This window comes from Lepisosteus platostomus, chromosome 8 (assembly GCF_059453375.1).
Source record: "Lepisosteus platostomus isolate fLepPlt1 chromosome 8, fLepPlt1.hap1, whole genome shotgun sequence".
Taxonomy (NCBI): domain Eukaryota; kingdom Metazoa; phylum Chordata; class Actinopteri; order Semionotiformes; family Lepisosteidae; genus Lepisosteus; species Lepisosteus platostomus.
In genome coordinates, this window is record NC_142618.1 from 9907569 (window position 1) to 10190065 (window position 282497).

Sequence of the window (282497 nt, forward strand, 5' to 3'; positions counted from 1 at the left end):
AGAACCTTAATTCCTGTCTGCATCCTCACCAACTCCGTCTCACTACAGTATTTACAAAATAAGTGAGAATTAATCACTGACGCTTTCATTGCCTTGCCATGCTTTAATAAACTGTACAGCACCTGAGAAAAGATATCTGCCTTTCCGGTAAGTTTATACATAATACCGTGGAGAACAATATAAATCGGAAAACAGGAGTTGGAAGTAGTTTCACTAGTCCACTAATTCATATCTTGAGTGTCCGCTGCACAGTCGATTTAAAATTTTCAAAATCGACCCAAACATAAGACTGTATTTAGCAAAAATAATTATTTCTACCACTAACTCACAAAATGAGTCAACACGATTAAGTCCATCTAGCCCAATGGATGATCCCATTTCGAAACGTGAGTGCCTGGAGTAAACGACTCGGACTGCAGCATTACAAAATCTGAAGTACGCTCACGGAAAGCATCGTTCTGAGAATTAAATTACTGTTAAAAAAAAGAAGTAACAAAATATCAGATGGGGCTGCACATTGGTGGTGGTGGAGGGGAGTCCTCATTACCTGTATAGCGCTTTCAGTGGAGCGTCCAGAAAAGCGCTATATAAGTGTAAGCAATAACAACAACAACAACAATAATAATAATAATAATAATAATAATTATTATTATTATTATTATCTCAAGTGGTCAAGTGGCACGCCACCGGAAGTGCACATGAACAATTCTTTTCAGGACATATTCAAACACAGACGTTTTTCTTCTTCTAATGTGGGATACACCAACTTTATCGCGGTCCTAAACAAAGTCCGGATGAGAGGAAACCATCTTCCTCCAGCCTGCGTTCTCGCATCACGTCTCTCTCATAAGCAACCTAACGAAGCTCTCGCGAGGAAAAGTCTCTTCCATGTTGCCACGTTCCCAGTGCTGGCAAAAAAAAATGGGGGAAAAAACACTACAAGGCGGATCTAACCTGCGGCAATCCACACGCTTCAGTAGAGCTACCGCCTCTTCCGCGATTGGATTCGGGCGTCGGTCTCTCCGCCTCCGAAAAGATTTAGCCAGCTTTCGGTTGGAGGGGCGTGGAGTCACTCAAAAAAAGTAAACGGGTTGCGGTAGGGGCTCGGCTGCTGAGGGCATAGGGATTTGATTTTTTTTTTTTCCCTGGGATTCACTGGGGGCAGTGATCGAGGAAGTTAGGGAGACTGAGCGTGCAACTTCGGGTTTATCTCAGAGACGGAAAACAGTTTTTAATTGCCATGGCCACCAAGAAAAATGCAAAGGGACACACGCCAAAAAAAGGTCAGTATTTTTTAATATGGTCTTTCTTCGGGTTACGTGCAACCTTCTGTACCGGTGCAGAAGGCCTATTAAATTAATCGGGTCGATACATATTTTGTATTCGCTCATGCATGCGGAAACGTTCGAGATAATCCGAAGCAGCATGAGCGAGGTCTGATGTCCCCCCTCCCCCCGGGGTAATACTGAATGCGTCGTTTAAATTCGCGATGAAGATATCATTTGAAGGTAACTGCAACAGCACACGCTGTAATGTGTGGTGCTTTTTATTATTTACGCTCCTTGCAGTATTCATTCTAAAAGCCAGTGCCAGTTGCCTCGTTTGTGTTTGGAAACTAAAAATATTAGTTTTTTTTTTTACTTTTATCTCACATTTTACATTGTAACCAACCTCATCTTAAACGCCAACAAAAGTTAAACATGAGGCATGGAAGTAAAATATTTTGCAGGTAGTGGATGTCATCCCCTCTCCTGATCCAAAAGGCTTTTTGATTTTAAAAAAGAAAACGCTGAGAAATTGTGGCGTGCACTTTCAGCCCAAGTAAAAGTGGAACCCTTGTGCGAGAACAAATTGCGTTACATAAGGTAGCTGGGGCGGACTCGGCGGAGAGGCGTCCTGGTTTTGATTAGAGTCAGTTGCCCGGGGGGCCACGAATTGTCTCTTCAAAAGATCCGCCCAGCAGGATGAAAGCTGCTCGGCATTTCTTTCGCGTTTGCTGTCGCTTTTCCTGAATGCTCACGTGTCACACAAAAAAGGGGGACGATGGGAGGGGGGTTACACGTGGCTACTATCGCAGTTCAAACGGAGGACCCCAGACAGGCGGGGAAGGGGGGGGGGGTGAGATTTCAATTATCCAAATCCACACCTACGATTTCCCGCTTCCAGAGTTGGAGGAACAGTGACCAGATGCCGTTTTACGTTCTCGCATCCGTGTGCACACGTGTGTTTTGCATTCCCTTGCTACAAAGTTCACCTCGCAGGCCTGCCAAGTTTGCCAGATGTGGCATGTGGACGTGTAGGGCCCTGCTAGATGGGGCTAGATTATTGGTTGATTTAATACTCCAGCCTTAAATGCACATAAGACACCCTCAGAAGTTAAATTTAATAAGAGTCATGAAAGGTTCACCAGACGTTCATATATCATATGTAGTCCTTTTAGCATCTTTTATTTTTTGGGGGGGGGTTCATTTATAGCTCGCCCTCATCTTGGAAATTACTTGAGACTTGTTTTAAGACGGGAAGATCTATGAGCTACAGCTTACAAAAATGCACCAGGGATCTCCAGTCACCCTAATTGTTTAGATCACCATAAATTTGAGGATTGGAAACAGAATATAAGGGCAAACAATATGCAGCCATTCAGTGCATCCTGGTCGTTTGGCCACGACCCCCTGGCTAGGAGACCTGTTCTAGATACAGCTATGTGTGGAAAGAAGCATTTCCTGTTCCTTGTACTAAATTAGTTTCCTTTTAGTTTCCAGTGTCCTTGTGTCCTTGATTTGCGAGTATCCTTGGCTGACCTCATCTATACCTGAATCAAATCTCCTGTGTCCCTCTATTGTGACTGGAGAGATGTAGCCTCTTTAACCTGGACTCATCCTTTTTCGTCTTCTTTGACCTCTGTCTAAAGCTCTGTCTCTGTGGTATGGTAACTACACTGAATGATATTATAATGGAGGTCTTCCTACTACTTTCTTTAAAGCTTGAGTATAATTTTCCTGAATCTAAAATAAACACTTTCATATTAAATCATCCGCCTTTTACTTGTGTGTTATTGATCAATTAAGGCCAGTTCAACTAGGAGAGCTGTTGTCCCTCAGGGCAGGTGATTTTAGTTTCAAAACATCTGCAGATTGCTTCCTTTAACAGGTCATTTGCAGTTGATCACATGCAAATGTTTTTCCAAGTGTTTAGAAATTGGTAATTTGTTATGTTAAAAACTCTAATCCAGGTTTTATAGAAACAGGGTTGGATATGCTGGAAGAAGTCTCTGAAGTGTATCCACAAGTATTTGTATGTGGTGCTTCACTGAAAGTATTGATTGAATGTGTTACAATATGTTAAGGCCATCATAAATTGTTAGTCTTAATGTTTCTCATAAAATCTTAATGATCAGTGACATTAATATTTTAGTCGATGGAATTGTACATAGCCATAGTTATATTAAATTGGGTATATCCTCTGAGTCAGAAATGTCTTGTTCATTTATGCCCTTGGTCATCATTGATCCAGTGGCACTGCTTGATGCATATGGGCGTTACCCCCATTGTCTTGGTCGAAGTCCACTGTAGGCCTGGACAATCTTGATTATTTAAAGCTCCTCCTTATTTAAATTGGTGAAGCAATTCCTAACTTCCTAAGCAGCTACTGTGTAGTAGGGCTGCTGCCATACATCAGCTAAGTTACTGGTAGATAAACTGAGTTCCATTTGTAAAGTGCTTTGGGATCATCTGGGGTGAAAAGTACTACATGAATTGCGTTGAAAATTTTTGGGACCATCAATGAATTAAATTGCTTACCTCTGCACGAAGGGCAGGTGTCAAAGCTGGTGACCTCTTCGGATAGAACAGTTTACTTAAATTTAACAAGTGGTTTGGTAGTCCAGGAATAGTACTAGTCAGGCGGTGTGAAACTAGCCCAGTGTGCTGTATTCCTTTTCACTCTTTCCCAGTCTTGTAATTCTGGACTGAAACCACATGCAATACTGCGATTGCTGTGATACTGCTTCTACAGTGAAAATATAAAATGTTCCTCAAAATAGCAGAAGGATGGGAAAAACATATAATTAACCCAGAAGGCATTTTCTTGTTTAAACATGTCGATTCATGTTTTGGAAAGATGTATAACCAGTTATAGTTATGACAGAGATGAGAAAAATATTCTGGCTTGCAGAGTAATATTCAGTATAATTTGTTACTTTTTTAACCTTTAAAAACGTTTTTAGTAACACTAAAGACTGATTTACCTTGATTAAGGAAGTACTGAAGGATCATTTGTTTTACCTTTCCATGTGATTCCTGCTTGATTCATCCGTAAGTGTAGTGTTATTGTTAAATCGTATTTCTAAATCTTGGCACTGTTACAGTTTTATCTAGCTGATGCCTGACAACTATACATCTTAAAACGTTAAACCATTTCGGTTTCTTTGACATTCCCATGCTAGTCTAGCTTCCTCCTAATTTGCAAGTGTGAGAATCTTTTGTGTTAACAAGGTTAATTAACCATCTGCATTGCTCAAAAAGATGGCACTGAATTACACTGAATTTGTGTGTGAAACGTATCTACAACTTCTCTCTTCATTTGGCCGGACATTGAAGTCTGCAGTTAATGCTATTTGTTTCCTCTATGCAAAAGACGACCTTAGGCTTGTTTTTTTTGTTTTTCCTGTTGATGCTGAGTAGAACCATCTCTGCCAGCCTGAAAGAGCTTCATTCTCATTCTACTTCTGTCATCCACTCTGTGAAGATTGATTGTTTATTCTGTGTTGGGGGGGAAGAAATGAGTTTTTTATGACGAGAGTCCAGAGGCCCAGATCCCACCCAAAGGCTTTGCAGTACTGTCATGACTTAGCCACTGTTGGTCACACCATTGTAAACTTTGGTCCAAGTGAAAATTTGTTTGTGACTCCCAAGCACATAGTCTCGGAGAGGGGATGTAAGTGACAGATCCTGATTAGTGATCACGGCTGCAGTGTGTGAATGCATTACTGATATGCTGAATGTGAATAAACAGGTTCTTTTCAAGCTTGGGTGTCAGTTTTCTAGGTTCATTCCACTTTTCTTTTGCCTTCTGGCACAATGCTAGCAATTCTGAGTTAAAATAGTATATTTAATATGTTTTCCTACTTTTTAAACTGCTTAGTTTACCTTAATGTGTTATAAGTGGGTGATATGCTTGAAAAAATCCATCACAATATTTTGTCTATTGCAGATGATATAGGTTCCAGTATTCATTTATTCTATTTTTATTTCCTCTCAATATATATGTAATATCCTTGCTGAATTATCCAATCCCTTCCAATAAGATCAGCTTTGGCTGAATTGCAAATTTGTATTTCCATTTTTAATTAAAACCTGAATGCTCCAACTAAACACCTGTGAGAAAGACAGAAGTTAAATGTCGGCAAATGCTGCAAACTAATACAAAAACCAAGATTTCTTGATTGTACAAGCATTCATCTTCTTTTCTGTGGCAAACTTAAATTAAGTTAAGGTGCACAAAAGTAGTTTGAAAAGTCATGCAGTTAGTAAAATGGCTCTTTGAGCCAGCAGCCATATCACCCTGCAACTGGTAACCCACTGAAGATAAGCAGGTGTGAGCCTGGTCAGTACCTGAATGGGAGACCTCCTGGGAAAAACTAAGGTTGCTGCTGGAAGAGGTGTTAGTGGGGCCAGCAGGGGGCGCTCACCCTGTGGTCCATGTGGGTCCTAATGCCCCAGTATAGTGATGGGGACACTATACTGTAAACAGGCACCATCCCTCGGATGAGACGTAAAACCGAGGTCCTGACTCTCTGTGGTCATTAAAAATCCCATTACTCTGCTCTCCTCCCCACTGATAGCTGGCGTGTGGTGAGCGTTCTGGCGCACTATGGCTGCCGTCGCATCATCCAGGTGGATGCTGCGCGTTGGTGGTGGTGGAGGGGAGTCCCCATTACCTGTAAAGCGCTTTGAGTGGAGTGTCCAGAAAAGCGCTATATAAGTGTAAGCATTTATTATTATTAATTATTTGTGCTAAAACCACAATAAATAGATAGATAATACTTTAGCCTGTCTCTGTAAGGTTCTACAGTCAGGTTATGGATTTAGTAGTAAAATGTTAAGCAAGACCAAGGTGCTTTCAGAACAACTCTGGGATGAAGTTGCAGAATGGAACAGAACAGAACAAGCGTATATCAAATGTTTCAAAGTTGCTGAATATCCCTTTGAGAAATATCGTGTAGGACATCATTGGAAGGGGTGAGTATTGGCAAGGCATAAGGTATTGTGTTAAATTAAGATTTGTAATCTTTGAATTACAGAGAATAAGTAAATTGTGGTGTTGGCATTATTTAAATAGTTTTCTTCCGTGTGGACAGTACATCTCTGAATATTTGTAAGGAACTCTGGAGTAATGACACAGTGAGGAACAGGTTTTTCAGTATTCCACCGAGATGAGGTAAATAAGGCATTGACAACGGTGTGAGCTGTGCTCTTGTAAGAAAGAGGCAGTATGTAGATGAATAGTAAGTCTATGAAATGGAATAATGTGACGACAACATTAAGGGGGTCTGTGCATTGATTAATTTAATAGGCTTTATTAATTAAACTGGAATGTTATTGTGGTTAGTTCTCTGTGCGTGCCCAGCGATGGACTGCCTTCCTCTCCAGGGTGTATCCCGCCTTGCGCCTGTGGCTTGCTGAGGCTCTGTCTCCCCTGTGACCCGGAATTGGAAGAAGTGGTTAGAAAATGGATGGATGGATTGTCGTTAGTTCGCAATACTGGTAAAACAAAGAACTGATCTGTGAAATGGTTATTTGCAATGAAAAAGAAATTGTTTTTTGATTGGTCAGATCATACAGCATAAAGCACAGTGTCCTATTATGGCGGTAAATGGTTTGTAATTCAATTCAACAATTCAATTCAACTTTATTGTCATTAAACTTACACAGGTGCATAGTATAATGAAAAGTGTTTCTCATTAGTCACTCAGGTGCAGTATATAAATAGGACAGAAGATAAGACAATAGACAGTTACACAATAGCAATAACAGTAACATGTAATAACATAACATAAATAACATGTAATCAAGTAATCTATGGGCAAATCTAATCTAAAGTAATCTAATGGGCAAAGTTTCAGATTATTGCAAAAGTAGTACGCACCCAAGTTTGGCAAAGTTTCCCAATTTTGCTGCTGCCTGAGCTTTGACCCTATCAAATAGGGTTTTAGAATCTACACAGCCTTTTTCAAAGCTAAAAATGCTTCTAGTACCTAAATGTTTAGATTTTCAAAGATGCCTGGATTCTAATGTTCAGTAAGTATTCAACCCCTTTTCTATATTAATCCTAAAGAGCTGAATTGAAAAAAAAGATGAGGTCCAAACATTATAGTCCTGGACTATCTCTGAATGTAATCAATAATTAAACTTGAGATAAGAGTAAATATTGTCTCTCCTTCTCACATATTGAATTTTAAGCCACAACCCATATTGTAATAGAATAAACCAAACATGTAGACAAAGTAGCTTGAAAATACAAGAAGTTTAGAAGAATAGTTTATTTGAATTGTTTACTGGTTTTTCAGGGAAAAGAAAGAATATTACATGGCACCATATACAATAATGAATAAATGTGAACAGTCATCATGGCATGAAAGATTTGGTAATAATAGCTTATTAAGAAGTGGGATGTATGGGATTCCACCGAGATATTACCTGAATTAGTCTTCCGTTCCAAGGCGTGTTGCCAAGCAAACCGAAAAACTGGTTAGGGGTGGTAATGTGAGTCAGCGTTTATATCATAGTAGTGTTTAGACCACATTCTGGTCCCTACACAATTCTGGCTTGTACTGTATGGGTAAGTTTCAAGAAAGAAAATGTGATAAAGCAGATAAATGATGTAGCACATGTGGCAGAAATCTTTGTGGTCGTGTAAGATAAAAGTTGAGTCCTTTGCTCACAATGCAAAGGCTGGCACAGCGCCCAAAACCTGCTTGAGTCAGCCATGAGTATACAGCTGGTTCAGGTCACGTTTTAGCATATTAATGATAAAAAGCGTTTCAGAATTTTTCTATTTTATTAATTGTAACCAATTCTAAGCTGACATTTTATTTGAAAATTGGCATGGTGTACAGGGCACAATTTGTACCTATTAAAGGGCTGCACTACAGTGCAGTGTATTCTGAGAGAGAAACATAAATATTATTTGCTTCACACCTCTTGACAAAGGTGACTTAATGGACACAAGTGGGTGTGAAGTGGTTTTAAAAACTGTTTGGAGGACCACAAAGTCTTCATGTCTTGAGGAACTCAGGTTTTCAGAAAGCAGTCGTCCAAGACCGTAGTCCAAAATTAAACATATCGAAGCTTTTAGAAGTAAGAGTTAAGAAAGGAAAAAGTTGGCCAAGTAAATATAGTAGATATTTCTTCAAGCTGATGTGCCAGTCACACATTGGGCACCTTGATGACTGAAAACACTGTCCTAATTAACAATAAACGAGCTGCTGTGCTTCAAAAACAGTTTGAAGAAAAAATTGTGGCCAGATTGCATCCCAGTCAGGACTGCCATTTTCCTGCCATTCACATGCTCTGTGGTCCGGCCAAACCCTAATTATGCGGCAGTAGTGGAATAAAGAAATGCTTTGCTTTATGAGTTAAAATGGGGTAGAGTGGGGAATATGAGACAATAGTGCTCTAAAATTGCAATGGATTTATGTAGTGGAGCGAAGTCAGAACTTTCATTTTAAAACTCCATTAACGAGGAATTAAAGAATGTTGTTTGTCATGTAAAGAAGAAAGCTGACCCCCCTGTAATGTCTCTTAAGACAATTAGAACTGTTGGATGGGAAGGTATAGTGTCGCAAGGAACCACTTGGCATGAGCAGCCAAGCAGAGGTGCCAACTGGAAGAACGCTGGAGTGATCAGTCCTGGTTCCATGTGACCCTGCTCCCTGCTGAGTTCATGCTGAATCAAGTCATTGCTACAGTTCAGCTTTAAATTAAATGGGTGTTTCCTCTTCATTTCCAGCTGCTACCAGTTGCAGATTTTATGTTGCTTACAAAATGTAGTATCCTGAATAAATTAGAAATGTAATATCTGGAAGCACTCAACTAGTCCTTATTTATGAAAATATTAGCTCAATAAAGCTCGGAGAAGTAATTGAATCATTTCTTTCATGGCCTGTAAATAACATCTGTTGGAATACAATTGGTTTAATTCATGCATCTTCAATCGCCATGAGGTTAATGATTCAGAATCCAAACCCTGTGGCAAATATGAAAAAGGAATTTCTAAAATGAGGAACAATCAGCCCTCAAACTTTGGTTGAGAACCCCAGTGTCTTCTGGTTTTCATTGTAATTGATCTCATAATTACCGAGGCTAATGGATATCAGATACATTTTGCTGCTTAATTGGACCTTTTAGATCTGTTTGCCCTCAGCCTTTTTTTCCTGAATATTCTGTCACAGGATTTTGTTTTGGTTAAGAAATGTAACAAACAGCTGTCTCCTCAGCATCTCTATTAACAGTTTACTTCCTACAGAAGCGCAGAAGCGTTTAATCAAAGAAACAAAAATACAGTGTTATCTTACAAGATACAAGGTCATTTGAGTCTATGAATGATCTGTAACATTGTGCAATGATGGCTCATAGAAGCTATCAATAGCTCAGCTGGAATTGTGTGCTTTGTGTTCTTGATAATGTCCAGCGTCACAGTATGTGCTCAAATTTACTTTCTACCCGGGTTTATTCAGAATGAAATGCTACACTTTGTACCTAATGTGAACACCGTTTTAACCATGAGGACAGTCACACACATTCTTAAACAAGAACGAGTGTGCAGTGGAGTCTATTTCACTTTAAGTCAGTTAATGATAATGTAGGTATTATGACTTTATGATCACATAAAGTAATGAGAATATACCGTCTCATAATTAAGAGATAATTTTCTCGATATTACAAGATAACTCTGGATTTTCTTTTCCTTGATGGTAGCAATGTGCTTCCGTAGTTTCCATAGCTCAACAGACAAACTTTAAGTGGGGTCCAGATGTATGGGAATGACATTGTATTAGACATTGAAAAAGCAACCGTGTTGTACTGTGGTAGATCCTAATTACTAACCCCTATCCAATGTCTGAAGAGCTGATAAAAGGTCAGCTAGAAATCAGTTTAACAGAACTCAGCTGGAGCAAAAGCTGTAAGACACAAGAGTCCTCCTAGACCTATATTATGAAGAACTGTCTTATTATGAAGTTCTGGTTAGTACATGGGTTTCTTTATGTTCTAATTTGTGTTAAGGGTGTAGAGCTCAAGCCTATGTAGTGTTTTTGAAGCGGTGCATGTTCGCCCATGAGTAGCTTTTCAGCTTTTTCTAATTTCAAAGAAGTTTGAACCCCCTTTGTTACAATAACCTGTGAATTTTATTCTGTGTATTATGAAGGTTTTCAGTGATTTTCATCTTCACTTTAAATGGCTAACTAGAACATTTTTGATTTGCCAGATTATTGATGTTCCTTGATTTTCAGGTGAATCAGAATAGCCTTGATTTTGTCAGTAATCTGCTTCACTGTTAGCGTTAACATAGTTTAAAGAATATCCTATATTAGAATATATATGTACTTGTTTTGCTTTTATTGATTTACACACTTTATTCCTTGTAGCATATGCTTTAGGTTTCGTCATGACCACAGCTTCTCCCCTGTTGAAGACACTGGAGCTGGTAATTACAGCGAAGTCTTGGCTGTGACTGCTTGTAAAAGGGTGTTGTTTTTAACAGCATAACATTCATAAGTAATTTGCTTTTCAAACATACTTTGCATGTGGCATTATGCGGCATGTGTAGAGTTGTGAGTGACTTGCCATGTGGCATGTTTTTTTTTTGTTTTTTTTTTATTCCAGAAGCAGCCAAAACCTGTTTCTAATATAGTGGGGAAGACTTGTGTTTTGCATTTGATTTTGGGGAGAACACTTGATTAAAGTGGCTGCTTGTTTTTTTTGATGGTGCCTTTCCCTTAGGGCTTGCCTGTTTTCAGTCTGTGTGCCAAGGCTGCAGTGTGTAAACGTTTCATAGTGTGATGTTGCAGTTTTTTTCACCCACGTCATCATGGTCCCACGTTAAAATATTTAATCACGAGCCACTAAAAACATCCTTAACATCACAGCTTAAGTATGTACTGCAGGGACATAACAAAAAAACGACATCCATGACTTCCCAGTGGGGGCACTCCGCTTAGTGGCGTGTCCTGAATAATAAAGTGGGAGTCAAATAAAAATAGTAGGCGCTCGTTTAAAACGAGAGAGAAGTTTATTTTGCACAAAAAATATCATCATTAATTTTGGATTTACGGCCATGTATTTATGTGTCTTGCTCATCCAAATACCTGCATGTTGTCATGCTTGGGGACTGGGCGCAGGACTCTACGATGTGTTTTATGTTCTGGTCTTGTACCATGTTCGTGGAAAGGGGGATTAACCCTGTTTGGGTTTTGTGCAAAAAAATTGTAGTTGTGTTTATGTATGATGTAACTTTTTCATACGTGGTCAGTATTATAATCTTTTGAATTCATAGTTTTATTACATATTTTATCTGCTAGTAAATCATATGAAATGTATTCTTACCTGAACTTAGTACATGCCAGTTGGAGGGGTTTTATCGAGGACCCTGTATAAAACGAGGCCGTGTTCCGTGAGGTAAGATTTTAGTCCTAATCCTCACGTTTTCCGCCAGCATGTAATAAGCAAGTATCGGCTGTTACAAGCCAGTTCTTTTTTTCCTCGGCAGAAGGGTTTTATGCTACTGTTACTCATTGCACTACCTGCTTTGCAAAACTGGAGTCGTTTATCACCATCTTGGCTTAATAAAATAGCTATTATAATTTTTTTTACCCCACTATACGTTTTTTCTATATACTCTAATCAATTGGTCATGTAAACATTTCTTCACACATCATCTTGTTCATTATGAATGTAATGTGTCTTTCAGTAAGATACTTTGGTTCCAGTATGGTATCCAAAAAAACAGAACCGTGTTTTTCTTAAACATAAAATCATTCATTTTTATTACTTTCAGTAAATTTACAAGATATAAGTCCTTAAATAATATAAATTGTTTTCACAACAATGTGATTTATTTCTGAATCTTCCAGACGCTAAACTGCCTCATTTTGTGGCTGCTTTGTAGCCTTATTATTATTGAAATGATTGCAGATTAAGACCGTTCTTCCTGGGTGTTAAATTCTGAAAAACCCCACTGTTTTATTCTTAGGCTTTATAGTAGGTGTACATGCAAACTTCGGTCTTTTTTCTGATTCATATGAAAACTGAAGCAAGCCACTGAGGTTACCCCCCACCAACTGCAAACAATACGGGTTTGAGTTGTTTGTACTGTTACTGATGGACTCTGTTCTATCCACCTCAAGACCTCAAAGAAGATGGGACCATTAACATTCCACCTTCCCAGTAAATACTCCATCCATCCATTTTCTAACCTCTTCATCCAGTTTAGGTTTGTGGGGGCCTACCGTGGGAAGCAACAGGCACAAGGCAGGATACAGCCTGGATGGGAGTCCATTGTAGGGCACACAGACACTCACACTCACACCAGGCCCAGTTTTCCCAGAAGCCAGTTAACCTACCAGTGTGCCTTTGGGTTTTTGGAGGGAACTGGATAGCTAGCAGCCCAGGAATTGAACCCAGTACCACCGTGCTGCCCCTGATGTTTGTACCGTCTGTGAAAATATTTTTTCATGTTTTAATTTTGCATTTAAAGCATTCAGTAGTGTGTGAAAAGCATTTTAAAGTTATTAATGTGTCCAAAAGGGGTTGGACTTGTGTCAGTGGGGTTATAGGAATTGGAGGTAGCAGTTGCACATCTGTAGAATATGAAGTTAACCTGCAGTACTATTCTTCAAATGCTTTTTGTTTGAGATTTGGTTTGCATTTGAGATGCTTTTGCTTAAAACAATGAGCAAAATTCTGTCGAGGTAGGGAATACTCTCACCTGAGGGCCCTTACCTCAGTCTCTCACGGCTCCTCAGATTGTCTTTGGAAATCTGTAACCGCCCTCGTAAACACAAGGAATCTGTACAGAAGGTCAGCTGTGTGAAAATATAGTGCGAAGTGGACGCCCTTCATTCCTCGCTGGAGCGCTTTGACACCGGAGAGGTGAAGACCTGTCAGTGAAACAGGAAGAAGTGCTACAGCTGTGTACAGTAGTGAAATGTCCATAGATAGCAAGGGTGGCTTTTCAGAACAGGCCATGTAAGGGTGAAGAATATGTCAGTGACAGCGGCAAAGTAGTTTTGGGAGAATGCCAGGTTTTACTAACATTACACAGAAGAGACTCGTTTAGGTTTTTGGTTTTTGCCGTCGTCAAACATAAAACACCTTTCAACTAGAGCACTGAAGAGTTCCTACCTGGAAAAATATCCACGAGTTTGGCATTTGCTTGTGTCTCTTCTTGGCTGATATACTGGAGTGCAGAGAGGGTAAACAGGGCAGTTTTTACCCTTAGGCCAGTCAGTCTGTCCTATCAGGCTTTGGATTAGCAGACGGGCTTGGAAAGAGAGAGGGAGGGAGAGAGCAGTCTTTCCATATGAGTGCCTAATTTTATTTGGACGCTGTAGAGAGCAGCTCTAAAAATACTCTGTTGAGCAGGCAGGACGTGTATCGAGTTCTAGCTGACTTAGCTTTACAAAACTTTCAGCCGCTGTTGCTTGCTGGGACTTCGGTGCAGCAACAGGGGAATTTTATTGCTTTTCTTTCTTGTGCCTGAATTTGACAATCTCTCTTGAGATTTCTGCATGGATGGGGGAGTCTAATGATATGGCAGAAGATACAGGTAAAGTAACGGAACAATTTCGGCAAAAGCCAAAATAAATACTTCAAGAAAGTGTTATCTTTCTAATGAGAGGTTTTTATGCTAGTTCAACGTATTTTGCTCTGTCTTATTTTGAGGAGATAATCCCATTTCAGCAGTTGTTACAGAATGTTTTAATGAGGTCAGGCAAAGGGTTGGGTTGTTTTGTGCTGACCAGGCAAAGCTGCATTTTAAGTTGTGAACTAAATAGCTTTAAATATCTCCTCCACTTGTTTTGATTGCCAATGTTTTTATAAAGCCAAAACCTCTGTATGAAGATCTAACCTGTTGTCATCTAAAATGTTAATGTGGTGGATGCCTATTCAGTTTTGTTTTTTTCGTTAAAAAACATCAACATGGGTATTGAAGTCTGGTGGTCATGTCTGACCTATTTATTAGTTCCAACATAGAGAACTTTTATTTGTCGTTCTTGGTACCCACTTTAGATACTTGTCTGTGTAAATGTTCAGTAGATCAGTTTTATTCATAGTCTTCTGAAATCTTAATGTAATGACATTCGGTGTCCTTGCCTACTTTTATCATAGGTCTAGCAAAACTCTTGCTTATAGAACCTTCTGTATGATTGAGAAGGCATCATGGTCATATCAAACTGTGACTGTATCCAGCTGCCTCCTTCCTTGCAAATTAGATTGGCATTTTGCCTTGCCCAGAATAAACCGTCCAGCCTGTAAAAGTTTGTTTTTGTGAGTTAGCTGCAGTACAGTATTTTTCCACTTTCTCTTGTATAGCATAGTCATTTTAATATGCTTGATGTAGGTATAGAAGCATTACCACCAATCAGATTTTACGTAAGTTGTCAGATGTACAAATCTTTGTAATGCCTCAGATAATGGCTGTTACACTTTGCTTACAAACATTAGCATCGTGGTTGGTTTCTTTGCAGCAGTGGTTCCTAACCTTAGTCCTGGGAGACCATTGCCTGTTATTGAAATACATTTTCAGGGGTCTTTTTTTAGGCAGATTTTTAAAATTGCTTTCAGTGCCTTGAAAGTTGATTAAGATCCGTAATATTTATTAACCTTGTACCAGACTCATAAGTTCCAGTACAGTCCTCATTCAGGTGTGGCTGCTTGAAATGTGACCAGTTAGACTTCTGGAAAAAAGATCAACAGAACACTCAATGTGGGAATATCTGGTGCACTGATGTGCAGATGCAGTTGGCAACATTATCAATTGATTTCATACTAAGATCTATAAATTGTGACTATTAAGAGAAAGGTGAGGAAACACTGCGTGAATACTCTTGAAGTTGGGTATTTTTAACTTGGAGGACTGGGTGTAGGAACAGCTAAACAAGCAAATGGGTCAATTAAAGGCACCAGTTAGCACCTGTGATTTAGGCGCTTGACTGGAATGAATACCAGTAGACACAGTGATCCTCCGTGACCCAAGCCTGGGTTCATTTCTATTAACTTAATAGAGAAAGACCATTCCTCAACAGGAGATAGGCGCACTGCTGTCCTCACAAAGACATGGCCCATATTTTGACTGAAATGCAGAAGAATTGCCATTCTGTCACTAAAGATTTACTTGAAATTTAATAAAATTAATTTGATAAGCCACTTGAAGTGTTAAATTCTCTGTCATTAGGGGTTTTAACAATACATTATGATTTTTATAAACAGTGTAACAAAGTCATTAAAGTGTTTATATACCATATAAACGCCAATAACATCCAGTGATTTAATGTAGGAATAAATCTTTACTGATCTTGCATGAAAGTGTGCAGTATCATAAATTACTGATGAAGCAAGATAATCCTGTACGTGTTGGGAGTGATGTACTGCTGAAACACTACAAGAGCAAACTTTAAACCTTTAAACATGCCGTTCATGTCTGAAGTGCTTTCTGTGTAGTTGCATAAGTACTCATTATTTAGAAACCAATTTAAATGTCTTTTTTAGGATGACTTATTTTTGTGTCTGCACATGATGAGCAGACAAAACTTAAAATGGTATCGGTTTCAAATGCACATTTGCTAGAAAACTCCATACAGTACAGGCACTTTAATCCAAGTGCTTTGGGATTATTTGGGATAAAAAACACTTCATAAAAGCAAGGAATTATTATTCTTGTTTTGTATTAATAATTATGAATGGGCAATGAAGATGCTTTCAAAAGCATAATGCTCAACAGCATACTTGTTTTCTCCTTTTCAGCAATCATTTCTCTTTTACTTTTCCAAGTGTAACTTTTTTTCTTGTCTTTGATATTAAGAATTCTCATTTAGCATTTTGAGGTGTATTATCTCAAGACAGGCAATAACAGTCTCAATTCTTTTATTGCAGTTATCAGGAGGTGGTAAACCTCCGAAGAGGATGACAAAACATTTAATATAAAGGGAGGGAATATTCTGTGTGCATATATTTGTGTGTTAAACAGGTTTTAATTAACAAGGATTGTTGTTGTATTTTGTAGGAAATGTATTCTCTCTCCCTGCTCCCTCATTTCTATCACCCCAGTGCTGTAAGGGATGATAATTTCCTCTGTGTGCAGCTCACTATAGGTCCTGCTACAGCAGTTCAATGGTGTTTAGGTCCAGGCTTTGACTAGTCTGTTGTATAGCACCAAATTGCTTCTTCTACAACTCTCCTTTGTAGATCTGCTTGTATTTTTTCAGTCATTGTCTTGCTGCAAGACTACTTTGGGTTCAGCTTCAGATCACAGACAGATGGCCTGACATTCTCTTCTTGAAACTTCTGATCCAGTGCAGAGTTTATGGTTGTGTTAATGATGGCAAGCCGTTCAGGTCCTGAGGCGGCAAAGCAGCCCCAAAGCATTACTCTCCCACCACCATACTCGATGGCTGGGATGAGGTTTGTCTGTCCGAAAGCAGTGTTTCATTTAACCACACATAGTTTCTCATTGAGGCCTAGCCTTTGAATCATCTGCCCAGAGAACAAGCTTCCAGAAGCCTTGTGGATGGTTTATGTGTTCTTTGGTGAACTTCAGGTGGGCAGCTGTTCTTTTTGGAGAGCTTTGGCCTTCTCTTTTCTATCCTGCCACAGTTTCTTTTCTTGCTCAGTCATATTCAGATAGTTGAGTCATGAACGGTCACATTATCCAAGGCGAGAGTTGATATTACTGATTTTCCTTTTTGTTCTTGGGAGAGATTTTTGTTGGAGAGCTCTCCTGGTTAGAGTGACAGTGGTCTTGGGTTTTCTAGGCAATCTTGCTAGCAGCTTGGTGGAGACTCAAATTCTTAGAAATTGTTTTGTAATCCCTTCTGTATTAATGGATGTCAAAAACACTTTTTTTTCCTGAGGTCCTCAGAGATTTCCTTAGATTGTGGCATGACTTGTTTCCATCTGTATGGTGAAGATCAGACTCGGTGTTTCTGATCGTTATACAAGATGTGGCCTTCTAAACTCAGCCCTTAGAATCTGCCTAATTATTTAAACACTTTAGCTCAATTATGGGAATAATTAAGAGTCATGAAACTAGGGGTTCACTTACTTTTTTGTTCAAGATTGCTATCATGGTAGCATTGACATTTCCATATTTATCTGTTTACCTCCCAGACACTACTGATCTGGTTTCCCTCCTACCTGAGCAGTTTAGGGCCTCGTCTGCGATGTTGAAATGGGCACACAGTTCAGTGGCTGGGAGTTAAGGTGCATGAGTCAACAATATCACTGTCACTCCTCAAACCTGGCCTGTATGGCAGAATGGAAAATCCATCTCAAATACCCCATGAAGTTTGCAACAAAGCATGAATACTGCAAATGTGGCAAAAGGTATTGTGATCACCAGTCTTCGTATCTGTTTTTCACCTTATGTCTGGTTTTATCGTGAGTCGTCATATGCTCTTACTGTGCTCATCATGAAGAGTAAAAAGAATAAAGGTTCTAAAAGTGACATTCTGCTGTACACAACAGCAATTGCCTTGTGTCCATTGTCTTTGGAGTTAGTTATGTGATACTGTTCTGAAATATCCACAGATTGCTGAGATTTCTGTGCTGGCTCATTGCTTCAAGGTCAGTTTTGTGCATCCTATTCATGCATTTGTGCAAGTTCTTACAATTTGCATTGTCAGGATGACTGTCAAATCCAGTTGCATTCCAAATCTCAACATAGTTTATTAAAAGACTTTGCAGCTTCACGTTGTGCAGGACTATGATAATTTTGACGTCAAAAAATGTATGTGGCAGAAAACAAGGATTTCTATTCAAAGTATCTTCTTTTTAAGAAAGGTCTGAATGCTTTTTTTCCATGTTGCATTTCTATAGTGCAGCTTCTGTCTGATCTAAATACTTTCTGGATGGCTCTTTTCTTTATATTCCATATTTCATTACTGGCTTGGTTTTGAAATGTATTTATTGTTTTTGTGATGTCTAAGTAAATTTCTTCATACTTATAGGAGTTGTTCCAAGCAGTGTGGAGTGGTGGCTAGGGCTCTGGCCCATAGCAGAGGGTTGTGGGTTCAATTCCCATGCTGGTTGCAGCTGCTGTACCTTTGAGCAAAAATATTTCATGCAGATTGCTCCACTAAATGCTTGGCTGTATAAGTGTTCTTAATTGCCTTATCTGGTTAAGTAAAAAACAAAGTTGAATTACGGTGATAAAGACGAATCTCTCAAAGTACTGTGCGTCTGTTGGGGGCGGGGGGGGGGGTGGGACACCATTTTTGTGTTATGATGGTGTGCACTTCCTGTCCCATGGTTTCTAAAGGATTGGGGTTAGATTCCGGGGTGGGGACCCTGTCTGAGTGGAGTCTGCATGTTCTTAACCCTGCCTTCCTGGATCATTACTAGATGGTCCTGTTTCCTCCCACCTAAACACATCTGAATTGCCTTATTCTGGGGGGGGGGGGGGACTTCAAAGGAATGGATGTTCCTAGTGCAACTGTTACTGCTCACGGACAAGAGAAAAACAGAGCCAGATGAGCTCATCTCTCATGCGTCTTGTGCTGCTGTTCGGGGTCTAACCCTTTAAAAATGTTTCGGCGTGTGATGGTTTTTTTTTTCCTCTTTTGCTAGATGCGAAACACATAGGAAACAAGAATGGTAAGAAAGGGGATGGCCTGACAGGAAGCTCCTTCTTCACCTGGTTTATGGTAATCGCACTGCTGGGCGTGTGGACCTCGGTTGCAGTTGTGTGGTTTGACCTGGTAGATTATGAAGAAGTCCTCGGTAAGTCTTTTCCCCAAGTGCAGCACCCCTTCCTTTCACTGTGCTGGTGTCTTCCATCCTGGCCTGGATACTCCAAATGTTTTCTTTTAACCAATTAATGATTAAACTCAAAACAAAACAAGGAGAGAATAGATCTACAGATCTAAACAGCTGTTTACTTCAGGAAGTCCTTAAAACAGTGTGCCCAGCAACACAAAGCTGAAATCTGTAGCATAGTCCACCCAGTTGTCTTGTTCCAGTTTCTTCCTGTTCGGTTCTTAACAGCTGGAATGTAGAATTCCAGCTCTTGGTGGAATTATAATCTTGGTAGAATTATAATGTCATGGGTAGAATAAGCTCAGCGAATGTCAGCCCAGTGTCAAATGTGCATTAGGAGGCACCTGAAGATAAAACGCATAGTGAAGCCCCAAAAAATATTCAGTGGGAGTGCGATAATGAAAAGTATTTCTCATGTCTTGAATCCTTAATTAATCAAATCTGGGAACATAGAATAATCTTCTAATATATTCAGAATACGTTAAATAAATTAGTCCATATGAAGGCAGCTTTTGTTGTGACAGCTTGATGTATTGAACTACCAATTCACTTCTGCTAACTCCTTCTCAAAACTGTCCATGGTCCAGTTCTAAGGAGGTGGTATAGTTATGTGCGCAATAACTTAAATTTTAAAGCATGTGATGTAAAGCTCTTGGATTTAAAATAAATCAAACATCTGTGACCTAAAGACTTTAAGGAACCAAACGATGAAAATAGCCCTAAAATAATTTAAATGGGAAACACTGGAAGAACCTGCACATGAGGATACTTAGCTGTAATCAGATTTTTAAATATCAAAGTGATATTTAGAATAACATTACATATGATTGTTTGATTAACTCATTATGCACCATTTGAACATTGCTTTGACTTGTCTTAATACTGATAGATTTTCTTTCCAGGAAAATCTTTAACTTCTTTGTGTGTAGTTACACTAACATTGTTTTACCGTGGTACTAACATGCAATGCTTTTTTTCTTAAATCTTGCATGTAGCCAGAGCAAAGGACTTCCGTTATAACATTTCAGAGGTATTACAAGGTATGGTATCTTTTTGTATTTTGTTGAAACTCTTGGTGTCCAGACTTTTAGCCTGCCCTGTATTGCAAAATCTACATTTTTATCCGAAAAAAAAAAAGATTTATTCATCTGTTCTACAGCCCTGCTGGTAAAACACCTCACTTATTAGAACATCCTGTTCAACTTAAGTTATAGTGTAAAAGTACTGTCCATTTATGTATGAAAATTAATTAAGTATTTATAGATAATGTAATGGACATTCGTTCACGTAGTTTAAATTAAATCTATAGCTGGATTTCTCCTTTCATTTATGTTTTCATGTCATTTCTGTAGCGGTTATCCTTAGTATTTAACAGTTTGAATTTCTAATGTGAATTTACTGCCTTCTGCTCTCCAATGATAAAATGGGAGCAGAAGAACCACTTTGCCTTCTTCATATGCATTATGTACATTGTAACTTCTTTTAACCCTCAGGTGTGAAAATAGCATGTTTTAAGCAGGAACCTTAGAGTGTTTGGAGAATTGTGGTGCATATTCTGAATGTGATGGAGTGCATTGCTGAATTCTAAGTTTTCAATCACTGTATTGATATGAAATTAGTACTCCTATGAGGATTGATTAGAAATCCGCTGCTTTAAGTTCTTCATCCACTGCACTTGAACAGGCACAGGCTCCATACATTATATTATCATTGATCTTTTGATTTTTAAATCCTCATTCATTTAACAAGTCAGGTCTATTAGCAAAGGCAATAAAAGGCAAGCTGTCCTGACAGTGGATGACTATTGACGAATGACTACAGCGGGTTAGATTTGTAGTTCACCTTACTAGCTTTGTCTCTCTTCAGGCAAGCTTGGAGTCTACGATGCGGATGGCGATGGCGACTTTGATGTGGAGGATGCCAAAGTATTGCTAGGCAAGTGTACCAATTCAGCATTTTCTTAGCGTGTGAAGAATGGTTTAAAAAAGTGGTTTGGTTTTTGTTTGCATGTATGACTTTGGTTCACTTCTGTTCTCTAGAGTTTGCTATAACGTAGCAAGCTGAGTGCTTTTTATTTTGGATGTGCATGAGTACATCGAATTAAAATACACAAATCAGTGGTTTCAAATGTTTTCCAGCTCAAGTGTTGGTATGGGAATTATTCTAAAGCGCATGTACACCACGCAGAGGGTTACATATCCAACCACTTCAGGTTTACTCAGAAGAAAGGCAGAGATAATATACTTAGGAAATGTGACTGTAGTTGAAGTGTGTGGTTTCTGAATCCTGCACTGTTTTGGCTGCCTTGCTATACTTCAGCATGTGACATGCTAGCTCAATTTTAAGTACCATTCTAAAGGTGGTCTACGAGAAAACTGATATTTTGCTTTACTTTGCATGTTGACTCCTGAATATATCATTAATAAGTGTAAATACAAGACTGGGACTTGTAAAACATTTTTTTGAAGAACAACAGCTTTAGTCCTAATAATATTATTCCTGGATCAAATATATGTTGGGGACATATACCAAAAAAAGTGACAGGGATTAAATTAACCATAGTATCTGTAGAACACTCTAATCTCTTATCCGAGTGTTTTCAAGTGAATTTGAAACAGACCAGATCTCTGGTTCAGCATTCATGGACTGGCCCTTTCACATATTAATATGCAAGTACTTGCCATGCTTTGTTGAGCTAAACCAGAGCAGGGTGATTTTTGTTCTAATAAAAGTGTTTAGTTTTGCGAACAATTTAGTAAGTTTAACTAAACAAAACTAGTGGTCTGCAATCGAGTTTTTGGTATCTCAGAGTTGAGATAAAAATTCAGTGTACCCAATAATACAGTCGGAGGTATTTGACCATTGCAATAGATATTAACCTTCTGTTAAGGAATATAGTTTTTGAAATAGTGAGTCAAGTTCATTACTTCAATGAAAATGACTGCCGTTATTATTGACAGATTAGCCAGTCAGATTGAGCCAGATTCAGTGTTCAGAAGAGCACCTGCCACATGTCCCATTCCATAGGATTCGTCCCAGTGCTTTCATTTAGTTGGCGGAAATTGGCTGCCTTAACAAAGCAAATGGGTGTAGTTAGTGCTGCCATAATCTCTGATGTGTGGCTTTTCAAGTGCATGCCTTTTTTCAGTGAAGTGCATTTGCAGTGTTGACATTTTCTTTTTCCTTTCAAATCTTTTTGCTTACCGTGTTTCCAGACTTCTGTCAATTTCCTTAACTTTAGTCAACTAGCTTAACCTCACCAGTTAGTGAGCTATTCCACCTGTTCCCTTTCCTGCTTTACCACTTGTGCTCTCTTTCTCTCCTTCCTTTTTTTGTTTCTGTTTTGTTCTAATGTAGGCTTGACCAAAGATGGCAGTAATGAAAATTTGGATTCCCTTGAGGAAGTCCTTAATATTTTAGCAGAGGAGGGCTCTGATTGGTTTTACGGCTTCCTCGCCTTTCTCTATGATGTAATGACTCCTTTTGAGATACTAGAAGACGAAGAGAGTGAAGCTGCAGAGGATGTTGCTGGTACGTCACAGAATGAAGGGGTTCAGGGAAAAAAGACTTGCGTGATTTTAGATTTGCAAAATCAATAGCGCTACCCCCGGCCTCTCTCCCCCACCAATCCCAACAGGAAAAGAGGAAGACTACTTTGGCTAGGCTTCTCGATCAGACCTTTCTCTTCAAGAAAGATACTTGAAGGAAATCTTTGGCAAGGTGGTCAACTTTGTCAAGGCCAAAGAAGGAATGGTTTGAAAAGAGGAGGAGATGTTTTTCCCAGGCTCTCTGGAAGACTTCCTGTGGTAGATTTTACCATGGGGAATATTTAGGCTTTTACACATTAGTGTGTACTGTCATTATGATGTATTTACTGCTTTGCTTTAATACGTGCAGTTGTTTTGCACAAGCTGTTACAATATATACTAACATCAGACTTCTGAATTTCGCATATGTAGCTAACCAGAACAGCTTCTTGTTGGCCTTGATATCTTTCTTCCTCATGTTGCATAGTGTTGCACGCCCTCCTAACAAAAAAAACTCCTCTTCAATAGTTTATGGGATCCCCAAATGAAAGAAACTGTAGAATATCATTATGAACCATCTTTTTTTTTAAATCTTGACCCATTGTTTTGTAATTGAACATATTTAAATTAAAACATGTTTTGGATTGCTGTAAAAAAATCAAATTCAGTGTTTTTTATTGGGTTATGGATTTTTGGGGTTTGTCCGTATTTTGGTTTTATTTTACGTTACTGAGTTTTCTGAGGATTGCCTGTGTCTGTTGGAGACTAATAGTTTGTAACTAAAAATGTCGTCCATTAATCATAATCCATTGAATAAACGTCTTTTAAAGTCTTTGTTAAAGATTTTTTAATGCATGTTTGACATACAAATGCTTAACTGCATTGCTTACAAATACATAAACCAGGCACATTTCCTGTGTTCTTTTTGACTGTATATATAGAAGTTTAGAGGAAGAAAACTGGTATTTAAAACAGCGGTTTGGTGTGTTGTTGTTCAAGATCAGTCAAGTTTTTTTTTTCTTGGGATATTTTGTAAGACATTTTGTTATAAGGGAGCAAATTATATTCTCTTTAAGGTTGAGTGCTTGAATCCAAAAGCACTTGAAGAATGAAAGTGGTTCTAGACCAGCCTTCTTCCTTGTGTTTTTAGAAGCACATGATAAGCTGGGTGCTTATGTAGAGAGATGTAGTTCCTGTGCACTGCATGAAAACATCTGCGGTAAAATGTGTAGACATAGCTAAGCATGTGCTTAACTACATTGCAATTTAAATTCACTGCTATAAGGAAACTAACATTTGTGGTTCCTCATTAGGCTAATGCAAAAAAGGCATTGCCTAAAGTTAGCTCTTTGAAGGGCTTACCTAAAAACTTCCCAATTTGAGCTTGAAATATACAGCCTGAACCCCAGATTTCTGTAACAGCCTTCAACATTAGCTAGTTATGTAGTGGAGAGAAACCTGTCTAGAATCCTTGTTTTTTAAATTACATTGCATACTTGGTTTTGGAGTAGGTCAGTCTTAGATGGGGTTAGTTGCAGCTAAAAGTAATAATGTATCTTCTTATCCGTTAAACTAGTTGAAACACTTAAATTCATCTTCAGGAAAAGTTTAAAATTGCAGAACAGCTTGGAAAAAAAAACACCTTTTGAAATGTTTGATCAATGAATTTTCCATCCTACAATAAAAGGAAAGCTTGTTGTAATTCTGTATTGTAGCCCTCCTGAGTTCATAAATGGATTGCTACTAAGTTTGTTTACAGAAGCAAAGACTAGCAGATAGCTGCTGGTCTTGTTTAATTCTGCACTCTATACTCCTGTATGATTTTATAATAGAAATTGAAATTGATGCACAGATTGTTCTGAAATGTTTGCATTTAGTGAAACGTTTATGAGGATGCTTTATAATGTAAACCACTTTAATAGGTGTGTTATTAAAACTTTATGAATGTATTGCAAAGATGCTGCTTTCACAAAGTATTTCTTCAAAAATGATTACAGTGTAAAGTAGATGTTCTGTTTTGTCCTAGGACTGTTCAATCCTGCTTTTTAAGTAGTTTGTGACTACACTGCTGCACGTATTTGTGCATTATAGGACAGAGATGTGAAAACCGTATAGTTGCAGAATTAAATGTCGATTGTTCATTTCATATGCCTCTTTAAATGTGGAAAAATAATTCATTGTGGTTTTTCTACGTTGTGCTGTCTAGGCGGCCAGTGCATGTGTTTGTTTCAGTGTGGGACTGGTTATGTGACTTGCAGTACCTTCATAGTGAAGTACTGAAGATCTTTTGCTGATCAAGTTGACTGAAGTGGTTCGTAATACCATATACTTTGCATTTTTGAGGATCAAGGGTTACAGTTATACTTGAATATCTTTTCTGTTTTTCTTCCAATTGATTTATATTCTCTCACTAACTCATTTACTGTAATCTGATATTCTTTCCTTAGGTATATTGTATATATTCTATATCCTTAGAGGTTTGCTCTGGTGCTCTGCAACAAAACAGGAGAACATGTATAAAACATTTTCAAGAACTGGTATATGCATATTAATTAAACAGGAACTACAATGCTATTTTTATATTTTGCTGTTATAGAAAGAATCATCATTGATGAGTGCATTATTTAACCACCATAAAAGTTAAGTGTACACAGTAACTTGTAAAACCTCCAATTCACATTAGAAAATTAAATTTCCAGGTATGCCCAGCGCCATGTTCTGCGATTCGGAAATACACGGCAAAACCTCCGGCGAACCATATTTCCCGTTGCTATGTTGTCACAAACTTGCATTTGAGTTCCCACGAATTGCGACGTGATGCGGCCCTTCCTGCTCGCCAGTCACTGTAAGGACTAACGGAATGTAATGTTCCGTATGAGCAAATAAATACAGGCTGTGCAGCAGACATTTCACCGCAGAAATGTTCCAATGTGTAAATAAGTCGTATTTCTAAAGCAGCATCTCTGTTGGGTTGAAAGAGATGACATTTTTCTGTAACATCAATGAATTTATTTTGTTACCAAGATTTAATAACCTGTCTGAGAAATTGGGTCTGCGGTTCCACTTTAAAACGCTTGACAGATTTGCAGGGTGATGAAGATAATTAAAAACTCTGTACTGTTATAATATTCGTAGTGACCCTTTCATTATTAATTTAACATTAAAACACCTCAGGGTTGTGGTCTGACTTTGTGTACAGATGTTTTCGGAGTATAGTTCTACTTGGTCAGTGTTTCCTACATTCTTACAACTGTTTTGCTGAATATTTGGTGCTTATAGCGGATTATTCATACTGTAAAATAAGGAGTATAAAACTAGGACTTATGTGACTTATGCAGTTGAAGATTTTGACCTTGTAGTAATAATCCAATATGATCTTATTGAAATAGGCAAGGGTACAGCATTGTTTGCTTATGAACAGTAAATTGTTTAGTCTTGTTCAAGTCTTGAGCTGTAAAAATTAAAACGGTGGAAAAGGAACTGTGGAATGGAACGTTTCCGCAGCTCAGTTTTATAAATGTGCCCCATGCTAAAACAAACTCAGTTTGCTGTTGATCTTGTCAATTCTCCTACCAGTGAAATGGATGTCTGCTTGGGATCTAGGTACTGCTGTCCTAGAGTCCCCTGCTGTTTGGCAAGAACAGTGTTTCATGGATTTTGATGTCAGGATATTTATATTGTGAGTTTTGGCATTACTGCTTTGCTTTTCTCTCTCACTGCCCATGTCCAGTCTCCAGATAGAGCAAAAGAATCCATTCAGAGTCCCGCCTGCCAACAGCTTTTGTGGTTTAAATTTGTTGTACTGAGAGAGTGATTCTGCCCAGTAGTTGAACACTTTGACCTTGTAGTAAAAATCTAAACTAGTATTTAATAAAGCTGACCCAATTACAGCAGAATCTTCTATGCTTTTTAGCAATGTGCAATAGTTTTTAGATGTTTTTTGGGGTCATACTGACTTATAACTAAAGTTTTATATTTATAATTTGTCTTCTTTCCAGTGCTAAAACTATAAATCAAAATTACCATAGGGTGAAATCAATGTTTTAATTGCACACAATGTTAATACTTTAAAGTGGTTTACTTCTTGAAAAAGATGCAGAAAAATGTCATTTAGTAAGACAAGCTTGAGGCATTCTAAACCACAGTTGTGAAAAATCATGGTCTTACAAGCTTTGCAAAATCTGGTAAAAACTTCACTACTCGCTATTGTCAGTTTAATAATGGAGTCATTTGCGGATTTATAATAGCTGAGAATTGCTTGGGAAACATCAATGAGAAGTCTAGTGAGTGGTGTGAAAACAATTTTGGTCCTCCTACATTAGAACATAGCTTAGAATACTGGTGGGCTTTTAACCTTGTTTTCTTCTTAATAACATCAGATGAAAAGCCGGCAGAAGTTGCTAAGAAAAAAGTCAAAACAAAAGGTACTTTCCTGATCGCTTTTTATTCTCCCTTGGGAATAAAATGACTGCAAGCTAAGTGTGAACTGTATACTTTTTTTAAAAAATATATTGAATTTTGCTTTGCATGACCTCAATAGTTATAGATCGGGGGTAGATACAGTATGTTAAGCATTGGTTCAAAGCATAGATACACCAAACTGAATACTCCAAAAAATTTTAATGGTCTTCAGCTGTATCCCATTAAATTTCAATTTCAAGTGCATTATTTTCAATATGTGAACATCATACGTAATATCTTTCAAATTTTACCACTACTTTTTTAATTACTGTTGATGTAAGTAGGGATGTGTAACATTATCACAACTTAATTGAGTTTTAGTTTGGTGTTGCATGAAGTAGCAGTTTGGTTTTTATTTTAAGTACTTTGTATGATAATTGAGTGTATATAATAGTACTAATAAAGCTATTCCCAAAATGTAATGTGTGCTGTTCTTTTTGTTGTTTCTCATAACTTTTTTGCTTTACAGAAATGGCTTGTACTCTAGACTTTATCCAGTTTGTTTGCTTATGGGCTGTTTATCTCATTTGGCTCAGAAATAATGGGCTTTATTAATAAACACATATGGAACTATGGAAACACCCCCCTACTATCCAGGTTATTAAAAAAGTAACTTAATGGCCTGCTGAAATTTGTAGTTTTCCACAGAGCAGGAATTTTTATTGACCATCTGTATTTCTCAAATGTTTCCAGGGATATTTGTGTCTGCTCTTATTTAGAGCTGTTCTCAAAAAGGTTGCTTTTAATTTATAAGGTTAGCTATTTTTCTTAATAGCCTTTCTTGTTTTCTGTAGTATTAGGTTTTTAATTGTATAGCTTTCTGTGAGTCAACCTCTATGAATAAAACTGGAGTTTTTATCCAGTACTGATTGTGTAGAGATTATGGCGCTTAGTTTTTCTCTTGGTAATCGGTGCTTATGAAACTCATGTTTCCATTTTTCCAATATTGCGTTCTTGTAAAATATCTGGTTATTACCACTTAAACCTCCTTGTATTTTTGCATTTCATCCATGAATGTATGAAAACTTAAAATGCTTGTCTGGATTGTTTGGGTATATAGTGGCCCAGATATTTTACAGCTTTTGTCCTGGTGCAGGGCATTACGGGCGTGTTTGCGGTGGTATTTAGTACTTAGACTTTCCTTAATGGTTCAAGTCACATTTTTTAACCTCCAGCTCACCCTTCGCCGAAGGACATTGGGAAAAAGTTGAGGGAGGCCTTAAAAGAGCAGTTGAGGATAGTACGGGAGAAGGTCCAGGCTAAAAAGAAAGAAAAGCTCACGTTGGCAAAAGCTGAAGACAAGAAAGCCAAGGCTGCAGAGGAACACAGGAAAGAAAAGGAAAGGAAGGAAAAAAGAGAAGCGTTAAGGGCAGAAAAAGTGAGAAAGGAGGCAACGGTGAAAAGAGAAAAGGCCAAGACTGAGGAGAAAGCCAAGACCAAGGAAAAAGTGGGCACAGAAAAGAAGGCTAAGCCCAAGGAGAAGGAGGAGAAGCGAAGGAAAGAGGACAAGAAGGAGAGAGCAGACCAGAAGAAAGAAGTGAAAAGGGAGAAGAAAGAGGAAAAGAAAGACAAACCAGAGAAAAAAGAGAAGGAGAAAGAAAAGGACAAAGGGAAAGAGAAGAAACCCGCCACTAAAAGGGAGGGCGCTGGTGCTAAAGACGTAAAGAAGTCGGACAAATTGTCCAAAGGCGGCGAGAAGAAAGCAGAAAGGAACGTGAAAGGCTTCGGCAAGAAAGAAGAAAAGGAAAAGGGCTTGAAAGACGCAAAGAACAGAGAAGAGAAGACGTCTGGCAAGAATTCTCCAAAACCAGCAGCGAAAAAGGAGACTGAAAAGAAGAGGGATAAGAAATGAGCTGTCTCGTCGCTAGTGCGGGATTGAGAAACGGTGAAAGCTGTAGCCTCCTTTACCGAGCCACGTGGAGAATGGAGCCTGGAAGGTTGAACCCGAAATGAAATCCAGTCGGTGCTGAGATGCCTCTTCTGGAATGGGATGGAATGAGCAGATAGTAGTGATGTAGCATACTTTTATCTTGTAGTGCATTGGTAGTCCTTTACTTTGGTAACAGATGCCGTCCCCAAAGAAGCACAAATGTTGGCTTTCATTTTTTTTTTGCAAAGTAACCTGTGGAGTGTACAGAATGTTGCCTAAAAGCTACTAAAGAGTAATTATAAGATGAAATGTACCAATACAGTATTATTACTGTGTTTTTATAAATGTGTATAATATTAAGCTGTAACTTATTTTATAATCATTCAAGTTACTGAGGTCTCTGGTTTTACTACCCAGATGGTTTGATGTCAAAAAGGTAGCGTGTAGTGTAATGAATGTCTCTCATGCTAGAAATTGCACACTTCGATTTCATGTAGATATCTTTCAGAGGAAAAGGCATTTGTATAAATTATTGGAGAAAATTTGACGTATGTACTGGTATTGAATAAACCTGCAGGATTTTACAGATTTCATCTCTTTCATTTCTGTCTTGGAATATCACACAATAGATATCCAGCAAGAGTTTTTTTTTTGCAAGATGCAATGAATATTGATTTAACCATTTTTCAAGGTACAGTCTGTAGTCGTGTTTTGTTTCTTTAAAATAGTAAATTTACCAGAACGTGCTCAATGTTTCTTTTAAAGAGTCTGTCTGATGAAAAACAAACTCACTCAGATGGGTGTACTGCTGGGATTAACTCAGATTCATGCAGTGAAAATGATTTCAGGAGCCGTGTTGCCTCATAGCTCGAAAATCCAGAGTTTGATTAGAGCTTCAGGTGTTCCAAATTGCAATCCCTTTGTACTCCGCTTTGAGATGGACAGCCGTTCAGTCGTGTGCTGTGTCTGGTTTTGTGCCCTGTGTTTCCAGGATAGGCTCTGGCCGTCTGTGAGCCTCTCCAGGAGTGGCTTCTTGTAGGTGGACGAATTTCTTTTCAGATATTGTACTTACACGAGCTCAGAGCTTTTTTTATCTAGCAGACTCGGTCAGTTAACATCCAGAATTTCTAAGAAAATGAAGGAAATGGAAACCAGATATGTTTATAAATTATTATTATTATGCTTTATTCTTATTCTGCTTTAACTAGCTCCGCTCAACTTTTATCTTGCCTTTCACTTCAGCTCTGTTTTGAAATTAGTCTCCTTTTTTCTTTTTTTGTTTTTTTTAAACCAAAGAACAAAAGTGAACCCAAGTCAGACATTTTTTTCCATGAGGGTGGTGACTGTAATTTTTTGTTTTGGTATTAGTATTTATTTATTAATGTAAAAGCAATGAACTATGATTGAATGGCAGATTTAGAATGCCTATTATTTTACATATTTAAGATCTGGCCTATGTTTTCTCATGTAATAAATGTCTTAGCTTCTACAAATTTGATTTTTTAAATTAAAAACATTCAACAATTTCTTGCTTTAAAAAACAGGTCCTGTTTGTGAGGTGTAAAATCTTGAAAACTTGCAACATAATAAAAAAAAAACTTGGATAAATTCTAGTAGCACAATTATTATGAGAACCTGGGAATCATTGTAATGGCTAAGATTTAATGAGTCAACGTTTACAACTTTAGGATTAAAAGAGAAACCTGTTGCCTTGGAGTCAACATCAACAGAAGCTGCTGAGGAGGTCGCACAGCCACTTGAGGAAGCAGGTAAAATTTACACACATTACTGGAACATTTGAGGTAGTTGTGGTCTTCAGTTCATGTATTCAACACGGTAATCAAGTGACAAAACCTAAAGGTTCTAGTCATTAGAAGAAAGAAGCATATAAAGTTTAGTGCCAGTTTAGGATTAAAACATTGATCATTTTTGAGAATGATTGTTTGGCACAGAGGCGTGTTGCTTTTCAATGTTTTGAAGGCAGATGACCTGGAAAATAGTTAAAAAGTTACAATGGATTGGAGGCGATTTAGACTATCTTGCCCTTTTGGTGGTTAGTGGTTGATTGATCCAAGAATCTCAATCGGCTGTCTCTTGAAAGAAACCAGGTTACTGGCTTCAGCATTGGGATGGGGTAGCTGTTTCCATACACGGCCGTTTGCAAAAAGAAGGGCCTTCTGTTTGCAGTTTCATATACACTTCCACTTAGTTTCCACTTGTGTCCTCCGATTCAAGTTTCGCTGTTCACTATGAAAGCATCTAGAGATTTAATCCACTCAGAACAATATGTCGGGAGTGATTAATTTTCATTAGTGCTATAGTTCACACTTCTAAGGCCTTAATTTATGTTTGCACTGACATAGATTGGTAGATTAATTTACCCTAAGTGTTTAAGTGCACAAAGACTCCTGAAGAAGCAGCACGTTTTTTTATCAAGATTCATTTGTGTGTCTTATTCAGAAGCGCTCAAGTAGTATGAACAGGGGATTCATGTATTCAATGGAGTCTCGATTTAATCGACCGGTTTATATATGAATGTACACATCTTCATGAGCTTTATCATATTAAGACTTACTGTTTTTAGAAAAGGCAATTCCACCATATTTGAGAATGTCGATTTTAACATATCAGGACTCTGAACACATGACACCTCTGGAACTGGCACACTCATTTTGTGTCACATAATAACGGCAGCTGCAGAATGTGTTCTGAGTTTTAGAGAAACAATTTGTGTAGATGAAAATGCAAATCACAAATATTGACTGTAAAGCAAAAATTTAGTTTTACCTTTGCTATCCCAGTACTTTCAGAAGGCACTATACATTGAGCAGTCATATACTGAGGACCAAAAGGAAATTGTCACGTACCTTCAAAAAGCTGTCGGAGAAATAAATCTCTTTTGTAGCAGGTTGATCTGGTATGATTCACTATGCAAAATCTTGATTCATAATTAAAGATGACTTGGTACCACTGGTGGCGTGTCCATTTGAGGTGTTACTCTTATCATAACAATGATACAAAGGCATTTTTCTTTTGATTAGTAGACATACTTGTTCCTGTGTTTTAGTTTCTTAATTATTGCAAGGTTTGGATTTGACAAGGTAAATCTGATTGGGAGAAGGCCAATAGTCTAACTCACTAGTATTTAGACGACAAAGTTTCTCAAGTATATCATCAGTCCTGAATGATTGATTAATGAAAATGACATACAAGCATTTAATCAATATCCACAAAAAAAGGATATTTTCTCTTTTCTGAAAACATGTACACTTACATAGAGTAAAGTTCTTTTGATTCTCGGTATACACTTATTTCCAAGTAGAATTCTAAGTCATTTAACGTGGAAAAACCATTTCTAGATCTTAATGTTATTAAAAACAGTACATCTTAATTTGAGGCAGTTCTATGGCAGCACTTTTCAATTTCTGCACACACAGTTTTTAAAATTCTGTACTTTTTAAGTGTGTAAATCAGAATGTTTCCAGATGTATTAGAATCTCTAGGTTGGCCTAGATATCAGACCGTGCGTCATAATGATTAAGAAAAGCTTGTTTTAATCCTGAAAGATGATGTCTTCTTCCTGTGATGTGTGATTTGCTGCAGTCATACACAAATCAGGGTTACAGTATACTCTTAGGATTAATTTAACATGTTTACTCTCCAGTCCATAAACACTAGCCATCTCAGTTAAGAGTTAACAAATCATTCGGCTTTTCTCCATATCATGTTGTTCAAACAATACTGACTGCTATTTTAGGCTGAAGATGACATCGGTTTAAACTTGATGGGAAAACAATAAAACATGCTGTTAAGCTATTCTATCCCACATTAAGTGCAGAAACTTAAGAATTAAACGGTGAATGGGATGAGTGTTTTAGTTTTTCAAATACCTTACCGATATGCATGTAAACTTTATTTAGGGCCAGTACTAATAAATACACACATCTGAATGTTCAGGAGAGCTGTTCAACATCAATCTGATTAGAATTAAACCTCCAAATGTTAAGGTTAATGAAAGGGCCTATCACTTGAACCCTTTAGTATTTAATTGATTCCAAGGATCTTAAAGGAAGACAGAGTATTGGCTTTAACAACATGGCTGGGTAGCTTGTTCTATACCTTTGGGTCAAGAAGTGCCAACTGTTCACAGTTTTAAATGCATGTTAAAAAAGCTATGTAGAGAGATTTAGACCATACAGGCTTTTTGCAAGCTCAGAAATGTTTGGTAATGCCTGACACTTGTATGCAATAATATTTTAGCAGACACGTGACACTTGAGGGGCTTCTGTGTAGAATACCATGATCTTTTTTGTCATTACATGTATTATGAGGAAAAGAAATCCCAATTGCTGCCATATTTTTGGGTTTGAACCCTTGTGAAAATGTTTTCAGATGTTTTTGCATCAATGCTGAAGAAGCCTTACCCTGTTTTGTAATTAATGTTTGTAGTTTTTGAGCTTGAACCACCGGTAGAGGATGTAGTCCAAGCAAATGTGGTCCAGGAGTCCTCACAGCCTCCTCCTGGTAGGTATTATTTCTGTAGCAGGTGTGATTTCAGCTTGCTGATGTGTTTACCCACTCTATATATCTCAGCAGGAGACTGCCAGTGCAATTTTAAGGAAGCGGGCTTTAACAGAAGAGGTTACGCTTTAGGTTATTTCACAGGGTTCAATACCTTTACATCTTTACGTAACTAGACCAAACTTATCCTGGGATTGTAAATAAGATGACTCTCTTCCTATTCATCATTTACTACACCAGAGGATCCCCATCCTGGAGGCCCACAAACCTGTTGGTTTTCATTGCAACCACGTTAATTACAGCCTTAATTGAGCTAACCTTTCTAACTGCTTCATCCAGTTGTAGGGTTGTGGGGGAGCTGGTTCCTATCCCAGCAAGCAATGGTTGGAAGGCAGAATACACCCTGGATGGGGCGCTAGTCCATCGCAGGAGACGCACAGACACGAACACACACTCACACCAGGACAAGTTTTCCCAGTTGCCAGCTAACCTGCCAGTATGTCATTGGACTTTGGGAGGAAACTGGAGCAGCCAAAAGAGACCCCACACAAACACATGGAGAACATAAAAAAACTCCATGCAACAGCATCCAAGGAAATGATCCTGGGTCCCCAGTGCTGTGAGACAGCAATGCTAACCACTGCATCACCATGTCTCCCTGTGTGGAATATTTGCCAGTTGTTTTCCTACTCGGAAGTTTGGGGTTTTATGTTATGAAATGCAGTGATGGTGGGATCAGCTCCTGCTCTCCTGCGACTCCGAATTGGATGAAGCAGTTAGGAAATAGATGAATGGATGAAAGTGCAGTGGTTAAAACATTGCCTCCAACATGCTTGAGAGCTGAAAACAAACAAATTAAATTACTAATGTACCTAACTGATGAGGTTTTCAACTGTGTTGGCGAGAGCTGGGCTGGAACACAAAGCAGCAGATGTGTGGGCCTCCAGGACTAGGATTGGAACACTCTAGTTAATCTACACTATTCACCACACCGTTAACTACTCTAATGTATAATTGTGCGTTAACTGCATTACATAACAGGCAGATAACTTACTTCTTCAGCTGACTTAAGGGGGAAGTCCTAGGAGGCCAGATTGTGAAAACCCAAGACAATTTAGTCGGGACACTAGATATCAGCAGTTACCTCAAACTACTAGGAGAAGTAAAAAAAAAAAAAAAAAAGCCTCTACTATTTCCATCAGGATAAAGGAAAGATTTTCCCTCAGACTGTAGAATCCTCCTTATCTCCGTCATCAAAAGCCATTTTACACTACCTGGTTTTTCAGACTAGCATTTCCTAACTTTTAACACAGAAATGTTGCTCCTCCTTCCTGTCTCTCAACATGTTCTAACTCTGTTGTCAAGTGCTTGAGAGGCCACAAAAGGCACCTTGCAAAGGATGGTCTGGGATTTCATACAGGCATGTTGGTTTGGGGGTGGTGTGCTTTGCAGATAAGCTTGCAGAGGAGCAGGATGGTGAGGAGGAAGAACTGGCAGACTCTGTGGTGGAGGAAGAGGTGGAGGAGGCTGTGGTCGAGGAGGTCCAAGCAGAGGATGCGATGGAGCTCGAGGGTGAACCCCAATACTCCGAGCCAGCTGCAGAACAGGACGCAGAGGCAGAGGAAGTGCATCCGGCCGAGGAGGAGGAGGCAGTGGAGGAGGTTACCCCCGAAGGGGAGGAACAGTTTGAGGAGGGAGGCCAACTAGAAGGAGAAGAAGAAGAACTGGAGAGAATGTATGAGGAGGAGACAGTTCCTCCATTCGAGGAAGAAGAGGCAGTAATGCCTTTGGAACCAGAGGAAGAGCCTAAAGTGCCTTTGGAAGCAGAGGAAGAGCCTTTGGAAGCAGAGGAAGAGCCTGAAGCACCTTTGGAAGGAGAGGATGAGCCTTTTGAAGCCGAGGAAGAGCCTGTAGCTCCTTTGGAAGCGGAGGAGGAGGAGTCTTTAGAAGCAGAGGGAGCTGCTCCCGAGCTGCCTGAGGAAGCGGAGGTCACAGCTGCCAGTGAGGCGGTGGAGGTAGGGGAAGAGCACGCTGAAGAGAGCAGGCCGGCGGCAGAGGCCGTGCAGGAGGCTGTCCAGGCTGAGGAAGACCACGGTGAAGGAGGTACGGAACCTTCCATATCTACCAAAGGCAGGGTTCATCTCTTTTGTTGAATGTTATGTGGAATTTTTAGTATGCTCAGCAAAAGAAAGCCTCAGAAATAGCAAATGGAAACAGTCGCTATATTAATATTAATAATTAAAATTAATAACAGTAATATTTACCTTTTTCAATTTCATATTGATTTGTAGATTCGGCAAGGTTTAAAATCTAGTATTGTTGAAGCAGTCAAACTTCAAATGTGTTCCATGGCTGTTGTATCCACGGTGTCATTCTCTTATCTTCTCACAGTTGAGGAAATGGAGGAGGTGCAGACAGAAGAAGAATATTCAGGTAGTTCTTTCTAATGAACTTAGCAAGGACATTTCATTTTTTTTTCTTCTTCATACATGAAAGGGGATACCCAGCACAATTTATGTATTCACATAATTTGGTATGGCAAATCATTAGGGGGACATACTGTATAAGCATATTAAAGAAACATGTTTCATTTATATTGTAGAGAAATGTTAGTATTGATGTTTAATGCCCATGTTCATCAGGGTAACGTGGATAAAGGCATTTAGCTTCTAGATTTGATGCTGCAAGGCTCTCTCATTCCGAAAGAGAGAATCAACAATTTGATGAAGCATAATGTGGGAACATTTGGCAAAAGTGGACACTGAATAATAATAATAATAATAATAATAATAATTGCTTACACTTATATAGCGCTTTTCTGGACACTCCACTCAAAGCGCTTTACAGGTAATGGGGACTCCCCTCCACCACCACCAATGTGCAGCATCCACCTGGATGATGCGACGGCAGCCATAGTGCGCCAGAACGCTCACCACACATCAGCTATCAGTGGGGAGGAGAGCAGAGTAATGTAGCCAATTCATAGAGGGGGATTATTAGGAGGCCATGATGGGGTAAAGGCCAGGGGGGAAATTTGGCCAGGACACCGGGGTTACACCCCTACTCTTTTCGAGAAGCGCCCTGGGATTTTTAATGACCACAGAGAGTCAGGACCTCGGTTTTACGTCTCATCCGAAGGACGGCGCCTGTTTACAGTATAGTGTCCCCGTCACTATACTGGGGCATTAGGACCCACATGGACCGCAGGGTGAGCGCCCCCTGCTGGCCCCACTAACACCTCTTCCAGCAGCAACCTTAGTTTTTCCCAGGAGGTCTCCCATCCAGGTACTGACCAGGCTCACACCTGCTTAGCTTCAGTGGGTTGCCAGTTGTGAGTTGCAGGGTGATATGGCTGCTGGCTAATGAATGCAGTGAATTAACCTTGATCCACTGTATTAAAGTGATTATTAATTGCTTTATTAATCTCGGTGTGTAAACAATTAAATGATATGTTTCTGAATAATTAATATTATTAAAATTCATAAATTATATATTTTTTCATTTTATACTACAACAAAATACCCAGACTTCTACCTTATAAATTCTCAAAACATGTTTCATATCATCTTAAATTCTAGAATATGAGTACAGCAAATCCCAGGATGATCAGCAATTTGAAGGTACGCTGCAAATATATTGTATTACATTGTGACTGCTTGTTGTTTCTGAATTTTGTAGTTCTGGGAATGATGCGAGTACTATTAAGAGTGATGAGTGTTTTGTGTAATATGTGATTGTGTCCTCTCAGCCTTTTACCTTTTGAGTTACCTTTGGGACATCCATCCGTTTTGAGTCCCTTCTTTATCTTAAGAGTGCTTTGGTGAGCTGGAGCTCAAGACACACAGCACAAGGCAGAACATTACCTGGACAGGACACTGTTCTATTGAAGGGCACGCATGCACAGACACACATTCGTTCATTGACACACTTCTAGAGAATGCAGTTGAACCTGGACATCATGTCTCTGCACTGTTGGAAGACACTGGAGCATATGGAGAAAACCCACTAGGATAAGGAGAGCATGCAAACTCTCAAGGGCTTTGAAACAACAGTAATAATCAGCATACCTCTGTCCTATCCTCATTCTGAAACAATACAATAATTCTTTTATAGTTAATACATTTTGAAAAGCTATTGACATTGATTTTTTTCTCATTGTAGACCAAGAGACTCCAAGTGAAGACGTCCAAGGTTTCTTTTTTTGCACTATTTAAGTGTTTTACTTACTAAATGCTGCAGTTTGTCTATCCTGTGTGCATTGAAAACAAACACCTCACTTATAACACTTTAAAACTGCAAGTTTTGATATTTAAATATATTGAACTTTTTGTGCGCATTTCAATATTTTTAATTCCAGATTGTTTAAAATGTGAATAAAATTAAGTTTTGAAAAGAAAAAGTAATACAACTTTTTCGATGAAAAAATAAATGTGATGTAAATATTGGTCTGAGACCCACATTTGTGATCAAAAATTGCTTACAGTTTCTGCACTTTCCACTGTTTCTGATCGAAGAAAGTGGTTTGCACTTACCTGCACTTTTTTTCACAGATTCAGCCCCGGTCCCTGAAAACGAGGAAGATGATGGTAAGGGTCATCATCTTCTCTTGGGTTCTACATTACACACTTTAGAATTCAGTGGTAGGCGGGAAAATTATAGTAATCTAACAATTTTTAATTTCATTGCTTGTAACAGTCTATGGATCTCAGAGCATGGATGTGGAATCTGAAATCCAAGGTTTGTTTTGACTTGGTATGTTGTAGAATGTTGTAGATACCAATAGTCATCAACATTTTGTAGTGCTACTTTAATCTTAACCTGTTCTTGACTTCACTACTAATATCACACATCTGTTATAATGTGCTTATAACAATATTGCCATTGTAATTTGTTCTTAACTCACTATTCTCTTTATGCCCGATACTGTGAACGTGGGTGTTCGGCTTACCAAACTATCGTTCGTTGATTTCATGTATAAATTAATGTGGATGTTATCTAATATGTCAGGATGCATACAAATCCAGAGACTGGCCATTAGGGTGTGTCATTTAAGTTTGGATATAAACTCTTTGACAGATTTTTAGTGCTATGAGGTTTGTTATACAGTACATCTTGAACTGTTAAACTGTTGTTTCAGCTGCAGTTCCTCTTCCAGAGCCAGTCTTCAATGAAGAGTACCCAGGTACAATTTTTGTTTCTTCTGAGATTGCCCATTTACTGTATAATCAGTAGCTGATAGCTGTTGAAATTGTAAATATTTTCCTATTTGTATCCAGTATTGGAAATAATTGGAAAGAAATGCAATGATATTTTTCTATCATTTTCTAATTATAGAATCTCATCTCCTGTTCAAACTAATGTGTGCTCCTCTATGATCATATTGTACATTGATACAATGCATTGTAATTTGGCTGCCCTGCAAGCAATCTGAAATTGCCACACCAGGACAAGGCCTATGAAATTACTGACAGAATTACCACCGCAGTATAGAATACCGCAGCCTCAATGTTTCAGCAGGATTATATCTGCAAAACTATGACTAATGTCCGGACAAAATTCCCAACCTCTTCTGAGCTGATTATAAGCACCTCTTGGTATGGTCTCAGTGTGGCAGATGACTATCCACTCTATCTCATTCTTACTTGTCCCTTTTGTTTTAGTATGATCAATGTGTGCATGGAAGTACCTAAAAATAAAATGTGTGTTCTGTTGTACATATTATTCATAGTAATCTCATGCTGATAAAATCAAATTGCTTTACTCTGAAGCAAAAACAGGTTTTGACTTGAGTGTACAAATTCTTTTGGCAGGCAGTATCTCTGTCAGGGTAAATGTTAATATATTGACACAGGTGTATTGTGATTCATTTCATTTGGGTAGGAGCTGGGATTCTGTAATGTGTTATTTTCATTTTCTATTTTCCTCCTGACATTATTTCCAAAACTTTGCGAAATACTTTTTACGTATTTATTATTTTTTGTAAAATTAAAAAGAATTGCTTACACATTATATAGTACTGTATATATATTGGATTATGTACAGAGTGATGTAATGTGTGTTTATGCAGTGGTCATATCAAACTGCTTTGTAATGAAGCAAGTCATAAGCAAAACCAATACAGATGTATACACGTAAATTAACACAGTAAATTAAACGGTTAATTCTGAATGGGACAAGATTTAAAAGTGTTGACTGACTTGCAAGATCTGATGTGGGCAGCGAGATCCCTCCACAGCATTGAGGCAGCAGAAAGCACAGTCCAGTGTTCAAAGCCCAGTGTCCAGTGGGTCTTGTGCATATAGTAAATGTTTGAGCACACAGTAAACAGTTCATTGATGTTGTCAGGAGCCAAGCTATTTAAGCCCTTAAAAGTGAGCAGCCGTATTTAGAATTGTATTCTGAGCCAGTGCAAGGCTGCTAAAGCACATTGAATGTGCTCATACATTTTAGTTTGTTCAGGTTCCGTTGTGCCAGCAGGAATGGTATTAACATTAATTAAGCTAAAAAGAAAGGAAAAAAATCATGTTGACATGTTTACAGATATCCCAGTCTGATACAAACTGGTATAAGCAAGCCTACTAAAAAGAAAAATGTAAACAAACATTTTGTTAAATATGAGCTGCCAATGCAGAAATTCCTGACAGGAGTATTTGAACTGATTTCGACGTCATCATTAGCCAAACTATTGCGTAGTTGATGATGCGATCTAGCAGAATATTGGTTTTGTCAGAGTTCAGTTATAAAATATTTTTTGCCTCCATTTTTTTAGTATTGTCTAAACCTGTGTGACAAGTCAATTAATTGCCTTTAAAATTAATTAATGTCAGCCTTGTGCAAACATATATTTGGTGTGTCACCAACATTAAACAAAAAGCTGATGCTAAACCTAAAAGATTCTGACACAATGATAACCAATAGACAGTAAAAAGAATGGAGTCGAGCACAAGAAGAATACCTGCTTTAGTATTGTGATAGAGAAATTCTGTCTGAGAAAATACAAAGTACAGTTCATTTTTGTGTTTAGCGCTCCACTTGAGTGCTGATCGGTTATTTCGGGAAGACACCTGTTGGAAATCCTGGTATTAAATTTGCCGCTGAGTGAATTGCATGGCCAACACCTCCCTTATTTGTTCCAGAGGGTTGCTGCTTGTCATTTCTCATCATGGTGGTGTGTGAAAGGCTGTTGATTAAAATCGCATTCAGCCATTCAAAAGACATTTCAGTTGTCTTTCACTTGTTGTGTTTCTGTCCCTATCTAGCTGATGAAGTCGTCGACAGCGCTGACAGACACCCTTACGGTAAGCACTAAAATGATTCAGCTCACAAACGTACTGTCATTAATGTGATGTGATACTGTATATAGTGATCATATCAGGGTGCTTTATAATAAAGCAAATCATAATCAAAACCAATACGGACATGTAAACGTAAATTAATACAGTAAATTAAACAGTTAATTCCAAATGGGACAGGTTTGAAAAGTTCTGACTGTCTTGCAAGACCTAATTCAGGTGAGGAAACCTCAGAAATGCTATAATATGAATAGATAGCAAATGGTTGGAGCTATGTGAGATGGAACGTAATCTGCAAACAAAGGTCCAAAGTGTTTCGCAGTTTTCTTCAGACATGACATCTGTGTTGAATAACTCAATGTCAGCAGCCATATCACTCTGTAAATCACATCTGACCACTCAGTGAAGCTCAGCAGGTGTGAGCCTGGCCAGTACTTGGATGGGAGACCTCCTGGGAAAAACTGAGTCCTACTGGCAAAGTATAGCGATGGGGACTATACTGCAAAAAGGTGCCGTCCTTCAGATGAGATTTTTTTTCATTAAAAGAAGAACTGTGGTCATGAAAAATCCCAGGGTGTTTCTCGAAAAGAGTAGGGGTGTTACTCCGGCGTCCTGGCTAAATCTCCCCCTGGCCTTTACCAGTCATGGCCTCCTAATAATCCCCTTCTATGAATTGGCTTCATCACTTTGTTCTCCTCTAATAATAATAATAATAAGGAAGAAGTTAAAGGTTTATTCCATGCTGAAAAGAGAAGAACGGAAAAGAAAGAATAATAATAATGATAAGTAAAATGAAATGTATTTCACAGAACTTTTTTATCTCATGTAAAGTTTGTAAACATTTGCCAGCATGTCAACAGTTGTCTTTTTGTTTTTCATGTGGAGCAGAAGATACCACTGAAGATGCAATAGATACACAAGGAGGTAGGGCCTTGCTTGAGGGAGGAGGCCAGCTGATGTGGGCCCAGTGTTCAAGGGCATTGGCTGGTCTGATGTTAAAAATAAATGTTCTTTGTTCTGGCTCCATACTCTATATCTCTGATCATTGAATTTACTTACTCTTATCGTCTTAATTTGGAAGTCTTCCATATGGAGATTAATATCAAGATGCTCTGTTCTGGATTTCCTTCAGGGACAGAAAACAATAATTTTACAACATCTAAACATCATATCAGTTTCTAATTCCTAAACATATGTTCCAAGTGTGGTCTGAATAATAGGCTGCTGGAGAATTAACTGATTAATCCACGATTAATGGGAATCGGCTAAAGTATAAGAACATTTCCGTGTCCAAACGTGTCCAAATGAGTAGAGTCTGTTGGGCACCTATTTAAGCCTGTTTGGCGAGAGTGTCAAATCCAGACATCAAATACTTTAATAAAACCCAAAACATTCTGAACTACGAGTAATTGCTTTTAAAAATGTAATGAGAATGGCTGGTTGCTAAAACACAGAATTGTCTTATTCATAACATATCGAAGCAGATCATGTTGTACAACATGCTTGATTAAATTTTGTTATTCAATTTGTGCTTTCAGAATATGTGGTGGAATCGGAGCCTGAGTATACTGAAGGTAAAGAGTTACAACATTTTTTTTTCTTCTTTGGAAATTGGGTGGGATGACAATTCTGAAATTTAGAAATTGGTCTGCTTTTAGTTCCTAGTCTCTAGCAGAACAGACAGTTGTCAGTGTGGAGGGTATCGTGTTGATCTTCATTATGACAGTGTGATGCAATACATTTGCTTCATTTGAAAGCGATGATTAAATTCAGTTTATTAATGTCCCTAATAATACTCTAAACCAGAATTACCGGTTGTTTTTGCTACTGCACGTTCTCTGTAAACTGTTACCCAAATGCACTATAGGGCAGCTCCGCCTTAAAAAATGCTTTCACCATTGTACTAATGAGCAAAGCAAGGTTTTGAGATGATTGATATTTCATGCGGATCTTCTTGATGACCGATATGACCAAACAGCACAAGAAGGAACAAACGAGCTTAATTTGTATCACTAGTGGTTTGCTTATGTATCCTTCCTCTGTGTTACAGAGGAAGTACACCATCCAGACGAAAGCGTTCACTCTGAGCCTCAGCTGTCAGAGGAAGCAGGTATGTTTATTCATGTTCATGCTTCTCTGTGGTTAGAAAATCTGTGAGTAGAAATATAAAGAGGGAAAAGTTCTTCCAGATGCCCGGAAAGTTTGCTACTTGTTATTAATCTGTTTTTGTATTACCGTTTTATACTAATGTCCTGTGAAGTTATGAAAGTCATAACTTTCTCTAGGTTTATAAATCATGCATCAGTAACATAATACAGAATGCTATATCAATGTGGTTACGTTTCTTGATAAAATTCCAGTGCATTTGTTTTTTAGAAACTCAGGAATGGAGCACAGAGGAGCTGTCCGAGTCTGGTAAGACCAATAAAAAATGAGCTAAACCCAATGTTAGAATCATACTTTTTTTGTTAAACCAAAAGAAAAAATCTTGCATGGTTTTTGTCATTGCAGGGGAGTGCTTCTGCTACTCAAATTTGTGAAAAAGAGAAATAAAAAATATAAATGGGGAATTCTGTAAATCAGTTTATTATTTATGACAAATATGACTCTGCTCTTTGCAGTCCCATTAAAATTACAGTATTTTGTTTATTAAAATTGTTTTAATCAAGGTGCATTATCCAATCCATAACTCATTTTGTTGTGATAGTTTTTTCCCCTATTTCATTGGGGATATGAATAGAACTTCACAGCACCCTCTGGGATTTGTAAACAGGATCCAGTTCAGTTATATGCTATGTTCTAAAAAATACATATAAGTAATTGTACCTTTTCCTAATCTTTGGGGTGTTTATTTTGAGAACCATAAATTAATATCACTGTCCTTGCTTAACAGCACCAGAAACTCATTCAGAAGATGATGCAGAAGGTAAGTTCAAGTGAACAGAGAATTGTATGTTTAGTAACATACAGTACATTCTTTTTAGATGTATATATGCCTTTAAGCTCATAATACTATTGTAATTTTTATGTTTTATAATTACTAATTTATGTTGTTTTAATGTGGTAATCAGCAGCCTTTCAGAAGGAGCGTGCCAAGAGGTAGCTTATGCTCCTGTTTTTACGGGTTTGTTTCCGTAATGACAATATGAGCCGTACTTACATTTTGATTAAATTTATAATATCTAAAATTAATAAATTAAAATGCACTTAATTACAATTAAGTTTGGTCCTTGCAGAACAAAACAGTTTCGCTGACATCAAAACTGCCTGGTTTCATTAAAAAATAGAACATCTCGCCAAAGCGTTGGGCATCTTGGAATCTGACAGAAAATTTGGATCAGTCCACACGTGTACATTTCAAACTCGGCAACATGGGAGTGTGCGATGTTTGGAATGGTCTTTAAGATGTCTTGAGAAATGCATTCCCGATTTCGAAAACACCCACGACAGTTTGATCTGCACAGAGGAATTATGCAGAACAGTTGATGTAATTTGTGACCATGAAATAGTTTCAGCATTGCCGTTTCACTGCAAGTTTTCTCTTTCCTGCAGAGAAGAGTCATTCAGGTTAATTTTACCTGAACATCCTTCTTTGATTCACTCCTTCATTATGATTAAAATGGAAAAAAAGATAACTTTGACTTTCCCCACTGAGTGCTCAGGCTTCCCCTCGATTTCACTCACTGTTAAATATGGCTGCTTCCACTTCATGTTTGTATGTGGTCCGCTTCATAGCGGTAGTTTCAGAATATCCCTTTGTGTGCAAAATGGCCCCCAGTCTGAAATCTGTTATACGAGTTAGCGTATTTTGTTTGCTTTATAGTCTGTGGTGAGCACTTGTAGGCTCAAGAGAGGTACCACTACATTTGAGCCCTAACCCGAATCTCCGCCCCGTGACAGCTCTGTTTATTTCTCCCAAGTTTTTAAAAATTCCCAGGTATCGAGCTCATTACATCCAAAAGAATATTTAAAGTAACATGAGGCTTCAGAAATAATCAGTTGAAGTTTCTAACTAAAACCTTGAAATTAAAGCCTTATTTGTTTGGCATCAGCAGTAGTATATTTTGTTCAGTCGTACACCTGATTACCTCTTCTACTTCAGGAGCCTTGGGACCTGAGATACAATGAAATTTTGTCATTTGTTTCAGCTCATCACCATGATGAACCTGCTCATGATGAGCCAAGCCCAGAAGGTATGTGTTAATTTAATGCAAAGGAGCAAGTAAAGGTTTATTCCATGCTGAAAAGAGAAGAAAAACACCGTTTTGGCTGTAGAGCCTTCTTCAGCAGTCACATGTTAATGTTTTGATACTTTATTAATATTGTTTTTAAATGTATTAATACTGTATGTACTGTAAAATTAATACTGTATTCGTTTGATATTTTCTGATCAAATTCAGTGCTAAAGCTGGTCCAATATTGATCTCTGTGATACTAATTTATCTCAGATAGCTTAAGACCCCATCACAGTTTAATACTTTAGACTGCATCTTATCATCGTCATTGTTGTAATTAATTATTTTGCTTTTTTTAACAGAGGAAGTTATTCAGGCAGAACAACATTTTCAGGGGGAACCTTCGGGTAAGTTTTACTTAATATTAAATGTAGTTCCAGTGTTATTGAAAATGTAAAGCCTTATTTCCTCAACTTAAGGTTATGGTTTATAACTCTTAGAAGGATGTCAGAGGAGCTACTTTGGTATCTGATTTCTAAATGATATACTCCATATCACGTGAAGACTTTGGGTTGTAGTTGACTTCTAAAAAAGTAGAGTTTCCACAGTTTAAGTCTCTCCAGTGAAGCCCTAATGCATGCATTTTTCTTTTCTTTGAAAAATGATTGTATGAACTTAACTTTAGAAATGAAAAAAAAAGTAGTCTTGAATGTATCCAGTTAATAGGTCTGGTAGGCATAGGTCCTTTTCCTCTTCAGAAGGAAAAACAGCCAAATGTTTGAAACACTTGGGCAGGCTGGCTTGATGGTGCTCTTGGACACATCATTCACAGATGGTGCATTAAGGTAGATTGTGTTTGATAGGAAGGCTGGGTCAAGAGTCACCTCTAGCCCTGCGTGTTGTTCTAATTTTGGCCTGAGCCGAGAGTTAATGTTAGTAGAGCATGTGTATGAAGTGTAACAGACGATGGTGGCATCTCTCTTAGTCTTTGAAAGGAATCTTCTGAAGTCTTTTTTCACACGAAGCAACACACATACACCACTGCTAACAATTTAATTACCTAGCATACACATACATAAATTAACCCTTGTCTCGCATGCTTTTTAGCTTTACTTTCTTGGCATTAGCTCTGATCAGCATTTTTTAACTCCATTTTCCCCAAAGTCAGCTGCCAAGATCTTACGTTATGCAAAATTTTGGAGATGTCATTGAGGTATTTGCATACGTTTTGAGTTTGGAGATGTACCTTTTTACATAACAATCATCCGTTTAAGTTGTTAAGAGGGTGTGACTTGTTTGCATTGCTCAGTTTAAATAATTTTCATACGCTTCTGACGAGCGCTCACGAAAGTGAGTTAAAGCTGTTGAACTAGTCTGGAACCGATGGTAAAATCTCTAAAAGTAAAACAGGTTGCTTTGTTTTACAAGAAGTAAATCTTGCTAGTTTTTTTTTTTAAACTTGGCTTTTGGCACAGAAGCAATGACCAAGAGTCACATATATTTAGGAACAGTCCAGTGACTTCTTTTATGTTGGAATTAGCAGTGAATTTACACAACAGTGCTCTTTACCTGTGACTGTATTAACACCATACTTGACATGCAAGACTAAAAGGCATTATCTAATTGTAACAGATCTCATTAATGTAGTAAGGCTAGGCTTGGTCAGTTAAGAAACAGAAAAGGCTTTTTGCTGAAAGTGGTATAGATGGACCCGTAGGTGCCAGTCTTTTGTGGGGCAGCTCCAAACCAGTTCTTTAGCACAACACTGATGTAAGACCATATTTTCAATTCAAGCACCATTTTTTCCTGGGAGAACTTTATTTTATGGCATAGTCTATACAATCCGTACAACAATACAAGAAGGAATACAAACATTGCCAAGAGGGAAAATGGTACAGTAGTTTTACAGGGTAGTAACTATACATTGTTTGAAAGTGCGATTGCAGTGGGGGTGAAAGATTTCCTGAATCTGTTACTTTTACACCTGGGGGCACAGGGGCGTCTCCTCTCAGATGGGAGAAGTGTCAATTCACAACAGAGGGGGTGAGACACACACTCTATAATGCTCTTGGTATTCGAGCTCCTAGCCATGTAAATGGAGCCTGTTAACAGCGGTGTCCTGGTGAATTCCATTTCAGAATACATACGGCCTACATACATTTCCTGGTGTCTAATATGAAATGGACACCAAACCCCATACCCAAAGCATCCTGCACTTCAGCCCAGAGTCTATTTGAATCCCTGTCTATATTTGAGTGTATCATAATCTGACATAGCCAGCAGCCATATCACCCTGCAGCTCTCAAATGGCAGCCCACTGAAGCTCAGCAGGGTTGAGCCTGGTCAGTACCAGGATTTGCACAAATGTTGTGAATGAATGAATTTACCAGCAGCCATATCACCCTGCAACTCACAATTGGCAATCCACTGAAGCTCAGCAGGTGTGAGCATCAGTACCTGGATGGGAGACATCCTGGGAAAAATTAAGGTTGCTGCTGGAAGATGTGTTAGTGGGGCACTCACCCTGTGGTCTGTGTGGGTCCTAATGTCCCAGTATAGTGACGGGGACACAATACTATAAACAGGTGCCGTCCTTCGGATGAGACGTAAAACCGAGTTCCTGACTCTCTGTGGTCATTAAAAATCCCAGGGTGTTTCTTGAAAAGAGTAGGGGTGTTACCCCAGCATCCTGGCCAAATATCCCATTGGCCCTTACCAGTCATGGCCTCCTAATAATCCCCATCTCTAAACTGGCTTCATTACTCTGGTTTCCTCCCCACTGAGAGCTGGTGTGTGGGGAGCGGACTGGTGCACTATGGCTGCCATCGCATCATCCAGGTGGGGTTGCACATTGGTGGTGGTGGAGGGGATCCCCATTACCTGTAAAGCGCTTTGAGTGGAGTGTCCAGAAAAGCTCAATATAAGTATAAGCAATTATTATTCTTATTAATGTGTATGCAGTTTATTTTGGAATAATTTAGGTTTAGTTGTGAAAGGTTGAGCTCTGTGGTGCAGACCAATGTTGCTTCACTTTATATTGGGCATTTAGGATAATTCAGAAATAGTCAAATAGATTGTTAATGAGAACCTAATGTCATCTAGACTGCTTCTTTAATGAAACCATGCACATTGAGATATGTGTTGTATGTTTGTATTTTAAGTAGAAGCCAGATCTTGATCGGGCTGTTAAATTTGACACTTGCTAAATAAAAAATTCCTTTAAAACAAATGGGCCTGAGACCAGTTTACTCTGATGTTGATTTGTTCTTATCCACAAATGTAAAACATTTTTGTTCACCAGTACAGACCATCTTGTTTAATTCTGTGTTATTGGTGAAGTTCAGTTTGTTTGTCTTTAATTTTTATACAGTCAGTATAATTAGTTTACATTACATCCCACATGTACAGTAGATTGTGAGTATTGTGTACAGCTTTAATACCATTGCTAACATTTTCTATAATTGTAACGACCCCAAGTGTCTAGGGGTAAAGGGGTGTAACATTTAGGATGGGTCTGGATGCAGGTGGGTTTCTGGTGAGGGACTTAGGAAGCGTGACAACAAACGTTTGGTGCAAAAGTGATATATTTTAAGAAAGTGAATAAGTGACTGGTACATATACAGGACTCAATAACACACAGGGAAAAGGAACGTGAGTGGTGCCAAAGGAAAGAAAATAAAACCAAAAGGATCTAGCCAATACAGTGAGTTCTAACTAACCCAAACAAAAATAAAAAGGTCTTTGGCGTCTTCATGCGCTCTAACCTCCCTAAACTGAACTAACCAGAACCAAAATACACGAGTGACACACGCCCCTAACCTAGTGTGTCTAGACAAAACAAACCTACGTGTGCACGATGTAACCCGACGACCTTGCCTATACCTTCTCCCCTGATGTACAAGTTCACAGTTAACAATAACACGACACAAGTGAACCAATCGCATGGTTATGGGAAAACGGGTAATACCGAAAAAAATACACAAGCAAGGAATAAGGTAACAAATGAGCACAAGCAAGGTAAAAAAGAAAAGTAACAAGTGCGGGCAAAGGAATAACAAAACACAGGTAATCAAAACCTACAAACGAAGCCGAAGCTAACAACGAACAAACATGAACACTAGTGTGCAAGTGCAAACACGACTCGAAGCTAACTGAAGTTGAGCCGAAGAGCGAATGGAGTAGAACTTCTGTCAAACCTGTTCCTTTGCAGCTTACGCATGCCGAAGCAGTTATGTGATTCAACTATGATATAAATATGATCATTTGATAGTTTTTTTTTTTCTTATTAGTATATTTTTATATTAAGGCTTGGTCATGTTATTTCTCTTTCATTAGTAATAAAAGCATAAAGGCTGCCTGTATCTCATTGAGCAAGGTACCCTGATTTTTATAGTCCACATAGCTTCATAAATGGGTCCCAGCTTTCTTGTGGGGTTAACCTGTGATGGACTAGTCTCTGAAGGAAGCCTTGCACTCTGTCTTCTTAGTGTTGCCGAAACTGAACTATTCTCCAGCGCAGTAAGCCACTTGACTTACAAAGGATTTCTGTCTTTAATTTAGCTGGTTTAGCTGTAGAGCCTGATCAACATGTTTGCTGATAGTACTATGACATAGTTGGTCTTTTAACATCAAGCATGTTCATTTTCTCCTGGTGGTTTACAGTTGTTTGACATTTTAATGAGAACTTCCTCTGATGTTATCTGTTTAGTTGTGACTGTATTAAATATATCTGTCGAAGATGCCAGGACTTTTTTTTTAAACACTAGTACAAGAAACGTAATTGGAAGTGTGTAACATTAGCTGTCACATTGGAGATTTCATTATGCCAGTAAGTTCAGCTTTTAAACCCAGAAAATTAATGGATTCACTTTAAGTAGTACTTTGTGCAAAGACTGTAGGAACTGTAGACGGATTTTCCCATGTGCTGTCTTCAGATAGTGGGCAGTTTAGGCTAGGGATATCATTTGGGGATGCTGTTGTGATGTGAAAACTAGGTTTGGAGAACTTAAGAAGAGGGTTTACTTGGTGTTGTAGTTGATGAATTGAAGTTCCACCTGGTCCTCTAATTTAGAATTTCCCCTTGTTTTCCAGATACATAAAGCTTGAAACAGAAAATTCCGACACCATGAGGACCAGCCCAAATTACATTCCACTGAAAGGAAGCAGCTGCTAAAAGCAAAAAAACAAACTGAAAGATCTTTGGCCACTGGGATCAAGTCATTGATCCAGAATTACAAATGTTTTCTGCAGTACTTTAAGAACTGTCGTACTTTGTTACAAATCTTTTTGTCAATGTACATTTTTTAGTTCAAGCACATTACTTGTGGAGTTAAGTGAAATGTTTTTATCTGTGATTTGAAACTCCCTTTTTCTGTGATAGTAAGTTTTAATTTAAAAAGAGCTAATTGCAGTACTCTACATAGCCAGAATCGTACCATGAAATACGTAATTTATTTAGGAATATTCCAGGTGTCATTCTTGTTTTCAAACTCAAATGATGATTTTAAATGTTATTTTTTGACGTATAGTAACCATGATGATGTATGTGGTGTTTGCAGACTTCAGATTTTTAGCATTGTATGTAACTGCAGTGGCTTTGTGGTAGCTTTTTAAACTTTTTTTTAAATCCTGCATTTTTAAATCTAGATGACATTTTCCTTTGAAGGTACTAATTCAATGCTGCACTGATCTTTTGCAGTGTGTTACTCCACTGATGTTTTGCATTACCCAATAGTATTGTGTTTTCTTCATTAATTTATACTGGCAGATTAGTTTGAGACAATCATCCTAAACAAATGTGTTATATATTTGAATTTCTGGGTACATGTTGCTTTGCAAAAAAAAAAGGTGGGCTTTGGCCATCATTATCAGCCAGGACTGAACCTTTTCTTCTTAACTGCAAAGACAGTGTTTTCTGCTTCCTTGACATTCACTTGATTAATTTATTCAGAAGCACATTGTCTGCTTTATATAATTATCTTATGCTTGATGAGCTAGCATTGCATTTCAAACATCTTCAGCACTAGAGCACTGGTGGAGCACATGGTTTTAAACTCCTGTTCTTCTCCTGTAGAAACAGGGTTTCTGAAACAATTTATTTCAGATGTGTTTTAGCCTTGGGCACAGTTTTTGATCCACTCATTTGAAGTCTAGTAGGTAAATTAAATACTGAGCTCCTGTTTCATTGCTTATGTATTTTCTACCAATGGGGGACATTGGTTCACAGTTTTCACAATTAATCTCTGTAGGATCTCGGACTTAAAACGTTTAAGGCTCTTGGTTTTGCTTCTGTACTGCTTTGAACCCATATAGTGCTATTAGGGTTGATCCCCTTCTCTGTTCTCTGGCAACTCTGGAGATGTATTCTGTCCATTTGTAGCACTGATGGGTGGTTCAAGCATAAATCAGACCAGGGCCAACTATACAAAGATGTGGTCCTGGATAGAGGAAAGTGGGGGACCACCCCTGTTTGTAAAAACCCTATTGCAAATGCAACCAAGTGGTAAGCAGTGGAAGAAGTGTCTGAGGGCTTCAAAGGAGAGTCCTGCTGTCCTGTGGCAAACAGAGTGCACAATGTTTTGTAATTTTTTTACTAAGCATATATATGCTGTTGTGAATACATTTTAAAATAATAGGAAGCTGAAATCAAGGGACCATTGAAAACTCAGTCGTCTACAGAGATGCCCTGGCTGCAAAATATCTTCAAATGAAGATAGTCATTGCCATTTTCATAGTTTACGTATGTTTGTGGTGATTTAATGGCCTGCCAGAATAAATGTTGGTGATGCGGTGGGTATAAGGAGATGCTACAATAGATTTGTTCTCTGAAAATCTATATTTTCTTCAAAATGACATTTCTAGATTTGCTATCAAAGTGGTTTAATGTATAGTTTTGCAGGAAGAGTTTTTTTCTTTTTTACTATTAACATTTACATTAGAGGACCTTTTCTATTCTTAACATTTCTAGAGTTAATGTGAATTTTTACAGTGGTGAAAAAATACATTTACAATATTATGAAGCTGTGGTGTGATCTAGATTTTTCAAATTTTGTAGAAAAAAAAAAGCATTTTAATTCTCTGGTTTGGAGGAAAAAGTATTATCTTTTAAAAGCCATAAGGGATGTGTTGTGGGGTTCTTGCTACTTTACAAGGGATTATTGTTGCCAGGGAAAGAAATTATACAGACAAGCAATAACACTATGACAATCTGAGGTCTTGTTTTTTCTATCGCAGTTCATGTTTTGAAAAATTGTCGGTTTACGTAGCATCCTACTGTATGGGCTAACAGGTTTAAATTATTGTGAAATTGTAGTCATGGGAGAACATGGCTGTTACAATCTATGTACATTTTTTGTTTGAGGCTACAATAAAGTCATGGGGGAACAATCTTGTGCACTTTTCTTTGTAACAAGTTTTTGAATTATATATCTGGGTATATAATAATTCATTGTGCATATTTTTTTAAAATACAATGTTTTTACGAAGAGCTAAAATATCTTAAACCACACTTAATTTTAAATAATGTCTAATTAAATAATGAGTTTAAATAATGTCTAATTTGTGTAATTTTGTCTGGCAATTATAATCTGAATTATCAGCAGTCAGTCTACATCACATAATGTCTACTGTCTACATTATGCAAATTCAGATTTTATAGTGTGCTATGAGTATAGCAAATTAAACATTGACAGCATTTAGGAATATTAAATAAACTGTCTTTGTTCTCTTTACATTGGTTATTGACAGTGCATACTGCCTGTGAAGGGTAGTACTGTATACTACAGCAGTAAGATCATAAACTGCATTGTTATTGGCAAAGGTTATCATTCAGGCATTCAAGGCACTGCCTGATACTTTCGCTTCATGTATGAAATAAGGGTACTTTACCTATTTATTCTTCTCTGTATTCTGTAGAATTCTAAAACATTTACCGTATGTGAAGTGTTAATAGGATGAACACATACACTACAGAGAAACATCTGAAATGTAGTAAAAGATTAATTAAAAGCAATCTAAGTACATTAAGATGTACATTTATTCATTTGGCAGATGCTTTTGTCAAAAGCAGCTTACAATACAGTAGCAAATAATTCTCATGTCCTAATAGAATATAAATTATAATGCAAAACTTAAAGTAGAAACCAGTGAAATGAAAAACTTTAACACAAAACATTTCATTTTTCTGGACTGAATATGAACAGCGATGTTTTAGCCCAACTTAATTCTTGGAACCGAAATAGTGCCTTCTATGGCTTTCTTACCATACCAGATAGTTTCCTCAACACTTTCTTGACTCTACCTGTTTTTCCTGTGCATAATATTAAGCTCAAGCCTACGATTCTTACGGCTGGGAACAATTTTATTTGCAAATTCCCTGCAACTGTCAGACTGCAGCGCTGATGGTTATCTTTATCAATTTAAATACATCAACTTGTAGGCTACCTCTTTTGGTAGGTTAGACAGAAGGCCTTTGAAAACCTGTGAGGTTATCTTGATATACAGTACTAGTGTGCGTTTTTAAGCACCATCTAGATGAGACTTAGTCGTTTATGGCTCGGCGCACGTGGGTTCAGATCAATTCAAGGTAATTGGTTAAATCCATCATCCTTGAGAGCTACAGGGTGTTGGTGTTTTTGTTTCCAATGAATGAACAAATTACTTGTTTCAGTGGTCAAAGCTAAATTATTTAAAGGGTTAGGAAATTGGTGATTCAAGGGAGACCTGTCAAGCTTGCTGGAATCCAGAAATGGGGTTGGCCTATATTTACACTGGAAATATAAACGTAATGAAAAAAGAGGTCATAAAGCATCATAAATTGGCAGACTAAGATTCATTGCTAATGGTGGGCCAAATATTTCATTTTCACTAGCACATTATTTTCCTCTCTTCAAAATTGCAAATCTCAGCATGTTCAGAAGCATGTATTAATATTAAATTCTCCTTGTAGGTGAAGTTTGCTTTGGTATTTTCTCACAATTACTGTACCTGAAAGATTTTTTTACTTTTCTGATGGCTTCCTTCTTTTATTTGTGACTACAGAAGAGCATAAATTAACAATGCTGGTGGAAACCATTCCTGCGGTTTATCAATGTACCTACATCTGTGTGAATGTACCCTAATTGGGTTGTGTCCTGTGTTGAACATCTTTCTTTCCTTCCTGTGTCACATCGGATACTGCAGAATCTTGAGTGGCTGCTTATCACACACAATCAGGATGCTTTTTAAAATTAATTTCAATACATATATTTCTTGTCTACGCTAATCTTAAGTCCCACTGGCACAGGACACTTACATTTTAAAATTTTCTATGGTGATAAATTTGTGCAAATGGAAATAACACCCACAGTGCAATTTTAGTTTTCTGTCAAACTCCATACCACTTTTTAGTCCTACTTCTTCTGCAAACATATTTTCTCACAGGGTGTTATAATAATAGTAACAGCAGGAGGCTGCCTTCTGGACTTCATTTGACTTAAAACCTGTGATCTCAAACTCAATACAGAAAGGACCTTGTGTCTTCTGATTGTTATTCCAACCCGAGTAGTAGCCTATTAAACAAATAGGCTGATTACTTTCTGAGACACGCGTAGACCTTTTCCTAAGGTATTCTACAGTTAAATACTTAAAATATTAATGTCACTTCAAAGGCGTGATTAGCTATAAAATATGCTGTAGCCTTTTTAGAGGTATTACAATTATGTGTTTACTAAGTAATTAATGATGTATAATAATAATAATAATAATAATAATAATAACATCACTTTATTAACCCTTTACAATTTCTTGCATTAGGAATTATCTTTTCACATACCCCAGCTTGCTCTCCATGAGACACACAGACAGGGAGAGAGCCTGGGGTCAGAGCGCAGGGTCTGCCATTGTACAGCATCCCTGGAGCAGTTGGGGTTAAGGGCCTTGCTCAGGAGCCCAACGGAGAAGGATTCCACTGCCGGTTGCGGGATTTGAACCGGCAACCTTCCTTTGCTAATTAGCTAATTAGTATACACTGTGTGGCATACAAATGAGTTTTACATTTTACTTTGTATATTGATACAGGAATTTATTTTCTAGTGCTATTTATCAGGAACAAAGTTCCATATAGATATGCTGATTAAAGGTGATGTAGACCTGCATCTATATTAACTGTGAATCGTGTTTTAAAATCAACAGCAAAAACCAGTTAATAAGCTCTTCTACCTCTGTTTGCCTTACAGAAGCAGTTACGGAAGCAGTTGAAAAACAGGATGAAGAGAAGCCAAAAGAAAAAGGTACCCAAGCTTTAATCAGTGAGTAAGAAATGGGAACACATTGAACAAAGCTTTACATTTGGTCCCGGCGAGTTGGAAATTTTACATCTAGAACGCAAAGAAAACAGTTCCCAGTTCAGCCTGCAGGTGGCGCCACGGCGCCTAAGAAGCTATCCTAAACGAATAAGAGAGTTGTTTCAATTCAATTCAAGCTTTATTGTCCACAAATATTACAACAAATATTGTACTGCTTTGCTTATAGTATCTGCTCATTATATCAGCAAACGTTTTACTGTCTGCTCTATAATGTAGTTTGTATTTGTATACATGCTTTAAAATACGTTTTATAAAAACAAAACAACAGCACACCACAAAAGCATAAGAACAAAATTTTGGGAAAAGAACTTGATGGCTCCATACCTATTAATCGGTTTCTTATCTGTTAAACCCCATTTTCAAATGTGACATTTCTAATGTTCAGACAGGGCACTTAAATTAAGTACAGTCAAACGTGGATGTTGTTATTACCTTTAGATGGGAAAATAGGAAACAATGTTCCAAGGAAATGGATTTTAAAACAAAGCTATTACAAATGAGGGTGGGTGGTTACAAAAATGGAGGAAATTAGGAACTGACGGAGCTAATTAATCAATAAGGAAATTAAATAACCATAACCACAAATTTGTTAAGATTTCACCACAAATATACTGGAGCTGTTGGTGTAGTTTGAGGGACACGAGTTCTTTGTTCTCTGGCACAGCTTTGGTGAAAAGCGTAATACATCAGGCACATTTGGTTAAACAAGTATTTATTAACAATGACAGTGCCACACACTAAAGTACACGAAGTGTAAACATACAACATACAAGTTACCCTGCGTACAAATTTACAAATAAGGCATCCCAGAGGCCTACAGTCCTAACCACCCAGAAAACCCCAGTCTGCTTATCAAGTGTTCTTATATATATATAAGTCATATTTAGTGCCTACAAAGATAAAAAATAAGAGATAAGCTACCTTCTAAACTAAATAGTATGTACCTATCTCCCTATTATAAAAATGCACAAACCAGGAAAGGCAATTTTAATCGAGGGATTCTTTACACAGGAGATCATTGTTCCCTTAAAACCACAGAATAGCAAGCTCTCCTAACAAGGATCAAATACTTCACTCCAATCTGGTCTTTCAGGGTGACCTGGAACAAGGAGCTCTCGCCTTGGATATCTTCCTTTTTCTCTTCCTGTCTCTCCCCTTCACTCTGCTTCACCATCCTTATAGATGGTGTCTCTCTGCAGAAGTTGATTGACACTTTATCATTGACCCAGAGCTTAATTAAATAAGGTAAACCCAGGAAGGTTTTGATTGCTGTGGTCACTGAATCTGGAATCCCTGCATATCAGCAAACACCCCCTGTGTTTTGAAGCTGGTAATATTTACACTGCGAGGTGATTTACCAATCATGGCCTCCTAATAATCCCCCTCTATGAATTGGCTTCATCACTCTGTTCTCCTCCCCACTGATAGCTGATGTGTGGTGAGCGTTCTGGCGCACTATGGCTGCCGTTGCATCATCCAGGTGGGGCTGCACATTGGTGGTGGTGGAGGGAGTCCCCATTACCTGTAAAGCGCTTTGAGAGGAGTGTCCAGAAAAGCGCTATATAAGTATAAGCAAATATTATAATAATTATTATTATTATTATTATTATTATTATTATTATTATTATTTTATCTACTTTCTTAGAGACACTTCCGTAGGCATCTATTCATTTAGAAATGTATAGATGTTGACTGAGATTCTGAACATAGTGCGCTTGTAAAGATAATTTTTACAAATGTCTGCAATTTCGTACATTTTTACAGATTAAATAATCTTCAAAAGCAGCACATAAGTATTTAAAAAGCTTACGATTTATGAAAGAGGTGGAAGTGTCATACAGCACGAATGTAGTTTTTTATCTCCAGCTGTTATTGCACAATACCTTATGTGGAAAATGCCCATTAACAAGACTGAGTAGTCAAGGTGAACATTACCCATTCTGACAGTTGTAATTGTAGTTCTCAGTAACAGCGTTAGCCTTTGAGCTTTATTTATACTGACATGTTTTTTGTGTATCTTTTCTTTTCCTTAAAGTATCAAGAGGTTATGGGCTGATGATAACGTGTTTGTACAAATATCCTGTGTCGCATCTTTTTTTTAGTTTTCAGCTGTCTTCCGTGACGGATAATCACAATGTTATTTGAATTTCTCCCATTAGTACAAAGCTCAAAGTTAAACTATTGTTTATCACATTGCTGATCAAGGGAAGCTACCATTCTTGAGTTAAGTTAAGACAGTGTGACTGCAAAAGGAAATCTCAAAGTTTTATTTGCAATAGATGCAGTTTAGGCTTTGACTGTAGTTGTGCACAGATTTTTGAAAAAACACTTGGTTTATTAAACTTTAATATCCCTTTTGCAGTTGATGATTAAATCACTTATGTTGGTTGATGTTATCCTATTCCTCTCGATTATGCACACTGAATTCATTAAAGTTTTTATGGTGCGCAATGATTTGCTCAAATCACACTTGACGGTTGGAAGAACACTGTTTTTTTTCATTACAGTAATTGGATTACAGGCTTTGTCCTTCACTCTCCCCAAGAGGAGACATCATTTGTTCTTATTTCTTGCCCTGTTAAAACAGGTTTCTGCCACCTAAATGAGGTCAGGAAGAAAGGCAACAGGGTTTTCCCATGTCTTGAGAAATTCTTTAACTTTATTATAAAAAGATGTGGCTCCAGTAGCTTTGACACTGAACTAAAGCAAGCTGTTTCTCGTTTAGGTAATATTTGTTTCCTTTTGTGTTTGAATAGCAACGCCAGCCATTCAAAGAGCGTTAATGCCATCACCAATGAATTAGTGTTCCCAAAGCAATAACAATTAGAAACATTTAGAACAATAACATACTATTATTTGAGAGTCTCACTCGCTGTTTTTCAGGCTGTGACAGGATTCTAGGCTGCCATTTCTATTGAGCAGAGGTCTCAAACTAAGTATACCTTAGGGCATGTGCCACCTCCTAAATCTTCCTAACGGGGCAGTAGTGTCACTGAAGATGGTTTTCAGAAAAAGTTTTGTGTCAATTCAAATACAAAAACTGTCACATAACTATATACAGTTCTCTAGGCACTTGACAGAGAGATTTTAATAATAATAATAATTACTATTATACTAATTACTATTTATTATACTAATTACACCACCAATATGCAGCCCCCACCTGGATGATGCGATGGCAGCCATAGTGTGCCAGTACACTCACCACACACCAGCTATTAGTGGGGAGGAGGACAAATTAATGAAGCCAGTTCATAGATGGGGATTATTAAGAGGCCATGATTGTTAAGGGCCAATAGGAAATTTGGCTAGGACACCGGGGTCACACCCCATACTCTTTTCGAGAAATGCCCTGGGATTTTTAATGACCACAGAGAGTCAAGACCTCTGTTTTACATCTCATCTGAAGGACGGTGCCTTTTTATAGTGCCGGTGCCGTCACTATACTGGGGCATTAGGACCCTCACAGACTGCAGGGTGAGCGCCCCCTGCTGGCCCCACTAACACCTCTTCCAGCAGCAATGTTTAATGTTTGCTACATTACATATACAGTAGATACATACAGATTTGCCAACAGTGTGTTTTGTCATTTTTTATGTTTGGCCTCAGTGAAGGAACAGTTAGAACATTCAGGATTGCAGGAAAGACAAAATTAGATAATTGTTTTCAGTATTGATATGTTTCTATGTGGAAAAAAAAAGTTTCTTACAAATATAAACTGAAAAACAAGGACTTGATTTTTTGGATTGCTCTGCAAAGATCTGGGAAGGAATGGTTGGAAGAATTGTGACATAAATAATTTCTTTGAATTTCGTCTTCAACTAAGTTTGTCCCATTTATAAATCACTAGGTGCTGCTTCCACGTCAACAAAAAATGGATATGCTAACATCACAAAGCTTTCTCCGTGTATCTTGAAAACAACAAAACACTGACCAAATTTTTAAAAAGTGGCCAGGGGTTACTAGTGTATCAATAACACCCTGTCAATGACCCTGTGTGACAGCAACAATTTTCACTGTCCCTTATTCCATCCTACATTGTTGGCAAACTGGCAAATTTCAATTACTACAACATTTGGATCGTCCTCTCTCGCAAGTATGACAAGCTGTGCAGTGCCAACCAAATCGGTTCTCTCATCAAATTGCAATTGAATATGCACCATACTTTTCTTGATGAGCTGCTCAACCATTTTACTAGAGATGTCAAGAACGTTTTCTGCTGTTGTATTTGGAGATTGGCTGAAAAGAGACCTATCACTGATTTAAGACATTTTTTAATAAATTCACTATCAGTAAATGGCTTCCCATACTCGGCAGTCATTTTACTCATGAGATAACTTGCTCAAACTGCCAAAGTTAAAAATAACTGCATGTTTCAATTGGTAATGCCATTTAATGTTGTAGTATTTAAAAATGGCAATTTTGCCTCTGCAGATCAAGCATGTGGCAGTCTGTACTCAATTGCAAATCAGAGGTTCTAGTCGCTAGCAGGATAAGGCACCTTCACAGCTCCAATTTTGCACTTCGAAACACAGCGGAAAATATGGTTGCTATGGTTTCTAACTATTGTCGTACATGAGTTATGTGTCAAAATACGTTAGTAATATGGTATGGTAGTACTATTTTAAAGCAGTACATTAAAATAATATAGTTATACGCTTGCTGCAATTTGCAAGCCGATCATGGGCCTGATTAAATATCTTGCAAAATACTTTGCTGGCCAGATTGTTGAACTGCCCTCAGGCCCATCAACATGAGACACCTGCTAGTAAGTTTCCTCTCAGCTTCCCCAGTAAGATTGATAGCTGTTCAGATTCTGGAGTCTGATTGTAGTCACATTTCACACAGTCCAATGCACTTTTATTGGTTTGTGCGTTTATTAAGAAAAATGTGGTTCACCTATTTATCACTGTAATAGGTTTTGCAAAACAATTGCTTACCACTAGTGCCACTAGTTATTTTTCATTTTATAATATAAAATGCTCTTTTACAATTGTAAGCATTTATGCATTTAATGGTATTTGTATTTGTAATCCAGTGTTTTTGTGTAATTTCTTGATAACCTGCCTTCACAAAGTATGTTAGGAGTATGTTTTTGTAGCTGTAATAAAAAGAAAGAACACTAAACAAACAGTGCTGAATCCAGTTCAAAGAGGTTTTCAAGTAAAATCTGGGTTACGAGTAAAGAAATCAACAGTTCTGAGAAAGAGGCATTTATTAGAACAAGTGTTTCGGAGTTAACAGAGACAACCGTTTAATGAAAATCAGACAGCGCAGACGTGTCGGATCTCTAATGTCTGAAATACCCGAATGTATACCTGAACATATTGTCCACGCTTCCGTTAAAATCAAGTTTAAGCTTAAGCATGTTTTTTCAACACTCTATGAAACAAAAAAGGATCTGGCAACTCGAATAAGATGTTCCATGAATTAATTTGAGTTCTATTCACCTGTGATTACTTTTTAATTAGTTCTGTACCTTTATACTTATTACAAAATGCCTTTGGCTATGTTACAGTTGCTGAGCTCTTCCCTCATGACGTTAATCACTATTTTTAATTATAATCTTGATTCAAATGAACTCTTTCCAAAATGACCATATTGCTTAAGGCAAGTGTTGAGGCAGTTGTTTTGTTGGGGTGTTATATCGGTTATCCCAAATTGTAAAAGTTGTTTAGCTTTTAGAATCAAGATTCTGTTGTGGCGTTTCTGGAAGGGCAAGCATAAATCAAGCTAAAAATTAAACACCGCCGCATATCACAGAGGTAGAGTTTATTATTACTATTAATAATCCTGTCGCATTTATTTTATTGGGATTATTTTTTACATTCTTCACGAGCAGTCAGTTTAGCAAAAACTGATTATTAGAGATTTTGCAGTTTGGGATATTTTTTTTCCCTTCACCGTTACTCTGCTATATTTGAGGAATCAAGCTAAAGGTGTACTGTAGTTCCACCAACCCTAAGAAGGGCACTTTTAATATGGATTAATTAATAGAATAAATAATTAACAGTACTGACAAGGTTTGATTAACATCGTTAATCCGAAGAAGTCCGGAGTTTTGTCTGATTGATTGGGCTCAATGCTGCTTTTGTGGTCTAAGTAATTTGTCCTATAAAGGAAGGTCTCTTATTCCAATTGGACCTAGGGGAAATTAGGCCAAATAAGCTTATTTTGCCAGATTTTGATAATCAGTTTTGCAGTGAAGGATTGTGGTTGTTTTTCTTTTTTTCTGTCATTAGAATGGGCGGGAATCTGATGCTTAAAAATGCTGCTACTAGGAGAATGAGACCAAAGACAAATTGGTAATTTATGTATAAACTGTGATTTCCATTAAGGTGCCCAGTGTATGGCATTTTATCTTAATGTACAGGGACATGTATATCGTGCAGTATATCTTGATAATTGAAAGTGGCCTGTGTGATCTCTTCTACAATGAAAAATCATCAGATCCTACTCATGGCACTGTGTAGTGTCTGAATCTCTCAAATACACATTTGAGCACTTAAGTGGTGGTAAATCATGAATTTCAGCTTTACTTACCCATTAGAAAAATGAAGAAAAAAAACGTATTTAATGAAATATATATTTCTCAACACCGTATATATCATTTCAATCATTCATTATCTCTCATTTTGTATGGTGTTTTTTGTAAATCCAGTAAAAGTAATACCTTAGGTGTAAATCTCTCCAAAAGACACCACTTTCACATTAATTTGCAGCTCCACAAAAGATATATCCACGTATATGTTCTGAATAAACAATTATTTCATTTATCTTAGGAAAATTGGAAAATGTGATCTGAGATGCTCCTAATTAATTTCAGTTAAGTTGGTACCTGGTCCCTTTCTCCGATAGACAATAATGACCAGAGTCCAGGCTACAGATCTGAACCCCTATTCCTCTGTTTACCATATGAGGTCACATCTGCCCATGTTCTGACACACTGCAGGGGGAGGGGTTTATAATTTATGAAAACAGCACTACCCAGAGGGAACAGCTGCTGCTAATGTGTGGAAATAGGAGGAGGTCCAGAGAATCCCCACTGATAAAACTGTCTGCCTTCTGAGACTGTGAAATATGTGTGTCAGGTGTGTATGATACAGGAAGAATTAATTAGATCCCGTATGCCTAAATATTTCAGTAAATATGTGAAACCTTTGATTAAATATTTAGGTGTTTTGTGAAAACCTTGGTTTCATGTCCTTTCTGTAACATATACTACTTTTTTTTTCTTTTGTTACTTTTATTTACCAACTCAGCTCAGAAGGTGCTTGCATATGGCTCCAATGTTGAAAAAGAATTATCTAAATATATACTCCCTCACTCATTTGATTCAGCAGAACAGATTCTGTTTGTTTTTTTTGCGGTGAATGAATACCTAAAGATCTCATTCAGTTATAGTTCAGCTGTTATTGCTTTAAAGGGATTTAAACAGGACAAACTTCAGACATAAAGTCTGTGTAGATTCCAGCCATTGGCAGACCTATTCTAATAGACTTTTAGGGAGAAAAATATTTTGTAATCTTCTGTAACTTGAAAAAACTTTTTCTATATCTGTTCAGACTTCAGTGCTTAGTTAAATCTACTAATGAATAATATGTGTCACACAAGACTGGTAAACCTAAAATGGTTTTAAAACTAAAACACCGCAAAACTTTACCTAAGGCATCAGAAAACAGAATAGCTTGAAGTTGTTTTATTTGTCCCACTTGTGTCAATTTAATTTTGTGTTAGCTGTTACTCTCAATAGCCCATGGGTGTGTCATCTTTTTAATGAAGACATGGTGTACAGTAATTCTTAAGACAATACATACTGTAAGCAAACAAATATTTATCCACCTGCTTTCAAAACTCGAAGGACAGAGACGCCTCAGTGTGTATACAGTCTGTGTAAGATCCTCAGCAGAGGGAGATGGGATGTTGCTTGACAAAGTCCACATGCTAAAAGCTTTACAGTACTATTAGTCGTCTATCCCTTCAAGGTATTTGGACCAGAGTGGCATTGTGGGAAAGTGGTTAGCATTGCTGCCTCGCAGCACTGGGGCCCTGGGCTGAATTCCTGGGCTGCTATCTGCATAGAGTTTCTGTCTTCTTCCCTGTGTGTGCGTGGGTTTTCTCTGGGTGCTCCACTCCCCCCCCCCCCAGTCCAAAGACAGATTACCTGTCTTGTTAGATTGTGTTAGATGACTCGGCTTCTGTAACATTGGCCCTGGTGTGAGTGTGTCTGTATGCACCCTGGGATAGACTGGGGTCTCATCCAGGGTATATCTTGCATTGCAACTGTTGCTTACTGGAACCAGCTCTCTCCCCCACAACCCTGTACTGGCTCTTTGAAGCAGATTAGAAAGTAGATGGATATTTGAACCATGTTCTTTTGTCCTTTACTTCATACCAGTTCTGTACCTTGTAACTCAGCATTTACTAAGTGCATTTGCAAAAATTCCACCTATATATGGCTATTGTGCTCTGCAAAACGACAATAATTTGACAAGGTGTATTGATATACTGGATGTATATGATATACAGGAGTAGCCTCTTACAATATACAGTATGTAAACCTAGATAAAATCTAATATGAAGTTACTAAATGTATCCACAGATTGTTCTCCAAGAGCACAGGTTTAAAGACTTTCAAACCATTATAATGAGGATTGAGTCGTAGCACATGCTCATGAAAAAACACCGAATGAGTCTTTTTCACTTAAAAATATATCTGGGTCACAAACATTCTCAGTTCCCAACAGATTTCGTAACTTTGAAGCTCACTGTGTGTTTGCTGTATGGAGCATAATCAACATGGCAGTTATTTTTGTTTTCGGGTAGAGAAATAAAGCCCATGCGTGTATCCAAGCTATGAAAAAGGAGTTCACGGAGGTACTCGCATCGCAGGATTTCTTGTTATGTTTAAGACAAGCTTACTGGTCTTCACTGGACAGCTTAACATAGAGAAGAGATGCACATTGGTGGTGGTGGAGGGGAGACCCCATTACCTGTAAAGCGCTTTGAGTGGAGTGTCCAGAAAAGCGCTATATAAGTGTCAGCTATTATTATTATTAATAACAGCGATTCACGGTGGCACAGACTAACCATGTCTCTTTCCACAGCACAAACAGGCAGAAAGTTTTTTAGCTAAAATTGTAATGTTGTTGTGACATATCTGGAGAATACTGTGTGATAATTGGCCGTGAGTGCTGAGTATCCAGACTAACAAAAGAAAAGAACCGAGACCGTTATCAATTACAGAAGGCCAATGCAGTGCCCAATTCAAAGGAAAGCTATAGACAAAATACATAGTACAACAGTGTGGAAAGATGACAGGTATGTTAGATAAGGCATTTATATCTACTTCATGTTTTTCAAGAACTACTGACTAAAGAGCTTTTAGAGGCACAGGGACTTCCAATGTGGGTCATTGCCTATTTCAAGCAGAAAGCCCACTCACAAATAGGGCTAGTTATGTCATGTCATCCAAGAATTTGGAAGCATACGCATTCTTTCAAACTGGAAGACTACACGTTCTTTCCTGCTTCTTAAGTGAAGACATCTTGCAGTGAATTTGTGACATTTATTCAGGATTATGATTTTCTTATCATCTTGCTAAATCGCATTAGAATAGATATTTCCCTGTGCAATCAAGGAGATACTGATTTTCTGTATAGTTGACTATGCAAGGCATTTTTTTGAGTAGTGATCTTTTTCAAATATTCAGTTGTTATTGAGGAGCAAGAAATTGACGGTTACAAATGTCTTGGCACTATTGTTGATTGCAAACTTTAGAAGAAAATATGGATGCCATATTTGAGACGAGCCAACAAAGACAGTTCTTCTTGAGAAAACTGCTCCTTTAATGTGTATAGTATAATGATGACTTTATTCTGTAGAGATTTTATTGAATCTTCGTCTTCACTATGGTAGCATGGTTTGATAGCCTGAATGCATGCAATAAGCAGAGACTGAGTGAAGGTGGAGATTGCATGAAGGTAGGCAGCAAAGTTACACTATATAAAACAAGTAGCGTGGAAGGCTGTAATGAATATACTCATCGAACATCGCAACCACCGTAAATGTATGCTCCCTCCTTCAGGGCATCGATCTAGAGTTAAGTGCAATAGAACAAAGTTATCTTTCATTCCCACTGTTTTTAGCCTGCTCAGATCACACAAGTAATTAACTGATTGCCACATTTTATTTTCATCATGTTTGTGACTTAGATATCTATTTTACTTATATTGACCTGTTTTGGACTGTGAGGATTACTTAAAACTTCTGACTTGTTTTTAGCCTTATGAATGTATTTCTTAATGGATTTGTGTTGTGTTAAATTTGTCATGTGTTGTGTACATCTTTTTTCCTGCCTAAAAAGCAGCATTGAATATAAATATACAGTATTGGAGCCTTCCATGTTTGTATGTTGTTGATGAGCAGACAACTCCCAGATATATTCCTTGCTTGCATAGACAGCATAGTGTTTTTTCACTCTTTAGAATGGATAGAGAATAAACTGCTTCAAACGTTTTTCAGAAAGGCAGGAAAGTATACATTTCTCCACATGACATTATTCTGTCAATACTCTGAAGCTAATGATGGTCTTTCTTGGTTTTAGCAAAGAAGAAAAAGCCAAAGCTCCTGAATAAATTTGATAAGACTATAAAAGCTGAGATAGATGCAGCTGAAAAGCTCCGCAAAAAGGTAAGGTTTTTAACATTCAACAGTTTGTCTAGTAATATGTCACATTTAAGCTGTAAAACAGCTTGGTTTGACTGTTTTGCATTGGCCCAGAAGTGCAAATCACAATTTGTGTTGGTGTTATGCACTTTTATTTTTGTTTGTGTTTCACAATACTGGGCCACCATACTATTTTCTGATAGACAAGTTTAAGTTCATGAAACATTCAGCATGCACATTTTTACTAACCAAATTTTTGTGTTACATTTATTTAATTTCACAATGCATCCTCTCCTGATAGCTTTTTAACTGATCTCTCTAAAGCAAGAAAGAATGAATTAAGAACAGTACCTGAAAGGAAAGCACAGAGATTAGAATTGACACATCTGCTGATGATAAAGATATGAACTCCTGTAATGCAGTAAAAATCTTATTTTGCTTTCTGATCTGTAATTTACTTATCCTGATTTTGTCGTTTTCAGGGTATTTGCAGATCAGAAAGCAGGGTGTACGTTTCGCTCAAGTCTGCATGTTGAGGTTATTTTTTAAAATATTTTTCACAGGGAAAAATTGAAGATGCACTCCAAGCTTTTGAAAGTCTCGTCAGTAAATACCCCCAGAGCCCCAGAGCCCGATATGGGAAAGCACAGGTAAAATCACAGCTGACTACCAGTGCATGTGTTCTTTACTGATCGTGGTCTTTCAACAAAATAATCTATTACTCTGTAAAAGTTTGACATGAACTGTGATATTTTGGATTTTGTGTCCTTTTTTCCTGGAGACAAGATGGTCCTGAAGAACCGTTAAATAAAAGTAAACGCCACTTTGCATCTGTTCTCTTACATACTCAAAAGAATCATTGTATTGCAGCATCATAAGACAGTATCTAGAAATTGAATTATTTTTGATGAACTTCCATTTCTGTTGCTTTTGTCAGGAGCTTCTGACCTTAGTATTATGTTATTTTGCTGGTCAAATATGCCACATGACGGGCATTTAATATGCGTGTCTATTAGACAAGCACTTATGCCGATACTACTGTGTCATTGAACAGTCTGAAGACGACCTGGCAGAGAAAATGAGAAGCAATGAGGTTCTTCTCAAAGCCGTCAACACTTTCAGAGAGGCGGCCGAGTTGCCCAACGCCCCAGCCGACCTGGTGAAGCTGGCCCTCAGACGACGTGCCGAGAGACAGCAGTTTTTAGGTAACGCCCTCCTGTCACGAAACCCTTGGTTTTCCTTTTCCTATGCGTGAAAAGTCACAGTTCATTTTGTTGTGGACCCGCCCGAATCTGGAAGAGCCACTTTTGTCGTTTTCGTGTCTCGGCTAGCAGCTGCCACACCCCCGGGCTCTCACAGGAGGGAAGGGCAGACCGTCGGGCCTTCGAAGCTGTTTTAGATAGATAGATAATACTTTATTAATCCCGTAGGGAAATTGATGTGTTACAGCAGTCCAGCCCAAGACAAGCAAAAACAGACATCAGAATAGTTATAAAACAAAAGACAACAAAATAAATACAAATAAAAAAATAAATAAATACATAGGTGTGTGCAAAATGTGATGATCATAATCACTGTAAAAACAATAAAATATGTGCAAAATGTGCATAGGTTTATACAGACTGATTGTCCAAAAAGTACAATGGAGCAAACATGCTGTCCATAGACGAGCAAATGAAGGACTAACAGTCCTAGCCTAGGGCAGAGTTATACACCCTGACAGCCGCCGGGAGGAAAGACCTGCAGAAACGTTCCCTTGAACACCGTAGCTGGAGCAGTCTGTTGCTTAAAGTGCTCCGCTGCCCAGTAACAGTCCCATGAAGCGGATGAGAGGTGTTGTTCATGATGGCTGTGAGCTTGGTCAGCATTCTCCTCTCAGCCACCACCTCCAGGGGGTCAAGGCTCAGCCCCAACACAGAGCCAGCCTTTTTGATAAGTTTATTGAGCCTATTTGCATCTCTTGTCACGGTGCTGCTGCCCCAGCACACAACAGGGTAGAAGATGGCCGCCGCCACCACTGATTCATAAAAAACGCATCACAGGTCCCATAACTCTTAAGGAGAGGTGCAGTGCTGATTGGAGGAGAAGCACATTCTCCCTGACGGCACCTGAGAGCCCACAGGGGGCACCGAGAGCCAGTGCTGAGGGCCAGTGGAGCCCTGGTTAACTATTCCCACCTCATCCGCAATAGCACTACAGAACTCAGGCCAAGATGGGCTACCTTGAGGGTCCTATACTAATCCACTAGTGACACAACCCAGACTCAAACCCGTGATCATAGAGCTCAATCTGCACTAGGACAAACACCAATTTACAGGTTGAGTCTCCATGATTTGTATGGAGAATATCAGCCCTGAAGACATATTTACTGGAATATTTATTCCCATACGCCCACCCTGTGATCTGTGTAGGTCCTAAAGCCCCAGTATAGTGTCAGGGGCTATACTGTACTATACTGTACAGTATACTATACTGTAGTGGGCTCCGCCTTTCGGATGAAACGTTAAACCGAGGTCCTGACTCTCAGTGGTCATTAAAGTTGCCAGGGCGTTTCTCGATAAGAGTAGGGAGTTATCACGGTGTCCGGGCCAAATTTCCCCCCTCGGCCTTTACCATGGCCTCCAAGTTGTCCCCATGTATGATTGGCTTGCACTTGCCCTGTGATGGACTGGTGTCCTGTCCAGGGTGTACCCTGCCTTGTGCTCTTTGCTTGCTGGGTAGGGTCTGGCTTCCCGCAACACCGTATGGTATAAAGCGGTTTGGCAAATGACATGACGTGACATGACATGACATTTATTCCCACGGTTAGCTAGTTTTCTTTCATGTGTGTACCTGAGTATCCCTATTTTAAATAATATGTTTGAGTCTTTCTAATGAGAATGATTCCTACAAATCGATTTTTTTTTTGCATTTCACTGTGATTTGTCGAAAAATAAATAAATAAATAAATAAATAAATAAATGGTATTTGTACTTCCTGGCAGCTGTACCTTCTCAATAAAGCTATCATTTTACAGAAAATTTTACTGCATTGAAATGACATATTCAGTGTCTTTCATTTCCATATCTGAACAAGAGCCATATATGTTCTATTTTCACTTGACATGGAATGGTTAATTTCCGTTTGACCGTGTAGGTCGCATGCGAGGTGCTCTTGTGACGCTGGAGAAACTGGTGCAGCTTTTTCCTGAAGACATTTCCCTGAAAAATGACCTGGGAGTGGGTTACCTGCTCTTGGGAGACAACAAAAGTGCGAAACAAATCTATAAAGAGGTACATAGTTTTGCTTACACTATCCACTGAAACTCTCCAGTCTCCAAAGTCTTCACGTGCAACTCATAAGGCCGTTTTTTAAAGTTGAACGTTATTTTATTTCAGGGTTAGAACGAATCAGCATTGCTGAGTGCATTTCAAATCACAAAAAAGTAAAATGTAGACAGTAGCTTGTAAAACCTCCAATTTACATAATAATATAGACTGAATTTCCAAGTATAGGCTGCGCCATCTTCTGCGATTCAGAATGAGGGAATTAGCTTCCAGTGATGTGATGCGACCATATTACATTGTAAAGAAGAAGGCTTGTGAAGCAGGCCTCTTTTCCAAGTTGGAACAATTTGATGTCAGAACATTTCTGTGGAGAAAAGTCTGCTGCAAAACCTGTCCTTGTTCGCTCGTACATTGCATTGTATTAGTCATTACGGTGACTAGTGAGCAGGAAGGGACGCATCACGTCACAATCCGTGGGAACTCAAATGCAAGTTTGCAGCAATATGGCAGCTATTGCAGTACTTTCACAAACACCTAATTTGAGATGTGTAAAATTTTACTATAAGGTCAAAGAATTTATTTTGTTACCAAGATTTTATAACCCATCTGAGAAATTGGGGCTGCCGTTCTTCTTTAAAATTGGAGCCTAAAATTTCATCTCTGAACTTAAATAGAATACTACCATTTTTTCAGTGTTTTCATTTTTATCTGTGACCGACAATTTCTTTCAACCAAATGTGAGCAAGATTAGATATCTTTTTGATGTCTTTTAACTCATCTTAATGTTCACTCATTGTAAAGTGATCTAAACAGCTGTCCTTGCCAACATCTCACAGCTCCATGTGGGTGGATTAGATGTAGAAGTGGGATGCTTTTTTAAAACCACAAGGATACTTGTGTCTGACACTCATTTGTTTTGCTTAGAGATGCAGTAAATGGATGTTTTTATGTCAATGTGCAAGGACAACCTACAGATAATCTTCTGAAGGTGTTGAGAGAGCAATGCAGTGAACTTTCTATTGAGAACAATGAAGAATCCTTGTGTTATTTTTGACAATACATTTGACCCTTCCATACATGCAAAGATTGGTTTTCTCTTTGCAGTTTCAGCATAAAAACCGCAGATCTCTGTTATGGCAGACATACTGGAAGGAACAGTTTGTCTATAATTTGTGGAAACTGTGCCATCAGAATGATGTTGATGTAAATACTAAGGAATATGTCCCAGATATTGTTGGATATCTTCATGTACTGATGGCCAGCTGTTCTTTCTCTGTTGGCTATAGCGTTTTATAAGTAATGTAGGAGGAATTAAATGTTGTATCTCCTCATCTATCAGGAATTATTTGCATAGATCTTTGGCAATATATACAAAGGTCACAGGATACTAAATAGTTTCAGTTTTGCCAAATGTTCTTTTTTAGCTTTTGTAGTCCTTGTGGGTTTTGAGCTTAAATTTCTTTAAAAAGGTTCAAAGATCATGTCTTGATCAAAGAAAATTAATTGAATGAACTATAGTCCACAGAAGGTATCTGACCACAGAAAAGTATTAGACTTTTGTGGGGAATGCCTAAATAGACTGAGCATTTCAGTAGCCCTTTTTCAGCAATTTAGGAGGTAGTGTTTCTATATTTGGAACCAGGATCCCTTGACTGATGGGAGATGTCAAGATGAGTGAACAACACAAAACAGCACTTGGAAGTTCAGAGCTTTCTTGTTGCTGAGTTCCTTGCATCTTTAAGCCATAAGTCATCTGTTGTGGCTTAAATGTATGATTGCTGTTATACAGCTGTTATCCCAGAAAGAACAGACTAATCGAATTCAGGTGTTTTTCTGCTACACATGAATACTAATGATAGTCATGTTTTATTTTTAGGTCTTATCTATAGTGCCAAATGACGGCTTTGCCAAAGTTCACTATGGTTTCATCCTTAAAGCTGAGAACATGATAGCTGAAAGTATTCCATACCTGAGGGTAAGTAAACTGTGGAAAAAACATTCTCTGACCTCAACCCTTCTACTGATAAAATACTAAGGTGTTAGAAATTAGAAAGAAACATTGCTGAAAAATATGTGGTTTTACTAATTAAATGTTTCTAATAGACTAATAATGAATGTTATATCGGAGTAGAAATAAATATCATTTTTATTAATTTAAAGTTTGGTGATTTCTGAAACCACACAGGATCAGGATTAAAAATTTGGATCCAACCAAGCTGATGCCTTTAAATATACGACATTCTCTGTTGCTATATGTTAGGTTTGGTCAGGTATTTGTATCTGTTTATTTATGGGCACTATCACTTACTGTGGGATTAAAGTAGTTCATTATACTGTGCTTTACCATACATTCTTAATGAAATATGCCAGAATGGCAGAAAATATTTGGATTAATAATAGAAACATACATAATATTTAACAGATAAATGGGCATTAATGAAATGAGATGAAATTTTGATGTCAAACTACTTTTCCAACCCAGAGAATGAAAATCACACACTGTTATCTTGGACTCTGAGATCTCTTCTGATTTACCTCATTCTCTCAATAGATACATATTTCATCATCTGGTAAATCTTGTCAGACTATAACATTATCTAGCTACATCTAGTTAAGTTTGTGTATGTGTTTCTTACTTATTTACTTGTATGTCTTATATAAAAAAGGCTCTAGTTTCAGAAGAATCAGGCTGTTATATTTCTTAGCACTTTACTCTTGTCTTTGCTTACCTACATTGGTCACCAATGCTGTTTAAAACTGCTGCTGTAAAATATATAAATGATGATCTCATCCAACAGATACAATTTTCATGTTCTAAATCATTATTTGCGGACAATAAATGCAGATGAGCTCGACCTGTTAATAAAGTACCTGCTTTTGCCTGCTGTACCCTAGATTTTCCTGATTGACAGGTTCTTTATATTGATTTAAATTGATATTGAATTGTGTATAATAACCTGGAGTGGATCCTATTCATGGGCTTAACTACCTTTTTAAAAAGGCAAAAGCTGCACTTAAGGACTTAAACATTACATCTGCATGAATTGGTGTTTCATAATATTCTGAAGCGTTAATTTATACTTTACAAAATTACAATAACAATAGGTCTTAACCTATTAGCGACGACCATTGAACTGCTATTTTACATTTTACAGGAGGGACTAGAATCTGGCGATGCAGGAACAGATGACGGCCGGTTTTATTTCCACTTGGGGGATGCCCTGCAAAGAGTCGGAGACAAAGATGTCAGTAAGATGTTCTAATAGTATAAATCAGTATTGTTCTGGAGGGAATGCACCTTTTTCATTATTGCTTTAATAAACATTCTGATATAGCAGTTTTATTCTTGTGCCAGAAACCTGCTGCTCAGCAGTGTACAGAAATCAAGTACAGTATTTAGCATTCATACATTCACAAACCCATGAAGAAAAGATCTATATGTAAAGAAATATTACACTGAAAAATATTCTTGCGTGTTATATAAATCACATAATCTTCACATACATTGTGAAGTGGAACAATACTTCTGTCTTCATCAGAATGCCCAGAAACCATGTGATACACATTGCTGGTTTTCATTCATGACTGCTGGGGGCTGTCTATGCTGTGTATCCTGTCTTTTAATACGGTGTCAGGATTCCTACCTTTTGATTAATATAGTGACCCATCTGTATCATAACAATATGCTTAATTGTGATACAGTCTTGATGTTTTTATATGTTACACAGAGTGTCCATTCTCCCTTCAATTTAAAGACGGCAGGCGTCTTGCTGTGAAAAGCCAGCTACTTGCCTGGACTGTCAGTTTCTAGTTCCCAGGAAGGGGCAGGTGTTTCCAGTACTTGTTGATGGGTGTGTGCTACTACTGTTTACTCAGCTGGCTTGCTCTTACGTTTTGTCAAGATGGATGGGTCTGTCTTCATGCGAAGCAGTGAATCATTGCTAATAACTGCATGCTTTCTCAAGAATCTCACAGTCAGAAAGCAAAATACTGATGTGTAAACAGGGGGATAAATAACAAGACCTATACTAACTTCTTTTAGGCCTACAAATGGTATGAAATTGGACACAAGAGAGGACACTTTGCATCAGTGTGGCAGCGATCTCTGTACAATGTGAATGGACTGAAAGCCCAGGCTTGGTGGACAGCTAAAGAAACTGGCTACACAGATCTCGTAAAGGTAAAAATGTCTCAGTATGTCGTATTGTTTCTAAACAATTTACCATGTTTTGGACTGGTTTTGAAATGTCAAACAGGCACATTTTAATTTGCCGATTTGCTACAGGCTTACATAGCAATTGAAAATTGTATAATGGTTTATATCTTTCATTAAATGATGATATGATGGTGTTCATTTACTGCACAACTAAATGCACTTTAGTTGTCTAACACATCTTTTGTGCTTTGTAATGGAAGCATGTAATTACTGGTATTTTGTTGGTTTATTTACTGGCACTGTAAATATACTGGTAGATTTAATTTTTGGTAGTTCCAAAAGCACACTTTTTTATAAATGTTTAGTACATAAACTTTTTCTGACATTAAAACAATATTTTTAGAAAATAAATTTTAAACAGCGCCAGTATTCCACTATGAAATAATACAGTGTTTTACAGGAGATCTGTGATTATTTTTAGGCAGAAGACCAGAAATATGTGTTGTCTTTCAGAGGCCAAATAACTGAAGTATGAAGTACAAGACTTACCTGAGCAATGATTTCTTTGTTGTGTTCTCTCAGAAATATAGCATGTGTCGCCCTAAATATAAATGTTTTAAAATAAGACGTTGATAGACATCACGGTTTGTTGGAGCTGTATTGATCAAAGGCATTTTGTATTTTTGGAACAAAAAGGAAACCACAGCACAAGACATTTCATACTGACGTATATAATTACGAGGGGGACAGAGGAGTAGAGATAATGGCTGTTCCTTTTTCTCATTCAGGACCTCCTACCACTTTTGTGTGTGTTTTTTTGTATCGTAATGCTTCATCTTTCTTCAGTGCCAAGAGCATGACTAAATGCCAGCACACTGCTGCACCTGCTATATTATTTATCCACCTGTGAAGATGGTCTGTGCTGTAATCCTTTTGAAACCAGTGATGTCATCTATTGCTGCCATTTGCCTGCTCATATTTGATTTTTTTTTGCGTTTTTCATGAAGGCAGCTGTAGTCTAAGGAAAATTTTGATTATGTATTCTTCTTATTATTTTAGATTCTCAAGTACTGTACAGATTACAAAGCCTCCTGGCTACTCTGTGTTACACTAGATTTTTAGTTAAGGGCAATTCTATCTTATGTTCTCTGGGCTGGAAATTCTTTATTTTCATTTCTTGTTTATGACAATTGCAGGCAATATAAAGAGTAATGTCCAGGACTGCATATGCAGTAGTATGAACTTTTTGCGGAACATATTTTATGTTAAAATGATAACAGATGAACTAGAAAAAACAGTTCTATGGTTATGCACATCCTACTGTAAACACATTTTTAACCTTATTCTTATTATTCTTATCTACTATCAGTACTGTTTATAACTTAGCCCTTTGCTGGTCTCTGCAACAGGAAATAATGTGAATTCATGAAATTCAAAAAGGCTGAAGAGCTTAGATATTGTTAAGGTACACTCACTAATTATGCTCGTCTGTGGCACACAGTTTATCTGTGCCTTATTTTGTAGGTGTAATTATAATTGAATCATGCGACTCTTAAAAAATGTTAAGATCAGTTGCCCTTTTGCAACCGATGTTTGACTGCCTCCTCAGGACAAGACCTGCTGAAAAGCAAATTTGAAAATAAAAATTAAAAACTCATTTTTATTGACATCAAATAGACAGGATGATTTTTCGTTGCAGATACCTACTGTACATTATGTTACAATTACCTTTTTTAAACTCTGAAACAGTAAAGGTAAATCATAAAAATACTTTACCTTAATGCTAGATGTAAAAGTCATTTAGGCAATACTATTTATATATCTAAATGTAAAAATAAATCATCCATGAAAGATTTTGTCATTGAAAATTAAGGACCTTAATCTTTGAAGATGCAGTTTTGCTCTAAGTACCATGTAAATATTGAATTATTTGAGTAAATACCTTCAGTAAATCTTCTGGCCACAGTACAACTGAAAATCACACTTGGCACTCTAGTGCCTGGATGTTATCCATCTTCTGCTGCATTGACAGGTGTCTACACCTGTAAAATTGTCATATAATAGTGATTAGATTGCATATCATAAAACGAACATAGCTTCAAGTACCACAGTAAAAATTGAAGTTCAACAAGGAACAGATTCCAATACAGATGTGCAGGAAATACCAGGGATTCATTAACGAAATGGCAGCAAAAGATGTACAGTATGTATCACAGCTGACATTTCTTACTTTCTGCAGTATCACCACTGGTCATGAACTGGGCTTAGAGATATTTTGCACACTTCATTTGTATGTCAGCCATTTGTGCTGTAATGTCAGTTTTGGAACCTGAGGGTGTATTTGGAGTAGAAAGAAAATAGTAACTTATTGTTGCCTTACACTGTAAACATTAACTCGAAACGACATTTCAATGGATTGAAAAAGCAAGAAGTCTCTGACCTGAACTGACAGCTTTGGTAACAATGACTGTGGATAATAGATGCAATGTTGTGGACTATTTCCAGGGCCTTAAATATAGACAGACCTAGGGGTGAAGTAGAAGCTAGGGCAAATGAAAGGTTGCTGTTAACATTAAGTTAATTCAATAAAATGTAACACCTGTGACACTTTGTTGTTATAATTTGAAAGAAATCTGAAGAAGTTGTTTTTTGTCCTTAGTTCTGACTTGTATTATGCATGAAGACAATAGAAAATGTAAATCAGTTGAATACATGCATTTTTAACTAAAATTCACTGATTCACAAGGCTGTGGCAGTGGACTGTTTTCTGTCCACTTTTAAATTCACAAATAGTGTTATTGTGGTCAGTTTTATTTTTCTTACATTTCTTAGTTCCTGGCAGAATATTTGATTTCATGTTTTCTGGTAGAATACCCCAAGAGCTGCAGTTCCAATTTCTCAGAATGGTAATTCAATCTTGTAACAAAATAAATTAATTCTTAAATAATTAATTTGTCAAATTCTGAATTAAGCACAAAATCGTGAACTTTTTTGAAAGTAACATTATGGTCACCATGTTATCGCAAACTGGTGGTCTGGCCATATGAGAGAGTAAGAGTGTGAGAATTGTGACATAAACTAGCTCTTCCTACTCACTAGTCACTGTAATGACTAATGTAAATCATGTAAGGGTAGTGAAAGCAGACATTTCACTGCAGAAATGTTTCAGGGTAATCTGTATGCACAGTTACAGTAACAAGTAGTGTTTGTCAGAAAAGCATCTCAAAGGTAATAGCAATATTTTTATTGGATTAAAAGAGATGTATTCACAAACCTACTTGTTTACAATGTAATGGGGCTACTTCATCTCAACAGAAGTTTTGTTGCCATCGTAGACAATGATGGCAGTATAGCACTGTGAATACCTGGAAACTTTGTCTATTTTGTTATGTAAATTAGAGGTTTTACAAGTTACTGTGTACGTTTTACTTTCATTGTGGTTTGAAATGCACTCATCAATGACGATTTGTTCTGACCCCGAAATATAAAAATAGTGTTTCAGTTCCCCTTTAATCATCAGCTTCCAAGCTGGAGAGCTAAAATAACATTTTGAAAAAAGGCTGTCAAAACACACAATGTTCCTTCTAAAACAGAAACCATTTTCCTTAGTGTTTTTCTGTTATCTATACATTTATTTAATTTGGCAAAATATTTGAGTGTACGTTGCATTTGCATGGTACATAATTTACTCTCCTTTTGTTGGTGATCATATACAGTAGATCTATAGAAATGAGAAATTAATGTTGCACCCATTATCAGATCAAAAGAGGATTATTACCAGCCGTGTCAGTCTAAGCGTGATCCCCAGTGCAGTCACATGGTACCTCTCCCTGTGCCTGTGGTACGCTCTGTGCCTGCTGTCATGCTGGAACAGACTGGGCCCTGACTCGTCGATGAGCACAGTGCGGTGCCAGACTGCGATTGGCCAGTTTCTGCTGGAATGTCTTGGTGCCCAGACATGTCACAGTGCCTCATGCTGTGCTGGTTGTTCAGCAGGGAGCTGCCATGTAGACTCTGGTCTTCATCCTGGGGGGGGGGGCTTTCTTCCTGTGCTGGAGCTGACCTGGCTGTTATCTATACATTTGTTTAATTTGGCAAAATATGTCAGTGTTTTCTTTTAATATCACTATGTAACTCTTCATTACGTGTATTTTTAAATGGTATGTACCATTTACATGGTAAATAATTTACTTTTCTTTCTTGGTGATCATATACAGTATATATATATAAATTACAAATTAATGCTCGCACCCATTATCAGATCAAAAGTGAAGGCGGGTTTGGGCTGCAGAGCCACGTTTGTCCAGGAGAGGCCTCTATCGGATACTACTTATATTAGATATTAGATATATTACTAGTACTAATCTCTCAGAAGGGTGGTGACCGGCTGTGGCACTGGCCAGTGAGCTGAACTGGTCTGAATTTATCACAACTGAAGGCTTTCTACTGTTGACCAGGGCCACCAAAGAGTGTCCTGTGGCAGCTGTAGCAATTTGATTCAGCTGTGATGAGTTCATGGCATCCCTGGGTTTTAATACCCATTGTCACTGATGCAGTAATCCGCGAACATCACCACTATCACATCCACATTTGCACATCTGCGATCTATTCTTCCATCTATAGTGTTGTATCAAGTGACCAAGATGAGTTTTTTAGTATTTGTGAATACATATGTCTGGGGGAAATTTTGAGGCATTTGTTGTGTGTTTTCATGACCCTCAGAATACATGTTTTAAACATCTACTTTTTATTTGCATGTATATTTACATTTGTTTTACCATCTAACAACTCAATTTCTCGTAGAATCAAAAACACAGTAAGTTCATGTATCTATATAAAACTTGTTTTTTTTAATGACAGAAGAGATTTCTAGACAAAACCTAAACAAAATCAATGACAGGAAAAAATATCAGAGAAACATAAAGTTCGGGAATCACAACGGAGGATGAATGCAAGCACTCCCAACAGAGAGTGATACTAATATGACTTTGAACACAGTGTTTAATGGCTGTCTTGAAACCTAAGATGATTAATATAAGTTTGATGTACAGCATAAGGGGTGAATGGCCTCTTTTAATTTGTAAACTTGTATTAAACTATACAAATTGTATCAGAGAGATCACTGGATCCACACAATGAAAAATGGACAGTTTTCTACTTTAAGAGTATACATTTCATTCTCTTAGTCGGTGGGTTGTCTGAGAGCTGAGAGGATTACAGTCAACAGAGCCTAAGGAGACCACATTATTCTTATCCCCACTGCAAGTAGCAGGCCTGGTGGAAACAGTTGCTAAGGAAGCGTCAGATAAGAAAACTGCTGATGTATCCATGTCAGACATACAGGCGTCTCAAGGACAACAATCCTGGCACCAGAGGTAACCTCTTGAAAGGAGGTGCAGTGGACATACAAGATGGAAATTATATAAGAATGTAAATAAAGACCTCAGGAACAATGTATAATGTACAAGCAAGTCTGGTATAATTTCTTTGCATCTGTAACCATTCTTAATATGTTTTTTCTTGGAGCCTCTCTGTCCTCACTTTGAAAATTGACATTTCTCGTACTCCATATGATCGTGTGCCAGTCTAACCACTTTCTGTTCTCCTAGACACTGGAGAGAAACTGGAAGATGATCCGCGATGAGGCTCTGTCAGTGATGGACTCTGAGAGAGGGCTTTTTGCACCCGAAGATGAAAATCTGAGAGAGAAAGGGGAATGGGGTCAGTTTACACTCTGGCAACAAGGTAGGTCGTAACATCTATTACTAACGGGTCCTGCTGTACCACACCATCAGCGTTAGAATCCAGGGTCAGACTGAAAACCAACCGACTCACATTTGTGAATGTGTGAGCATGTAAAAGGCAGCTACCAAAATATGAGCTTTATTAGCATTCTTGATTATAGTATCTGATTGGAACAAAACCTCTGACTCAGCAAACATGTTAAATAGTGGTGTTCAACCCTGTCTGTCCTTTTCTGCCAGGCAGCTGAGACGTGTTCAACCGTGTCCTTGTGTGAGGAAATTATGCATTCCTTCTTTTTTTTAGTTGTTACTCAATGAAGCTGGTTAAAGACTCTTGAAATTGAAGACTTAAAGACTTCTGTTCTCTTGCGATAAACGGTTACATTTCTGTACTTTTTCACTCTAAGGAGAAAATGACACCCTTTTTTCTGCACTAGTATTGATGTTGTTATTCCTGCCCCAGCGTTGACCTCCAGTCCTCCAATCAGGAGCTTAATCGGCGAAGTGATCCAATCAGTGCCTTGCGTGTGCCCTTTGGGAGCAGTCAAACCCATGGATACAGTTCCCATTAATTGAATGTGAGAACTCATAATTGACAGACAGGCACAGCAAGCTATTAAAGTAACATCTCAATGGAACACGGTATGGTGCCACATTACATATCCTTTTGAAATTATGATTTCAAAAGGCTAAGGTATTTATATTGTCATGTTCAATGAACACACACTGCTTTAATGAATTCCTGTATTATTTTTTGGAAAAAAGACAATGGTGAGGGTAAAACCCATCACCTGCGATCTTGTCGAGCTGGTGGTGTGGTTCAGTTTGCTTGTCTTTTATGTTTTTAATAGCTGTCTTTCACAGAATAAATAATCACACATGATTCATTTATATTCAGATTTGTTTAGTTATCATTTAGCTTCTCTGGCTTATGAAATATTCAGCAAAGCTGCATAATTGTATCACAAAGTGCCAGGGCAGATGAACTGTTTGAGCTTTGAAAAGGAAAGCACTATGGTAAATGAGCAAATTGTTTCATTAAACAAAAAATGAGATTAAATTGCATCTTCCTGGTGACAATACTTAATTCAGCTTTTGTTTTACTTTATTCTTTTGTTTTAAATTGTTAAAAGGATAAACTACCCCGGAACAAAACAAGTTTTAAATAAGCTTTAAGACTAGTATTAAATATAATTTAAAAGAAAATAACATAAGGTGTTGAATTGTTTATGATGTTATAGAGAAATGTGTTTTGTTAACCTGTATAGAATCAACAGCGATCTAACATAGTCTCAACTTTATGCCCTTAAGTTAAATGTGTGTAAAATCCTTATCAACACAGCTTTCAGGTCAAGTATATGCCTTGCTTGTGCTTTTCAAGCTGTACTTTCTTTATTTTACTTTTTGATTTGGTCTGAGACAGAACAGTATCATATGGCCATTAGAACAGCTGTCTCACAGCTGCACTTCCTCTGTTTACATAAAGGGTGGTGGGTGCAGGGAACAAGCAAACAAGTTGTTGAAGCAGATACTTTGCCTTCCTGTGAGAAATAACTGGATGAGATTCTCCAGTTTTTTTATTTCATTTGCTGCTTCTACAGTGTTGGATTATCCTCCTTTTTTGGCATCATCTGCAAACATGACAATTTTATTAACTAGAAAGAAAACACAACGTTTCGGCTGTGGAACCTTCTTCGGGGTTTGTGTTTTGTGTTTTTTTTCTTCTCTTTTCAGCATGGAATAAGCGTATTACTTGTTCCTTTGCAGTCTATGCATGCTGATACAGCTACCCACCTGATCTGTTTTATTAACTATACTAAAACCATTGTTACCTGCCCAGGATTATAGCTACAGACTACAGAAAATCCTGTCCATCAATACATACACTAAGATCTGGTGTAGGGCTTTACGATCTGGTCTTTCCAATGTTAATTCAGCTGGTGAAGTGATTTCTCACTTTTCTTCCTGGTCTGCTGTGAAGTGGGGCTGCACTTCAGTGGTGGATGAAATAGGCTCTTCAGTGTTGGTATCATGGTCAGAACTGAGTAGTTTACAGTATCAGAATATATTCTAAAAACTAGATGATTGATCAACTGTAAATTAGGTCCTGTTATAGACCTCTGTTGTTCTACCCTTCCTTCCTTAGTAACCACCTGAGTGAAATAGTCATTTCACTTATTTATTTCTCAGACAGCTTACATCACAGTTTTTCTGTCCCCTTGTGGTTGTACTACTAAAAAATTAACCTTTTTATTTACTATAAAAGAAACGATATTCTATGTCAGTCACAAGCGATTTATAATAAATTAAGAATAAATAAATGGTGCAATTCTTTCTAATATCACAAGGGTAGCTGACTTGCATGTGTAGCTTGGGGAACATACTGTAGTTAATAGTACAGAATACTATTCATCTTGATGATTGAAAAGAGCTAAACCACTGAGCAATGGTGTCCAATTAGCTAAAGGCATCTATGTCCCTGTTATTAACTGCTCTCTTTATATTTTTGTTCATACCTTCATACTCTACAGCCCTTACACTACTGGTTCTCAGTCCTTGTCCTGCTGACCCACACCCCTGTTGGTTTTTGTTGAATCTGAGCCCACAGCTACACAGTCAAACCCTTCATTAATTTGATTAGATTAATTTGAACTGTTTGTTCCCGGCTCTTCAACATGTTGGGAGCTTTTAAGGGGAACTGTAATGGTATTTTTTATATTTCATGGTAGAAAGACTCAGCATTTATGAGTGCATTTCAAACCACAATAAAAGTAAAATGTACACAGTAACTTGCAAAACCTCTAAATTACATCGCAAAATAGAAAAAATGTCCAGGTATGCGCTGTGCTATCTTCTGCAGTTCAGAATTAGGCAACCAAACTTCCAATTAAGTGTTGTGGCTTTATCACATTGTAATCAAGCAGGCTTGTGAATACATCTCTTTTAATATCTTGTGAATACATCTCTTTTAATATAAATATTGGCATCGACTTTGAAATGGTTTTGCCGATAAATGCAACTTGTTACTGCATGTAGATCACCTTGGATCATTTCTGTGGTGAAATGTCTGCTGCACAACCTGTACTTATCCGCTCGTACATCGAATTACATTAGTCATTGCATTGACTAGTGAGCAGGAAGGGCCGCATCATGCCGCAAACCATGGGAACTCTAATGCGAGTTTGTGACAACATGAAGACTTACAGGATTTTCACAAAGTTCAGGATTTTGTGCTTGATTTGGAATTTTATTTTTTTTTTATCTATAAGGTCAATGAATTTATTTTTTTACTGAGATTTAATAATCAGTCTGAGAAATTGGGACTGCAGAAACAAAATGCAAATATTCCATTGAAGTAACTTCTTAGATCAATTAATGCCGGCGTCACACTACATGACTCGACACGACTTCTAGTCGGAGAGCAAGTCAAATTTAACGACTGCAGCGGCTGAATCTCGGTGCCTTTTCTGTCCTAAAGGGTGTCAAATTATACGACTAGGAACCGCAGGGGGTGACTAATTACACGATTCCCTCACGACTTTTCATCACGGTTTCAAATCTCTTATTGTGCCATAAAGGTACCGCGAGGTCGCCTCATTCTGACAGCCAATCAGCGTGGAGCACACTGGAATAAGACGTTTGATTTTGTCGTAGCGAGTCGCGGAGAGTTGTAAGGGCTTTTAAGAGCGCTATGACTGAGTCGCTGGGGGTGTCACACTACACAACTTACGGTAACGAGTGTGCGCTGCGACTCTCTACAACTCACTGTGGTTTTCTTACGGTTATGTAAATGAAGGCTACGACTGAAAATCCTAGGAAAAGTCGTGTAGTGTGACGCTGGCGTAAGGCTTGAATTATCTCATGAAGGTGGGGGGGATGAAAACAGGGGGTGTGTGAGTCACCAGGAGCAGGATGGGGCTCTCCTGCCTTGCACATTGTGAGTACAGTGGGCATGTACAGTGAATTGTTTGGGTTTGTCTCCCAGGTCGAAAGAATGAAGATTCCTGCCGCCGAGTGCCGAAAACCTGCACTTTGTTGGATCGGTTTCCAGAGGCAACAGCCTGCAAGAGAGGACAGGTGCGTGATGCACGACTCTCTGTCCAGCAGGGCGTCACGGCTGCCTACCCAAACGAGTCCAGACGCTTCGATCCCCTGTCTTAGTTGTGCTGCCTTGTGTTCAGCAAGGGGAAACCATATGTTGCTCGTATAATTGTATGTTTAAAAAATGGAATCAAAGTCCCCAGTGAGCTGCTAATAGAGATAAGTGAATTTGAAAATTGTGCCTTGAGCAGTGACTCAGAAAATCCAGCTGCCATTCAAGTCCATTAGGAAGGACAAGAAGACATTGTCCCATTAAAACCACAGTGTACATACAGATGGGGGGGTGTTTGGTGAAAGTAATGGAATGCAACTAGTTCAGGTTTTTCTTTGTGTTGCGAGTTGGAGAACCAACTACTGTGGTCCAGGTCTGAACTTTGTAGACACATTTTAGTAGGCTTGCATTGTCAGGGATAGTACTGTATAATGTCAAATTTCACACTAAATTGTGTTGTGGTTGTTTTTCCAAACCAAACTCCTGCCTCTGTATTTTCCATACAGATCAAGTACTCTGTAATGCAGCCTGGTACACACGTGTGGCCGCACACAGGACCCACAAACTGTCGCCTGAGAATGCATTTGGGCTTGGTCATTCCCAAGCAAGGCTGTAAGATAAGATGTGCCAATGACACCAGGTAAGAAAATGGGGGTCTCTGCCTCTAACAGACTTCAGGCTTTGTGTGGTGTTTTGAATGAGAATTGTGATGCCAGTCTTGTAACCAATTTGGGAAATCAATTGTAAAGAACAATGCACGAGCCAAGTAACTTGTTGTCTTTCTATTCTTCATATTTAACAAAGTAGTTGAGTCACCAAAGCATTATGCTGTCCCTTTTAATTACAATCCCTTGAATCACAGTACAGTTTTCCTTTGACAAGTGGTTGTCTGCCCATTGCACTGAATGTTTCAAGCATAGCCTTTAGTTTAGTTTCTTTTTAATTATTTAGCAAATCATGTCACGCATTGTTTTTAATTCTCTGTGAAAGTACTAAGAAACCTGCTTGAGTAATAAAGTGCTTGTTGAGATTATATGCAACCAGGCTCTTCTTTGTTTGAGATCCGTATCTCAAGCTTTCTATAAGTTGTATCTTAAAACAAAATCTGCTGTTGATCAAGCATACTAGTCTGGATTTCATGTGTAAAATAGTACTTCAATAGTACTTTTTACAATTATTTTAAATTAAAAAGCCTAAGATCATCTTTATTGTACAGAACAATTAGAAAACAGAAACAATTGTACTGGCAGCATTTTAGTGACTAATAATTTGTCTTGAAATGGTCAATTTTATTAACATACGTATGACTTATTGTCTGCTCTTTCTTGTGACTTCAATGTGAAGCAATACAAAATAAAGCATTCAGTTATGTAAGGTGGTTCAGACTAAACCATGACTCGTCCATGATATAGTAGTCAATGAAGCCGCCTCAGAACTCTTGGGTCCTGGGTTCAAGTCTGGGAGTCCAGCCTAGTGTGCCTTCTGTGTGACATTTGCATGTTCTCTGTGAGTTTTTAATGAGCTTTCTCTGTGCGTTCTGGTTTATCCCCATCTTCAAAAATGTTGCTGGTTTTGATCAAGTTCTCATTGTGTGATTATGTGTATGTACCCAGAAATGGACTGACACTCCATCTAGGGTGTACCCCCACTGAAAAAACATAGGCTCCAGGTTGCGTGATTCTCCCAGAAATAAGCAGCTTTCTAATAATGGATGGATGGCAGATGCATTTATTACAGGAGGGGGTGATATTGCTGCCTTCTGATCATCATATGTTGTTTCTCTTATTGCAGATTCTGGGAAGAAGGTAAAGTGCTCATCTTTGATGACTCGTTTGAACATGAAGTTTGGCAAGATGCTGACAGCTATAGACTTATCTTCATTGTAGACGTTTGGCATCCAGAACTGACTGTTCACCAGAGACGGACTCTTTCCCCAATATAATGGGTCTATTATTTTGAATCTTCCCACACACCAGTGCATACTCTGCTGTTATTGCTGTTGTTTTATATGTATGCGTTTTGCTTGTTCTAGAAGTCTACTTGTTAAAACAACAGCCATGCCAGCCCATACTTAAAAAACCAAAGGGGCACAGTTTCATTTACAAAGATTGTTCTTCAAAAAGTTAACAGAAGTACATGTGATATGAAGAAGTGACTCTGTTACATAGACAGCTACATGATTATGGCCTGTAATATATGGTACTTTGAAAATAATGCAACATTGATTAGCTCAGTTCCAGCTAGGAAAGAATTAAAAAGAATGAAGTTGTTTTGATGTTTTATTTTGCTGTTTGTATATTATGTGATGTGCCTTCCAAACCACAGATGCTGCTATGTAAATTAAGGGTTGTATGACTGCCTCACACAGTGATGAACTGTGTCGGCTTTTGAGTGAGCTGCTACATTCAGTTCCTTTTCAGAAATCATTGTGTTGAATTCAAAGTTTAAATATTGGCAGTAACGCTGGCATTATTAAGTCTTGGCTCTATTATCAGAATGGATGTATATTAAACACTCAGAAAGGGGCTGCATAGCTGTCTATGCAATCGTATTGAAAAAAAGATTTTACAAGTTGAGTAGAACAAAGAATTTAATTGTGAATTATAAACTGTGACATTGGTTGATTCATCGGTTGATGTAGTGGTACACTGTTCAGAACATGACACGCGAGGGCAGTTTTTTTTTTAGAATGGAGTTAGGTCAAGTATCATGATGTATCTGGCACTGCATTCTAATGGAGAATTATGAAAGGGATAATGGAGAATTAATGGAGATAGAAAAAACTACATAAAAAAGTAAGCAAAAATACTGTCAGGTTAAGCATCCATGTTGTTCTGAATACATTCCATTTGAAATATTTCCTATTAATTTGTGCGTGATCACGTGATATTTTTAAATCTAAACATTTGCGATTCATTTTTTATACAAATATGAAAATAGAAAATATTATGTCATACTAAATTCCAAAACTAATACTTAAATATTTGCACATACTTTTTGAAACACTAACTGCTATTCATTAACCAGAACAAAACAAGAAAAGGCCATCATTAAACTCATGTATGTGTGCCTTTGAATTCGATTTTCAATTTTCAACATTTCGCTTTCGACATTTTCGTCTGTCTACTAAGGCAAGGTAGAGATGTTTACTTGAAGGCATAAAGTCATGCAATTTATATAAAGAGAATTATAAGCGAACAACAGATAATTTTTTATACTTTATTAGTTGTTTTAATGAATTGGGCTTGAATGCTTGTGTAATGTTGTCTTAAGCAGGTAATCAAAATCTACTTAGAACCGATAATTTGAATGTCTGTGATAATTATTACATTATTTGTGGAAACTGGCTCTAAAATTGCCTATTGAATACACTACATTATGTAAAAACAACACTACATCACTTAAAAGTTCCAGGTAGTATATTAGACTGTTACCTGCATAATCTAACAAAGGAACAAACAGGTTAATTCTGCACCAAATAATGAGAAAAGGCATGTTTCAGCTGTAGAGCTTTCTTCAGGTGTGCAATCTTCTTGGCAGAAAATCAATCTGGCTGCCTCCCAGGGTAATGAATATTAATAGCATTTATTAGAGCTTTTTGTATAGAACCTTGAAATTGTTCAGATTGCAGCTTGTGCATCATTTACAGCTAATGAGGTGCCACATGTGAGTTTTGAACAGGTACAGTATATAATGATGTGATTGGATTCAGCCAGCAAACTAGCATTTCAGTTTTTTCCCCAGTTTTTGATTTTGTTAACTTTACTCAATTGTAGTACAGTCATGTCAAGTTTGTTTTGGAAATTACATTTGTTTTTGTTTTCCTTACTTGTGGATTTATAATGTTACAACTGCTGTACCAAGCTTACTCAATGAGCTTCCAATTTTGAATGATATTTTGATTTCTGTTGTTTTTCAATTTTTTGTTTTTTGTTTTCTTGAATTGCACTGAGAAATGTCTCCCCAGTATCATTTGGTGTCAGAGTAACTGATTTGGTTCATTTCAAGGGAAATGAAGGAATATTTTTTAATCACTATTGTCTGTTAAAACTGTGATAACAGTACACTGTATTGTGTTTTTATTTTGAATATTTACAAATGTATATACATACAGTATATGCTGAGGTAGACTGAACTATTTTCTATAATATGTGCTATACAACACACCACACCAGACCAACAGCATGGGAGGTACCTGAGAGTCCAATTAAATAGGGCACTGTAGTACCCACTTTTCTGCAGTTGATTGTTAGGTCTTACTGCAGGTCTGCTGTGGTTGCAGTGAAATCATGTTTGATTCAGTCATTTAATATTCATTTGACTTTCAGACGGAAGCTTTCTAAATTTTACAGATTAGGTGGCCGTTTACCACCTTTTCACAGGAGGTGGCAGGATTAAATTACAATAAAAAACAACTACAGCTGGTCCATTATATGACCCATGGTATTATGCTGTTGTGACAGTGAATTGTTACCCTAACTGACGATGGCAATATTCTTCAAGGTACAGCAGTTATGAATACTGAACTTGGGTTCCCTGTTAAAAGCTTCCTCATTTAATAGCACAGTCCCTTTCGGGAAAGGTAAATGTGACAGCAGACGAAGAATGGAGGTTATAGGTTTTTATTTTCATCGTTTCTGGAGTGTGCCTTACACTTTTAGAGAGATGAATTTTTTTTTTATTGTTTTCTTTGTAATGTGCTAAGGTTTCTGTTGGGGAAAAATGCTGTTCATTATAGATGACTTAAGATGCTGGATATTTAGTTTGAACAAACTATTGGCTTATACTGACAGTTTGTTCATCAGAAGTAAAAAAAAAACAACTTGGATTTCTTTCATTGTTTGTAATGCTATTTTTCAGTAGAACTTGTGTCTTATCGGTACACCCTCAAATGGATTTTTTAGCTTTGTTTTGTAAAAATAAATCCCTAATTTGCTTTATTAATTTTTCCTTTTTCATTTTTTAAGTTTTGTGAATTGTTTCAAAACTGTATGCTCAAACAACTTAAATATCTCTCACACAAATAAAATGTCTCCATACAAACAAAAGTATTGGGTTTCATGTTTCTCAGTAATTATGTATATAAATTCTTAACTTGTATAGTTTGATACATCATATTTAGCATAAGTTAAATATGGTCTATCAAGTTAATTATTACTGAAGACTGAAGAAAAATGTTTGTTGCAAGTTGAAAAGTACAAATTGCTTTTAAAAATATGTTTAAGTATAATTACCATTCACAAATGCCTTATGCAAGAACACAAATCCAATTTTTAGGCGTCTGTCTTTTAAAATCTAGCAGAGAATAAACACATTTGCAATATATTCCCCACACTGCACTACAAAAGCTTTTTAAGGCAATAAATGGTATGAGATAGGTGACCACTTTTGTGCTTAATTCCACTGATGAATAGCTGCAATTAGTAGCTAAGTTGTGGGTATGTCCAGGGGATATCAGTCCCAGAGGACATTGCCATAAAAGAGTGCATATGGAAAGCTAAATGAGGGTGTTGTGCGATGTAATTAGTCGTACAAGTCACATACAGTGGCACACGCAGGTAACCTCAGTGAGCCTTTAATTAAATAACTGGAAAGGAAGGGAATTTAAATATAGCACTCTAATTGTACCATTAAAGTTGTAGTTCTAAAGCCCAGCATGAAAGTGAGGTTAGAAGTAGGGCAGCAAATGCGGTCTTTGAATTACTGAGATGGGGAGGCAGATGTACCTCCGGCTGCTATAAAACGAACAATGCGTAGCACAGTCAAAGGGAATTATCATATTATCACTTAAAGATTTCTAACTGAGGATTACTCTGGGTTCTAATCTTTGGTAGGGCACATCTGTCAGACATTTATGTATAAATCATTGTTCTTTTTGATGGTAGATTAGCCAAATTAATTAATAAAATGGTTATCTCACTTAATTAAGTAAAATAAAATTAAATATAAAACAGCAGGCACTGTGGCCCTCCAGGAATTGAATTTGGCATCCCAGCAATTTCAGACTGAATGTCCATTGCATCTTGCTTGAACAGAATCATAAAGCCTTCAGGTTTTTTGTTACAAGCATCAGGGACAAAATAAAGACCAACAGTTGCAAGTAATGCAAATAAAACGTATTATTAATAATTAGAAGTTAATTATTTTAAGTTATTAATTAATAATCCAAATAATTAATGAGGTACAATATTATGTGCAGCAAAAATTCACAATAATTTTTCTGTTAACTACTGTGTAGTAGTTTCAGTGTACTGTGATTAACTCTCAGTTATGTGGTCTTAGAGTATTGTATGCAAGCGAGCACATTCTAATTCTATCATAAAAAAGAACAACTTGGCATACTGCACAGTAGTTGCTTACTCAGAGTATATGCATTAATATGGCTAGTCCATACAATAATAATAAAAAACATTATTCTATATACAGTAGCACCTTTAAAAGTGCCTTCACAATTAGAGGAGACAACAGAATTACACATTAGGAAAGCAAGGGGGCAGACACAGAACCAGTCAAATAAAAGCCCTTATAAAGAAGGAGGGTTTGAGTCTTGATTTGAAAGAGCTCGGGGTAGGTGACCCTCCGATATCCTTAAGGATCGAATTCCACAGCTTCGGAGCTCAGGGGGAAAAGGTCCTGTCACCCAGAGACAGACAGGGGGACAGACAGGAAACAAGAATCATGCCAAGCCATGAAGCGTCCGATAGGTGAGCATGAGGAATTAACAATGTTTTGTAATGACTGCTTTGCCGTCGGGGAGTGTACTGCTGTAGTGGTCATGGGCCATACCTCCCTTTTCATGCCTTACCAGCAGTGATTGCTGAGGGGACAAGATATTCTGGTCATCTGGCTGTTGCGTGAAAGCACAAAGCACCAGGTGCTGTGCTCTATCAAGACCTGCCCAGTTTCTCCTGGGCAATCTGGCCGGCAGCGTGTCACCTCTGCTCCAAGAGTCATTAGACCACCTGCATTTAGTAATTTCCAGTCTAACTTTCTAAATTTTTACATGACCTTTTTTCCCCCTCTATACTCTTTTTCAGATAGACTTAGCAGATTGCAGCATGTTGATCATCCTGGGGCAGCATGGGGTCACATGCAGTGTTGCTGCTTAACATGTCCTGATTTCGGTACCGGTCTGGGGCTCCTGACTCAGGTGTAGTTTATGCATGTTTGCCCCTGTGGATGGATTTGTATCCTCCCCTGTGCCTGTCGCTTGCTAGGAAACACTCCAGCTCCCCTGCAACCACGAATTGCATAGAGTGGTTAGAAAATGGATAGATGCTGTGAGAGTTCTGTGCTTTACCTTAGATTGAGCACTTTGACGGGTCTGTACAATGTTAAATGCATTGTAGCAATGCGGGAGGGGGGAGCCGCGGCGAGCACCGGTAAAAGTCGACGCTCCCGTCTGAGGGGGGCGGAGGCGCCAGCGAGGGGTTAGCGAGACCCGAAAAGAAAACAAAACAAAGGGGGGAGAAAAACAAGAAAACTGTGTAGTGCGGCACCCCGGGTGGACTCACTCTTAGAAACCTCTTAGAATGCAATTTGTATACTTTTATACAAATGTATAGTTTGTATAGTTCTAGATTGAGTTTAGTGTTAATGTATCTGCTAAGGTGTTATAATAGGTTTGCACATAGCACAGGATCCAATTCACTGTTTCCCTTGGTATTCCATCTCCAGGAAAAGGGTAGTTACAGTATTTCTTCCTAGTGACTTTTATGTAGTTCTGACTTCACTCCATTGGCATAAGGAAATACAGTTAAACAGGAAGGAAAGACAAGGAAAGGAAAAGAGCTAGAAAAAAACAGAAAAGCAAGCCATGATAAGAAATAATTTATTTTTTCCCCCAAACAGCTCCCTTACATGTGTTTCACTTCAGTACTTTCTAATGCTGATAATAATAAAAGCAAAATAATTAGTCTGCTGCTTACATGCACTTATTATTTACAAGTAATATATAATGCAGATTGTTTCAGCTTTTGGCAAAAACTATGTTGAAGTCCCATAGTCCAACAATATACAGTATGTCCTGGTAATGCCATTTTTTCCATTCTTTTGTACAAAATTGCAGTGTATTCTGAAAAAGAAATATAACGGCAATACAGTTTTTATTGTGATATTTCATAAACAAAATAAATAGTAATTCAAGAAGTCAGACCCATAAGCTTGCACAAATATTTATAAAAGAGTCTTCCTGCAGTTATTTACAGCCGTCAGTTTACCCCACTACTTTCAAGATCCTCTGAAATTCAAACAAATTTGGAACAGTTTTCATCACTCAGCAGTTAAAATGATGTATTTAAAACAGGCCTTTACATAGAGTCCAAAAAATAAAAGCTACTATCAAGGTTGGAACTGGTTGAAGATTTGAAATTGTGTTGTCCAATTGAAAATACACATGTACTGTACTTTCATTTTGTGTAAAATCTTCTCTGCCCTTCTTCTCTTATTTGTTTCAAACAAGGTTCTAGCTAATTAATAGAAGATTTTAGTAGACAGTATGCATGTACGTCCTTATGCTTTATCCAGCATTTTTTCCCCATCACCTTTACCCGTCTCTGCCAAAGAGACCTTCTGGACTTACAGAAGGCAGAACCAGTCTCAAAAGCTATCAAATGAAGCTACACATGGTTTAAGTCTATATGATGAATACCTGTGTACTGCAAACACAAAGATGTCATTTACTGCCACGGTTTATTATCTTGTTCTGAAAATATCTGGGATTCGTTACAACACTTGCAAAGAGGGTTACTCGACTCAAGCCTGAGACAGGAGATTGTATAAATGAGTGAGCACAAATCTAAGTTGCTTTGGATTAAAAAAAAAATATAGCCAAACAAATTTCAATAATCGAGCAGAAGGTGAAAATCATTTAAAATAAATCTTCTTTCCAAGTTATGATATGAATCATATTTTCAAATAATTTTATATACACCCTTCTATAAATGGTACAAATATAATGCCTGATATGCATTCAAATTCAAAGAACAGAAAACCACTCTTCTCTCCATTTTAGTAAACTCCATCACATTTAACAATAGGAAAAAAAGGAAAGGATGGTAACTGTTACCTGACGGACTTGCTCTATTACAGCAGGTAACACCTGATGGTGTTAGTAATCAGGAGGGGGCATGGAAAGCAATATTGAGTCCTGAGTGATGGATGGTTTACCTGATCTGATTATCCTACCTGCAGAGGCGTGTTGCGTGCGTTGTAGCAGATAAAAGCACAAAAATAAGGCTTAATTCAGGGTTTATCACTGGTAAGCAAAATAAATAGTATATCTGTCAACAATTATTTTTTGTGCAAAAGTGAGCTAAATTATTCGACTAGTTTCTCAGCAAATAGGTTTTATAATAATGTTTCTTTATTAGAAATTTATACAATTTCTTGCATTAGGAATTCATCTTTTCACATACCCCAGCTTTTCTCCATGGAGACACAGACAGGGAGAGAAGCTTGGGGTCAGAGCGCAGGGTGCCCCTGGAGCAGTTGGGGTTAAGTTCAGGGGCCCAGCAGAGTAGGATTCCTCTGCCGGCCGCAGGATTTGGATTTGAACCGGCAACCTTCCAGTCACAGGCGCAGATCCTTAGCCACAGAGCCACCGTTCCACCCATACGGTAGGTGATCACCGTATACTGTATTGTCACCATTATACTGTAGGTGATCACCATATTGATTGATTACCATAACAGAAATAATAAGCGACAACAGAATATAATGAGTTACTCAAGAAGGATGAGTACTATGTGAATCATGTATGTGAATACCCCTGGATTTTAATAACATCAATACCAATAGTCCTCTATTGCTTTAGGCCTGGAACAAGGTCTGATCCAAACGTTATTTATTCTCATTTCCCACCATTGCTGCAGGGAATAACCTCTTTGCAGGCACATTCAGTCCATGCAGAACTGATATTGTGCTCTGGCCACATTTCATAACCTTTAACAGAAATATTGCCCACCAAATTCTCCTTCTCTTATGAGCCATCTCAGAATCCTGAATTGCCTTAAAAATTATGAAAATGCCCATTTTAAACTTGAACAAAATGTAGGAATAAGAGGATGATGAACACTGCAATGTTGTAATTTTAGAAAACTATAACAGTTTCTGTCACATCTCTTGAAGCATGAAAAGTCAGCAGCTGCCAAATGTCACTCCACCTAACTTTGATGAGTGACAGATAAATCCTAATTATAAAGTACATACATACCGTATCATCATTAAACAGAAGATAAAAATGCAGATCGGGCTGAAAATGGAGGACTCCCAAGACCATACCATGCTTCCATTCAAATTCTCATCTTCTAAAGCTGAGCTTTAAAACTCATGTGCTAATTGAGAATTTTAATTGATCTGCTTGTTCATTTAGAATTGGGTTTTTGCTTTTTGTACACTTAGTCCTGGGTAATCAAACTACCCTACTTCAAGAGAAGTGTTTCCAACAAATTCAGCCTACATCATTTCTTTAGCCTTTGCTCAACTTGCTCACCCTTATTTCTGATGAGGCCACTTTTGACAGGTGATCAATTTATGATGAACAAACAAAGGTGAGGATGGCACCGTGTCAAAACAATCCCCACGGTGAGCTTTTTTTTCCTTCTGCAGGTCAGTTGGATAATATTTCAGGGAAGACACCTGAATGGGGGCCATTCTTGAACTCAAAAATTGGTTCATGGTGGACACCAAATACAAATCCTATTCAACCTTTAAGGGGCTGAATGCAAATTGAAAACGTGAGAAAATTAGCTGGAGCTATTCCAGAAGAGACAATGTACCAGGAATGGGAATAACTATTTTAAATCCTCTGTTTGAGAGTCAGACATGTTTATCTTCACTGGTCCTTAAATGACCCATTTTCACAGAATCCTTATGGATGCGTAATTGAGGACATTTTACAAATGAGAGAAAGGGGAATTATTGCACTACAGCAGAGAAAGAAGCTCAGAAAACACCTAAGTGTACAGCACTTGGTCAAGCTGACTTTACAGTTCAATCAAACAGATCTATAGTCACTGCAGAGTCAATAAATTATAAACTTAAAGTGCTTTGTTTACACAGAGCTGAAAAATGTATTCAACAGAATGTTTTATGCCATACTTTAAGTTCATCTATACTTTTTAGTAACATTTTTTGTATAGTGCCTTTAATTTTAAAGAAATCCCAAAGCTCTTCACAAGCAATTGAGAATAAACCCTATATCACTGAAATACATATCTGTTACATTAGTGTAAATATATACATTGTGTGTATATACTGTAAAAGAATTCCACATTTAAACTAAATCTGTTTCTGTCCCCCGCTCAGGGTTGTGGCAACATTCTCCTCTAGCGCCAGTGAATGGACTGAAGTTCCCAACCTGGTCCTGAGAAACGAGCACATAAGAAAATGGAAAAGGCCATTGCACACATCTGGTCCATTTGGAAGTCAGTAGTTAATTGAACCAAGCATCTCAGCCAGCCATATCTTATCAGGTATCAGCTTCAAGAACATTAGCTGAACTTCTTGTTCCGTGTACCTCTTTATTATACCTCTATACCTCTTTCACCCTTTGGGTAAAGAATTTAATCTGGTTTTGGATCTTAAATGCACCCCCTTGCAGTTTCCACTCAACACGTTTCACTGTTACTTCTGTAGAAATCTGCTGGGTAGACTTTGTCTGTGCCTTTCAGGATTTTTGATACTTAGAGCAGATCTCCTCTTAGTCTTCTCGGTTCAAGGCTAAAAAGGTTCAGTTCCTTACAGCCTGTCACTGTAGGACATTCCTGCCCCAGAATGTATCTAGTTGCACTTTTCTGGACTGATTCGAGATCAGCAATTTCTGTTCTATAACATACAGTGTATACTTAATGAGGCCTTACTAGTGATTTATTGTAACAGAACTTTTTGCTCTTTTAATGATAAATCCTAGCATTTTGGGTGCCTTTTTAAATGCTTTCCAATGTTGTCTAGAAGATGTGAATGATATGTCAACATAAACACCCGTCTTTTTCATACGTAGCCTCTTGTAGCCAAGGGAGTCCCAGTTTGTATTTATAGTATACTGTAGTTTTTGTTTGCCAACTATTCCAGAATCTAGACCACTGATTAAATTAAGAAGATCAGTGGAGTGGTCCTAGTATAGATTCCGTGGTACACATCCAATTACATCACCTCTGGGACTTTCATACCTGCTAGATTCGAGTGTTTACAATTAATATTCCTGCTCAAAAACTTACATGTCTTACATGTAAGCTTATAGCAAGTAGATCACCCTAATCACATTACATTACCCATGATGACAAACGAGATGGTGCGTAGCTTTCCAGGACCAGCGTTGGGGGAAAAAAAAGATTTATCGATTTTGTGAAGTTTTTAATGTTAACATTAAAAGCGAACTCGGGTTTTATATAACAGTGTAACGGACCCACTGCCGAGCCCTTTCACATTAATCCAAAAAACAATTTTCATTCCTGTTTACAAACACGAGTCAATGAAATTGAGGAGCTTTCTAAATTGGAAATATTACAGATATGTATAATAAACATATATCACAGGGATAGCTTACATTAAATTAAATAACATATAGTAGGAACAGCATCTCTGAATTTAAGGAAACATTAATACCCTTTGGAATAAAAGCCTGAAGATGACTGAGCTGAAACTTTCATGTTTGTTACTGTTTGATTGGTTTCAGTGTAACAGTGTTTATCGGCGCTGGGTTTGTTACTGAAGTGAAGTCATTCTCTTGAAACCTATAAATCTCCTTTGACAAAAGACCTGTTTTTTTTGTAACCGCATTCCCCACTGTCTAGGCAGTAGTACTACAGTATGTGTGATCCGAATCTACAGTATGAGCAGCCGTGCTCAAATCCCAGCAGGGTCAGAGCAGCTGGTGTGACAGTGTTGCACCTGTTACACCTGACACATCAGTTAAATATTGATTATACATGCCCTATTTCCTACACGTCTGAAAAAATATGGGATGATGTATGGATGGCACATTTTTACAGAGTAGAACTGTGAAAACAGAATTACTCTGTGGGTTTCTGTGGTTTCCAATCCTATTATTGGTGAGCCACACATCTGTTGAGCCCTCAGTTACAAAATCAAACCGTACAGTTACTTAATAATAGGATAACTTTGGGCTGTTTGAAGCATGTTGGAGCTTTAACTGTTGTATTTTGCAAGTTAAATAAAATCCCAAACTTGTGAATAGAAAAAAAAATGAACATATTAAATTGAAGCAACTTCTAAGATCAAGTACAACTTTCTTTATCTAATAAATGTGGGATGGAATTAAAACCAGCAGATTTGTGGGTCACTGGGACCAGAATTGGGAAGAAAAACACAGGTAAGCTAACTAAGGAGGTACTGTAGTTCTTCTTTGCTCAGGCTTCAGAGAGCACACATTCTTAAATGTTATGAACTTTTAACACTTCTGTAACACTGTAACAAGGGTCATTTAAAAAAAAAACAGTAAATAATAGAATAAATCATTTTACAGTCTACAACAAATCACAAACATTACATTTTACAACAAAAATCACAGAAGCCTCAGTAAAATAAACTGTTCTGAAGTAATAGGCTGCACAGCTTAAGCCAGAATGAAAAACAGAATTTCCTTAATTCAGTGTATTAATATTGCAACCAATATACATACACCTAAAAAAGACGTCCTCAGCCTTCTCCAGCTAAGTGTAACATCCCCACCTGTTTACACAAAGGGATCTTGATTAGGACTTTGCACATTGGAATATATTATTCATGTAAACTAGGTCTCCAGTTAATGATGGAAACAGATGAATAAAGGTATGTTCTTTTCTGCTATCTGTCAAACATTAACTGTCTTGGGCTTAGCACTGTGCTGTCATTGGAAAATATAACATTATAGCATCACATCTGTTTCCCCAGTTTATTCCATTGGACTATTCAGGTTTCCATTCCATTTTTTGCCTTCCAGTTACAATTTAGTCTTAATATTTATTGAATAGAGAGCTTTAGCAGCACCATCTTAGAATACATTAGTTGCAATGTGTTCCACTATAACTAACAATACTAATGCTATTAATATAAATGGCAGCAATGTTGCATTTTGAAACCAACTTATACTTACAGTATATGATATACAGATATTAATATGTGTTGGATGAGTAGCCAGCAACTTTGCCAGCCACACTGTAACCTACTTAATGGCGTTTACAACAAATGTTTGGGAAGGATGACAGCAGCCAAGTTTCAATTTCTTCACAGCTGCTCCAATTTGTAATCAATCCTGGCATCGTTTGTCAAATTAAAAACTGTAAATACCATAATTAAGCATTTTATCCTTCACATTCATCTTTTGCATCCCCTTCTCCACCCCACCTTTGCCCTCAGCCAATGAGGTTGAGCCAAATGTCACTACGACAAAGCATCCCAAAAATACTTTCGGCTACGTTTTGTTCTTGGGCACTGTTGTTCCACAAGAATAAAGCTTATTAGTTGGTTCTCGTGAATATGTTTATTCGTGGTTTCAACTGTTTTCCTTTGGATGAATAAACCTGCAAGCACTCCTCAGCTGTTTCTCTAAATTACTGCCATTAAATTCCAAAAATAAAATCCCTTGCACTGAAGGTCTGATGAGGTTATATTGGTAGAAGTTCAATTAAATATACAATCTTTGTAACCAGTCAGTCCTGTATCTGCAGAGAAAATAAGCATCTAGTGTACAGTATAAGACAGTAAGAAAATTCACAGCTACAAGTCAGACTCGACACCAACAAAAAAAAAAAACTTTCGCTTAACTGGGATTAGTTGCAGACGTTGCTTGGCTGGTATCAGTTGTGTCACTGAAACGGAACGCCTGAGCAAGCCAGCGCTGACTTGATTGAGGGTGAGTTTCATCGGCCACTTCGCTAAGACATGGCTCTGAATGCAAGAAGCACAGCAGGAGAGTGTCTCCTCACAGAAATCAGTCCAGAGCTAACAAGGGCTGTGTGTTATCATCCTCCCTGTCCTCGTGCTTTAGAGTCCCGGGTTCGACCACTGACTGAGACCTACAGAAATGAGAGGAAATGATTAATTTTCAAAGCAAAAACATGACTGCTGAGAGAGTGGAATAACCCACTACACAGCCCAATAGCATGTCAATTAAGCTGAGACCTTGAATGCTGCTCAGCCTACATCTTGTATCAATGTATTAGAATGGTAAATGTTATTAAAATGCATTTAGAAAGATCTTAAAAGTCAAGTGGTAATGAAATCTATCCCAGTATACGATTAATTAAATGGGTTAAAAAAACAGCATCTTGTATTCATTTTGAATACAACTCAATAACATTGGCATATACTGTACATTTAAAACTCTTTTGCCTTCCATTACTAACATTAAAAAAACACCTTTGCATAAATCACTCTCATAATGTATATCACATCATCACATTACTTTGAATTAGTTTACTTAGCTTATCCAATTCAGGATCTGGTTGTCCAAAGCCTATCCTGGGAAGCATTGAGTATAAGGTGGGATGCATACTGGACCATCACAGGGCACACACAGACACACACACACTCACACCAGGGCAATTTTTCCCAGTAGCCAAGAAACCTACCAGTGTGCCTTTGGACTGTGGGATAAATCAAGAGCACCAGGAGGAAACCTACAGTGAGGAGAACATGCAAACTCCAGGCAAATAGTACTTTGGGAACTGAACCCAGAGCTCCAACATTGCAAGACAGCAACACTTACCACTGCACCACTCCTGTCATAATGTACAGGTTGTCCTAAATATCTTTATACATGAATGAGGTTTAAATACTTATGTATGGATGGATGTTTATGAGATGTAACAGCTGATTCTGACATGATTGCATAATATATATACCGTCCGATATAGGTAGAGGCTAAGAAGGCCCCAAGACTGAAACACTTCCGTGTGAAATTAACTCTGCTCATATAGATTTAAAATTGAGAACAGGAGGCACATCTTTACATTAAGGGTTGCGGGAGTGTGAAGCAAGCTGCCCAGCCTTAATGTTTGAAGCCAATGCCCTGGCTTCTCATATGAATGACTGGGTGAGATTTTGGATCCATGAGCTACTAAAACTCAGATGGTCTTGGATAGATTAAATGGCCTTCTCTGGTTTACTTGCGTTCTTGCTTCACCATGTAAGCTATTCTATGCACATTTCCGAAGCAGAACAGGAAACGTATCCTCAGGGTAGTGTCGGAGTTTTAAATTATGGCTGATAAAATGAACATTTCAACGCTGCTTATAGAAGCCTTGCTGACGTTATCGATCCAAATATGCTGCAGTCACATCACACCTTTGCTTTTTTTTGTCATTCTAGTGCTTTGAGGTTTCTATTCATCCTTTTCATGTGTATCGGTGCCATGATTCTCTCCTCCTGTAGGATTCCTATGCAATTGCTGTCCTAGTTCTTTGACTTGAAAAAGCTGATGTGCCATTAAATTTGCCCTGGCATCCTTACTTCAGTCAACTTTTATATTAAGTCATGCGTGGAGATGTATAAGATATATATGCATAGATGGGTAAGGCCATCAGGATTTTTAACACCACAGCATATTTTGTAGATGAAAACAGCCTGCAAACTCCCTTGGGTTACAGAAGGAGAGAGCAATTATGTATTACACAGAGGGTTTGAGAAAAATATAATGAAAAGTAAGATCTAGTCAGCCTCAATTGCAACAAGGCATGGCAATAAAGGTTGCTATTATGCAGCCGAGCCTGAGAAACTGCGAATATTAATAACTCCCCTCCTTCTAAATAGGATTTTTAAATTAATTGCTTTGCATATGAAGCCAAATTCACAACACAGTAATGAAACAAAAAAGTATAACACTTTTTTTGCTTTGTTTCAGTGCTCATACATTGGTTGCGTTTGCTTTTCACATAATGAGAGTAATTGAACCCAATGGGATTAACACTCAGCCAGTTGTTACTTCAATACCACAGCTCCTGGGATGATGATAATGCAGTATTTTGTTAAATATTTTCTCTCTGTAGATTGTTTGGCTGAAGGACAACCATTTGACAGCTTTTCTCAGTGAGAGTTTCTACAAGCAAAATCCTACCCCGCTCTTGCCCAAACCAGAGATTAGCTGGGCCTACATTTGCACCAAAGAGAACTGGTCCCCCATATTGTCTGTAAGGTTCCCATGAAACAGGAGGCTATGATGAAGTTTTTTGCTAATAAAACAACTATCTCCAGAAAAAATAATTTTCTGGTTTCTTACAGTATATGGGCTCGCCCACAAGAAAAAAACTTTTATAAGGCATACAAACATAAAACAAGATAAAGAATTTAAGACTGTTCAGTTCTGTGTGAACTCAGTTCATGTTTGTTTTGGTATCACAATATCATGTTTTTTTTTTCTAGAAATGCTTGAGCTTTATTCTTTCAGCTCTTCCTACATACTGTGTGTCGTTGCTAACGACAGGTCTCAGTGTTCCCTGAAAAAATCCCATTACAGAAGTCTAAATTATTTGTCTTGCTTTGCTATCATCAGCAATTACAATTGGACCATACCATAATCAACAGATAAAAAACTAGTAGATTTTTCTTTTAGACATTTTTAGTATTAACATAACGGTATTCTATTATAATTGGTATTATTTTGCAAAGCTTTAACATTTTTTATGTTTTAATTTTGTTGTGATTAAAGGTCAAATTAATAAACCTGTCTAGTCTCAGTATCTATGAATTACAGGCACCACAGCCAGCCTCATTAGCTACAGTTCAGGATCAGGTCAAAGCTGGAAGCTTCACTCAATCAGACCGTTTTGTTTTTCTTTAGGAATCATTTTCAGTTCCCACAAGTAACAGACAATAAACAATTAGTTCACATGTGGGGGGAAAAAAAAAGATAAACGCCAAAAAAAATGCACAAAACATGATCTGACCCCTAGGTCAACTCTATGAAAGGTGCCTCAACTTTGACAGACAGCAAGGCTCCTCCATGTCTGTGACCTGGCTTTCTGCTTGTGAATAAACTCCACTGCACACTGCCCTTTCTGACTCTGGGTTGCTGCCTTTTCTCTTCGTGAAAGGTGCCGAAACCCTCAACAGCATTTCTTTTCATGTAAGTCACGCTCTTGACTGATACAAAAATCAAAAACACGACCTACAGTACATCTGTCTGTAACAGAAACAGAAATCTCTCTCAATTGATACAGGTGGATATCGTGTCCTGTGGGCCACAGTTTGCTTACACACACACGCAAAATAGCACAGGGCTCGATCCCCTTTATGCTACAAGAGTAATTCAGAACACGTTGTATTTAAATAATACAATGCAGACTTAAGCTCCAAAGCAACCCTGCTATCCTAATCTCTCCATTTTTTAGCTTTATCCGGCTTTACGCCCTGCAAGAAGCTTACAGAGTGTACTTAAATGCTAGGTTTCTCATTTCCCTTGTTCAGTATACTGCTAAGATTCAAATCCATTTGAACCCTGAGGCTGAGTTCTGATTAAATATCGCCCAAGCTGGACGGAAACAGATCCTGCTAAGAAAATATATAATTGACTGTGGCACATGTGCCCATACACACTGGACAAGAAACATGTTCTGTGCTACACTAAAATGGTATTCCTGTGCTTTGAAAGCTTAAAGAACAAACAGATGGACAGTTCTGCTGGGTGCTCTTTTGTAGTTCTGTTTGCTTCTTGTTTCATTCCGTTTATGAAAAATGAAAAGCTCATAAAAACTGGTTTCCAAAAAAAATGTAAGTAAACCTAGAGGCTAATATAAGAATACAGGCTTTAACAATTATTAATATTACTGCTTGAGCACTAATAAGAAGCAGACCATTTTACTCATCTTGTTTTCAGTTGGAACTGCACCAACTAAATTAATAATATCAAGCACACAGCATAATAAAGCATGTGAAAGACTGATCAGATCTCGGTTTTGCCAAAGAAATTCCTTGCTGTACAAGGGCATGTGCGTGCGCTGGTAAATCTAGATGCCTGTTCAGATCTATTGATTGATTATACAAATGAGAAGAAAGTGATTTTCGGTAAGAGAACATGCCTGCACTTTTCTTTCAGTTTAGGTTTTATAAGAATGTGCAAGTGTCAAAAATAATCCATTTTCTGTTTTGTGTTTGGACATGTAGAGAGGGGTTTGGCAAAGTAGCAATGTTCCAGATGTGAAAGTCCTTTCTCCTTTGACCGGTAACCCTCTAACCTGGGAGGGCTGGTGACATTAGCGCTTACTGCTTCTTTTTGACAGCTCTGAGACTGTCAGCTCACTCCCGCTGACGTAAAAGCTTCAGTCAATTAAAGCTCAGCGTGAAAACTGAATCTCTTCACCACTGACCTTCAGACAATCCACTTCTGTGAAAACATGCTTCTTTTGTAGCTGTGGCACAAGCTGTTAATGCAAGCACATTTATTTCCTGCTCTGTAGAGACTGTTTTTTTTTTCTGAAAAAAACCAAATCCAAATTATACATTTTCCCTGTTATATCGAAGGACTGGATTTAGATGGATTACTGACTTTTTCCTCAGGGAATCAAGGTTTATTTGTTATCTCCGGCTGCTAAAATATAGGCTCTCAAAAACGGAGTATTATGTAGGATGAGACACTAATTAGTGACTGAAAAGAAGAGAGGCTTTACGGGGGATGGGTGTTGTGCTCTGGTTATCCATGCCATTTGGAAAGGTCAGGAGGGGATGGTTTCTATAGTAGTCTTTTTTAATTGAATCAATTCCAAGGTAGTGGTCACCAGAGACCTGGTCTTAAGATATTACTTGTGGATTGCAGAATGACTCATGGTACTACACAGGGTACACACTGAGTACAATCCTTAAAAGTTGCTGTAATTTGTAGAAATCAATATAGATTTTTAACATTAATCATTAGGAGGTAAAGATGTCTGGGGCTTTGAGGCTGACCTGAGAGAGAAATACTATGCAGGATGACACAAAGCAAGAGAAGTAGCACAACATTTTATTATTGCTTTCATGGTTCCTATAACTCATCATCTCAAAAGGTTCCCTTAAAACATGGATTGTAGCTAGTAGCAGATAATTCTGATTCTTTGTATTATTACAAAGTGATTTGTGTTTATTTTATTGGTATAGGTATAATAAAGACAGAGGATTTAATGATTTAAAAACAGCTTGGTTTGTCAGCTTGGTGAAATACAGTGCTTCAACTATGGATTCAGGTGCTGAATTTGATTTGTGTGCTCTGGGATATAACTGTTGTAAAAAAAACACTGCAGTATGTATTGAAATCTTTATATAAGTTCTAATATGTATGCAAGAGTCTCTCTTCTATACATGGTACTTCTATACATGTTTAGAGTAAGACAAATGTCAAAGATTTTGACATTTATGGTAACAGAGATAAGATGTAAAATATTAAAGCCTCCTGTAAACGTATTTGCTCCTAGCATTACAGGAAAATGCACTTTAGCCTGCTGTTTATTCTTCAGGAACTGCCTTTAGCATAACACATTTAAACTCATTCCAAACCTTCACTGAACTGTGCTGTGACTTCTAGGAAGCCTACAGTACATTGGATTCAGAGAGTGTTTCAATATTTGGGGTAGTGTCATGGATGAAAAGGACTTATTATGATTGTGCCTGGGCTTTAATACTAAAATCCAAAAAATGAAAAAAAGAAACATTCATTCATAATGGTGACACACAGAAGAAATGTATGCAAGCTTTTTTAGCTTTCCAATTGTACATTTTTACTACTGTAACCGAGAAACAGACAACTACAGTATGTGAATAATCCTGTAAGGATTGCCTTAAAATAAGTTTTGGGAAGCCATACAGTTCTAACGTTTCTAAAGGCAGTAACAGATTTTCAAAGAGTGAACAGGTCATCTGGAATGAAAACCAGAAGACACTGTGACTCTCCAGGGTCAGGCTTGCAGGCCCCTGCCTGAAGGTATTCTCATAAAACATGACACTGTAGGATTCCTGACTCACTTTGTGTACTTGCGCTATAGCAGGAAATATGAATTAATCATTCTCAAACACTTACAAATCCATGGGGACAAACAGAAATTCAGATTCAAGATCCACACTACCTTTTCTAACTTCAAAGATAAGAAATTGTTCAGAAGAACATAATGACCAAAAAAAGTATTTTCCTGACCTACGTGTCAACGTTAAAAATAGATTCAGCATAAAATTGAATCAAAATAATCATTTTGACATATCATTTTTCTGGGATCCATGTTAGGTCAACCCCCAACATGCACCCAAAATTCATTGATTCACATTGCAAAAAAGGAAGGTGCAAATCTGATCAGTGACTTCTTCAATCAACTCTAATGCTGCATTTCAGTCAAAGTCGAATTAATGGGAAAAACAATACTTTGCCTTGCAGTGCTGGGACTCTGGGTTCAATGCCAGGTCTGGGTGCTGTCTGCGTGGAGTTTGTATGTTCTCCCCGCGTTTGTGTGGGTTTCCTCTAGGTGCTCTGACTTCCTCCCACAGTCCACAGACATACTGGTAGGTTAATTGTCTTCTGGGAAAAACGACCCCCTGGTGTGAGTGTGTGTTTGTGTCTCAGTGTGTCCTATGATGGACTGGTGTCCTGTCCAGGTTGTATCCTGCCTTGCGCCTATTGCTTGCTGGGATAGGCTCCAGCTCCCCCCATGATCCTGTATTGGACAAAGCAGCTCGTAACTGGGTGGTTGAGTGAAAAAACAATACTGCTGCAATCCTCAGAAATCTATTTTTCCTTTTCCGTTTCATTTGTCGTGGCTTCACTCACCTTTTCATGTGTTTTTCAGTACATTCTCTATCGGAGTTCCCCAGGGCTTCCTTCACATGCAAGGCGTTGTATGTGTGAGTATATTCGGTTTCATCATTGTAGTCAGGGCCTAATAACGTCCGTGCCCATGTGCCCATGTCATAGGGAGGCAGAATCCCCCCAAACTCCGAAGGCAGGCACTCTGGATAGATAAGCTGATGCAAACTGTTCAGATTGTTCCCATGAAGAAAAATCTGTATTTGGGAGATAAATGAAATGCATAACGAGTGACAAACTAAGGCGATGTATTTAGAATCATCCAGGAAAACAAAAAGGGATCACAGAAACAAAAAGCGAATTTGATCCATGTGCTCTGGGAAGTACACCCTTGAAAAGATTATTTAAATAACATAAAACTTTTTGAACTTTTTGATAAAGGCCCATACAATGATCTGTAATGTATTACTGAGTTTGAAAATTGTGCATGGCAATTAAATAAAACATAAGGCGGTGTCTGTCCGTTAATAAAATATTCTGGCCAATATTACTGCATTGACTGTAGTGGGCAGGTCCTTCTTTGTATTTACACTTCACCGAAATCAGAAATTAATTCAAAACGGAACAAAGCCAAAATTACAAATATGAACCACACAGTCAGGACCTCAGTTTTATGTCCCATCCACTGCATCTTTTTTTTTCCACATCTTTTAACTGTGTTATGTCCCCATCACTAGACTGGGACATTAGCACCCACACAGGCTGCAGAGTGAGCACCCCCTATTGGCCCCACTAGCACCTCTTCTAGCAGCAACCTTAATGTTTAATGTCTCCCATTCAAGTACTGGCCAGGATCACACCTGCTTAGCTTTAGTAGGTTGCCAGTTGTGAGTTGCGCAGTGATATAATTGCTGGTATATACTGTATACATAACTGCTGCTATCAATCAAATTACATTTTTGGTTGTTTGACACTCAGAATGCTTCAGTGTAGCATTTTTTGATGCACATTCCTTAAAGACTCTCCTTCAGCCGACTCTGACCTCAGCAGATTTACATACAGTATACTGTAGTTTGTAGTGTAGATGATGCTCAGTCATCAGCTCTTAATGCACCTTAGTCAGCCATTAATGCACCTTCAGCAAATACATCAATCTTGTAATCTAAAGCTCGCGCTATTAAGAATGTTGTTTCGCTTCACTCCTTAGTCAGTTGATTATTCATTGCTTTGCACAATGGGTGCACTGACACACAAGTGACTGCTCTCCTGTTTCAATGGATATTTAGTACCGTATTTGGATGGTCAAAATCCAGGACCTGTGTCCAGGACCTGAAGACATTCGAGGACACTCATAAAATAAAGAGTTCATCCTTGCTAGAGTAAAGGTAAAACTTGAACTTATCAACTTTGTTGAGATGTTGTTTTATATTTCAAAATGACTGGATGAATCAAACATATGACTATGTAATTACGATTTGTGTTTTAAACAATTTCACTACATGCATAAAATAAGCTACACTGATCCAACAGTTATGAGCTCTGAATGATAATAGGAATCTACAGTTTTTAATTGTTATTTAAGATGATACTGTTGTGTAGTGTTTAGAATTGCCATTTCGTAGTGCTAAGCCCCTCGGTTCAGTTCTCAGGGTGCTATCCGAGTTTGTATGTTCTCCCCGTTTCTGTTTGGCACTCCAGTTTCCTCCACAGTCCAAAGATGTACTGGTAGGTTAATAAGCTTCTGAGAAAATTGGTGCAATCACGTTTGCCCTGTGATGTAGTGGTGTCCTATCCAGGGGATATCCTGCTTTCTGCTAGTAAGCCTCGGCTCTGATGTGACCCTGAACCGGATCAAGCAGTTGGAAAATGGATGGATGGAATTACTTTGTGAAACAAGCAGTAGTGCATAACTACAAACATTAAATGCACATGCAGAATGGACCTAGGTTGGTTTTCATTGTGCAATACAATAGTGATGCCCAAGCGCTTAGAATTAGATGACATCTATATATTTTCGATGGAGTCTAGTGCACTGACATTTTCAGGACTGAGCTGCAGTCTGTGGACATGCTTGCAGTGAAAGGCTTAGCGGTCTATTTCATTTAATAGACCAGCACTTTTCTACAAAGTAACATTGAACCATTTACACAGCTGGGTATTTTAATGGGGCAATGCAGATGAAGTACATTTGCAAGGGTTCAACACTGATATCTCACCTGGGGTTTTAACCCACAATCTTCCAGTAACACATCAACCCTGACTAAGGACACACATTTTTGCCCCATCTGAATGAACTGTATCGGAAGAGACGTGGAGATCTGGGGCAAGTCTGCCACTGAATTCCCAGTTAATTTAGAAAGAGACCTTGAAAGAGGACCGAAGAGTACCAGGTACCAAGTGAGTTGCCATGTATTTCAAAAGGGGACAAAATATACTGTGCATCTAAAGTTAACTTTCAGTGGGAAGTGTGTTCATTGAAGGGAGTTGCAAAATGAGAAACACTTCCAAACATGCCAATCAAGTTTTGACCGGTAGTGTATGTCTGGCATACTGTACCACTGTTTTTGGTTTGTTTTGCAAAACCTTGTAATGGTTGACAAACATTTTAATAAAAGTCTCAGAGGTTACTTTTGAACATTAAAAAATGCTCTGTGTTCTGGGTAAATTCACATTCAAGTACTAAATTGGACAATGTGAAATTTCAAGGTAATATGCAGGAGCTTCAAAAATGTATATTGATGCGAAATACTGGCTACTAGATGCACTGATGGGATAAAATGTGATCCTGCTTTCAATGCAGATGACAGACATCCACAGACCCCAAAGTGTAAGTCCAAATGAAAAATGTAATAAGTATGCACAGCACAAACATTTCAACATTTTTATCAGATGTTTTTGTTTTTCTGCTTTTGTGTTGAACTATTAAAAAAACCCCATTAATGTTGTCTCTTTGGAGAAAAGCTTGCGATATTTGCTATTGGACTTCTCATAAAAAATGAAAATAATACACTTTATGTGTTACACTTGAGATAGGCTTAGGCAGTCTTTAAGCTGTTTCATAGTCTTAATGTCCATCTATTTTTCAAGTCAGGGTTGTAGGGCAGCTGGAGCCAATCACAGCAAGCTATTGGCAGAAGGCAAGGCACACACTGTATGGAATGCCAGTCCATCACAAGGTAGACAGACAGACATGAACACAGACGCTCACACCAGGGCCAGTTTTCCTAGAAGCCAATTAGTCTACCTGTATGTTCTTGGACTGTGGGAGGAAACCAGAGCAACCCGAGAAAACCCATGCCAACATGGGGAAAACAGATAAACTCCATGCTGATAGCACCCCAGGGCAATATCGCTACTAGGCAGCAACGTTATGCACTGTGCCGCAATAATGTTAATATAATTTAACAAAAATAAAATATAATAGCCTTCTTCCATTGAAAATAGCTCTTACAGGAGTTACAATAATAATAATAATAATAATAATAATAATAATAATAATAATAATAATAATAATAATCTTTATTTTATATAGCTCCTTTCATGATACTTTTCTCAAGGAGCTTTATATTAAAACGATAACACAAAAGAGACAGGCATACACAAACTAATACAGCACCCTAATAGCCTTTTCTTCTACTATGAAGTGAGTTAATTTGAAAGTGATAACTTGACTTCTGAGATCTGATATGCATTGGGAAATCATTCTGGGAGCAAAAGAACAGGTTTTGCATTTCCCAAAAGGAACAGACCTTGCATTTTGTGAAGTGAAAGACAGCCAGAGTTACAGTAAGTGAACTGTCAGTGAATAGGGAGCTTGACTTCATATAAATAAATGTCTTGGTATCTCCACAGTGTTCCCAATATTCCCATAAATACTATGCTGAAAATGTTCCATTATGCATGAATAGTCTGAACAGTCAAGGGTGTGCAGAAACATGCTTCTGTTTCCTCATCTGACACTAAACTTGACAGCTTACTGAAATCTTACCACTGCCTAGTTTATTGAAGACCCGAGTCTGTGTGATTCATCCACAGTTCACTCCTGTGTCAGTTTCAGCAATTTAAATGCATATTTATGCAAGATCCTCAGGAGTCTCATTTTCTGCTGCAGATTTTTTTTGTCCTGCGACAGTGACAGCCACTCGCCCTGAAAGCTTCAAGCTTTCAAATCACACACTCAATATGTGATGCCGAATCGGCTTGCAAGGGGAGTAGATCAGTTTCGCAATTTTTGCCGCTATGAAGTACCTAGTATTTTCAACATTTGAAATTGCCATCTGATGTTTTTCTGTGTATAGCATAGACTAAATTTAACGGTGAACATACTATATAAATTAAAAATATCCTTTATATAAATGTACCTATACTTCAAACACACATTAGTGACAAACACTGTACTGTACATGCATTCAAATATTTTTATATTTGGTATGGTGTGTCCTGTTGCTTCATTTAAAAAAAAAAATGGCACCACACTTTCATATTATATTTGGTATATTCTAATAATTTTTAAAATAAACTATCTGCTCCTTCTACATTGTTAAAGGTCAAATGTCTCTGTTTTTACTATAATTTTCAAGATGCAGGGATTCACTTCACTACTGAATTGTTATACAGCTTATAATTACCCGTTTCCTGGTCTTGTCCTTAAGGAAGGGCTTTATAATTGTATATAAAGCATGGATGTACCAAGGCTGATTGACAAAATGGATTCCTCCAAAGCGGGCAGGGAAGCTATCCTGTGGAGATGAAAGGAGACAGAAAAAGAAACAATAAATTGGTTCTTCACCAGTGTGAGAATCGCTTGATTTGAGAACCAGTGCCCTGATCAGCAGTCATCAAATTTACACAAACAGGTGTGCTACTACCACATGTCAAAGGAACCCTTCTGCCTCATACTTCCACGTTGATAGAACTAGGATATTGTTCTGCGTCCAAAACGACTGAAAGAAACATTTTTTTTTAAGTCTAAAGCCTTTTGTTTAGTACTGCGGTTCTGTTGGGATGATCTTAGCTCATATCATTGTCAAGAGGTTTCTCAAAGATAGAGTCTCTTTGGTGCTCTGATTATGAGAGACGAGCGAACAGGACAAAAAAGATAATGAAACAAATACTGTTGCTGTAACAAATATTATTAAAAAATTAGCTTTCACACTTTATTTTACACCAAAAAAAAACAAACGAAACTGCGAGCCCGAAATCCAAATGTGCTGTACAATTCATAAAACTAATTTGTGACAATCAGTTTTAATCTTAAGCCTGTGAATAAAGTTGTGAGAAATGGGAAGTACATTCAAGACTCAAAGCAAGATGTTCAAAGTAGAAGCTGTACACTGTAGAAGCTGATACCCTGACTTTCTTCAAGAACCAGCTGGATGAATTTATCGTCTTACCTGAAAAGCGTTAGATAAGCCAAGCAGTCTCCTATTTTCTTTAGTTTATTATTACATCAATAATTTTATCAAGATCTTATTTTGATAAAAAAATAAAAAAATCTTATTTTTAATAAAAAATGTCTGTTGCCCCATCTATATAGGTTGCCTAAAGCTTGTTGGTCTAAAAAATAGGATTTTTCTTACCTAGGTTTCAGGTAAAAATATCCTAGTTTGATATGAACTATTTTGATGTAGGATAAATTCCTTATATAACAAATCTGTCGATATTAAAGTAATTTTTGATGTCCACGTGAAAGCCTGGCCCTACCCACCCCAGGTGAGCTCGTTCTCGGGAAGCTGCCCATAAATTATTACCAAGCTAATCATACTATTATAGCCATTCTTTAACCACTATTATCACTAAGCCACTAATAATCACGCTACAATATTAATACCACTATATTGTCACAGCACTTTTACTAACCACATTCACCATTACTGTCCCCTTTCTCAATGCAACGTACTCATGACCAGCTGCCATAATAATTATATTATTATTAACTCCAGCCATCAGCCTGTGCTGCTCAGTCAGTTGATGTTCACTTACTGTACTTCAAGAGTTCAAGAGAACTCTTCAAGAGAGGTTCTTAATACTTAAACAGGGTGACTCACAGCTTCTGCTCATTAAGGCAACAATGGCAGCTGTGACCTCCACACTAGCACCAGCACACTCAACACTTCATTTTTTTAAATTGTCTTAAAAATGATGATTTTTTAATACCAGTTTGGGGGCATTAAAATGCATGCTTAGTAGTTCAGGATTTCAAATATTAACACTGTCTAGTATAGAAGGGCTTGTTTGAGCCACTCCATAAACAGAGTACATTCTGTATACGATAATAGAATAGCAGTTATTAAAATCGAAACTAAAAGGAGGAAGGATGGTTTGATGGTCTTACTATTGCTATTAATGTTATACTGGCCGGGAACTTTTACCTCACTCAATATAAGAAACTCAGTATTAAATGTTAATACATTCTACCACAAGGAAGGGCATGTCCAATAACAAATGAAAGGGGTGTATGAGAAAGCCGTTCGAACAATTAACCAATGCCGTCGACTAGTTAGAAATTATTTCCTGTTATTGACGAAAGAAGATATGACCAACGTATCCATGAGACAAGTGCATGTTAACTGCCTTATAAAAACGGCTCAAGTTTTAAACACCTCACGTGCCTTCATAGTTTCAATAGTACACCCAAAGATTAGGACTAGGAAACATCAGGTTCTTTATCAGCTCACTCGTACAAATGTGCTCATGTAAAGAAACCAAAGTGCTTCCTGTAGAGCTCTGACGTAATCCAAAAAAGTTATCTGCCTTGAACGTTGTCCAAGGCACAATCACAACAAATCCCATAACACAGTATCTAACTGTATATTTTTATACTGGTAGGTTTAAAAAGAAACACTCCATTTTGGTTAATATGGGTGCATAATGTTATTGCTATTAATCATAGGATTTAAAATTCACTCAGAGTGCAGAGCTTTGAGATCTAAACAATCTCATTTTGATGAGGACTTTTTCATTTAATGTCAGATTACTCTGAGGGCTACTGAGTATGACCTCTTAATGCAATGCTAAAAGGTATTTACGCATTCTGCATCAAACTCCCATTCTGTTATTTATTCTTAAACTATTTAAAATGCAAAATTCAAAACTACACTCTCTCTTGACATTTAATTTCATTGACATGCATTGAAAAATAATAAAGAACTCCACTGTCAGTAGGTAAAAATTTCCCTAATGATCACTGCATTCCATCTAAGAAACGAGAAATATAGCCAATCTAGGTATGATCTGCAATCATGCAAATGAACAGCTAATAGACTATAGTTGTTTCGATAGTAGACGGCTCTATATTGGAAATTTTACAGGTTAAGATTAGTCACTTCCCCTATATGTTTTCCAGAAACTCTGTAGCAATAACTATCTAAGTTTCTATTACATAATGAAATAAAAAGAGAAAAGCGTGGCATTCTTTTCTTAAGTAAAGCTGTCAGCGTGTTGCTGGAAATAAAAAGGCAGAAAACTTTTGACAGAAGAACCATCTGAAGTACTAAATTAGAAATGAAAACCTATTTCTGAGAAATGTACAGAATGTTGTTTAAAAGGAATTTAACGGAGAACTGAGCATGACAAATGCAAATTTGTGCCTTTTATAATTAATGAATTTGAACACTGAAAGAATATATCTAATCTTGTTTGGTGCTTGTATTGTCAGTGAATATGGTATACAGAGCTTTCTCTCTCCATAAAGAGGTACAATGCACAGCATTCTTCACTTGACTCACACAATATAGAAAATATTTCTGGGCAATTAACATTTTCACCAAAATTCTTTAAAATTACCCATTTAACAAATAAACACCTTTTTGATATTGAGCTGCAGCTCCTCTAATAGGCGGTTCTATGCAGAAAACCTTTACACCAGACAATGCTTCAGTGAATCTGATTTTAATTTCTGATAATGATTCCAAATACCCTCGTACAGTTTTTGATTATAAGGCCTTAGGATCTTAATAAAAGAAGGCCCTTGCCAGTCAGTAATTAAAAATCGTAGCTGTCTGTATTCTATTCTTTTATCTGTCTTTTATTACATATGTGCTGGGAGACGGTTCTGTTTGCTGTGGTCTTGTTTTGTTCTTTCTAAAGGACAAAGGAGTTTCATGTCTAGATCGTGCTGCTGCTGCAGGATTGCAAATGCAATCATACTGTATACTGTAGAAATTATATCTGTGACTTTTTTGCCTAAAAATAGATCATATCCATTAGATTTTACCCATAAAATGTCCATAAAATAAAGTCCCTGTTAAAAGTACTCTTTTACTACACTCTATATTTGTACAGGCAGGAATTTATTCAGACACTCCTTTGATTCAGAGATATGGGTGTGATGCTTTTCTGTTGTTCTCATTTATTTTTATGCTCATATTGGCTAGATGGGTTTCCATACCAACAGGCAGAATCACTTCACTGGTGAAGCTAATTGCAGTCACAAACAAATCATTTCATGGCTGTACGGTTATATGACAATCCATCTTAATTTTCCCTTAACATAATATTTCACAAGTTTCTGCTGTAATTACACAAACCGGAATTACAGCTGAGCTTCAGAAGCCCTGAAGACCTGACACAACCTATCGTATTAAACTAGATGATCAATCCATACATTGTCTAACTGCTTAATCCAACAGGCACAAGGAAGGATAAAATAATTAAACAATAATAAAATGTGCAAAAAAGTTTGTGTAGTCATAGTGAGATTTGGATCAACTCACTTGATTCTAGGACAAAGAACAGTCAAACATAAACAAAATCTTTGTTACCTTTGTATTGGTATAGTTGAAACTAGGAATCATATAGCTAAAGTTATTTATTTTACTGAGGTTTTGCCTTATTCATAAGCTTTTAATGCATAAATAAAAGCAAAAATGTTTTTCCTTTATCACAGCAGGATACATCCCCATAGATATCCACCACCCTAGTCAATGAAATGTTCTACTGATCATATTCCTTGCATTTCCTTCTTAAAAGTAAAAAGGTCCAAAAGTTGTTGCTCATAAATGTGTCCCAGATAGTATGAGAAAAGAAAATGTTTCATAATCAGCAAAGACCAATGGAAGTTACAAGAATTCTCAATATATGAAGATCATTAATCAAATGAAATACATATGCTTCATCAGCCTGAATGTTCCATGTTATGCTTGGTGTGAAGGTTTTTTTTTTGGAAAAGCATTCAGGGACAATCTTGAGAATTACAGAATGCCAGTCCATGTCAAATCTAGGATATTGTTGAAATATATCTTATGGTGATCTATTTAATGAGAGCAGGTGAAATCAACTGTTAATTGTAAAGCAAGTAAAAGTAAGCCCAATAAAGACAGAATAGCTTGGTAAGAAACTCTCTGTGATAACGAGTAGCTTATTTTTCTTTTCACAAGTTTTAATTTTGTGGGAAAACTGTGGCAAATGCCTTAATCATCAACCCTTAATCATAAAGACAATTAGGTGTCCTCCTTAATTGGAGTGGTTGACTGAACTAAAGAGTGTTTTCTTGCTCATTGAAAATAAAACAGGGGAAAATATTGATTAAAATGACAAAGAAGCATGGAAAGAACTATGTGAAATAACAAATGACACTAAAAGTACCATATGAGCAGAGAAAAGCAGTGATCTCATTATGAAAGCTAAGGAGTTGAGTCTTTGTACAAGTACTGTATGTCAGGACAGACTTAATCGGTCTTTCCCAGGTAAAACGAGAGTGGGGTTTCTCACAGATCCCTTTGTGCCTTTGGTCTGATTTTGACCTTGAATGAATTAGTGACATTCTCTACAAGCCTTGGAGATAACATTTTCATTTATGCTTGCTGCTCTTGTGGATTTGTAATGGCTTTAATGGTGAAACAATATAATAAGCTAATGCAGGCTAAACTGTACTGGTTTATGTGCATGTAGTAAGAGCACAGAAGGAAAAAACAAGACTAAATTATACCATTTATTTTAGAACCTCATTCAAAAGTATTCTCAGAGGGGATGGTGAGGATGATTTTCAGAAGTGTGGTTTCCTGCTACATTAAGAAATAACAGTGAAAACAACAATTCAAAGTAATTTCTTTCACATAGCATGATATGATGTTAAAGAAAAGAACAGTGAAAATGAAGATTGAGCCTTGTTTTATACATTTATCAGAAAGTACACAACATCTGTTGGGATTTTATGCATATTTTTAAATTTCATTTTTTTAATTGTTTTTTTTTCCTGCGAAGTATTATCTGAAAGTTCCCATAATTCATGGCCTCTTTCTCTGAAATGCCTAATAGGAAGAACTTAAAATGTGTATTAAAATTAATTCTGATTTTGTATCTGGGATCTATCACTCCTGCCTACACAGTGACATACTGTACATAAGCTTTTTCCTGCAGTACTGGAACCTGTGTAGGTTTATGCTTTTATCTCTTCTTTCTCCAAAGGGCTAACCATAATGGGAAAATAAACAGATTTTTTTAAATCCTGAAAATTGTATTTGGACACTTTAGAGATCTGTAAATTCTGTTGACTCTTCATTTATGAAAAGAAAGCGGCATTTTTCACAAATATGTAAAACAAAAGATTTTACTTTACTTCAGAGCTAAAGTGTAACTGCTGTTCTTTAATGACATTTGATGAATGGCAAATAACATTATATAATCCAGCCTGTGGCTGGAACGTTGCCGGTTCAAATCCTGCGGCTGGCAGAGAAATCCTACTCCTTTGGGCCCCTGAGCAAGGCCCTTAACCCCAGCTGCTCCAGGGGCGCCGTATAAATCCCTGACCCTGCGCTCTGACCCCAAGCTTCTCTCCCTGTCTGTGTGTCTCATGGAGAGCAAACTGGGGTATGCAAAAAGACAAATTCCTAATACAAGAAATTGTATATAGCCAATAAAGTGATCTAGACTAGACTTTCAAAATCTAGCCAAGTCTCACTACTGAGATTTTAGTTTACTGCTGACATTCATCTCGGGGCTCCACATTCATAAAGCAATTATCACCATAACATATGATCTGAGAAGCTCACAGGAAAAATATCACCCACACAATCAAATGAAAATTAAACTCTACGTATGGGCAATACTTGTTTATATTTTGAGATACTATGCATTTGTTAGCTCTGCTGGCACAAGCAGCAGAGCAGTGGATAAATGTGCGCAAAAATCATATAAACCGTACTGTCTTTATACAAGAGTTTGTTCCACAGCACCTGTATACAGTTCCATTGTTACGCAGGGCAGTCGAATCATGGTATAGGCTCTAAAATTATCTATTTTCTTAACTGTAATTTCCATTATTATTTCATTACAGCTTTCTGTGGAATACTGTATAACCATTTAATATTACATGTAAGAATCAGTTCTTCACAGTTGCACATGTAGTATACTGTAGTGCAAATTGTCAAGTAAAAGATAATCTGCATTGAACATTTTACGTGGCAATGTTGGAATTACAGTAGATGAAAAATCTTGATTGGAAAAATGTATTAGCCTAATAAGGGAGCTACGAATGACCATTTTATAGCTCTGAAACTTCCATCCATCCATCCATCCATTTTCTGACCACTTCATCCAATACAGAGATATGTGAGAGACCCGGGGCTTGTCCCCATAAACAACGGGCACAGGGCGGGATACATCCTGGGCGGGATGCCAGTCCATCACCGGGCACACAAAGATGCACACACTCTCACCAGGGACAATTTTCCCAGAAGGCAATTCATCTACCAGTATGTCTTTGAACTGTGGGAGGAAAAGAGAGCACCTGAAGGAAACCCATGCAAACACAGAGAGAACATACAGATTCCACACAGATAGTAGTGTACGTCTGCAACTGACCCCAGATCCTCAGCACTGCAAGGCAACAATGCTAACCATGGTGACACTGTGCTACCCCCTTAACCTTCACACTGAGAATAAAACATGGAAATATAAAAATCAGAAATAAAGTATCTTTGTATACAGTACTACTGTGACAATTAATTGAATTATATTTTCAATATAGCATTTTTTTGGATACAAAGCACAAACTAGTTATGTATTGGCAGCTCTTCTGGATTTGACACAATTCCAATTTAAAATGTGTTTCCTTGGAAGAACACTATTTTGGTAAAATAAATACCAGAATAGTGTTCTTCCATATCTATTTAAAAAGCTCCTGCTGCCGTTTCCCAGCAAATTGCACAATTGAATAGGAAATAATTGCCCAGCAAAATTTCCTTACTTTACAGCTTCAGCTTTTCGTAAGTTGCTTCCTCACTGTGATAATTATGACAAACCAATTGAGCTATCGGCTGTCACACAGTAGACACATTAGCTTCTTCTTTAATTACGTTTGGCTTCTTTTAAAAAAAAAAATCTCATTCTCTGCTTCAGACATGCAAGGGGAAATTCTGGTAAGTGTCTGCTGATATTATTCCTCGGCCCTCTCATCAATGTAAACCCCACCTTCACAGAGACGTTGAAGTAAAATAGGCTTTTTGGAATCCAAAGGAAAAAGCAGCCTCAATTTCATCAGCATCTCTTTAAACATTAACATGACAGCATTCAGGTGTGAACGCAGAGGAGAAATAAATGTGTGCATGACAACCCCTGTACTGCCTTCTGTACACAGTATGCATGTTGTCTGCATGGGTTTTCATTTAATGCTCTGCTCTGCTTTCACAGCCCAAAAACATCCTGTCCAGGGAGTAGCCTCACGTTGCATTCTACAGTATGTCCTGCTGCATTAAGGATAAAGCAGTAGCTGAAAATGGATGAATGAATCATACAGAACTCAGAACAGAAGAGCATGCCAACACAAATTTTTCCATTTCAGGTATGGATATCAAAAATTAAAACGTTTCCAGGTGAAAGACCAACTATACTTTAATAAATAAATGCTGTAGGAATTAATTAGTAAGTGCTCATTTTGGCTCTACCATTTTTTAAATGTGTTAATCTAATGGTAATATTGTTTATCAATGTTGATATTAGCAAATGCAAAAAGCATTTGCCTATGCTTCTGTGTTTAGGTTTCTTTTTTAATTTCAGGGATATGAAAAAATGTAATGATTAAGAATGATGCTCTCTCACATTACTCAAATACTATAGAGTCACGACACATTATGGACTTGTACAATACAGTAAACCTGCTATAATGCATTATGGATCACTTAACATCTCCTTCTCCTTCATCTCCTTGTGAATGCTCACACATCATCAACAAAACAGAGACATCAACTTCAAAATCATTGGAAAGAGAAGCTTTTTGTAAAAACACAAACTCAGAGGTCATTTTAAGATTATTCAGAACTACACATACCAGAACAAGAGTCCGTAATTGCTGTTGCCAAGGACAAAATTTAGGACAACGTTTCTGACAATGACTAAAAACCATCTGAAATGCCAAAGACAATTTATTTGCCAGGCTTCAATGCTACAAAAAAACTATTTTCACTATTACAACTCCAGTTCAAGAGACTGGCACTAAAATGTACAGCAGATACTGTTTGTAACCACTGCACATATAATGCCTTGAAAAAACAGTCACGCCCTTGCAAAATTCCACATTTCATTGCTGTCAGAACTTGCTATCGCATTCAAATCAGAGCACACAACATGTAGTATACAGTATTTATAATCTACTCATCCTACTCCATATAGGTAAACACAAAAATGATGGTATGTAAATTTGATTTTTAGTGATAATTAGATTTTGAATTGCAAAGGTGTTGAAACCCTTTGCTATGACAATCCTAAATCATTTCAACTACAAAAGCATAGCCTGAAATGTGTGTAATCCAAGTGGTTTACCCTGACATCAGATTAAATGCATGTCTTCAGATGTTCCCTCAGATATAAGTCACATAGTGATCAACCATGAAGACCAAGGAGCTTTCAGAACCAATCAGGAATAAAACATTTAGATGCACAGATCAGGAGAAAGGTACTAATTCCTTTGAGTACAAGAAGGTCCATTAAGAAGTGTAACAGTATCATCTCAACCAGACACTATCTAGCTCAGACTACTCTTCCAAACTGAGCATCAGGGCAAGCAGGAAACTTGTGTGGCATGCAACTGTGAAGCCACTTTGAAAGTTCTCCAAACTTCTATGTCTGACATGAATACATTGACAATATCTCAGTCAATACAAAAAGTGGAGCTGTATGGGTGGGTGGCAAGAAAAATGCTTTTACACCTTCTTGGGTAGAAAGCAGCCTTTTCAAACTGATCAGTCAAAATATTAAATTATAAACATATTCAAGGTCTTCTTCGTTCAAGGGATTGTTTCTAGTTTTTTTTAAGAATGTTAGTAATTAAGTTTTCAATTATTACTGGATAGGGACTTGTTTGACTTGATGTCCTTTAATACTAGATTATGTTAAAAGCATTTTGCAGTGGTGTTTCATGTTATTTAATGGAGCTTAAAACAAGAGTTTAGGAGAAGGTCAAACCTTAATCTCGCCCACGTCTGCCTACCTACATGTAAATATCATGCTTTTTTCTTCCTTAAGCATTTCATTTTCATATCCCACCCTCCACCCTCTGCTTGCCTTTACAGGACTTTAAGAAGGCCAGATGATGTAAAAAAGTATAATTTCACCATTGTCAACGGCCCTATTTGTACGAGCATTGCCAAGGGATCTTTACTGAGCCAGCAGCAGGAACCTTCCTTCATGTGAAGAACACCACCTCCTACGTCATAGTGTCCTCCCCCACTACACTGTGGCAATGGCTTGGAAATCCTGGTCCAGAAGGAAGAGTGCCACCTACTGGTACAGCAACACCACTTAAAACAGCAACCTGCTTTTCCCTTCACTCCCTAAAGGACCCCCAAAGCACTTCACACAATGCTTTACGCTGAAGTACAACATCCATCTGCGTGATGCATTGGAGTGTATTATGTGCCAGCACCCCAATTACAGAGCACATCAGGCAGAGAAGGAGGTACTTTGGATAGGCGTGTCTGTGCAAACCCAGAATGCATTTTAGTTAGGATACTGCTATTAACACTCATGTTCTTATGGACAGTGCTCCACTACCTTTGAATATTTTAAAATAGAAAATATTACAATAAAGTATATTCAGTTAATATTAACTTGACATAACTTCTACAGTAAGTTTCCAAACAAAAGGAAGCCGTTTGGCCCATCTAAGTTGTTTGGTTGCTTGAAATGAATTGAATCAAGGATCAATTATTCATTTCTCAAATGAAGCCAGAGTATCCACTTCAATGACATGTTTGGATAGTTCATATCGTACTCCTTTTGTGCAAAAAAAAGCAAAGGAGATTCGAATATAAAAGGAGCACTCTTGTAGTCATTGTTCAATTCAATTTCTTATCGAAGTTTGACATTTACGGTGCATAATCATTTTAAAATATGAGTGAATGACGTATATAGAAAATCATCCGACACAGGGATTCCACCCATCCATTTTCTAACCACTTTACAACAATTCCAAGCACTTTATAATACAGGGTCTCAGTCAGAAAGCTACAGATGGGTTTTGAACGTGCTCCTTGAAGCATTTCTGCTTTCAAGACAGCGTGACAGTGCGGGAGTGGGCGGGGCCGCGGCGAGCACCGGTAAAAGGTCCACGCCCCTAACTGAGGGACGGAAGCGCCGGTGAGAGGTTAGCAGGGACCAAAAAGCGTGAAAAATGCAACACAAAGGCATAAAGAAAGGTGTACCGCTGTGCATCGCGACCGAAAAACCAATAGCACAGCGGTGACCAGACTGGACTTACGCTATTTAGTGGTGTCTGGTAGAGCAGGGCCCGTAAGGCTAAAAAGAAAACAAAAACTCGGTGCGTGAAAAAAGTGTGTCCGCGACTGTCGGCGGAAAAATACTCCCTTTCCGGGGGGTGGACCTGTTCCTTTATAGGACCAGTGTCCAGTGTGCCTTTACAGGACCTGCCCAGTTCTGGCTTGTTGTCTAGAAGCTGGGACAGCTGGGACTACGAAGGCGAGGCGTCACCCTTCCTCCAGGACTCCGCCTCCACGTTGAGCACGCCCCCCGCGAAATGACGCTACAGCAGTTTAGTCCTTAAGAGTTATTGCAACTTTTTACACAAGGAAACTTTCACAAGCTGGTGATTGTTAAGGGACTTACAGTAACTTAGAGCTAAGGACGTTTGATACAGAAGGAAGGAAGAAATCGGAGAGAAACCGGAGTTCTTGGTTTTGTCACTTTAAGATCATTACATGAATACAGAGTCCTGGTCAAAGACAAATCTATTCTGTCATAATGTATGACAGAGGGAAAAGCATTTTTAATTTTTGTAATTAGCTGCTGACTTTGTCCTTCCCATTGTCTTAAATATATACATGTTTCATTGTTGTCAACAGGTGCCTAGGTAGGACTTCAGTGATGGACCAACTGCTTAATCTTCTCCAAGTACATCTCTCAATGCAAGAATATAAAAACTCCTTATAAAGAAGCACACGCAATCAAAACCACAGAAATTTTTCTGCCTAATCTCATAAGGAACAATTTGTAGGAATTCTAAACTTCTCCAGTTGGCCTACCTGTAGTCCTTCAATAGCCAGTTTGAGAATAGTTGGGGTGAGCTTGGATGCCTGTTTGAAGGAGAAGTTACTCCAGTCAATGATCAGAATGAAGCCATTGATCTGCAGTCTGGGGTCCTCAATCAACACTTCCAAGGACAGCAGAATGGCTCTCAGGATGTCAGTGAAGGAGTTTCTAGCAAAGACAAGAGAAAAGAGCAGGCAGCTTTATCTTCTTCAAACCCATAAAATTGGATATGGCAATATGTACGACTTTGATGCTGGTAAAAATACTTTCATCCACCCAGGGGAAAGCTGAATCATGGTGTGCTATTTTCGACTCAACAACAAGCTAGACCTTCCAAAGCACTTTAAATTAAAGAGTGCAAAATCACTGTTTCTACATAATCACAGAGTATATACAGTACAGAACATTTTACCTTTGGCAACCTGAAATGGGGTTTCACCATCAATTGTATTCAATATTTTTGACTAGCATATAACAATGTAATTGGATTCCCCCTGAGGTTTTACATCTAATGTCACTAAAACTTTTCCCATCATTTTGTTTGTAAGACTTGTGCAATAAGAAACATATTTTGGGAAAAAAAGTATGACTTCAAGTGTAACCCTCCAACTTCAGTGCACACTGTAAGAACGAATGTGTCTTTGTGGAGATCAGGCTGCTGCTGGAAATTTGAAATTGCTTCGTGAATAATCTTAAAGATCCTTTAAGCTTCTGAGTTCAGAATTTACACATGTCCAGCTACAGTTAAAATGAAGTAGTTAAATCAGAACATATTAAATGTTATCCTAACCAGACACTGCCAAATAAATGAATACATGAATATAAAATGAAGGGAAATATCTGAATAAGCCATCTGTTGTTGTGTAATAGCATTTATTGAGTGGATCTGCATCCTTTATGAAATTGAATTTCCCATCAGGGGCATGTTTGTTAAAAGGTAGCCCTGCCTCCATGACAACCAGCTAAACCTTCGACCTTTATTGTGCTGGATCAGATCTTCCTCAAAGGAAATTTGGCAGCAGGGCCTCCTCCAACACTCTATTGATCAATTCAAGTTCACCACTGAGCAACATTTGCCTGTACTTTATTGCAGTATATAGATGTTCAGTGGCTCAAACATGAAAATAGCCTTCTTCAAGATTTTAAATATGTTTGAACCTCAGTAGAATATGACTTAACATTGAAATAAGATCATAGACGGTTAACTATGACAGCTGTGTGAAATTCATTGCATAAACACAGCACCGCAATCTGACTAATGCTGCTTATACAGTGTTTTTCTACTCTGCTATGATCTAAAACTCTTTTAACTGTATCATTCCACTCTGGCTCAGTGTTTGTTCTGTTTGTCAGGGCAGTGGTAAGTTACTGGAAAACAAAAACAAACGTTAACACATTTTTCCAGGGGTGATTCTAAATTTTCAATTTAAAAAGCTTTTCATTCTATGGTATTTTTGTTATGGCTAACTACCATTTTGAGTTGACTTTTCAACAACGAGAGTGTTAAATGTATATGTGGAGTACTGCACAATGTGTAGATCATGCTTCATGCTGGCATAATGCTTTCGCTTTTGTGAAATGTCTTTTGACTGAGTTTCTCTGACATTATCCTTTCTGTAGCAAGTGACGTTGTTTTTCAGACATTCTGTATCTAACAACAACCTTTTCCCTAATGCCTGTCACATCTTAACAATCATGCCATGTTCTGTTGGAGACTTTCAGTACATTTAGGTGACCACTTCACTAAATGCATCATTTGTTATTTGTTTTTAATATTTTATATTTTGAGCTGCTTTATTATTTATGAAACTGTAATTATAGAAATCATTTGAACATAGTCCTTGCATTTTTAATAATCAAGAACACACGTCATTTTCACTTGGAAAATGTGAATTTTAAAATTTAATTCATAAATCATGTTTATAGTGATGAGATACACCATTGCAATGTCCTTGTACCCTAATTTGTCCTAGATTATTTTTTAACATATACATATTCATACTGTACCTCTGCATCTCTGGAATTAAAAAAATGTTACATGTAGAGGCTGATTCTGTGCTGAAAAGCAAATAGAAGGGAAATGCCAAATGCAGTATTTCAGGTTGAGATCGCTCTTCAGAGAGAGGAAAGGAGTGATGGAAACAAAGCAAAGCAGGACAGAAGAGAGAGCATGTGAGAATGGGCACAGCAGGTGAATCTTTCCAAATGAATGGAAAACCTGGGGGAGGTGCTGAAATTTCTAAATGAATCAAACGTTCCATAAAGAAATTGGTCTATCATTGAGAGCTGGTGGGAGGTGTGAGCCAACCTTAAGGGTTGTCTTGGCTTCTGGCAGTGTTCTTGAACTAGTTCTGTGGAACCCTGTCAAAGGACGCAGGCAGAAACGTCAGTGTTATCATGGAGAGATCGGCGATCCTCACTGATCTGACATGTTTACTAAAATGGTTGGCCTGCCTCATCAGTGATGAAATGGCAGGGCACCTTCTGCACGCGATGCAAAAAATGAGATGGCAGGACACATGTGATGCTGTCTGGATGATCTTGAAATGGCCAGAGGGGCAGTGCATGTGTGTCCTACTTGATATATATTTGCAGAGGCTTCTGCTGCAGCAAAAGGTGTTTAGATTAGGTGGTTGGTAACATAAGGTGAATGGTTGGACTGAAGAAAAGGCTACAGTTGAGAGGTCATCCTGTGAAATGCAGAAATCTTCTTTGATGACCATGGGAATAGAAAGAGTGTTGTGGTGAAAGGGAAGCACAAAACTAACCTGCAGAGCAACAACCTCACAAGGAATTCTCTTCTGTTTGTTCTGCTTAATGTCTCATCATAACCTGGCTCATTTGTTGATTGTTCAACTGTAAAGTGCCTTGAGATGATGTATCTCGAAAGAATAAGGTTGTTATTGTTGATATCATTTTAATCATGCTGTGGACTCCATTGTGAGACGTCCTTTCAAGAACGGATGAGGTTTCTGAATCAATAAGTTACCAACAATCAACAAAACGTTTCAGACAAATTGCCTCTTCTTGTCAGCACTGTTTAGCTTTGCATTTTTGGCAGTCAAAAAATCTCCAGCGACGTTTTGCATAATGACTTAATGACTTTCTTACCTTTACTTTTCTCTCAGTGTTATTTTCTCAAAATGCTCTAAAATGGTCTCACCTCTTCCTCTGAACCTACTTTCATAAAAATTCAATAAATTAATGTTACCATTGTCTATTGCTCTCGTTTAATGTAAAATATTGTATTTTTTTGTTCAATTCCGTAATTTATTGTTCATCACAAGTCTTCTAAAAAGCCTATACACAATGGTCAATAACATGATCTGCCCTGATAAAGACTCCTGTTATTATTTTATGAAGGTAATATGAAAATGAAACCTTTGTAACATTGAAATGTATGTAAATAAATGCATTTAGAATAAATGACAGGAGATCCTGCAGACAATTTGGCAAATTATTGAAGGATCCACCTCACCTATTTCACAATAGTTTATGACAGACACCACATGCACTTTATTAAACGATTACATCACATTTTCAGTCCCACAAGTACCTTAATTAACATTCTGTTAGAATTGTTGAGCTTGAGGTAATCATTTGGGTTAACTATGTCAAACACCAAAGACTTAATAGTTATCTCAGTGTATTTATCTCCTGTGTTGAAGAAGAAACATAACTCTAGCGTAAAGAATGCTTTCAGAAATACAGACAATTTAGACACATCCTTCCTTGCAACCCAGAATATGTAATAATTCTTGTCTTTTACCTTCAGCCATCATTAACATAGGATATATCGTTGTTATAGAACAAAATATATGATTTAAAGAAAGTACAAGCTAATGTGCCATTACTGCACAAAATGTCTAGTCTCAATCTGTCTTGATAGTGGCAGATGTTAACAGACAGGTACCACTTTTAACTGAAGTGTCCTCCTCTTCAACTTTATAACCTCAGAAAAGCAAGTACCTGCATCATCTAGAGTTAAATCTTTGATAAAAACAATGTGGTTAAAGTGTAGTTTTCCTGTGTAAAATAAATAATATTTACGGCAGACAAATTTTATAATGAAAAAGGCAGCATGTAAGAAGACCTGTTTAAAAACAAAATCTTAATATAAAAGCAATGCTATAATACACCCGTCTTAGTTCTAGTTCTTAGTGTTTCACTGCTTACTCAAAGAAAGGCTTACAGACTTTGTCACGTTTACCAACATTGGGTAAAACATTATTTTTCCTTTCTTCCTTGTTATCTGAGGGGAAGAAAATGCACCCTTTAGTCCTTTCACCTCTATCTGATTTCCTGCTTTCTTCATGATACATATGACTTAAAATGTAGAAGTCTTCTGTTCTAGAATGAAATTAATTGGAGAAACGGGCAGCTTTTAAACCTGATTGCTCAAAAAAGGTGCTATTCAGAATGAAAAACTGTCATTTCACATTTGTTTTCTGACACCTGAATTAGCCATTGTTTAGATTCTCATATTATTTGTTATGGCATTCAGAAAATCAGTGTTAATGTTTGCTCTAAAACAAAGAAAAGGTTTAGAAATGAATAAAGAGTAATCACAAACTTTTTCGTGTATGAAAAGTTTTGTTTTTAAACATATAACATCTACTACTCTTCTTCACATATCTCCAGTATCCTCCACAGCTACTGGGACAGTACAGTCACAACCGTCCCAATAAGATCACAAGATTAACATGATTGATATGTTTGAAAATTGATATGTTTGATTGATAAGTCCAATATGACTCATGCATATATCTGGTTATAGTAGAACAATTCCTTTTTCAGCATGCATGTTCAGTTGGGTCTGGTCAGTCTAAGATTTCATACTATTTTTTCTTCTTTGTGGGTCAACAATAACAATGGTACGAAAAAGATATTGTGATTTTACCTGAATGCTCGTGCAATTTTTAAAGAAAATATTATACACACATCTTTAGCACCAGTGTAATTTGTCACCATTATGAAACTCATACAGTAGTTAAACACAAGTCAGCAATGTTCATTGACAGAAGCTCCAGTGACTACAGAAAGTTAAAACTTCATTGGCTTGGATATTTTGTCTCTGGGTATGTGACCTACAGTACAGCTAGGATGACCTTCATGGCATAAAAATATTTCCCAAGAGACATCAGACCACACCACACAAAAAAAAACAGTAAACAACTCAGCACCTTGAAAAATCAAACTCGAGATGATCCTTCAAAGATCATACATAGGCCAAATGGCCTTTTGTCAATTCGTAGCCTTTCTTAGGTTCATTCTTACTGTCAACAGAAATGCTTGAGTGTTCCTGCTGGGGCAGAGAGTAGGATCATACTTTTACTGTCCATCCTGATTAGAAACCTTACTTCCCAGTAATTTCTGCCTGTTGAGTTTCATGACTCATAACTACTAATATATATATATACATAGAGAAATTGTTGAAATGCTCACATAAAGGATTTTTATTGTAGAATGAGTACCAGAAACATATTAAATACAACGTAAACATTTACCTACTCTGGTCCCAGTTGGAAGCGAAGAGGATAAGTATTTTTCGGCCATATTGATCAGGGTTTTCCAAGACTCCTGGGAACCCATCCATCAACGCTCGTTTGATCCCTGGGTCATCAGCCTTAAAGCTTTTAAACATGTCCAGATTTTGCTGACGATATTGGAAATACTGAGCCAGCAGCTTGAAGGTCTCCATTTGATTAAATTTCCTCGCTCTGAGGAACCTTAAAATGAAAGCATCGTCTGTGCGCAGGAATCCTATGTCGGGTCTGGTGATGATCATGTCCCTGACCTGCTGAATATCCTGGTGGAGAGTGTCCGGGTTTTCATTCAGCTCCAAACGAGCTTTCTCTATGGTTTCAGGACTTAGACCAGCTTGTAAATGGGTCATTTTGTCTCTCATAGAGTAATTTCACTCATTCGTGTTCAATTTCCCAAATGTTTTCTTTGCTTGTTATTAAAATCCAAACATAGGTAAGGTTCTCGACATTGTGAGTGAGGATGATCTTTTTGTAAATCTCCCAGAAATGAGGAAAATCAGACGTTCATTTTCTCTGCACAAAGGTATTCGATTCTTGATATATCTGCTTCACACACATGCCTAAAAACTGGAGATAATGATAGTAAATATAGCATCACTTAACAATGATCATCTTTGAATGCTTAAATTGCTACAGTTAAAAAAAAACGCATTATGTATATGTCAAGGCCAAATAGTGGAATATTGCAGAATTCAGTTTCACCCCAGCCAGTTTTGGATTCTAAGAAAATCCAATTTTTATTAACTTAGGTTAGGGTGAGAATGAATCTGTCTGAATCAATATGATAGTTTGGTGGTTCCTGAGCAGTCCATCCATTGAATCATTGAAAACAGTGATGACTCTAGGATTTGCCCAGGCACTCTTAATGAAACTAGCTTGACTCAGGCAAAAACTAGATATGTCGGACCACTGATTTTGGTCCTTAACATGTACCCAACACCAAAGAATTGAGAAAACAAAATATGGCTAATTCTTGATGCCACTGTAATTTGTTCCTTTATGGAAAGCAAGAAAAAAACTGTAATGTACAGTATAAGAAAATACAGGAAAGCAAGAATCCATGTTGGTACTTTCTGGGTTATCTACATGCTGTGTGTACAAATGATTCTAATTATACAGATCAAAGTATTATACACTGCTTATACACTGCTCTAACTAGTCCTTTGACCTTGAGCACAGTAAGTGTGATACAGAAAGAGCTTGACAGGAGAAGATTGATCTCAACATAACAAACCTAAATCCAAAAGATGATTGAAAGATGAATGGAAAAAGACAATGAAACCCTATCAGTTGTGCAACAACCCACCATATGTTACGATGAATAAAGGACAAAATAAAATGCAAACAAAATCTTTCATTGTACTTTATTTCACTGTCACATTAAGAAGAATAAATTCTTTGTAAACAAATAATTAGACTACATTGGCTCTTCCTTTGTTAGTTTGTCCAGGTCCAGGTGGAATAACAGATGGATACTTTTTTCAATTAAATCATAAGTATTTTAAGATACTGTACTCTCATTCAAGAAAAGTTGAAATAGCATAGGACTATCACTATAATGATAAAATGAGAATACCCTTATATACAGTATTTCAAGTAGTTTTGTAGCATAATATATTAAAATGATTCATCTGTGCAAGCCATTTAAAATAATGGCGATGCCTGATTTTGTCACGGTACTTTACTTCCTTACGTGTCCATGTAATTTACGGTACATTATCATTATGAACAGTTTTTACTTAAAAAAAATATTAAAAAAGCGTATTTTTCCAATTTAATTTAAGTAAGTTTAAGACACATAGTGAGAAAAGCGCAAACAAGTTCCAGTGGCAGATGATAAGAAATTCGACCCACTACTGTTGTACCGTCTGAAATTGTTTAGTGTCCTTCTCTAGACCTTATCGTCCGAATGTATACATATTCTAAAAACACAAAAATACCCGCACGGTTATTGCGTTACTGGACATCTGCTTCGTGGTAGCAAAATATGAGACTATCTTTGTGAAGACGACTTTATTCTGAAAATGACACCGGTATGATCTGCACCATCCTCTGAATATATGCATCAGTTGCTACAACTTTTCTTTCTGTTCCATAACGTGTACTACTCTATGTGTCTTATCACTTCCCGTGCGTCCAATAAACCTTTTCTTTCTAATTTAGCGATGTTGCACAAATGCTTAAAAACACAAAAATAAGATAACGAGATATAAAGAACGATGCAGGCATCACTCTGAGTGGAATGGAGGAGACGCGGACGGAGAGAATGGAAGAGTTGCAGATGCAGTGCAGATGAGAGCTGTCCACACAACTAGGTGCTGAACGACCCTGCAGTCAGACAGCAAATACTGTGCTGCATTCGTGCAAACATATTTTATCGTTATAACCTGGTCTTCTTACCTCATGGATTATCGGTTCTTTGTTTAATTGCTTAATATCGTTCTTAGTCGATTGGAATTCCCATTATTCAATGAAGAAATGAAGATGACTTTTTTCCTTGACGTTAGATTTTTCCAAGGACGCTGAAGTATCCTACCAAACCCCTGATGTGATTCTGAAACACTAGTAGGCGTGAGCTATCCTTCAGTCCTCCCATATGGAGTCAAATTTCTTCTAGGTCCTAAGAATGCTAGGAGGCACACGGTTCCTTAAGGTTATTTATAGAGATTATTTATGCTTCATAGTGACAGAAAAATAACACGTATATGTTTTTTTGTCGATTGTCAATCGAAACATAAATTCATCCCCGTTATGAAATCAGTGTAAGCATTTTTAAAAAGGAATTAAATTTCGCTTTAAATGAAACTTGAATGACCGTGTGCGGTAAACATAATTGATTCCAGGTGTGGAGGTAGTTATTTAACAATTGTGTTGTAAGATGTACATACTGTACATACTGTATAGGAATGACCGAAAATCTGAATTATAAAATGAGTCGTCAAGCAGCAAATTCCTCACGATTTATTTTCCAGACGTAACCAGCAGCTCGCGATCATCAGAGTTGTTCAATGTATTGGTAACGCGAGCATTTGTACCTGAAGAGGTTTAAAAATGATTTTTATATTTTTGATTCAAATAAACGACATAAATACAAGCAGCTTTGTTAAGGAAAAGATATATAATTAAAATCTTTATATCAGCAAGACTGAAGGATATCGGGGGGCAAAATACATGACCGAGAAGTTCGTTATCTTTGTATTTTAGTTTATTAAGAACGATACACAAATCTCTTTAAAAAAAACCATTGTATTATCCATTATCTTTGGAAATTTGTTTCCCGTTTATTTAAAAATTTCAAAAGTGCCATGTAGTTATGGTAAAGACATTTTTTTTTACAAGAAACGAATTTTGCTCAACCATACAGTGTTTATTTGCAGTATTAAAATATTTTAAATGCAGCAATTTATCCACGATTTTATAACTGTAGCACTGCGAATCCATATAGCAATATATGTTAATAGTGTTGTCATTATTATTTTCGACGACAACTAATGATTAAAAGAATAAACAACTGACCCCCTTTATTAAGGAGGCATTTTCTAATACGCCAACAGCTGATGTGCACCAGTGATTTAACTATTCTTCACTTTAGCTTCATTAGAGACATCTGATGAAGAACTGTTTCAGACTGAGTTATAGGTCAGGGAGGTTATTCTAATTCATCTATAGAATTATGTCCCTAACTTATAACTCCAACATGTATTAAAAATGTATTATAATCTTTTTAGCTGATGCTTCTTTTCAAGGTAACTTCACATTTCAAACAGCGACTGAACTGTGAAAATGTACAAAGTTGAAAAGTCTCACAGAAGGGGGCAGTTCTGTGTGGCCAGGCAGCTCAGAGTGTCCAAGGATGGCAGCGGTAATGTCATGTTTTCCAGATGATAATGCAGATCCCCCTCATCCTCATGAGTACAATTCAGAAATGTAATGGTTAAGAGGTTGATCTGGTAGCTGGAGTCCATATTGATGGAGAAACAATACCCTTCTCCTTGTTCTATGCCCTGGTCATGTGTGTGCTATGCCCATAAATGAAATCATGTTTTTGCCAGTTAATGTTAGAAAGCACTTACTTAGGAGTACCTATTGTGAATGCATCACATGACTTTTACCATATGACATGACTTTCAAACCTTCTTGCTGTATAAACAAATATCTCTCTCTCCTGAATCTTGGCAGTATTTTCTTACAAACTATAAACTAATATCCCCAAAGTACCATGGGATGGTACTAGCCAAAGGAACAGAGAACGTTATACTAGACAAGTTGCTACTTCTTAGATATTGCCTTAATCCATTTAGATCTTTGTCTCAGGAGGATTACCCCAGAGATGCTTTGAGAAAACCAAGGGCTCGTGCAAAATATGGTACAACAGTGCATTGGCCATCTGGTCTTGTGCTGTTGCAATTAATTGGGAATGTGTGTATAAAGTATTCTTGCAGCTGTCTGGCCCCACCTGCCACTGAAAGGCATTGAGCTCGGCTGAATTTGAATAACGTTTTAAATGTTTCCTGGAAGAGTAGCCCTACGGTTTTGGAAATCAATTGAGCTAAGGAGTCCCAAGGGCTGGAGAAGACATAAATCAGTACCCTTTTCCTAAGTATTGAGGCTGGGAGGTAACTGCTCGGTTTAAGGTGTCCTCATGTGGTCTATGAGGAGGAGATACCTCCAAGCAAGCAGCATAAAGGCCTTCTTCTTGTTCTGTTGATGTTTGTTGAGAAATCAGAAAAATGGTGGATGAGATGTCATCATACATACAGTATGACGGTGAGAATCTTCACAATGGCTATGCTTGGAAGTGAAAATGGCTTCAATGATCAGTGAAGGATGCACAAGTGCTCAAATTCCTAGTTGTGGGACAGATACAACATGCTTAGACAAGAGGTGGGACGTGATAATACAAGAGGTGTGGTGTCAGAATTATAATTTAGGACTAGGATTAGTACTATAATTTGGACATCAGGTAGGACAGGTCACTGTTACTCTAGGAAGCAGGGACTGTAGAGAATGATGAATGTGAATTCAGGGTTGCAACTAGGAATGGTTACATTTTGACTCAAGGTACACATTTTGTCCTATTCATCTCTGCTGTACTGTGCATCCCCTGTTTACTCTGTCTTCTGTCTGCTTGGGTAGCAGATTCCCTGTTTCATCCATGTTCTGTCTGGTGCCAAAGCATCTCCCAACCTCCCACCTCACTGATTGCCTTTCCTTGAACAAGCCAATTGTCACGGATGTCGGTAGGGACAAACCGTGGAGAGGCAGGAGAGCGGGAAAAGACCCACATGCGCAGCGGCGGAACGGGGAATAAGCCCGGGCTCAGCAGTTCAGGAGTCCAATAGAAACCAAGGCCCTCAGGGAGCGGACGTGGGGCGCCCCGGATTTCAGGCGGGTCTCAGGACATCCGAACATCAATGCTGAGCGAAGCAGAATAAGTGACCTGTAAATATATAGCCCAAGGGAGAGAGAGACACCGGAAGGACAAGCAAAGCACAGGAAACTAGGGACAGGACAGAGTAGGAGCGCCCTCTGGCTGCAGAGGGCGTGACACCAATGGACTTCACAGTGTGTCATACAGATGGGACACTTCCCGGATCAACACCGTGTCGTAACTTCTGGAAGATGGGTGACCAAATTGCTTAAACTAAAGCATCCCAGGACTGAGCTAATCTTTGCTGTAAAATATGCTAAAAGCCAATAATTACATAGAACAATCTTTTATTTTTTGGCAACAAGTTCTGATTAAAGTTCTTCAATATCAGTGTGATTGAAAAAAGACACAATGAGCATTAACAAGCTTCAGTCATGTCCTGTCATTTACCAAACTGCTTTATACTATATGGTTCTCTTTTTTGTGTCCCAGTCCTAAACTAGTAAAGTAGTACTGTATACAGTCTATTAAATTTTGTGAACATTACTCAGCAACATTTTGGATAAAGCGATTCTATTATGATTTGATTAATACTGTATAAGGAGAAAGACATACTGTAATACACCAACCATTGTTGGTGAAACATCAACACACATCTTATTCTTCCATAAAATTAACTTCTCCCATCCCAACCATTCTCCCTAAAAAAATATTCTGACCCTAGACCCTGTAATTTCTCCATACTCGTCCTTTTTCTATAACCCTACATACAGCTCTAAATGCAAGGCTGACATTATACCTAATCCTGTATCTGCTCCTAAGCTTTCATACCTACCTTGCCCAAAAATGTTTCCCTCAAAATGGCTTAAGCCCAAAATACTGCCTTAACAGAAACCTAAAACATTAAATCTGTGCCTTGTCCAAAACCCATAAGCAAATGCTAGTTTGAACCCTCACCTGAAGATCCTTATCACAATCCTACACCCAGTCACATCCCCACACATTAATCTAATATTGTATCCTAAATCTCTCGCCCTTGCTAAGACTCAGTCCTGCTTTGTTTTTAACCATGAAATGAATGATAATCCTGATCTTATTCTATTTAGGTGTTAACACGTTGGAAGAGGAGAAGGGACAGATGCAACTACAGAGCTAGGAGGGAATTAAAGACTGGAGAATCTTTTTCTATCTGTATCTTTCGAATATTGTATACTATTTTCTTCAATGGGGTTTTTTTGTTCTCTAAATCTTACTGCTCTAACGATTGTATGTGATCTTTATTGAAAATTAATAAAAATAAAAGGAAAAAAGAAATGTAATATATTAACAATATATGTGCCTCTCAACTTTGTATTGACAATGGGTTTTTTCATTTGTAATTGAAAAATTTTACATTTATTTTTAAATTCAGATGATCTTTAGAACAAGTATAGTAGATTCTGAGAACATTCTGAGTAGCATTTTAAAAACCATTACACAAACTACCTAGAATTCTTACTATACAGTGTAAAATTCTGCTATAAAAACTAAAAATAACAGCTATACTGTATAACACGTCTCCAAAGCACGTTTACATGTGTCAGCCTGGCCATGGGCGCCCTCCAGTGGTAAAAATCAGAAAGTAAAGATCTACTTACCTCAAATAGAGGCTGTCAACAGCTTTCACAGCTTTCACACAGGTTTTCAGGGATAGACTGGATCAGAGCAGCTCGAGGATTCTGAATCTGTCATTGATTCTGAAGCTTTCAGAGCATGCATTGTGCTTATGTGGTGTGTTTTTGGTTAATTTGTCATTATTGGATGTTTTTCTTTATTCTACCTGTCGCTCATATAAACAGCGAGTAGATCAACTTATTTTTTCTTTGATACCTCAGGAACACCCTCAATCCACAGGTTAAGTGCTTTGACAGAAAACTGGTCACAAGCAGCCCATAATTAGAGAAAACTGCTGTATCACAGGAGCATTTAATGATAAGGGAAAAAGATTGAATGAAATATGAAAATTTAAAATATTTATATAACACAGTTACTGTAAATTAGCCTCTTAGATCAACACATTTTGTGCCATATAGTTTTATTACTTTTTTCCTTCTTTGGATTAAACTTGTCTTTATTTATACCTTCTCTGTCTGTTCTTTCCTCTGTTTCCCAAATCAACATTTCAAAAGGCAGTGAGAAACTAGTTATTTTTTAAGATAAATGTCAGTTGACCACAAGATTACTCACATGTTGTCAGTTACCTGAGACACTCACAGATGACCAAATTTTAAAATAATGCTTTTAAAAAACTGATTTGTAACACAAGCGTGTTCAAAAAAGGTGAAGTACGACTGCCAGTCATGTATTCTTTAAGGTGCTACATAATATGACAACTCATTATTTCACTCTGCTCTGATAAATTCACATAAAGCATTGATCTGATCTTTCTCAGGACAAAATGTGGGTGATTACCTCCAGCATGATAAGTAAAAACAAAATGTAATGCGCATGCTTCCTTTGCAAACATACCAAATGGAAAAAAAGTCATTTTGAGGGACATAAGGTAAAAAGTACCTAATGTTGACCCTCTAAGAAAATCTCCCTACTGTAATATTTCTCACATCAAGTGTTATAAATAAAATATCTAATGATATTTTAGTAGTTCAAGATGGGACTACTACCCATCTGTAACTCATACTGTCCATACTGTATGGACCGATATTTAAACAACCTGTCACAGACATATCCTGAGCCATAAACAGCTACACCAGTACACTGGAACTCCACCTGAATTATCTTGGTTAGACCAGGATAGTGGAGTCTCAGAATTATCCTACACTATGAGCTCTGTTGCACATTTAATCCTCAAAACATTGGATTCCATGTTTCATACAGCGCCTACTGGACACACAAAAAAATCCAGCCATTTTTTAACTTACAGTATACAGGACCTTCTAATCTCAGTGACGTTATTCCACCAAATGAAAACTGCTTGACAGTCAAATGCTTCACAAAGTACTGGTTTCACGATTGCAATAAGAAATAAAACAAAAATGTCTTTAGTTATAATAACATCAGTTGTAGGTGTACTAGCAACAATATAACTAAATGTGTTGGCTGTTGTTTAAAACAACAGAATTTCCAAGTACAGTAGGTAGTGTGCTCATCCCTAGGGTGTAATTAGTTCAGTGCTAAAACTCTTATTTAATATAATTTGAAATAGAGGAGGCAGTTCTTTCCTTATGCATGATATATCCCAAAGGCCTTGCAAATTGTATTTAATTCAGCTGAAAGGCAAGTGAGGAAATCGGGAGAAATGAATTCTCTGCTGCCCTGGGATTACACTGCAAGCCAAACTAAGGAGAGTCCCCAGTGTTGCAAGTTTACTACTAAATGCAGCTGTGGCAAATTCTGTCTCTCCGTAGGCTGATCACATCAACACCTGAATTTAATATCTCGTATCAAATTGAGATGATGAAGACTTTTAGTCAACCACCTGTGCTTGTCTTTAAGTGTGCATTTGAAACCATTTTAGTGGTTTATTAAATGTACTGTATGAGACAAATGTACTCACACAAATCGTGAAGTGTAAAAGAGAGAGCATAAACAGTATGACCTTTCTATCATTGATGCCAGTTTCATATTTCAGGGGATGTTAGCAAACGGAGACTCTTTATTACACAAAAAACATAAGGACAGTTTCACACAATAAAAGAAAGAGGTGTCAGTAAATGATAAGGACATGAGAATAACCAGACAGTTTTAAGCAGAGCTGTTTCATCATTAAGGTCCTTTCGTGCTAAAATACACGCATGCGTTTAAAAGAGATCAGAACAATGGCACCATTGATTCATTTTGTATCTTGTTGATGTCTTAAAACAATAAAATCTTCAGGACAAAAGCCCATACATAAGGCCACAGCAGAGTAGCGAAGAGGGTGGAGTATGCACTGGATGGCTACTGGTGATCCTATTGTGTGTTTGTATCTAAATGCAGGGAGCAGCACACTCTCCCTAAGGAGGAAGGCAGGAAGGCAGATCTGTATTTTGTGTGGCTTGGTGATCAGAGGCCTCTCCTTGGTAACAGGATAAGCTGTGAAGCCCCATCCCCCAACAGTCTCCACCTCAGGAGGAACCAAATGCTCACTTGAAAGGCACGGACAGGCTCTGCGTCCAGCAGCACAGCGTGGGACACCCAGACCCTCGTTTCTCCGTGCCTCTCTGGGTCACCGCCAAGCTTCAGATTTCGAAAGCCCGGGGTTGTCCGTGTCTGCGTCTGGGTGCGATTTTTCAGGAGCTGTAGAAAAATAAAAACCTTGGCTTTTCCCACTGCGAGAGAGAAATGTCATGAAATTCAGCTTTAAAAATAAACGGCGATACGAATCATATCAACAAATAACATATCTTAAAAATCAAAGTGGTAAAGTTCACACATAAGGAGATGGATCAGAGTAAATGCTGTACTATAGCTGGTGCTGTGCATTGACAGAATAAGTAGAATAAGTCGAGTTCATTAATCTAATAAGAATTTAGTTTGACCAAGGAGACTACTCAGTTTATTTTTATTCACATTTCACAGTGAAAAGTACTACTAGTATATGTTACCTGAGTGGCATCCTTTCAGATTAAAAAGTATGTACTACTGTATATGGGCTCCACAGCCGAACATTTTATGTTTTCTTTCTTCTCTTTTCAGCATGGAGTAAACCTTTAACATGTACTATATGTCCATGTATGTACTATGTGGGACAAGAGTCCTGATCACCAAAATGTTAGGAGACCACATTACGTCTTGCCTGTGACATGTGCATTTTTGTACATTTACTGTACTGCATTATTTAAGCACTAGTGGCCATTCTAATGATGCTCTTCTCCTGTCAAATTAATCACAGCTTGTTGACCTCACACAAGGACAAATTACAGTCCTTAACATCGACCATGGACTGAAAGAGATATTTTATAAGGTTTAATTTAATTTCACTAGCAACAAGCTGGAATTCAGCATACCTTCTATTATAGCGTATTGCTCAAATTCCCTCCAACATCAAATGAGTACTGTTGTAAGAATCTTTCCACAAGCACACACTGCTCTTTTAGGTTGTAATGCATGCTGCAATCAAAACACTCATGTCATCTACTCTCTGCTGGGATTTTTTCCTGCATTTTGTCAAAGGAAGAGGAACAGAGCACTACAATGTCATTACAATGGCACCTGACACTGCATTGCCAGTGACTTTCAGTACCACCAATAAAGCAGAAAATATATCATCGGCAGTTATTGGAGACTCAGATGCACTGCAAGTATATACAGTACATGAAGAACCTGGAGCCAACAACATCATGTTGCCTCTCTGGTTATTTTTTGTGGTGAGTGGGGGATGTATTTTGCGATGGTTATGTTTTGTTCTATTTTTCAGAGTATATAGGTTTTTATATAAAATAGTAAGCATTGTTTAACATTGTTAGACATTTTTTTCTAAGGTCATGAAAATTTGGAATTTGCGGTATGTATCTGATCATTCTGAAAAGTAATACCTACAAGAGTCCTAATTTTTGAAATATTGAAATTTCACCATTAGATGCTTTTGTTTTCATTCATTTCAATACTGTAATAATTTCATTTAAAATAAAATACAGAGATTTGTGCTGAACTTGAAAACTTTTTAGTACTAAAAGAACTGCACTGATAAATTAAGCAAAAGTATAATATATTCATGTTCAGAAAAACACCCAGAAACAAACACAGACACACACACTCGCACCAGAGCCAGTTTCCCACGAGGCCTACCTGTTGGTTTGGACTGTGGGAGGAAACCAGAGCTCCTGGAGGACACCTACAAAGGAGAACATACAAACTCCATATTGATAGCATGTCAGGGCCAAAATGGAACTCAAGACCCCAGTACTGAGATTCAGCAATGCTCACCACTGTGCCACCATGCAGCTGACATTGGCATATTTATAGCAGAATTAAACTGGGTGCATTTTAGCTCTTCTTGTAATACATGCTAAAATTTTCAAGAGTAAATGGAACAGGATGAACTGGAGAAAAAGGATTTTAAAGGGCACGCTGACAGCTCACTGCAAGTTATCAATCATTGTAAAGGTTGAAACAGAGGAGGCTACAGCTATACAACACTATATATGGTATACAGATTACTGTAGAACATAAAACAATTTGACAGCTATTGCCCCTTGCCTCCATGTACTGTCCTTCACAGCACAGTTGGGAAAACATTTCATATTCTCCCATGAGAAGAATCCTAACAATCAGTTTTTACTCAGGAGCATCCAGAAAAAGAGAGACATGTCTTTGCCAATGATAGAACCTTTTCAGGCAGATGATCAATATCTACTGTATATAGCGCATCACATTTTTTGCAAAATGTCTCTCCAAGTTGAATTACTTAATTCATTATTTCGCAAACTTCATTCCTGCAGGATCTGTAGTGGTCCAGCTTCTCTATTCCTATTTTAAAATAAACAAGGCATGCAAGTGGTGAATAAGGAAGAACGACAATTCTCTGATTCTGTTTACTGACGGGTCACATCTGCTTTCCTCTGGATCAGTAGAGTTACCCCAGCTTTCCCAACTTACCTTGGAATGGGAATGGTGCAGAACAAAAACACTCTTTTGACTGATATTCATCAATATCAATCACTTCCCATGAAACGGGAACCAGAGATTACAAGTGGAAATTGAATGAAATTGCGTTGGAAACTCAGATCATTGGATCAATTAGGTACTGACTGCATGGATTGAAAGTCTTCTCATTTGCAATACTTTTTCCAGACAAAGAAGTGAGAAACTTGTTCACCAATCATCTTTATAGCCATGCTGGTGTTCTTCTGAGGTACAATAAGGTCCTCTTTGTCTGTTGTTTAATGCAGTACAGCTAAACCACAGAACCCAAGCTGTCTCCCACGAACACAACTGACATCTGGCTTTAACATAATTGTTGTCATTAATGACTGTCCCTAAGGATCCATCAGTCACATTATGTAATACATTTATATAACTGTTTCTAATAGGAATGTGGTGATTAGGATATGATCATCTGTGTTTCACCTCATTGCCTTTGATTGATAAGTGAAAATATGGTTTTTCAAACTCTTTTAAACAAGGACAGTGGAGACATTCTGTAGTGGAGAGTTGTGACAACAGAAAGGAAAAGGCTTGTCGTTGAGTTCTGAAATTCTAAAATGTCCCAATATCCCAATAACAATTGTAGTGCCACTAATTAACCTTTTGGGTTTTTTTACATGGTAAAAATAAAAATCCTTTTGCATTAATGTAGTCATATAGTTGGAATATAGTTGGAATACTGTTGTCTGGCGGTCATGCCAGATTCATTACACATCAAAGTATGTGTTACTAAGCTGTATGTCTGACACATACCACAGGAAGTCAGATGTTGTGCTTTATTTTTATGTAAATTGTCTCCAAGGATCTTAGTCATCCAAGGATCCAAACCAGATCGTGAAAAATCTCACAGAATTAGTATTCATAACATTGTCTGGTGCTTTTTCCAATTCTCAAGAGCTATGCTTAAGACATACATTGTAAGTTGTGTGTAATGTTCTCATTGCATCTCATCTCTCTTGCATTGATGAGAGCTGGTTTCAAAGAATGATAGTGACAACTATCACTGGCATTTCTTGGTCCCTGCTGCTCATTTCTCAGCCCCAGGTTTATCCGGCGTCCGGCTCAGCCAGTAAGTGTCTTATGGCTTTTAAATTCTGCCTTCCTTATGCCACTTTCCCCACTGGTACTATTAGCCACGGGTTCTTCTTTCTCAGCCTTGTTGGTCCTCTTGGCCTCAGGTCTGTCTGGTGCCCTACCTCTGCCTCAGGTGTCCTACAGTTGATATTATCCCTGGCACCCAACTCGTCCCTGAGTTTCTTCCTCTCAGCCCCTGCTGCTCCTAATGCCAGTTCCTTAACCCCAACACCCCATAGCTTTTAATGTCTGGCTTCCCCTTCGATGTAATGTTCGGATTTCAATCTGCCTTCTGCATTATTTCTACGTTGGAGGCTATGGGGTTTACTTGTTTCTGTGGGATTTGAGCCACCCTGCCCTATGGCCAGCAGGCTACTTCTTAAACAAACAGGTTAAGCAAGATACAGTGAGGTCTCGACATGTGTGAGGGTTCAGTGCAGAGAACTGTCGTGGGCAGCGACAGCAATGGAAACAAACAACCCTTTCCATTTGAAAGGATATTTTTAGAGAACAAACACTCAATCAAGGAGAGTTTCATTCATAAAAGCTGTGCTGCTCACAGACTAGTCCTGGCCGCAGAAAACCTTGCCTCAGAGGTGTCTGCTTTGAATAAATATACTCCTATGAAACAGAACAAGGAATATCTAGCAAGTAGCAAACTACATTCAGTAGTGGTATGGGGAACTGATTAACTTTCCTACTGATATCCTCTAAACATAGATGAAATGTCTGGAAATTAATAGATTCTGTGGCGCCGTACAATCACGCATACACAAACTCTCGCCCACAGTCGCACACAGTGCTCTGCATCATGCTGACCCACTTCGACCAGTTCACCATGCGCTTATTCCACAGCTCGCGCTCTCTCTCTCTCTCAGCTATTGCTTTGAACATCCAGATTCAGTTCATGCGCGGCGGGGGTGAAGATGAATGGCATTTAGCCCAGTGATGGTTGACTGGCCACCTCCCAGAGCAAGAGACACTCAGAAGTCACTCAGCTTTCTTTATACTGCCAGGGTGAATTCTGAGCAGCTGAGTGACAAGGAGCCATGGAAAGACGATTGTGTTCCATTCGCTTCCCACGCCGACACACACACTCCCTCCTGTTTGTGTGCGGAGGCAGTCGGTTTCTGCAGCTACTTCTGATTGGGTGAAAACATGCTCCCATGTCTTTTGGACAAGAAAAGAAATGATCTTGTACACAGTGGCAAAAAAGACCTTGGAAATACAGTGATCGTTGTGGAATAAAACTAAAACTGTATTGCTTTAAAAAAAAAACTGTGAAGTGGAGATCTCAAGCCTGAGGTTCCTGAGGGTAAATGATCTGGCACATTTTTAATTAAGTTGAATAATTTTGTTTTTGAGAAAAACCAAGCCATGTCTCCTCAAAATAATAATAAAAAAAAACTTTTGGAATTTTTTTAAAATCTTTTTGCCTCCAAAGAACTACAGGCTTACTACAGCACATCGGATGTGGTGTTATTGTGGTGTATTCTGACTTAATTATGCAAAGTAACTGGAAATCAGTGAAAAACATAAAAATAATTATCCAGTTTTAAGAAGAAGCATATTCCCTATTTGAAATCAAACTCGATTTTGTAAACCAGGATGATTGCAATAATTTTAACAATTTTAAGTCAAAACTGAACAGACTTTTTAAGAATTAATAATCTAGGGATTCATGTTTCCACTAGCGTCTGGGTGCTATGACAGGGACAGGGACAGCCATCTATTTTCCAACCACATTATCCAATACAGGGTCGTTGGGAGATGGGGCCTATCCCAGCAAGCAAGGCAAGGCACACCCTGGATGTTATGCCAGTCCATCACAGGGCACACACTGACCCTTAGGGCAAACTTTCCCAGAAGCCAATTAGCCTGCTAGCATGTCTTCGGACTGTGAGAGGACAGAGGACCTAGAGGAAACCTACAGTATGCAGACCTGGGGAGAACATATAAACTCAACACAGACAGTACCCCAGGAAATGAACCGAGGCCCCAGCACTGCTTGGCAACAAAAGCTCATCACTGAGCCACAGTGCCATCCCTCATGGACATGTCCACCTAAGAAATATCTGTTTGAGGGTCTATGAACACCCTTGGCTGTTAGATTTTCTCCAGCCTGATGTATATTTACAGCAGGTTTGCCTCAAGTTTAAATCAGATTTGCATGCCTCTGCAAATTGAAGAGGAACTAAAAGATCAGCCGCAAAACAAAAAAGATAAATTTCTGAAACAGTAACATTCCGAGTACAGTTTTATTCTTCAAACTAGTCACTTCATAACAAACATCAAGGAAGGTATAATTGCACCGCTATGCAAAAGTGTAAAAGTAACACTCTACCATAAGGAAAAGGATTCCCTGGACAAAACAAAAAGATGAATATGAATTCTTATTGAAATCCTCAAAAGTGGAATGTACTGTATAAATACAGTTGTTGGAGATAGAAGATATAACCTATCATATCAGAATGCATTGATCATAATCACGCACTGAAAAGAGAGCATTCATACACCTGATAAGGCTTTTTACAGGTGTGCAGGTGAAAAATGCCACAGAAACAAAGTGTCCTGCATGCTGCTCTTTGCAAAGCTCACAATTTCCTTCATTATTAATGGGCCACTGTATCTTTCGATCGGTCATGAGGGCTATATCCTGTGAGAGCTTCACAGCATTAGTGACTAGCCATTAATTCATAGTCTATCAAATCATAAAAAACAACAAAATGAAATGTATTTATTTCATAGACCGTTTTCCTTTGCGTTTTATATTAGAAAGTGTAATCACAAAAAAAAAACAGCATTTTTAAGCAAGTGAAGCAAAAAAACAAAAATTACTGTAAGTTGAGAAACATTTTTCCCATTACCCTACTTTTGAAAGTGAATGGATTTTCCATTATTCCATGTACCTGCAAATTAGTGGGCAAGAATTCTTCTGGAATGAAACACCCTCTAATCTGAAACCTTATGAAAGATTGGAATCTTTATAAATGGCACCTTGTTGGGCAGCCTGCCAGAGATGACAATGACTGATTGCTCACAGAGACTCTGTGTACATACTAAATGGAAGGCTTCACACTTACTGTACAGTATGTATCAAAGTACGGCAGCTCCACCTGTATTTGTGCCTGCATCTCTTTCACCCCCTCTCCATATGGCACAAACAGACAACAAAGCCTTTGAAACAGACAAGAAAGGCAAAAGTATTTATAGACAGACCACTTGCCAAAAAATGGAGAATAGGAGAGACCCTGACTGAGAGACAGGCTTTTCAATTTGTCATCACATTCATGCTCTAGCAAGGCGATGGCTTTTATAGATATACACACAGCACAACTCATTCAGGGATACACAGAAAGGTAATACAGGCTTTTTCAGTAAAGAAATACCAGAGAGAGAGAGAGAAAGGGGCCTTTCTCATAAGTTATCAGAATGAAGATGGAGAGAAATAGAAGAAACCTGAAAAGATGTTGATATCCAAATGCATAATCCTGCTTGGAGAAACTACTGATGTGTACACTTTCTGTGTAAATAGCAGCAGAAAGTAGCTTATATTGCTGTGATAAATTAACCAAATTACTTAAAAATATCAGCCAGTGTGTTTTATGGTTCTGCTTTTCTGGGATATTTCAGAACAGTGGATTTATCATTTATTTCCTTAATTGTGCAGTGTAGTAGCTGGACTACTGTACAACTTCACAAGCATCTTAACACAGGATAGATTAAAGAAGGATTCAGAATGTTCTCTTCTGCACTGTAAATAATATTTACCAGCATCGTGTGTGCTCAGATTCATGCAAACAGGTTATTTTAAATATTCTCAGAGAAAATAAGTTGTTTTTTTTGCCTTGAAGTATTTGGATCTACAACTTGTAGACATCAAGCTAATTCTAGGGGGTTTGTGAACGAGTTTCTGAATAATTTTCAATAACCGACACTGCTACGTTTTAGTAATTCATTTAACAATTGTAACATAAAAATAGTTTGCTGTTCACTGATTGAACACTAGGTGTCCCCATGTCATAGTTCTGTGTTTTAGTCAGTAATAAACCTGTCAAACGGCCGTGTGGTTTTCATTACATAATATCCAGATAATTTAATAACGCCAAATGTTAAAATTTTAAGTTTCCTCAAATTTTAGTTTCCTTTGAAATTTGTACTAATTAATAGTTTGTCACACTGGCAGGTGACAAACCTATTAATGGCTATTTTGTCACATTGGGAAGTGATGAGAGCCTAATTAAAACTATAAATGGCTCCACTCTTCTGATAAAAATATCAGTAAAGGTAGGTTTACACTTTTACTTGCCCTTGAACGATCACAAGAGCGATACGTCTTGAGGAAATCTTCTCAAATGTTACATTAAAGTCCTATAATAGGTGGTGGCAGCTTTAGGCTGAATAGGACATAGGCAGCCTCAAGGCTGTCAAAAAGCTTCACACAGAGACATCTATCCTTCCTCTGAAGGGGACCTTGGCATCTTCTGACCCAAACCAAAAGAATAAGAATTTTAAAGTAGCTCCTCACTTTGCAAGCACAATGTCCTTATGCAAAAAAAATGTACAGTACAGGCAAACTCTCGTCATGACCTGAAAGTGCATGTGATAGAATATCCCGTCACTGGTTGTTATTATTTATTATGCTTGTTATGTACTGTCTACGTCGTGTAGTTATGTCTCTTGTGCTGTGTAGGTCCCGAGAGATCAGCACGAAAAAGAATTCCAATGTACATGTACACATGACAATAAACTCCTCTGCTCTGCGCTCAACATGCTCAACAAGGATGTTTATCAAAGTCATTTTACTTTCCACACAAAAGCTGAACCTGAACTGAAATATGATGCACTTTGGACAGTAAAAGAATATACGACTATTGTAAAGCACAGCGAAAAGCAATGAGGCACAACAGTGCAATACGCCAAACGCGTAACGTACTGAGCAATTTTACTGTACTTTTCTATAATGGGTGTTAGGAGATGTAGTGGCTCAGACTCAGACTTGGCAGCAGAAGCGCCAGACGTGGGTTATTGTTACAAACGTCTGCCCATCAAGGCCAGAGAGCCGGCTCGTACAATTCCAAGCCTCTCTCAGGGACCATAATAAAAACCACATGTACCAAAAAAAAGCAAGACTACTGTTTGGAAGCTTGCCGGCACTGAAAACATGAGGCACGCATTCCAAGATATTTAGTTCACACAATCAGAGGGCCAAATACAACAATGAAACAATTAATTATGCTAAGACATATTGGATTAAGCTGATTAGTGGATATTAGCAAAGTTTTCCTACCTCTCAATTCTGCGGTTATGCCTAAAACTACATGTACTTATCTTTCACAAAGACCAACATTATTTACTGGGACCTGTATGCCGTATGGCTTATATGGTGTATTTTTAAAGCATAACATCATATGTTATTGGCAATATATATTTGTTATTTACGGCCTTATTCTTCTTTCATATGGTCTATTTGCTGTTCTGAGAAAAGGTCAACAGGTGTGTTTTTAATCTGTCAGAAATGAAGGAAATGAGTGCCACTTAGCTGGTGATTCCACTGCCATTCCGCTTAATAATTCTCTTGCAAAATAAAGAACATGAAATTGCTAAATATTTTTATGTGACTCTGTCATACCTGTCACTCAGAGTCCCTTTCTCATGCTTTCCCCCACCGAGGGGCTTAAAGTTAGATCACTTCTGTAATTCAGACTGTAACAAGTCCCGTAGGACGTCTTTTCAGAATATGGAAGTTTTAAAAACGCCAGAATCATGAATCTAGACTGTATATTTAACTTAGTCCCACTCTCCTTCTTAGATTTCAGTTTGGCAACTTAAAGTTAATGTTCACACAGGAACTGTGAGGAAGGGAAATGTTACGTCACTTTCTGAAATGACTGATCATTGCTAACTATCATCTTCTGTATGACAAACATATCTTTATTTGGATCCCTACTTCCAACATAAATATGACATTTTGATATGATAACTTTGTAGTGCAAAAATGAATGGTACAGTAGTAATACAGTTGAAAAACAATTTCATATTTCTTTTAACCTGTGCTAAAACCAGATGAAATGAGATTTCCACATATACTAGCACATGAAAATCAGCTATACTAAATCTGCTGAGACACCATTTGGCTGTTGCAAGTGCATTTACTGCAATTTCAGAATTCAAGAATTCTGTTCTTTGGTGGTGATGATGATAAAGAAACCACAGAAAATGAAATTAATGTTCATGCATGTTCTATAACAATCATTAACTTGTTTCATTCTCTAGCTCAGAAATTTGTTTATAAATTAATGTACTCATATAACAGTAATCCTAACATATATAGTGCTTTTCTGGACACTCTCAAAGTGCTTTACAGGTAATGGGGACTCCCCTCCACCACCACCCATGTGTAACCCCCACATGGATGGGCGATGCGACAGCAGCCACAGTGCACCAGTACACTCACCCACACACCAGCTCTCAGTGAGGAGGAGAGCAGAGTAATGAAGCCAGTTCATTGATGGGGATTATCAGGAGGTCATGTCTGGTTAAGGCCAGGGGGAAGTTTGGACAGGACACTGGGGGAACACCCATACTGTTTTCGAGAAACGCAGTGGAATTTTCAATGACCACGGAGAATCAGGACCTCGGTTTTACATCTCATTCAAAGGATGATGCCTTTTGTACAGGACAGGGACTCTTTCACTGTACTGGGGCATTAGGACCCATACAGACTGCAGGGTGAGCGCCCCCTACTGCTCCCACTAACAGCTCTTCCAGCAGAAACCTCAGTTCTCCCATCCAGGTAATGACCAGGCTCACACCTGCTGAGCTTCAGGGGATTGCCAGTTGTGAGCTGCAGGCTGATATAGCTGCTGGATACAACATATCCCATTTACCTTTTTGTTCAATGTGTATTTTGCTTCCCTGAATAAGGATAATACAAAAATACACAATTACTGTAAGAACTGATCAACAGGAGCACTTTAACATTGAAACTTTGTAGTGTTACTCCACCCTTTGTTCCATCTCCGTATGAGCCCTTGAGAGCATTTCCCTAGTATTTCTAAGTCTGTAAAGGAACAAGTAATAGGTTTATTCCATGCTGAAAAAAAGAAGAAAGAGAACACAACGTTTCGGCCGTGGAGCCTTCTTCAGGTGTCTAAGTCTGTAGTTTGTTTGCCTTGTTTTGCAAAACATTCTCTCAGATGCAACCTTGAATAGTCATAGGCAAATATGTCAGACTGAAAATGGATGTGCTGAGCAGCCTCACTACTGGGGGACATCAGTGTTAGCTGCTTCTGCACTGCATTGAGGAAGAAAAGCTGCATCTAGAACGAACACAAGAAGGAAAGTGTGGCTTTTAAAGAGCGTACAACACTGCAGTTGTCTTCCCTCTCCTTGCCTGTCAGGCAGAAATGGGCCATGTTAAAGATGTCAGCACCCTGAATGCACTAATATGTTGGGTAAAGTCATGTCAGGTGTCATCGTGCCCCCGCTGTGGCAGCTGTGCTCTTCAGATCTTGTGATAAGGATAACAGGAGACGGGTATCAATTGCATTAAGCTTAATGAAGCAATTGATGATCAATTAGCAAACACTCCCTAGAAGAATTCTTGTGGGTTTCAGGAGTTAGATTGCTAGGCAATACTTGGTCTCAGTAAGATATGCTTTTTTAGTTATGTGTCATAGAAATAAAACTCTTACTTAACATTCAAAGCTCACTATAGTAGAATTTGTTTATTTAACATAATTTGACTTAATTCATGACTGAACCTGAGCAATTTCGCAGACGGTTCCGCAAAATAAAATACAAATCGATAGATACATTTTATTTAAAAGTTATTTTTTCTGTCACTGGTTTTAAGCAATTATTTGTCATTATTATGGACATTATTTAATAGCCATATGTGTTATTTCACATTTAGTGCAATACAAAAACAAAATATTTTGTACTTTTGCACTTTTTTTGTACTAAAAAATGCCAAAATTCTGAGTGCTCATCCGTTGGTATTAGAGATTTTCTCAAACAAAATTCTGCATGTCTCTACTGTATAAACATTACCAACAAATAGGCAATGTGACTCCTAGGAAAGACCACGCTGTTCTCAAAGTGAACTGGAGCCTACTTGTCAGAAATGGAGATTGTACATATAGTAGCACTGATTTCTGTGTCACGACAGAAAATATCCTCTTTGAAGAGAATTCTCACTGTGGTAAAAAATAAAACAGTTTTCCTGATGATGCTAACACGAGCACAGGCAAAATTTAGAAAGTGGAAAAAGTGATGTGCATCATTTTTAGGAATTTTGTACGGCTTTTTGCCTTTCACCAGAAGGAAAGAGTTCAGTGGTTTTTCGTTAAGGTCAATTAGAAGGTTTCCTTGTTTCCCCAGGGGAGGGCCTGACATTCATCAGTTTAAATGATTTTAAATAGATTTACCTCTGTATCCCAGTGTAGTCAAATTTTGCTGGGTGACTAGGCACCGAGAGACAGTTTGCATTCGAATTTGTGTGTTTGTCTGTATGTGCGTGGCTGTCTCCATGTACGTGCATGACTGGGGGTGCCCTAATAATAGATCTTGAGCGACTCCATCTTGCACATTCTTATTGCGGTGACCTCTAGTGGTGGAAGACTTCTTTTGTAGCCCTTGGCTTTCCTAACACCACTTGGGATCTCACTGGTAGCAACGAGCACAGAAACCTGCAGTTGCGTCTGTCCTCCACTGACATTCCCCTGGGCACTTGCTCGCCTGAAAGGATCAGTTGAAAGCCTATAGCCTTCTGTTAAGATTTATTGACTGGATGGCATTTCTTCAGGAAAAAAAAAAGCCAAACCCATGAACTCCCTAAGGTCTGGGATACAGATATTACTCCTAGGTTCTTGATTGATAGGAAGAAACCTTACGTGAAGCTCAAGGGCTGTGTGTTTCAAGGCAGCAGTGCTGGTTTGTTTTTGCTGTGGGTGGATCTGGGCTCACAAGCGACTTCAGAGTTAGCAGCTTGAGAAATTTGAACTGGCAGGTCAGGTCAGAGGTCAAACCATTCCTGACCCTGCTTGCTCCCCATGTGATCTTTCCTATTTTATGTACAACCAAAAATCATCTGCTCCTATAGAATCGGGTTTCAGATTTGTCCTAAAACAATATGTGCATTATAGCTCCCCTTTCATACTTGAAAATCCAGGGCTTCCGAATTGTTTCCTCTGTAATCACAGAATTGTAACACAATCTGTTTAAAAGGTGTAGTTTGCAGTAAATTGGGGATGTGCAGCTGTCACAGCCATCTACCTATCACAGTTACTGACTAGCATATGTTGTAAAATCAAAGGTCAAAGAAACACACTGCCCGTGGCTATCTCTTCATGAAAGGCATGTTGCCAGTGCCTCTGAAAAACAACATCCATTTGCTCTCCCTGCTTTATTTTGCTGTGGAAATAGTAGTTTGCCAATAAAGTCAATAGTTGTTTGTCATGCTTGGGCAAAAAGACTATTCAAAACTTAAAAAACCCTTTGAGAGATATAATGAAACTAGTGGAGTAACTTACAAAAGATATACCTTTCCATAGTAGTGTGAGCTTTTTGTTTTGTTGTGCCTGTAGTAAGGTTGAAAATATAAAAAATTCTCTAGAAATTCTTTAGAATCCATAATTTAGTAAAGATTGGTGTCATATTTTTAACTGCAATTTATTTATTTTTTATTAAAAGCTGCAGGAGATTTATTATCACCTTATTTAGTCAGGAATGTCTATTGCATGCATTCTTATTTGATTTGTAAGGCAGGTTTGTGGAATTGGATAATTGGTTTGCCTTGTAATTTCACAGTTCTTCAAGGACAGAACATTTTGTGTTGGAAATTAGAACTTTAACTCTGTTATTTTCCCACAAAACAATGAAAAAAATATTTCACGAATACAGAACATTAGGAAGGTTTCAAATAAGAGGTGAACGGTTTTGCTCATTTGGGGTACTTAGGAGTTCATGAATTCTAGGATGTTATCCTGCTGTTCCTTGATGGATCCCAGAAACTCAGTTTCAACATCATGGGCAGGCAGTCTATTCCTGATCCTCACAGCCCTTTTTGTTTGTCTAGTGCTTAAATATTTGAATGAGTATTCTGACTGTTTTATAATTAAGCATAATTCCTAATAGTTTGGGCCTATTGCTTTCTACAAAAAATGATAATACTGTAGTAAAGGTAGGCTAGCACAGGCTTTTCATTTGTTCATGTGTTTGTGTATGGCTATCATGTGGATTGTTTATTTCTAATAACCTCACATTAAAGAACGTTTTGAAGTACGTTCTAAGCAGAAATAGAGTGCTTCTAGCTTTGAGTAATTCAGTGGTCTACTCTGGACCTTAAAAATACGATGAAACTTAATATTTTATCATTAGAGACAATTTGCTCCTTGGTGTGGTGACAGACTAATGGTGGTTCCAGGGGAGGACTGAACGGGCTCAGAGACACTGTTTGCTCGTGCTGTCAGTCTGTGTGTTTTCACATTAACTCAAAGCATAGTGAAGCCATGTGGAAAGACTCTGGCACACAGCTTGCACCCAGGATGAAAGCAAAGCCCCCATCCTGCAAAAAGCCATCAGCTCACATCATTGCATTGCTGATGTTCATCAAAAATGGCTGAAACAGCAAAAGGGAAGGAGCAGAATCTACATAAGACTTTCTTTTACTTTTGCTAAAAACAGGCACTGGAAGGAATATTAAGTGACTTGTTTGTGGCTTTTCATTCTCCAAAAATGTAGTCAAATATGTACAATGATCTCCCCCCATCCTCATATTCAAGCTCTTTGCAGTACTGAAAAACTTCCACTGCCACTCTACTACTGTTTTAGAGTATAAACTTACTAGATTTCTCTTTGGATTACTTTCTGAATTTCTGAATTTTTATACAAAACCTGTTGTCATTTCATCACAATCAGCACGTGAGACAAAAGGTGTAAGTAATGAGAAGAGTAGGATGGGAACTTCAATTAAAGACGGACCATCAATATATGAAGGTCAGGTCAGGCAAGTGTTATATTTCTTCATTATGTGCTATCACTGAGTGACACCTGGCAAACTTGGAAACCTAAATAAAGGTGAGAAATCATGCCAAAATACTGAGGTAGCAGAAAAAAACCTGTTGTTTGGCTTTGAAGAAGATGACACCATAATTTGTGACATTATTCCATGACACAAGGGTTTGTTTCATATGCTTGGGCCCTTTTGTGCTCATCTTGTAATGCTTTCTTTTAGCTTGTTGGAGCTGATCAGGAAAACATTTAATGAAACATCTCCATAACCTGTGTTAATCTATAGCAAAAAATGGGATCCTATTCCAGCATTTCTGACATTGGCAAGAGAAGTATAGAGAGCATACCCAAACAGTATTTTATTCCTCTAACAGATGCAACACACTGCTTTTGACCTATACATTCCTTTTTAATCAGTGTCCAAGTTTCCTGTCAGAGCCGCTGCTTTTCTAAACCCCTGGTGAGACAGGTGAGGTCATCTCATCCAGGCATCAGGCTTCACCAGTGTCATAGCTGTTTACTCACCGGAGCTATCCTTTAGATCCTTTACAATATCTCAGGAAATGTTAGTCTCTTTTTTTATATATCAGGTTCTTTGTTTTGAAAAAAAACCCTGACTCCTATATCCAGAACAATGCCAAAAAAGCACCTGATTAGTTTTAGTATACCTTCTTTCTAAAAACACAAAAACAGAGCACCTCATATGCTGTCAGTATCACTGCACAAACTCCCCCTCAGCCTTTCCTCTGTAGACCCTCATTGTCACTCAGCCCTTGCTGAAACAGCCTCTAAAACATTGCCAAACTGGTGTGGCAAAGACCGAATTCATTAATGGAGCTTATTACACAATTGTAGGTGTTGGGGTTGCTTATCTGATTGTAAGTAATGACCATGCTTTTTTTGAATCGCTTAACTCCTTTTTAGAAAATAAGTAGATCACACAATAGAGCACGGGTTTCCCGCCACGACGCTGAAGACTCTCTGCCACCTGCTGGTCTTCAATTCATTTCAACCGAATTCTCAGTTATATAACTGAGCCCTTTATTCACCCAATGATACTAATATGACTCTATCCATTTCCTACAAAACGTTGGCAGTTGCTTGTCAGCATTTCACACAAAACGTAAGGTCTCCAGCTTTTGAGTGGAAACAAACGGGAAAATGTGAGTTAAAGAAGCAGGGAAGGCAAGGCCGGGGTTAGAATGGAAACCAGCAGGTGCATGGGCTGGGAACAACCCAGCACTCACCTCACAGCCCTTCCAGTCCGCTCCAGTGCAGCACACTGATACACCAGGCTCCTTTATCTGCTAATTACTATTTTAATAATTAAGGAGCTGGTTGCAGCAGAAGTTAACAGTGAAGCGGGCTGGGAGGGTAGGCTAGGTTGAGCAGGTTGAGTTGCTCAGCAGTAGACTCTGCTCTGCAAAGCTCTGTACCTCCCTGGACTGTTCCCTGCTGGTCCACTCGGTGGCAGCGCACTCTTCGACAGGAGCTCGAGGGGAACCTCTTCATCAGCACATTTTCACATCATTATCTGTGGCTTTACAAGCACATTACCACACAGTGCATTCAACCACAACAATTCACAAGTCCTTCTCCAATCTCGCTGTTTAGCACTGGTCAGCCATTTACAGGATGACTTCACCTCTGTTTTAATTACTTTATTACACAATGCTTTGATTCAATTAATCGATAATTATGTATTGGTGCTATAAAGAAGCAAGCAACAGATGATAATTGTTGTTATTCCCTCTTAAAGGATATAATCTTTAAAGGATATAAACCCCTTTAAAGGATCTTTTAAAGGCAGATCATTTGATTAAGGTGGAACTTCAGACATGGAAACCCTCTAACCTTCCTTGCACCTGCCAGCAGATCCAATGAACAAAAAGCGAATTACTAAACAAAAACTGACCAGGAGGCACAGGCTCCACAAAGGAAATACAGAAATATTTTGGGAGGTTCTTGCGTGTGAGTGCTCATTCAGTGTGAGCCTGTCAGAGTGACAAAACCCTCCGAATCTCAAAAGTGGCTCCAAACCTCATGGCCAGTATTTTGCTTTTGCCAAACTTGACTGCCTGCTTTTGTGTTGTGGCTTCAGGGCCTAGGAAATACCAGAAAAGTGGAGGGTGCAATCCAGATAATTCCTCTTTATGTCCAGTGACACATCATTTAATAATTTAACAGAACTACTGCGATACCTTAACAAACAAATAACCAATAAATGGTGACCACAGTGCAAACCTCAAGTTCCAGACAATTCCTAAAACTAAAAGCATACAGAATCCAGAAATGTCTATAAATCACAGTACTTTCACAACATTACAGCTGATCCTACATCCTACAGTGCGGTGAGTTGAAATGTTCCCAAAGCAAGGTTTAAAATTTGTATTAAATTGAAAATAGAGCTCTCTATCATAATCGAGTGTTTGTCATGGTGCTTGTTCCATCTAGGTGTGGGCCGGCTTTTGCTTTTCAGGGGCTTTGGGTAACATGACAGAACTGTTAGGTGAAGGAAATGCTGACTTTTATTGCATGAACTGCTCGCAGGCTCATCTGCCAGGGATGCATCCTTCAACAGGAAGCACACAACCATATAAACAGTGTAGGATGGCTACAGAGGAGCAGATCAAAGTTCTAGACGGGCCATTGCCAGAATTAACTGGAAATGTGAAGGAAGTCGGCACTGCCGCTGTAGTGGTGATCTATATTGGAGCTCTTGCAGGCGTATCGTTTACAGTAGGCCACTTAATCCCACCCCTGCAGTCAGGAGACTGGGGGCAGGGAATAGGAGAATGGGATGTCAAGAGCTTGTAGTATGAAAATGAGATCAGACGGTTATGCGGATGTGTCACTGCCTCGCCCGTCTTTTTTTTAATCGCTTTAAATCCCCAAACACGTGCTAGCCTTTGTTCAAAACCTAGCTTCTCAAATTCTCTGTTCCTATCTGCCATTGGTGCGGCAATTAAAAAGGTGTTAAAGCTAGAGAATCCAGACATCTGAAAGTGCTCTGTGAAACTCAGGGCACCGGGGTATCATTTTCTAATGATGTGTGTACACAACCCCACAAACAGTTTCCATACATGTAGGGAGGTGAGAAAGATTAAGTTAATTTTAAAGGTCAATGTGAACGGCTTGATATTTAGCTTAGACATCACTAATTAAAAAAATAGATATTTTTACTAGACAATGGCTATTCACAAACCTGGAGGTAATACAGTACATTCACTATAGCAATGAAGGCTTTAATGCTCTGCATGTGTAATACTTTGACTGTAGTTGTATATCATTTTATAGAATAAAAGACACATATGTTCACATGGTCAATGGTCACCCTGGGTTTAAAATGACCTGATTCACAAGAAAACTTAACTACTGCTTGCTGGGATAAAGGGGTTCAGAAAAGAAGATAGGTAATTTTAAAGTAAGTGTAATTTTACAAACAATATTTACTCACAATAACTGTGATAAATGTAGTAAATAACTACTGGAGATGGAGGGAAACCATACTTCGGTTTGCAACTGTATAGAAATATTAATTAAAACAATAAAATTGAGTTTGATTCCTTTTTTCCTCACTGTACTGCAGTCAAAGAAGACGGACAATATTTGGACAGTATCTCATTTTTTTTCTGTTTGTAATTCTTAAGCAGTTAACAGAGGTGTGATTGTACATAGCTTTTGGATATTAATAGACAGAGTAGTCCCAGTGAATGACATGGTGAAAGCAAAACTGCTATTTGAAAAACAATGGACAAAATGTATAAATAAGCCAACTAATCTCTATTGGTACTATTTGATTTTAATTACTCCAAACACTGCACTGAAAGTGCACCATGACTGTTTTGTTTGAATTATGTTTTTATTTTGGAATCTGTTGGGCCCTGGTGAGAGTCTGTTATTGCTTTGATCTATTTTATTATCACCTGGATCTGATTTTCCCCTGTCTCTTGGCTTGAACTTAATATTGTTCAGGACAAGGTCTAATACAATTTGAGCTGAAGTGAAGCCCTTGAGGTTCTGTATTAGTGTTTACCATTTACAGTCTGCTAAAAGCTCTTTATCTTGTTTTGGTGGATAGTCAAAACCATAGCCTGTGCTAAGAAGCTGTTTAAAGCAAAAGTGACACTTTTCTTTGTGTGTGCATATCAGTTGGGAGATGGTGAGACTGCAATACAGGAAAAAATAGAAATTCCAATTAATAAATGCTACAATTAAAATGTCAACGTATTATTTGTACATACATCCATAAATCACCCTTTAAATCTTTAGAAAGGGTGTATCCTGCCTTGCGTCCATTGCTTGATGGGACAGTCTCTGGCTCCCCACGACATATTGGATAAAGCAGTTAGAAAATGGATGGATGAAATAACATTATATCGATCAAAAGCAGGTATCACCACCCTGCTCCTGAAAATCCCCAGCCACAATGTTTAAATACTTGGAACAATTTCATTGTGATCAATAGCAAGTGATTTGTTAAATTAAGTAATTTAGAAATAATTTAGAATGGAGTTATAGCCCTCAGGGACTAGAGTTTCCTTAATTGAACATGTTAGTTTCTTAATTGATCAATAACAAGTGCTATACAGTAGGTAGAAATACCTATACAACCTATTGCTTAGAGACCATTGGAACTGTCTCCATCAGCTCCAGTCTTATACTGTCTCCATCAGCTCCAGTCTCACACTGACTCCCAGCTCCAGTCTCACACTGACTCCCAGCTCCAGTCTCACACTGACTCCCAGCTCGTCTCACACTGACTCCCAGCTCCAGTCTCACACTGTGTCCCAACTCCAGTCTCACAGTGTCCCAGCTCCAGTCTCACACTGTCTCCCAGCTCCAGTCTCACACTGTGTTCCAGCTCCAGTCTCACACTGTGTCCCAGCTCCAGTCTCACACTGACTCCCAGGCCACAGGTGCTGTCTTCAGAGAGTCCAATGGAGGATCACTGCAGAGTACTTACAAACACTGAATATATTGGTATTTATCTCTGCAGGTGAAGCACTTTTAAAAAGCTGGATAGCTTAAAAGTAGAGGATTCAGTCTGAATCAATCAATGGAAGCAACAAAAAGTTGCTAAATATTTTAAAGCCTAGCTTGCTTACAATACATACAGAGCTCTTACATGTCCTTGCGTATTTTAAAACCTAAGACATGTATTTTACACATAGTTTAAATCAGAATGAAATTTAGCACAATAAGGTTCTGAAAGAATTAACTGTTACTGTTTCCACAGGACCCAGGTTGGGACACACAGCTTTAAAGGAACCAGAGGATTCTTTTGTAATGTAATGTAGTGTAATTGCCCCTTGGGGATAATAAAGACTCTCGCCCCTTTGTCTTTCTGGTCTGCTGTTTTAGGAGGACGAAGCTGGAGCTGAAGCACAGAAGGCCGCTGCTATCCACATTCGGCTATGTTGTGCTGCTGATAAGATGGTATCCTGGACTGGGACCAATTCCATTCCAGTATGGGTCTTGGCAGTGGGAATGGAATAGTTCTCCCGAAGGAGTGATTTGTGTAAGCCACCAACAGTTTTGTAGTCCAACTGTAGGAGGATTTATATGGTGTTTTAGCTAAGCCAACAGAAGAGCCATTGTAGTGTATTTATCAGACAGAAAGCCTCCTGTTCATTCTTTGAGTCATCGAAAGCCCTGAGAACACAGGGCTATGACAGATGAGTGTAATGGCACTGATCCTGAGACTAAAATCCATTCTCTTCAAAGGTGCTGTTTTGGAAGATCTGTGGTATGCTTTTTAGGAGAGATGGCCATGCATGGTAGAATGAACAACACAGAATGAGTATTGTTTGCATAATTGAATGTTGGAGTAAAGACGCATTATGTCTAAGAAGTTAGTAAGCGCTTCAGCGACCTTGATGCTGTATTTAATGACATTTTCAAAAATACTGGTTGAAATGATACTGAATGTGGCTCAGTATGTGAGGAATTTGGGGTGATCTTAGTCCTGGATTGACCTTTGAAGCTCATCTGCAAAATATTGTAAAGATTTTGTTTTTCCCTCTTTTTATCAAGCCAAGCCCTATGTTTGTAGCAAGCCTCGAAGGAAAAACAATTACCTCAAAGGAAAAATATTACCAAAACAAGCCCTGTGTTGTAAGCAGCAGAAATAAAATGATTAATGTGTTTATTTTCCAAAGGGTGATTATTGTAACACCCAACTTTCAGGAGTCTCTAAAAACAACCCTTTTTCCAGAACTGCGCTTAACAGATCATAATGTGTTCTTAATTCATCAGCTAAAACCCTGAAAGGATCATACCACTCCTGTCTTGGTGTCCTTGCAGCAGCCTCTTGTCAGGTTTCAAGTGGATTTTAAAATCCTTTCTGCTGAAATGTGAAATGGGAACATCACTTTTAATGTACCAGCCTGATCATTCACGTAGTGGTTAAGTGAGCTGCAATGAAACATTCTTAAAACATGACAAAGCAGAAAAGAGCAGTGGTGACCCTGTAATTTCATTTTTGAAATCTCAATTTTATCCGGTAATGTAGAAAAAAGCTGTCCGGAAACTACAGATAGTGTACTTAAAATCAGCAAGGCTAGACCTGATACCCGCTTAATGCCAAACTCTCAGTAGGTGTCGGTGCTGTCTGTCCTGCTGCTCAATGGCTTTCATGTGTGCTATAGGAATGTACAGTAGGAATAGGTCAGATGGGCTGTCTGTGAAACTCACATCATCCTGTGCTCTCTCTCCACACTGTCTGCTGCGACACCCCACCTTCCGACATTTAACAAAACTGGAACTACTCCGTGGCACCAGCCCTTTAACTATGGTAAAATATATTTTACTATTTACAGTCACATTTACCACAACTGAGCTAAACTTCATATCTCTGTGAAACACACAAACTAATGTTTCGACTTCTGTATGCATGCCCTTGTCGAAAGACAAACTAGCCCCCAGCGATGCACAGTTGGCTTGCCCTATAGGGAACCACACAGATGCTGCTATCTCCCAGTCTGCATGGCTTATACAAGCAGTCTATGTCAGCCCTCTGATGCCGTCCACCATTGATTCTCCTTGACTACACAGCACTATAGACACACTTTTATACGAATGATCCTAATCAGTGGCTTTAAATTGTCTGGGTTCCTGTTTCTTTAGTATTTATGGTAATAGCATTGCAAAGGCTTCCACTTTTACGCAGATCTCTGGTGGAAACCTGACCAATATCAGCACACAGAACACGTGTGCAGGCTGACACGTGCGGGGCTCTGCTCTCGACGTTCATCAGCCAGCCCTGAATTGATGCTGAGCCTCTTTGCCCTCAATGTCACATGCAGCCCATCAGTCTCCTGAGGAAGATGAAGCATGGGAGCAGCTGACAGTTTTACATTCCAGCAGGTAGGAAAGGACATTGGGGCTGCATCTTCCCGCGCCTGCCAGACTTTTCCTCTGTGTCAGAAGCACTGGGTCTGATGATTAATCATGGGCTCGGTATGGTAAACCACCAGCGCATTCTGGTAAAGAAAACTAAGAACTGTAAATCGCTTTTTTATCTAGGTTGTGCAGGCTCAGACATGTTACAATTGAAAGAGACAACTAGTCAATTTCGAGGTAAAATTTACATGCTTATTCTACCTAAAAAAAGAACCATTTTAGGTTCGCTCCAAGGGCCATGGGCAGTTTGGTAACACATTACCTGAGGGAGACGCTCATAGAGAAGACGAAAAGAGCCCTAAAATGTATTGGCTGGGTGACAGACAGAATCAAATAAGAAATGTTTTTCCTTTGAGTGTATTCACGATATCTCGCCATTTGAGCCCAGCCATCTCCCATGAAATTACAAGCTGCAAAGCTATGTTATGCCTGTTGAATCATTGGAGAACGGAAAGTTTATTGGTATTGATCTCTGTTGACTGCTGAAGGAAGTTTGGAGCATCTCTAAGTTTTACAATCCTGCCAATGAGTCATTTTGAACTCCAGATTAGCTTTGTTGTGTGGGCTGCTGGCTTACATATAAAGTTATCACCACTCCATACTGCATATTGGCCTTGGTAATTAGAATACAAAAAAACAGGAGGAGGTTCATCTTGCTTGTCCAGTTGTGAGCAGCTTGTTTTATTGCGCTGAAGCTAAGCAGGTGTGAGTCTGGTCAGTACCTGGATGGAGTGCTGCTGGAAGAGCAGTACTCCTAATAATCATGGCCTCTTAATTTTGTCCATTTTTGAATTGGCTTCATCATTCTGTTCTCCTCCCTACTGATAGCTGGTGTTTGGTGAACGTACTGGCACACTATGGCTGCCTTCACATCATCCAGGTGGGTGCAGCACATTAGTGGTAGTGGAGGGGAGTCCCCATTACCTGTAAAGCGCTTTGAGTGGAGTGTCCAGAAAAGCACTATGTAAATGTAAGGAATTATTATTATAGTTATATTTTCTGGTGTAGTAAAAGTCAACAAAAATGGGCAAAGTGTTTAAAACACTGTGTCCTCCAAACGTGTATTCGATAAGTACGAAATAATCGTTACTGTACTTTTCATTGTTCCCGAGGTGAAATGAGGTCTTCATCCATCACAACACCAATAGCAAATGACTCCAATGCAATAGGTTCGAGAAAAAACTTTCAGGAATAATCAGTAAGTAGAGAGTGGATAACAAAAGATCATAAATATACAAAGAGAAAGAGTAGGAGAAATAGGAGCATAGAACGTAAGAGAAACCAACAAGTTATTTGTTGGTGTTATTTTTACCATAAATAGAAACAGAATAAACAGACAGCTTTTCGAGATGAGATGTGCCAAGAAAACAAAGACAGCAACAAAACAACAAACATCCCAAAAGGTTGAGCTGCTCACTCCCAAGCGAAACGAAGCTAATTGACATGGTTCAAGAGCTGCTAACTACCTGGAGGGCAAGGGTAATATTCAGATTGGCTCTTTGTGTAGCTGTATTTCAGACTTCCCTGGAGGTATCTAAAAAGCCTGCATACCCCCCTCAAAAGAATTCTAAAGGTGGCTCTCTGGGTTGCACTTTGGCCTGCAGAGACTAGGCCTGATGGTTTGCTCTTGCAATGCATGTTGTGTTCCTTCAGCAATATGGCGCTCCAGGTTGCACTGTTGTGGGACACACTGTAAGCCTTCAGGCACAGCGCGATGCCTATGACCTGAGTGAGCCCGAGTTCCCTCAACAACCTGAGAAAAGGGCCACATCTCATAAAAACACTGCCCCGCGATTGAACAGTGGTTCACAAATTTTTCAATATACAAATGTCATATTTTAAACACATCGAACAAGTGGCTGAAACTGCTGTGACAGTTTCGATAAAATAAGCTGCTCACAACTGGACAAGCAAGCTGAACCTCCTCTTGCTTCTGTGTTCTAATTACCAAGGCCAATATGTAGTATGAAGCAGCAACTTTATTTAATTTGCTTTGTTGGACGTATGAAAGTAATACCAGACTGTCAATTCAGTCCAATTAGGTTTGACCTAATTGTGTCAAACCTTCTACAAAAAATAACGTTCCCCTTTTCCCTGTGGAGTAGAAACGCTTGTCCATGTTATTCCATCCTGTGACATTTTGCAAGCCACATGATGCTGTATAGCATGACTTCATGCTTCTCATTGAAACAAATAAGTAAATGGTTCTTGCTGTCGCATTATTAATGCTGTAACTTGTGTTTGTGACAGAGCTGGTGTGCTGATTTTCACATGCACTCATTTTTCATGTTTCTTCTCATGTTTGATAGGGGTGAAAGCAGACTTGACTGCTTTAAAGCAGGACTACACAAGGTATAACAAGGCTAATTTTGGTTATGTCTGGGAAGTATAGTGGAGAGGACAAAGCTATCAAGACCTAAGACTAACAAAACAGAAAAATCTAGCAGTACAGCACATACTTAAACTCAGACTTACCGGTTGTATCCACTGCTTCAACTCCCTGTTTTCATTTATTGCTTCCAAATTATTTATAGCACTACTTTTGGTACTTTATGGGCCCATTATTTATTGTACCACTTGTGCTGTTTTTTTCACTACACACTATTCTCCCCGTATACACTAAGCACTTATCTGTATTACTCTTTACATTGCAAAGCTGAATTAGACCTTCCTCTAAACTTGCATTGTACCCCACACCTAGATATGTGCACTTAGCTGTTCCTGTATATTATCCTGTTTATGCTGTTATATTTTAAGCCATCCACTGACAGTATTGATTGTAACTATAAGTCACCCTGGTCAAGTGCAGCTGATAAATTAATTAAATAATTGATTATTTCCAGACTTCTGGCACAATGTATGTCAGCCTAAAATATGGTCTTATAAGCTGTAGCTGTGTGAGAGTATTAAGTTGTGTATTATAAGCAATATGACATTTTGAAATGTGTAGAATTGTTTTAAAGAACAGACCATACAAAATATATCTTGGTCCAGTAGTGTAGAAGCACCTGTCAAGCAGAAAGATCTAACAATAAAAACAAGAAATAAAACAGAATTTACACTAGATCTGAACTATAAATCTTAAACTAAAATGTATAAAGGTAAAGCTATCTCTTCCCAAACACAAAAAAAACAGTTTTGAAACCGCGAAAGGAAGCCTGCTTTGTGTGTGTGTTTCAGGAGAGCATCTGCCCAAAAAGCAATATAAATTAATTTATATTAGGATATCCTAAGTTATAACTGATCTCTGCATATTGCTACTGCTACAACCAGGTTGACTTTTAAACCCAAAATACAACTGAACAACACAGCCATATAAAGACAAGATGGTGAAACAAATCAGGCTCAGAGCCAGTTTATTTCACTGTATTACATCATGTAGCCACTTCCCTTGAGTTCTGCCATCAAGCCCCCTTCCCTGGCCTTTCTTAGTAAAAAAAATTAAATCCCAGGGGAAAACAATGTTTTCTTATCAGCTCAACATAAATAGAAAACATCCCTTATTACCTGAGGAGTTCAGTCCTCTTTGCATGTATCTAACTCATGTTGTACTGAAGGTCGTCAATTCAAATCTACAAATTTCTGCGTTCCACTATGTGTGGAAAATCATAGCTAAACATCTCTGTAGTTTTCTACACAAACCAGGTGGATCACCCCTGTAAATATTTCTGTGTTTTATGTGTTAAAGAATGGTATCAGACAATAGCATAAAACAAGGAGAGAAATTTATAGCAATCGTGTGAGGGAAACGTTTTGTCAAAAGTAAAACAGAAATGCATGAAATTCACAGATGTTATAAAAGGTGAATAAAGCATCAGAACTATTACAGTAAGTGCATTACATATATAGGGCATAATTATTGTGGAGATTTTTCTTACTTCAATTGCGAAGGCTGTTTTTTATAGGTTAGTCAGTTTGAACAGAAGCCTCTTTTGTACGTTTACTTCTTTAACCCTTGTGATTGAGAAACAATGAAGCAGAGTAGCAGAGCACTGTGCGTGTGCAGGATGGTAAACCCACATGGAGAAAATAAAAAAACAACATTCTGTGCTTCACCCCAGCACTGCTTCTCAGTCTAAATCTTTGAGGATATTATTGAATGTGAAACAGGTAGTCAAGATGGTACATACAAATCCAGATCACACAGAGTATCATAGAGAAATAACTTTGTGGAAAGCCTAATAAGTATGAGACTAAAATCAGAGGGAAAAATTTATTTTACAATAAGCTCATTCATAGGATGTTAGTCAAAATACTTTTCCTCTAGTGAAAATTCTGTTTAAATATTTTGATAAAAACAGATGAAGCGTTACAGGAAATCCTCAACAAATATGCATGTTTTCATTTTTCTTTGTATGTAAAATGTTGTTTTTTTAATCATCTTTCCAGCTGAACCACATGTATTTTCAATGGTACTTGATTTCCTGTTTTGTCAGCTACAGGGTGCCTTTTAAACTACCACAGTATTTATTCCTTTTTCTTCCCACTCTCTCATATCAAATCAGTTATCAACAAGGGTCCTGTAAGCAGTACAATAACAGCAAATAACTTCTTGCAGAGACAAATTTAAGGTATTTAGGTTCACAAGAGGATGTTGTTGCCATAGTGACCTTTCTCATAATGAAAACAAGCACACCTGTAGCAGTGGTTACCCATAGGGCAGTTTGCATTGCAATGATCTTTTTTATTTTTTTCTCGGCGTGCTTCAAGCATCTAATGTTATTTGGAAAAGGGCGACCAAAATTACAGCTTGTTCTGTTTGGAAAGGAAGATCCTGGGGTTCCAAAGAAAAATACTGGGAAAAAAATACGAATTGAAAACAAATTTTCTTTTAAGTGAATGTGGACAGTGCAGTTTCAAGCGGAAAAAAAATAATCAGTTTTCCTCAAAAACTGATAAGTTGCTCTTCTCTCTGTTACATTTTGCTTTTTCTATTATGGCAGAAGTAGAGGAGTGAGCACCAGCAGGGGTGTAACTAAAAGACAGGACAAGGTAAAACAGATTTGTATATTTTCCCACTCATGCAGCTTGGTTCAGATGTCTTATTCTTAAAGGAATACATCCAGTCTAAGCAGATCCTATCCCTCTCCCACTGTGAGTTCCAGCTCATTCCACAAACCCAGCAATGTGCTCAAAACCTGGCTGTATTTCCGGAAGCCAGACTCCAGCCTCATCCTGCACTTCAGCTTTGTAAGAACTTCATTCTTAAACGGCAAAAAACTCAGACAAGCTCATATCTCAAGGAAATTGATTGTTTTCTTTGTTCAAGCTGGCCTTTAAAGTTGGTTCTTTTTTTATTTTAGACAAGTTACACAAGTAAGGTTAAGCTGTGCTTGTAGTTTGGCATCCCCGATGTAAGCAGACAGCCTGAGAGTGCTGTACAGTAAACACACAGCAAACTCTCTGCGAGTCTTGTCTGCTATAATTAAAATAAACAATGCCACTGAGCTATTTTCTCCTTGCTTCTTCTCATCTCTCCCTGTTACTAAATGCTGTGGTGTATTTTGTGTAAATCTCATTAGCTTTTGCCTACGTGCTGCTGTCAATAAACTCCCCTGGTAGGCCAGTCAGTATTTCACATGCCTAACGAAGGTACAAGTTCGAATTAAGCAGCTACTTAATGTAGTTGGGAGGCAGCACAGAACAGAGTTACATCAAAGACCCTTGTAATGAAACAGGGGACATGAGCATAAGTCTTTTCAAATGAACATTTTCAAAGCAGTTAGCAGGTCTGTTGCGGCACTATCTCTTTGTACTCACCACTGAGATAAGATTTAAGCAGGGAAATTGACAGGCGCCCGGATAACAATATTTTCAACATTCATATATTAATAACATAAAACATATTTGACTGTTTCGATGTAGTTAATGTTATTAATATTAATGACATGTTTCATTAATATAATTGAATTCATTTAAATTAATAAATATTTCAGAACATGGTTGACAACCTTTACAAGACAAACCGATTTGAACTCACTGCCTTTAAAGGAATTCCCATTTCACAATCATTTAATGGGATCAGTTATTTAAAAACAATAATAATAACTGCTGTTTTTTGGAACACCAGTGTCAGGCACTGGAATTACAGTAAGACAGCCAGTGGGTTAATGACAACTGGATCTTTGAAAATACAAAATAAATATTCTTGCCATTTCTATAGTAATAGTGAATACAAAGCTATTTGTAGTATTAACTTTGTTCCAGGCCATTAAAGTGCCATTAAAAATTGAAAGGTTAAAATCCTAAGAACTGTGGTACTTATTATTCCTGATAATAAATCAAAGAGCCTAAAGGTTAAAGTTCTTCCATGACCCACCATATACTGTATATGATCTGCATTGCAAATGAGTTTGATGGGCTTTTGAAGAACGAAAAAATGATGTATGGAAGATATGTCGATTGAAGATTTGAACAGCACTTTAAAAGCACTCTTTCAACCATACTAAATATCCACTGCTGTCAGACATCCCTGGATAAATAAGATCAGCCTTACATCATTTGAGTCATTTGAGACTTATTGCCTTATTTCTTTTCCCCTATCCTCCACCCACACTTCCAGCTGATCTTCTGGGATGTGTATATTTACTTTATGAAGCAGTCAACACCTTACTGCCAATGGCACCACAGTTATTGCAACACTCACAAACCTTCCATGTCTTATCATAAAACGTTCATGTAGCTAATCAGCTATGAACAGGTTATCTTGTCCTGACTGAGAGAGAAATGGAAAGTGCAAAGTAACGGAGAACGCTACATGCAAACCTGCTTGAGTCACGCAAGAGTCTATACGGTCTATATGGTAAAAATTTCACTTTTAGCAGGACAATATTCTGGAGCGCACAGGACCAAAGCCACACCGAAGTTGTCTGGAAAGAAGAGTAAATGTCCTTGAGTGGTCCAGGCAAAGACCGGTCTCAAGTTCAAGAGAAAACTCCTGGGAGGCTTGATGTTCTGCAACTCAGCCCAACAAGCATGTCAGAAATACAAACTACAGACAAACATTAGAGCATCCATCCTTGCAAAGCTGATAGACACCACTCTGAAAATACTGACAGCGGTAATTTCTTCCAAAGGTGCTTCTGCCAAGTACTGAAGGGGGCTGACTACGTCTGCAATCCGAAAAACTTCAATGTGTATATCTTCTTTGCGGGTTTTATATCTTTTTATATCCTTTATATCTAGCCATAGTTAGTTTGATCATTATAGTTCGGAATGACGAAAAAAAGGTGATTTGAAAAAAAATCTGTTTGTGACTTTTGTGACAAAAAAATTATGATATTGGTAAGGGGTGAATATTTTGGAGAGGCACTGCATGTGCCCGTGCCACTGGTCAAAGTTAGCTTTGACACACTAACAAACCCTGCTGGGCAAAACAGCAGTGCAGTATATGGTTAAAAAGGCAGATTAACAGATCATTAAGGCCGAAGACTGTTCCGTATGTCATTGTGATTGAATGAAAACTAATTCCTATTCATACTTAAAAGTCATTGCCACTCCAATCTTTTAACACAGACATTTTGCCCGGAAAGGATGTTCATTCTCATATCTATTAATCACTCAAATCAGCTGGTACGACAGTGTACTGTACAGGCGCATCTCAGAAAGCCACACAAATTCCATGCATTGCTGTCAATTTTCATGAACAGTTAAACCAAAAGCAACTGAAGCCATAGTTTCATACCTAGAAATCTGAAATTCATCTTTTAATCTGTTACATAAATATAACTTTAGTATAGCTAGGTTTTGCATTGAAATTACTTCTCTTGTTTTCAGCTTTGATGCAGAATTTTCCTGAACACACTCTTTTGTTTAAAATGATTCGGCTGCATCCAAACCTTATCTTCCCCAGCCCTCTGAAAGCAATGTTATTATTGCTTATTATGCCTGCTGGCATGTTGGGCAGCAACAGAGATCCTCCACTTCTGTCTGTCTTTAGCACTGTTGTGTTTGTAGCTCTTTTCTTTGTTGCTGTTTACTTAACATCAGATTTTTTTACAGGACAGGGTTGTTAGCCTTGTGAAAACTGAAACCTCTGTACTACCTACAAACCTTGCACTGGAATACGAGGACGTCACAGCTCAAGCAAATACAAGGTGCCTACAACCCAATGCAATGCAAGACGTTAGTGATGAGAAATGGCTTGATTTGTATTTAACACATATCTGAAAAAGGTTCAACGGCCAAAATATGACATTTCTTCTTTTTACGTTTCATTGTGGAATTAACCTTTATTTGAAGATAAAGATGTTTCCATTGGAAGTAAAAGAAATTTTGAAGGGCTAAATTTAGGACTACCAAACAATTAAACATAATTAAAAGTAAAAAGCAGAGGGCTCTGTACTCTGTACTGTAATTATTTTTAAGGGAGGAGGAACAAACTCCACTACACCATAAGACTCACAGGTTCCTATGGGGTGAAGCCAACTTCTGTAAGAGGTTTAATCCTGTCACATTAGTATTTTTCTACAAACTACAAATCACTACAATAGACTAAGCTGTTAAAAGAAAAATGAATTACCATACACAGCATATTTGGTACATAAACGAACCATACTGTGATATACTGTTGCTTATATCAATTTATGTTAAACACACCAAGTAAAGATCCTAGCATTTCATTTGTAATAAACTCAGTTTGCACTACTGTTTGTTTAAAAGGGTCATTCTGGGACTTTACCTTTCCATTTACACCACTGTCTTTATATCTAGAGAGAACTATACAAAGTATTTAAGACAAGACAATCTTCTTGTTATGCCTGTGCCTGATGCATAACCGCGGGACCGAACCCAAGTGCAAGAGACCAGAGACTTCTGGAGAAGCCTGAAGAGACCCAACCGAGGGGGGTACAAGCACTCTGGAACAACAGAGGGAAAGTGATGGGGAGAACAGATGATTATTAAATAATGAGATACTGGCCGATGGAGCTAGAACAGCACAGGGGAAAAAGGTGCAAGATGGGGATAAGCCACCCCAGAGCGCAAGTGTGCCATGTCCAGCAGGTCAGCACAGACAGGTCTGACCTACCTGGCTGGACAGGAAACTCTCATCTTATGGTCCAATCGGAGGACACCATAAGATGGCCGAATTAAGGACCAAGCCCTAATGGGATCCCCTACTGATATCAGGCCAGGCGTGTGGTCTCAGCTTGGTTTCCTGGCTGCAATCCTCCGACCTTGACACATCCCCTGATCCCCTCGCTGCTGCTGAAAGCCCCCGGACAGCTTAACTGAGGCACCTGCTTCCAAACAGAGCCAGAAAGAATTAAAATCCAGGATTAATAAGGGGTCTGCTGGGACACTGAACAGGAGAGGAGAAAAAGAGAAAAAGATTAAAAGGGGAGAGCCATTCAGATCTTGAATCTGGTAGGAATCTGGTAGTCTGGTACGAATCAGAGAGCTGAGGGGTATGACAGTAAAGGCCAGGCAGGAAACTCCAGTTAGGTAAAGGTGGTCCACTCGGAGGGCACCAGACAATTCAAGGCACACGCCCAGTGGGGGGTCTCCCGAGACCAGGCCAAGTGTGCGCTGTCAGTTCTGCCATCCTCCGACGAGGGGCGCAGGATCTGATGAAACCTAATTTCCTGACACCCGAAGAAGCCCTTGGACAGTGCCGTCCTGGTCGGAGCTCCAAGACGGAGTCCGGGGAACGGAATCCCAGAACAAGGAAGGCTCCATTGGGACCCTGGCAGGAGGCCTGGAAAAGAAGAAGAGAAAAAGAGAGAGAGAATACTAAGTGCAGGGTGAAGAATGAGACTGGAGCAGCAGTGCTGTTGTAGAGGAGCATGGTTTGGCACGGTGACGTCATCGCTTGGGTTGAGGGAGGTCTCCTTTAGCTCAATCGGCTGGTTCCCTGTTGCGTTACGCCGGAGACCCGGGTTGGCGCCCTGGTGTTGCAGGACGAATCAGTGGGGAGGAGCGGCGAGGGCACAAGCCCGTGTGGGAACCGCGATGGTCACACTGGGCAAAGGCTTGGGCACAGCACACAGGGCTCGCGTGCAAAACTGGAGTTCAAGACATAGGGCTGGAGTTTAGGGCATAGGGTTGAAGTGTAGGACAGGAGTTTAGGACAAAGGACAGATCTACAGTTCAGGACAAAGGACTTGAGGGCAGGACTGGAATTCATGGAATGCCCACAAGAAAAAGGTGTGGACTCCTTTAAGAGTGCAGGCAGCTTTAGCGAGTGGAGATTCGAAAAGGCAGTTCAGCGGAGATGAGCGGAGATGGGGGCACCCGAGGAGAAGTGCAGGGAATTCCAGGGCAGACAAGACCTCAAGCAGACAGGTCACTGAAGAATGAGCCTGCAGTAGTGAAGGAAGAGCAGCACTGCCAAAGGGAGAGAGATGAGTGATGAAGCACCACTGGAGAGGCGCTTCTGGAATATAAAGGGAAATTGTAATTGAATAATCGGTGGTCGAAAAGGCGATAACAGAACACAGACTAAATGAGGATTGGTCACAACGGTAAACCATGGGAATCCATGAGCCCTCGAGAGAATATCCCAGCTCAGGTTTCCCAGGGCAACTGTGGGTCGAGAGACGCCGCAGAATGGCAGGTATAACACTGTAAAACACTAAAGACAAATTCACGCCGCTTCTCAAATCTGCCAGATTATATAAAAAGCCTTTACTGGAACTATTGGGGGCAGGATCCTCCAATATTCCCCTTGCAGGTACCATAACTACCACTTAATTAATTTAACCAAATCTATGTGCTCTACCTTTCCTTAAAACCTGCACGCTATACTAGCAAAACAACACACTACCTTCTAATATGATAGTAGCTTGAACTTTGCAGACAGCAAACTACTCAGTAGAAAGGGGATTTCAGATAAAGAAAATTGAAAGGAAGTATTCAAGACATCTTATCTCAGAACTTGAGATTTAAACTCCAAAGCTGTTCAAGGAAATCAGTAGGGCCGAGCCAGCTCGTCAAAGAGGAAGGAGGAATACAGGGCTGCACTATCAGTGCTCCATTATCAGAGTTTCATTTGTTGATATTTGTTTTTATGCTATGAACAGTAGGTTGCATGAACATGAAGAATTTCTTGCTGCTGTCCCTAACTCATTGCACTTGGCTGTTCCTGCACAACTCAACTTTCGGCAGAGTGGCTAACCACAGCCTACAATTACCACAGTGACAGATTTAACACTCAGTTCGGTGGTTAATGCCTCAGTTGTTCTGCTGTAAAAACAGCTGAACTCTCGTTCTCAGCATACGTCAATGGAGACCACAGTCTGAAAAGATCGGGGTTCTTGTGCGATAACACCAAGATAAAAATCAGTAAGCAAAAAATATTACAATAAGTCACTGAGTATTTATACTTGTTATTGTATGACATTAAGATCTGCATCAGCAGAATTAAGCTTTGTGAAATGCTGTACAGAATATTATATTCTGTTGTGTGAAACCGAAAGCATTGGAATTAGAAATATTCCAAAAGTTGCAGACTAATGTCCCTTTGGCCAACAGCATTTAATACATATATAATGATGAATTGGCTGTTTGCAAAACCTCTTGAGTCATTTGAGAAATTTAATCAAAGCTTATCAAAACCTCTCTGATAAGCAACTAAAACTAATATTTGTATAAATGCAACTTACATTTTAAAATTGTAATTGGCTGGATGTGCTTCTTTTGTATGAGCAAAAATAAAGCAGATGCACAAATAAAATGTTTTTTTTTAATCAAAGTAGAAACTTCCTGTCCCTTGATCCTTTAATCAGTCTAACAAGCACAGTGCTGGCAAATGCAAAATGAATGCTGACAATACAACATTTTTTAAAAAGTGACCAACATTTTTTTTGCTTTCATCATTGGTTCAAAGTTTACTATGGAAGCCTTTTCGCTCCACAGAGAAAAAGGAGATAACAGTGCGTTATTTCGTAATATTTATTGCATTTTAATGACATGACATTGCTGCTACTGTGTGTCTTAATGTTTTTTGCAATAATTACATAAACAGAAGAATGTTCTGATAAACATACAGAAATTGTATTATTTTGGTGTTTTATTATTATCCCTTATTTCTTGCTATTATTTTGATTTGTTTTTTTGTAATGATTGCTGACTCTGCTACAGTAGAATTTGTGAAACCTCAATGCATTGATGCATAGCAAAAGAACATGTTGTTCAGGATGAGCAGATATTTTTATGAGTCCCTTCCTCCCGTGACATCACACCAGAACACAATTAAATTCCCTTAGCCTTACATTCTGAAACGTCGCTCACAATCCCCTCATCCTGTTCTCTGATATGATATACCGCTATACTTTATACTGTACCTTCCGTTGGTCGAAGTAGCATAATCTGACCCCAGTTCATGGCCTATGGACATGCTGGAGATAGCTGGTGGGGAGAATTCCTCATTGCTCTGTGTTGTGCCATTTCTTCCCCTGTATGTTAACATAGACTTCATGCTCAAGTTCTTCTTTGGTTGAGAGTTGTAAAAACGTCTCTGTTTTAGTCAGTCTGACTGCCGCCACAAACCTCTCTCTTCTGATTTTTCTTTTAATAATAATAATAAACTGTATTTATAAAGCACCTTTCATACAAATAGCAGCTCAAAGTGCTTTACATCCACTGAGAAATATCTAACACACAGCCTGCTTTTTAACAGTACTTCTTTGATGCTTTTTTGGCATCAGTATTATTATGAATTTAGGTATCGTGGTGATGACTGGCAGCTAAAATTAGAAAGCTAACCACAATTTTACTTTTTGTTCATTCTTTTTCCCTTTCAGATTTGAATGTTAACGCGAACCCAGTTCCGCGTAGGCGGCGTAGAGAACAACAGGCTGGGTCCCCTGCTTTCTCCTCTGCTGGAGGGCGCGGGTACTTACAGAAAGATCCAGGTGAGGTCAGTGGGGAGCCTCACCATGGTGCAGGCGTGTCCCATGTGGCACAGTCGCGGGCCCACAGCCACTCCGGAACTATCCAGAGCCTGGCTTCGGTCAACTGGTCTGTCTGTCTCTTTGTCATCTCTGCCTTCGGCGGGAGGGGAGCAATGTGGCACAGGGCTGGCTGAAGGTCGCTGTTGCTTGGTCACCATGTTCCACAACCAGTCCATCATTCTCCCTGCTGCTCTGCTGTGGTGTCGGAGCAGCTGCTGTTCCTCTGTGTCCCGCCATTTCCCTGTTACTAATCGAGACAGTTCGTCTCCCACTCTGACACCATTGACGTGACCCAATTCTGTGCTGGAGGCGTGCGGAATAACAGGCTGGAGACGACTTCTGGAGGCTCACTGACAGGTTTATTGACCTTCACATTACAGAGCGACATGCTAATCAAGGAGCAGTAAAACAGCCAGGAGGTCAGGGAGAGAAAGAGAAACGCAGGCGTCCCGCAGATACCCACGAGGGGAAAGAGACAGAAAGGGGTTTCCTCTCTGTTTTAAGAGAGGGAAAGGGGAGGAAAAGGTGAGCCTTGAGGTAAAAGGGGAGAGGTCACTGGGACAGTCCAACACAGGGGGGGCCGAGGAACAATGCAGTATAAATGCAGTTGAGTTGCAATCATTTTTTAATAGAACTCTCTGTGAGTTATTCCAATCTTAGCTCTACCACTGCTACCGTATGACAAGTGTTAAATTAATAAACACATATTATCCTTTATGCTTCATATCATTCTTATACTAATACAGAGCTTTTCTGGACACTCCACTGAAAGCACGTTACAGGTCATGGGAAATCTCCTCCACCATCACCAATGTGCAGCCCCACCTTGATGTTGCGACAGCTACTAAAGTGCTTTTAGTATTTTACTCCAGGATTAACAATTCGAGCAATAACATTCATTTTCACAAAGGCAAGTATCTTCGTGTACCTGTCCTTATTCCTTGAATGGCACTCATCTGTGACAAAACCAGCTCTGTTCAAATTTACCAGCCACATTTCCCACAAAATAAAGCACTGAGGTAATGGTGGAGGCAGAGGAGTTTGTTGCCAGACTATATGTACGTGCACATTGGAACTCTTATTCACACTGATCTCTCGGGACATAGACAGTACAACAGACAACACCACACAACGAAGCCTTCTTCAGGTGTGAGAAAGACAGGGCACAGATAGGACCGGACTGCCCTGTCTTTCTCACACCTGAAGAAGGCTTCACAGCCTTCTCTTAGCTTTTCAGCGTGGAATAAACCTATTACTTGTTCCTTTGCAGCCTACGCATGCTGGCGCGGCTACACACCTGAACCACTATAATAAATAATAATAAACATAATAAATTGTGTGCTCCATATACTAACAAGTATTCTTATTGAATTGTAATTAAAGAAGGAGTCTTTATGCCTTTTTTCCACCTTTTTATGCCATGTCCTGCATAAGTCAAAACCGTTATTTTTGCTGTATACTCAAGCAATTCGGATTTGAGATGAAAAGATTAAGATGAAACAAAAGTATAGAATGGCACCTTTTATTTCCGGGTATTTCTGTGCTTATATGTTGTACCATTTTAGAATAATAACACTTTTTGTGCTCAATCCCCCCATTGCAGGTGAGCAGAAGTATTGGGACAACTGGCTGCCGGCGGGGGGTGGGGGTTATTGGTCAGGTGTTTCCTATTGCATTGATTGTGCTCATGTAAAAGCTGTGAATGTGGAGTGTTGGAATCTGCCTTTGGAGTCAGTAGGCCTAATCCAAGATGAAAACTAGAGAGCTGAGTGACAGAAAAGCAAGAATTCCCTCAGAACCATACCACAGGAACTGGGCATAGTGAAATCAACAACTGGGAATACTGGCGAGAACCAGGTTGGCTGAGGAAAACAACTGCAGCTGACGACACCAGAGCCATGAAGCAAAACTCTCAAACAACTGTCCCTTTAATCCCCAACGAGCTCCACAGTGCAGGGGTGAAGGCATCACAATCTACTGTTGGCAGAAGACTTCAGCAGGAAAATGATCAAGATGTCACAAGCTGCAAACCGCTCATCAGCAGAGATGAGCCTGGAACGAGGTGTTATGGACAGATGAGACAAAGATACACCTCTACCAAAGCGGTGGCCAGGTGGAAGGGTGGAGAAAGGAGTGAAGTGCAGGCAATCCACTTCGTCTGTGAACATGCTGGAGGTAGTGTCTTGGCTTTGGCACATATGGCTGCCTGTGGAACTGTCTCACTCATCTGTACTGATGATGTAACGAATGATTGTAGCAGCAGAAGAATTTCAGAAGTGTACAGAAACATGTTGCTTGCCTGAGCGCAAGAAAATGCCCCCAGACCCATTGGCCAGTGCTTCATCATGCCGCAAGACAGTGATCAATGACCAGGACAGTGACACCCTGCCAGTGCAACCAAGGAGCTCATCGGGGGAATAAAGTGAAAAATCTTAGACTGGCTAAGTCAATCTCCTGATTTAAATCCGATTGGGGATGACCGCCACCCCTCTGCACCTGTCAGTCTCGGTGTTGTAAACCAGCAGCTTCAGGGGCTTTCCCTCGTGGGACTCGATCGTAGAACATGCATTTCACTTTCTGAAAAGGAGACAGAAGTAAAAAAAATCTCTAAAACCAACAGCAACTCAAAATGGGTGCAGCAAAGGCTTGGCAAAGCATCTAAAAACAACAATCCAAGAGATTGATAATGTCAGTGAGTCACAGGCTTGATGCAGCTTCTGAGTGAAAAGGATTTATCTCCAAATATTAGGTTTTATACTACTTTAATTCACTTTAAATGGTCCCATTGCATATGCTGACCTGACCTAAAATGGGGAGCTAGAACACAAACTGTAGTATTATTCTAAAACCTTAAACCATATATGTTCAGAAATACCCAGAAATACATTCTGTACTTTTGCCTGATATTCATCATTTACTCTCAAATCCAAATGTTTTGAGTATTGAGTAAAAATAGCTATCTTGACTTCACAATCCCAATACAAATGGAGGGAAGACTACTCTATGTGAAATGAAAGGAGTCATTTGAAAAAGCTTCTCTCTATACCAGCAGAACACTGATGTGTATTTAATGAATATGAAATGTATTTAATAGATTGTTAATGTAACCCACTTAAGAAATGTGTGCAAGTCCTAGAAATTAAATCAAATTACAGTACAATTAACTTAATTCAGGTTAAATAGAAAGGGAGATGCCACATCACATTCGTTGTGGTTGGTAGTGCACTGCTATGTGTATTTTAATCAAGTCAAACTTAATTAAAAAAAATAAGCCATATGCCTATTATTAAAGATAATTTGTTTTTTTTCTTATTTTATAAAAAATCACCTCCACTCTGGTTTACGTTTACTGTGTTGTCACAATTAATCTTGTATAAAAAGATACCACTTAGTGGCACAAATCCCAGTTATTAAAACATTTTTTTGTTTGTTTCCTTTCAGTCACTGAACTTAGTTTATCTTTTCAAATACCCCCTTAGCTTCACAATTTCTACTCAATGAGGTTCGTCTAAATAAAATTCAGAGTGGCAAAGAAAAACCGGAAGCCCAATTTATCCCATATCATCAAAGCTTTCTTTTTTACTATTGAATTATTATTTTCACCACTGTTCATCCTGAATGATTGCAGGAGTAAGGAAAATAAAAAATGTTTATATTCATGTCTGAAGTCAGAATATTATTAATTCTTCATTCTCCATTAAGAAAAACAAAAGAAAAAAACAGTTGCAACACTGGACTGGGTAAGTTGAATTTAAAAGAGAATTCCAAACCATGAAAGTTAAATGAGTTAACAAGTATAAATATTCAGTTTGGCATGAATCAGGTATATTGTTATTTTACATTGTGTGTCACAGCGGCACAGTGGTCAGCATTGCTGTCCTGCAGTACTGGGGTCCTGAGTTTAATTCTATCTGCACGGAGTCTGTATATTCTCCCCATGTTTGGTTCCTGCCACAGTCCAAAGACATACTGGTGGGTTAATTGGTTTCTAGGAAAATTGACCCTGGTGTGATTGTGTGTGTGTCCTGTGTTCATTTTGTCTCGTTCACACCCAGAAATTTGCCTCTGTACGTCATATTATGAACCTCCCATCAGCACAACCACAGCCCATAAACCAAAAGGAGCAGACCTGTTTCCCTGGGAACCATCCATAATGACTCAGCCCATCAGGCATGTCTGTGTCTTGGGTAGATACATTGCTATACCTGAATTCCCAAACATATGTAGTATCTCAAAACTAGGCATGGGTGGCCTTGACTGGAATTTGACTAGTTTGGAGTTTTTAGCCTTCATGTTACAACATGTGTCCAGAGGTCAAATGGAGCTCTCCTTTGTGACCATACACAGCTCCACAGAAGGTGTTGACTGTGCATTCATGGATTGATCGTGAAAAAACTATTTGTTTTTTGGGGGGGTTAATTACTCAATGTGAGTAAAAATTACTTAAGATGAACGTCATGTATCTGCAGTACCAGCAAGCCCATTCAAGCAGGTCAGTAACACCTGTATTATTTGGATATAGATGAAGGGGATCTCGTTCACATTAGTTCGTAGAGCTGAAGGAGACAGCTTTCGGAGAGCATTTGATTACATACACTCCGGTTTGTGATTGGAAATGTGCTTTTTGTAAAAATATATATAACATTTAATAGGCGTGCAAGCAACAAAATGAGCAGTGCTGCACAGCGAAATGTTTCAGCTTGTGTTGTCATTTCTTCTGTGTGATTAACTGATGGGCGAGTCCAGTTTAGCCCTAGATTCACACAGGAGTCAGGCCCATTGAATGGGAGGAGCTAAAGGTAGCTGGATTACACAATCTGTAATCATGCCAGTCTCTCGGTGAGAATTCCACACAGGAGTTAACAACTGTCTCCTCCCTTCAGACCTATGTTAACGCAACACATAATATAAAGTGAGAAGAAAACCTTAATTTTCTTTTTTTCTTTAAATTGGAGCTTTTCTTTACTTAGAGGTATTATTTTGTTGCCTTTTCATTTGTCACTTATTATTTCATCAGCTGGAAAACACCCAATTAATATAACCAGTAAAGCAAGTCTCTAAAAATGACTTTATGAAAGGACTCACTTCATTATGTTACATGACACGTCATGGTATGAAAAAGTTAATGAACTAATAAAACAAGTTAAAAGCACAGAATTTGCCCATCAGTTTAGCAGCCAAATAATTGAACTGCTGTCTCCCGTACCCAAATAATATATTTGGGAATTATTTAATTTTTTACTGCTTTAAAAACCATTCCTTTTGCCTTTATTATGAAAGGACCATTATTACTGTGATGCGCAACAGAGTTCTTGACAAGCTCAACAAATACCAGAAAACCATTCATTTACAGACATAATGAACCAAGCTAATTGTTGGGACAACTGAAAACATAATCGCTACCAGCTATTACAAGCTTCTTGCAAAAGCTAGTATGGGTGTGAAATAATATTGGGTGCTTTTCTCTGTGTAAAGAGATGTGTAGGATGGCTGGAATCCCTGGAATCACTTTTATTTGGTCCACGTGTGAATAAAGGAGATGGAATCAAGGGGCTTTCCACAAATAGCACCAACAATGCTGCATCTCAAAGCAAAGCATGATAAATTATTGAGCCCCTGGTGCTATGTCCAGCCTGTGATGTAAAGGGCCCGACTTTTGTCTAGCTTTCTTTTTTATGTAAGGTCGCGCTATTGAAATCTAAAACGTCTCATGTCTGGGTTCACTGCTGATCACACAATAAGACTTAATGCCTCGGACACAGAATATGCAATTTGAAACCGAATAATTAAGTAACGGAAACCAGACCAGTTCACGGGAGAGGCCTAACAGATGATGAATGAAAACGTCTGACTGAAAGAAAAAGCGTCTTTCATTGATTCTCACTGGCGCACTGTTTACCGAAGACATCAGAATGAAAACGCCAGGTCTGCCCCTTTGTTTCAGTCTTTTTGGGAAATGGGGACGCAATATGATTTTTAAGATACAAGTAGCTGTAGTTCAGACCTCAGTAGGATTTGATTACGTTTCGTTGACTTGTGATAGAATTGAACGCTGCAGTCACACCCCAGAGACATAAAAGAGGTCCTGAACATCTTGAAATGGCCAAGTACCCTTTAGCGCCTCTTCTTGTTGGTCCCCCTCAAGCCGACAAAACTCAGTCGCTGAGGATACTCCAGTGGTATTTTTTCTTAAAGCAGAGGATGTAATTGCAGCACATACTAATAACTTCCAGTATTTAAAAATCATTAAGCCTGGTAGAAGAATGAACACTTCATTACCTCTTAGCTCCACAGTTTTTACGGATGCATGCCTGACGTAGCTCTACACTGAACTCGTTCCACAACAGGAGCGTTTCTTCTTGAGATGCAATGATCAAAGCTCAGTATTCTGCACAGAATAATATATTTGTTTTCTTACCATGTTGGGTTTAGATTTTGCCTTTTTAGATTGAGATTTTTTTTTCTTTACTGTATGCCACCTGATCTACCAAAACTAGGTTCCCCTAGGTTTTTAACTCTCAAACTGAAATCACTTTTTATCATGTGAAATTCATTCTTGCGTATATTCTGAATTTGGGGAGGTGGGTGTGTACAATACGCATAAAGACAATTCTGTTGGCTATAGCGTCTTCCAAGCTGAAGATTAACAGTGTGGTGATAAGACTTGGCTTTTCAGTGCCTAGTTTTACGTCAGCAGTTCTCATACTTTATGTCTGTGCCTGTCACGTCTCCAACTATCTGTCTATATCAGGAAGGCTAACTTAAGAAAACAAACATTTGGCTTAAAATTGCAGATACACAATCAAAATCACTGAAGACCAAGATCTTCCTAGTATATTCCATATTCATATTGTCATAAACCTGGGATATACTCACACACTGGACTCTCTCCCAAATCAGAAACCTTCCAAGTGAAATTCATGTGTGGTACACACTCTAGGCTTTTTGTATTTCATGATCCACTTCATTGTAAAGTGAAATTATTAATGACACTTGTTGTAAATTTCCTTGTTAAATAAGATAGACTCATAATAGTTACCCATTCAACCATGCACAAAACCCTGCTATGCCTTCTCTTCCTGTCAGATGAGATTACGTCAACAGCTCATTCAGAGTAATTGTGTTTACAGTTAAACTGGTAGGGAAGCAGAGTAAACAGGCCTGCTGGGATATTCAAAGCACACCCGCTCCAGTTCTGAGACCCTCATGTTCACCAGTAAGAGAATGGACATTATTTAAAGATCGTGTTAAACCTTTTGTTGTAATAAAAGAAAGCCAGATGAAATAAACTTAAACCAAGACAAAGAAAATGTACCACCCATTTTGACTTTGAAAGCTAGCTAGTGCTGTGTAAATTGTTCATCCAAGCTAAAACTGGTAACTCCTGATTTGTAGGCAGTAATAACACAAACTCAGAAGATCATTGCTGGATATTCCAAATTTGTATTCAAAATAAATGGCATGTACTGTTCCAGTAATTGTTTGAGAAGGAAGCATGTACATTACTTTAAACAGAGTTTTGTACTATTTTAAAAGATAGGGAAAATGTATGATTTCTAAGAAACTCCATACAGATTGCCGTATCTCATTTGATACTTGTGTATTAACAGCCCATCGTGAAAAACTCAGTAAAGGATGCTGTATTGTTCCATAAGCAATATACTGTATGATATATTGTGGTGTACCCAGACTATTCAAATCCTTGAAAAGCATCCCTCAGTCTCTCAAAGCTCTGTTGTAAGTTTCAGAGTGTATGTGCATTAGCAGAATGAGAAAAGAGTCAAGAGAGTTTAGATATTTTAATAGACCTTGAACTGTCAGAACCATTCATTGCAGACCATGAAAATTAGCTGTCAGGTATTTGTTTTCAAATGTCATTGACTAAAGCTACAAAATAGCCGTGTGAATGTATCCCGAAAGACACTGTCATGTTATCTTCCTGTACCGGTGAATGGTAACAATAATATGTTGTAATGACTTAAACAGGTCTTCTCAGCCCATTTTGCTTCATGTGTTTAGTTCCATTTTTGTTCCTATCCACAAAGACTGGTCACTCTCACTAACAGTCCCTGCTTGACCAGATTTGTGCAGAGAGGTTCAGTGACCTACTTCCAGCGCCTTACCCAATGCCTAGCCTTTTAGAACTACACTGGCTCACATTCCACACGGGCTGTAAAATTGTGCCTCCAATGAAGAAGGTACAAACCTCAAAACCAAAAATTGTATCCAATTTGTAAGCTGCTTTGTGAAGGTTTCTGCTAGGGAGGGTGTCCAGCAGAATTAATGGCAACGTGACGGGCAATCAGTATCTAATTCAGACAGAATTGGGAGTCTTAATGTCACTGGTGGAAACATCTGAACAGGTCTGAAGAAAGCCGAAAACTAGAACAGTTCCTTGTTTCAGTGGAACATGTATCGTTTCCAGTACACGATTTGTCCTTGGAAGGATATCGTGAGCCAGATTCTAACCTGGCAATCACAGTGCACAAGACGAAGAGACTACACCTCAGATGGGACATCAATCTATTGCAGGGCACACAACACATTCACTCGTACATGCATAAGAAGGGGGGGTACAATTTAGCCATGGACTGTGGGATGAAACTTGTAACTAGAGAAAACACAATGAACAGGTGGAGAGCACACAAACGCCATACAAAGACTGAACCCAGGAGCTGTATCTCATACCAACTGTATCACATGGAAATTTCAGTGAACCTGTAACACGAAAGACTATATAAGCAGGGAGTAAAACAAGGACCTTTCACTGAATCTTTTTCTATGTTTAGAGTTTCCAACCAGAATGAAATGTCTCAGAATGTTTGAAAACAATATAGCATCTTCACTGAAGTAAAAGGTGACTGAAAATAACTGAGTCTTAGTTACTTAGTTTGAGTCCGAATGTTTAAAGATAAACAGCATGCACTCAACAGAGCTTAAGAAATTAAGGTGAAATACATCTTGCAGCTTCTTAGTTTGAGAAGCCAGGATAGCCAGTATTAGCGTAAACAAGGTTCTAACCTGACTTTTGATTGTGGTTGGTCCCGAGTCTAGGGAAACAAGGGTGCACAGGATGAACATGATTTGACCTAGAAGTGGAAGAACAGAGATTAAACTTCTTTTTTGCACCAAACACAGCTCTGTGACACTCCCAATACATTCGTAAATTAAATCATGATAATTTTAACCTTTGAAGAAAAAAGTCAAATGAATTGTTCCACAATCCAACCCATTGATAAACCTGCTGGTTGAAACCACTGCTGTGCAATCAATGAGGGTAAACGTTCATTTCTTTTACAAATTTACTACTAGTTAAGGTTTAGTTATTTGTCAAAGCGTGAAAGAAAACATCTTTGTTCCATGTTTGTAACAGTGCCTTATGTTCCACAGAAGATATAATGAAAGACCTTGAGAAAAGTTACACATATGAGTTGAGTTTGTTTAGTTTGGTTCAATAATTACTCTGTGATAAACCGAAACCCATAGATTTTTTTTTTAGAAACGAAATATTCAACAACCCATAACTGTGCATTTAGATGGTCACGTTATTTTTACTTTGGACTTTCTTCCAACAAAAAAATCTAACATTGCTAAAAATGTTCAATACTTCATAATTGCTGTAGTTTGCAAACACCTGCCAAAGCTGGAAATCAAAACCATGAGTCACAGTTTGTGCTTGTGGAAATGTATTTGGAACAAACTAGCAGAAGTTTTGCTCATTTTGAACTTTACTTTGGCCAGTAGTTTATAGATCTATAAAACTCATCCCCTTATTTCTTCGGGGTTGCTACGGAATTAGGGTCAAAATTACAATCCACCAAGCATCTGCATCTGCCCAATGGCTTCCTCTCATTCATAACCTTTCACATGTGCTTATTATGTGTAGCTTGTTTCAGGCTTCCTCACTTCTTATCTTAGTTATGGTATTTGCTATTTGGTCCTAAGTTGCCCATAAGTTCTTTAAATAGTCCCAACTCACTGAATTGCATTGTATTCAGATTACTCAGAACTGACAGGGTCCATCTTGAACCTGAGGCCTTTTATGTCAAGATCCTCTAAGGTTCTATTGCTGCTTTAGCACTGGAAAATGCTTTTATAGGTTTTCCAGCCCCCACTGCAATATCATTTTCAGCTTTTGGCCCTGATTCTTGTGGTAGTTCCCTTAATCTGTCCAGTGTTTTCTCCACATTATTGCATTATTTAATCTAATACACCATTACCTCCAGCATACTTGGATGACATGAAGGAAATTTAGAGGAGGGTACTCAGCGACGGCACAGAAATGAATACATCTGTTGGTAATTAAAACAAATCACGCACTTCCGTTTAGCTAATGCTCTTTAATCTATTAGCAATGTGTTAACGTTACAAAAACAGCTAACAGTAATGAAAATGTAATAATTTATTGATGTGTATAACAGATTTTTAAACAGTTATTATAAAAGTTATTCGTGGGTGGTTGGAGGTAATTAATAATTCAGAAATGCTTGCCTATTAGCATACTCTTACAACATGCAATTTCTAAAAAAAAAATGAAGCTTAGTGCAAATAAGAATCCATCGCCAGTGTGAATAACACTAAGTTTAGGAAAATAAGGGCACACGTTCCTCGAGGACACTTTGTTATTAGAAGGAATAAATAAATGACAATGAGGAGGCTTGCCAACACAGCAGCTGGGACTAGTCACATATCAGGATCATTCTATGAACCTTCAAGAGCTGAATGGACAGCGAGATTTTTGTAGTAATAATAATAATAATAATAATAATTCCTATCACTTTATATAGTACTTTTCTAGACACTCTACTTAAAGCACTTTACAGGTAACTGGGACTCCCCTCCACCACCACCAAACTGTAACCCCCACCTGGATGATGCGACGGCAGCCATAGTGCGCCGGTACACTCACCACACACCAGCTATCCGTGGAGAGGAGAAGAGAGTGATGGAGCCAGTTCAGAGACGGGGATTATTAGAAGGGCATGATTGGTAAAGGCCAGAGGGAAATTTGTCCAGGACGCCGGGGAAACACCCCTACTCTTTTCAAGAAATGCCCTGGGATTTTTAACGACCACAGAGAGTCAGGACCTCAGTTTCACATTTCATCTGAAGGATGGTGCCTTTTTACAGTATAGTGTCCCCATCACTTTACTGGGGCAATAGGACACACAGACTGCAGGGTGAGCACCCCCTGCTGTCCCCACTAACACCTCTTCCAGCAGCAACCTTCGTTTTTCCCAGGAGGTCTCCCATCCAGGAACGAACTGACCAGGCTCACACCTGCTGAGCTTCAGTGGGCTGCCTGTTGTGAGTTGCAGGGTGACATGGTGGCTGGCACAGTAGTAGATGAGGACATGTTAGAGAAAAGACTAGAAACAAAAGAAGGCTGTTCATCCTATGTAGCTTGCTTGCTGCTGGATTAGTGACCCCAGGACCTCACCCAGCTGAAGCCAGGGTTTCAGAATTGACAAGACGGCCTGCTAGCTTGCTCCAAACCCTCACAACCTTAGGTGTAAAAAGAGTTCTTCCTCTTCCCGGCTTCAAAAGCACTTCCCCTTCGTTTGCATTTGTGTCCCCTGAATTGCTTTTCACCCTGCTGATTCTGAAGAAGTTCATTGTGTTGACTTTGTCAGTGCCTTTGAAGATGTGCATACTTGAATCAGGTCTCTGTGTAGTCTTCTCTTTTCAAGACTAAAAAGATTCCATTCTTTCAGCTTGTCAGTGTTGGATGTCACTTTTTTATGTCGTGGTGACCTACACTGTCATCATGCATATCATTTTAAATTCTACAATTTTAACTACATATCCCAAGACTGGTTCAGTATGCATTTAGTATTGCTTTACTACACTGTCTAGCAAAATATAAATTATGCATTAACACCTAAATCTTTTAAGCTTAAAAGACTTACTGTCAGTGTTAATGCATCATTTACATTTGCTGGAGTTTCCCATTTTACAATTAACTTTTACTACCTGAAAGCAACACCTGACACTTGGCTACATTTAATCAGTCGTTTGCCCAGCGCTGAAAGTCTTTTTGAATTTCTTTTGCAGAGTTTGCTGGCCCTTCAATTATTGCATCTACAAACCTGACAAGTTTACTAATTATACCAAAATCGAAATCATCCCATTATGGAGATGTTGTCCTAACACAGGTTCCTTTATTTACCCCACTCCTATTACTCCCATTCACCATTCACCATTCCTCTAGAAAACTATTTCCACACCAATGGTCTTCGAGAAAGTGCTTATTAGTTTTATTTTGGTAACTGCCTCCTTTGGTTGACAATGTTGAGACACTTACAGAGGTGTCTGCAGTTTCCAAGAATCAACTGTTTCCAGGTCCTGTGATGGAGTCAGCCTGGTTGGTTGCGATTTTAGATGGTGTGTTTGGGATAGACTAGTGCATTTACCTCTTCTTGCCTAGTAGCAGCTCCTGTCTTCTTGCATAGTTGCTCTGATGCACTGAAATGCAGACCTCCATGAAGGGACTCTCTAGTTCCTCAGTCATGGTTATTCTCTCAGCAGTCACAGCTCTACCCACATGTTAATCCACTGCAGGAACTGGACTTTGTGGCAGTTTTAACAGATGAAGTCTATCTGTTGGGATCCATCCAGGTTAAGAGATATATTGCACAAGCCATAAATCACAGCTTTAAGAACCATGTCAAGGTAGAGGTTTTAAAGGATTTATGAACTAAAAAAATGTAGAGTGAGTTTTTGTTCCCCACAGCTAATGAAATGCAATCAACGCTGTCTACCACTGATATCTACCACCATCATCACTGCCAACATTTCGGAAATGGTCATCAGGTTCTTTTTACTTGCACACAAAGGCCCTACGCACTAAAATGCAACAGGGCAACTTCACCAGTTTTAGTCCCTTTGGAAAAAGGGTAAATCAGACACTGCAATTGTTTTTTCTCCATAGTAACATTTCCTGTCACATATCCTCAAGCTAGTCCCTGAAAGTATTGTGGAAAAAACCCTCTTGGGCTCTGCTCTGAAACGCATTTCTCCATGGTTTCCTCTTGTGTCCTTGTGTCCAAAGGATTGACTTTGCCCAGTTTAAAAAAAAGCAACGGCAGTGCTTGCTTCTCAATCCACGGAACAAATCCTGGATTATGCTCACTGATTCTACAGTGACCTCTAAGTTTGTATTTTTTTTTTATGGACTGGCAGCTGGAGATACTTGCACAGCAGAGGATCAAAAGAAGTGGGCTTCAGACTCCAGCCTGGGCTTATCTTAAACAGACAGGCACCTAACACCCGGTACAGGTGGTTTTATCGATTCAGCCATACCCAGTGCATCAGCGACATGCTCACATTTGCAAACCAAGTACAGCTTCTGCTTTTGTTTTAAATGGCAAGGGTAAGTCAATGCAAAACCTCACTAGAAAGGAAAGGAGCTTACAGAGTGTTCACATGCATGGGACAAAGAGGCAGGTGTCACGCTATACTGGACAGAGGAAAGCCAAGAGCACCCCACAGAAACCAGAATTTCTTGGAACACTGTTTTGTACCCATTATACATGTTCACACGTGTTCATCAAAATGGCAAAATGAAAGAAAACGAACACCCAATCATTTTAAAGATCCAAGTGCAAGCTGAAGTGCAGACTGCAGATGGGACTCAGTGGCAGTCTGATATGAATTTGGAACAGAATGAAATGAGGTTTTCATTTTGGATTCTCTCTACAGATGGAAACGTAGCATTGGTCATCACTGCCATCAGACCGGCCAGCCTGCTCTGGGGAAACTTCCAGGCCATTTAAGCTGTACAGCTGCTAATTTGTAAGACAATAGCCAGCGCAGCAGGCGGTTAAAAATGCAAACGACCTGAAATGCTTTTCATGTAAATCAAACACCACAAGAGCAAACGCACAGGGGAGCACAGCCAAAAAACGTGGATGCTATAGCAAAAACAAATGCCTTTTTTTTTACAGAATAATAGGTGTGAGTGGACAAGAAAAGCCTTTCGTAAGGCTCATCAGTTGTAAAGGATTCTTTTTCCCATCGATTCATAGAATTGGCTTCACAACCCATTTCTAAAAAACGCACTTGCGAGTGAGGGAAGTGTCTGCTCTGGGGTTTGGCTCAGTCTCCTCGGTGTGAAAACAATGGGAAACACTATCAGATCTGTATTCCTTCAACTACAGACGAATGCCAATGAAAATGTCAGATTAGTGGAGAGCTCCCAGGCATTAAGTTCTATGGATCACCTTTAATTTTTCTAAGGACTGGGAACATGTAATTATTGATCACGTACAGTCACTTTAGTTTAAGACACCATTATGATACACTAAACAAATTAATGTTATCAATGTAATAAAGCTATCCTAAACCCTAGGAGTTTAGGATAGTTTAGGACCCAGTGGTTAAGATTCTAATACACAGACTACAGGAAACAGTTATCACATTTGTCTATTAATAAATCTTATTTTAAAACCATTTGTAAATGGCTTTTGCAACCTCTATTATAACAGCTACCCAATTAATAAAGTAATTGTTAAATTATGGAAACTTGTCATTGAGAAATGAGTATTCAGATAATGTCTTTGGATTAATTTTAAAAAATGTTCACTGATAAATATCTTTTTAATTTAGAACATGATTTATTGTGTACCAAAAACATATACGAGCTGAAGGTATACGTGATGTCAATAAACAGGACAGCAACAATGATGAGGTTTTGGAGGAGCATTTTGGAGCGTGGGTATCCAGCTGCTGTCCTGAAGGACCTCCTTCTGCACTGTTTCATTCCAAGTGAACTCAGTCTAACAATTTTTAAATTGTACAACTGGAGCAGTTTAACAGTTTCTTTGTTTCTCTTAAGGTGTTGCCCATTAAAAGGGGCTCAAAAACCCACTGTACTGCACTTGAGTGCAACTCCCATTCCCCACATTCACTTCTCAAACGTGAGACAACCTAGGTTGCCCAACTCTAATAACATGCCAGGAGACAGATCTCATTTGATCAAGTATTCTTTTCCAACTACCACAAAAATAGCACACTATAAAGCCAATAAATGTGCCATACAAATAGGGCCATGGAGAATGACTAAATGCGTGTGGATAGGAAACAAATTTCTAGATAGCAGTAGGCATCTTCAAGTTTACTATAGCAAAGCACTGCTTATCCTTTGCTGGATACCAGTGATGGCACCTATATCCGGTACATGCATATGTCACCAAGTGATGCAGCTTTTTTTAAAGACTAACTTGATGAGCACTCTGCATATACCTGTACAGCTGAAACAAACAGTACACTTTCAGAAACATTTAAACCTCATAAGAGGGGACAGGACAACTGGCGTTCACAGGGTCAAGGCAAAAACCCACCAACACGAACCCTCCACTCGTGTACCAGTGGGTCTATACTTTACAGTTGGCAGGTAGGTCACTCACAGCTTTACACTAGCAAATTCAAGCAATTTCTAAAAACTCTGGTAGAATTTGTCAACTTTATTTGCATTCTGAATCAAAAACAAACGTTTAAAAAATGCCCCCCAAAAGGAATGCAAGGAACCCTGTTCGCTGCAAGATAAGGTAAATACAAAAGTTTTATTCACGGAAAAGGACTGGTGTTTTCAAGAATCCAAAGTTAAAATTAATTTCAGAGTTGAAATAAGCCAAAAACAATTCTGTTTTAGATCTTCAGGTTCAAGAAGCTATGTAGACAAAATACAACTGGCAGGAGGAATTCCAGTAAAACCGTTTTGTGACATGCTGCTTGAAACAGTACAATGTTTCATCACCAAAGTATCAAAAGCATTTGCTGCAGTTTTCCTCTTTTACTGAAAGCAGCTATACAAATCTTACAAGCAACTGAACACTAATATAGAAAATAAATCCAAAAAATCTCAAGTCAGTAAAAATCCACTGTGGACCAGTTCAAAGTCGTATTAGCCATTTACAAACTCTCTCAGCAAGATGAGACTGTCGAGCATGTTTCTAAGAAACCTACATGAAAGACCACAAACATTCTGATTTGGTTTCCTAGACGAATATCGTGAGTCACTTTTATTAAAAGCATCATTACTACAGTTGGCAGCAATTTACATCTTATCATACATGATAGTTTCCAAAAATAAAAAAAGACATCACAAAAAGAAGAAAAAAAAACAAAACAAAACAAAAACAAACATTTACAAAGTCATGTCTGTAAACTTCAAGGCTAGTTAGAATTGAGGTAATGCTGTTCAGCTTTGTGGCTAAAGTAACAAAAGTCCTTTCATTAGAGAAATGTACCTGATTTTTCTTAGTTTATACCAGTGCATTAACAAGAATATCACGAGACAAATTGACTGTAGTTTTTTTATCTTGTGGTCACCCTCCTGGTGTGTTATTCTGAGAATAATCTAACATTCAACAGCTGCCTTAGTTATTGCTGTCTCTTCAGGCTGAGACGTTCACACCTCTGTTCAGATTGTCAGTGTGTGAAACTCAGAACACAGTCTGTAGGCATGATATGTATGAAATTCATCCTGATCTTCACAGCAAAACAAACAGTACAAAATAAAAAGTTAAATATACATCTTCATTTAATCCTTTTCAGCAGCAGATACTAATGCCGTTAACCTTTATGCCACTGGATTTAAAAAAATTGCTGCTCATCAACATAATACCAATGGTAGGGAAAGAAAACAAAAAAAAAGCAGCAGAGCATTATTTAAACAAGTCAGTCCTAAAAGATTTCAGATAAAGTTCAGAAATTTCTTAACTCTCCTAGGATAATAAATAATGCACTGCACAATACTTAAGGACCAAGAAACACCTTTATAACATCTGTGTAACATGACTCTTTTTGTTTGTTTTTTGTTTTTGCTACACTATGTTACAGAGAGCTTTTCCCCCCCATTTTGTCTTGCCTTTGAAAATGGAGGAAAAAAAAAAAGCCAAAATCTAAATGTTTGGATATTTAATTGGCATGTAAACAGTAGGACTAACCAATTGTCAAAAAGTTTAAAACACTTCTTGAAACCGAAAGGCAGGGTGGGGGCGTGGGGACGTTTCTAATCATCGTTCTCATTCTCCTCTCCGTCCTCCCCGCCGTCGAGGGAATCCAGCTCCTCTGCGGGCCCCACCTCATCCTCCAGGACCGAGGAGTCGGCGGTCTTGTTCTGGCTCTCATCCGTGTCGCTGTCCTCCATGGTATTGTCGCCGTCCTCTGCCTTGGCGTCCGGCGCGGGCTCCTGGCCGGCTTCCTTCTCCTCCCCCGCCGCCCCTCCGCTGGCGCCCGCCATGGCGTTCTGCAGTCCCGCCAGAGTGGCCTGGGAGAACCCCGGCAAGGTGAGCCCCCCCAGGCTGGGGGGCAGGAACATGGAGGGGTAGAAGAGGCCTGGCGCCATGGTGGACAGCAGGAAGGGGTTGAAAGCCAGGGGGCCTGCGGACATGCCGGCAGCGGCCGCCGCCGCCGCCGCGGCACTGGCCGCGCTCGCCGACCCCTCTCCTTCGCCGGAGGCCTCGGCCTTCTCCGACTCCTTCTCGTCGCCCTCTTCGTCGTTGTTCTCTTCCGGTTTGGGCGCCGCCCCTTCCTCAAGCTCGCCCTGCCCCGCGGCGGAGGAGCTGCCAGAAGCCGCGGCCGCGGCGGCCGCCAGGTTATTATTGAAGAGGCCCCCCAGGCCGAACATGTTGGGCAGCCCCGCCATGCCAGGCAGCATCAGGGGCAGCATGGCAGACGTGTGCTTGGCGTCACCTCCGGCTCCGGTAGCCAAACCTGGAGGAAAACCCATAAGTCCCGCCAGCTGCAGGCTCTGCAGGTTCTGAAGGTTCTGCAGGCTGGTGAGGTCCATGCCAGCGAACAGGCTGTTCATTAGTAAAGGGTTGATGCCTGAAGAGGAGGCCGCAGCTGCAGCGGCCTGGGCCGCAGCCTTGGCGATCTCGCTCTTTGGTCTCCTCCCTCTGCGGCCCGGCCCTTCCTCTCGCACCACTGGTCCGGTAAGAAGGCGATCATACATAGACTCTGGAAGGAAGCCCTGAGAAGACAAAGAAGCCATTGGCTAAAATGTTATCTATGGCCAGATTGTGAACTGTGGGGAGCTGGCACAGCACACTTTAGTCGACATTTTGTACCATTTAGACAGCAGCTCACAATCTAACACTGAAAAGAAGGGAAAAAAAAACTCTGCATGACGAGGTTGCGACAGATTACCCACCGATTGCTTTACTATTTCGGTCCAGTCAGGAGCAATTGCAAATTCTGGATTTTCTTCGAGCCACCTTGGTAAATCTTTCATGGGTGGGGCCATAGCTCCTCCCATCTACAAAACAGACAAACAATTCAATGTATATGTGCACCGTACCAGCATGATTTTCATTCACTAGTAGAAACCAAATACTTTTAAATTACAGCGAGTACACATTAAAGCACTCACTACTACAAAATGTTTTTTTTTTTTACTGAAATAATAAAATTAATTTCGAGTTAAGTCTTTTCAGACTGTGTACCTCAAAATAAGCATGGCCAATTTAGAGTAACCCACCATTACCTTTTTTCCATTTCTTCTGTTTACTACAGGCACCCTCTCCTCTCCCGTCAAGGTGTTGATGTCAATTTTATTGGGGTTGCGACACCGGTGCCTCTTCTGTTTCGGTTTCTGGAACGGCGACAGAAGCAAGTCCTCATTCTTCTGAGAAGAAAAAAAACTTTTAGTGAAAACATTTACACAACGTTTAACTAATGAAATGTTATAAAGATTGAGGCTAAATGATGTTAGGTTAGTTGTTTTTTTTTACAGTGCTGATGGATTTCGAGGAGTCTGAAGACTTCAGTGTTCATGACAGGAATACTGAAATACTGAAATCTTCCTTCACAGGCAATTCCTCCCCTTCCCCCTTAGGTACCATGAAATATTCAACAGGCGAGAAAATAGCATCTATTGACAGATTGACAAACTGCATCAAGGATACGTACTGGTACATAACTTGGCATGTCAACAGTGTAAGCAGGGTGCTGCTTAAGCCATTCAATTAAGTCCTTGTTTGTAGGGGCTTCGTCTCCCACCAGCCTGCTCCCATCTTCCAGGTTAATGACAGGGATGCGAGCATTTGGGTCCAGCTGGCCAGGGGATGGAATGTTTCTCTGTGGTTGTTGTGGGACCTGCACTCTGTCCTCAAAAGCTTTGGTCACTTCTGCATCCTCCTAGGGACAAATGGGAGACCCTTCAGTCGCCAAACAAATACGAATCGAAAAAAACTGTTTGCTATTAACTGTTCTTTTCTGCTTCGACATCACTGTCTTCATTAATACCTGTGCCGAGTTAATCCTCCATTAGTGATCACCCTGGTCACCCCATTTTGCTAATCCTATTCAGACCCATCCTTTCTTTACAATCCTCTTTTCTCCTAAAACCTTCCTAAACCTAATTTAAGACAGCCCCACCTCCTTTTTCCCCTTTACAAGTATCTTCTGAAGGTCTTCAATGCCACACTAATACTTAAACAATCTTATTTCTTATTTCAGTGTCAAATTTCAGTGACAAACTTGAGAAGATTTAGTCAGTAAGCCAAAGAAGTTTTACAACTTACTGCTGTAAAAAAAAAAAAGACCCGCAAATATTCAGGGGTAGGTCTTTTAAACAATAAACTGAAATAAAAGGCGCTAAAAAGGTGCTTTTGTAAACACCTTTCCATTTAAATAGACGCATTCCTTACAGTGTCAGCTACAGTTCACAATCTGCATGTGCTCTATTGAAAAGGGAAACCTTTCCCACTGGCCCGTGAAAAAAACAGCTGAAACTCGCACGCTGGTCAGCATTTAAATGGAAATTTTAGAGCCTTGTGACACTGGCACACCTTCACCGAACCGAGCTCGCCCAGCACACCTGGACTTTCCCCCCTGCTCGAACGCAGGCCGCGCCGGGGATGGGCCCCCGCACGGCGTGAAATTGCATCGACTGAGAATGGATCCCGAGGTCCTGTTTTGTTTTTTTTCCTTTCTTCTACCACACACTGATGAATGCAAATGAAAAGGAGCTCTCTGAATACGAAAAGAGAAGTCAGGACATCCTAAAGCATTTGATGTAGAAAACACTTAACATGGCCATGCTCAAAATGCAAAGCAGTCAATGGAAGGCCAGGACCACCCCCTGTACTAATAGGCTTATGCCACTATATTAATCAGTGATTTCAGAAATATACAGTATTAGAATTACAGTATATAGAATACTTCTATAAAGTGCTTAACATAGGTTGGTGGTATATAAATAGTGGTTTTGTATTACAAGTGTGAAAGTGGCAGTACATGTAATTGTATTTTTCTCAGTGACTTTTGCATTTTAGTACATTAAGCATTTGGTATCTCTAACTTTACATTAAGCAGTGTATTCACAAAAGTTAATTGTAAATTACAGTTTATCTATTGATATTGTAAATATTCACCATTCCTGAACAACCCACAAATGTTTTTCTAATATGAACAATGGTTTAGGTCTTAGCAGTTTTAATGCATACATTTTACTGTTTTATATTAGCTTATTGCAAGCTATACAAAACATTTGTTTTAGGAAGTTGTGAAGAAAGGTACCACCAAGAGTACAAGACGGAGGCTATATGAGAGCTCAAAAGATATCAGCTAAGGTTCTGTACTTTTCAAAGTTTCCTTTTGATGCAGTATTTTCTGAAACTACTAAACGCAAACATTTACAACTTTTTAGATAGCCGCCTCATTCGGATCACTGTGGCAATTCATCGAAAATTCAACAAAGATTCATAAATGCTGAATCCCGACATCTCTCGTGGAACAATGAAAGTTCACTATTTCAATAGTACTGTGTTCAGTACTTGTAGCCAAAACTGTGTGGGGGTGCGAAGGATCAATAGGTCAATAAGGCCACATGGAATCAACACTTCTTGTTCAATATGCTTTGGTGGGTCTCGTAAGTAAAAGCACTATTACACAGAAGTTTAAATGTAACATAAAAACGAAAAATTATCCAACTTTTATTTCCACAAGTTCCTATGAAGCCCATATCCTGCCACAAATCCCGCTTTCAGATAGCTCTTTTTCATGTATTCTTAGATGGACCTTAGACGGACAGCTTAAACCCTGCTTCTAGCACTGCTCGGCTGCAGGCCAGTACCAGATAGCCGGTGAGGCTCTCTCACAGCTTGGCACCAGCTCGGCTCAACAAAACGGCCATTGTGAACCGAGCTGTACCATGAGGGCTCAGCTCGGGTGTGTCAGTGTGACAAGGCCACTAGGGACGCAGATGGATAGAATAAAAAAATGATAGTGAACGCACAGCATTTAGCGATGCCCTCTTGTTGCTCATGAAAAGCAAATCCAGCCCCTCCACATTTTTCCTTCTGCCTCTCCTCCTCTTCATGGGAATCTCTCCTTCCAGAAAGGAGCCATTCATTAGTTGTCTGGTGGGTGTTCCTGAAAGGCCAGCTTGCAGCAACTCCATCTGAGTTTTAAAGGCATCAGCTGTTGGGGTGGAGGCATTGGGCAAAAGAAACTTGGAAGCAACAGAAGAGATATTTGAGGTAGAACTGGTTGCCTCTCGCAAGGCTTTTGATAAGTCCACAGCTTTGTCAGGGCTGTCGGAGCCCACATGGGATTCCCTCAGCTGGGCCACCATCTCCATGAGGTTCTTCCGTTTAGCAGCCCTCTCTGCCTCAATTTCAATCTTCCTCCTCCTGCGGCGCCGCTGACGGGGAACAGTCATGCTCAGCACCTCTTCCTGTGAGAACAGAGGACCACTTTTTATTGATAAAACCGGTGATAAGTCCAAGGGTACCCACAGAAAATGGAATAGTGTACTATTTTCATACGGAGGGAGAAATCTCAGTTTTGTTCTCCCCCTTGTATTGCCAGTCTGAAGGTGAGTTTCGTAATGATTGAATATTGCCATGGAATTGAAAACTTGACTTTTTACCCGTTTAATACACTATTAAAGTGCCTACTGTGAAAGTTTCAATTTTAGTTTCTGGCCCAATCATTAACTGTCAAGTATGATCAAGATTTTACCAGGGCTCCATTCCTGCAACAGACTTTGCAGTAATAGAAGGTCACTCCAAGCTCAACAGCAATCTAAACCAGGGCGCTGCATAAAAAAATGTGCGCATTACTGCAAGAGACACTGCTCTGAAGTATGGCTTTGTTCATGAGACATTAAATAATTGTGCATTCTGTCCTTCCTACAATGTATAAAATAAATGGCTGACACTGAAGGCTGAACATCTGACATTTTAAAACCGACATGAATACAGGCAGAAACACAGAAGACATTCAGATGTGAGCATTCCATGACACATGCTCACAAAGGGCATGTGAAGCAGCCACAGAGACGGTCGCTTGCCTTGGAGATCTGAGGGGAGAGGGTGATGTCCTCACTGCCACTATAATTGGCCTGGCCCACCATAGACAGCTCAGCAAAACTCCTCCTCGGCAGGGGGCTGTCCAGGGTGGAGGGGGTGTATCCAGGCAGCAGGCCAGGGAAGTCAAACAGCTGACGCCTGTTCACAGGCCACTTCCCCTTCAACACCGCTTCACAAATGTTGTCCAGGCGATTGATCATCACTCTGTCCTGCACAGCAAAGAAGTAAAAAAAAAAATTAAGAGGAAATGCACTAACGAGCGGGATATCTGGTACAAAAGAATGCAGGGCAAGGTTTCTTCCCTGACACCAGGCTAACTAGACACCCATAGGACACTTCTGTTTTGCCTTTGTTAAAAAAAAAAGTCTACCATTGGATATCTGTCCTTGCAGATTTTACCTTGCCTCCATAAAAGATAGAGCAGGGGTTAAACTGACCTACCCCCAAGGCTCTCAACACGTCAAAGAGCTGAAGGACAGAACAAGGAGATTCTTTCCATTTCTCAGCGTTTAATGATCAGACCCAACATCCTATCGATTCAGGCACCGCAGCATGCTGTAACTAGGTTAAACTTTCAAAAAGGGCCTTATTTCTATTACTCCCAAGCACACTGTCCCTGTACATTCAATAAATTGTATTTAAAGGACACCTAAAAATTTAATTTTCCGTTCTGCAATCTTTAAATGAATGTAGTCTGACATTAAGAACAGAAGCAAGCAGAGCATAAGCCATCTATTTACAGAAGTAACCAAAACATTTGACAGCATTATCAAACTCCAGCTGCCAGACCCTCGCCAACAACTTAAGCATTTAAGGAGGAACTGACTTAATATAAACACCCATTAAAAATGTAAAAGCTAAAAATATTTTGGTGAATTTCAGTTCAAGAGCCAAGATACTATACTAGTAATTTTTAAAGGTGTCCAGCCCAAAAGCTTAATACACCATCAACTCTAAACTGAAACTTAATGCTAAACACATTCTCTTGTCCAGCAGAGTAATGGCATTACCGGTGGTATATTTGTTTTGAGACCCTTATTAAACAATTCATAATTTGATTATTCAAATGGGTAAAGCGTGGCTTTTAATAGGGTACCATGCTGAAAATGTCTCCTTCTGAACACATTAAGCATAGGTACGGACTAAACATTTTCATTCATCAATTGTTCCGTATCAACACCTCTCCATAGTGTAAACACTCCCTAATAATTAACCCACTTATAAACTAGTATATTAGCTCCACAGAGCACCTCGTTTGAGATGTGTACTATAGGCACTTTGTTTCCAGCAATTAGAATCCGATTATCAAGTAGGAGGCCCTAGCTGTTGATAGTGTTCCTAAGGGAATTAAAAAAATAAAAGCCTTACAATGCAATATGTATTCTGAAATCGCACCCTTCTCTGTACCTGCACACACGTGGCCTCTTCAAAGGACACGTTGTTAAGGAACTGCAAATTAATAAAGCTACTGTGTAATGCTGCACAGGATTAAACTTCGTTAGCAATGCAGGAAAGTCTGCACAGCTTGTGACTGAAAACCCACTTCAGCCTTTCACAAGTACCCCCAGAGAAATGCCCTCTTAATATTCCACAAACCGCTAGGATCAAGAAAAGACTAACAAAGCTGGCAAGTTTCCAGTTACTGAGTGCGGCTGAACTAACCTTGGGCCAGAAGGAAAAAGAGAAAGATCTTTCGTGCAGAATGTGAGCCATTGAGGTCTCCCCGTCCTCGGCGTAGAACCCATCGCGGGTCTCATCGCGGGCTGTGCTCATGGAGGCATTGCTCTCCTCATCGAAGTTCTTACCCCGAGAAGCCGCCCCAGCTGTGGAAAACAAGAACGCCCGCTCAACAGAAACAATGGGACGCGGCATCCTGATCTCCTCACACCCCCCCTCCCGGCAGCCCAACTCTTAAATCTAAACAGGAAGGGGGAGGGGGAGAGAGGCTTTGTTCCTCTCCTAACTTCCCCCATCTGGAAATGTCCAAAAGAGCCCCCCTCCCCTGCCCATCTCCCTAAAAAGCAACAACAACAACAAAAAGATAACACCACAAGGGTCCACTTCAGAGAAAAAACTTGCTGAGGTCTTTTGTTGACGTAAATAAAATATTAATTCGCAGCCTAGATGCCATATAAAAACCCCTACATCTTTAACAAAAGCTGCAGGCAGCCTAAGAGAATGCCTATGAGCACCTGCCCCTTTAACAAGCCTGTTTAATATTCTTAGGTTTGACAGATTTGAGACGGTGCTTTTACAGTCTCTAGGATATAAAAATGGGTGTATCAATTAAAATTACAGTTTACACAGGAACTACTTGTTTGCAGCCAATATCAGCTCAAAGAAAGCCGAGTTATCATTATAACTTAGTTCATAACTATTATGGGATCCTTGAAGTTGAAGAGGAGGAAATGTAAAAGATGGTTTTCTGCACAGGACAGAAAAAGAAATTACCTCTGGTCCCAGCCTAACAGGAGATTAAAACTACAAAGCACATAAAGCACAGATGGTTCTCTCAACTAACTTTTGTCCTGGCTAGCAAAGAGACAGAACCCAATTTAAAAAGAAGCATCTATAGAAAAAAGATACAACTCATTAACAGTGAACATATTGAAATACCCTTTTAAATAAAAAGGGAAAAGAATAAGATATTTTAGCAAAAGCTTCAATCTTTACACTTTGACCAAACTATCACTATACCGCATCTGTGACTCATCACAAAATTGTTACCCTTGCTTAACCTACAGAATTGTCAAATGATTTTCAAGACGTTCCAAAGCGGCTATTGTAAAAGATAAATTAAACCAGAACATTTAATGAAAATGTATTTGTTTGCCTCTTTGTAACAAATGACTTAAATCAAGCTCCTAGAAATACCTTCCGCGTGAGAAGATTCCTCCGACTTGTCGTCATCATCCATCTTATCTTCGTCATCTTCTTCAGAGCCCTTTTCCGACAGCGACTTGGGCTCCAGCTCAGCTAGTGCTTCTGCGTCTTCCTGCACCGCGGGCTCTTTGGCGTCACACTGGGTCTCCGATTCCTCGGGTTTAACAGGTACCTCCTCCCCGGCGCTTGTCCGGACATCCTCCTTGGCCTCCTCTTCCTCGCTCGCTTTCAGAGGGTCTACCTCGGCCTTCGGCTCCTCTTCCTGCGCCTCGGCCCCCTCCGCCGGAGGAGGGTGTGGCTCCTGCTCCTCTTCCTTCTTGACCGGGAGGGCCGCGGCCGACAGCGCCAGCAGCGTGCCCTGGCCGGGGAAGGGGGTGCTGCACAGCTGTCCGCTGCTCTTGTTCTGAGCAAACCTCCGGTGGGATTCCAGGAACGAGAGCTCCGGGTCGTTCAGGATGTGGTAGTCGGTCCTGCTGACGCCGTGCTTGGAGGCGCCCACCAGCAGGTCCTTGTCATGCCGGCCGCTCTCCCACCACTCCGGCAGATCCAGGCTGGCCTGGCACAGCTTGAGCCGCTCGTCCAGGTCTGGGTGAGTCAGAACCTGCTCCCGGATCTTCCGGAGGAGCTCTATGCGGTACAGAGTCCTGGAGGCTCGCTCCTCTGTGATAGGCTCGATGAGGATAGTGGGATCGTGTGGCTCTGTGGGTCAAGGACAGGAAATCCACTTCATTCCCATTTCAAACAGGCCTCATTCTTTTTACATCTCATACAATACAGTGAAGAGGAACTGGTAACTGGCACACAACGGACAACTAGAAGGTTGCAAGTTCAAATCCATGTTGGATTAATGCTCTTCATTTCAGGTTGTGGGCAAATGGAATAAGCTAACCAGACATGTTGCTTCTGCAGACACTCTGGCTTCTTTCAATAAGACTGCAAGATGCTCTGATCGGTTAGCTGAAAGGCCTCCTGTCATTATCTGCTCTCATTTTAGGTCTTTCTGGGCATGTCAGTGTCCACTTTCTTATAATTAGTCCATTTAAAGCATGAACTATAATGTGTCATTTATGCACTCCATAGTTTAACTGTTCTGAATATGGCAAACAGGTCCTGTTTGGTAAGCATGTTTTATTCCCTAAAATATTGCTGCTATGATGCAATGTTAACACATCACAAAAGCTGCAAAAATATTCATCAGCTATTTTAAGTGTTAACCATTTTCGCTCAAACGGGAAAGGCCAGGAAGTATTTTTTACTCAACTTGATTTGAATCCATAAGGACAAACTTAAAAGAAGCACAAGTGCTAAGACCACTGGTTTGTGTACAAGTCTCGAATTATTTGTAAGGAAAAATGTCTTTCATCTGCAAAATCCGTATCTACAATTTTCTCAACAAATAAAGACGATCATCATTTTTAATTTAATGATAAAGGTAACATCAGCTTCCACATTTTCATCATTTCCCCCCTCAAGAGCAGATCAATTCACAACAGCAGAAAATGCCTCCATGATATTAGACAGGGATACTGAAGGTGCAGAAGAGAGACGGGAAACAAGGTTGCAGCTCCACCACATGTGATACTTGCCTTCGTCTGACTTCACAGGCATGCGGCATACCCTTCTGCACATTGCCACAAACGAGTAAAAGTATTTCTCCAGACTCTCATCTGTCTTTTTGTCCAGGCGGGCAAAGGCACGAAACTGGTTCCAGTCAAAACGATGTTTTTTTGTATCGAACATAACGCCGAAGGTGGACACCACCCTGTAGAAATCGGCTTCCTCTCTCCTCGTCCACCTGGGGTAAGAACAAAATGTGGTGAAACTGCAACATTTGCATGACGAAGGCTTAAAGAAACTGGATGGTCTTCAACAATCCAGCCCATTTTGAATTTGTAGGTAACCATAACTATGCTTAGTATTTAAAATGAAAAAAAATCAGTAGTCTCCTGAGAGAGCTCATTAGCTATAATTTACAGGAAATTATGTATTTATCAGATTCAGCCACGTGCAGCAAAAGGAATAATGCAACACTGGTACCATAAATAGCAGTTCCCTTCTTTTAACCAAATTGACTTCAATGCCAAAAAAACACCACTATGAAGTACCATGAATGAGACGTTAAAATAAGCTTTAGAAAAAAATGTTTCTGAAGCAGGGATGTGAAAGAGGTAATGGAAATTACCATCAAGAAAACCTAGTCCAGAGTAAAACCTAAGAACAAGGTTTACTGAACATCTATAAGGGAAGATTTCCCACGGTCCTTTAAGATGAGGAATGATGTGGCCCTTGGATTGTTAACTTTCTGCAGTATAACGAGCTATGTGAAAAATCTCTCCTTTGTCAACTTATTTGCTCTCTGTAGTCCCAACCTAAGATAAGTTAGGTTTTTGAAAAACATCATGAAGTGCCGCCGAAGGACCAGGTTTCTTACTTTTGACGCCTCTCTGTTATAATGGCTTCTCGCTCGGCCTCCAAGGCTCTCACTTCCTCCCTTGGCCGTCGTCTCCTGCGGTCCGTCTTGTTCAAAGCTTCCTGCCTCATCTGCTCCCGCTTGTAGCTGCGCTGATAAGCTGTGATCAGGCGCCGCAATCTGGTCGTCAGCGCGGAGGCAGTGGGCCAGTACAGTTTACCATACTCAGCATTTTCACTCGATTTTCCTATTTTAATTAAATAAAAAAAGATCTCTTTCATTAAAAGGGTAAATTCCCGTCTTTTCAGCGTTCATCCGGATTTAACAACTTCTTTTCTCCTTGAATTAGGTCAGTTCACTTTTAAATGTTCCCTAAGGAATCAGGAAGGATATTTCTTAAAGGAATGTTTATCTGTGATGTATCAGTTATTTCCATCTCACCAGAAAAACTCATGTGCTTCTCTGACTAATGAGTTTACCATGATATTCCAAGTCAATGCACGCCTACCTACAAGGTCTGTTTCTGTTATGGAAGGTTCGAGGGGTCAACACTGTTGAAGACTCATCTGCCTTAGTTTGTAATGTTCTATAAGACCACATGCTGCCTCATCTGAGAAATTATACAGCGATACTGGAATTCAAGTATCATAGCGCGCTACATTTGTTAAAAATGCAGAGAGTAAGAGTAAATGAGAGCTCCTGGATTTTCCTAACAGTGCATTCTTTTCTTCAAACAATACTTCAACAGAACATGTCCAAGGATTAAACAATAAGTAACTGTTAACACACTTAGCCATCTGTCTCAGAAAACACCGAATGCAAGTCACAATATACATGAGTAATGTAGATGGCACATTCCGAGGTTTTTGTGTGGAAGTGTGTTCAGGCATGTCAAAAAAATTACCTGAATTTTCAACATCCATGGCTTCCTCTTTATCATCCAAAGGTGAATTTGCAAACTCCTATTCAACATAAAAAAGAACATTAAAATACTGTCAGGACTGCAGATACCAAAAGGTGCAATGACTTTAAATTGTTTGCTGACTCACATCCATTTCATCCTTGAAAGGCATTCTGGCTGGCTTGTACTCTGGGTCCTCATCTTCTCTGTCAAAATCACCCCTAGGAGAAGGATTTTAAGACACAAAATTACAGACTGCACAGTTACCAAAAAAAGGGTCTTAGAGGAATAAGTGTATTGTAGCCCTTCTTACCCATCAGCACCATCTGCCATCATGTCAGCTCCTCTCTGTTCTGCAGCAATAGCCTTGGCATCTGGCATCCCCACTCTTTCCAAAAAATATAGACTAGGGTCAGCTCGCATGGAATTGTACTTCTCATACCCTGACAGGTGGAACAAGAGGGAGAAAATTAGCCTTGTAGTGGGGGAAAAACACAAATGAAAAATGCACCATCCAAGAAGCTTATGTCTCAAACACTCCAACTTGTGTGCAGGCTAAATGCTGTGGAAACTGGTAGAGAAGATGCTTTGAAGGACATAAAGGGCAAATTTCCCCCCCATCATCTTCAATTTCTATTGGTTTTCTCGGCAACCTGCGAGACAGCAACGCTGGCTGGGCTGGTGAGTTTCCCCGCTGCAAACCTGCCTGGTTTTTCTTACTTTCACATACTTTTAACAAAAATAAATCGGGAATGTAATAACTGGGATATCAAAAACATACTTGTGAAAAAAATGTATGCGTTGGCATAATATCGAAAAGCCATCTTATCATGAGGTAAAAGAAATGCAAGGGGTGGAAGGGGAGCATAACAGACTGTCTGAATCACCTCCATGTATTCAATGTGGCTCCTTACAATCAAGGGAATATTAAGTATTAACCCAGACGATTACAGACACTGTCTGATTACAGACGTTGTTTTCAGCTATGAGCAATTTGGTAAACACTTATGGCCGAGAGCAAAATGTTGTCTGCTCACTTCGACAGAACAGGAGATGTACAAACAGGACTCAAAACAGTCCTAGGAAGAGAAAGGATTGGAAAGGTCACCAACATAGCTTTAAAAAAAAAACTTGCTTGACCTTCACAAAAAGCATATTCAGCATAGAGCTATCAAATATGATAACGACATTAGGACCCCTGCTATGCCTCAGAAAAAAACAAAAGTTTACAATAGAATTAGAAACCTTCAACATGAATTTCAATGTAACAGGCACTGTCACACAAAAGGGTGGCGAAAAAAAAAATCTAAAATCCTACACCAGAGAGAGACACCCACACCCAAATGGGAATTCGCTTTGGAACTGCCCATGTAGAACAGATTTAAAACGGCAGATCTCAACAGCGCACTGCGGGGAGATGATTGTCAGACTGGACCCACTTCAGCTGAGCCCACGATCAGCCAGGCCCCGTGAACCCCCCTCCCCTCCTCCCCTCCCTCCTACCAGAACATCACATTTCAATTAGGATTTATACTGTGACACATTGTTTCTAACCGCTGTAGAGCCTGAAGCCAAACTGTAATCATGAAAGGGTTTATAAGCTATCATTCTTTCCTGCAGTAGGGCCATGCCGCTGAGGGTTCCTCCATGACCTCCAGTGAATTGGGATTATGATTAGGAACGGCTTGCTGTATATATCATGGCTGCTACACATCGCAGCCCTTCAAAGTTAACAAGGCAGCTTCCCACTCCGGGGAATGGGAAGGTCTCTGTGCTGACATTTTGTGAAATACTGCTTGGAAGAAAGCCCATGAGGCACTTGTACAGATTAATAGCAGAGGTTAAACCCACCAGCCACTCTGACACTGGCTGGCAAGACAAGGTAGCAAGTGCACAAAAGGCTGAAAACCAGAGCAAGGTCTGATTACAAGTGCTTCTCAACCATTAATAAGAAACTATGCTAAATGATCAATCCGCAGAAAACTGCTTTATTTTATAACTAGCCTCTCTATGGGATTGAAGATCTGCAAAATAATCTTCGATCTGAAAACATAATTAATAGAAAACGTAGAAACAGGTCATACATCTTACATTTAAATAAACCTCACTTAAACTACATACCATGTTTAAAGACTCCAATGAGCAGAGATTTATCAGCTTCCCTATTCCACCAGTCAGTAGGCACTTCAGCATGGAATGGTTGAGGAATCCAAACATCAATTTCACTGTGACCCCAAGAAAAATAAAAAGGTTAAATCGAGGAATTTCTAAAACGTACTTTTGGTCATAGTGAAATGTCTTGTGAGCAACATTAACCAATTTCCAACACATTACAAAAAGCAAGTATTACTGCTTAGGAAAAGACGTACGTTTGGTCTTACGTTTTTTCGTGTTCTGATCTGGCTTTTCCCCACAAATAACCTAAAACAACGCTGTCACAAAGTTACATGTTCAGCTTGTGAATGTACGTCAACATACAAATCACAGTCTAATTTACACCAAAAGTGGCCTGTTTGTGCCCCCTGTAGATGATAGCGCATCTTGGTGACAGTGGCACCACAGAAAGAACAGCCGCTTTTACACCAACCTTGAATCCGTGCCCTCTAAAATCTTGTCTGCTTGGTCGCCGATAACTTCTTGCCTGAGATAGTACAGCATGCGGACCCGCAGCAGGACTCTAGGGAGGGAGAGAGAAAAGTTCTTAACTTTGGGACTGTTTGCCAACAGTAGCTTTTGGCATCTGTTGCAGTTCATCCATCATCCTGCCAAGGCTGATTAGCCATGCTGTATGGTAGGCTTGAAGCATGACAGATGGTGGCACATAATCACCTCTGTGTGGTGCTTTTCGCTGGCTTCCAACAGGTCTGCCTGGCAACCGGTTTGCGTTGCACAGAGAGGAAGCGAGCAGAGCGGAGCCCAGGCGCATTTCATTTATTTCCACCTAATGCAGTTTGTGAAGTTTGGACACGTCCTGCCAGCACCTCTAAAGTACTGAGGCAAGTTTGTAAACAAGCGAGCAGATGGCTGGCAGTAAGTGTTCTGCTTCATTATCTCGTAAAATTTCCTCAGCTGTTGCCCGATTCCATTTTTGGAAGCACATCAGAAGTTGTAAAAAGACAGCTATGCAAACCCAGCTTTTATGGCCTTGCCATGACAGAACAATACCTGGCTGTGTTTTTAAAAAAAAAATCATACTTGACGAGCTATTCTGCAACAAAGCAATGCCATGCAATGGAAGCAAAAATCAGGTACTTGTGAATTAGAAATTATAGAGCCTTGAGAATTGTTTGACAATGAATAACAGGGATTATATAACTGTTGTCCCATAAATTCATAAAACTCATAGAATGTTACAAGAATAAGTGACTTAAGAATTAAAAAGGGCTGACTGACTTGCAAGACCTAATACTGGCTGGAATATCATGCTACACCCTTGAAGCAACAGAAAAAGCACAGTATACAGGATGGCCCTTATCTATATGAAAGCTAAACCTTTAGCAGACATTTGCTGTCATTCTAAAATGAAACAGATTATAAATCTAAAATGAAGAATCCTAGGTGTTGTGAAGCATGCAATCAAGACATCCATGACATGGTGCCAGGTAAAGGGAATGCACTAAGCAGCACGTTAAACCACAATGGTAAGGTCCAAATGAGAATGAGGGTGGACAGTCAGCACTCTGTGGGGAAATTCATGATATCTTCTGCTGTCATAACCAGCAATTTCACAAATACAAATTAAGAGCACAGGAAACAAGCTTCAGGCTTCATCTTTAATCCTAACCTGCAGACATGTATAATTACAGGATTGATCTATTCTTGCAAGCATTTCAATTTTAGCTTGCTTGTGTGTAATGAAACTTGAGCTTAATTTGGGCTTATTAAACACTACTCTATTAACAGACTCTTGCTTGAAGATATGGTAGAAAAGCATCGCGGCGTAATGTCTGCCTTGTACATCCAAAGCGCACAGTATAGCTTTTACTTTTAAAAGAATCTAAAAGGTGCCTGACTTACTTGTTACAGTGGTGTTTCAGGTGCTTCTTGTAACTGTCTTCCTGGAAGAGGGTGTCAGGGTTACAGCTCGCCAGCCAGTCTGCCTGCTGAATGAATGGCTGAGCAGCCTGTGTTTTAACCTTCTTTCCTTTGCGTCCCCTGGGTACTGGAGCAGACAGCCCTGTGGGAACAGCGGTGAAATTTATAAAAGACTGCCTCAAAGAAAGATCATTTTTTCCAGCGATGGAATTTTATTGGAATAAGTTAAAATCCATCTCAATTTAAAATCAACTTGACTGGGCATGTAGTACGTCCTTAATTAAAACTTAATCTATGTACATATACTTGACCAGACTTATCTACATTGGCAAATTCCAGCTGCTTTGTTACCCAGTCCTGTAGTTACCTCTGTTAAAGCAGAACATCTGTAGAACATCCCATATCATTCGAAGATTATTCAGCCTGATAAATGGGGGATGCCACAAAAGCAAGCTGCTGTCTGGATGTTGGTTTTTTAGGTGTTTGATTTGGCCCACGGTGCAATACATGAATACATGACAAGCTTGTCTTTAAACTGCTCACATAAGATGCTTCAGGAAAGCTACTATGGACGTGTTAAACACCATAATACTCGCCTAGTTCTTTCACAATGCAAGACAAGCCTATGAAGGAAACACAGTATGCAGAGCGTTTACATCAAATATATGTTCATGAATACCAGCCCCTCCAAATAAAACATATTTAAGCAGGAGTACACTGCAGTTATTAAAATCCCTTAATCCAAAACAATTTTCACAAACTTTCATTCAGGACTCTTTCTAAACAAAAGCACCCCATTCAGGCTTCTGGAGGCGTTACCTACCCGAGTGGTTCTGCAAAGCTCGGGTCTGTCCATCTTCAGTAGGGGTGATCAGGTCCCAAATGAAGCTCTTGATGTTCTCATCTCCCTTGTAGTGATTGAGGCAGTAAACCAGCACAGCGCGGCAGATGGTCTCCACGTCCTGCTCCTTCAGCTGCCGCTTAAACCGCCCATGAGACAGGATATCGGTCCATCGTCCCCAGCTAGAAGGGAGGGGAGGAGCGAGCCTTAGTTTCTTCTTTTAAGAGGGTATTTATAGAAATACCGAGACCGTTAGAATGGTAACAAGTGTTTAAACATTTGTCATGCACATAACAGTGACTGAAAAATGCTGAACCATTTGTTACCCATCTAAATCTCATTCAGAACAGACAGGCGTTCAATAGGACTGGGCATTTGAAACCCTGCCTGTTTAAAAAGATACAATGCTCTAAAGGCCAGACCAACCATACTAGCTTCCTGAAAAGGAATTTAGCAGGTTGCTTTAACTTGTGTTCACACCATTGATAAAGAACTGTATTTGCGGACCAATTAGGACACTGAATAGCTGATAAGAGTTTGTCTGGATATATGGAGCACACTGCATGCAATGCAATAAAATATTGTGTTCTGTCTCTCATCTTTAATACAGAAATCAATTATGAACAAAAGCACCTCTGTCAATGACCCGGCATTATAAATATAGATGCTGCAAATGATCTTGGCTCATAATTAAGGAGACATTTTGAACTTTAACAAAATTTTCCTCCTGCAAAACAAGCCTGGCAGAACATGGTGCGAAACTTGACAGATTTAATTGCCTGTATGGCCTGAGGCTCCAGGCTGTTAACTAGAAGAGTGCTGGTCAGATTCAGTGTGACCAGTGAACCATGAAGACTGAGCTGCAGAAGTGTCAATAGTCTGATTAACTGTCTGCACCCAAGAGCACCACACCCTTTGTTGCTCATTGCAGGGGGGGGGGGGGCACAAACAAAATAACCAATCATATGGAAAAATGTGATCATGTACATCGCACAGAACATACAACAGCCCCTTCTCAACAAGAGATTTTCCAGCTTTCACTATGAAGACCTGTAAACTTTGTATTCTAAAAGCCATTTGACCCACCTTTTTCTTTAGGAATATTTACACACAATTTTAAAAGGAGGAACCAGACTTGTGGTGTCTGAGTGAGATAACCCCTCTATCGATAATTCTTCAATGGCTTCTCTCTCCATCTTTTTCTCCATTCAGTCTACCCTATTGGCCTCTGCCCTGAACTCACCCGTACACCAGCAGGTTCTTCTCCACTCTGAAGCACTCGCTGCGAGGGTAACCCTGGGATTTATCCTGAGGTCGGCGGAGCTTCACATTGGGCTTCTCCTCTGAGTCACTTTCCAGCTCAGAAAACTCCATCATTTCTTCCTCTTTCACAGAACTGTAGTGACGGGTCTGCTTCCTAATTCTTGGTGTGTCAATTACAAGGTTATTCTGAAGGAAAAAAAATGAATTAAACCTTTGTTCTTTGTTCTCAAATGTTGGGAAAGACATCATTATGAATAGTGCTTAAATTTTCAGTCCTGTTAAGATGCAATACCTGATTTTTAAGATGCCCTAATTATAAGCAGTCAGATCCCTGAAATACCTTCAAGATCTAAGGGTTTCAAGTCCATGAAGCTTGTGTTTCAGACAGTTTACAAGCACATGGGTATTTAGGACTGAAACAGCCAGTATATCTTGTGCAACACGTAGTGAAAATAACCAAAGCACGCACACAGATTGTTATCAGAACAAAATGACCGTCAGACAGGTTCAGGGACACCTGTCAGACATGTTACTATCAGAAATAATGTCAAAACAGAAATTCAACTTAAAACAGAGCTACCTTATGTACTGAACACATTTTTCAGTTTTAATTTTTTTTGTTTTAATTAAAGCAAACTGGCTGAAAATAAGCCATTAGATCAATGCAAGATAAAACAATACACAGAATATGCCTGTTTTTATGAACATACCCATGCCTCTCACAAGCAATGTTACAGATCACTCACCCTTCCATTTATTGCATCCATATCAAGTTCTGCTTTCTTAGCCCATTTTTGCCAAAAGTCAGGATCTTCCAGAGATATATCAGTTCTGTTCCCAGATGATACAAAGCTTGCCTTAAGGAAGAGTTGAAATCAACAGTGATACCAGATACAAAACTGCATAATGACCATCTTAAATGCACATTTACCAGGTGTCCTTCTCATATAATAGATACATCTGCTGTACATCATGACTAATTAGGACCTTGCAGTGTGGCATCAGCCAACATACTGATCTCTCTCATGCTTCATTCTGTAGAGAACTGTACCTTTGCGAAAGTGGATCCTTTTCCTTCAGATTCAATGGTAATGGTTTGTGTTCGTCTCTGCAATATTTGATCAATATCCTCTTCACAGAATTTGGAGCCTTCATCCTCCTCATCCATGAGTGCCCCATAAGCTCCTTTGCGAAGCAGGTCTTCAATTTCTTTCTTTGAAAGCTGCTGCACCTTGAATGTGACATGAACTTGTATTACAACTCTTTCTTCCACTGCCGATACCAGCAGCTCTTACGACGGACCATGGCGGTTTTTCAGTACTCCACTGAACAGCTCAATAGTTAAACCATTATCTTCAAAATGTTCAAAATGTTTGGCCTTCAGCTAATTTACATGTATTCAAAATCTCAGTTATCTTTCAACAAACTGATCCTCATCGCATTTCATCTTGGCATGTATAGTTCTGAATATTTTTACCTCGATCTGTTTTATTGAAATTATGTTCTTTTTGACAAGGAATTCAATAGATTAAGAATGTTCTTATTATAAAACTGACTTTCTTCAAGTAGCTAGCTCTGTTTTCTAATGTTGAATGTCTAAGAGCACTCAACAAATTTGGGTAGGGTTTGCCGCTTTTTAACCTACTGAATATTTACCTTTTATTACATTTGGAGTATTTCATCACATACAAGGGAGTTATTGGCTGTTACTATGAAACACTACACTCAAAATTGAAAATGCTTAAACATTTTTACACCCAATTATTTAAAATTACTTGGAAGTAAGGATTGGAAATGTAATGTAGCAAAACAATGTACAATATTCCACAGATGAGCTTCTTATGACAAGAGTAAATTCTAGACACAAGGACTAGTGCACTAGTTTGGTGTACCTACCCCATTAGCAGCATTCTCTCTACCACTCATAGACTGCAGCACAGCCTTATCCAGACCTAGCTTTAAACTAGCTTTGTCAAACATCTCCCTTTCATAGGAATTCCTGGTTATCAACCGATAGATTTTGACAGCTTTACTCTGACCGATTCTGTGACATCTTGCTTGAGCCTATAGGAGAGAAGAACAACAGTGAAGAGGAATTGAATAAACACAAAAGTTAAATATGCATGCCAAAACAAGACAACTGAGCAATTCCAAGTCAATCACCCCAGTCTCACCTGCAAATCATTCTGCGGATTCCAATCTGAATCAAAGATAATGCAGGTATCAGCCGCAGTGAGGTTAATGCCCAGGCCTCCTGCTCTTGTGCACAGCAGAAACACAAACCTATCTGAATCGGGTCTGGAGAACCTGTCTATAGCTGCCTGTCGAAGGTTACCCCTTACTCTGCCATCAATTCGCTCATAGGGGTATCTGCAGAAACAAACACAGCATTCAGCTTCTTGGAAAAACATATCTCATACCTAGTGTAATATGTAGGACACCGAGTAATTATGCTCCAACGCTGATATATAATCAATCAAGTCAAGAACTACCTTATTTAAATTCTCAGTTGCTGTGTGAAAATTAGTTTAATTATATGTTTTTTCATATTTCTCAAGGGTTGTTAAAATAAAACGTTTCGACGCATTAATTAGGTAATGCAACAAGCCCCGTGACTCCCAAAGAAGTAGAATCAAAAGAAAGTCCATCTGTGGAGTACAATTAATATTCTATATAGATAGACTTTAAATGGCAGAAGTACAAAATCAACTAAAGCTGACGGGATTTTTTTTTTTGTAATGAGTACTTGTCTGTGTACGTTGGGGGAGGGGGGGCACAAGTGGTGGGACACTGCATGCTGCTAAGTCGTACCTTCTCTGGATGAGGTAGTCCTCCAAAATGTCCAGGCATCGGACCATCTGGGAGAAGACAAGCACCCTGTGGCCACCAGCCTTTAGTTTTGGCAGCAGCTTGTCAATCAGCACTAGCTTTCCAGCAGCCTGGATCATCGCCTGGAGGTGAAAATCTGGATAGTCGGAATGATGAGTCTCCCTGAACTCTTCCAGAATTTTCTCTTCAGCACCTGCATCGGCAAGATGTGAGGTGGTGTTTAACAGCATTTCTTTATAAGTAACAGGCAGCATGGCTTCACTCAGTTTCCTCTAGAGCTCAAGTGTAAGGAAATCCACTTTTACAGACAGCAGGCACGAGCCTAAAACCTCTTTTCAACTCTTACATCACCAAAAGACAACTGTCGGTCGGGAATCCACATGGACACCATGTAACTAGGAATGTAAGCCCAACATCTACAAGAAGCAAGACGCAAAACTCGATTCCCAGCCCACCACCTTTTGGTACAAAACTAAAAGTCTACAACAACTTACATTTATATTGAGGTAACCTCATCATGTATAAGTCACTCAAAAATTATTTTCTACTTCCCAAATGACAAGATTTCAACTCAAGAAATGACTATTCTGATACTACTAGAACAATCAAACAACAGGAAAAAAAAACAAGTATCTTACCATTAATAAGGTAAGGGTGGTTGCAGCACTTCCTAAGCTCCATCATAGTGTTTAAAAGGTTTGGTACATTTGCATTGCCGCCGCCTCCACCCCCCTTAGATAGGAAGGCAAAGTTCTTCTCCAGAATAGCACGGTAGTACTTCTTCTGGATGTTGGTGAGCTCTACCTCAATGATGGTCTCTTCCTTTGGTGCCAAGTTCTTCTCAACATCTTCCTTCAGTCGCCTCAGCATCATTGGTTTCAAGATACCCTGGAGTTTTTGCACCTACGAGATGCAAGGTTCTTGTTAGACATTCTTTAAAATGTTAGGTCACACCTGAATATCCCAATTCTAATTAAAGATTTTTTTTTACCAACTTCACCAACCATGAGTTCAGTTACAGTTGCTGACCATCAGATAAGGTAAAAATCAGACTGAGGGCAAGGATATAAAACTACAGAATACCTCTTGCTAAATAACTGGTTATAGGCAATTTATAGCTATTTTTCATCTAAATGGATACCTTAACTCACTTTGCAGTTAATGGCTCTTCCTTTCACCTGAATAAAGTTATTGTCCTGTCACATGGCTATCTGTTCCTCTTCCTCCTGCACTGCACCTTTGAAGTCACTACTGGAACCCATTTAAAGCTATTTCTAAAAAACAAAACAACTGAAATGTTCAAGGGTTTGTAGCAATGGTAAGTCTCTTAAAATTAATTTTGCCTTTTTTTATTCGAAAAATACATTCCCCTAGTTTTAGAGGCAAATACAACACAAATTGTGATAGAGGTTGCAAATTGCACTTATAAATTAATTACAACATGCGATTTAAATAATAATGGCATCAAACATATCAACCATGAGGAAAACCCTGCAATAGTCATATGATTCTTGTACAATAAAACTAATTTAATGCAGATCAGAATGTCAGTTGCTTGTCTGCTACACATTTATGAAGTGTCATTTGCAACCACTAAGAGTTTTTCCAATTAACAGTCATAAAGCATGTACTATCCCCAAATACCTGTTCCTCGGTTTTCAAATCACCAAACTCTTGCATGAATGTGGACTCTGAAGGGAATCTTTCAGGTTCTAAGAAATTCAATAAACTGAAGAGTTCTTCTACTGTATTCTGTAAAGGAGTCCCAGTGAGAAGAACTTTGTGCTCCTGCATCAAATGAGAGAGAAACATGTAAAGGCCCACTTCGACATTATCGTACAGTGCATGTTTCAGATGTGCTGGAGCAATACGAACCATATCCATCATTTTAAGCCCTTCCAGCAGCTTGCAATTCCTGTTCTTCAGTCGGTGGGCCTCATCAATGACAACACAGCGCCACTGAATGTTCCGCAGTTCTGGGCAGTCAGTCAGTATCATTTCAAAGGTGGTGATGACAGCGTGGAATTTGTAGGCTCCCTTTATCACACGGCCCTGAAGGGAACAGCATTTTACAGAGAAAATAAATGCAATGCAGTGTGTAAGAGGACTAACCTGCACAGAGCTTCAAGGTAGTGCATGGCTAGTTTTTTCTCTCCCTTGCCACACTCTTAAAATCCATAAACAGAGTTCAGTTAGAAACAAACATTCTTCACGCGGTACCAGTTTTTTTCAGCACCAAATACAAGGTCATACTAGAAAATCAAGTTCTACTGAAGTGTTCCCTGAAAACACTGAATTGTCAGGTTTTCCAGAAAAGCAGTTTATACTAGCTGTGCTGCTCCTTTCTAGGGCAGAAGATCAGCACACAAAGTGGCATTTTGTTTAAACACAAAATATTTTTATATCAATAAAACAGTCACATGCACAACATACATTTAATAAGTTTGTCAAAAAGGTTGAAAAGATGGAAAACGCCCTGCTACTGCATCTACACTTCAGACCTGCTAGAATGACAGCAGCCTGTGGATGCTATAAACGTTTTCAAGGCATTGTCTAGGTCTACACACCTGTGGATCCCTGAAGTTCATCTCGTATGTCTGTATCGTCCTCCGGCTAGCTTGACTGCCATGGTACACAACCACATTCAGTTCAGTCCATGTGTGAAACTCCCTCTCCCAGTTAGGAATGGTAGAAAGTGGTGCGATAACCAGGAAAGGGCCATGAATTCCCTTCAAGAAAATCTCATAGAGGAATGTAATGGATTGGATAGTTTTTCCCAAGCCCATTTCGTCTGCCAAAATGCAGTTTCGTCTGAAAAAAAAAATATCATAAAGCTGACAGCTCTAGAGTAAAAACCTTGTTTAAGTCTGGAAGAGAAAAAAAGACTGCAGAAGGGAATCAGGAAAATGTGCTTTACTGTAACAAGGTCTCCCTTCATGATTCACTTTAAATACTACTGAAAAATTATATGGCAAATGAAATCAAGTTAAATGACTGAAACGCTTAAAGACATAGCAGATATTTTTCAGCTGGAAAAGGGGATGGTGCAACATTTGAAAGAGTAGTTATAACTAATTGTATACATACGCGTTGTACCAATTGAAGAGCAGCCAATTGACTCCCTCCAGCTGGTATTCCCTGAGTGCATTTCCATTTTTATATTCCCTGGAACTCTCGGATTTCTGCCAGTCGCTTGCAGGAGGCCGCTCCTGTTTTAAATAAAACAATTCCCATTAGTGGTTTCCTAGTGACCGCGAGAACATGTCCTTTTCCCCCCATATTAAAAAAAAAAGAGTGTGGTGTAAATTCTTACCACTCGATTCAGCTCAGGCTCTCTGGCCATAAGTTTCTCGAATTCTTCAATCTTAGCCGAGTCTATGTCCTGCTTCAGTTCCCAAGTGCTGTCTTCATATGGAAGCGAACACCACTTCACCAGATAGTGAGTGACAGGCTATGGAGAAATGAATTTTTTTTTAGAACAGTTGAGGGTAAGTGGTGGAAAAAGAGCTGCTTTACAAAATGTGTATTGTTCGAGCAATTTATATTTGACAATTTACAAATAAATAAAATATACCATGAAATGCTTAAGCATTTTTCCCCTATGTGACTATAAGGGGGAAAAATTTAGAAAGGTACCTCTCCATTGTCATCAGTGCTTTGAGAAACATCCAGAATTCTATCAACTTCCACATAGTCTGGATTGAAAGGCTCATCATCCATCTGAAAACCGAAGGGGAAACTAGATATTAAGTTTGCTGAAGAGAATGTATGACAGTAAAACCCAAATCACATTAATTAAAGTGCTACAATTCAGCAGGAATCCTCCCCATGAGGAAAGCAAATTCCTCAGGCTTTATGAACTGGGCCTCTTAATTATTGTGCAAAACCCTTTTTACTGTGAGAGAATGTTTAAGAATATTTTAAATGAAGTGTGAAATTACAATCCACTAATGAGGAATCAAAAGGGCTTTTCAAAAGCAATGTTTTTCGACTGCTTGGTATTCCTTAATGTGAAGCATTCAATGTGGAAATTAGCAAGGCTTGCCTTCAGTTCTGGATTGCGATCTAATGGAATGATAATTTGATCATATAAAAAACTTAAAGCTTTAATACTACAAACTGGTGTTGAGCACTAAGCCTTTCATGCCTAATATTCTAATATTTAACATAACAGCATTGATTTTCACAAAACCAAATGTCACTCAAGAAATTCACAGCAAGAGCGAAGTTGACAGCAGTGAAAAGCACTCATCTCTTCTCAGAAACAGGACAAAACAATTAAAGATCAATAAAGGGACTTTAGCAGAGAGTGTACCAGTCCTCGTAAGACAGGAGAGGAAGGATGCTCACCTCACTGAGGAAATTGTTAAGGGACTGCTTAGCTTTGAACCTCTTAACTTTCTGGTGGACTCTCTTGTCCTTCCCCAGCTCTTCTATGTCAGCCCATCGACAGTGAAGGTAGGAACTGCAAACAGGGAGCTTAAGAGTCACCTTCACAATTCATACAGCCATTTCCTCGGACAGACCCAAACAATTCGGAATACTCAAGAATTCAAGTCTCTCACTAAACTAGACATTTAACTTTTTTTCAGTGTATATGAATTACTTTAAAAAACACTTTAAATACAGGTTTGTGCTTGTGGCTGTTGATGGTATTGACATTCAGACAAGAAAAAGTAAAGTGATACCTGAGGAACGCAAAATATTTATATTTATACTTAAAAATGGTTCAGCAGCTTACAGAGTATGGAATAACCTCTTATACTAAGGCAATATAAAAATTATATTGGCTGAAAAAAGAATAACCAAAACAGCAATTTTTTAGCTCTTCAAAAATAAAACATTTTTAACACTATGCATTTTCGATTTATATGCCTCTATCAGACTGACATTTTGCGTCCTTTTGCGGCATAGGCTCACTGTGTTCAAAGAAGGATCTCAACATCACACTGGGCATTGAGGTAAAAAAAAAACAGTCTTACTCTATAATCAGTAAACTGTTGAACAAGGATAAAAGGGCTAGAACTGCATTAAGTTATGAAATATTGCTGAAAAGTTATGAGACCAGAACTGAGTAAATTCAATAATGAATTGCCATTCCCTAAATCCGAAATGGCACCAATACATCTTGCAGTTCCAAGCTTTTAACATTACCGCTTAGAAGCACTTTGTTGAATGCACAGATTTTAAAAGTCATTTGAACACAGTCCACTCCTTTATTGAGAGCATTTTAAAAAATTTCACATTTCTAGTTCAGTCATTATTTCTGTTTAGAAAATAGTATTGCACACTTCAAATTAGAATAAGGACTCACAAGTTTTTGAATTTGACGTAAAATTCTTCAATATCCACTTCTTCGCCAGACTCCGCCTGAAATAATAAGCTTAATATTAGAGGAATGTGTCTGAAAGAACCATCTGTCAATGCTATTTAAATCCACAGCTACTTAGGGTAATAACTAGCACAGTTTGAAATTTTAAAAAACTTAGAATGCACTTTTGGCAGGACTTTTCACTTTATTGTAATACCTCAACAAAAAACTATCAATCCCAACCACCCTGCTCTCCGTGTCAACTGAGTCATGAATCATTTTAACTCCTCCTCAACCACACGCAGCTCCATTCACAATAACCTGACCCGGAGCTTGGCTTCCTGCCAAAACCACAGTGTTAAGCAGACGCCAAACGTACCATTTCCTCAGGCAGCAGCCAATTTGCAGCTGCACTACTAAAAGCCACAAGTATTATTTTTGGCTGACTTGTTCTACACTTATTTGAGGATGTTTCAAAGGAATAACACACCATCTACTTCTCTTTGTGTGAAAGGGTTAAAGGTAAACTACATCAAAGACTTTATTCAAACGGTTAACATTATACTAATCAGTAACTAATCCAGCGATTAAAGCTCAGATTTTCAACTGAATTAAAAAAAAATCACCCCAATTATTTTTTAGGTTTACGAAATGCCGACAGGGTTACCGTCTCCCAAGCAAGTGCTCTACAAATGTAACTTGGCAATCTCCTAGAAATCTACTGATCATTCGGCGAAAATAAAGGCAGGTCCTTACCTTCTTCTTCCCCATTCGCATACCCATGATTTTTTCCACAACGGGGCCCTCTGCATCCGGAGCCTCCTTAAAAGTTATTTCAAAAGGTTAGCGATACAAACATGCAAAACCTCCTTGCGCAACCACCCCTGACCAGCCATGAGAAAGAGGCAGGAGCGTGTGGGGTGAGAGCTGACCTGCTGCTCCGAAGCGTTTGACGGTGACTTTTGTCCTGTGGCGTCTCCATCCTCCGCTTCTTCATCGGAAATCTTGAACTCCAAGTCCTCAGTGTAACGCTTCCTCTTGACCTGCCTGCTGGACCGTCTCTTCTGCAACGGCAGGTTATCGCGGCTCATAACTCGACACACGTTACTGCCTTACGCGGCGACATGCAAGCGATTGGGTGCAGACAGGGAAAAACTATACCAGAAAAGTAAGGTTAATCTAAATTAGATGGGTTAGACTTTCAGAAAAACATAATTGGCAAGTACCTTTAGAATAAGTCAGGGAAACAAGATAATTACAGTATGTCAAAACCCTGGGTCATTTGTTTTTTCTGAATGGTTCTTTTTTGACTGCTTCCATATGCTTACAGTCTAACAGAATTTACTGTATTGTGATACAACGCTAAATGGATTAAAGCTGATATAATGCCAAGGAATTCCAATTAGCATACTAAAGAGGAAGAAGTTGACTTATGTTTTATAAATAAACTTAGCAGTAGTAGCATTATCCAATTTTTGGTGCTAGAGGGCACATGCGCTGCAAACCATTTTTGAGCCATAGAAAATTAGATCATTTGTAAAAACGACAGATTGAAAACCACTTGTCTAATTTTATTAAAAAGGCTTTGCAAAAATGTTTAAGAAAAAGGATATCTTATGGTTCCAATTCAGGAAAAATCTTACATGATGTTTGAAATAATGCAGAGAGCTACCGAGCTTTCATACCACACATATAGCAAAGTTTGAACAAAGGTTTTCTTTTACTCTGCGTTATCTGGGCAAACAAACACTTAATGGCTGTCTGCTTTGGAGTCCTGCATTTCCCATTTCTGTCTAGTTGAGCACAGGATGTCTAGTAAAGGACACAGAATTAGTCACTTCTACCCTTAAACTACCAATTTTACACCTTGCCATTTCTTTTCTCCCACTTCACTGCAAATGATGGGGAGAAATCTGATTTTTCTGACTCCAGTAATATGCAAGAGCACAAAAAAAACCCAGTTCACATTTCCTCTAATGTTACTAGCAATATAGCTCATGCACTGGTAGTCCTGTCTGTATCTATTAATAAAACATATTTATAATAAAATTCAGATGCCGCAAATAGAAAAATGTTGCATTTACAATAGTGATGGCTGGGAAAACCAACAAATTAAACTCAAAAGCATGCAAAATTTAAATGTGACTTAAGTACATGAATCTGCCCACACATTTCTAGGGCTTCAGTTGCCAACAGTCCATTTGAAGACCACCATGTATAAAAAAACCCCGGAATTCACTTGGCCCAATTATATGTATTTTGCGATGCAAACGCACCCATCTAAAACGATCGCCTTGGTTAGTCCCACAGGTAACCATGATAGAGTGCTTTTACTAACCTGAAATTTAAGTGTAACAGGTACCATACAATAGCCCAGTTCTGTCACTTGCCTTATTCCCCACAGCCAGTAAGATTAAGTATCTTTACCTGAACGCCCAGATCCTCCTCCTCCTCTGGAGAAGGAGGGGGTGTTTTTTCCAAGTCAGAATTGTCAGAGGATTCACGCTTGCGCTTCCCTTCCTTCTTCTTTGTAGTGCTTGTTTCGGGATCAGGCTTTTTAACACTGAAAAGAGGGGATAAAAGTGAAAGATTAATAAACCTAACCCCCTTCAGAAAACGTTCAAGTGAAATGCGTCAGCATGCGTAGGCTGCAAAGGGACAAGTGAAGGTTTATTCTGTGCTGAAAAGAAAGGAAACACGTTTCGGCTGTGGAGCCTTCTTTGGGTGTGTGACTTCAGAAAATGACGGGTATGTTCAGTACACAAATGCACCGCTGAAGTTCAATTCCCTACACGTGCTCCCATATCACAAGATGCAAGTGCAATTCTGTACACTCAAACTGTTTCCCTACTTTTCATTCTCCTAAAACTGGATCAGTTTCTAGAAAAGGTCATATAAATTAATCAGAAAGGCTGTTTACAAAAAATGTCTATTTGAAATATTCAAGCAGGAATTGGATTTAGGATTATGTTAACTCCTTTATTTTACCAGGGAAGTCATGCATTACCATGACTTGGGGATCCTTTAATGATGCAATGCAGTCACCTGGCAATGTGAGCCCTTTGTGTTAAAGGTACTTTTCTAACTTTGCAAATGGGAACATCCCCAGTGTCTCAAACCCGATCTGAACCCACGACCCCTCCCTCCAAGTTCAGAGTCTAGAGGTTGAGTCTATGACACTTCCTTAAATGTCCTCAGCCTGACCAGCAGACAAATCTCAGAGGAAAGATATACTACGTACAGTACAAAAATGCAACAGTAAAAGAAAAAAAGTGGTACAAAAGTGGTCAACTAAATGACACTTTAAAGAAGACAGGTCCTGCATTTCAAGCAAAACCTTAAGTCTTCTTGACGTTTCATTTTAATAGGAGCTCTTGAGCTGATTTTTCCCTCCCCCTCCACCCCATTGACTGACAGATTTCTTAATAAAAGGAGGACATACGCCACTTCCACATCAGTGCGAGAGGAAGTTCTCTTTAGAGGAAGAAAGTGGTTAAGTAATTCAGGGTTTGGTATGAAGAATAAATAACATCTGAGCTACAAATGGGTTTACAGCTGTAGGTTTGGATTTCAGATGACTAGTCCCTGCTAAAATTGTTATACAAAAAAGTAACGTCAATTTCAGTCACAAGCAATATGTAAAATCCTTTCTTCCTGAACCAACGCAGCCCTCGAGAAGACTCTGATGTACAAAGGAAAGGATAAAGAACAAAAGGGCTAACTTTCACAGCGCTGGTCCAGATCAAGGCAGATATGGTGAAATAAAGCTGGTTGCGAAGTGTACAATTTTGCTCTTTCACTTCACAGTGGTGTCAAGGACTTTACACTGAAGTGCACTTCGGACATGTAAGACGCGCCGCGTATTTATTTCATTCTTACAGTTTCTCGCCAAGCTAAAAAAGAAAAAAAACTGCGACATACTGTATTCCCTCTCATCTCTCCCTAAGTTTACACCACACATGGCCAAGAGCCACCCCTACTATGAGGCTCCACTTCCAGCACTTATTTCCGCTCTCGCTGCCACAAATTATACAATGCTATAGCCGCGCACTGGGCCCCTTTCCTTTCATCTGCATGCCAAGAGCAATCAGATTACCCTGGTAACCAGTGGTCACATGACCAGCACCTGCTCTTTTGGCTGGATGCCACTGACTAAAGCCATCTGCTTCCCTCAATCATCTTTCAAACATTCTCAACACCTGCACTACAGCATTCTGTGGTTTGCTTTTATCAAATCACTGCTTGCAGAGCCCCCCCAAAACATAACAAATAAGAAAAGAAGGCAACTCTATCAAACTCTATCAAGGAAGTGAGCAAGTGCCTGGTTCAAGGAGATGACAGAACTGCTTTTGATAGCTGACCTCTATAAATCATAGACTGCTGCGAACAATTTAATTTAGGGGACCCAAGGCACAGGCACTACTGCTAAGAACTACGGGTAACAGATTTAATGTCTTGTAAAATGGCATATCCAGAGTGCATGATGAAATAACATGCTGGGAGAGAAAAAGACAAGCCTTTAGTCTCGTCGCGGTGTGGCAGACCACTTTTGCCCCCATTTTATCCATCTGCTTAAAAATTCATACTTCTTATTGGCAGTGGGGTTACATGATCCCAAGCTCATTCTGTGTGAAAACAACAATGGGGCCTTTATCAAAGCTCCTATGGCCACTGTCTTGCCTTCCAAATATGTCAGAAAATAATTTTAATGGCTATTCCAACCTCCTTGGAAAGTGTGACAGATGGGTATTGTTTCTCTTTAGCCCGTCTTGCAACACTTTGGAACAAAATGGAGGAAGGCTACTTGTGCAGGATACTTCATAGGATGCCTGTGCAGTAACTTCAGAAAAGAACCTGACTTGACTTGAATACTTTAAGTGATCCCCATTGAATGTAACAGTGAAAGTTAGGTTTTGAGATAAAAAAAAACAATCTGTACTTGAAACTTGATAGAGCTGGATGAGGAAAACCCCGGCACAATTTAAAGAGATCCACAAAGCGCTGCTTGCTGAAAAGAAGAATTGTCCCGGAGGTCTGATACAGGCTGAAAAATGCTAACTTGCGCTGCACAGACGTACAAGCCACAGCAAAGTCCAGGAACAAAGCTAGAGCACAGCGCGGCTAGGACTAACACACGGGAGTGGGAGCAGGGCGCGTTAACACCTGCTTTCACTAATGAGTCACCTTGAGCTACACACCTCCACGAGTGCCAGACTCCACAGACCAGCAGCTACACGGTTTTGTTTACAGAGAAAAATACACGTTCTTCAGGTGGAAGCTGCAGCTTCAAACAGTGAGTCACAGCTTCCTGTAACATCCATAAACACACCGTTCTCGTAAAGAACCGATATTTTGAAGGAAACCCTAAAAAAAGCCTGAAACAGCCCCTTCCTTTTAAGCACTAATCAAATCAAAACCACCTATACCCGTTTCTACATAAGACAACAGCCCTATCTTCTTCTTCATAGCAAGGTCATGCACCCTGCAGAACTATTCTTGTCAAATGACAGGTCTATGACGTAAAAAATAAAAGATCGTGACATCTAATCCATACAAGCTTTAACCTACAAACTGTAGCCACAATCCCTGCTACAAACTGTGCATAAATTACATTTTCCTAAAGTGGTTATCCTTCTAAACTTCATACGGTGGTTTGCTGTAGTCTCTGAAAAGATTAACAGAATTAACGTCCTGTACTTTGAAGATGTCCTTTTTAGTGACATTTTAGAAAACAAATCAGACTTAAAACCTGCTGTTAAGCAGTTTATATCCCCTAAACTCAGACATCATGGTAACCAAGTATAGATCTAAGAGATACATTTTAGAAGCAAGTTCATTATGTCTTTTGTGGCTGCTCCCCCCCAAAATAAATTTGTTCATACAAAGTGTCTTTATGAAGATTTATTCCTTTTTTTCCCAACCTGCAGTGCAAAATGTCAAAAACAAAAAAATAAACATGGAAAATCACTTCACCTTTAATGAACCTCTTTCAGATTAGCAGCAGTTAGGCCTATTTATGTGCCCTGTCATCTGTGCTAATGATCCCTTCCGCAAACATATCACAATTTAATGAGTAATAAAGAACAAAGTTATGATCCGTTACCAACAGACAGCATCTGACACTGTTGAGTAACTCAAAAATGTTTCTTAACATCTTTAACATGATGAACACTCCAGTTTGAATTATTCTGCAAGTGCAATTCATAGACAAAAGTATGAAGACAACTGACTTGAATTTAGCTGAATGCACTCTGGGTCACTGGCCCATGGAAATGTAGCATGACAGTTTTCCCCTTTAAGATAACATTAGTTGAAAAAATACTACGTAGTTTAGTCAGACTTACAATAACACTGCATAACACTGAGAACATAATGAATGGACTACCTACAAGCCTCAGCTAAAAAAAAAGTTACCGAAAGGAAAGTCACTGAAAGAAATAAGAAATGGAACAGTTCCAGTTCAACACTTATGAAGGAAGCTGACACTGATTATGATTAGGCCACCTAAATTATGAGTTCAAGGTACAGCCCCACAGTAAATCTTCAAAGCTTGCTACAAAAAAACACTGGCAAACTATTGCAGCAATTGTTGGGAAATTATCAGAATTTGGATCCTCTATGCCAAAACTACAGACTACGATGAAGAAAGCAGGGCATCAGGTTCTAAAGTCTGCTTACTTGCATTGCAGATTGAGGTGTGGTGTGACAGGAGCCTATTTATGGAGATATAATAAAGTCACAGCACACAGTCACAGTGGGAGTTCAGATGTGAGGCTACAAAATCCACAAAACAGTCAAAAATGTGACGCTCAAATGCAGGACCAATAACGCCTCATTGTTTTACGGCAAAGACTGCAACGCAAGCCAATGGTATAAAAGCCATTCATAAAGATTGTGACTTATGTAATTTAGTACCTGTGTAACTTAGTGGATGAAACCACTTGAAGAGGCACAAGGCAATGAAAGAGCACATGGTGAGCTACAGTGTTGCTAAGAAATTGAGTTTCACATTTCTGAAGTCATTAGCAAGTCTGTTGAAGTTATTACTTAATGGGAATGTCTTTTACTACCTCTAAAACATCACATGAAAAAAAATCAATTATAGTTTTTAAGCATAACCCATTTTATACCCAATAAAAGCTTGGCAGAATTCACCTGGGTTGCCATAGAAATGGAGGGCAGAGTTTACATTTGCATGTGGTCTATAGCTAATTTATATTCCCTTACACGGCTTCTTGCGTTGAGCCACTGTCTGCCTTTTGCCGCAGTTTGAATGTTAGTGCTACATCCGTGTTTTCAGAACTTGACAGGATTCCATTTTCAAAAACCATGGGAAATGGAAAATTAACTTCAGATGTCTGAAATGTTGAAACTCTCGTGGTAACAGTTGTTCAAATTTAAAAATTATGAACATCTGTCTATAGTTTATATAATTTGAGTTCTATGAATAAATCTCACCAATGTCTGCTCTCCAGGCACTGAGCACAATGAATGCCGGTTCTGCTGGGCATTACTTCATTCTGTATAATTGATAACATTTTTATTTTCAGTACAGTAGCAATGATGAATCCATGTCCCCATTCAAAATGAAATAACACATTGAACTATAGGAGACTGTTACTCCTATTTAGTTTTAGGTCATGGATTGGGTTTTATTTTTCTTCAATAGCCAAATGAAAATTCAAATGTGAGTTGACATTTTTTACCGGACTGTACATGCAGAAGTGTTCCTTGTGCTATATTTCAACTTAGTCTATCATCTTTACTGTAAGTCGCCCTGGACAAGGACATCTGCTAAGCAAATCAAATACAAACCAGGTGAGCACACTTGATTCCACATCTAGATAAACAGAAGCTGTTTTCCCCCTGTACTTGAACTATACAGTCGTATATCCTGAAAGCTCCAGAGTTCTTTTTCTGCCCTGGAAATGATAAAGGGTATTAGCAGGGCTATTTAAGAACCAACGAAGGTACAGAGGTGAAGGTGGCAGGGAATTGGAAATTATGCAGCCAGATCACCAAATTGTTGTACTAATAGATTTGTACAGTAATTATTTTGCATAATCATGAAGCACAGGACAAAGTGTTAAGTTGCACATTACATGTCGGTTAATACAAATTTGAATATTGGTCACATTTTATTGACCTATGTAAAGCACTTACCCACTAGGAGCCAGACAAACACTAATATTTGGCTTTTAACTGTAAGCCAAACAATGTGGGGGGTGGAATACCAGTAGAGAGGTGTGACTGAAAGTTGCCTCAAGCCACGGTCAGGCACAAGTTCATTTTTGTTTCCTGACTGTTGAATGCACAAATCAGTCTGACAGAGGTGCAACAAAAACACAAGACCTGCAATGGATGCACACTTACATCTAAGTAATTCAATCTCGCATAAACCTGTATCACTTCATATAATAGCTATGTAAACCACAGAGCTTTGCCAAAGCTGGAGGAATGTGGATGATCAATCACTAATATCCGCCTTGCTATGTACATTTCATACCATCTAGAGAACCAAGAAAATTCTAAAATAATTTTCATTTTTTGGGGAAAAAATTGAGACAAAGCCATATCCCGCAAAACGCAGACAAGACTGGAAGCCGATTGCCAATCTTTGACACTACTATCTTGGCACCGGTAAAATCGGAGCTGATATTTGGATATATGAATTCTGAACAAATATTTATATTTAAGATTATATCAAAAATGAAAATTTAACTTTTCCCATCAAAATGCTTTTCTATAGAATCACCAATTGTGTATTATATACTGACCCAATTTGGAATTCCCAGCTGTCTACATCTGGGCTGAAAGGGACAACCCCTGTACTTGAGGTGAGGAAACTACAGCCTACAGGCTCAATCCAGTCTGTTTTTTAATTTCATCCATTCCACGGGGAGCATTTCTATGAATATATATACACATTATGAATTTAATAAACGTAGCTGTATGCTGATGTAGTTTGGGAGGATAAAAAAAAATTGGAGTTCCAGCTACATGCTTACTTTATAAACGGCTACTGGAAGGGAAAGGATTTGAGTGTTTTTAATGTACATTGATGCTTTTTTGTCAGGGAAAAATGCAAGATTTATTTGAGAAGCAAAATACAATCTAGAAATACAACAGTCTCAGTATGGATTTAGATGCAAAAATCAAAGCCCTCAAAAAGCCTACACAAGCAGCAAGTGACTTTCAAAAGATCGTGAAAGGAGATGGACATTGTTTTACAAGACGTCTATATGGCAAGTGAACTTATCACAAACAACTTCGGACTTATTCAGAAGGACAAGTCGTAAAAAAAGTGCATCTCTGCCTCTGCGGCTTTACAAGCTCCTGAGAAACACACATGTTTAAGTGTGATCTGATCACACTGGACAGTATCACAAATTGGTGAAATAGTGCAGGATATTGAAATGTTTGAAGAGTCTGCCTCTAACTGCGAGGTGTACTCTCTGCCTATTGATGAGACAATGGACACAAATACTGCTAGATCTCTTTGTAGGCACCAATGAATATCCCATCTTGAGAAGACCTATCATAAAATACTACAAACTGCTGCAAGCAGGACTTTTCAAGATTTGCTCTTGGAAAGAGACTGCCCGCATGCCAGACTACTGGAGGACAATTTGGAAGACCTGTCGCAAGTAGTACCATAGTTTGTCCTGACTCCCAATCAGAGAACCCGTTCCCTTCCAGTGCCCTGTAATCACACAGAAGAGACGATAGGCAAACTCCTCCCACCTGCCCTCCCACGGAGCCAATCACCTTCTGACATGGCAGGCACTCCTGCAGGTTCACTACCGACTGCACAAGCAGTCTGTTGCTCACAGACTTCACAGCCAGCCTGCTGGTGCCCAAGACGACACAGAGGTAGCCATTTCACCAGCAGCCAAGAGCTGCACTGTGGCCGACTCAGCCTAACCCTGCCCTCGGCATGCTTACTTCAATTGTGCCAACTGTGCACTGCCACACGGGGAGTTCTAGTCACAGGGGGAGAGCAGCATAATCCAGGTTTGAACTTTTTGAAAGTTTCAAATTGAAACCGGGCCCTAAATATGTAGGAGCAAGATGCTGAAATGACAGAATCCCAATTGAAAATCTCATGATTTTTATGCAATGTAAAATCAAAACTGATCAGATGCAGTGTGTACAGCGGACCTTGAAAATAAACTAAGACATAAAATATAAAGCCACCAAGCCTTGAAAGTGTAAATGTATTAGAATTAGATTCTGCTAAGATTTAATGGTGAGTCTGTTCTAAATTTTACTCAGCTGCAGATGTCCTGTTGTCCAAAAGACAGTCTATCCATTATGCAAGGGAGGTGCAAAAGACTGTACTGACACGCTGCCAAGTACCATTAGAGAAGGTCACTTCTTGAAATACAAATTAACACAACAAATATAGCTGCAAGTAGAGATTTGATGTAGCTTTGCCACTGACCTTTAGGTGAGGTCAAAGACAAGGACATTTTATGATGGAGTACATGGTTTCCTATATATGTACTATAATCATGACCTAAATGTGGTCTAAGATACAGAGAATATCTTGCATCTTTACAAAATGGCCAGAGGTCACAGGCAAGGTCATGTACACCAGGAAACTAGGCTTTCTGAGTGTCCTCTAGTAACCATGAAGATTTTTTTCATTTAACCAGGACAGGTCAAAGGCTTTGCCTGCCAAACCATGTGACCCGTTAACCATATTCACTTGTGGATTTCTATAGGCTACCAAGCTTTCTTCTAATTGATCAAGTTTCCCTAGAGTTTTTTTCTAGGGATAGGGTTTTGTAAGCATATGGAAATACCAGGGAAAATTGTTACCTGGCCCCCTAAATATAAATGAGACATTATGTATAAATTATAAACATGTAAAAAATTTGAATTTACCCATTTTTGAACAAGTGCTATTCTCTCAATATGTAATGAAACATTTCAGGAGCTGGGGGCATGCTATTCGCCCTTGTTGACTACAACCTTAAGCTGTTTTTCTAGTGATATCCCCTTTATTGAATCAACCTTTTATTTAAAAGTAAAATATCCCAGGAAGATAAACTACATTTGTAATAAAAAGGAGATAAAATTGGTAAAGGAGATAAAAAGCTCAAGACAAGTGGTTTCTCTTGCAAAAGAGGGGGATTCCCCAATTGTAACAGGAAAGGTGAGTATAACCACTCACATCTGCTTGTGAACAGAAGCACTTGAACTATACAGGACTGTTCTGCTATGCGTTCCTCCAGTTTCTAAAATCACATGCTTGCCTACCTGACTTTTGGGGTGCTCTTTGCTTTCGGCGTGGTCGTTTTGACTTTCTTCTCCTTGGGCTCTTTTGGCGTCTTGGGTGTTTTCGGTGTTTTGGGCGGCTTGGGTTCCTTCGGCTCCTTCTTCTCCTTTGGCTTCTTCTTTTTCTTCTTCTCCTCCGGCTGTTCTGCGGCCGGGTTCTTCAGGGGGTCTACACAGCCCTCTGGCCCTGCTTCGCCCCCGCCCTCCCCGGGACTGGCTTTTACTTTCTTCTTCTTTTTCTTCTTCTGCTTCTGGTCCCCTCCCGCCTGTTGCTCATCGCAGGTGGCCAGCTGGGAGTTGGGGCCTGCGGCGTGCGTCTTGTCGGACGCTGGCAAGTCAAGCGATGGATCTGACGGGGAAGGCTGAAAAACATGATGTGAAGGAATTGAACACAAACGTTCGATCGGTAAAGACTTAGCCCAGAGACAAGTCTGTGTAGGAAGATTGGTTACAAAGGTTACATTGGTTACAAATCAGTATGATTTGGTTTAAACAGGCCAAAATGGTGAAAAGTCTTGTTCCACTTCTGTTTAAGGCATTAGGTAGCTGCAGTCAAGTAAATACCCTTTAGGCGAAAACTTTATTTTTTGCCATCCCTATCAGACTTATATCTCTACATACAAAAACTCCTGTGTGGCTCAACTGCTTAGGGCCTACAGTCCAGGAACACTTCATGCAAATCTGGACTTCGATGAACCGGTTGTCACTGGGATTTCTAGTGGCAGCACACTATTGATCAAGGGTGTGAAGTTGGCCAGGGCTGCTCCAGCATGCAATGCAATTAAGACCCCTGAGGCTTGCTGGGTATATTGAGCTTGTAAGGCAATCAATGGGATCTGTGCTAGTTTGGATGCTTAACGCTGCTCTGCAAAATGGAAAAACAGCAGATGATGACAGCATATTCTGGATGAGGCCTGCATGCAGTGCACATCTCTCCCCTGTGCTGGCAAGAAAGATGGAGCCATAAGCCAAGTTCGCTGCTGATTCCAGAACTTCTCTGGATGTAATGGGCTAGTCCACATTTTTATAAATAGAAAACTAAATTTGTTAAATCCACAGAAACGTGACGTAAACGGGAAGAATGCTCCTGCCGCTTTAAGAACTGCGGCACTGTAAAGGGTGGGGGATGCAGGGACAAGGGAAAAAAATTCCCACAATCCTCCCCTGGCTTCCACATGGCATTTCTGCACCTACAGGACCGTAGGAGGAAGAGCGTTTTTACCACGCTCAATGGATGTCGCTTTTCTTTTTGCAGCTAATCCAGTTTAACTAAGAGACGTGTGTGTTCAAATCAAGGGTACTCAAACTAAAAAAGAGTGAGGAAACTTAAGACAATAGATACAGATTACAGTGCACAAAATGTGCGTAAGGGCAAGTAAGAGCCAATTCTCACTGGTTGCTTAACTAAAAAGAGTACATGGGCTATACCCTATGCCATAAAGGCCACAAAATCGGGAAAAATGTGAAATTATGTAGATAAATCTTCTGGAAACCTGCAACTTTTTAAATCCATCACTATCATTTATATTAAGTCTCTGTTGAATCAAAGTGTAGATAAAGTGGCATACATAATTCCAGCAACAATACCCTGAGATGGAAGAGACTTCTTAAAAAAACATCTGAAACGAACTACATTACAGATTTTAATAATGTCAAATCAAATTTACAACAGTAGAACTGTCTAAATGCCTCCCTCATACGCACTCAGAAGGACATACTGAGGGTGTAGCTTTATAGTGTGTGAATAACTTGGAGAGCTTTATTTCACTACGATACTTTTTAAAAAGTCTTGAAAGAGGGGCGAGAACCCTTTAAAAAAAAGGAAACTTTGGTTTCCTGTGAAAAATCGCATGCCCTCCAACACTGCTCCATATTTTTTTTTAAGTTTAACACTGCATAACAGACTCATGATCGGCTGTTTCATTTACCTAAACACATATAACTATTACACTTACTTCAGACGTGACGGCACTTCACCTTTCTTTTCTCCACCCACTGACTTAACTCAGAAAAACTCCACCAGATCACTACTTCACCTCACTAATCATTTCAAGTAGTCTCATGGGTTGAAGTTTCACTTGACAAGTCAATAGAAAAAGTCAAGTCCATACGCTGAAGAGCTGACTGACTCAGCAGCCCAGAGCTTTCCCCGGGCTCTGTAAAGTGAACTAGGACCCCTTTCAGACTTGTTAGGTCAGTTATCGGCTGTTTCAAATGTAGGTCAGCTTTTTTTAACCATTCCCACTTGAGAATTAAGGTAGCCTAGTGTTCATATGTGACTGAAAAGCAGGGTTTAAAATATGGCACACTTTTTCTGAAAATGAAACCAGGGTTTGTGCATGTAAAAATACAGGACAGGAAGCACCTGTACAGAAAAATACACAATTCTCATAATACTGACAAGAAATAATCCATTACTGCTTTAAATCCTAATTTACTTGCTTTTACACGGTTCAAAGCTAAATGCAGTTTACACATTTTTCCTTTAAAGTCTGCAGTGCTTATGAACCTCACTCGAAATTGACATTCAGCAACAACTAGCTGTCTTATGCCAATTGGAACAAAACTGAATCGGTCTGCATATGCTGAGGTTCTATGTCACATTATAGAGGTTTACCATCTAGCAATATGTATAACTCACTTGAGGGTTGAAAGCCCTGTTTACCGCTTCGAGACAATACTGTTACACCACGGCACTAATGTACATTCATTTTCTAGAAGTTACCATTCCAAGTGTGCGATAAACCCTAACGAATGATCCATACTTCCCCAACTCTCTGAGAAGAAAGGTTGTGTGGAGAATGGAAAATGTACTTCATATGGAACAAGTTACCCAGCCCTGGTTGAGGCTAATACTTTGGCTTCCTTCATGAAACAGCTGGACAAGATGCTCGGATCAATAAGCTCAAGACTGCTGAACGGGCCAGGTGGCCTGCCCTGATTTGAACTGATAGAGTTGGAATACAGCACCATTTGAGAAAAACTGGAAGCTGCCCTTAAGCAAGAATCTCACAGGGAAAACATGAAGGAGCTGCACAGCTTCTACTGCCAAACGAAAAAAACTTCTCAAAATTGTTCAGGACAACCTATCCATGCAGTTTGCAGATGGTTTTGGACAACTTTGGTTTCCACAACATGCCGAAGCAGTCGGTGGAAAACACCTACTGATAACTTCACAGGAAAAACGCCCAGCCCTTCACAAGAGGAAAGATTCTTAGTCATTTGAAACATAAGCAGTTTCCGACCACCAAGTGATTTTCAATAAGTGATTTTGTAATGTGTGATAGAACTACACAAACTATTTTAAATGACAAAACTGCTGAGTATTTCCACAATCCTTAAAAATAAACCTATGGCTCAAGACGTGGAAGACTGTTCCTTTATTTTATTAAAAGACACTGAACTTGTCAATTGAAGCGCTGTGTACTTTCCGGGTGTTACAGCGACTTTGAGTTCGGGCGCAGGCTGGCACCTACACATTCCAGCAGTAATCGGATACGAAAAGGCCGCCCAGGACCAGCCATGCACTCGCGTATAAATTAGGCTGGTCCTGGTGCAGCAATTGCTGACCCTGGGAAGGGTCAAAGGGGCGACTTAAATTTAGGCCGGCACAGGGCTTCCTTTTCATTTTGGGTGCCTCCACACGTGAGAAAAAGCAGCCCTGGGGCAGCTCAAGGCCACCCTAAATCGCTCAAGAGCAAGGGGTCCTGGTGTACACGACACTCCTCTGACTGGGGGCACCACATGGCCGCCCCAGTAACAGAGGAACTTGCAATGCAGCAGGACGGACTTCGCAAGAGAGCTCCACCGGGGTACACCACCTTCACAGGCCAGCTACTGGGTCAAAAGGGCTATGCTGGTCAGCTCGGTGACAAGGTGGTGGCACTCCCAGCCGCTTAAACGGATACAGGAAAAAGTAGAGTAACTTTTACATTTCGAAATAAAAGGGGGAAATAAAAAAAAGGTTATTTCACCCTTCAAATAGGAAGCTGGGGCAGATAAACCATCACACTCTCTCCTTCTAATTAAACTGCATAGAAAACCACTGTGCTATGGAAGCCAACTTACGCTCATGTCTCTGCTTGGCTTGCACTGCAGTCACTCATTCAAACCCAAACCCCAGCACCACCAGTCAATACAGGATGACAGTTTCAGCAGCTTTGTCAGTTCAAAATCCACTTGCGGCAGCTAATTTTCAGCCTTCTGATCCAGGGACCACAACCATTTCCTGAAGGATCCCTGGGATTCGGCCTCAGCAGCAGCTAGTTGGCTCCAGACAGCCATGACCCTGTGATAAGAAATGCCTTACAATTCTGCACTCCCTTGCAATTTCTCCTTTATTGCATTCTTGAGCATGAAGTTTTCCAATAGATAGAATTTCTCAACACCATTCTGGCTGTGAAATACAATCACCACTTTATGTAGCGGTTGTATTCCTGAACCTGCTACGTAACCCAAATTCTGTGTAAGTTTCAATACATATTAAGGCTAACACCCAGGGTAGACCTAGGCACTTCAAACAGTTTATACTGTACAGAAAATTACAATATCTATAAGATTAAAAAATTGCATAAAAAGTAAGCAATTGTTGCATTTTATAGGGCTTGATACTGTGCGTAGAATTACAGGCAGATTGTTTCCCCCGGAACGTTCTACTGTCGAGAGGAAATGCTTTTGTACGTAATGGTCCTAACATCTATGACACAGCTAAGCATTGTGGACAACAACGCAACACGTTTGCATGCAAAATTTCATGTATATATGGTAATTATTATTGTACATTAGAAAACTGACAAGAGAAATATGACTTATCGTAGAATTAATGTAATATTTAATAGCATTGCCTTTCATCAATTAAGGCATGTGCCTGTTTGATCTGCTATCCAGAAAATTAAAGGTTTCTCCGTTTCCTCTTGGGTTAGTGATAACAGTTGATTTCAGGCGGGCAGGTCCAGTATTTGTTTGGTGTTTCGCAGTGGTATTCACTATGGAAACTTTGACAATTCACCTCCAGATTTCATATCTACTTATTATATCCATTTTTGTTTCTAGCGTAACCTTTCTACCCTGCTTCTTCACTTCACATCAGATTCGCGTCTGCTGGCCATGGTCTGAGCAAATTCAGAAGAAAAACTAAAATCCCTGCGCTACAAAGAACAGCGCTGATTACAGCACAGGCTGAGAGTGTTCTTGCACTGCACAGCTGTGCTGCTCAAGAGTAAGAAGTTTTGAGTTTGTGTGCTATAAACGATTATATGTGTCTGAGAATTATTTTTAAGGGGGTTATTACAAGTACATACGACTACTATGCATACGACTACTAAGTTTCCTCAGTCTCATACATAACGTTCCAGGACTGAAGACTTCCAGATCCTTTTACTTGTGTACGACATTCCTTTTGGACCAGGAATTATTCCCATTACTCCCCTCTGAACTCAGTAATAATCCCTGGATATAGTATTCTACCAGTTCTACTGGTGTTCTTACCTTTGCTATCTTTAACATTTCCTCCCCTTCCACTTCGTGAACTATGAAAGCAGTCTTCTTACAATAACATTAAAAAACATGGGCTTATTTGTTGAAACAACTGCACTGGAAATGTTAAATACAGGGACTGGCAATCGGCAAAAAATGAAATGACACTCTTGCAAATTGGCAAGAACAGAAACGTTGATAAGCTAGAGTTCATAACACAAATGTGATTGTGATGTTTGCAAATTGAGCTGGATAAAGTTCCTAAATACACAATGGAATGCGTGAGTCTGCTGCATAAATTCTCTCTCAAAGCTAAAATAATGACAGAGCAGAATAAAGTAATTAGTACTGAAACGTACAAATACATGACAACCAAAGCTTTAGGATCATTCCATATTTGTGCACACAACCTATGATGTTTTAAAAGCCTGTCTGTAAGAAAATCATGCGGTGATCATTTGCTTTTGTACATTTTGGCTTGGTACCCGGTGGTATTTCGAACTGTTAAACTGCTCGGATATGCAAAGAAAGTTATATATGTTGTCCAGTTACATATCTGACAAATGAACTATTTTGGGTCTATATCTGTTTTTCCAAAAGGAATGGCTTCAGCGAAGGCTCCTCAGAATTCTACTACATACAAATATTTGCTTATGAGAGGCCACTCAGCCCATCGAACCTGTTCGGCAGTTAGCAGCGAATTGATCCAAGGATCTCATCCAGCTGATTCTGGAAAGAAGCCGTAATTATCAGCTTCAACATGGCTGTGTAGTTTATTCCAGATCCCCACTACCCAGAAGGGTCCCATACTTCCGCCACCTTGACTTAACTGTCCACAACATTTCTAAACAAATGACCTAACTTGCTCGATTTCAGTTTCGTCAGCACCGCGGCAGAAAGATGCCATGCAAGCCCCCTCACCTAAGCTTCGTGGATAGTCTCCCCAGAACTAAGTTTAGGATGGGCGGGGAGAGGAGCAGACAACCGCAGCTTATGGGATGGATTATGAGGAGGAGTAAAGAACTACCCATCAGAATTTGGACTTCTCTGGCTACTGCGGCTCGTCTGCAGACTTGTTTCTTTTCCCAGCGTGTCTCCAGTGAATTTCTCCCCGAGGTATTTGAATGCATTTAAAGTAGTAGGTTATGTAGCAGCAATTTGCACACAAGGAATAACCCCCTTTTGACAACTTCACAATGAATTTTGAAATTTCACCTTTAAACCAGGTTTATGCGCGTAAGATGAAAGAGCTGACAAGACAGTTGTTCCAAAGATCCCGGGAGAGTGCCAGGAATGTTTTAGATAATGATTAATGACTACACTAGAAGAGATCCAAACATTTTGGAAATCGCCTCTCAAAAACTCGTGGCTCTTCCTAACAGCCATCTGGTACCTTTGCAAAAACTCACTTGATATTAAATACTCATGAGACAAGATAGAATTTTTAAGTACTACTGTAAAAGCAGCTTATAAATTGATTTTAGAATCACGTGTTCAGGTTTATTTTAAGCAGCCGTTTGACAACTTAAAACTGTAAAAGTATGACGTACTGCATGTAAAACACAACTATCTGGTGAACGTACAATATCTTAATTCCTGTAGGCCCCTACTGAAGCTCTGTATCTAATTTTAACTCAAATACATAAAAAGTATCCAAAAAATGGCACAACTGAGCTGCTTAAGTACACCATTTCCATCCCAATTAGAAGCGTGCTCTAAACTTGCCGCTTCTGAGTCTAATTCGCTTTGCCCTCCAAAATGCCACACACTTCCTCTTCTCACCACAATAAGCACACTGTAACACTTAGTACCCTGTACAAACTAAGCATTGTACAAAAGCACAGAGAAGAAAGTTAAAATGTGGTAGGTCATTTGTGATCTGACTGGCGATTCAGTGTGTATAAGACAGGAGACCTTTCCTTTAATAATAGCCCAATACAATTGCGTCAGGGAGACTTTAAGCAGCTATCCAGTATGACAAAACAAACATTTTTAGATATACAATGTTATTTTAAAAGCAGCTTGAAAACATACTTTGGAAACACCAGGTAATCCATTTTCCAAACACTGTGGGTAACAAGTTTTTTATAATTTAGTATAATTATGCTTTAGAATGCACATTTTCTAACGGAGGACTACCTTTCGTTCATTCACCATCTGAAATTTACAGATTATATCAACCACAATTGTCAAACGCATCTGTAATGACCATGTATTCTCCATCATATAAACAGTAAGACATTCAAATGATGTTTTCTGAGGTTTTAATCTCCAACAGATATCAATAAAACTGCAATGTTCCTTTATCCCAATCATTATTCACATTTCAGACTACATTGCTCCTGCTGCTTAAGCACCCCCAGCATGGATAAAGCAGGGAGTACTCAGGTGAGTATTTGTGGTCCAGTGAGAACTATGGAAACTACTGAAAGACATTTGTTAACCAATCAGCATGAAACAACTTCTAGTCTTTGACTTTGTTACTGTAGTGCTTTTCACTGTCCCAAGATCTAAGCAGTCAATCTACACAATGAAAACTCCTGTAGTATGTATTCTACTTACAGGTATCTAAGAAATTGACTCCTACCAACTTCCAACAACCAGTAATTTACTGTGATCGACTTCATAAGCCTTTCTTCACAAATTACGCACGTTTAAAGAGTCAAAATTGTAAGCAACCTCAATTACACAATCTTCAATCACCTGAAACTGCAGTAGATTTAACTAAATTTAACCAAAAAATAGTGATCTCTGAAAACAGTCAATGCCAGGTATTTAACAAGCTTCCTAAACCAATCAACATGCAATTCAGATTGCAACAATATCACTTTTATAAGCACTAGTATGGTTTCCTTTGCTAGCACTGACAAAGGCAGGTGGGTGTGTTGAAGCATCTATGTCTAATTCTCTCCCAAGTGGGCACAGTAGTTGCTAGAGAGCCGAGTCTTAAAAACAACTGGCAATTCCAAATTGGGTGGGAAGATTTGACCTATAAAAAAAACTTTTCCTAGGTTTGCTTCAAAATAGAATACACTTAAGATTTTAGAGTACAATCTATTGCAAGACAAGACTGGATGAACCCTGGCCAAATCTGTCAGTTTTAGACATGCTGATTCTTAGAAGGTACGCTAGCATAATAACTGAACATCCCCCAGCATTTTAGAAGAAATGTTTCTGCAAATGCAAGACTGACATACAGTTCACAGAATTGTGCTTTCATTAAGAAAATGCACAGTTGGTACAATTTTTCAATTATGTCTTTGCATAATCAAGCATCACAACCACTGCTATTGCCATGGCACATGTGCTCTATGGCCAGCTGGCTGCAACTTCAGTAGCAGATGAACCAATGACTAAACAATAACAAAAAATAAAAGCTATATACATATACTATGACGTCAGTGCCATTCCAATACCAGAATATTTTCATAGGCATCATGTTTCACTGGATTAAATGTGCTTAGACAGGTGCCCTTTATATTTTACTGAACGATAAGTCTTGTGGTAACATCTTTAAGACAAACAAAATGAAAGGAAGTAAATGCTATAAAATGAAGTAAAGAGATCCGATCTTCTCTTACTATTACATTCTTTCATCTCATTGGTGGTGTGCTTTAAATGTAACCTTTCAAAAACCACATCACTGTGGTGCAAAATACATATTTCCTGTAAACAGCTATTTAGACAATTGGGTGCACCTTGAACCAAGACAATGACATGCTCCTGAAAAGTGTGAAAGAAAAAAAAAATGCTACTTATTAAGATGCAACCGGGGTGCAAAGATCTTGGGCAAATGCTGTAGCCTAAACTCCACAAGGTCTTACACTTTATACAGCTGTAATCAACGACAACATGCGTCTTAGACACACTGAAACGCTAATTTGACGGTAGTGCTCCAGCATTCGTGGATCTTGTTAACTTTTAATTTCTCTGCCAGAAAAGGTAACAAGAAAAATGTTTATTCTATAATACCCTAACATTCTCATCACTTAGTCTTTGGCTCCCAGAACATTTTCATAATCTCTGGAAAGTACCTGCTCAATCCTGATTCTGCACTATGAAATAAATCTGAATTAAAGTTGGCAAACTTTTAACTATTTTCATAAGGTTCGTTAATATAATGCTTTCAAAAGCATACTAAAAAAACAATCAGAAAAACCTACACATATCTACTTCTACCACAATCAAGGTGATTGTACCAAATGACCCAACAGAGATAGCGGTGTTAAATAGAGCCTAACTAGCGATGTTTCTAGGAATCTTGCGGTGTAAAACAAGTGTTCCGATACTCATTATTCAGGTAAAAACTAGTCCTTTTTCAACTTGATAGTCATCGCTTCTAACTGCTCTGAGACACACCTGAAGCACAACTAATCATGTATCAACTTCCTCACGTTGAGATAGAATCACTCTTGCCTGCTGTTATAAAAGAGCCCAGATAATGTGGCCAACCATTGCCTTGCATACTCCACACACCTCCACGGTCACTTCAGTAATGTGCTATACAGCCTGGGACCTCATCTGGCTCCTGTACAGCAGCTTAAAAGTAAAATCAGAATGTGTAGACTCAAATGTGTCAGGAAAGATGATTTATGCTTGTGATTTGACAGGTGGCAGCATTTGAAAGATCTAGAGAGATCAAGGAAATGCGAGAATCTTAAAATAAAGATAAAAATATTAATATAAAACTAACATCTACTTTCAGGACAAGCAATGTGATCGAGTTTAATGTATAAGCAGAATCAACAATTAAGAGTACTTGACTAAATAAGGCCTTTAGGAACCTTACAGTTTTCCATGTCATCTAAAGACAACTCAGCACTTGCAACATCTGCAGGGTTCCTACAGCGTGCAGAAAAGCAATGTTAAAATGGGTTTGCTAAGCACTTCATACAGCCAATCATCGAAAACTAATAAGACTTAAAAGACTACTACTCGAAGAAGCAATGGAATGTACTACCGCTTTCATTCATTCGTTATCTGAACTTGTCTAATTTTAACTTAGCTACATTGTGAAAAATCAGAACTTAAAACTTTAACACCTCTTAAAACGTCCTACAGGGAACCAAAATTCTGATAAAAGTTTACCAACAACTTTTTAGTTAAGAGGTATCTGTCTTAACTGAATGCCTCTAGACATTTACAATTTTCATCTTAAAACTAAATCCAACAAACCACAGAGTTGCAGGTTTTAAAGCTCATCTTCACATTTAAACTTGAGGTATCTAAAATACATTTTGCTAAAATATAGATGCCTGCTCAGCCTGGCTCTAGCATTTACAAGCAGCTCAAGTGGTTAAGGTGTAAGGGAACATTAAAGAACAGTCTCGCAAGGAGCTGGGGTTTGACCTCACATCCTTTTCGAGCAGAAGCACATTTCTCACAGGCCCTGGTAAACAGGACAGCACTTGTAACAGACAGGGCAGAGCTCTGCAACACTACAAGAACAAAAGTTCAACAGGATGCAATTCGTATAAATTTTAACATGGCGGTACCCACTGTTAGGTCTCAGGTTAGAATGGGCATATTTTCTAAAATTATTTCAAAGGTTACATAGTTATGACGAGGCATTCAGTCTCGGGCAGGTTCATATCAGAATCCAGTTAATCTGCTTATTATGGACACTGCAATAGGCTTGATACAGCAGCAAAAGCCTCAAAATAAATGGTAAGAGGAGAAAAATGCCCCAGAGTGGCCAAGCGCACAGTGAGCAGACTGCAAATACTTGGCTGCCATGTGGCTGAGTGCTGATCACAAGCAGGGACTGTCAGGCAATGGCCACAGGGGATTCAGGCACAGACTGCAGCTCTGCACACACTAGCTGGGAGGCAAAGCATCAACCTCCAAGAAGGAGAAACATGATCTCCATATACAACGTGCTTTAAAAAAACCCCAGAAGGTGAGAACTGCGCTTTCAAAAGACAGAATTCTTAGAGCAGCTATGGAAACAGGACATTCACAAGGAAGTCCTGTATGATTGGGACTCATCAGAAGCCATAAGATCAGTTCCAGTTCCTTACCAAAACCACTTGTGATGAAAACTAGTCTGTGACATCTTAAAGTTAACTTTGCTAAGAAGGGTGTAAAAAGGGACTGTAAAATGTCCCTGCGGTGAGATTTTCCTAAAATCATTGCAGCATGGCTCCACGCCTGCAATGCATGAGCAGCAGAGCTGTGTACTGTAGCAGTGGTCCCACGGTACACAACACACTCCTCATGAAAATGCGAAAGAGCAGTGGAAGTGGGTGTGCACGATTACTGAATGTCAATCCTGCTAGGAGGCAAAACTACATAAAACCTAAAAACATTTAGACATCCAGCTGTAGCACTGGGATTCTATAACAAACCTATAAGTACCCACATTTAAAAAAAATTGAGATATACATTTTTAAAGCTGACTGTACATAAATTAATCAGCCACAGAATACCACCTAGGTTTCCATGCAAATTTAAATACTGGCATCCCTTCCGTTTGAACTCAATTCATTCTTGTGAGGAGGAATCAATATTCAGCCAACTTTGAAAAAAGTTGCTAAAACATTACACTAAATTGTTTAGATCAATTCTCTGTAAGAGGTTGCATTTATATTTCTTTATTGAAAATTGGACTTCAAAGGGTTGCGCTGATGCAGATTCTCTTGTTGATGCAGAGGACAAAATCATATGCTATAAATGGAGAAAGGCTCCAAATGAGCCCGTACTTTTCAAGACAGTGAAGGTTTCTGATCAAACATTTAAAATACATCACTAGTCAGTTTCATATGTGTCTGCTTTCATGTAGTGGGGGCAGTCAAAACATAAAAAAAACTTCAGAATATATTTACAATTAAGTCAGGCTTACATCTCATTAGGCACAATGGCCAAAGAAAATGTGTAGAAAATGGGAGACCCATAGTAGAATTCCAACAAAACTCTCACTAACCTAATGTTAAGGGGACCAACTTGAATATCAGAAGTGCCTATCAAGTCATGACAGCTATCAGATCACTGTATAACACATGAAAAACAGAAAACATCTGGTGTTCTTCAATGCAAGGTTCATTCCTGAATGAAGATTTCAACAAAATAGGCAGCCATATGAACACATTCTTGGGGGGGGAGCCCGTGTTGGCATACAGGCATGTGCATGAACTCAGACGTCATGAAGCAGAGCCTGAATTTATCTCCGCAGAACGGAGGTCAGAAATTTCCACAGAGGAAGGTCAAGGGCTCTACATCAGTCATGACCACAAGATGAGTTTGCTTGACCGTCCAGTCCCATGAGGTCAAGCAGTCGCAGGGGATTGTTCACATGGTTTTGCAAGTTTTTGCACCTAGCAGCATAGAAAATGCCAACTCAAAATCCTCCTGTGTGAACATGCAGCACCACCTATGAAATGATGTGTATGCACTTTTGGACTCCTGGGACAGGGAACATCTTTGGCATAAAACTTCTAAACCAGATATCCTAAGTGTTTTAATCTATTTTAAACATTTGCGTTTTGCAAAGTCATTTAAGGGATACTGGATTAAAAAGGAAATCTGAAAACACCAATGTTCCAACATTTTGTGACAAAGAACGAGAGTTACCTTCACTTGTAGTCTGGTAAACAGTTCATTGGTTTACAGCATTAAATTCATCATTAGGATACTCATTCACATGTGACAGCAGTTGCTAATATAACGAAATGTGAGGCATTAGACAAGTCTGAAGAGAAACTGAGTGGGAAAAAGGGGCTAGCATAGGCACCAGAGGCAAAAGTTTTGATACAGGCAAAACTGAAGTGTTCAAAATGTAAAAAAGCAAATATTTGGGATTTTAAAACACTTTTTTGAGGCATTGTGGGAGGGAAGGCAGAAGGATGCTCAAGTTCCTGTGTACTGGACCACATCAGGTCTGTTTTGCTACCAACACATCTTAATGGTTAATGAGTCATAAAGCAGTCTGAAAGTGTCACGGTGAAGGAAAAGATAGAGTAGACTGATTTGATAGTAGTAACACTGATTTATCACATTCAACACTTTTCTCCAAAACTAACATTCAAAGCTTTGGAACTATATAATATAACATTTTACATTATATCTCAATGTAAAATAAGTGATGGGCAGTGCAGGCAGCAAAGACATGTGACCACATAAGTGAAAATACAAGTACCAGCCCTGGAAAGGGTTGAGAGCAGCACTAGAATTACCCCTGCTCTAAAACAAATGGCAAACAGGTCAAGAGAACTTTGCTGTAGTCCTAAACAAGAGTGAATTAAAAAAATAAAAATCCTGAAAAGACCATAATGAAAGTATATAAAGGACAGAAATCATGAGGGTGACAAATATACTCCCAACACTAAAAAGCCTGTAAATTACAAAGAAGAAGAAAAGTGTTCAGCCTCTTACCTTCTACCAGGCCTAGTGGGACACAAATGAACATTTTGGTAAGATTCTCTAACTTCTCTCTTCTTAGAAGGTGATCTAATTAAACACAGAACACTGCAAATGTTGTAAATCCCTGCTGGTAAAGCACAGTGGAAAAAAAACTTTCTGCTACTAGGCCAGCTACAGGAACTGGAGATGACCTAAGAAAGGTGTTGAGTGAAATAAAGGTAGCAATGCAGATGTAAATACTGGCCATTTGAACTGTTAATCCTGCTATGGACTCCTGCTTGTGAGGATGAAGCAGTATTCAGAAAAATTCAAAAAGGTAATTAAACAGTGTCAATATATAATTGTCTGCAACACATTCAACTACTACACTTAAGCAGCATTAATACCTTTTAATCCAAAATAAGTGGATTTCAAAAGATTACTCTGGTGTGGACTGTTTTTGCAAATGTTTTTGCATAGCACAAAATAAGTATACGTTGAAAACAGGAAGACTGAATGTTAATCTCAACTAGGTTAAACTGCTAGTCAAGTGACGAACAATTTCTTCTGTTGGTTCCTTCCTGATACTGGGAGATTTGTAATTTAGTCTTATGAAACACTTTGGTATGTGAGATTCTCCTCCAGAGCTCTTCCCCTGTGCATAAACACATTCTAGTACATTTTGCATAATTATCAACAAATAAGGTCTGCTACACCTTGCTGTTTCTTCTAACCAACAACGAATCAGCTCAAATGAAAACTTCAACTAGAAAGTAATCTAACCCAATACCACTATACATTGAAGAAATAAAGGCACAAATGTGAACACCATCGACAGATTGCAAGATTTGTCTAAATGCTGTAAACTGCTGTCTAATGCTGAAAGACTGGGTATATTCTAATTACAATTAAAACATTAAATACCTCTGCTCTTCCCTCATGATAACAGTGCAAAGGGATAATGTGTGATATTTATTGAATATGCAATATTACAAAATCCTAATATTTTAAAACAATTTGTATTTTAATATAGCAATATCCACTTTTCTTGTTGGTTACCATCAATGTTAGTGGTGTCACTGGTACCTTAGAAGTTTAAATTACACTTTTTCTTTGAAAAAATCATCTCACAGGCTTACATACACAGACACTTCATAAATCTTTTAACATTTCTAAACCAAACAACGGCAGAGTAAAAAATATCACAGGAAGCTTGTGCACTGTTAATAAATGACTTTTCGCAGTAACAACGATTATAAATAGAATCATGAAATGCACTTAAAATGTTTAGTCTCTGATTTATAAACTTATGTAAAGACTGAAAGTACAAAATGCAGATACAATTAAGTTTAGATCATTATGTAAATTCAGTACATGCTCTTCACGGATCTGCAAGCACATGCAAAACTTTCCCAGTAGTTGGACTAGTAGTGTCATGGAGGCCTTTCATTGTGTAAATGCTTTTAGTGCTTTTTTTCCTAATTTTATTTTTTTCCCCGTGTTTAGTATTTTACAGGAGGTAAAATCTCCCAGCTCAATGTTGCTGGTAGCTTTTTTTTAAATAGAAAAAATAAGTCTAAGTTGAATAAAATCAGATACTATCAATACTATTCTGCTAATTAAATTAAAAACTAGATCATTGGTATCAATTAGGAATTACAATGGTCCTTGTACAGATCCCTGTGGAACTCCACTAATTACCTCACCCATTTCAACATTCTCCCCTTATCTGTTCTCTATTAAGGCACCTGCCAAAATGTTTGTCACCTGCAATTTGAAAAAGAATCTGAGTAATTTTAACACAACCCTCCAGAAAATCTAAATAACACCATCTTATGTTGTGTATTCATACAACAACTTAGCTAAGCAAGATTAGCCTTCTCTAAATACAGGACTATGTATCTCAATGTTCGCCATCCCAAGACACACTTACATAAATCTAAAGATACTGCGGCACACTGCTCCGCTCCACACACCCACATCAGCGCCCAAAGCACATATTACTACAACAACTTTTCGACATTTAATCAGGGTTTGCCTCTAAGTATACCATTAACTATACTTATCCATTGATGACAGGGTAACAGAGTTCTTGCTCAGATGCTGTTTTTTTGTCCTTCAATCTTGAACTCCCAAACTTCTGTCTTGTGTGTTGTACACACATGTGCGACAAGACACTTTGGGTATTCCACCAAAATAATACATAAACCATCAGGCCATTTTATTTTTTCTCAAGTTTGCAAAATGCCATGATGTACAAAATGTTTGAAAGTGCACCATCTGAGAAAAAGAGCCCTAAGATCTTCTACCACATCGCTATATACCAGAGATAGAACCAAAACACCATTTCTGACACTCATTATTGAAAGGTATTTGCATATTTCTACCCACAGTTATTCAAAAATAGGTTTACTACGAGTCATTTTTAAAATGGGTAAGCATAAAGGAGAATGTTCTAAATATGTTCACTGTTTTTAACAAACATGTTACTTTTTTGGGGATCAGTCCTGAAATGTTTCATGGTCTTCCTAACACTGCGGTGTCATCAACAGCAGATCAGAAGCAGAGCCTTTGACTTCGCACTGTCGCTGTACTTGCTCAGACATGAAGGAGAAAAAAAAGCTGCAATCACCAAACATCCTTTCAGCTTGCTACAATTTCTGCAAAATTCAATTTCCATATTCATACATGCCACATCCACGTGCAAAAAAAGGCACCCAACGTAACACTTTCAAACAACCCGTCAGCGGTGCAGAAAACGCGGGGGAGGCCTAGTGACAAATTCCCCTTTGATGTCACCATAAACCCTTGCTTGGATTCTTCCCTTGAAGTACGAGGTTGCGCAGGGCAGCGAAGCTGTTACTCCACCACTTTGCGCCCTTTGAAACGCCTACTTAAAATCCAGTCTCAGGGTTAGTCAGGTGACAGCCAGGACCTCCGAACGAGCGCGCTTGCCATCAGCGCCTGGTGTTTTATGCAAACGGTGAAGAACAGGCAACAGCCAACAGCTAGGAGGAAGACAATGAGTAGAACAACCACCCCACACCACCCCCAAGCCCCCCTCAAATCAACACCTGAGGTGAAGGGATCACTGGGACAATGTCCCTCCCCAATGCCACTTGTACCACCTCAAATCCATCTTTTCAAACAAAGCCACTTGTTGGCCAAAGGGCAGAAAGGCTCAAGTGCCTATCTCATAATCTCCTCTTTACAAGAAACCATACAGCCCTTTTGTTTTGCAGAGGGGGAAGAAAAGGAGAGGGGGAGGGAGGGGACGCTGGGTCTGAATCAGTCCCCTGAGGTTATAACAGTCCAGAGACAAAATACAATATCGCACACTAATAAGGCCAAAAGCGTACACTCCATTCAAGTGTTCCCTGCAGCTGAAGTAATAGGGGCCTCGTTTTTATTGTACGTTAAAAGCAAAATCCGTAAAGCATGTTAGTCTGCAGAGAAGCTTTATTCCCCAAACTTCCTCTAATGTTGTAACCCCTAGTTCCCCGAGGGATCCGCAGGGGTCAATAAGCAATGTCCAGAGGAAAAAAAATAAAGAAGGCACAGATTAAAAACAAAGTGAAAACCTTAATTTCCCACCCCAGCTCCGGCTTTCCTTGCAATATATAGCACAACGTGAAACTATTTCATCGTGCCCAAATCAGCGGCCATCGCAGTCCACTCCCACAAGCTGTTTTACTGCGACAGCACTAGCAGGGCGGCATGATCCTGCTAATAAGATGGAAAAGTAGTGCCGTCTCCTGCTCCAGTTTAATTTGCTGAAGTGCAGCCCAGGCTGTCGCCTGACCTAGCATATGGAAATGGAGAATTAGCGGGTGGCTGAGCTGGGATTCTCAGGCAGGCTCTCACGCTCCGGCTCCTTCTCCAGACCACAACAGTTGTCTGCATCCCGGCCGCGCGCAGGGACAGACTGCGGTCAGGCTGGTGCACTCCCGGCTCTCGCACGAAACACCAGCCCAAACCCCCATAGGCACAGGTGCGTAGCACCCCTCTCACAAAAGGAACAGAAAGGCTGCCCCTATGCCTGCAGTACACGCAATTCATGTTTTTGCTCAACACAGAAGAAATGAAATGGGGGCTAGTATGCAATTAATATTTTTTGTGTTTAACTACCGTAGGTTTTAATTCATTGGCAGAGATCCTGCTCGCATGGAAACGGCAAGGTTTTTTGAGAACCTCTACCCCGGTGCTTGTGAATTCTGGAAAGAACTAAAAAGGAGATCTTCAGATTTGAGTCATTAGAAAGGCCCCTGTAGTTTAGGAGGCCCCTTATTTACTTTCACATTCTAGTGAATGTTTTCTCAACAGGAAGATACCCACTGGAAAAACAGATTTCAAAGGCAGAACATTCTTTACGGAAACTTAACTTAAACTTAATACAAACATCCAAATTACAAGAAAGCATTTTCTGAACAATTACCGAAGCTCTGCAGGAAGTTGATGCTTACATGTAACTTAATCTGCATATTTGTCTTCGATTTGCAATTACAACAATTTCAGAGAGAAGCACACAAAGCACTTGGAAACCTTGGACTGATTAATTCATTTTAAAACGCTACCTACACTTTTACACATTCATATTTGTAGCATTAACAACTTCTGAATTACATGTCAGCCAAACATTTTAATAACTATCACAGTGCCAGACACAGCTGCTTCAGATGTGACAATTATATCATTGAACAGACATGCTTTGCATCTGATGTGCAGCCCACACAGGAAAAAAAAGATTAAAAAATGGTCAAAAGTTGTCGGCAGACGTTTTCTGAACGAGACAAATCACAGGGTGGTCTGTCAAGGCTGTGCCTGATAAAGCGTCAAAGAGAGGAGTGTGTATAAACAGAATGCAGGGCACACAGCTTGCCTGAATACACACCATCTAGTCACACGCACTGTGTTTACCAAATACTAATTACATCCAAAATGCCAACCAAACAGCCTAGTCATTAGGACAGACACCATTAAATCGGGTCTATACTACTGTGCGTGCAATATGAGCAGACAGAAAACTGAAGGTGCCAAAATTAAATATATAGTTACTAAAATAAAGTGCTGCATGTGCATCCTGTGATGGAAAGGGCTATTGTGTGTGAATGGAACGGGTCACCAAAGAAAGAAGCTTTGAGTGCAAAACAAGCTAATGGCATCGGAGGCACGTGACACGCTTGGCTATTGAGAGCTTCTGTTCCTAATTCCCCCACCCCCTCCCATAAGCCCTTCCCAACAGGGACACATCCTGCTGTACACCATTAACTTGCACATGAGTCCTCCGAGACAGGCTAGCCAAACATTCAGAGGAGGACGGGGGAGGAGGGGAGCAGGGAGAGGGAGGAGGAGGGAGAGACAGGCACAGAGAGACAGAGATGCTTACAGACATTCAACCTTAAGGTGGGGGGAGGGAGGTCAGGATTTTGGTTTGGTGGCGCCCACTTCTGGGGGAATGCCAGACCAGGGTGTAAAGAGCACGCCGGCAGCTGTAAAAATCCAATTCAGCACAGCGGACCCAGTTAGCCCACGAGTGGAAACGCTCATGGCTAAAAGACCAACACGTGCACCCCGCACACCAGCAACCGAAATAAAGCACAGTCATATGTCAGATGTCGTGCCCAATAATCCCCACCTCTTCCCCCTGGAAGGGAATTGCCCTCTGTATATACCCTCCGCTCACTACTCACCTGTTGAACAGGCACTTTCTGGGGAGTGGGCGGCGACTGGTGCTGCTGTGCCCACGGCTGGTGGTGAGGGTGAGGCGGGGAGCTCTGACGATGCACAGACAGAAGCGCTTGCGGCTGCTGCTGCTGTTGTGGGGGCTGCTGCTGCATGGGGGAGCAGGCCTGCAGCTGCTGCTTCTGAAAAGGCAGCGGGGGTGGCAGCTGCGGGCCGGGGTGCGGGGGCTGCTGGGGAGGTCCAGACAGCAGCCGCTGGTCCTGCAACACCTGTGGCTCCGCGTGACCACCCCCCAGGCCTCCCGGGGGACGTAGTGATCCGGCCAAGTCCCTCTGGCTGGGGGACAGGCCCATGTAGGGCTGGGGGGGTGGCGGCGGCTGCTGCTGCTGCTGCTGCGTCAAGCCTCTGGGACCCATGTTCCTCTGAGACAAACCCAGCGCTCCGGCGGGCTGGTGAGGCATGCTGGGGTAACCCCCTACCTCCATGCCCATGCCCGCGCTGCCCGGCCGGACCTGCTGTGGGGGGGGCGTGCCCGCTGGGTTGCTCATGGCCTTCATCGGGGACATGGGAGGGGGAGACCCGTAGGATCCCTGAGGCGGGGGCTGCTGTGGCGGCGCCGGCGGCGGCGGCGCCGGCTGCTGCTGCTGCTGCTGAGAGGGATGCATAGGCTGGGAGTTGATTTGGTTGACGTGAATGGGCTGCTGGTGCATGAGGCCCTGGGGCCCCCCCGGGGGGTAGCCCACACCGGCGCTGGGATAACGTGGCACCACTGGCCCCTGGTTCATAGGGGCACTGCTGCTGGTAAGGCTCATGTTGGGACTCATCCCTGTATTGTTTACTAATCCCTGATTGAGGTTGCTGTACGGAGAGTATGGGGGATACTGCCCTGAGTTGTTCACAGTAGGAGAAGGAACCGCCTGGCTGCGCGAGTTGAAGCCCAAGTTCTGCTGCGGCCTTCCCCCCGCTACGGCCTGTTGCTGCTGTTGCTGAGAGGGGCTGGGCGAGAAGCGGGGGCTGTGGGCCACGGATTCGGGGAGAATCGCCCCGGGCGGGGGGCGATGGTGAAACTGCTGGGGCTGCTGCGGTTGCACCGAGTGGCGCATAGGAGGCCCCACGAGATTTGGATTCTGCTGCGGGGCCATGTGTCCCAGGAAATGGTTGGCTGGTGGTCCTCGGCTGCCTTCCTGCGGCGGGCCTTGGGAGAACTGGTTCATTCTGGGAGGGGTGGGCGTCTGGCTGTGCTGCTGCATTGTGTAATCACCCCGGGCCATGTAGGGACCCATCTGCTGAACGTGGCCTTGCGGGCCAGAGGGGCCAGACTGCTGGGGCGGAGCCTGCTGCTGCTGCTGCTGCTGCTGCTGGAAGGGGGCTCGAACCTGTTCTGGGACCTGCACAGCCCTGGGCCCCCACATGGAGCCACTGTCTACAAAAGGCTGGCCATGCCTTTCTCCCTGCATGCCTGGATACACTCCTATCTGCCCTCCGCCCCCGTGGCTGACCGGCGGAGGAGGGTTGTGGTACTGCGAGTGAGGGGAGGACATGCCATTTCCGGGTGCACTGCCCAGCATCCGGCCCCCCTGCTGCTCAATCAAGTGCATCTTCGGCTGCTCGTACTGGCCAAAATGGTCGAAGTGGCTGAGCTTGGGCTGGCCCTGGCCAGGCGCAGCCTGGGAGGTGTGGTGGAGCGATGAAGGCAGTGACCCGTAGCCCTGATCAATGGGCATCTGCTGCCCCAGGGGGTTGACCTGGCTCTCGGAGTAGCCACACTCACCCAGACCTTCTAGCCCTTCAGTGAACAGATTCCCATCGTCCCCGAACAAGCTCATCATCCCTGGATCCGCCATCCTTCCTTCCCTCTCGTCAGCCCGCGGCGGCTTCCCCCCGCCGAGCTTCTGCGCCAAGCGAGCGAATCTGTGCCTCCACTGAGGTGTATGTCCTCAAAGCCTTTAATCCTTTAACTAATCTCCTGCATGTCACTCCATATTTCCTTAATTCCTTTGGACAACGCAGTGTCAGGCAAAGTCGGGTTACAGGACCTAGGGTAAGAAAAACAAGGGGGGGGGGGAAGCATGTTAGGATTAACTCAAGATGGAGCCAGGAATGCAAATTTAAGTCGAAAACCGAAGTTTTCGGACTAAAGAAACAAACAAGCTTTAAGAATGTATATTTGGTATCTTTAGCAGATAACTTCGCGCAACTGTTTTTTTCCATCCTTTCCTCACCAACCCCCCCCCCTCCCTTTCCTTTGCTTTCAAACAATAGGTTACTCACAACACATGCAGGCACCAACCCCAAATTAATTCATTCTTTACAATCCCTGGCAATTCATTCTTGGATGGAAAAGAACAAAAGAACCCAAAGTGCGGCAGCAGCAGCAGCTGCCACACCAGGCAGGCAGATGTATGAATACAGGCAGGCAGCCCATCTGCTGAACTAAAGCCCTGAAAATGCTTTAGTTACCACCAGTGTGTCCTTAACCTCATCATCCCCTGAGCAGCGTAATCAGATGAGCAAGCAGCATTATCTCGGGCCGAGATGAAGTGAGCTAAACCCGAGTGGACCCCACCACTGCGCGTCCAGCAGGAAACAGAGCTGCCCCTGTGCTCCCAACAGGGACTGAAGAATGTGTCCTTACTTCACTCACATTTCAACTTCTAGTACAACAAAGTGCAAGGAGAATTCCCCTTCCCTTCCCCCACCAACACTACACCCACCCCCACTTTCCTCTTTCTTTTAAGCCTCCTTACACAGCAGCTAAAATAAATTCAATCAAGAACTCTGCCGGCCTCTCTCTCAAGTTGTGGAATTGCTGCTTTTATTAATGTCTAAGGCCCATTTCAAGAGGAAAAAATCAGCTTGAGCCACGGGATAATGTGTTTCGGACATTTCTCAGGTCTGCTCACTTTTGTGCATTTCAACCAAAATTAGCTGTCTTTCATAATTTACACTTCATTTTCTTAGATATTTTGAAAATTTAGAGAAGATGAGAGTACCAAAAAACAAAGAGTACCTGGATGTTTATAGAAAACTGATTTTTTTTTTAAAGTTCCACCACAACTACAGGTCATATGGTAACAGTAAAATATAACCTATCTGGTAACAAATCTGAAAGTGTCTAACGCTTGATCATTTAAAAAAAATGTTAAAAGACACACACGAATGTAAGAAAGGTTACAAACTAAGGGAGGAAGTTCTGCCCATGTTGCTTGTTTAGTGAAAATTATATTTAGGACTCTGCACTATTCAAAGTGATCCACACGTCACACTTCTGAGCAGAGCAGCCCCTGTACTCAACAGACTTTACCTGAGAATGTTTGCGTGTATGAATCTGGGATAAACTGTTAGAGAACCCGTGTCCTGAAGACGGATGCTACTTTAAAAGCAGGAGAATGATGTGTGGCAACAATCAGACTGATAATTTTAACAAACATCAAAGCAAAAGGGTCAATATAAAAACTAGAAACCCAAACCTAATTTCTTTAGGAAAGTATTTAATGCAAACTAACCAAAAGGTCAATAAGTTTTGCTGACTGGCAAGAAAAATCAGAAAACCTACAAATAAAATCCTTCCTCAGATCAAGTGAAAACACCCGTTACAAAACCAACTCCAACTGAGCCCTGGATACATCTGCTGAAGATATCCACGTCAGAGAGCAACCAAGAAAGGAAGCAATTTGGTCCTAATTGGCAACACTTTCAATTACAGGTGGACAACCTCAATGTGGCAGGGCCCCTGCGTTCAGCAGATCACAGGCGCTTAACAAGCCGGAAACAGGAGGTTTCTTACATTTCTGTTCTCTGCCATAAATCAGATCGGATTCACTGATTACAGATCTAATTTTAAATGATGGATAACGTTATATTCCACATGACTTAAAACACTCAACATCCGAGAAGAAAAGGGGGACAAGAGCTAGAGCATTCGACTTAGATTCCTTAAAACAGCTCCTGCATCTAAGTTTGCACCCAGCCGTTTGCCTAATTCCTGCTCAAAGTGACAGATGTGGCTCCATGCCCACTGCACTTGAAATCTATGCCAGAATTTCTTGGTGTCAATGAGAGGAAGTTCAGTCAGTGGGTTCATCCCTCGCCCTGAGGCAGACTGATTAGTGAGTGACGTCGTTGCGGGCTCCTCGTGTGACTAAGTGCGAGCCTACTCCAGCTGGAGTCTCTGGAACACTGCTCTTCTGATACGTTACCAGCCACACAAAGCAAAACAGCAGGAAAACCATTTACTACTGCAGTGCCGTTGCTGTGGTGCCAGAGCCATTACTGGCCTCCACATGGCCCAACGGCTGATGTGAGAGGAGAGCACAGCAGCCCTCGCTGAAATGCTTACCCAATCGCACCGAAATAATTACATACTCCTCCTGTCTGCTCAGTTAAGCACTCCCCGCCGGAGCACAACCACCAAAATCACAGGTCTAAAATAGGAGAGTGCACGCTGCATTTCTTACCAAAGTTTTAAAGAGCAACATGTACCAGTCGTGTTGTGCTCCTTGAATACAGCATGTGAAAGAGGAGCAAATCAGCGCGAAAATTTATAAAAACAAGAACTTTACAACACAAAAATGAGACTATACAAGTAACAATTTCAAGCTCAGATATTCGTTAGGGCACACCCAGAGACTAAAACATGTCAAATAAGTACTTATGTTGCTTATTACTTAAATACCGGAGAACAAAGAAGCAGATGTAAAAAAAAAACACTCCAACCTTCCATTTAGCTGAGGAGTTTTTTTCAGGAAATACCCAAGGAAATAACCAAAATGTAAATAGGAAGCATTTCCTGAAGGCAACTAACGAGACTGAGAGGGGAGGCAACCTTCCCTTTGCCTTTCCAACAAGAATTAAAACAATCCTGAAACAGCAAAAATACAGAATCAATAGAAGCGTCAAGAACAAATGGACTCGGTTATACAAATCAGGTAACTGAAATTATTTAAGACAAATTATCAAAAAGCATCAGACCAGCAGACCCCCAGTCCATTATTCTCTATCTGAGCTAAGGGAGTGTTATGGAGCCACTGGAGATGAACCATTTTTACTCCCTATGTAATCTGAATACTAAATGCATCATCTGTACCATACACTTGGGTGCATTAATGTTGTCTCTCCAAGCCTTTCAATACCTTTTATAGAGTCTCCTGGCTATAGCTTAGTGCAGGATAGTTGCTGGAAATTTGAGAGTGCACTCATTAAAAACACAAAAGCTGAATTCTGAAAAATGTGAAGCACTGGAAAAATTGAGAAATGTTTATAAAAAGAGCAGGAGACTGCATTCAGTTTCCCTCTGCTTTGAATAGAAGGTGGGGAGAATGAAGATTTAACCAGTACAAAAAATAGCACTTACTGTAATAACCAAAAAATACTATCATGCCTTCAGTATGAAAGTGTACTACAGCAGCCATCCATTCAGCCTCTTTACTATGGGATCCTCACCACTTACGAAGCACAGCTCATCAGGCCTGCCCAAGATGCACCGCTGCTTTACACAAAATTTGGAAAACAACAAGCACAGAAAACAGCACCATTTAGAACAGAGAGTAGTATTTTAAACGCAATACTAAAGCAGTTCATTTTGACCACTGCTTTATTTTGAGATCCGCAATAATGACTTTCCCCAAATGAAAGCAGGAGTCTCAATCAGTCTCTTTACGTAATATACTCGAGAGCCAGTGTGAACGTGGTTCATCTTTCACAGTTCCAGGCCTAGATAAAGGTATCCTGTACTATCTCACTGAAACTTTTAATTCACGTTGAAACATTTTACTTCGATGTACAAAATGAACCGTTTACAAAAATGGGGCGATCGATGCTGATCAGTACAAATCCTCCCAGTCCTCTTTTCATCACCTCATGTACTCTTTATACACTATTTACAGCAAAGCAGGAGTATACTGTAAACAAGACAGAACAGCCCTGAATGTTATCTTCTTTTCAGAGACTCCTACACAGCACCAGTGAGCACCAGCTTTATTTTTTAATAAAAATGCTGAACTACGAAACAGGTGCACTCTTAAGATCACTCCCGATCCATAAACAAGTCTCATACTATTCTGAACACAATGTTCTGTTAACTGTAACCCTCACCTCTATCTACAAGGCTGATGGGCGTAATCAACAACAAAAAGACGACATATGACATTTCAGGTCACCTGCTATTTATCCGTCTTCCAAGGCCCTGAACTGCTATCAGATCCAGATGGAAAGCAATGCCACAGCCTTGCTAGCAACAGGAGCCTACAAACCAGGCTTTAATACACACGTTTGAGGAGTTGAGCCTTATACAGTGAGGTTCTTTCCATTTCACTCAGAACTGTCCCACAAAGCAAGCATTCTCTACACACGTACTAACAATAACCGCTTTGTGCTACCAGGCTAGTGACTGGGTGAACACACGGCACGGCTGAGGACAAACTAGTAGGGAAATAATGGAGAGATGGGGAGGGAGATGGCAGAGCAGAAGGAGGGGGAAGGGAGAGAAGGAAGGAGGGAGGTTATTTTATTCCTATCAACCATCAAGTGATCTCCTGGCAATTACATTCTCTACAAAGCAGACTAAACCACTGGAGGATCCAAGAGGTGGGGCCCAAATGGCAACATGCTGAGACGCTGAAAAAACACCAAGCACAACTGATTACTCTCATTAACACCAGTGGGCTTTTTTTTTTCTTATGCGCTAGCTGTGGTCGTCACTGATTAACCAATCTGGCAACTCCTTCTCGCATTTAAAAGGAGATTTAAGAAACGACAAAAGGGGACATGTCCATAACCCATCAGCATTTTATTCTGCTAGCCGGCTATACAGGATCGCATCCTGCCCACACTATCCCACGGAGGGGCCCCTCTTCAAACAGGCTCTTCTTATGCACACCACTAGCATTCCTTTTTTTTTCTTCCAAGGCTCTGGACTGCAGCTGAAAATAATTTATCTGTTCCTCTTTGCGAGCGCAGCATATGTGATTGGGGGCAACTTATCCATCATGAATAAACTTGAGCACAAAGACAGGCTGAGTGTCACAGGATACCAAAGGGCAGAGGTCACAGCGCTGGAGCTGCAGGGTTTGCACAGGGCTTGGGCTGTTTTATGCATGGCTGCCTCATTTATATACCAGTTTCCTGCATGGAGAAAAACACCACAAAGAGCTGCTGCTAACACATTGTTTTGGGTGACCAAAATTTCCCCCAAATATACAAAATTCCTTTGACCAGCCTCGTCCTATTCTCGTTTTTTTTTCCCTTTGAAAAAACGCAGCTGACGGAAAGCTCCAGAGCAGCAGGGCTGGAAGGACAAGCCATCAATGACACTGCGTCCTAGAGCTGCTGCCGTCGCTGCCACAGGCAGTGGCCCGCGAACCTGCAGCAGCCCGGCCAGGGCAGCGCTGTCGTTCCCTCATCTGGAGAGCATGAGCAGGCTGGGGCACACCACGTATCCACTTCCACTGTGGAAACGGTTTTAAACAGCCCAAGTCTCATCTTGCAGCCCAACAGTTTATGCATGGCGGCTCGGAAAAAAGAAGGGTTCACTCCTGCAGGAAGCTGGCAAGACCTAAGAATACAAAGTGCACAGTAAAGCACCGATTAACTGCACGTTTACAACTGGCCTTAAAAACAAAATGGCAGAAGCAAATATAATTCAGCACTGCCATATCCTGTCCTTAGCTTAACAACAGTTACTCCAGTTACAAATCCAAATGTTTGGACAACAAGCAGATGTAGCCAAGCAGGAATAAACCAGCAAGTAACAAACCTCCACAGACGGAGTGTAGCATGGGCAGGGAGACATCCCCCTGACAATATATCACTGAATAATTCAACAAGCATTAAAAAGTAAATATTAACAGAAGAGCTGAAAACACCATGTTCTAGACGAAGAAACCTGCTCAGCGATTGCTCAAGCCGACCACTGCTATAGTCTCTTTGCCATTCATCACAACTTAAAGCAGACAGCTTTTACCTTCTTCACCCAAGATTATCAAGCAACCTGTTAACAGACCATCGTAAAACTTTGAATGCCCATGGATATTTTAGGGCACGCTTCACAAAAATGTTGCACCCGATTTCTGAATGCAATCTTTAAACTACATCCTGAAAAGAACATAGAGCTGGGTCTCCCAACACCATTCTTCAAGGGTTGGAATCCAACAGGTTTTACAGGTACTTCTCAATCAAAATCTGATAACGGCTTAAACAGGCGATTGACAATTTGTCACATTAAGCAACCAGGATAAGAGTCAGAACCAACGCAGAGGACGTCGCACCCCTCAACTGGTCTTAATCGATAAGCAGTCCAGGTACCCACCAATGCCCACTGCCTCCAGGTACTCAGTGTTCAGTTCTCTGCTCTTCTTCCGCAAGATCTGCACATAGAACCCATCTGTACGCACAATGCAAGGCCTATCATATCTTTGCATTCAGTGTTCCTTCTCCATCACTGCTGTATTGTTTGTGAAGAAGGGAGGGAGGGGGAAAGCCTGCTCATTTTGCAGCACAACAGGCCACTGCAGCCCTCCTGCTATCCAGGGCTAGAGGAGGAGGTGGGGGGAGGGGGACCTCACCATGCTTCACTTCAACTGAAAGCACATTTCGAGATAACAAAATAAAAATGGCAGCTGTAAGTTTACAGATGAACAGCAGCGTCCAATCGGATTAGTCACTGGCAAAACACTGGACGGCTGAAATTCAATCCTAACTAGCAAGGGGTGTTTCTGAAAAGTGTATTAAAAGCACCCCAAGGCAATAACAAAAACTCAAACTGCAGGCATTATGTAAATCTACTTTTACTGAATCTACTGTACAGGATAAGATCCAAGTGAACAGTTCAGTATGAAGAAGTTCTAAGCAAATAGGACAGTAACTGGGAATTTTGGAGGATCTGGGTCCAGAATGGGCCACACACACACACACTGATTAATGGTCCAACAAGGCCATAGTTATTTGACCTCTTTAAACACATTTTTCAGTTTCTCTTCAAAATCAAGATGGCTCAAGAGATTTTTCCTTGAGATCACTCTTATGAAACGAGGTAAAGGGGACACTTAAGTTCAACCCATCAGCAACACTAACGTGGATGGCTGGCAGCCATGCAGTGGCATCCACTGGCAGTTCAGATCATTTCCAATATATACAGTATTGATGAAGCAATTTTTTCTTTTATGTGTACCTTTGATGTCATCCATCAAGAAAATCACCCGTCTACTGTGGCTTGGCTAGGACAGGAAAAATCGAGATTAAAAGTTCTTGTAGGTCTTATTCTTTCCTGATTTAGGTTTTGGGCTTCTTGCACTATGTAAACAGACTGGCAATTCAAAAGAACAACCCCAAAAGAAGAGCTGAGCTAATGTTTCACATACCGTGTTAGCCACATATCTATGTTTCTGTTTTATGCATAAATAACACTGTGAACCTTCCCAAGTTCACAAAAGCTTAACATTCATTTTAAACGTCAAAGCCCGTCTTTCATACCCTGTTGTGAGAAAAAGGCTGAAATCTGATAATGCAGCAATATCAGGATCTTTTCGCAAAATAATGCTTTTAGTAAATCTTGCATAAAAACAAGGTAAATTTCTTGAAAATTTCTTGAAAAACATTCTAACACTATGCCATTCACAATTTCTATATACAGACAGCTTTCCAAAGTATTCATCTGAATGAATATGAACTAGAACTTATAAAAACTAATCTTGGAATGAAAACTAAAGCTTCAACACCGCAATCCAAAAAACAGCACCCTGTGCTCAGCACTACAGTGTGAACGCACACAAGTACAGCAACGTCCAAAGGCTATTAATTCAGTCCATTTCACGTCATCATAAATCTTTAAGAGTTTAACTTTGGCTCACGATGCTTATCCCAGAATTTACTTTGCAAGATTTACCACATGGCTTGCTGGTTTTAGGCAATTTCTCTCACTGCAAATGCTAAGTGAATCGCTACTGTCTTTTTGAGGGTTAGGTGAATGTGATTAATCTGGAATAGGAAACAGACACCAAAAACTATCCAGACCGATTCCACCCACGATTATTCACTTGAATGCAGTCTTTTGTTTAAGAATATGAAAGGCTGTATCTGCATTTTTTTCTAATTAGATCTTTTCTATAAAATCGTCCGTTGCTGACTAATGAGATCAGGGGCTCATTCCAGACATCACTGATCTTTACCCATATTTGCTTTATCTTCTTTTAATAATTAAGAATTAACATAGATCAATAAAATGTTCCAACACACGTGTCTAACTGACTCGGGCCAAACCCAAATCTGGGTTACTTCCTGCTGTGGTAGGACAACTGGAGAACATTTACTATAGCTTCTCCGGGAAACCTTTTATCTCAAGAATTTTCCCATAAGGGCCATAGCTCCATATCTATGTAAGCACAATACAGCACTTAATTAGTAAGGGAAAAACATGGAGGTCACAGTTATAAAACCTAGGAAGTCCTTTGTCAAGAAGTGCAACATTCCTTGCCTTAGTATTTTACAGGACCTTTGATAATCTCCATAAACAAGAAGGTAAAAACACAAGAGCTACAACCACAAAAAATGCAATTTCAGCTTTGAGGTCGGGATGAAACTGTCAGCAGTACAATATCACAAACACAGACATTCCTGATAATCCTAGTTGGGAAATTTCTGAATTGTTTGACAGCCACACACAATGCACCGACCCCATCGACATGGCTGAGGCGGAACAGGCTCAGAGAGGCACACACAGAGAAATTATAGGAGATCCCCACCCCCACTCTGTGGCAAAACCACAAGAAAGGTTTTTGTTGGCCACTCTGATTTCCTCTCACCTCCCCGAGACCCGCAGGTTTGGCCTAACTCTAGACTGCCCCCTTGGGTTTATTCTCTGGTCGCTATCAGCCAGCTGAAAATGGCACGAGATGCCATCTGCCAGTCATGTATGACTGATAACATACATGACAACCCAAAATTTCAAATATGGGACTTAACAATAAACACTCAATGGAATTCAATCACGCCTGGGAATCTTGGCAACATTTACCAAAAAGCCAGGTAACTTTATATTTGTATAACACATAATCCACAATCCCATCAGATGTACTCACACTCCCGAAGAAATGGTAAAACAACATTAAACATCTGCTCTCCAGATTACACAACACTCAACCAATGCAAATTCGAGTGAACATAAAAACGTCTAAAAAACGTTCCCATACTAATATTTTCTAGGTAGTATGACTGTTTAAGGTGAAAGCAAAACCAGACTGAAGCCCACATGTTCTGTTTTACGCTTTGCATTCAGTTCAGGCTTGTGTGGGAATGTGCACATCTTGTGTCTTTTCCCTGTGAGTAATCCATAATGCAACCAGGTCAAGGAAACACCCAGATGATTTTATTCTGTGTATTTTGTGTTTGATGACTGTACAGCACAGTGTAGGGCAGTGACATGAAGAGTATAAATTCGCTGAAGGTCATTCCAGTGTACGGAACTGCATGTGTACTATATATTTGGTGTTTAGTTATTCTAATTGTAGAATTTTGTTCATCCATCATTTCCCCCATCATACTGGGGGACAAACGAAAGTTTTGTCTTGTTCTACCCCACCCCATGGTACCCATTGTCCCTTCATGGTTCATAAACTGGTGAGCCTCCTGTTCTGCCCTCCTGTCCCCCCTCCTTCACTCACGGACACAGCTGGGGAGAATGAGGACCGGCCCAACGTCACGAGCAGGAATTCAGTATGCACGTTCATGTTCACAGCTAAGAACGGGTCATTTCCAATCCACATAACATCCGGGTTACATTAAGACTTGCAGAACCAAACCCTGAAGTAACCCCAACAGCGGGTGTACATGAGTTGCAGATGGGATAAAGGTGTCTGACTTAAATTCTAATAACGCGATACCATAATCCTAATAGCACTGCACAGATGAAAGTTATTTCTCATTAACGGAATTCCACAAAACAAGGGGGTCATATTATTCACACCTTTCAGTATTCCATTACATAATATTCAAACAAATCTACAGTAACAGTCTGCTTTTTGGGAGTGTTATGGAAGCCTCTGGAATTCTACAGATGTCTCAATGTTTCTTGCTTCCCTGGGGTATAAAAAGACATAATACATGGAAAGCATTCAGTAGTAACATGCATCTTCATGATTAAGGTTAGAGAGTTCTTTGCAGACTGCAGGCAAATGGTCACTGAACTGCACAGGTTAAGGGATAGCTATAATAAAAATCATTAAATGTTGAATCTATCACTTTCCACTGTAATATCCATTTAAAGATATTTAAGGATACTGGTATAGTGGCCTCTTGCCTTCACAGGCTGTGAAGCAAGAATGAACCCAAAAGAGTATAGTTTAAGATCTCCAGTACACGATGGTATCTTCAGTAAATAACATGTGGAAAGCTACCATGCAGAATCACCAGCCATAAATGTGGAATTCATAGGTGGGTTGCAAAGAAAAGGCCTCTTCTGAGACCAGATCACAAAAAGAGGCAACTCACATTTGCCAAACATTTGACATTTAAATGACATTTGAAATCGTCCTATGGCCAGATGTAATGAAAATGGAGCATTTTGGACATGCTTATCAGCATTATGTTTGGCGTAAAAAAAGACAAAAGCTCATGTTGAGAAAACACTCATGCCAATTGTGAAATACTGTGGAAGAGGTCTTTTATGCTTTGCATTTATGGGATCTGAAGCCCTTGACAAGAAAGGGGAAATCAGGAACTCCAACACGTAGAAGAGACCATTTGTGCCAAACATCTGGTTTTCTGCCAACAAGCTCAAGCTTGGTCGAAAATGCACAGTCTAGCATGACAATGATCCGAAGTGAAAAAGGTACTGGTTCACGGCACACAAAATAAATGTTCTTGACTGGCCATCGCAATCTCCAGACCTAATCCCAAACACCTGTCATTGAAGCTCAAGGTGGCAGTTTGCAAATTCAAACCGAAGGGTCTAAAGAGCAACTCCACATGGAGGAATATTCATACATTTTCCCTATGAAGAGCCAGGACCTTATTTGAATATGTACGTAAATAGAATAAATTGCGAACCTTGTGCTTCGACTTTATTGGACTTTGCTCTGCACCAATGCGACTAAGATTACTGTACACAACTTAGAATTTAAGCAAAAAACTATTCCTTCTGTAAACATCTTCATCAGGGATATGAATTAATTTGGAGTGCACTGTACATAGGGAAATCTTCACTATGTGCACACACACAACCTGACCCAATATCAACACCATTAGATTCTTTACAACAGTTTCACTGTAGCTCTTTAAAACAACTATCCAGGTAAATCAAAACCACAAAGCCACACATTGTTTGGCACTAATGTATTAAAGACTTAAATGCAAGTGGCTAAAATCCTGACATTCTTGCTCAAGTCCAGTTTAGTCATATTACAATAATCACAAATGAGCCAGCATATGAGAGAGCTTGCATGTTGTTGGCAAAGACAGCTATCGGAGCATTTTCTGCAGTTTTGGGACTAACAGTACTGCAGCAACAAATCGTTTTATCCTGGAGCTGGCCTTCAACACCCACAAATATACTACAATTGTTTTATTAGAAACAAAAAATGACCTCGACAGGTGGCAAACCTATTTCACTGCTTAAGATACCAGAACAGAAAAAAGGTTAAAAAAACAGGTAGAAAAAGACTTTCAGAAATCTTCCATTAATAATTAGATCCCATATTTCACATTGAGCCCCCTGATCTAACCCATCAGCTGTTTTCACCAGATCAGACTGAGCAAAGAGCAGGGAGAGTGAGAATCATGGAGACTATATCAGAAGAGAGTGTAAGCTCTCTAGAGTCAACCGTGCATCAAAAATTGCTTAAAACCACTTCTCATGAAAAAATATTATGTACTGGACAGTAATTAACCTACAACGTTGAACATAAACATAATTCTATGCCTTTGCTGTGACTGTCCCGCATTTTCTCTACATCTTTAATAAGCTTCTTAAACTGATCATATCGAATTCGTTAGCAATGCGTACATCTTAAGAGACTAAAGTTACCAAGGTCGGCATGCATTTTAAACAATAGTTTATTTTAAACAGAAGCATTAATGTTAAAGGTTAAAAAACAGGGTTTATTGGGGGGTTTGTTTTATAATTGCCTGAACACACTTCTTGTTCACAGTTTCTGGTGTCTAGGTACCATCCCCCACAGAAAATAAAAACCATTTCTACAAACCTAACATCAGACTGTTATGTATATGGGAAACGGCTATTTTGAAAGCCATACTGGCTTTACCATGTTGGAGTATGGATCTATGTGGGGAAAAAAAGCTTCAACTTGCAATGAAAAGTAAACCGGAACATTCAACAAAGCAAACGCTACCCTCCAGTATGCAAAGTGTGTACTATACAATCAACACAAGGGAACCGAGGTGGAGTGACTAATGTTCTAGATCCATAATCACCCATCATGGGTCTTGTGTTTCATGCACCTGTACATTTAATAGGATATGCCAGTTCTGAAACAATCTGAGCAAATACATAATTCAGTCCTACATGCTATAATTTCAATATTTCAGGATCAATGCAAAACAGGCTCATAAACACAAAAGCCTTTCAACCCATCTTGAGGAGAAGAGGCATCAAATATAAAGTAAACAGGGACCTGTGGAAGGGTAAGAAAAATCTCTGCTTTGTGCCCTACCCCAATGATTAAATACCCCCAAATTAAAACCTCAAGAGCAGTAGGAAACACTTGTGGGCAGGTGATGCTTAACACCTGCACAGCCTTCAACAGTGCCATGGAAATGTAAATTCAATCTGCTGAACACCTGTGTGGATTTTCAGCCCAGAGTCCCTTTCTGGAAAAGGAGCTACTCCCTAGGTAAAGTTATAAGAGCACTCATGCAACGAGCCGAAGTTCCACGGCGCACGTATCGCTGGAATAAATCTCACACACACGAGCTCCTCTCAGTTCTGGAGCTTCGGAGCCGAGTGCGTGCAGCGCTGGGAGCAGAACGCCAGTTTCCCCTCTCAGATACCGATTCAACAGCTGGAATATCCGTCTCCCGCATCATTCAACTGCTACGCACTCGGCCAAAAAAAAAAAAAAAAAGAGGGCAGCGAGAGGTACATTTTAATAGTTACCACGAACGATTTAAAAGCATTTTGTAGCTGTCGACAAGCAGGAATTTGGCACTCCGTGAACTTCCACAATAGGCAGTACAGCTTGCAAAACATTAAATGGAACATGAACTAATCTATCCTAGTGAGAGTCCTGCAGCTCAGCTTCTCTCTTTTTCACTTCCAGATCCTGGCACTGTTTTTAAGCAAATGCTGGAAAGCAAAGCACTTACTAAATCTCACCCATCAACAGCACGAGTGTCACCATCATGCACTGGGAGTCACAGTAATGTGCCGACAGAAAAAAAAAAATGTATTTTAAAATTTCATCATTCACTTGTCTCTAATCGATACTTTTGAATATTAAGATATAAGAATCCCTCCTATGGTCTTCTGAATGAATTATTACAGACATAACTGCTATAAAATACATGAATACTTCACCAAGTCCTAATGGTGGCAACACCAGATTTGTAATAGGACGGTCTGAATTTGTGGTCATGCTTTAGAGCATTTTCCAGAAGTTTCCATCAAACAAACAAATACATTACTGAGTCAGAAGTAGGTACAAGCAATTTTCTTCAGAAATCTACTCCCAAATTATGTGAGCACCGGTGCCTCTTCCAAAATCCTCATGGTTTTGACAGTCATTATTGAAATACTTTAGAATCGTTTGTGAATAATATATGTTTGGCTTTAATAATTCAATGTATAATTATTCGGATTGTAACTTTTACATTATCAAATGTGAATGCTGTCACTTTTCAGCTTTCAAACCACAATGAAACATTTTTGAAATGCTGAAATTCAGCAAAAGGTGCACAAGCTTTTCTTCAATTCTATTAACATGAACCTGCTCACACATGGCTGAATAACTTGAGAAATGAGGTAGGTATCTCCAGATAATAAGGACCCTTTGCTTAAATAAAATGAGTAAATACATATAGATTTTGTCACATGTACATTAGAACAAACCGGGAACTTTCCTAGGCTGCTTGGATCTTCCACAGCCACCTGCTGCCAAACGCCGTCGAGACTTCGGAACGAAACCGGCCCGGTCAGATTCAAGATGGAAACTTAACCTTGAAGTAGAGACGAACCAACCCCGAGACCCATCTCCACAAGCATCCATGCCTCCTCTCCAAATCTAGGTAGACACCACACTTCTCTCCAGAACAACCTTAGGCCTCTCCCTGACGGCAGGTTTTAAAATCGTGACCTTCAGACACAACAGCAACAGAAGCACGGTCTAAATGTATTTAACACAGGGCCTGCATGGAAATATCCACTTATCCGGACGGCAAAATCTTTTCTGCATTTAAACTGAATTACGCCTTTTGACTAAAGCCACTAATTCCTTCAACATTAAGGTTAAGAATCACTGTGGATACTGTAGTACTTATATCGAGGTCACTGCTGGCCAAACGGCAAATACTGTATCTAACATGAAAAATAACGTAATAAACCAGGCCACTACCCATGAAATGTTTTCCTAATAAGCACACATTACACCAGAAAATGAACAAAGCCTTTCCTCTCTTGAAGAAATGTTTTAGCTGCACTTTTGTTGCGTGACTTAAAAGACAGAAGCTAACACAGGAAATAATCAAGAATTAGAGAACATGACTAACTTGATGGTACTTTGTATTACAGACTGCGGAAAAAACTACCAAGGGGGCACTGGCCAGGTTCTATCAGAAACTTATATGTTAAAAACATTAAAACATTCAGGCCAAAAAGTACAGAAAATCACATAAAAACAATTTCCCTACTACATGCACAATGAATTTCTAAAAAATGCTCAAATAACTTCTTAGGTCCAAGCAAATGTACAATTTCCCTTTTTTTCCTTACGGCATTCTGGGCCCTGTCACTGGTGCGGCGCCAAATATGGACCTGCCGCTGCAGAAAAGTTCACATTCAGATTTGGGGGGTTATTAATAAGTAAACTACATTGTGTGCAACTCCTCCGTGAATCACATACAGCAAGAAGTGTCCAGTCTGCCTCATGTGCTCCCAAAATAACCCAGGCCCACAGTAGAACCCCAAAGACCTGGATAAAGTCTTCTGGAACTACTTCTGAACAAACAGGGCTGCTTTCAAGAAACCTCCCCTGAGAGCTTCCGATTTCCACCCCACCCAACTCCCATTTTTTTGTTTGGTTTATCTGCAAAAATTGAGTTTGTGTGGGTGAGCAAGAAAGACTGTGAAGGAAAAGACCTGTTCCACATCACCATAACACTCTTGAAGAATGATACCAAATACCCCCCACCACCTCAGATAAAAATAATAAAGTCTGTTAACGGTGATTTTAAGGGAGATTAACACATTTCAACAATCGCCCCCCTCACAGATCGTCACCCTTCTCCCAGAGGGTCTGTTCCGAAATCATCAACCAGTGTCTCAAATCTCCCAGCAAAAAACTACAATTCCACAAGCTACCTGAACAAAAAGCTCCCCTTAATTCAAGGCTTTGGGGGCATATCCACAAACTAATAACCTACATGAGCCTCCCACCCCCGAAACGGATGCCTTTTATTTATTTTTTGTTTTACTCCGTTTTCCTAAACCGGTCGCCCTGTTACGTCTGTCTCAACATGTCAAGGCCTGACAACGCCAAGTCAAACCGCTGACCAAAAATCTCGAATGGGGATCCACACGTACAGAAGTGAGGATCCACACGTACAGAAAACACTGCAGCGGTGCTTCAGGGGTGCAGGCCAGTGACATCCCACAAACAGTCCCAACCGCTTACAATGCCCCCTGTAAAACGGGGTTTTGCTCTCCAAACCCTTTTGTTCGTAAGACTCCGAATTCGTATTTCACAGTCTTTAAGTAGCCTGCGAAAAAGAAGAAGAAAAAACTTTTTTTTAACCTAGTGGTAAATTTTGGGGGGTGAATATCCACTGCTACCGTTTGTGATCAAAACACGAGGTAAAAAGTTTTTTTTTTTATTTATTTTTTTTCCCTGAGGATTGATGGCTGAGGAACAGGCGTCCCAGATCTGCTCAGATGGAGAACCGTCCAAGAACAGGCGCAAATCCCGCACGAACACCTCCGCTCCACCTCGCCGAGAGCCTCTTCATTATCATCTTTGTTCGGTGAGTGGCCTGAGTCAAATTAAAAGCTGCCATCTTAGGTTAAGACTTGAAAGCCTTTCCTTTGTGTATCCGAGGGGGACGAAAACAGTGCGGCCACACGTACGCGGGGGGGGGATGCTTCGGCGCCGGCAGGAATTCCCACGTAAATGTAAAAACGCGCCGCGAAATGTCTAATCGTTTCGAGAGAAAGAAAAGCCTCCAATTAAACCCAAACATCTCGATACCGATATAAAAGTTGTACCGAAAAAATCCACCTCAAACCCGGGGCTCGGTGACGGGACGGGGAAGGAAAACGAGGAAAAGTCGTGAGGGAGGCGGGGGGGGAGAGATAAAACCCGATTAACTCGAACAGCCCGGAGCAGGTCTTTCCTATCATTTTAGGTCGCGGAAAATTCGCATTTCGATTTTTTTCCCCCCTCCTCAGAGGTCACTCAAGTCGCATTTAAACCAACAGCAGGGGGAAAAAGAGAGAGGGAGGGGGGGGGAGACTCCGATAACAACTTAGCAGATAGCACGCACGCACACACACAAAAACAGGAAGAAAATACGGGAATCGGCGTGCGGCTGGGCTTTAAAAAAAAAAGTACGAAAGCAAAAGCAAGAAAGCGCTCGGAAACCTGCGGTGCTCCCGGAGCTGCGGGACCCGACTCTTTTGTTTTCCGAACAAGTTACGCCGAACCACGCTGTCTGCGAAAGCCTGCCTGTGACCCCTCAAAGACACCGGCACGAAATACCCCCCCCACACACACACACACACAAAACAACAAAAAAAAGCAGAGAAATCACTCGAAATTAAGTGCCCGGAATTCGCTACCTACAGTTTCAGCGGTCCACCTGGCTCAAAACGCACCAGACCCGCGGCGTGCTTTTTCCCCCCTGCGTGTGTGCGTGCTCTTGTTTTGCTGAGCGCGTCCTCTCTAATCCCATCAGGATAAATGAGTGTAATTTAATGATGGCTGCTCGTTGGCCGCAGCTCCCCTTCCCCGTCTCCAGCCCCCCCCTCCCTCCCCACGGCCGCCTCTTGCTGACCGCCGCAGCTCAGCACCGGCGGAGCACGTTTTCAGCGGAAACTCTTTTTTTTACCCCTCTTCCCCAGAGGAGATTCCCACGGGATCCGATCGCGGCGTGGAGACCACTCTTTTTTTTTTTTTGCGTGGTGGTGGAGGGACGAGGATATGGGAGGAGGAGAAGGAGGAGGAGGGGGTGAGAAGAGAGGATAAGGAAGGTTACTTCACCTTACTTTATTGTTAACGTCCCCCAAAGAGGAAGAAGGAGAAGGGAGAGAGTAAAAAGAGACGGGCCGGTTCCTAGTGACCGCCTGGCCTCAGACAACCTCTCTCTCTCTCCCGATCCGTGCGGCCCGGCCCGGGAGCACTTCTCCGCCCCGATGTCCCCCCACGCAGGTCCCGGATGGCTGCCGAGCGTGAAACGGAGCGGTTTTTTTTCCCCTTTCTGAAACGCGTGTTGTGATTTTATTTGTGCGCGCGTGGATTCTCTCTCTACCTCTTCTGCTTCTTTCTCTCTCTTCCCCCCCCTCCTCCTCCTCCTCCCTCCCCGGCGTGAACCCGATCGCGAGTGGAAGTGGAAAGGGAATCTCCCCGGCGTGTTGCCCTCCGGCGGCCACTGACTCACCTCTCTTTCCCTCCCTCACGCTCACACTCACTCTCACACTCAAGCCCACCTCGTGTTTGTGTGTGTGAGTGAGCCTGGCTCCACACTTGCTGAAATCTCCTCTACCTTTTCACATTTTCCCCTCGTAAAAAAACAAAACACGCAGAGATAGAGACCGAGACAGACCGCAGCGACTTTGTTTCCCGAAATGTCCTGCGCTTGAGTTGACTCGCTCTCTCTGCCTCAACTCGTGGATTTTCTGAATGGAGCGCTTCCACCGAAAACTTCTCCCAGACCCTCCGCTCCCATGAAAGAAACATTTTTACAACTGACTGCCCCCACCACCACCCCCAGCAGCTGTCGGAGGGGCCGGAGCCGCGATATTGTATCACTTTCGCGGCTTCTCTCCCTTTAAAAAACCAACAACAACAGCAGCAGCAGCAGCGGAGAAGGAGAGAGAGAGAAAAAAAAATATACACCGTTCAATCGAAATACAGCGACTGCAATTTCTCGAAAACGAAAAAAAAAAAGTGTCTCACCACATCCCCTTTCTGAAAGTTGCCGTTTGGAAGCTTTTTTCCTCTATTCTCTGCTCGGTTTGTAAGTTGGGTTCCCAGGGACAGTTTTGGCCGTTTTTGTGTACTTAAGCGCTAACAGAGACAACAACGCACACACAAAAAAAAACCCGAACCTGACTAACCCTTTGCTCTTTCCCACACGCACACACACACCGCTCTTTCATCAGCCCCTCGCCCCGCTTAAACAGCCCTTTTCAACTACAGAACCGAGCCCGGCTCATAGCAACAGTCATCTGAATCCATGTCCCATTCAACCTTTCAGCTCTTCGCGCACAGCAAAAAAAGCTCTTAACGACGAAAAAAAAAACAAAACAACACAACGACCCGCCGTGTAGAGGCGAGGGGGGAAACTCACTCACCCTGTTAGTTCAGGTCAAATTCGCAGGGTTTTTGTTTTCTTCTTCTTCTCTTTAAACGAAGTCCGGTCACAGTGTGTTATTTCCAGTTCCAATATGCTTTTTCTTGTTTTGGCGTGTGCACAAACGTCCGAGCCGACGAGGCTGGTGTTGGTTTCGGTGTCTCCGTGTCCCGTTGCTCTGCGACTCTCTCTCTCTCTCCTTTGTGTTAATTTCACTCGATTCAAGTTTAATCCGATCGATCCCGGCGGCCGCGCTCTCGATCCCTCTTCCTCGAGACACTCCGGCTCACCTTCCAACTAGCGAGGCTGGCGAGGCGCGTTCACGGGGCCCCGACTCGCTCACGTGCGTGCGCGCGCGCGAATGACAACCCCCTTCCTCCTCCCCGCGGGCGCTGACGCAACGGCGTTATTATTACCATAATAAGATGCACGGACACGAGGACCGCAAAGGGGCTCTCCTGGGCTCTGGCAACTTGCTCGCCTGCTTTCGCCGTCAGCTACTGACTGGCTCCTGTCCCACAAGGCATTGTGTTCGCATAGGTCAAGGCTGTTTTGAAGTGCTGCTGTTATTAAAGCTCTTTGTCACGGTGTCGCTGGTCGAACCTGTTTATGAAATTTGAGCTTATGAAGTTATACGGGCAGACAAATAAAATAAAGCGTCCAAAAGAGATGTTACATTCTAGCTGTATTTTAACTTTTATGAATTTCCCCCTTCCGTTTTAGGCTCGTTAACATCGTCCCAAAAATGCAGATGCTACAGTTCCTAAACCCCTCGACAATGAAAGTCCTTCGCTGTTCGGTCCGCATTACATGAGGAAGTTTAAAAACCAGACTTAAAAACATTTGCTTCGCAGCTTACAAGTCGAACATCGAATGACACCAACGCCCGCCAATACAAACTCTGAAAGAAGGGGGTAAACACGCTCAGAAAGTTGAGTTTGTGTTAAAATTGTGGATTGCAGGTTAACAGTGTCAGGGGGGATACACAACTTGTCCACAAATCTGCGTAAAAGTGAACTCCCTCCAGTCCGCACCCACGGAGCACCATTTCATTTTATCGCCTCATCTTTTCCTCCTGCAGGAACAAGAACAGACCACTTTGTGTCGAAGTGTCTAAGAAAACAGTTCACATCTTTGTCATCAAGCCGCGGTGCCGGGCTGATGATAGAAATTGCATATTCACTACATGTTCCTTTGCAGCACTTCTAACGGGTGCACCGAGCTGAGCGGGGGAATTAACGTCTGGAACCCCCGTTTTCTAATTTGTGTTGCTGAAAAGAAGTATAATGGTCAAGCAGAATGGGCACCGGAATCTGGAATGACAACTTCCTCGTCTCCGGTATTCACGCGTCCAGTTCGCACGTCAACAACAGTTCTGACTCAGGCCGCGTACTTGTCGTTTGTGCCGTTGATGAACACTGACGCTGTCTGTGTGATTTTGTTTTGTTGTTGTTGTTGTTGTTGTTGTTTTTGAAAAAAAAATACATAATCATATAGTGACAATTGTTTATCCTGCTCAGAAGGGAAAAAAAATATATGGCGCCTGTTGCAGGGAGTTTATAATAAAGTTAGCGTCTATCATTACATCGGCATTTGGGGGTAAAAAAACAGCTCTTACGGAATTATTTCTAAATAAACTGCAGCACCAATAATTATTAGGTAATGGTTTACACAGCTATTGTCCTTCCAGTATGGGATACAAAAAATAATGCGTGTTATGTTTATAAAAAAGACTTTTAAAATCATTTTAAGAATCTGATTCGATTTCAGATAGGATTGGAGGTACTGGCGCTGCCTTCCAGTAATACGTTCTTCTGTCAGGCTCTCCCATCTGGTGATCGCTAATCCGTGAAGCCTAATAGGGCATGTGAACCAATTGGTACCACTTGTAAGTTATAGATAAATTAAGAAAATCCATCTGCCCATCCATTTTCTACTGCTTTATCCGATATAGGGTCACTAGCAAGCGACAGGCACGGAGCAGGATAAACCTTGGACAGGACACCAGTCCATCACAGGGCACACACACACTCACACCAGGGCCAATTTTCCCAGAAGCCAACTAACCTGCCAGTATGTTTGTACACTGTGGGAGGAAATGGGAGCACCCAGAGGAAACACATGGAGAACATACACACTCCACACAGATAGTGCCCCAGGAACTGGGCCCAGGGTCTCAGAGCTGCAAGGCAACAATACTTACCACTGTGCCCCCATGCCACCCCCACTGAAGCAAATAATATATTAAATCAAGGGAACTGTGACCCTTGATGACTGAAGGGCATACAGAATTTCATTCCAAATTATATCTAGATTGTATCATTTAATTGAGCAAATCTCCTTGTTTCGCTCCTGCTTAATTTTTACAATTTCACATCCTTAAAAGGTTTTGATTTTGAAGTCTATCTGCAAACACTGCTAGATTGGGCCTCTCCAGGACCAAGAGTGGAGTCCCTTTGTCTACATTACAGAGAGGTTCCTACTCCTGGTCCCAGAGAACCATATACTCACTGGTTTTCATTCCAGGCAAGGTGAATCAAATTCATTTAACTCACAAATTGCTTGATTGGAATCTCCGCAAGAGTTTTTATCTGCTCAAAAGTCTTGTGGATCTTTGTACTTATGAAATGCAATAGTTAAAATGCAACGTCCAACACATCTATGAGCTGAAAACAGTCAAGCCCTCCAAATGAATGCTGTTATTAAATCTATGAAGGTGTGAATTGTGTAATTGAGGGCTCAGCACAAAAACAAATACCAGTGAGTGTGGGGGCCTTCAGGTCCTGAATTGGGAACCTTTAACGTAATATATGCTAAAGGCATCAATAAGCAATGACTGACGTCATGGTGTCCTTGAACCAATAACTGTGTCCATTATCCCACAATGGTAGCTTGGTAAGCCCTCCTTTTTCTTAGAAATTTCTTGCAGCAGGCAAAAGGTTAAGTGAAGGTTGTCTTATGCAAAACAGGGTGCTTCCAAATCAGATATGTTTGTGTCTCTGAACAGGTAAACATTTTCAAAATGTGCAGAGTTCAATGTTATTTATTCTCACAGGGCCACAGAAGCAACAACAAATGTACGCATTTCACTGCTATTTTAGAAATTTTGGGTGGAACACTCACTGTAGATTTTACCACAGAAAGTGTTTCCTGCCAAATATGTGTGTTGCAATTTGTTTCAACAGCACAAGAAAGTTGCACTTCAATTCAGCATTCACAGTGCGTTACTACACTGATATGGACAGACTTTTACTATGAATGCATACATTTCAAATGGTGAAACCTTTATCTGTTCCTAGTTAGCGAGTTTTCACTTGTAAGCAGCCTATATTGATTTATCTGATAGCACACAAACCCATTCTTGTTTGATAACATTCCCACTTGAAGACGGTGGTACTATTACACCTAAAAGATAAGAACTTCTTAAGATTCATCTCAATGTTGAGCAGAAGGTGGCTGTGTCTTTTATTATTATCCTGAATGCGAATCCAAAATTTGACAGGGATTAGACCTCAGGCTCCAGACCTTTGAGGAGGGGTGTATATAATAAAACATCGCACTGGAAACGGTTAAGGGTGCCACAGTGGTGTGATAGTAAGCCTTGCTACCTCACAGTGCTGGGGCTCTGGAATCAGTTCTGGACCTGTTGTGCTATCTGTGTGGAGTTTCTGTGTTTGTGTGGGTTTCCTCCAGGTACTCTGGTTTCCTCCTGCATTCCCAAAACATGCTGTCAGGTTAATTGGCCCTAAGTGTGTGCGTGCGTGCGTGCGTGCGTGCGTGCGTGCGTGCGTGCGTGCGTGTGTGTGTGTCAGTGTCTGAACCTTGATAGACTGGCCTCTTCTCCAGGATGTATCCTGCCTTGCACCCGATGCTTGCTGGGATAGGCGCCGGCTCGCGCGTGACCCTAAATTTGCTGCAGTGGTTAGAAAATACAGAGAGATCGATGGAGATGGTTGAATGGTCAATTGAACTTAAAACCCTTAAAAAGTAAAAAGGTTTTTAAAATATCACTTTAAACTATACATATGTCAATTTTTGTAAGTGTACAGAGAGCTGAGATATCTACCCAGATGCTGATGTTTGTTGTGCTCATCTGTAGATAACTTACACAACATTTAATAAACAACTGCATGATCATGGTGCCTGTATATGCATAAATAAAGCACCTTTTGAACTATATGAGCTCATGACATCACAATTAGTTTTCTAGCTGAAGCATGGCTTTGCTTCAATTCTTCTGGTAGTCATGCACAAGAACGGTGATACCCACTCCCGATTCCGGAGGACAGCAGTCCACCTGGTGTTGTACAGTATGTCATTTATAATCTCCATTGAGTAAAGACATGGACATAGAGGTATTATTGACCAATTAAGTGAAGAGTTGAGTCAGCTAAAGTGCTGAAGAGCCCCAAGTGGAATGAAAACTTGAAATTCCAGGAGTGAATGTCAGTGTGGGATTTGAATCTTCAGGTTTTATTTGAGCATGAAAGCTTTTAAACAATATTTATCGTTATAATGAAGAAGGTCTTACACAAAAAGAACCAAGCTAAAGATTTAAAATCCATATATTTAAGTAAAATATGTATTTTTATATTTAAACCCAATATAAACTCTTCTCATATTTATTTGGAATAAATTGGCATTGGTGATTATAGTAGAGAGGTATTATTTGGAGACCTGGTGTTTACACAATGTAACATCTAAAGCAGAATTACAAGCTTTTTTATGGTTTTGCATATTATTATTCTACAATTTATTGGGTGTAGGATTTATAACATTATCAGCTATTGCAGATAGAATCATTAACAGCCATGCAATCACCAACAAAAAGACATAGCTCTCGTGCTTGTGTTCATTTCATTTTCACAGTTCTTGTAGGTGCAACACTGCCCTTTTCTAGTCATTAACAATTTCTGTCTTCCCTTACCTTCCAATACATGTCTTTATTACTAACTTCCTCTGAACCATGAGCACCTGGTGTGGAGTGTGTTATATGACTCAGTTAACTGCCTGCTGTGTTGTCTCAGCAAGCAGGCTAATTGAGACCAGTATTTGTCATTGACTTCAAGTACTGAAACAATTCTGCATATATATATACATTTGTACATATTAATGAATAGTGGAGCCTCTATCTTGTTCAAGTACTAAAATTGTTTTTAAGGAATGTAGACCGATCTACTATCAAAGTGAACTAATTTTGTTTCTCCTTATAACGAGTCTTTCCTTTTCTTTCAGCATCTGGTCTGACATTCAGATGCCCCTCAGAGTCTCCCTTTTCTCTACCTATCCTCTGCAAATTACGAATGCGCTTTTTTGTCCTTTCTCCTTCTAAGGTTTACTACTTGTTCTTATATTGGTCTCTTATTTCATGTATTCATTGATACAACAACAGGTGATTTCTGCAGCTGATTTTGTAAGCATCTGCATACCTGACCTTCTCAAACAAAAACATAAATAATTCAAGCTAAACAGAATGCTGGGAAGGCACAGCCTCACAGAGAGCAGCACATGTAATGAGATCACAAAAAACAGTGCTGAAGGACAGTATAACGTAATCAAAGTACAGTGGTAAAGTGGGAAATAATGACAAAGGCATAACGTTCAAACTAAACTTTTCGATAGCTTCTTTAATAAGAAACTGTGAGTAAGAGGAGAAATGGTGAAGAGGAATATTTATTGAATATGAATGATTATTTCTGTTCATATATACAAAGATGTGTAAAGGTATAATTTGAAAACAGCCTAAAGTAAGATTTTATCTGGAGCTCCAATAACTTGTTTCAGAGGTTTCAGTTCTTCAGTGATATCATGGTGATGTAGTCTGTTACATTTTATTTTCTATTAGAGTGTGTTAAAAGCTATGGTAGGGCTGTGGAGTAGGGGTTAGTGCTCTCAACCTGTAACCGAGGGGTCCGAATCCTGGGTGGATGTATATTACTATTCCACCCTTAAGGAAGGTACCTTGCTCACATTTCTTAGTCAAAATGACCAACTGTATAAACAGGTACAAATGTAAACTACTTTGTATAAACATAATAATTCTTGCACAGTAAGATCCAAAGTCAAAGCTTCTGGGGTTAACTTCCTTTCCTTCTAAACCTGACAGAGTCCTGCACAATTCAGTCTGATAGAATTTTAGGGTAAGGTGGTAGAAATAGTCATGTCATTTGATGCAAGAGAACACAAAAAATAAACCATTTGAAAGTGTTGTCCATCCAATTGAGAAATAACCCATTTTTAGCTGAGGACTGCAGCTACAATGTCAATGAAGAACTTTGAGAAAGCTTACATTTTTGTGAGATGTATACTGCAGTTGTTTTAAACTGATTTCAAGTAACTCACTCGATTTTAACTCATGTGCAGAAAATATTCTTTTAATCATGTTTCATTTTCCCCCATATTTTTATGTTCAAATATATAGTTATTTGTACTTGTCTGAACTATGAAAAGCTCTACTTACTTCAGAGGCACTAGAACACACAGTGGACAGGAAGGCATGCTGTTTTGTAACCCCAGAACAATAGCATGGCTTTCTGTGTAAAAGGAAATGGGGAACGGTCAAATCAGGCAATGTACATTTCCTTCAGAAACGTTCTACACTCACATTTCTGTCTTCATTCCTATCAGAATGTTTTTACCAATGATGCACTGCAGGTGCACTTGAAGACTCATACTGTTTATTCATCCTCTGATACAAGGGCTGTTAAACCACCCAGAGCTTTTCATTCAATTACTTCAGATCAGAAGCCATTGTATTTAGGTATGAGCTGAAAGAAAGGCCTCCCTTTTGAACATAAATTCAAACCTGTTGGACATACGAATACACACAAGAGCCCAAGTCTTTGCCATTATGTTCATCATAGCTCATAATATAGCAGCGTTCAGCACATTTAGGAATACAACAATTGCTGGATGCTCCCCATTATTAAAAGATGTCCTAAACCAGGTGCTTAGTATTGGGTTTAGACCACAGATTCCCAGTCCTGGTCCCAGAGAACCACATACAGTATCTGCTGGTTTTCATTCCAGGTGGGTTAAAGTCTCTGATTGAAGCCTTAAATTAACTCACAAGGTTTTGATGGGAACTTTGCCTACCCAGATTTTTTGGAGTACACTCCAACGTGTAATTGAGAGTTCGGCTAGAATAAAAACCATTTGTGTGGGCATGGGAATCTAAAGTCTAGACCCTATACTTAGAAAGCATTAATCTCAGCATGCAAGCTAACGGATTTTCATTTTTTATTGCTTCAGGTGATTATTATTACTTGTGCTGGTCTGAGCACAACGTCCCTTTCAGGATAATTTTTCCTTACTCTTGTGGGGGAAGTGTTCTATTTGTTTAAAATTATATTTTGGGATGGTTATGCAAAGGAATGAAATACATGTTTTTACAAGAAGTAAGTATGAATCTATGTCTGAAAAACTTTGGAATATTCAAAATACTACACGCCTAGACTTCCACTTAAACCAATGATTGTATACAGAGAATTGTTTATGTAGACAAGATCTATATCAGTATTATAAATATAATGAAATCATGCAAAGCACTAAACTAAATTGCAGTCTTAATATTGCCTTCAGATTATTGAAGTATTGTAAAGTATAAAGTAGTTATTATTAACAATCTAGAATTATGTGCAGGGAATCGTATTAGATAATTATTTTAAATAACTTGATGATCTATTACATTTTCTGTAATTGCACAAATTTGGTTATGAACAAAAGTACTGGTAAGTGATTTTCACAGATTTTATCTTAAAAATAGATTACAACAAAGAAATCTGTACAATTAGGATTTTCAAGAAAAGCAATGCTGTTTGAAAAGACCACTGAATCAAAGATTTCTTAAATATTGAAACTTCACATTACACAATCAATTAATACATTATTGTTATATAATATTGAAGATAAGCTCTGTTAGAGTTGTGCCGCCTCAATAGTCTCCAAGTATTTTCAAAATGAGCTTTCAGCTTTAAATAATGGACAGAATATTTTGATTTGTTAGATCTGCTCAGTCAACATTATTGTAATTTATTTTAAGTGCTCTGACACCACATTCTGTTGCAGACCTATGACAGAATTGTCAGAACAACCTCAACGTTAATGATCCTGGGATAATCCCATTATTTAAGAGACTACTTTATTACTATTACTGTGTTCTTTGGGGAACTGGAAGAGTGCCATTCAGTAGTTTTCCTCAGACAGGAAAACGTTCAGGATTTTATGGTACATAAGGAAGCAAATTCTTATATTTTAGGGTGTGCCATCTTTACAGTGGTGATTTATATGTGAAACTAACATTTTCAAAACAAAACAAAAACAATGATAAAAACGGGACAACTTTTCACAGAATTTAGATATCTTTTGTCATACGCCAAAACCTTCCAAAATGTATAGTCATTTCCTTACGGCTCTTCAATTGTAATTTTATTTGTCACTGGATTATTGTGTGCTACAGACACAGACCTGCACTGCCTAGCGTGTGTTGCTAACGTTAAACTGGAAATTTAATGTTTATTAAGAAACACGTAAAACCAAACCACGTTTCCTTTATAATACAGTGATTTACATAGAGTGTTTGGAAATTTGAGATAAGAATCGTAGTTCGGCTATCTGATGTTGTGGTCTATGATTTCATTTTGCAATTAAAAGGTACAGGTCTTCCTACGGCCTCTGCGTAATCCGAAATGTAACCTTCCAAGTTTTTGCAAAACAATCCGTACATTAATCGTGTTTTTTTCCCCACAGTAATCCTTTATTTTACCTGATAGGTCAGTTGACATGAACCCACGTTTTGAAAACAAGAACAAGAAAATGTGGTTTACCCTGAACCCGAACAAACAGCTGTACTCGGACTACCAAATTATAAATTCCAGAAGATGTAAATTTGACCTCAAGACATTTATTTCGAACATATGTTGCTTGACCAGGAAGAAAATGGTTTTCGAAGTTCATAAACATGCTTCGTATTCCACTCGTGAAATTAGCCGTAGTAATACCAACTCATGCTGGCTGTCTGATAATATTAATCTTCAATTTCTGGGAAAACTCGTCATATAATCGCGTGGACACATAATTTATTTTCTTTTGTAAAAACGGTAGGAAGATGAGATAGTATCGTGGAGCCTAATACAGGGGTAGTTTTATGTAAACAACAACCAAAAACGATACAAATAAATGCTAACGTTCCCAACTCAACACGATTGACCACTTTCGTAAATATTTATAACACACTCCGGTGTAGGAAAGATAAATTGCACTACTACTTGATCAAGCGTGTAATGCCAAATTAAAAGGATGTGGATATGTTTGCGCGTTTTCTCCCCCTGAACGAAAGGGGGGCACGTTTAAAGCCTTTTCGGTGAAAGCTGAAATCACTTCTGGGCAAATCTAACTTCGCAGACGTTTAGAAAAGGGAACGTTGTTTTAAATTTCCGCGCCACTCGCACGTGTTTCGCTCGTTCCCCCCCCTCCGCACCGCCACGCGCGAGCACGTTCCCCCCTGAAATTCCCCCGAGAGGGCCGGGCTGCGGCACCTCGCTTCGACCCACCCCTCCGTGCTCGGACAGACACAGGAGTCCTGCGTGCGCCCCCCCTTCAAAAAAAAGTTCAGAAAGAAAACGAGGTGGAAATTATGCAAGAAAGAAACCGGACAGTTTGGGATGAGTAACGCACTTGTGATTCACAACAAGTTGCCTGTTCTGGACCCAGGCCAATCCTGTTTACGCGTTGCACACACGCCGCCCCTGTAGCCCGGATGTCCCTTTTCACCACCGCTGTAGCTGCTAATCAAAACCTGACCCGCGGAAGCACTTAAAGGCACAGGTGCCTCTTATGAGAGGGCTAGTTCGCAGGGAGCGTATGAGCTGCGCTGAGTTTGGTCTTACGCTTCGATGCGGTACCGAAAACCTGCGCACCTAGATTCACCTCGCAACACGGCATGTTTCGAAGTTACGTCGGGGGTTGTGAACGAGGTGGGGCAGGTTGGCGGTGCCGCTTCTGAGCTTCTCCGGCTCTGGGTTCGAGCTCGGCGTAAGGGCGAGTTCTGTCTCGTAGCCGGCTGCTCTGGTTCCTTATCAAAGTCTGAAGACGATACTGTCTAGGTTATTTGGCATCTTTTAATTATACGTGTGCACTACGTTGCCCTGGCGCTCCGTCCGGGGTGTGTCCTGCTTTGCGCCAGTTGTCTGCCTGTGTGTACACGACACCTGGTCACGGTCTGTCTCCACCCGGCCCGCCCGTGCTCCGATATAAAAAAAAAAAAGTGCTTTAAGCTGTGGAAATGTGTAATGGAGTTATCAGCGTTGTGATAAATGAACAGTTGAAACCTCCCGGGCAACAGCTTAGGTGCTGTTACTGAGGGAGGCGTCTCTCCCTTAATCAGCGTTAAAGGAGTAAAGGTACAGTTCCCGCCTGTGTGAACAGTTCCTTTGTGTATTCGAAAAATAAGTACATATAAAAAACATTTAGACCACAGTATTTATGAATGTGGGTGATCCTTTTTAAAACGTTTTGCTTTTTTCATTTGCTTTTTCATCCTCAGTCTATTGACCTTAATGTCATGATTTCAGGTACATGGACACCCCTAGTAACTGTTGGATGACATGGTTGTAGGGCAGAAAAATCACATCAGAAGTAATCTGGATAAAACTTAAACCTTTTTCACATATGCTTGCCATCTGGAATAGCACCAAACAAATGTTTACTTCATCGTGCATTGAGCACAAATGGGCTCTTTAACATCAGTTCAACGCATTCAGTGGTTTAAAACACATTTCTTTGGTGGTTTTCATATTCATGCATAGTGGAGGTATCCTTTCCTTTTCATTGCAACAAAACGTACTCGCCCAAAGGAGGCTTTCTAATCTAGATTAAATTTAAAAATGATATCTAAATGAGTTTTCAACTCTGAACATAGTCATATAGTTCATGCCGTATAGTCATATGGTCTATTCATTTGTTTTCTCATCTGCTTCGGAAATTAGCCTGGCAAGCAACAGGCTCAAGGTGGGCTATACCCTGGATGGGACACAAAGACAAACATACACTCACAACACTCCCAGAAGCCTGTTAATTTACCAGTATGTCTTTGAATTGTGGGGGGAAATTAGAGCACTAGGAGGAAACCCATATGAACATACAAACTCCACACATATAGGACCCCAAGAACTGAACTCAGGCCACCTGTGCCACAGGGCAGCAATGCTATTCACTGTGTCACCTTAGAAAACATACCAGTTGGCAAAACATTTGCTTCTTCAACATTGAATGAAAAAGAATTTGGGAGTCTGGAACAAGCTACCTGGTCACGCTGTTGAAGCTAATAATATTACTGGACAAGCGCCTCAGACTGATTAAATACAAAAATCTGAAAATTAGCTACCAGGAAACGGTGTTACTGTCTCCTAGTCTTTCATTGTATCTCAGAAGACCCAACTTTCATTAGTCAGTCTTGGGATGGGAAGCCTCAAAGGAAAACCACGATGCTGCTTTAAATAGTCTTGGTCGGTCAGTTTGTTTCTCCTTGTGCCTCAGTTAAATTACACTTCCGGCTTCAACAATCTCGCATACCTGAAGTTTCCCCTTTTAATTCAGTTACATAAAGTGACATGATTTCTAACTTAGCTGAAACTTCTCATTCGGTAGTGGAAGAACTGGGTGTCCTTATATATGTAAGGTGCTTTGTGCTACACAGATCAAATCACCTCACCTCTTTTGCAAACTTACTTTCATTCTTATGAATTCATTATGAAGTTTGAGCTTGGTGTCCAGAAACCGAGTATCCTAATTCAGACATGTGAATCTACAACAAATTCTGAGCAACAATTTATACACATAAAGTACCTGTATCCCAATATTGAAAGGACACCAGTTCATTTGGAGACTATATGTCCAAAAATGGGACAGCTATTATCCCTGCTGTTCTGTTTTTCCAGGCAAAAGAACACTTTGTTCAAACACGGTGAGATGTGATCAGCGCTTCTGGTTGGCGAGATTATCCCGCTGCAGTCCATTTCTGGCACAATGCATTTACTGGAGCACTTTCGCAGCGTCAGTGGAGAACAGCCCCTGTGCTCAGTGGGATTCCTCTCTGGTGAATAGCCAGGATAGTTTATTGTTTTCAGATACACAAAAAATCTTTCATGTATGTGCTGGAAAATACAGCTCATTTACAGACCATCAGATCTGAAAATGTCTCTGAAGGTAGAAAAAACCTTCTTCCATGTGATGCCATCATCCCTGGACTATGACGATCAGTCTGCTTGCACTAGGCAAGATAAAATCACTTTATTAGCCATATACAATTTCTTGCATTAGGAATTTGTCTTTTTGCATACCCCAGCTTTCTCTACATGAGACACACAGGCAGGGAGAGAAAAGCTTGGGGTCAGAGCACAGGGTCAGCCATTTATACAGCACCCCTGGAGCAGCTGGGTTTAAGGGCCTTGCTCGGGGTCCCAGCAGACTAGGATTCCTCTGCCAGAGTGGGATTTGAGCTGGCAACCTTCCAGCCACAAGTGTAGATCTTTAGCCACAGAGCCACCACTCCGAGTGTCCTCTGAGCATTTCCTACTGGTCCATTTGTCATTTCAAAGTCTACAGCATTGAAAAGGAGAAAGTGTTATTTTATAGTTCCTGATGCTGTCACTTTTCCACTCATTAGCCCATCAGTAATTTGCCTTTGACTCCACATCACTCACACTAAAAAAACAAGTCACATTTCCTCAGCCCAAAAAGGGTTCATTATGTAAGAAGTTACCAAGTTACCATCTCTACCAACCTACAACCTATAACAGGATGATCCAACTCCAGTCTTAGGTAAGTGAGCCTGCGGGTTTTCATTCCCACTCAAATCATAGTGACCTATTGAACAGTTTGTTAACTGCAGGAATTTAGCAACATCTACCACCTCCAGAAGTCCTCCTGCTATGAATAGATCTGGAAAGTCTGCAGACAGGTGGCATGGTGTCGCAGTGGTTATTCTTGCTGCCTTGCAGTGCTGGGGCCCTGGGTTCAATTCCAGACCTGGGTCACTGTCTGTGTGGAGTCTGTATGTTCCCCCGTGTTTGAGTGGGTTTCCTCCCACATTCCAAAGACATACTGGGAGGGTAACTGGCTTCTGGGGAACGTGGTCCTCAGTGTGAGTGTGTGTGTGTCTTGTGTCTTGCGCCCGTTGCTTGACAGGATAGGCTCCAGCTCCCCCGCGACCCCTAAATTGGAGGAGATTATTAGAAAAGGGTTGGATGGAAATCTCCAGACACACTGGCCTCTCAGGATCAGAGTTTGACCATCCTGATCTACGGAGCGTCTGAAATAGCTTTGCAAGACAGCAAAAATGTTGCCAATGTAGGATCACTACAACTTGAGCTGCGTGTCAGAGTTTTTGGAGATCTTAAGACTGAAAACTCTCCCCCAGGAGAAAGCAATGTGTTGACTGACATGGATAGCACAACGCGCAGAGTACAGTTTTGTTATCTATGTGAAATAATATTCTGATTTCTTATCACTTGCTGTGTTTAATTAGGAAATGCAAAAAGAGGTCACTGAAAACTGGTCTTAAACCATGTGCTGCTCATGAAAAACAGGTTTTCACTTGATTTAAACTTCATTCAAAACACCTGGCTTGAGTTAGGAGTGGCTTTAGCCCAGCCATCATGAACTTAGAGGCAAGTTGAGCATTCCACGAATACCTCACTAAAAAAAGCTGAGGAGTTACAGGGGTACAGATGTGCAGCAGTCTCTACTGAGGTGATTAATTTGCTTCCACAAGATGTTTAATAAGCAAAACAGGGCTAATTAATAGATTAGATAATATAACCATTTTCTCATTCTTTAATTTGTACTTGTTACATTTCATATGAAATGTGTTATAATTCTCCTTGAATTAAAAATCAAGAAACACTCATGTCATGCTGAGCTGATTAATATGGCAAACTGAATATTTTGCACAGAAATGTCAAGAGGCAATTATACAGAATGTATAACCTAAAATGGCACTATAAAAAAGTGGTTGGCAGTGCTGCCTCACAGTTGCCTGAGCTGTAATCTGCATGGAGTTTGTATGTTTTCCTTGTGTTCATATGGGCTTTCTCCCACAGTCCAAGAATTCAATTCAATTCAATTTATTTTTATGTAGCACCTTTCACAACAAGGTTGCCCCAAGGCGCTTAACAAAGCAAGTGACCATACATGTGAAGACAGAACAGAAAAGACCAGAAGACAACAGAGGAGAGGAACCAAAAACTCCTTAGTAAGGAGGAAAAAAAACCTCCAGGGGTCCCGGGTCAGCTGGCTGCCCAACACCTTTGAGCATGCTAACATTATACAATTAAAAAAAGGATAAATGAATAAGGGTATTAATCCATCCATCATGCAGATCTCTGTAGACCAGCAAAATCCTCCTAAACGATAGCTATATCCACAATGTCCCTCTTGGATCCATGGCAGTGATGCAACATCCAACTCAGATGGTGCCCAGCCCGGGCGCCATCTGGACAGGTGGGGAGGAGAAGAGGATAGTTTGTGTTAACCAAGAACACAGAGGGTAATGGGATTCTGGGACATGTTTTTCCCTGGTGTGAGTGTGTATGTTTGTGTCTGTTCTGCGATGGACTAGCATTCTGTCCGTTGCTTGCTCCCCTGTGACCTGAATTGGATGAAGCAGTTACAAAACGGAAGGGTTGATAGATGCGTTTGCAAGCTGTCACAAGCTGACGGAACCCCAAAGATTCACGTGCTGGGGTCTGCCTGCCCCGTGGCATTGCGCCAGACGGCGCCAGTCACTTTGAAATGCTGTTCAACTTGAAAGGCATGATAAAAAACGCACAGCTTTATCATGACTGAGCAGCAGCCTTAAAACCAAAACAGATCAACAGGTGATTCACTCTGCAAACTACGTGGAACATGAAAACAAATTATTGAGGCCTGTTTTTTTCTAAATGTTGTTTATACATAAAACATTTAAGAAAGCTGTGACTGACGGTTGAAAAACCTCCTACAGAGTGCCCCAGGTAATTCCACTGTGGCTCTGTCAGTTAATGGGTTCAATGAATTGTTGCTTAATTCTTGTAGTGCGATTTACTGACAGAAATGACTGTTAGTCTACAATTGTCAGCCTGTCTACCTGGATAAGCATGGTATTCCAGATCTTTAACCTGCCAGATCCTGACATCTAAACTACTTCTTTCTTGCGGTAAAATGATTCCTGTGTTGAAGGGGGATTTGACTGTCAGTAAATTTTGAGTTATTCCAGTGCTTGGAATCTGTGAATTAGCCTAGGATGCCTTCAGCCTGCACATCATAAGCAGTATGCTTTGCTATATTCTTATTTTCTTTCCCCCCATCATACTTTTTTTTCTGTATTTCACAAATATGGTTTGCTGCCTCCTGTTCTCTTGCAAAGTTAGGACCATCTGTAAATTAATGCACTAGAAACATTTTCTCATTGGAACGGTGTTGCTGGCTAACTGGCACAATCTGGCCAGACAGAGCCCATGTAAAGCTGACTCCTGTGACAGACGCCTTATCAGTCGCAGGGGTTCCCTGCTCTGTGTTTACTGGTTGAGTTAATCCCACCCAGTCCCTAGAAAGCCATGCCACTGTTAGTGAGTGGTATAGTATGCAGCTGGACTAGTGATGTTCAGGACACAGGGCCCATCATATACAGTGGAAAAAGGTTCTCAGTAGTAAGCACAACTCATTATTCCTGGCTCCACATTATTTTCTAAGCAATACAGAGATCATAAGAAAGGTCACACACAAGAGAAGGCCATTTGGCCTGTCTAGCCTGTTTGGTAGTAAATTAATTGTAATTAATTGATCAAAGGATCTCATCCAGCCGTGTCTTGAAAGAAACTGAGATATTAGCTTTAACAGCATGGCTGGGTAGCTTGTTCAATACTTCCACAACCCTTGACAGAGCAATCTATGACAGAAAAATAGCATGATTGAAAAGACTAGAGGTCTGAGTGACTTTGAAAGAGCTATCATCACAGGGGCTCTGACTAGTGAGGTCGTCAATAGCAAAGATCTTTGATGTATCAGGAAAGGCAAAGAACACTTTCTGCCAGGTGTACAGAAATCCACAAATAGGAGCATGTGTGGGCGGAAAGGACAAAGTGTAGGACAGGGACAAACGCATATTGATTCAACATGTGCAAGGCAGTATGGAGTTGATGGAAAGCATCTGTAATGTTCTTGGTCCATAGCAACAAAAACTGTGTGCGGTGAAGAAGTGGTTCCTAATAACAGGGCCAGTCAATACATAAACACATATACAAAAGCAATATATTGTCTTTGCACTGTGAATAGTTCTGCACCAACAATACTGTCCCTCAACCTGTTTGCTTCAATATTTCTGCCCCTCTTTATATTACCAACTTTATAAAACCTAATGCCAATTTCATTGTCTGTTTGAGATGCAGTGACATATGGAGGAAAATATTGAGTTCCAAAAGAAATTAACCATATTCCAGATCAGCCCTAGTTATAATCCTCTGTCACTGATCTGAAAAAAAAAATTACAGGAACAATCATTACGAACCTCAGCTATTTACCTTTGCTGATTTATTACAAACATGGAAAGTAATTAAGAATGCTGTATAGCTATGGGAATTGTGGCCTGGTAAAACACTGCATTTCATAATGAAGCAGATATTCAAACACACACCGGAGAATGGTTTCTGTTCGTGTGGTACACTCTTGACATCATCAGGTCTATTGGCTGGTGCATGTTTAACCCAACATGCTCAACTTGACTGTAGTGGACATCATTCCAACCTTGATGACATAACAGTTGTAGAGCATTGGTTTCCCTGATGAAGCACATGTAGCACAGCTGACACTCTGTTGAGAAAGTGGAGGTGGCTTGGGGAATATATCAGTGTTGCCTTTGTTGTATACAATAAATAAATCATTGGGCTGGGGTGGGTCTTCTATCTC

The 282497-nt window shown here is 39.5% G+C and overlaps 3 protein-coding genes and 1 long non-coding RNA gene across 12 annotated transcripts; 1 reads left to right on the forward strand and 3 right to left on the reverse strand.

The window, feature by feature from the left end:
* The first annotated feature begins 915 nt into the window (after positions 1-915).
* unm_hu7910 (un-named hu7910) lies at positions 916-88195 on the forward strand. 6 transcript variants are annotated; one of them, XM_088642352.1, is made up of 33 exons: positions 916-1283; positions 18843-18995; positions 20027-20071; positions 20898-20966; positions 30578-30658; positions 33339-33413; positions 34863-35513; positions 35802-35843; positions 36989-37030; positions 37572-37601; positions 37961-37996; positions 38106-38147; positions 38548-38592; positions 40670-40708; positions 41591-41626; positions 42241-42276; positions 42753-42812; positions 43079-43117; positions 43596-43628; positions 44851-44895; positions 45240-45284; positions 55092-55163; positions 65827-65912; positions 66452-66538; positions 66943-67093; positions 69024-69160; positions 71031-71129; positions 72310-72399; positions 73197-73334; positions 78920-79055; positions 83040-83131; positions 83654-83787; positions 84939-88195. In XM_088642352.1, the coding sequence occupies exons 1-33, from the start codon at positions 1241-1243 to the stop codon at positions 85087-85089; spliced, it is 3060 nt and encodes a 1019-aa protein (XP_088498478.1). In that variant the 5' UTR covers positions 916-1240; the 3' UTR covers positions 85090-88195. The 6 variants fall into 6 exon arrangements, with proteins under 6 accessions (XP_088498478.1, XP_088498480.1, XP_088498481.1 ...); XM_088642354.1 differs by having other exon boundaries at positions 55092-55145; XM_088642357.1 differs by lacking the exon at positions 916-1283 and adding an exon at positions 13335-13471.
* LOC148655635 (uncharacterized) lies at positions 11858-13532 on the reverse strand. Its single transcript, XR_015940763.1, has 3 exons — positions 13401-13532; positions 12999-13156; positions 11858-12712 (listed from the first exon to the last, which is right to left on the reverse strand). It is a non-coding gene; the product is annotated as an uncharacterized LOC148655635 (long non-coding RNA).
* Positions 88196-90962: 2767 nt separating the features above from the next.
* Positions 90963-129424, reverse strand: LOC148655636 (clavesin-1). The gene is made up of 6 exons (XM_088642365.1): positions 129276-129424; positions 126837-127442; positions 121323-121497; positions 109476-109586; positions 104872-105104; positions 90963-98164 (listed from the first exon to the last, which is right to left on the reverse strand). The coding sequence occupies exons 2-6, from the start codon at positions 127235-127237 to the stop codon at positions 98080-98082; spliced, it is 1005 nt and encodes a 334-aa protein (XP_088498491.1). The 5' UTR covers positions 127238-127442; positions 129276-129424; the 3' UTR covers positions 90963-98079.
* A 57822-nt stretch (positions 129425-187246) lies between these two features.
* Positions 187247-265899, reverse strand: chd7 (chromodomain helicase DNA binding protein 7). Of its 4 annotated transcripts, none has more exons than XM_088642369.1 (38): positions 265558-265899; positions 244838-246865; positions 225318-225697; positions 216480-216615; positions 214985-215116; positions 214809-214874; positions 214056-214111; positions 213092-213206; positions 212378-212461; positions 212055-212192; positions 211829-211950; positions 211309-211552; positions 210617-210793; positions 210386-210529; positions 209380-209644; positions 208724-208934; positions 208087-208282; positions 207809-207976; positions 206964-207143; positions 206659-206769; positions 205893-206098; positions 204632-204831; positions 203791-203950; positions 202361-202450; positions 201895-201998; positions 200087-200216; positions 199922-199994; positions 199777-199834; positions 198894-199119; positions 198049-198257; positions 196454-197161; positions 195242-195402; positions 193561-193788; positions 192502-192942; positions 190173-190400; positions 189748-189885; positions 189415-189519; positions 187247-189234 (listed from the first exon to the last, which is right to left on the reverse strand). In XM_088642369.1, exons 2-38 carry the CDS (start codon positions 246671-246673, stop codon positions 188272-188274), a joined length of 9189 nt encoding a protein of 3062 aa, XP_088498495.1. In that variant the 5' UTR covers positions 246674-246865; positions 265558-265899; the 3' UTR covers positions 187247-188271. The 4 variants fall into 4 exon arrangements, with proteins under 4 accessions (XP_088498495.1, XP_088498492.1, XP_088498494.1 ...); XM_088642366.1 differs by having other exon boundaries at positions 189748-189888; XM_088642368.1 differs by lacking the exon at positions 265558-265899 and adding an exon at positions 265160-265178 and having other exon boundaries at positions 189748-189888.
* Positions 265900-282497: the final 16598 nt, after the last annotated feature.

What these genes read in the sequence shown, in the direction of transcription:
- LOC148655636 (XM_088642365.1), bottom strand. Translation starts at nt 127,237, where the DNA reads ATGAGAGACAAAATGACCCATTTACAAGCTGGTCTAAGTCCTGAAACC. An exon ending in TGGCTATTGAAGGACTACAG is followed by an intron (nt 109,587 to 121,322) that starts GTAGGCCAACTG and finishes TCATCTCCACAG; the next exon opens with GATAGCTTCCCTGCCCGCTT. An exon ending in ACTGAAAAACACATGAAAAG is followed by an intron (nt 98,165 to 104,871) that starts GTGAGTGAAGCC and finishes TCATTTCTGTAG; the next exon opens with GTCTCAGTCAGTGGTCGAAC.
- chd7 (XM_088642366.1), bottom strand. Translation starts at nt 246,673, where the DNA reads ATGGCGGATCCAGGGATGATGAGCTTGTTCGGGGACGATGGGAATCTG. An exon ending in AGGAGGATCTGGGCGTTCAG is followed by an intron (nt 215,117 to 216,479) that starts GTAAAGATACTT and finishes CTGCCGTTGCAG; the next exon opens with AAGAGACGGTCCAGCAGGCA. An exon ending in TGGATGCAATAAATGGAAGG is followed by an intron (nt 206,099 to 206,658) that starts GTGAGTGATCTG and finishes TTTTTCCTTCAG; the next exon opens with AATAACCTTGTAATTGACAC.
- unm_hu7910 (XM_088642352.1), top strand. Translation starts at nt 1,241, where the DNA reads ATGGCCACCAAGAAAAATGCAAAGGGACACACGCCAAAAAAAG. An exon ending in TGATGAGCCAAGCCCAGAAG is followed by an intron (nt 44,896 to 45,239) that starts GTATGTGTTAAT and finishes TTTTTTTAACAG; the next exon opens with AGGAAGTTATTCAGGCAGAA. An exon ending in GCTACACAGATCTCGTAAAG is followed by an intron (nt 73,335 to 78,919) that starts GTAAAAATGTCT and finishes CTGTTCTCCTAG; the next exon opens with ACACTGGAGAGAAACTGGAA.